The following is a 266,037-nucleotide window of genomic DNA, read 5'->3' on the forward strand; positions in this document are numbered from 1 at the left end:
AAGGGTTTAATTTCCAACATTTACAGGAACCTCATGAAACTTAACAAAAGGAAGATAAACAATCCAATAGAAAAATGGGCAACGGACCTAGATAGACACTTTTCGAAAGAGGACATACAGAAGGCCGAAAGACATATGAAAACATGCTCAAAGTCACTAATTATACGAGAGATGCAAATCAAAACGACAATGCGGTATCATCTCACACCTGTCAGAATGGCTATCATCAACAAATCAACAAACAACAAGTGTTGGAGAGAATGTGGAGAAAAAGGAACCCTTCTGCACTGCTGGTGGGAATGCAGACTGGTGCAGCCACTGTGGAGAACAGTATGGAGCTACCTCAGAAGACTAAAAATGGAACTCCCATTTGACCCAGTGATCCCACTACTAGGAATATATCCCAAGAAACCAGAAACGTCAATCAGAAAGGATATATGCACCCCTATGTTCATAGCAGCACAATTCACCATAGCTAAGATTTGGAAACAGCCTAAGTGCCCATCAGCAGATGAGTGGATTAGAAAACTGTGGTACATATACACAATGGAATACTATGCTGCGGTAAAAAAAAAAGGAACTCTTGCCTTTTGCAACAGCATGAATGGAACTGGAAAGCATTATGTTAAGTGAAATAAGCCAGTCAGAGAAAGATAAATACCACATGATCTCACTCATTTGTGGATTATAGAGAACAACATAGACTGATGAAAAGGGACAGACCCAAAGACTGAGAAACAGCGATCAGGCTATCAATCCCCAGAAAGAAAGTAGGGGAGGGCGGGGGTTAGGGGTAGAGATCAACTGAAGGACTTGTATACATGTATATAAGCCAAACCAATGGACATGGACAACAGGGGGATGGGAGCATGAGTTTGTGTGTGGGGGGGAGGTTGGGGGTTAATGGGGCAGATGTGGACACATTTGTAATACCTTAACTAATAATAAAATTAAAAAAAAATACCCTTCAACATTTCATGTAATACTGGTTTGGTGGTGATGAACTCCTTTACCTTTTTCTTGTCTGACCTTCAATTCTAAATGATAGCTTTTCTGGATAGAATAATCTTGGTTGCAGGACCTTGCTTTTCATCACTTTGAATATTTCTTGCCACTCCCTGCTGGCCTGCAAAGTTTCTGTTAAGAAATCAGACAGTCCTATGGGCACTCCCTTGTAGGTAACTACTTTTCTCTTGCTGCTTTTAAGATTCTCTCTTTGTCTTTTAATCCTTGGTATTTTAATTGTGATATGTCTTGTTGTGGGTCTTGGGTCATCTTGTTTGGGACTCTCTGCATTTCCTGAACTTGAAAGTCGTTTTCTTTCACCAGGTAGGGGAAGTTTTCTGTCATTATTTCTTCAAATATGTTTTCAATATCTTGCTTTCTCTCTCTCCTCCTTCTGGCACCTCCATAATGCAAATGTTGGTACACCTGAGGTTTTTCCAGGGGCTCCTTACACTATTTCATATATTTTTTTTTGTTCTTTTTTCTTTTGCTCTTCTGATTGGGTGTTTTTTGCTTCCTCATATTCCAAATCATTGATTTGATTCTCAGAACCCTCTGCTCTAGTGTTGAATCCCTGTAAATTATTATTTATTTCAGTTAGTGTATGCTTAATATCTGACTAGTCCTTTTTCATGTCTTTGAAGTTCTACTAAGATCCTTGAAATTCTCCCTAAGTTCCTTGAAGTTCTCATTAAGATAACCATTCTTTGAATTCTATATCTACTAGCTTGCTTGCCTCTATTTCATTTAGTTCTTTTTTTGGAGATTTCTTCTGTTGTCATTTTTGACATGTTTCTTTATCTCCATGTTTTGGCTAGTTCCCTGTGTTTGTTTCTATATATTAGGTAGGGCTCCTGTATCTCCTAGATTTGGTAGAATGGCTTGTGTAGGAGATGTCCTCTAGGCCCAGTGACTCAGCCTTTTCAGTTACCTGAGCTGGGCACTCTAGGTGCACCCATTTGTGGGCTGTGAGTACAGTCTTGTTGTAGTTGAGCCTTGATTGCTGTTAGCATCCCTGGGAGGTATTGACCTCCAAGCCAATTGGCTGTGAGGATCAGCTGTGACTATAGTGAAACATTGTTATGCAGGAGACACTCCTGTGGAGCAGGACTTGCTTCCGTGGAGCTTTGACGCTCACTGAGTCTGCCCTTGAGTGTGTCTCTTGTGGATGTGTAGAGTAGTAATCTGGTATGGTCTGAAGCTGTCCACTGGGTTCACTGGCTCTGGAACCTCCTGGGAGGTGCAAAATCAGCTACTGCTTGGGCTACCCAGCAGATCTACAGATGGCTGTTACTTATATTGGGCTTGGAAGTGCCCAGACAAGGCCAAGCTATGAAGCAAGGCAGGCTGGTGCTAATGCTGGGCTTTGGGCCTTACTGATGCCAGCTGCTGCTTATTTGAGAGATTTTAGGGCATTCTGAAGCCTGAGCCAGGACAGGCCATTCATATGGAAAAGCTGATGCAAACAGCTTGAGTGGGGCTGCAAATTGGATAGGGTGGGGTCTCCGGGAGTCACCAGCACAGAGCAAACAGTGTGAGCCAGGCTGATGGAAACTCAGATCTGGCTGTCAGTCAGCTCTGAGATGGAGGTCTCAGCATAGGAACAATGACCCCTGCGAGCACCCCTGTCTGGGAGAAAGCCACCCCTGCATTCTTATTCCAATGCCAGACAATCCATTTACTCCCTGTATGTTGCTGGATCCCCCAAAGCTCCTCCCCCAGCAATGAACCTCAGAGGGTGGGAGTCCCTGTATGTTCATGTGTCAGCCCTTTAAGATTAATTTTCTGGGTCTCAAGCAGCCTCTGTGTCACTCAGTCACAATCCCTGCTGGTTTTTATAGCCCAAAGTTACAGAGGTTTCTCTTCCCAGCTATGAAACCCTGGGCTGGGGGTCTGGTGTGGGGCTGGGATCCATCGTTCCTCATGGGATGCCTCCTCAGCCTAGATATCCCTTCTAATTTAAAAAAACTCCACACATTGGTGTCATACCAGCCCCTTCCACACCTCTGCACTTCCTACCAGTTTCAATGTGCATTCTTCATTACTTCTCTAGTTGTAGGACTTCCATTCAGCCAGCTTTCAGGCAGTTCTGAATGATGGTTGTTCTGTATTTTAGTTGTAATTTTGATGTGGTTGTGGGAAGCAGCAAGTACTGGTGTTTACCTACACTGCCATCTTGGTTCTTCAACTGAAGCTCTTCTTGAGCCAGTTCTGGGTTTTAAATCTGAGATCTTTAAGTTTAGTTTGTCCCACACCCAGCACCTGAAAACATCTGCACAATGTTTTGCATTTGAGCATTTATCTGGGTCTCAAACTGTTCAAGATTGGAAACATTAAGAAACACTGAACTAAGTGGTTGCTAAGGTCCTTGCTTTCACATTCTATGATTTTTTGATAATATTAAAGACTAGAGGCCCAATGCATGGGATTCATGCACTGGTGGGGGGCGTGACCTGCGGGGATCGCCCACTGTGGGAGCACTGCTCATCCTGGTGAGCTGAGCAGAGCTCCCACTGTGGGGGTGCACTGACCACCAGGGGGAAGCTCCTGCATTGAGCGTCTGCCCCCTGGTGGTCAGTGCGTGTCATGGCGACTGGTTGACTGGTTGTTCTGGTTGTTCCACTGTTCGGTCACTGGGCTTTTATTATATAGGATAATTGATTTGAATTTTATTATCAAAAGGTCACTGTCACCAATCCAGTGCCACCAGGGGTCCCCAATTTGGGGAGTGGTTATGTGAGAAACTTTATTTGAGTGAAACAGCTCAGAAAGTTTGCAATCCAAACCAGAGAAACAGTCATTGATAGAAACTGAAACTACACTCTATCAGACAAAGGGGAGGCTGGGTAGAGAAAAATTCCCGCCAATGTCATGCAAATGAGGATTTCAAATTTGCACAGTCTGATTGGTCCAAATTGCACTGTTCTGATTGGTTGTTATGAAACAGTTCTGGTTGGTCATTAAACACATAGCTATGCAGCTCCCATGGGACAAGGAAGGTTTCAGTACCATTGGTCAAAATACAATATCAAGAACTTCTTTATAAGGGTTGGCTCATACCAGGAGTGCAGTATAAGAGGCTGCCAACTCAGTCTGCTGCTTTTCCCTGAAACTCAGTATGTGTGAGAGGCCTCTGTAAACCATGGATGCTAGACTTTAGTTTTTGGGCCCAATTAACCACAAAGAATCTTTCTTTCTTGGATTTGATAATTTATAAAAAGGATCACAAAGGAAGTGTCAGGGTCAAAGCAGCCCAAGAACTATCATTTTAAAAACTAGAGGCTCAGTGCACAAAAATTTGTGCACTCGTTGGGGGGGAGGGGGTCCCTCAGCCCAGCCTGTGCCCTCTCGCAGTCTGGGACCCCTCGGGGGATGTCCACCTGCTGGCTTAGGCCCGCTCCCCAGGGGATCGGGCCTAAGCTGGCAGTCAGACATCCCTCTGGCAGCCCGGGAGCCCTCAGGGGATGTCCACTTGCCAGCGGGGAGCAGACCTAAGCTGCAGTTGGACATCCTTAGTGCTGCTGAAGAGGAGGGAGAGGCTCTTGCCATCACCGCTGTGCTGGCAGCCATCAGCCTGGCTTGTGGCTGAGCAGAGCTCCCCCTGTGGGAGCGCACTGACCACCAGAGGGCAGTTCCTGCATTGAGCGTCTGCCCCCTGGTGGTCAGTGTGTGTCATAGTGACCAGTCATTCCCAGTCATTCTGCAGTTAGGGTCAATTTGCATATTGCCTTTTTATTATATAGGATAGAGGCCTGGTACACGGGTGGGGGCCAGCTGGTTTGCCCTGAAGGGTGTCCCGGATCAGGGTGGGGGTCCCGCTGGGGTGCCTGGCCAGCCTGGGTGAGGGGTTGATGGCCGTTTGCAGGCTGGTCACACCCCCTTCAGCATTGGGGTCTCCACTGGGGTGCCTGGCCAGCCTGGGTGAGGGGCTGAGGGCCATTTTCAGCCTGGCCACAGCCTCTTCAGGGTGGGTGCCCTACTGGGGTGCCTGGCCAGCCTGGGTGAGGGGCTGTAGGCTGGAAGCAGGTATCTGGGATTTATTTAACTTCTATAATTGAAACTTTATAGCCTTGGTCCCCAGCTCAAAGCCTGGGTTTCCTCTTGAAACCCAGGTTCCCAGCCCCTCCTTGAGCAGAGGCCACACCGCCGGCTAGAAGCAGGTATCTGGGGTTTATTTATCTTCTATAATGGAAACTTTGTAGCCTTGAGTGGAGGTCAGGGCTGGCAGGGCAGGTGGGAAGCTTGGCTTCCTCCATTGCCGGGGCAACTCAAGCCTCCTGCTCGTTCCAGCTCCGTGGTGGCTGCCATCTTTGTGATGGAATGATGGTTAATTTGCATATTATTCTTTTATTAGATAGGATATGCTAAATATTAATAAGGGGATACAAAACAGTATTCTCTTTTGTGAAAGGGGGTCTGTGATGGTTAATTTTAAGTGTCACTTGAGCTAGGCTAGTGGGCACATTGTGAAGGTGCTCAGTTATTTGGCCAACACCACTCTAGTTACTGTGTTGTATTTTTTAAAGATGTAATTAGCATTTAAATCAATAGACATTGAGTAAAGCAAACTAATCTTCATGTTGGTGGGCCTCATTCAATCAGTTGAAGGACTCATATGCAAAAGTTGAGGTTTTCCAGAGAAGAGTTCTTAAGACTGCAACATAGGAACCCTGCCTGAGTTTCCAGCTTGCTGCCCTAAGGAATTCTGACTCAAGACTGTAACATCAATTCTCACCTGAATTGCTAGCCTTCCAACCTACCTTGGGACGTGCCAGCCCTCATGAACATGCGAGCTAATTATTTAGATTTCAATCTCTTCTTTCTATGCTATTGGTTCTGTTTCTCTGGAGGACTCTAACCAATGCATAATCCATTAGCACTTACCCAAATTACAATACTGGGGATAACATATATATGACTTAAAAATGGTCAACATTGATGAAGGCAATCCTAAGGCCATTTGTTTCAAATGTACTATTGGACAGGGACAGGATATAAAGAGAGAAAAACATACTCTCCCAGATGTATGTTCCAAGCTTCAAGTAATATGGCCAAAAAAACCAATTTGGTAAAATTGGCTGAAAGCAAGCTGGTTAGGTCAAAAGAACGATTTGGTTAAAAAAATGAATATCCTTTACTTTTTAATTGATATGCCACTCTGCACTGTTAAATGTTTTCACAAAAAGCACATATCCATATTAATTTTATAATTTTCACAAAAAAGAAAATGAGTATATTTCAGGCACTGTTGTTTTTCTTTTCGTTTTTTTTTTCTTGTAGTGCTGCTGGTGGTGGAAAGTTGGCTCCAGCTGGCAGTTATACCTCCCTCCAACCTACAGATCAGGACCTTTCCCTGGGAGGGGGACCACCCCATAGGAAGGTCCTTGGGCTCCAGCCAGGATCTTGAAATTTCCACAGCCTCCTTCCTGCCCACCTTGACGTGCCTGTAAGAACTCATGCTCTCTGGCCAGCAGGGAAAGGTAAAGGGTCTCTGAGAAGCTTTGTTTCTTGAAAAAGCAGCCAGTGGGTTGGAGCTTGATGGTAAAAGCAGCTACCCTATGTGTCCCTTCCCCATCAGAGCGCTGGGGAGGTCTTCCTCACTTCATTGTGTTATTTCATTTAGTAAATATTTATTGAAGTGTATTACATGTGAAATTTTTACCAGGTCTGGGGAGAGAAGTCTTGGGGGTAAACTCTCAGTTTATTAATACGTTCGGCCGAATTTTGAATTTCTTTTGAGATCACTGTCTTGAGATTCATAAAACGTAACTAGGGTTAAGAGAAATGCAGGCACTGCCTCAAGGATCTTACGAGGAAGATCGTTAAATTTAAGGGCCGGGTTAACGCTAAAAGCGGAGAACCCGGCCGTGGGTGCTGGGACCCCGGGCTCCACCTCGCTCCTGCTCACCTGCACCGGCTCTGCGTTCCACAGAGCCGCTTCCCAGAGCACGCGCCCAGCGCCGCCTGACGTCACGGCGTCGGGGCGGGGCCAGCGGCAGGGCGGGGCCACCCCCGGGAGCACGGAGGGGGCGGGCCGGGCGGCGGCCTCTCAGGGCGCGCTGGGTCTCTGAGGTGCTGGTGTTTGTAAGACGCCCGCTGGGCAGGCGGCTGCGGCGGAGGCTGGCGGTCGGGATGCCTGGGCTGCCCACCGCCCCGGAGCAGGGGCGTCCGGAGCCGAGCGCGCCGCAACCGCACACAGGCTTCGTGCTGGGGTTGGACGTGGGCAGCTCGGTGATCCGCTGCCACGTCTATGACCGCGCGGGGCGGGTCCGCGGCTCCAGCGCCCAGAAGGTGACGGGGAGTGGGCGTCGGGCCGTGGTCTGGGTGGCGAAAGCGAGCGGGCGGGTGCGTCTTTTCGTGCCTGCGCGCGGCCACCTGCAGCCCGGCCCTCGGTCCCGCGGCGCGCGGGGCGGGCTTTGCAGTCCCTCCGGGCAGGCTGAAGCCCGCGCGCCCTTCCTGTCCCTCGGAGGCCAGAGTGGCGGCGTTGGCGACCGGCGCCTCGCACCGCTCGCGGGTCCTGGCACCTGGGCGGTCGCCGCTCTGGCCTTACCTGGGCGGGACTGCAGGGACTGGGACGGGCAGGGCCGCTGCAGTCTCCGTTGAAGGGTGCTTTGTCACTGGGTTTCCCTGCGCTTCCTTGATAATACTCCAGCCTCATCTTCGTTTTTATTTTAATTTTTAAATATTGATAGAATTTAACTTTATTGTTCGTTCTAACCCTGTCTTCATTAACTACTTCTCAAAGTGCTGGTTCCTCACATGACCATCTGATTTCCATGGGTATGGGAGGTATTGGACAACTTTTGAAGGTTGTCTTGTCATTACTTTTCTCCTTTCTATTTTTGGGAATTCATAAAAATAATCTTTTCTGGTTTGAGAAACCTACCAAGTCATTAGTTGTTGTCAGTGAATCCTTAGTAAATCAGCCAACAGACAGGTACTCCTTTGTTCTCATTTTCATGAAGTGCAGATTTCTACACGATTACCAGGTTACGGGAAAAACGTTGATTGGATTTGGTGTTCTTATTTACTCGTCTTTCCAATGTCAACATCTTTTTATGTTAGCAGTGTTAGGACGGGAACCATCAGTCACCTAAGCCATTCTCTCAGCATTGGACTCCCCCATTGGCTCGGTTCCCACCCTTCTTCCAACCCTGTTAGACGTGTTTTTCATCCACAGCTGTTGCCTAGGAGCAGGTCTAGCCAAATGACTACTTTGGGCACTTGTTTTGAAGAATCAGGGATTTCCATTCTGGTTTGGGGACCAGGACAGTGAGTTGGGGCGACAGCAGCTCTTTGGTCCCTTCTCTGGCTATGGGTGCAGGAACACTGTGCACCCACCCACCTTCCCCAGGCCTACACCAACCAGAAAGGACAGATGAAAGGCTGGCACTGCCCTTCAGTAACTATGTGCTCCATATCTTTGCATAAGTCTTTAGCAGCACAGTGATACTTTCAACACAGTCTCCCTTGAAATTCTAGACACAGAGTACTTTTGTTTTAAGCAATGACTTTTTTAAAAAAGAAATTGAAGTATTTGGAGCCAAAGGGAGACAGAAATTGCTAGGAGATACAAAGTTTCACAGTTGCTATATTATTTGGGGCAAATCATTAGTTTTTTAAAAATAAGGGAAGAATCTTAAAGGATGAATCAAGATTGCTATGTATAGCATGAGACTAGAATGGTTTGCTCAGACTCTAAACTGGGGGGAATGTATCTGGAAAGATATGTGAGTAAATAAAAATACAAAAAGTCCTTATCTCAAAGGAGAAAGCATTATCTTAGAGTTTATATTAATGCCTATCAGACTAGTAGGATTTTACAACAGTGCTTCTTAAAGTGTGGTTCTTATGCTGCTGGGGTTGAGATAAAGAAACAGATTTAGAAAAGTGTGTAGCAACTTTGAAGACTAGTTTTATGATTATTGACCTTAATAAAATATTTGGGATTTTATTTTATATGTATTTTTTCTCTAGAAAGTTGTTTTGTGTCTTTAAAAACTTAATTACAGTTGACGTTCAATATTATATTAGTTTCGGGTATACAACTAGTGGTTAGACATTTATATAACTTACGAAGTGATTCCCTTGATAAGTCTAGTACTCACCTGACACCATACATAGTTATTAAAGTATTATTGACTATATTCCCAATGCTGTACTTTATATCCCCTTGACTATTTTGTAACTGCCAATTTGTACTTCTTAATCCCTTCACCACTTTCACCCAGTCCCCCAGATCCCCTCCCACCTGGCAACCATCAGTTATTCTCTGTGTCAGTGAGTTTGTTTCTATTAGTTAATTTATTTTGTTTTTTAGATTCCACATATAGGTAAAATCATATGGTATTTGACTTTCTCTTCTGTCTGACTTACTTCACTTGGCATAAAACCCTCCATGCTGTCACAAATGGTAAGAGTTCACTCTTTTTTATGGCTGAGTAATATTCCCTTGTATATAGGTACCACAGCTTTTTTATCCATTCGTCTATTGATGGGCACTTGGGTTGCTTCCATATCTTGGTTGTTGTAAATAATGCTGCAATGAACATAGGAATTAATATATATTTTCAAATTAATGTTTTGGATTTCTTTGTATAAACACTCAGAAGTGGGATTGTTGGGTCATATCGTAGTTCTATTTTTAATTTTTTGACTATTACTCCATACTGTTTTCCACAGTGCTTGCACAAATTTGCAGTCTCCACCTCCTTGCCAACACTGTTGATTTCTTGATGATAGCCATTCTCACAGGTGTGAGGTGATATCTCATTGTGGTTTTAATTTGCATTTCTCTGATGACCAGTGACATTAAGCATTTTCTTAAATATGTGTCTTTGGAGAAGTGTCTATTCAGGTTCTCTGCTAACTTTTTAATGGGATTGTTTCTCTTTTTTGTATTAAGTTGTATGAGTTCCTTATGTATTTTGGATGTTAACTCCTATTATTGGCAAATATCTTCCCTCATTTAGTAGGTTCTCTTTTTGTTTCATTGATAATTTCCTTTCCTGTGCAAAGACTCTTTAGTTTGATGTAGTTCCATTTATTTAATTTTTATTTTGTTTCCCTTTTCTGAGGAAACATTAAAAAAATATAACTGAGAACAATGTCAGAGAGTTTATTGCTTATAGTTTCTTCTAGGAGTTTATGGTTTTAGTTCTTACATTTAAGTCTTCAGTCCACTTTGAGTTATTCTTGTGTCTGCTATAAGAAAGTGGTGTAGTTTCAATATTTTGCATGCATTTGTACAGTGTTCTTAACACGATTTATTGAAGAGACTGTCTTTATCCCATTGTATATTCTTATCTCGTTTGTCATACATTAATTTACTATATAGGCCTGAGTTTATATCTGGGCTATCTATTCTGTTCCATTGATCTATGTGTCTGTTTTTATGCCAGTACCATGCTGTTTTGATAACTATATCCTTGTAATATAGTTTGATATCAGGTAGCATGATACCTCCAATTTTGTTCTTTCTCAAGATTGTTTTGGCTATTTAGGGTCTTTTATAGTTCCATATAAATTTTAGGATTTTGTTTTAGTTCTGTGAAAACTGCCATTGCTATTTTGATAGGAATTGCATTGAATCTATAGATTACTTTGGGTTGTGTGGACATTTTAATTATGTTAATTCTTCTTATCCAAGAACATGGTATGTATATGTTTCCACTTATTTGTCTCTTTCTCAGTTTCTTTCTTCAGTATCTTATTATTTTCCAAGTACAGGTCTTTTATCTCCATGATTATATATATTTCTTTGTATTTTATTTTTGGATGCAATGGTAAATGGCAAATAGATCGAATGGCAGAACAACTGAACCAAACATCCAAACAACCTTTTGCTGTGCACTGACCACCAGGGGGCACGCAGGGACTAGGGTGGCCATTGGCAGTAGGCGACAGCGTGAAACATGGCAGGCATTGGCTGCGGTGGGATGGTGGAGCAGGTGAGCGGGGGCGCCAGACCAAGGTGGGGATGCCAGTCGCTGTCATCGAGGTGAGCCTCTGGTGGTTACTGAAAATTCTTTGCTCCGGTGTGCCGCAGTCGGACCAGGCGCTCACACCTGCTGCCAGCGCCCACACCTGCTGCTGGTGCTGGAGCTGCTGCTCACACCTGCTGCTGGTGCTGGCCTTGATTGCTCTGTGCTGTCAGTGGGTGTGAGCGGTGGCTGCTGGCTCCGATCACCCCTCAGGGCTTCTCCACCTCTCCCTTCTCCTGAGGGGCGATCGGGGCGGCAGCCGCCTTTTGCACCCGCTGCTGACGATGGCCCTGCTAGCACCCTCTGCTGGTGCCGGCCCCAATCGCTCTGCGTCGTCAGCAGGTGCAAGCAGGGCTTGCGCTATCAGCATGTGGGAGCAGCGGCAGCGGGAGTGGGGCTGACAGCAGACAGGGGACTGGGGGCTGTAGCAGGAGGGGCTGGGTGGGGGCGCGAAGGATGGGCCGAGACCCACCCCTGTACTCACCGCAGCTTTGTGGCCCACAGTTCTTTCCAAGGTGCACTAATTTGTGCACTGGCCCCCTAGTTGGTGTATAAAAATGCAATCAATTTCTGAATATTTATTTTATATCCTGCTACTTTACTGAATTCAATAACTAGTTCTAATAATTTTTAGGTTTCTGTATAGTATCATGTCATCTGCAAATAATGACAGTTAGTTTTACTTCTTCCTTTCCAATTTGGATGCCTTTTATTTCTTTTTCTTTTTCTTTTTTTAAAAATATATATTTTATTGATTTTTTACAGAGAGGAAGGAAGAGGGATAGAGAGTTAGAAACATTGATGAGAGAGAAACATCGACCAACTGCCTCCTGCACCCTCCCCCGCCCCCCCCACTGGGGATGTGCCCGCAACCAAGGTACATGCCTTTGACTGGAATCGAACCCGGGACCCTTCAGTCCGCAGGCCGGCACTCTCTATTCACTGAGCCAAACCGGTCAGGGCTTTTTCTTTTTCTTGTCTAATTACTATGGCTAGGGCTTCCAAGACTATGTTGAATAGAAGTAACATCTTTGTCTTGTTTCTGGTCTTAAGAAGGACGATTTTAGCTTTTCACTCTTGGGTATATTGTGAGGGTTTCCCATATATGGCCTTTATTATGTTGAGGTATGTTTCTCCTGTCCCCACTTTTTTTGAGAATTTTTATTATACATGATGATTGCTTTTGTCAAATGCTTTTCTGCATCTATTGATATGATGAATGATTTTTACCCTCCTTTTTGTTTATGTGGTATATCATGTTAATTGACTCCTGGATAATGAACAGCCTTGCATCCCATGAACAAATCCCACTTGATTGTGGTGTATGATCTTTTAAAAGTATTGCTGAATTTGGCTTGCTAATATTTTGTTGAGGATTTTTGAATCTGTATTCATCAGTGATATTGACCTGTAATTTTCTTTTTTGAGTGTAGTTTTCATTTAGTTTTGCAATCAAGGTAATGCTGTCCTCATACAATGATCTTGGGAGCCTTCCTGTCTCTTCAGTTTTTTGGAATAGTTTGTGAAGTAGAGATTAGAATGTTTGGTAAAATTCACAGGTGAAGCCATCCAGTCCAGAACTTTTATTTTTGGGGAGTTTTTAATTACTAATTCATCTTTATTGGTAGTTATCAGGCTGTTCAGGTTTTCTGGTTCTTCTTTCTTTTTTGTTAACCTTTACCAAGGGTATTTTTCCATTGATTTTTTTTTTAGAGAGAGTGGAAGGAAGGAGGAGAGACAGAGAGAGAGAGAAACATCGATGTGAGAGAGACACATCAATTGGTTGCTTCCCACACGTGCCCAGACCAGGGCCGGGGATTGAACCTGCTACTGATGTATGTGCACTTGACTGGAATTGAACCCTGGACCCTTCAGTCCAAGGGCCAATGCTCTATCCACTGAACAAAACCGGCTAGGGCTGTTGGTTCTTCTTGGCTCAGTCTTAGAAGATTAGATGTTTCTAGGAATTTATCCAAAATTTTCAGGTTGTCCAGTAAGTTGTCATATAATTGTAGCATTTTCTTATAATTCTGTGTATTTCTGTGATGGATGTCAGTTTGTTACTTTGACTCTTGTTTCTGATTTTATTTGGGTCCTCTCTCTTTGTTTCTTGAGGAGTCAGGCTAAAGCTGCATCAAGCTTGTTTATCTTGTCAAAGAACCAGCTCTTAGTTTCATTGATCTTTTGTACTGTTTTTTAGTTTCTGTGTCATTTATTTCCACTCTGATCTTTATTATATTCTTGCTTCTACTTATTCTGAGCTTTTTTTGTTCTCTTTAGGTCTTGGGTTAAATTGTTTATTAGATATTTTAATAATATTTTGCTTCTTCAGGTAGGTCTGTCGTGCTATGAACTTCCTTCTCAGGACTGCTTTCACTATGTCCCATAGATTTTGGGTTGTTGTATGTTCATTTTCATTTGTTTTCAGGTAATTTTTTACTTTGTCCTTGATCTCATTGGTAACCCATTCATTGTTTAATAACATGCTATTTAGCCTCCATGTGTTTGGATGTTTTTGAGTGTTTTTATTACAGTTGATTTCTAGTTTCATGCATTGTGATTCAAGAAGATGCTTGCTATATTTCAATCTTCTTGAATTTGTTAAGACTTATTTTGTGCGGTCTATCTTTGAGAATGTTCCATGTGCACTTGAGATGAATGTATATGATGCTGCTTTGGGGTGAAATGCTCTGTAAATATCAGTTCAATTCATTTGATCTAATGTGTCATTTAAGGTCACTGTTTCCTTGTTGATTTTTTGTCTGAAATATCTATACAATGATGCCAGTGGGATGTTAAAGTTCCTTACTACGACAGTATTGCTGCCTATCTCTCCCTTAAAGTCCACTAGGAGTTTTTAAAAAAACATTTAGGTGCTCCTATATTGGGTGCATATATGTTTACCAGGGTTATATTGTCTTTTTGGATTGACCCCTTTAATAGTAAGCAGTGTCCTTCTTAGTCTCTTGTTATGGCCTTTGTTTTGAAGTCTATTGTGTCAGATTAGGGGTATTGCTACCCCAGCTTTTTTTTTTCTTCCATTTTCATGGAATATTTTTTTCCATCCCTTCACTTTGAGCTTGTGTGAATTTATTTTTTCCTGAGGTGAGTCTCTTGTAGATAGAATATATATGGGCCATATTTGCTTATTTATTCAGCTAACATATATGTCTTTTTATTAGATAATTTAATCCTTTTATGCTAAAGGTTATTATTGATAGGTAGTTATTTATTTATTTATTTATTTAAAATTAAATCTTTATTGTTCAGATTATTACAGTTGTTCCTCTCCCCCCCCCCCCATAGCTCCCCTCCCCCCGGTTCCCACTCCACCCTCTGCCCTTACCCCACCACCCCCCACCGTCCTCATCCATAGGTGTACGATTTTTGTCCAGTCTCTTCCCACACCCCCCACACCCCTTCCCCCCCCCCCCCCGAGAATAGTCAGTCCACACCCTTTCTATGCCCCTGATTCTATTATATTCACCAGTTTATTCTGTTCATCAGATTATTTATTCACTTGATTTTTAGATTCACTTGTTGATAGATGTGTATTTGTTGTTCATAGTTTGTATCTTTACCATTTTCTTCTTCTTCCTCTTCTTAAAGGATACCTTTCAGCTTTTCATATAATACTGGTTTGGTGGTGATGAACTCCTTTAGCTTTTTCTTATCTGTGAAGCTCTTTATCTGACCTTCAATTCTGAATGATAGCTTTGCTGGGTAAAGTAATCTTGGTTGTAGGTTCTTGGTATTCATCACTTTGAATATTTCTTGCCACTCCCTTCTGGCCTGCATAGTTTCTGTTGAGAAATCAGCTGACAGTCATATGGGTACTCCCTTGTAGGTAACTGACTTTTTTTCTCTTGCTGCTTTTAAGATTCTCTCTTTGTCTTTTGCTCTTGGCATTTTAATTATGATGTGTCTTGGTGTGGTCCTCTTTGGATTCCTTTTGTTTGGGGTTCTCTGCGCTTCCTGGACTTGTAAGTCTATTTCATTCACCAGGTAGGGGAATTTTTCTGTTATGATTTCTTCAAATAGGTTTTCAATATCTTGCTCTCTCTCTTCTTCTGGCATCCCCATAATTTGGATGTTGGTACGTTTGAAGTTGTCCCAGAGGCTCCTTACACTATCTTCATATTTTTGGATTCTTTTTTCATTTTGTTTTTCCGGTTGGGTGTTTTTTGCTTCTTCGTATTTCAAATCTTTGACTTGATTCTTGTGATCCTCTAGTCTGCTGTTGGAACTCTGTATAATATTCTTTATTTCAGTAAGTGTATGCTTAATTTCTAGTTGGTCCTTTTTCATAACCTTGAGGGTCTCACTAGATTTCTTGAGGGTCTCACTGAATTTATCGGCGGCTTCTAGAAAATTCTTGAAAAACCTTATAACCGTGGTTTTGAACTCTGTATCCAGTAGTTTGCTTTCCTCTATTTCTGTCATTTGTGACCTGTTTCTTTGTCTCCGCATTTTTTATGCTTCCCTGTGTTGATAGAGTGGCTTTCTGTGCTAGGGGTCCTATAGGGTCCAGAGGCTCAGCCTCCCCAAATACCTGAGGTGGACACTCTTGGTGCACCCCTTTGTGGGCTTTGTGCACAGTCTTGTTGTAGTTAAGCCTTGATTGTTGTAGGTATCACTGGGAGGAATTTACCTCTAGGCCAATTGGCTATGAGAATTAGCTGTGTCTACAGTGGGAGAACTTCTGTGCTGGAGACACCCTTAGGGGCAAGACTTGCTTCAGTGGGGCTTTGGTGCTCACTGAGTCTGCCCCCTGAATGTGTCCCTTATGGATCTGAGGAGTTGTAATCTGGATGGTCCCACTCTGACCACTGGGTACACTGGCTCTTGGATCTCTAAGGAGGTGCTAATTTAGCCTCTGCCTGAGGGTACCCAGCAGGAGCTATGGAGAGATCTGCAGATTCCTCTTCTTTGTTTGGGGTTTGGAGGTGCCCAGATGAGGCCCAGCTGTGAAGCAATGTAAGCTGCTGTGGGGGCTTGGGCCTTCTTTTGGAAGTTCTGGGTCTCTCTGACCCAGCTGAAGTTTGTTAGATAATTTTCAGATTGGAAAGGGCCAGGCCTTTCATATGCAAAAGCCTCTGCGCACAGCTTGGGTGGGGCAGGGTCTGGGGATCAACAGGGCGGAGCAAGCAGCTATGGCTGCTCCTCAGTCCTACCCTAAGAGGCCCCGCGTCTCAGTGTCCCGCGGTAATCGCTGCAGGCACCTTGGAGAGAAAGCTGCCCTCGAGTTCCGTCTGATGCCAGACAGTCCATTTTCTCCCCGTATGAGTCTGGGTCCCCAGAGACTCGCCCGGAACTGGAGTTCAGAGCAGTCGGGAGCTTGAGACTCCCTCCCGATTAAAAAAGACAACCGTATCCTCAGTTGCCAGCCCTTTCCATGTGCGCCTCCGTACCTCTGCACTTTACTTCTGAACCTCCTCTGAGTCTCAGTGTGCTTTTCTCTTTCCTTCTAGTTGTAGAATTTCCACTCAGTCAGCCTTCCTGTGGTTCTGGATGATGTCCGTTTTGTCTTTTAGTTGTATTTTTGAAGTTTTTGTGCGAGGCAGCAATTTCTGGTGTTTACCTATGCCGCCATCTTGGTTTCTCCCCAGAAAAGGATGAGCTGGTTAAAAAATCAGCTTCTTCACCCTCACTGGTACAAACGTCCCGCTTTGGCTTCAGTCCAACCAGACTGCGTCCACTGGGTCGACTGGGGCTGGTGTGGGTCAAAAGCCTGTGTTCCTGGTGGGCTGCTGGGCTCTGGGCTGGCTAAGAGCCTGGGTTGCAGGTCCCTCCTATAGGTGGTTATTTATTGCCATTTTTATTCTTCATTAACCTTGGCAGTTTAATTGCAATGTGGCGTGGTGTGAGCCTCTCTGGATCCTTCTTATTTGGGACTCTCTATGCTTGCTGGACTTGTTTGTCTATTTCCTTTGTCAGGTTAGGGAAGTTATAAATCATTATTTCTTTCAATAGGTTCTCAATTCTTTGCTCGCTCTCTTCTTTTAGTGCCCCTATGATGTGAGTCTTTGTTATGCTTAATGTTGTCCCAGAAGTCCAGTAAGTACCGTCATTAAAAATTTTTTTCTTTTTGGTGTTCTGATTGGTTGTTTTTGCTACCCTGTCTTCCAAATCGCTGATTGGATACTCTGCTTCATCTAAGCCAGTGGTTCTCAACCTGTGTGTCGCGACCCCTTTGGCGGTCGAACGACCCTTTCACAGAGGTTGCCTAAGACCATCCTGCATATCAGATATTTACATTATGATTCATAACAGTAGCAACATTACAGTTATGAAGTAGCAACGAAAATAATTTTATGGTTGGGTCACAACATGAGGAACTATATTTAAAGGGCCAGAAGGTTGAGAACCACTGATCTAAGCTGCTGTTGAATCCATTTAATATATGTTTCATTTAAATTATTGTATTCTTCATTTCTGACTGGTTTATTTGTATGGTTTCTGTCTCTGTGTAAGGTCTCACTGAGTTCATCTATTCTTCCCCTAAATTCATTGAGCATCCTTTTAACCAGTGTTTTGAACTATGTTTCTGGTAGTTTTCTTGCCTCTATTTCATTTTGTTTGTTTTTTGGAGTTTTATCCTGTTCTTTCATTTGGAACGTGCTTTTTGTCTCCTCATTTTGACTGCCTCATTCTGTTTCTACATGTTATGTAGATCTATGTCTCCAGTTTTAGTAGGGTGGCCCTATGTAGTAGGTTTCTTGTGGGGCCCAGTGGTACAACCTCCTCGTTCACCTAAGCTGGGAACCCTAGGTGTGTTACTTGTGTTGTTTGCATGGGCCCTCCTATTTGTAGCTGAGCCTTGATTGCTGTTGTCACATCTATATGTGGGATTGATCCTCTGGCTGACTGGCTTTGAGGACTGACCATGACTACAGCAGATAAACTGTTGTTTGGGGACTGTACCCACAGAGTTGAATTTGCTTTAGCAGAATTCTGCTGTCTGTTGAGTCCACCCTTTGGTTTTGTTGTTTGTGGAGCTAATTGAGTGATAATCTGATATAGTCTGAAGCCAGCCACCAGATGCGTTGGTTCTGGGTCCTCTTGAGAGTTGGTCTGGTGCATTCCAAGTTCTTCTGCTGTCTGTGCCCAGCAGGGGTCCACCTGGTAGGAGATACAGATTGATTTGCTGTTGGTAACTACCTGTGCTGGGCTTGCAGGCACCTGGCTGGGGCTATGCTGCAAACCAAGGCCAGCTGACACTAGTGCCAGGCTGAGGCCATTTAGCAAGAGGTATATGGCACACTGAGTCCATTTGCTTCTTTGGGGTTTGTGGACGTTTGAGAGATTTTAGCCCTTTGTATGCCATAAGCATCTATAGATGCAAGTGACGGACCTTCCCCACATGCATGCGCATCTATAGCTGCAAACCTCGCATATCAACTCTGATCACCCAATTTTAAAATGAGACTTGTTAGTGACATCTCTGGGTTTGTAAAGAAAATTATGGTAACTTAAATTCATAAATATTCCAGTGCACATGGAAGCAATTTCAATATCTATATATAGGGCTGCCATTCAGATCCACAAGAGGTAAACACTGTGACACTTGAGATTTTTTTTGTTCATTGTAACACTTGAGATTTGTTTGTGTTATCATGAGTTTCATGCCTAAAATGGTAAACATGGTGTGCATTCTTCATTATTTTTTTACAGATTTCATCTTTGGAGCATCAACAAAATTTAGTGTTTTTGAGGCTTTTCGTATTGACAGTTTATTTTTATTTCGCACTTGCTTTTGTTGATATTTCTGTAGAATTGAAAATTATCATTATTTTATTATTGAATTTATCGTTGTAATATATTGTGCAAATAAAATTCAATCCCCATAACTGGCATCAGATGAAGAAATAATCGAACCAAGCACCTCGCAAGAAGAAGATGACATCCTTTATTCAACTCCAGAGTCAGGTGATTTTTTAAATTAAATTCAAAATATCGTGATGTGTGGGGATGGTTTCCGTTTTGGACATGTGTTAGTTAACTGGTTAGGAATGTCCGCAGCTTGTTCCAAGATCAGCTGCTTGTGAGGAGCAGCCCCTGAAAGCAGCTAGGGATGGTGTATAATTTGGGTGGGTGGGTTTCTCAGGGAATCACCAGGGTGGGGCAAACTGTTAGCCAAGTTGATGGAAACTTATATGGCACCTGCCTGTGTCTATAGGCTAGGCAGTGGGAGGGCTCAACAAAGGAACAGTGGCACCTACCAGCACTTTTATCTAGCATGGAGCTACTCCTCTAGCCCTTACCCTAAAGCTAGACAATTCAGTTCATCCCCATATGTCCCTGATGCTTTTTGATCTGCTGCCTCTTCCTGGAGCTTAGGGCAAGTGTTTGATAGTGAGTCTGTGCTTGGGCTATTTGAGAGGACAAGAGTCTACTGCAGCCCTTGTCTGATACAAATGGAATCTCCATTGATTTTTCACAACCAAATGTTGTGGGGACTTCTCTTCCCAGAACTTGTGTCCTGGTGTAGGCCTGGGACCCCTTGTTCTTCAGGGGTGACCTACACAGCTTACATATCTATCCTGATTTTAAACTGCCACACCATAGAAAAGACTAGCTCCTTTCCTGTTTCTCTCCTTCTTACCAGTCTGGACATGTCATGGCTCTTCTTTATATCCTTAGTTATAGTTCTCTTCAACTAGTCTTCAGGTGGTTCTCAAGGGTGGTGGTTCTATAATTTAGTTTTATAATTTTGTTATGGTCATGGGAGAAGGTGAGCACATTTACCTACTCTGATATCTTGACCAAATATTTATTGTTGCTTAAAACTGTTGGAATACAATGGATTGGAAATTAGAAAGAAAGAACACAGACAACAACTGGTCCCTCAGATAGTTTGAGTTATTAGGAAAAGAGGGTCTTGTTAACCTACATTGCTACGTAGCATCTGGTTTATTACATCATGATTATAGAATAAATGATTGAATTGTATTTAATCAAATTATTAGAAATTCAGTTTGCTTAAGTGGGACTCTATTGATTAGACATAGAACTTGTGTTTATTTTCTTTTTCTTTTAAATATATTTTATTGATTTTTTACAGAGAGGAAGGGAGAGGGATAGAGAGTTGGAAACATCGATGAGAGAGAAACATCGATCAGCTGCCTCCTGCACACTCCACACTGGGGATGTCCCCGCAACCAAGGTACATGCCCTTGACCAGAATCGAACCTGGGACCCTTCAGTCCACAGGCCAACGCTCCATCCACTGAGCCAAACCGGTTAGGGCTATTTTCTTAATCAAAATTGCACCTCTGCTAATACTGTGATGGAAAGCGTATATAATAGAACCCCCAAACTTCTTACTATGGTATTTGATTGATATTTCCAAATAAATAGCTTATTTTAAAAAAGAGAAAGAACAGCTGAAAAAAAAATCACCATTTAGAGACAGGAACAAAATAGGCTGTATTGGTCTTTTAGTTAAAATTGAAATCCCAAAACATGAACTCTTACATTAGCAGGCTAGTACTAGGCCTCTGAGAATACTTCAATTTTGTTTCTTTTGGTATTCACTTTTTAATAGCAGGGGTACATTTTTAGTCTTTTTTCTATAATTTGTATTAAAAAAAAACTTTTCATCATTTCTGGCCAATATGGTAGAGTAGATTAACATGGTACTCACCTCCTCCCACAACCACATTAAAATTACAACTAAACTACAGGACAACTAGCTGAAATTGAGCTGAATGGAAGTCCTATTACTAGGGAATTAAAGAAGATGTTCCATCAAGACCGGTAGGAGGGATGGAGACATGGAATGGGCTGGTCCCACACCCACATATGGCAGATAAAAATCCGGAGGGATATCTCAGCTGTGGAGTAATGGGTCCCAGCCTCACACCAGGCCCCCTGTCCAGGATTACAGTGCTGGGAAGAGAAGTTGCCGTAACTTCTGGCTAAAAAACCAGCGGGGGTTGAGGCTGAGATACACTTGAGGCTGCTGGAGTCCCAGGCCATTCTTCTTAAAGGGCCCACACACAGACTAACTGGAACTCACTCCTTCTGTGCTCCAATATGGGGGCAGCAGCTTGAAAGGTACCCGAGATATATGGGGAGGAACTGAATTGTTCCATATCAGGGAGAGAGCTGGGGGCAGGGCAGCTTTCTCCCAGACAGAAGTGCTGGCAGAAGCAATTGTACCTTTTCTGAGATCTCCTCCCACAGAGGTGGCAGGCGGATACCATGTCTGAGACTTTGCCAACCTGGATCACACTATTTTCCCTATCCTGGCCCTGCCCCACCTAACCTGTTTCAAGTGGCTTTTCCACAGGAATGGCCTGTCTTGATTCATTCTTCAGATTTTCCTAAAATCTCTCAAACAAGTAGCATCTGGCCTCATGGAGCTCTGTACCTCTTGCGAAGTGGCCCCAGGCTTGACACCAGTAGAAGCTGTCCTTGGTTCACAGCTTGGCCTCATTGGGACACCTCCAAGCCCAACACAAAGAAGCCATCTGCAAATCACTTTGCAGCTCATGATGGGTGACCCCTGGCAGAACACAGGCAGTGCCTGGACCTTGGCCTGCACCTCCTGGGAGGTCTCAGAGCACCCAGTGGACAGCATCAGACCATGTTGAAGTACCACCACCCAACCACCTCCACCAGTGACACACTCAAGGGACAGACACAACAGGCACCAGAATCCTGCTGAAATAAGTCCTGCTCTTTGAGTGGGCCCCTGCATAGCTGATTCTCCATGATGGTTGGAGGTTGGTAATCAGTGGTCACATCCCATCCTTGCAGCTGATTGACTTGGGGGATAAATCACTCCTACTGACATGCCAATAACAATCAAGGCTCAACTACAAGAGGAAAGTGTATATAGCCCACAAAGTGGTGTACCTTTGGTAGTCAGGGAGGCTGTGCCAGGGGACCCTACAGGATACCTAATACATTAGGCCACTCTACCAAGCCTGGGAGAAGTAGTAGCTCTAATATGTAGAACCAAACACAGGAAGGCTGCCAAAATGAGGAGACAAAGAAAAATGTCCCAAATGAAAGAACAGAACACAATTAGGAAAATAATTAAATAAAATCTAGATACAGAGTTCAAAACCCTGGTTATAACCGTAGCTGGTTTGGCTCAGTGGATAGAGCATTGGTTTGCAGACTAAAGGGTCCTGGGTTTGATTCCGGTCAAGGGCACATACCTTGGTTGCAGGCCCTTCCCTGGCCTGGCCCTGGTTGGGGCACATGCAGGAGGCATTCAATTGATGTGTTTCATGTCAATGTTTCTCTCTGTCTTTCCCTCTTTCATCCACTCTCTCTAAGAAGCAATGGAAAAATATCCTTGGATGGAGGATTAACAACAAAATAAAAAATAAAAAAAACTTAAAGAAAACAACAACACTGGTTATAAGGATGCTCAATAAACTTAGTGAGAACCTCAACAGCATAAAAAAAGCACCAGTATCAGAAGTAAAGGATACACTAACTGAAGAGAATAACTTACAGGGAATCAACAGTAAATAGATGAAGCTAAAAATCAAATCAGTGATTTGGAATAAAAGGAAGCAAAAAACACCTAATCAGAAGAACAAAAAGAAAAAAAATCCAAAAAAAGATGATAGTGTAAGGAGGCTCTAGACTGCTTCAAAAGTACCAACATTTTCATGATGGGGGTATGGGAAGGAGAAGAGAGAGCAAGAAATTGAAAACCTTTTTGAAAAAATGACAGACTTCCCTATCTTGATGAAGGAAGTAGATATACAAGTCTAGGAAGCACAGAGAGTTTCAAACAAGATGAACCCAAAGAGGTCCACACCAAGGCAAGTCGTAATTAAAATGCCAAAGGTTAAAGACAGAGAGCAAACCTTAAAAGCAGCAAGAGAAAAGAAATTACTTACAAAGGAGCTACCATAAGACTGTCGGCTGATTTCTTAACAGAAATTTTGCAGGCCAGAAGGGATTGGCAAGAAATATTCAAAGTGATGAAAAGCAAGGATCTGCAACCAGGATTGCTCTGCCTAGCAAAGCTATCATTTAGAATCAGAGCTCTTTAGATTAAAGAGCTTTCCAGACAATAAAATGTTAAGGAGTTCATCACCACCAAACCAGTATGATATGCAATGTTAAAGGCTCTTTAAGGAGAAGAAAAAAAAAGATGAAAAAATATGAACAATAAAATGGCAATAAGTATATATCTATTAACAATTGAATCTAAAAAACAAAATAAATGAACAAGCAGAACAGAAATAGACTAATAGATAAAGAGAATGTTTTGAAGGTTACCAGATTGGAGGGGGGATTGAATGGATGGGTGAAAAAGGTGAAGGGACTATGAAGTAGAAATTGGTTGTTATAGAATAGTTATGGGGATGTAAAGTACAGCATAGGGAATACAGTCAATAATATTCTAATATGATGTCAGATAGGTATAAGATTTATTGGGATGATCACTTAGTAAGTTACGTAATTTCTAATTACTGGTATGTACACCTGAAATTAACAATAATGTATGTCAACTGTAATTAAAAATTTAAAAATGATTAAAATAAACTTTTCATGGACTCTTAAATGTTAGTGTTATATCCTAAAATAGTATTCAGAGTTGAAAATCCCACATGTGAATATTTGATGATTTTAGTTTTTCAAAATGGAGAAAGTTTCTCATGTTCCCCTTTGGAACAGCATGCCATTATGAAGAAACTGATAGATGAAATCTTGCTTGGAAGAATAATACAGTAAAACCTCGATATAATGGACTAATTCAGGTGAGGGGATGTCTATTGCAGCTGAAAGTCTGTTACATAATAAAATAGGTTTTCTGAATGCATATGTTAAAAAATTGACAAATTAATTTATCTGTTTTTACTTACGTTATACACGTTTGTGTAATTAAAATTAAGTATGTATGAAAAATTTAATTTCACAGAAAAGTTTTCTATATGCATTATTGTAATTTAAAATTTATACTGAATAAGCCCAGTAAACGCCTGCATTTGCCTGTCACTGCAAGTAAACAAATGCACGTGGCTGGGACATGACAAAGTCACACCATGCAACAACAGAACCAATTCGTATGCATGATGCTGTGTGATCATGTGCTTATCATTTGCCAAACATTGTTTATGGGTGATAACTCTTGTATTTAAATATGTAGACTACAGTTGTAGATATGTAATATTTATTTAGTTTATGTCAGTGACTTACTACAGGATTCTTTTCCAACATATGGCTTGTTTGCTAAAATTTGTTAGAAATAAGTGAATTAATAACACAGAATAACCTATTAATTTGATTATAAGCAAGTGTTGGCTAAAAGAATTTTGAAATTATCAGGGTGTTAATTTTCACATATGACATAGGGACTGAAAATTTTGTCTGTTAAATCTGAAGTCCATTAAGTTGAGGTCCACAAAATCGAGGGTTTACTGTACAGAAAGACCACTCTAAAGAAAACATTGGAATCACCAATACTGTGTATCCTCTGTACACTCTTGAAAAAAAAAAAGATTGTTTTTTGTTTTTAATCAACAAAACAAATTTTCTTCTTAGCTTTGGTTTTATTTTTTATATAATTTTAGCATGGTTTGATTTCACTCTTGTGACATGTTTGGGGATGTTGATGGAGTGGGGGGAAGTGATTCTGGAGTGCCACCATTAAGTCTAAAGTTTTGTAGACTTGAAACGATGATACCCACATTGAGTGTTTTGCGGGTGAGGAAGTGTTTATTGCAGTTGAGCCATTACAGTCTGTGGTCATGAAAATCTTACATGGGAAGAATAGAAATATTATTTGATAGAATAGAATATATTTTGTTAGGTCTGTTTGTTTCTGATGAGCTCACTGGATTATTTTTTCATATGAACTTAATGTTCCTCACATTGTCAATATTTCTTAGAGTTCCCCTTTTTTTCTTATTTTGCTTTCCTTACATGTTATAGGTTTTTCTTAATTGGTAATTTTTGGTTGCTTCTCTGCTCATGTTTTTAGTATCATGCTTTATCCCACTCAGCTATATCTGGTATTTGCAAGTAAAAAGCTTCTCTGTTTCACACCAGTCCCCAGCCCCAGAGTAAACCTCTTACCTTTTGCATAGTTAGGGATGGGCAGCGAGCTGGCTGGAGGAGGGGAATTGGGGATGCTTATAAAGACTTTGAACTATTCTTTGTTCAGCTCCACCTGACATCTCAGCCTGTGGAGATACCTCTAATTCTTAGGTTCTAACCTAGAATCTCTGCCAGAGATTGAGCATAGATTGGTTAAATTTGAGCAAAGAATGAGGTATCAGTTTTTTCCTCTTTGCTTAACCATATACCACTCAACCCACCCACTCACTGTTAATATTAAAAACATTTGTTAACATTTCTTATAATAAAGGTTTGGTGGTGAACTCGTTTACCTTTTTCTTGTCTGTGAAGCTCTTTATATGACCTTCAATTGTAAATGATAGCTTTTCTGGGTAGAGTAATCTTAGTTGTAGGTCCTTGCTTTTCATCACTTTGAATATTTTTTACCACTCTCTTCTGGCCTGCAAAGTTTCTGTTGAGAAATCAGCTGACAGTCCTATGGGCACTCTTTGTAGGTAACTGCTATTCTCTTGCTGCTTTTATTTTTTATTTATTTATTTTTTAAAAAATATATTTTATTGATTTTCTACAGAGAGGAAGGGAGAGAGATAGAGAGTTAGAAACATCGATGAGAGAGAAACATCGATCAGCTGCCTCCTGCACATCTCCCACTGGGGATATGCCCGCAACCCAGGTACATGCCCTTGACCGGACTTGAACCTGGGACCTTTCAGTCCACAGGCCGACGCTCTATCCACTGAGCCAAACCGGTTTCGGCTCTCTTGCTGCTTTTAAAATGTTCTCTTTGTCTTTAACCCTTGGCATTTTAATTGTGATGTATCTTGGTGTGGTCCTCTTTAGGTTTAATGTTGCTTGGGGCTCTCTTTGCTTTCTGGACTTGTATGTCTATTTCTTTCACCACCTAGGGGAAGTTTTTGGTCATTATTTTTTCAAATAGATTTTCAATTTCTTGCTCCCTCTCTTCTCCTCCTAGCACTCCATGATGCAAATGTTGGTACGCTTGAAGTCCCAGAGGCTCCTTACACTAACTTCATATTTTTGGATCCTTTTTTCTTTTTGCTCTTTTGTTTAGGTTTTTTGCTTCCTCATATTCCAAAATGCTGATTTGATTTTCAGCGACCTCTACTCTACTGTTGCTTTCCTATAAATTATTCGTCATAAACGTTAGTGTATCCTTCATTTCTGACTGGTCCTTTTCATGTCTTTGAAGTTCTCACTAATTTCCTTGAAATTCTCACTAAGTTCTTAACATTCTCACTAAGATCCTTGAAACTCTCATTAAGTTCCTTGAGCATCCCTATAACCTTTGTTTTGAACTCTGTATCTAGTAGTTTGCTTGCTTCCATTTCATTTAGTTCTTTTTCTGGAAGTTTCTTCTGTTCTTTAATTTGTGATATTTCTTTGTCTCTGCACTTTTGCTGGTTCCCTGTGTTTGTTTCTGTGTATTAGATAGAGCTGCTATGTCTCCTGGAATTGGTAGAATGGCTTTGTGTAGTAGGTGTCCTATAGGCCCCAGTAGTTCAGCCTCCCCAGTCACCTGAGCTACTTTAAGGGTTTCCTTTAAGAAGAAGAAGGAAAAAAAATACCAAAATATGAATAGTAAAATGGCAATAAATACATATCTCTCAACAATTGAATCTAAAAATAAATAAACAAGGAATCGAATAAACAAACCAATGAATAATATAGAACCACAGGCTTGGAAACATGGAACAGACTGATGAATCTCAGGTGGAAGTGGGGAGGGGTTGGGAAGAGATTAACCAAAGAACTTATATGAATGAATAAATACATTACCCATGGACACAGACACTAGGGTGGTGAAGGCTAGGGCAAGGTGGGATTGGGTAGAGGAAGTCAATGGGGGGAGGGAAGGGAGGAACAGCTATAATACTCTCAACAATCCTATCTAATAAAAGACAAAAAGGGTAATTGACTGTACCTTTGCTACACTTCCCATTGGCTAATCAGGGAAATATGCAAGTTAACCACCAATAAAGATGGCAGCTAATTTGCATATGTAGGCACCAAGCTACGGAGCGAAGCCAACTGGCCCCAGGCAGGAGCAGTGAGCGAAGGCTGGCGTGGTGAGCGAAGAGCTAAGCGCTAAGCCTGCCATGCAGGCCCTGCCCCCGGGGCCTGCGTGGTGAGCAAAGAGCTAAGCCCATCGCTCGCCGCGCCGACCTCACCCCCGGGGCCCGAGTGGCCAGCGAAAAGCGAAGAGTGAAGCCTGCTGCGCCGGCCCCTCCTGGCGAAGAGCGAAGGCCTGGGTTCCGGGCGCTGGAGGAAAACTGGTGCCAGCAGCCAGGGGAAGGGGCCCCCACGGGGCCCCAGACTGTGAGAGGGCACAGGCCGGGTTGAGGGACCCACCCGAGTGCAGAAATTTTGTGCACCGGGCCTCTAGGCCTATATAATAAAAGGCTAATATGCAAATCAACCAAACAGCAGAACGACTGGTTGCTTTGACACACACTGACCACCAGGGGGCAGACACTCAATGCAGGAGCTGCCTCCTGGTGGTCAGTGGGCTCCCACAGGGGGAGTGCTGCTTGGCCAGAAGCTGAGCTCACAGCTGGCAAATATACACCAGGCCTCTAGTAAAGATATAATTAAACAAACAAAACATTTGTTAAAACCTGGTCTGAACTTGTTTGCTCTCTTATTCTACATAGACCATTTTAATGTTTTTATCTTAATTGAGTCTTGAGAGGAATTGGAGATAAAAACACTATGTTTAAGTTATTTTAACCTAAAGCAATAGGCTCCTCTTATTTTAAAAATGAATATACACTAAAATTGACTTTTGTAGTGAACAAGTTCTGTGAGTTTTAGTACATGTATCGAAGTATCCCAGAAAATGACCTTGTGTTATTCCTTGTAGTCATACCCTCCTCCTGTATGTAACCTCTGCTAGCCATTGATCTATTTTCCATCACTACAGTTTTTTCATTTTGGGAATGTCATCTAAGTGGAACAGTATAGTAAACATTCTTTGGAAACTGGCTTTTTTCAGCATAATTCCTTTGAAATTTGTCTATGTTGTTGTGTGTATCAATCTTGTTCATTCCTTATTATTTCTGAGTAATAACCCATTATGGATCTATCACATTCATTTACCTATTGAAGTACATTTTGGGTTGTTTCCATTTTCTGGTGATTTTGAATAGAACTGAATAAAATATGAACATTTTGTACAGATTTTAATGTGAACGTAAGTTTTCATTTCTTTAGGATAAATACCTAGGAGTGGGATTGTTGAGTCGTAGGATAAGTGAATGTTTAATTTAACAAGAAATGCCAAACTTTTCCAGATTGGCTGTCCCATTTTGCATTACCACCAGCAATGTGTAAGAGTTCCATGTGTTCTTCATGACACTTGATATTATTAGTGTTTTTTATTTTATGCATCCTAAGAGATGTAGTGGTGTTTCATTGTGGTTTTGATTTGCACTTCCCTAATGGCTAATGATGTTGAATATTTTTATGTGCTTATTTGCTATCCATATATCTTCTTTGGTAAAGTGCCCGTTCAGGTCTTTTGCCAATTTTTAATTCGGTTGTTTCCTTACTGTTGAGTTTTGAGAATTCTTTGTATGTTCTTAATATGATTCCTATATTGGTTATATGATTTGCATATATTTTCAGTCAGTCTATGTAGTCTTTTTATTTTCTTAACAGTATCTTCTACAGAGCACATGTTTTTAATTTTGATGAAATACAATTTATCAGTTATTTTGTTTTATGAATCATACTTTTGGTGTCATCTCTAACTCTTCACCTAACCCGAAGTCACAAAGATTTTCTCCTGTGTTTTCTTCTAAACATTTTACAGTTTTACATTTAGATCTATGATACCTTTTGAGTTAATTTTTGTATAAGATGTGAGGTTTAGATTGAAGTTAATTTTTTTGCACATGGGTGTGTAATTGTTCAAATTCTGTTGAAAATGCTATCCTTTCTCCATTAAATTGCCTTATATATTTGTCAGAAATTAATGAGCTATCTTTTTATAGGACTATTTCTGCACTTTATTCTATACCATTGATCTATTTGTCTACACCTACTTGATTACTGTAGCTTGATTACTGTAAGTCCTGAAATTGGGTAGTGTGATTCCTCCAATTTTATTCTTTTCAATATTTTTGGCTATTTTAGTTCCATATAAATCTTAGAATCATTATGTCTATATCTACAAAAATTCTACTGGAATTTTGAAATAGAACTGTGAATATCTGTTTTTTTTGTTTTTTTTAGCACTTTAAGAATGTTGAGCTACTGCCTCCTGGTGTTCATAGTTCTGATGAAAAATTTACACTCATTCAGATTATTGTTTTATATATGTAACTAGTGGCCTGGTGCACGAAATTCGTGCACATTAAAAGGGGATTAGAGAGAATATTTTAATATTGCTATTTGCCCTTTTCTTATAGTAGAAGTGTCAGAGATGAAAGAAAATTAGTAAAATGTATATGAAAATCTTCCTCTTGTTAGAGTCTGGAGTGCACCACGGGACCCAGAGTCAAGTCCCCGCCCACCCATGTGCACCTCAAAATCACGCGAGACCCAGATCCGGCCGGCCCACCCCATTGGGCTAGATCCAGACCCGGCTGGTCCCACCCTTGTCAAGCCCATCTGGGCGGGGGTGGGGACGTGCAGCTTCAGGTCCCTTGGCCTGGCACTAGGGTGGAGTGTGTGGCCTGAGGTCCCCCGTCTAGCCCCACCGGGCAGGGGGCGCAGCCTCAGGTCCCCTGGCCTGGTGCTGGGAGGGGGGTGCAGCCTCAGGTCCCCTGTAAAGCCCCACTGGGAGGGGGGCATGGCCTCAGGTCCCTTGTAAAGTCCCACCAGGAGGAGGGCATGGCCTCAGGTCCCCCAGCCCAGCACTGGGAGGGGAGCGCAGCCTCAGGTCCCCTGTAAAGCCCCACCAGGAGGGGAGCGTGGCCTCAGGTTCCCTGGCCCGGTGCCGGGGCGTGGGGTGTGGCCTGAGGTACCCCATCAAGCCCCACCGGGTAGGGAAGCACAGCCTGAGGTTCTCCAGCCTGGTGCGGGGTGGGGCCACACCTTTAGGTCCCCCGTCAAGCCCTGCTGGGGGGGGGTGTAGCCTCAGGTTCCCCGGCATGGTGCTGGGGCAAGGGGCGCGGCCTGAGGTCCCCCATCAAGCCCTGCTGGGTGGTGGGGCACGGCCTGAGGTCTCCTGTCAAGCCCCATGGGGGCTTGGGGGGGGTGGAGCCTCAGGTCCCTGCTGATTATTTGTTAAGGCTCATTACGGAAATCCCCGCCTCCGCTGTGGGTGCCGCCATCTTTGTAGCAGAGTGATGGTCAATTTGCATATTCCCTCTTTATTATATAGGATGTGTCTGGCTGCTTTCAAGAAAATTTCTTTGTTTTTGGTTTTCACCATTCTAATTATGCTGAATCTGGATGTGTATGACTTTGGACTTATCCTGTTAGCCATTTTTTTGGCTTCTAGAATATACAGATTTGAAATCTCACTGAACTTGAAAAGTTTTAAGCACTCTTACTTCCTTAACGTCATATTTTTCTGCGTGGGACTATCATTTCTTTACTAATAGTTATCCATATATATTAAAGCCTAGGCAACTGTTAAGAATGGATGACTGGATGACTGGCTGGTAGTTATGACACACACTGACCACCAGGGGGCAGATGCTCAATGTAGGAGTTGCCCCCTGCTGGGCAGTGCGCTCCCACAGCCAACCTCCCGCCACCGACCAACCTCCCACAGTCCCTCCCCGTGGCTGGCTGGCCCCGATTGGGACTACCCCAATCGGCCCTGATCTCTGGCCAGGCTGAGGGACCCCATCTGTGCATGAATTTGTGCACCTGGCCTCTAGTGATGGCATAACTATTAGACCTTTAGCCCTTTCCCACAGATCCCTGAGGCCTTATTCAGTTTTTCCAATGTTTTTTCTTTCTTTTATTCAGAATAGATAATTTGTATTGGTCCATCATCAAGTTTATTGACTTTCTTCTACTATCTGCATTCTACTATTGAGTCCATCAAGTATGTTTTTAAATTTTAATTATTATATTTTTCTTTTTTAAATTGATTTTTTCCAGCTCTATTGAGGTATGATTGACCAATAAAATCTGTAAGTATTTAAGGCGAACATTATATTTAGTATACCTACACATTGTGAAATGATTATCACAATCAAGTTAATTAACATATCCATAACCTCACAAGATTACCATTTGTGTGTGTTTATGTGGAGAACTACTTTCTTAGCAAATTTCAAGTATACAATACATTATTAACAACTATAGTCACCATGCTGTCTGTACATTAGGTCTTTAAACCTTATCTTATATCTGAAAATTTGTACCCTTTGACCATCATCACTCAGTTTCTTCCACTCCCCTAATTATTGTATTTTTTAATTCTAAAAAATTTAATATATATATATATTTTATTATTACATATGTGTCCTCATCCCCCCCCCATTACCCCCCAACCCCCTCTTCCAGCTATGCCCTCACCCTCCTGTTGTCTGTGTTCATTGGTTAGGCTTATATGCATGCCTACAAATTCTTTGGTTGGTCTCTCCCCCTTACCCTCACCATCCCCTACTTTCCCTCTGAGGTTTGACAGTCTGATCTATGTTTCTCTGTCTGTGGATCTGTTTTTGTTCCTCAGTTTATGTTGTTCATTATATTCCATAAATGAGTGAGATCATGTGATATTTATCTTTCTCTGACTGGCTTATTACATCCATGCTGTTGCAAATGGTAAGAATTCTTTTTTTTTTTTTTTTTTTACCACAGCATAGTATTCCATTGTGTAGATGTACCACAGTTTTCTAATCTACTCATCTGCTGATGGGCACTTAGGCTGTTTCCACATCTTAGCTATGGTGAGTCGTGCTGCTATGAACATACAGGTGCATATATCCTTTTTAATTGGTGTTTCTAGATTCTTGGGATATATTCCTAGAAGTGGGATCACAGGGTCAAATGGGAGTTCCATTTTTAGTTTTTTTGAGGAAACTCCATATTCTTCTCCACAGTGGCTGCACCAGTCTGCATTCCCACCAGCAGTGCAAAAGGGTTCCTTTTTCTCCATATCCTCACCAACACTTATCGTTTGTTGATTTGTTGATGATAGCCATTCTAACACGTGTGAGATGATACCACATTGTCGTTTTGATTTGCATCTCTCAGATAATTAGTGACTTTGAGCATGTTTTCATATGTCTTTTGGCCTTTTTTCTGTCTACTTTCAAAAGTATCTATTTAGGTCTGTTGCCCATTTTTTGATTGGATTGTTCATCTTCCTTTTGTTAAGTTGTATGAGTTCCCTGTAAATGTTGGAGATTAAACCTTTATCGGTGATAACATTTGCAAATATGTTCTCCCATGCAGTGGGCTTTCTTGTTGTTTTGTTGAGGGTTTCCTTTGCTGTGCAAAAGCTTTTTATTTTGATGTAGTCCCATTTGTTTATTTTCTCTTTAGTTACCACTGCCCTAGGAGCCGTATCAGTGAAGAAATTGTTTCAGCATATGTCTGAGATTTTGCTGCCTGTGGATTCCTCTAGTATTTTTATGGTTTCCGATCTTATGTTTAAGTCCTTTATCCATTTTGAGTTTATTTTTGTGTATGGTGTAAGTTGGTGGTCTAGTTTCATTTTTTTCATGTCCAATTTTCCCAGCACCATTTATTGAAGAGACTGTCTTGACTCCATTGTATGTTCATGCCTCCTTTGTCGAATATTAATGGGGCATAGTGATTTGGGTCAATTTCTGGGTTCTCTATTCTATTCCATTGGTCTGTATGTCTGTTCTTGTGCCGGTACCAGGCTGTTTTAAGAACAGTGGCTTTGTAATACAGCTTTCTATCTGGTATTGAGATCCCACCTACTTTATTCTTCTTTCTCAGGATTGCTGCAGCTATTCGGGCTCTTTTTTTTTTTCCCCAGATGAATTTTTGGAAAGTTCTTTCTAGGTCTATGAAATATGCCATTGGTATTTCAATGGGGAGTGCGTTTAATTTATAGATTGCTTTGGGTAATATGGACATTTTAATGATGTTGATTTTACCAGTCTATGAACATGGTATGTTCTTCCATCTGTTTATGTCTTTCTCTATCTCTTTTTTCAACGTCCTGTAGTTTTCTGAGTAGAGGACTTTTACCTCTTTAGTTAAGTTTTTTCCTAGGTATCTTAATTTTTTTGGTGCGATGGTAAAGGGGATTGCTTTTGTAGTGTCTCTTTCTGTAAGTTCACTATTGGTGTATAGAAATGCCATAGATTTCTTGGCGTTAATTTTGTATCCTGCTACATTGCTGAATTCATTTATCAAATCTAATAAATTTTTGATGGAGTCTTTAGGGTTTTCTGTGTACAGTATCATGTCATCTGTGAATAAGGACAGTTTTACTTCTTCTTTTCCAATTTGGATGCCTTTTATTTCTTCTTTTTCTCTGATCACAATGGCTAGTACTTCCAGTACTATGTTGAACCGGAGTGGTGAGAGTGGGCATCCCTGTCTTGTTCTTGTTCTTATGGGAAATGGTTGTAGTTTTTGTCCATTGAGTATGATGTTGGCTGTGGGTTTGTCGTATATGGCTTTTATTAGGTTGAGGTATGATCCTTCTATTCCCACCTTGCTGAGAGTTTTTATCCAGAAAGCTTGTTGGATTTTGTCAAATGCGTTTTCTGCATCAATTGATATGACTGTGATTTTTATCTCTCAATTTGTTTATGTGATGTATCACGTTTATTGATTTGTGGATATTGTACCATCCTTGAATCCCTGGGATAAATCCTACTTGGGCATGGTGTATGATCTTTCTGATGTACTGCTGGATCTGATTTGCTAGGATTTTGTTGAGGATTTTGGCATCTATGTTCATGAGGGATATTGGCCTATAATTCTCTTTTTTTGTGTTGTCTTTATCTGGTTTTGGTATTAGGGTAATGCTGGTGTCATAGAATGAACTTGGAAGTGTTCCTTCTCTTGAATTTTTTTGGATAGTCAGAGGAGGATAGGTTTTAGTTCTTGCTTGAATGTTTGGTATAACTCCCCTGTGAAGCCATCTTGCCCTGGACTTTGGTTTGCTGGGAGCTTTTTGATGACTGCTTCAATTTCTTCCATAGTTATCGGCCTATTGAGATTTTTAGAATCTTCCTGATTGAGTTTTGGAAGGTTGTATTTTTCTAGGAATATTTCCATTTCCTCCAGGTTGTCTAGTTTGTTGGAGTAGAATTGTTCATAGTATATTTTAACAATCCTTTGTATTTCTTTGTGGTTTGTTGTTATTTCACCTCTTTCATTTCTGATTTTGTTTATTTATGTCATCTCTCTATGCTTCTTGGTGATCCTGGCTAGGGGTTCATCAATCTTTTTCATCCTTTCAAAGTACCAACTCTTGGTTTCATTGATCTTTTGTATTGTTTTTTGGTCTGTATGTCATTTATTTCTGCTCTGATCTTTATTATCAGCTTCCTTCTGCTCACTCTGGGCTTTTCTTATTGTTCTTTTTCTAATTCTTTGAGTTGTAGAGTTAGATGTTTTATTGCCGTTTTTTATTGTTGTTGTTGTTTTTTTTTTTTTTTTTTTTTTTTTTTTTTTTTAGGTAGGCCTGTAGAGCTTTAAACTTCCCTCTCAGGACTGCTTTCATTGTGTCCCATAGATTTTGGATTGTTGTGTTTTTATTGTCATTAGTTTCCAGAATGTTTTTAATTTCTTCTTTGATCTCATTGGTAACCCAATCATTATTTAATAGCATGCTATTCAGCTTCCAAGTGTTTCAGTTTTTTGGATTGTTCTTATTGTAGTTTATTTCTAATATTATGCCATTGTGGTCTGAGAAGATACTTTGTATGATTTCAATCTTCTTGAATTTGGGGACACTTTGCTTGTGACCCAATATGTGGTCTATTTTTTAAAATGTCCCATGTGCACTTGAGAAGAATGTATATTCCGTGGCTTTGGGGCGAAATGTTCTGAAGATGTCAATTAAGTCCATCTGATCTAGTGGGTCATTTAGGATTGCTGTTTCTTTGCTGATTTTTTTGTCTAGAGTATTTATCCAGTGATGTCAGTAGTGTATTAAAGTCCCCTACTGTGATTGTATTGTTGTTGATCTCTCCCTTGATATCTTCCAGGAATTTTTTTAAAATATATTTTTATTGATTTCAGAGAGGAAGGAAGAGTGAGATCGAAATATCCATGATAAGAGAGAATCATGGATTGGCTGCCTCCTGTAAGTCCCCCACTGGGGATCAAGCCCACAACCCGGGCCTGTGCCCTTGACTCGAATCAAACCTGGGACCTTTCAGTTCGCAGGCCAATGCTCTATCCACTGAGCAAAACCGGCTAGGGCTCCAGGAGTTTTTTTTATGTATTTGGGTGCTCCTGCATTTGGTGCATATATGTTCATCAGGGCTATATCTTCTTGTTTTATCAATCCCTTTAGTATTATGAAGTGGCCTTCCTTATCTCTTGTTATGGCCTTCACTTTGAGGTCTATTTGGTCAGATATAAGTATTGCTACCCCAGCTTTTTTTTCCTTTCCATTTGCCTGAAAGATATTTTTCCAACCCTTCACTTTCAGTCTGAGTCCCTTGTTCTGAGGTGGGTCTCTTGTAGACAGCATATATATGGGTCATGTTTTCTTATTCATTCAGCCACTTGATGTCTTTTGATTGGAGCATTTAGTCTGTTTACGTTTAAAGTTATTAGTGAAAGGCACTTGTTTATAGTCATTTTTATTTTTGTGCCTGTGTTCCTTCTTACCTTTTTATTTCGTCTTTTTACAGCATTTCTTGAATTGCTGGCTTGGTAGTGGTAAACTCCCTTAGCTTTTTTTTGTCTGCGAAGCTCCTGATTTCCCCTTCAATTTTGATTGATAGTCTTGCTGGATATAGCATTCTTGGATTCAGTCCTTTGCTTTGCAACACTTTGTATATCTCCTTCCATTCCCTTCTAGCTTGATGTGTTTCTGTTGAGAAATCACTTGATAATCTGATGCGGGATCCTTTGTAGATAACTCTCTGTCTCTCTCTTGCAGCCATTAAGATTCTCTCTTTGTCTTTAAGATTTGCCATTGTAATTATGATGTGTCTTGGTGTGAGTCTTTTGTGATTTAGCTTGCTTGGGACTCTCTGTACTTGTGTAACTTTTTTATTCCCCATATCTGGGAAGTTTTCTGTCATTATTTCTTCAAATAGATTTTCTAATCCTTGCTTCTCTTCTTGTCCTTCTGGCAGCCCTATTATATGTATGTTACTTTGTTTTGTGTTGTCCCAAAGCTCCCTTAGGCTCTCCTCCTGCTTTTTATTTTTTTTCTCCAGTTGCTGTTCAGATTGAGCTTGTTTTTCTACCTTATCTTCTAACTCACTAATTCGGTCCTCTGCTTCTTCTAGTAACTGTTGAAATCTTCCATGGTGTTTTTTATTGTAGCTGTATCACTTTTGATTTCTTCCTGATTCTTGCATAGGTTGTTGATTTTGTCATCCATTGGTATAAGAATTGTATGACCATTACTCTGAATTCATTTTCTGTCATGTTGCATGCTTCAGTTTTACTGATTTCCTTTCTTGGTGACTCCTCATTTTCTTTCTTCTGGGGATTGTGTCGTCTCCCCATTCAGACTATCAGCAGAGGGTTCAAACGTTGAGTTGCATGGGCCTGGGCCGTGTGCAGCGGGAGCTTTGCATCACCCGAGTATCACTGAAGAGCTCTGACACCAAGATGCGTGGCACCCATGGGTTGGTGCGAACCGGGCTCACCCAGGGTCAGCGTTACGAGCACTCAGTGTGGCCTCGTGCATGCACCTAGAATCAGGGACCCTGCCTGAACCACGCTGAAACAGAGACCTCGCTGGCATGTGCAGAAAATCAGAGTCCCCTAGCACAAGCCAGGAGTCAGAGTTCCCCTGTGCCTGCACCAAGAATCGAGTATCAGAGTCTCTGTTGCTTTGTGTGGCCTTGCGCTGAGAATCAGGGTCCCTGTGTGAGCATGCACCAAGAATTGGAGTCACTGTCTCTTAGTGTGGATACACTGTGAGTCAGGGATCCCAGGCCTACGTGATAAGAAACAGAGTCAAGTCATGGTGCCCAGTGCTGCCTCCCACCCAGAGAATCGGGGTCCAGGTCAGCTTGGGGACTGGGTTGCACAGTAGCACTGTGTCGGCAGGAGGTCCACTCCTGCACTGCGGAAAACAGACTTCGTGTGCTGCTTGCCCAGAATCTAAGTCAGTTGGCACTTCTGTCCTGTGTGGGCTTCGGGTTTGGTCGCCCGATTGCATTGCGGGGAACAGATTCCCAGTGTCTGCGCACTCCCAGGCTCAAATTCCTGTAGCAGGGCTATGGCCTGTGCAAGGGGCGGGTCTACCAGTTACTATGGCGCTGCCAGTAAGCCTGTAGGGAGGGAGATAGGCTCTGTGAAGCACAGAAATCTGCGGCCTGGATTCTTGGTGTCTGTGGGTCTGTAGCTGTGGTCGCAGGTCTCTGTCCCCAGTGGCTGCCGGGTCCTGGTTTGTGTCTGAGACCAGACTGGGTGGTGCTGAGGCCAGGATCCAAGTCTCAAGCAGCTCTGTTTCTCAAGATGGCCTGGTCTCTGTGCCTGCGCTGGCTGCCCGGAGTGTCCACGCTGGGAGCGGGGCTCTGCCGTCTAAGACTGCCCGGTTTGGCAGCCCCTTGGAAGACCTGCAGAATCTAACTGTCCCTACTCATACACACACACACCACACAGGTCCACACACTCCTCTATCGCTCCCTCGTGCTCTCACACTCTCTCCCTCCCTACCTTCCTGCCAGTCGCCATCTTCCTTCCCTTTCCTAAAATTTTTTTTATGTCTTCTATTTTTTTGCTGAGACTTTCTGTCTTTCCACTTGTTTCAAAAGAATTTGTTGTTCTTGAAGCTGCTTTAAAACCCTTTTCAGATATCTTCTGTGTCATCTTGGCATTGGTATCTACTGATTATCTTTTCCTGTCTGAGTTGAGATTTTTCTCTTCTTTTATATACCTTGTAATTTTGGATTGTATCCTGGACCTTTTGAATATCATGGTTTAATTCCCTGGATCTTGTGTAAATCCTATGATGAATGTTTGTATTTTTCTTGTAGCAGGCAATTAATGCAGTTGGGCTCAGACTAAAAATTCTGACCAGCCTTCTGTGGACTTTGGTTTCAGTGTTCTGTTCTTACACTTGGAAGTACTGTTTGGATATGCCCTGTGTATGTGCCACCCAGTGGTCAAGTGGTCTGCCCCGTAGTTCTGATCTTAACATCTTTGCTATGCTGTTTAGGATTACATTTACACAAGTGCAGCTTTGAGGTGAGCCTAGGAATTTATACACAACTTTCTGGAATAGCTTTTTCAAGCTCCTTTCTCTCTGAGATCTTCCTAGAAAGCTGGAGCTTCCATTACACTATTCTGCCAGGCATTTCTCATATCTGGGGGTAGGCATCAGGAGCATAGAGAGAGAAAAAAGCCATGGGGGCTCACATTACCCTTTTGGACCCACAGCTCCTTTGATTGGAGAGAAAGCTTTATCCCCTCAGTACTTTAGGTGTTTGTGGTTGCTGAGGCAGCCACCGGGTTAGCCTGGGTACAAAAGTGTGGAGGCAAGGGGTGGGGGAAAGAAAAGAAATATGGGGGCTTTCCCCCATTCCCTCTGAGTGTTAGCCAAAAGAAAAGTGCTTCTCTTAGGGTATTTACTGCATCCTGGTTCTCACTTCTGGTTTTCAGGCTGCCTTGAGTCCAGGCCAGGGAATACTAGAAGAAAAATAGGAAACTTACCACCAGTCCCGTGGTACTTGAATTCCTATCTTCTAACCCTCTCCACCTGCCCCAGTATACTTTCTTGAGTCCCCATATAGCTTCTCCATACATTCTGCCCAGCTTTTATATCTGCATTCAGTGAGAGGGACAGAGTGGAGTATGTTTGCTCCAACACAGTCTGAACCAGAACTTGGTATGTTATCTGTTAATTTTTGTTTTTTAAGTGTCTGCCTCTTTTTTTATTGCAATAACACGGCTTTATTGTAGAAATCTTAGAAAATAAAGATAAACTTGGAAAATAAAGATAACATCTTCTGTAAACTCATAAACTGAAGAAAACTGTTATTTTGGTGTATCATCCTTTCTTATTTCGTATACTAGTAAATATTTTTTTCCACTTTAAAAATAAATTAGATAATCAATAAAAATATTAGTGATTTTAACAAGTAATCTTAAGACCCAGATACTACTGACTTGATCTTATGTTGTTTATTCTAAATCTTGTATTTTCCATAGGTAGTAAGCCTTTGTCCTCAAATTGGCTGGGTTGAAATTGATCCTGATGTTCTCTGGCTTCAATTTGTTGCTGTAATAAAGGAATCTGTCAAAGGTAATTGGATTTATGAAAATAAAAATAATAAAGTATATTTTGTTTGTAATAAGAATTTTCCTCGAGAGTCTAGAATTTTGTGGGCTTCCTAGGTTATACACATATAGCATTTTATTGGGGTCACAATGTCACTCCGTTTTGACCAAAAATGTCAAGGCAAACAAAAGTGTTACTTCTGGGGTTGGAAACATACATTTGGTTAGAAACCCCAACTATGTTCCGAACATGAAAGAAAGGGAAAGAGTTTGTGAAGACAGAACAAGGTGGCTTCCAAAGAGTTACATGAGCTGCTTTGAAACATCTGTGACTGGTGCTGGCAAGCAGACTTACACTATGCTGTACATGACTAATTGCGTATGTCTATTGCTAGGTGAAAAGTTTATTTTTTAACAGCGAGTTCAGTGATGTAGAGCCAGGATGTAGCCATTTGGGTTAGCCCAATTCAAAAGTTCAATTTCACGTGGTGAGTGTGAGCTAGCTTAGCTTCCTGGAAGCCTTCTGGCTCCATTTTAGATTGCTCTCTTGACAATTTCAACTCCATTTTTCTGTTTTTCTTTCATAGCAGTTTCCCAGTATTTTTTAGGAGACATTGCAGTTCATAGTGAACTGCTTTCTCAAGGAATGGAAACAGCAACTCTGCCCTCTGGTTTGAGTTTTCTCAGCCATAGTTTAAAGGCTCACATTCTGTCTTTATTCCAGGTTGCAGCTGGTGCCTATTTGTTTTCCTATTGTGTACAAAATGCCAGAGGGTTATAAACAAAATTATAACACACAGTTCCTGCTGTCAGGAGTTACACTGAGTAACCTTTATTATAAAATACTAGAGGCCCGGTGCATGAAATTTGTACATGAGAGTGGGGGGTCCCCTCAGCCCAGCCTGCACCCTCTCCAATCTGTGACATCCCTCTCACAATCCGGGACTGCTAGCTCTTAACTGCTCACCTGCCTGCCTGCCTACCTGATCGCTCCTAACTGCTCCCACTGCCCCCGCCAGCCTGATCACCTCTAACCGCCTCTGCCTGCCAGCCCGGTAGCCCCTAACTGCCACCCCCTTGCCAGCCTGATCACCCATAATTGCCTCTGCCCACTGGCCTGATTGTCCCTTACTGCCCCCCTGCCGGCCTGGCTGCCCCCAACTGCTCCTCCCCCCTACCAGCCTGGTTGCCTCTTACTTCCCCCCCCTGCCAGCCTGGTTGCCCCCAACTGTCCCCCTCTGCCAGCCTGGCTGTCCCACGCAGCCTGCTGTTCAGTCGTTTGGTCATCCCTCACTAACTCCCCTGCCGGCCTGGTTGCCCCATGCAGCCTGCTGTTCAGTCTTTGGTCATCCCTCACTAACTCCCCTGCCGGCCTGGTTGCCCCATGCAGCCTGCTGTTCAGTCGTTTGGTCATCCCTCACTAACTCCCCTGCCGGCTTGGTCACCCCATGCAGCCTGCTATTCGGTCATCTGTCAGTTGTTTTGGTTGTGATTGGCCCTGGCTTTTTATATATTAGGATTTTTTAAAAAATTATATTTTATTTATTTTTACAGAGAGGAAGGGAGAGGGATAGAGAGTTAGAAACATAGATGGGAGAGAAACATCGACCAGCTGCCTCCTGCACGCCCCCTACTGGGGATGTGCCCACAACCAAGGTACATGTACTTGACTGGAATCGAACCTGGGACCTTTCAGTCCACAGGCCGATGCTCTATCCACTGAGCCAAACTGGTTAGGGCTATATTAGGATGTTTTTGATTTTTCTGTGTGGCCTCTCCATTCAAAGTGCTTTCCTGGCTGCTGCCATGGTCTGAAATCTTAGCTCTTTAAGAATGTTTTCAGTGCCACACTTTTAAAGAACATATGAAACATGTCTTGTAAATGTAAATCCTGAAAGGTCTTTTACTTTATTTTTCTGGCTGAATTACTTTTCACCTATTTGGTTTGAAATATTTCAGAACCTATAAAATTTTGCACAAATAGTACACTGAATACCTATAGAGATTCAGACATGTTTTGCGGTGTTTACTGTATCATCCTCTAAAAACTTTTTGGCTGATTCATTCAAGGGTTTGCTGTGATATAATAACAATATCCCTAAATATTTCAGCATTATTTCCAAAGAAAAGTAGTATTCTCCTATATCACCACAGCCAGGAAATTTAACATTAATATGGTGACAACTGATGGACATTCACACCAATTTAACACCAACAGGAATCCCCATTTTGGGGTACTGTGAGGAAGGAAACTTTTAGTGCAAAACAGCTCAATTGTGATACAGCAGGGCTGTGAAAACAGCACAGGAGTGAGGCAGCCGTGGGCCAGGTGGCCCTGGTACCAGGCTCCTTTCTGGCTAGAGAGCTCTGCTCTGAGCTAGTCCGCTTTCTTCTGCACTGTTCTGCTCTGCTCTAGTGAGACATCTTCAGTATGTCAGCTCAACAATGGAAACATAGCTCTTAGTCCTTGGTGGAAAGGGAAGAAAGTGGGCTCCCAGAGCCAGAGGGGAGCTGACATATAGACAGACTAGAGGCCCGGTGCACAAAAATTTGTGCACTCGGGGGGGAGGGGGGGTCCCTCAGCCCGGCCTGTGCCCTCTCGCAGTCTGGGACCCCTCGGGAGATAACGACCTGCTGGCTTAGGCCTGCTCCCGGGTGGCAGAGGGCAGGCCCAATCCCTAGGTGCAGCCCCTGGTCGGGCTCAGAGTAGGGCCGATTGGGGAGTTGGGGCGCCGCCCCATCATGCACAGAGCAGGGCAGATTGGGAGGTTGTGATGCCACCCTCAGTCACGCTCAGAGCAGGGCCAGTTGGGGGGTTGGGGCACCGTCCCCTGTCACACTCAAGGCAGGGTCGATGGGGAGGTTGCGGCGCCACCCCCTGTCATGCACAGAGCAGGGCCAATCAGGGGGTTGGGGCATCGCCCTCTATCACCCACAGAGCAGGGCTGATCAGGGGGTTGGGGCGCCGCCCTCTATCACCCACAGAGCAGGGCTGATCAGGGGGTTGGGGCGCCGCCACTCTCACACTCAGGGCAGGGCTGATGGGGAAGTTATGGCTCTACCCCATCACACACAGAGCAGGGCCCGTGGGGGGGGGGGGGGTTGGGGAGCTTCCCCCTATCAGGCACAGAGCAGGGCTGCTCAGTGGGTTGGGGCCCCACCCCCTGTCACACACAGAGCCGCAGGGCGATCAGGGGGTTTGGGCGCTGCCCCCTGTCACGCTGATCCCGGTGCCGGGAGGCATATTACCCTTTTACTATATAGGCTAGAGGCCTGGTGCATGGGTGGGGCCGGCTGGTTTGCCCTGAAGGGTGTCCTGGATCAGGGTGGGGGTCCCCACTGGGGTGCCTGGCCAGTCTGGGTGAGGGGCTGAGGGCTGTTTTCAGGCTGGGAGTGACTGAAGTTCCCAACCGCTCCTTTTTTTCTTTTTCTTTTTTTTTTTATTCTGGGCCAGCTTTACCTTGAGGCTTGACTCCAGCTCTTAGGCCGTCGCTCCTGAAAGTAGGTTTCTGGCCTTTGCTTACAATGTTGCGAATCTGCTGGCTGAAGTCCTGCGGTATTTGTTACAATGTTTCTTAAACTGCCCGCTCAGAGGCCTGCAGCCGCAGGCGGGGAACATTGGTTTCCTCCAATGATCCTCCCTTACTGAGGCAAGCAAGCCTCATGTTAGTTTCAAGCTGCCTGGCTGCCGGCTGCCATCTTGGCTGACAGTTAATTTGCATATCTCCCTGATTAGCCAATGAAAAGGGTAGCGGTTGTACGCCAATTACCATGTTTCTCTTTTATTAGTGTAGATGTCTCTGCCCCTGGTCCCTGATTGGTCTGTCTTCATGCAAATAAGAACCCCAAATCCTCACAGTTTGATTGGCCCAAAAGGCACTATCCTGATTGGTCAGAATGGAACTGCTCTGATTCGTCAATTGGTCAGTGAAGATGTTGATGGGGATATAGCTGTGCAACTCCAATTGGATGGGGAAAGCCTTAGTTTCATTGGTTAAAGTAGGATTCCAGGAACTCCTTGATAAGGAGCCTGGTCAGCTGGCAGGAACACAGTGCAGGCAGGCAGCTTAGTGCAAGCTTCTCCCTAAAGCACAGTTTGCATGAGAGGGCCCTGTGTAGAAATGGCTGCTAGGTTCTGTTTTTTAAAATTTGAGTCCAGTTAGCCATCAGGAGCCCTTCTTATTGGGTGTCTTCCTTCCCAGAGTCCACAACAGTATTATTTTCTAATGCTTATTAGGTTCCAGTATTCCCCTATTACCTCAGTCATTAACAACTTTTGTTCTCAATCCAGAATCTAGCCTAAGATGAGGCATTGCATTTAGCAGTCAATCTATTTAGTCTCATTTAATCTAGAGCATGTTCTTTGTGACACTGACAAGTTTCCAAAATTACAGACCAGTTTAGCAGACTGTCCTGCATTTCGGGGTTGCCTGATTACTTCCTCATGGTTCAGGTTAAGAATTTTTGGGAGGCGTAGAGGATGTTTTGTCTTTCTCTGCTCAAATTGAAGTTGTCTTTAATTTGCTCAATGGGATAAATGCTTTTTTAAAAGAACTTCACAAAAAACTTGCTATATTTTAAGAAATTTGGACCAAAAAACCCCACTATGTTTTTGTTTATATCCTAGCATCTGTTCATGTGGAAAATAAGATTTGAGTTTCACTAGGGATTTTCCTTTATTGCCATCTACCAACTTCTATTATGATTGATCATTGCTTAAATTGAGATCCAATATTTTAGTATTATCAAGAAGAACATATAATCTGACTTTTAATAGTGTTTATTTTTTTTTTGAACATTTAAAGATGAAGGTCATTTTGTTATTATTAGAATATGCCATTTTCCCTTAAAAGAATCATCTTAGTAATGCTCTCTTTATTAATGCCAAATGTGTTATTAGAATGCCAGGTAGGGCCCTGGCCAGGTGGCTCAGTTGGTTGGAGTGTTGTCCCGTACACTGAAAGGTTCAGGGTTCAATTCCTGGTCAGGGCACATACCTTGGTTGCAGGTTCAATCCCTAGTCGGGGTGCATACGGGAGGCAGCCAATCAATGTTTCTCTCACAGATTGATGTTTCTCTCCCTTCCTCTCTCTCTAAAAAAATTTTTTTTTTTAAATTTAAATGCCAGGTAGGTACTGGAAATATCAGAGGAACACTTTGTAAAGTATATGATTGCCTAACTACTATGCTGTACACCTGTAACCAGTACAAAATAATATTGAAACAATAAAAAAAGAAAAACAATGCTAAACCTATATGTTTTTCTTAAAGATTATACTCAATAATTTCTTTTCCACACTACAATTTATTAAGAAAAATTTCATTGACTTAAACATGTGAGTTATCCATCTTTATTTTCAGCTGCAGGAATAGAGATGAATCAAATTGTTGGACTTGGCATTTCAACACAGAGAGCAACTTTTATTACGTGGAACAAGTAAGTGTGATAAGCCTTCTGTTGCTGGGTTCATATCACAGTGAATACCTGTTTTGGGAGTTTCAAGTTTGTGAATTAAGAACAGTTTTGTTTTGTTAAGAGGGATGAAAGTAAGCCTACTCTCTGCCTTATTAAAATATATTCCTGCATGTCACCTGGGCTTGACTTATATTAAAGAATAACAATAAAAAGACTGTTGCTGTTATTAAAATTATCCATTTCTTTACTTTGGTGTGAGTTAGTTTTTCAAATAAGCCTTGATTGAAGACCTTAAAAATTAGTTTATACCCAAAAAGATTCAGGGGAACCTGACAGACTTCAGAAACACATGACTATGACTATGGTTTATATTTTCATTGTATTTCAAATTTCATATTTAAGTACATACAGCATAAGAAGTATATATAGATTAAACATGGTTATAATATCCTAATAGCTACCATATAGTGAATACCTGTGATAGTATTCAGGTTCCATTATCCTTGCAAAGAAACCTGTTATTTTGGTAATTTTATAGAGAAAGAAATTGAGGCTTAGAGAAATAAGTAACTTGTTCAAGCTCACTTAGTAGAAACAAGATTCCAAATTGTCTTTTTACCCCAAAACACATGCTCTTTCCACTACTCCTATTTGCCTTCAACATGTGTTTCTTATTTGAAAATAATAACAGAAACACTGTAAATGCTTCTTTGTTACAAAGCACTAGGCTGCAAAGGGCATCTTGAGCTTGGGGCAGTGAAGGAGATTGCTGGTGGGTATGGGGCATGGGGGAGGTCTAAGAAATATAATGAGGGTGAATTCATAAGGACTTGGCCTTGAAGTCAGTATTAGGCAAGAGGAAGAAGTTCAAATTTAACAGGATTTCTGGCTTGATGTTTGGAAGGATATGATAGAGCTTGTAGAGAATATAAGACAAAGAATGAGTTGGTGATGAAGGTGGGTAGAAGGGAACATGATACAATGTTTGGCTTGGGAACATGGGCATGTAGAAATATCCCAGAGGTGGTTAGAACATTGCCCTGGTTTAGACTGATGCATGTCTCATCTCCTCCAGATAGGTGCTCTTTCACAGCATAATGCTTCTCAGGTTGATCCCTATATCTGTAGTCCCCCTGAAATTTCCCCCCCGCCCCCCCAATTCCCTACCCAGTGACTTGGGCATATCAAGTCTTAAATAGGTAATATATTTTTCAGATGAGTAATAATGAAGTAAAGTCATCAGTGTACTGTGTAGATCAGAATTTCTACTAGTAAATAGTGGCACTGTTGACATTTTAGGCCTGATCATTCCTTGTTGTAGGACTGTCCTATGCATTGAAGGATGTTTAGCAGCATCCCTGCCTCTATTTACGAGATACCAATAGTCTCCTCCCACAGTTTCTACAACCAAAAATGTCTCCAGATACTGCCAAATGTCCCCTGGGTGGGGGACAGAATCATTCCTACTTGAGAATTGTTGACGTAGGTGAAGTCTAGAGAAGTAGATGAGTTTTCTGGTGGGATTATACATAATGGATAGAAGAGAAGACTGGATTTGGACAATGAGTCACTTTGGGAAGTGGATGATATGGAAATAGAGGCAGTATAGTGTTCATAGGGAAAAAAACTGTTTGGAAGTATAATGAGTGGTTGGATTTGAAAATTAGGTCATTAGCCACAGAGATTGCTTTCCTAAGAACCTGATTATTGGGTCATTCATGACATGAAGCTTAAAGTATTAGGAAGCCAAGTTTTCCTGTGGCAGTAGGATCATCTCAGTTTTGGGAGAAATTGAAGATTGGCCAGATTCCAAGATAGTTCACTTTTCTTACTGGTGTGGCTGTTGTAGAAGGGTAAGATTTCTTCCTAAAACAATTAATTGTGAGTTTCTTCTTGGCTGTCCTGCTTTGAGATGTTTGTAGTCTTTCAAGAGTTTTGGAAACTTTGCTTGTACGAACTGAAATACTGAATATTAAAAAAACAAAAACAAACAAAAATGGGCACAGAAGGCCTTGTGCTTCTTTTATCTTGAAACTAGATGCCTGATGCATGAAATTCGTGCAAAGGGCTCAGCGCTTGCAACCCTTGCCTTGGCCCTCGCAGCTGTGGCTTTATCCGGAAGGTCGTCTGGAAGGACGTCTGGCTGTCTGGTCTAATTAGCATATTAAGTTTTTATTATTATAGATAATGGAACCTTTTCTGCTCCCTGGGCCCTGGGGAGCCATTGTGCCTGTAATGCTGGCAGGTCCTACAGGCTCCCTGACATGACACTTCTGCTCATTTTTTGAGAGAAAAAGAGGGAGATTGAATCTAATATATTGTTCATCCCAGACCCAGCCAGCACCTTTTCTTCCAAACTCACTGTCTTCTCCTGTGTCCACAGTGTGTTCTGTGTCTGTGGCCACAGAAACAGTATTTTCCTTACAGATGCTGTCAAGAAGTCTAAACTTTGAGCTTTCTTTTTGTTTTTCTCTTTGTGCCCTTTCCATCCTACCACCTTCTGATGCCAGGAAACTTGTTATTTATTCACTTTTCTTCAGTTCTTGAGTTTTTTGTTTTTGTGTGATTTTTTTCAAATTCTTTAGGTTAAATTTTTTTTCAATACATTTAATCATGTCCTCTTTCCACTACCCCCACTTACCTGTATTCTAAAATTACTCTAAATAATATCTCCTCCATTTTGGTTGCTTTAAATTTCTTGTGTTCTCAAAAAATTCTTAAGCTCTTTTGTTTCTTCAGCCCTCTGCCTCTCAGGGAGGCTTCTGCCAACTAACCTCAGATCAGGGTGTATACCAATTAGTAACATAAACTGAGAGTCCCAGGAGCCAGGGTTCACTCAGCACCAGGCACTGAGAGGGAGGATGGCACTGTGCTGGTTGTTGAACTGAATGTAAAGATGAATAAGAATGCCAGCCCTCAAGGCAGTTATAGTTTCATAATACAAGTCCATAAATTTTGTAGAACTTATGTTAATGGCTCTTACTAATTACTTATGACACACAATACATTAAGAGCCACAGAATGCTATAATGTGTTAAGAGGTTTAAGGCAATTCATTTATAATATTGCCATTCATGTTTCTCCTTGATTTCTCCATTTACTATTGGCAGAGATAAAATAAACCTAAATTACTACTCAATGAATATCAGAATATATGCTACTACTTGAGCTCAGGATTCCACATAGTCTTCTACTGTGTTATGAATTAATATGCTACTTTCATCTTGTATCTTCTCCCTGCTTCACTAGCTGTAAACATATGATGCTTCATGCTGCCTTGGAAACTTGGAACATATAATGCATTTTGTTGGGAGTGTTCACCCTCCTTGTTTTTTCTGACTCATCCTTCAGAGTGCAGTACCATTTTCACTTCTCAAAGAAGCTTTTCCTGACCCCTGAGTAGGCAGGATCTATCTTCCTGTTAAATATACACATGGCACCAGTGTTTCTCCTTTAAAGGACTTATTCCTGTTTTAAGTAGGCCATTGTATAATTATTTGTTTGACTTCCCTGGTAGAAAATATATTCACAGGGGCAAAGATGAGATGTCTCTCTGTTCACAGCTGTGTCCCAGCTCCTGGCACATATTGCTATATAAATTTTTGCTGAATGAGTGATTAGTAATAAGATTCAAGTGTATAAATAGCTGCTATTGTAGAATGGATCCAAAGAATCATATATCAATAGATTTAATATCTATCAAACACAAGCTGATAGTTATTATTGGTAGAGAACATTTTTTCATTTATCAAATACGTCTTTGGTATCTGGATCAAGTGGTGAGAATCTGAAAGTGAAAAGACTATGCCCTCAGGAGGCTCACAGTCTAGTGGTAGATACAGATGTGTACATTACATAGATAGTTGAGGTACAGGCTGATAGATGTCTGCTCTGTAGACTACATTATACCTGGCAATGAAAGAGCTGGAGGGGAGACTGAACAGTGGAGAAGAGGGAGTTAGGGAAGGTTTCCCAGAGGCACTTAAGCCAAGTGTTTTTTGTTTTTGTTTCTTTGTTAAGCCTCACCTGAGGATATTTTTTTCCATTGATTTTTTTCTTTATTTTTTTTAGAGAGAGAGTAGAAAGGAGGGAGGGAGGGAGAAAGAGAGAGAGAGACATTGATGTGAGAGAGACACATAGATTGGTTGCCTCCTGCACATGCCAGAGATTAAACCTGTCCTTGACTGTAAATAGAGCCTATGACCCTTCAGTCCATGGGCTGATGCTCTAACCACTGAGCACCGGCCAGGGCTGGAACCAAGTCTTGAAGGAAAAATAGGAGTGTCCTAAGTGGGAAGAGCAAATTATTGGCAAGGGTATGAGGAATAAGAGACTGGTATGTCTGAAGCATCAAAAGTACTTTGGAAATTAGGGTTGAAATAGGGATGGTGCCACGCCCCAGCATTGGCCTCCTTTCCTACTCTGACTCCACTTCAGACCACCCTCCTCTTGTCCTAGGCTCCATCCACATGGCCTTGCTCTCTGTTTCTGGACCACTCCACCCTGGCTGCTACATTTGGGAGGAGTGGCTTTGCACCTGTTGTTCCCTCTGCCTGGATCTCTCTTACCTGAGACTTAGTCTTTCTCATCATTCAGACCCTACCTCCAAGATCACTTCTTCTAAGAGACCTTCCATGACCATTTTACTTTCCCATCACTTTGTTATTTTATTGTTTTCATATCACATACTATGTAAATTTTTGTTTGCTTCTTTGCATATATATTTATTACATCTCTCTGACAAGTAAGAAGTTCCATGAGTTTTGGGAATTTTGTCTGCCCTGTTCTCACTGGGTACTTCACACCTAGGACAGTACCTGGCACATAGTAGGCACTCAAATCTGTGAGTGATTGAGGTGAAACTGGAGGTTTCCAGGTTGTAGTAAGAAGTTTGCCTCTTATAAGCAGTGGGAAATTATAAAAAGATGCTAAGCAGGAGAGTAATATGACCAAATTGACATTTTAGAAAAAATATTCTTGAAGCACGGTGGACAGTGGATTTGGGGAGAATGAGACTATAACAGGGAAATCTCTTTGAAGGCTGGTATCTGATGTCATATCTGAAAAGATACCACACCCCCAGTTACTCTGTTCCTTTAGCATAATCTTATATGAAATAATATGTTTATTTACTCATTTGTTTCTTATCCCCATCAGAATATAAGCTCCAGGGATATTAAGAACCTTTCGCCCCTAGTTTTTGGCCGAAGCAGCCAAAGGGAACCTTGAACTCAGGTGTGGCACGCTAGAGAAAGCAGTAGCAGGTTTAGGGCAGACATGCTGCATTTGAGATGATGTGGGGCAGTCTCAGGAGACATGATGAGGGCAGCTATTTGTAAGGGAACAGAACTGAAGTGAGAGGCTGCCCTGCAGGTACGGATTGGTGAGTGCTTCTGTGATGACTGCATTCGTGATTTTTCAGGGAGAGCAGCTTGTTAAAAAGAGAAGGAGACCAGGGATGCAACCCTCAGCAAACACCAGCTTTTAACTGGCAGTCAAAAGAAGAAAAGTCTGCAAAGGAAACCAGTAAGGCACTTAGAGGTATGAGGAGACGCAGCACAGTGCTGTCACAGAAGCTTAGGGGAGGGATGGTGCAGCACTATTGCAGAAAGGCCACATCACACTGAAAGGGTCCTATAAACCTGAGACTCTGGTGACCTTACTGGATTGTACTTGGTTGAGGTACGGTGGTGGCGGGGGAGGGATGAGGAAACATTGAGGGGCTCAGCTAGGTGGGGACATCTGGGGTCAGGAGAGATGTTTTTGATTCTGCTTCAAAGATGAGGTTAGGTATGTTTAGAGAAGAAAGTTGAAGGAATATTTGATTTAATGAAGTGATGGAAGAGACAGGAAGGCATGGAGAGAGAGCACAGGTGGAGACACCAGCCTTCAGCTTGAGAGGAAAGATTTCCCTCTGAACCAGGGAAAATGCTTGATGGCTGCAGGTATAACTGATGGAGGAGTGGGAAGTAGAGGAAGGTAATTTCAGTGTTCTGATTTCCTTGATATTTCTAGGGCTTGAGAAATGAAAATTTGGAGATGCCATTTGTGGGGAACGGAGAAGAAAGTAATGTAGGACAAGAAACGAACTTTTATCATTTTAAGTGATGTTGAGAGCATAGACAAGGTTGTACTCCATAAGTGTGAAATATGGTACCAATTTACAAGGATGTATGACTTTTCTCCAACCCCTCTCAATGGTTCTGGTACTAAAAGTGGAGAGAGAAGATCCCAGGTTAGGAGTTGAAAAGGTTGTTAACAAGGGGCATCTTGCAAAATAGTGAAGTGTGAAGTTGGAAAGAGAGATTGGAATAAACTATCTCAGAACTCTGGAACCTGATTGACTCTTTTAACAACTGGGGGAGTGCTGGATGAAAGTAGAGGCAGCTGTTCTTAGGTATGAGAGGGCGTGTCCTCCATTCCTCAGCCCTATTGCGGGTGTGGGGAAAGCAGCCCAGATCCCTGGAGCAAGTGGCTGGTGCCAGGGCAGACATGGGGACCTTGTCCTATAGAAATGTCTGCTGACAAAGTTGGATGGATTGGAAGTGCCCTACAAGACTGGTTCTGATGCCTGCTCCAACTATGGCACTCTCAGCTCTCTCAGCTGCAGCGACTTCCTTAGGCAGCATCTGTTGGACGATTTAAAGGCCCATTACCTTTATGGGCACATTTGGAGCCAGACATTTAAGAAAATAGTTCTCAGGTCACTAGCTGATCACAGAGATAACAGAACAGAAGTTTCAGACACTTCATTGACCACACAACAAGGAATATACACTTCACAAAAATAGTTTGGAAAGGTCACAAACTAAAAGCTCCAGCTCTCAACAGGGAAAAATCAGAACGGTTGGGGTGGGAAGGCAGGTTCTGGAGCACTGGATGACTTAAAGAACTGGTCATGACTCAGGAACGTTGGACAGATTGATCTATTAAAAACTAAAATGATACATTAAGGTATTAAATTACACATAAATAGTATAATTTAAAATTATACTACTTAGAATCCATGACTTCTTATAACCACTTTCAGCACCCTTAATTACTGTCTTTCCTGTAAACAGCACCTCTCTGTATTTAGCCTCACAAGTTATTACAGCAAGGTGCATTTTTATATGTTAAACTAACAAAAGGAAAAATCAGTGTGTGTGAGATTATCACAATGTTTCACTCATGCATTGCTGTCATATTCTAGCAATTGATTTTTGGTAAGGTTGCCAAGACCAGGCCATGGGGAAAGAACAGATGATGCTGAGAAAACAGAATATCCACATGCAAAGAAATGAAATTGGACTCTTGCTTTATACCATATATAAAAATTATTTCAAATAATGGATCAAAGACTAACCGTAAAAGATAAAACTATTAAACTCTTAGAAGAAAACATAGAGGAAAGTCTTTATGACCATGGATTTAGCAATTATTTCTTTTTTAAAAGTTTTATTAAGTTGATTGTGGTGACATTGGTCAACATGAACATATAGGTTTCATGTGTGGATTTCTATGTTATAAGATCTGTATATTGCACCATGTGCTCACCACCCAAAGCCGAATCTTCTGTCTCCGCATATTAGGACCCCCGTCTTCCCCCACCCCCTTCCTTCTGGCAGCCACCACTCTGCTGTTTGTGTCCATAAGTTTCAGTTTTATATCCCACATGAGTGAAATCATATGGTTCTTAGCTTTATTCTGTCTGACTTATTTCATTTCACATAATGTTGTCAAGGTCCATCCATGTTGTTGCAAATAGCGCTATTTCATCCTTTCTTATGGCTGAATAGTACATCTTCTTTATCCAGTCCTCTATCATGGGACACTTTGGTTGTTTCCATGTCTTGGCTACCGTGAATAATGCTGCAATGAACATAGGGGTGCATATATCTTTGTGAATACATGATTTTGAGTTTTTCAGGTAAATACCCAGGAGTGGGGTTGCTGGGTCATATGGTAGCTCTATTCTTAATATTTTGAGGAATTAGAGAACATTTTATGGACTTGATCCCAAAGGCAAGGGAGGTAAAGGCAAAAATAAATGAATGGGACTATATTGAATTAAAAAGCTTCTGCAGAGCAAAAGAAACTGACAACAAAAAAAAAGAGACAGCCAACCATGGGAGATATTTGCAAATAGTAGCTCCAACAAAGGTTTAATATCCAAAATATATAAAGAACTCGTAAAACTCAACACCAAACAAACAACCCAATAAAAAAGTGGGCAGAGAACCTGAAGGTACATCTCCCCCACAAAGACATACAAATAGCCAATAGATATATGAAAAGATGTTCAACCTCACTGGCAATTAGGGAAATGCAAATCAAAACTACAATGAGATACCACCTTACACCTATTAGAGTGACTGTTATCAACAAAACAAGCAGAAATAAGTGTTAGAGAGTTTTTGGAAAAATGTAACCCTCATTCACTAGTGGTGGGAATGTAGACTATCAGTGATTTCTTAAATGACATCAAAAGCATAGCTTACAAAAGAAAAAATAAGTTGGACTTCATCAAAATTAAAAACTTGTGCATCAAAGAATACTATTAAGATATTTTCATCTATTAGTGATGGATAATTTTTCTTTAATTTTCTTAACTATTAGAAATTTTCAAAATAGAAAATTTATTCTAGATTTAATCATAAATAAGAATAAATAGAGCTGGAATTATTTTGACATAATGTGCAAATTGAATTTTAAAAATGTATCTGAGAAAATTCATAGTCATTGACATCTCAAATCTGCAGTTAGATTTCTAAAAACCATTGCAGCATATAATATGGAAGGTGTATGTTTGGTTTTTAATTTCACCTAAGATTGAGGACTCAAACAATAGATTCACTTCTCTCATTTTTATTGATGATAGTGATGACTGGATCACTGAATGAGAAGGAAGTAACATGTTTATGAGGTAGGTGAATGATGTGATTCCCATTAATAAAGGTGAAAACAAAAAAAGGACCAAGAGAGTGAAAAGAAAACTCACAAAATGGCAGAAAATATTTGCAAAACCATGTATTTCATAAATAATTAATGTTCAGGATATATAAAGAACTCCAAAAACCCTCAAACAATCCAATTAATAAATGCACGAAGGACTTGAATAATATACAAATGTTCTATAAAACGTATGAAAAATGCTCAACATTGTTAGTGTTTGGGGAAATACTAATCAAAACCGCAATGAGATATCACTTTATACCCACTAGGAAAATATCGAAAATAACAACTGGTGGTGAGGATGTAGAAAAATTGGAACTCTTGTATATTGGTTGTGGGGATGTAAAATAGTGCAGCTACTGTGGAAAACAGTTTGGCAGTTCCTCAAAAACTAAACATAGAATTACCATATAATCAGCAATTCTAAGTAAACACCCAAAGGAATTGAAAACAGATCCTTGTAAAGCACGTTTATGGTGGTATTACTAACAGGAGCAAGAGGGTGGAAGCAATCAGAGTGTTTAGAAAAAGTGGTGATGGCTATATAGCTTTGTGAAATGTACTTAATGCCATTGAATTTTGCACTGAAAAAAATTCTAAAGGATGAATTTCATGTTATGTATATTTTACCACAATTACAAAAAAAAAGGCAAGTTCTTAATAAAAATGATAGTGCACAGGACTCATGAAAGTAAGCGAGCCTAGAAGGAGTTCGTAGGAAGAAAAGGGAATATTTGAGGGATTAAAGATTGCAGGGTATTTGAAGGGAAGATATTTAGGGAGTAAGATTGAGAGAACTGAAACATAATGATGTGCCACATAATGATGTTCAGTCAGCAACAGACTGGTATAAAACGGTGTTTCCCTAAAATTATAATGGAGATGAAAATTTTTCATTGTTTAATGACGTGGCAGCTTTCATAACATCTTAACAGAATACTTTCCTCATTTGTTTGTGGTGATACTGGTGGAAACAAACCTTTTGCATCACAGTTTGGTAAAAATATAACACATACAATTATGTATGGTACATAATATTGATGATGATAATAAATGACTATTTTTCTGTGTTGTGTACTTACTTTTATCATTTTTAGAGTGCACTTTTTCTACTTGTAAAAAATGTTGGTTGTAACATAGTGTGCTGTGTTAGCCTGCAGCAACCCATACATCTCCTATTTACCACATCTCTTAGTTGCATCCTTTTCTCTTGTGCTTGATTTAATCTTGTGTTGTTGTGTACAATGTAAGCATATTATGCTTATAGTATACTAGAGGCTCAGTGCACGAAATTCGTGCATGGTGTGTGTGTGTGTGTGTGTGTCCCTCAGCCCAGCCTGCACCCTCTCCAATCTGGGACATCCCTCTCACAATTCAGGACTGCTGGCTTCCGACTGCTCGCCTGCCTGCCTGCTTGATTGCCCCTAACTGCTTCTGACTGCCAGCCTGGTCACCCCCTAACCAATCCCCTGCCAGCATGATTGATGCTTAACTGCTCCCCTGCTGGCCCGATTGTCCCTAACTGCCCTCCCCTGCTGGCCTGGTCACTCCCAATTGCCCTCCCCTGCAGGCCTGGTCACCCCCAACTGCCCTCCTCTGCAGGCCTGGTCACCCCCAGTTGCCCTCCCCTGCAGGCCTGGGTCCCCCCCAACTGCCCTCCCCTGCAGGCCTGGTCACCCCCAACTGCCCTCCTCTGCAGGCCTGGTTCCCGCAACTGCCCTCCCTTTCAGGCCTGGTCCCCCCCAACTTCCCTCCCCTGCAGGCCTGGTCTCCCCCAACTGCCCTCCTTTTCAGGCCTGGTCCTTCCCAACTGCCCTCCCCTTCTGGCCATCTTGTGTCCACATGGGGGTGGCCATCTTGTGTGTTGGAGTGATGGTCAATTTGCATATTACCTCTTTATTAGATAGGAAGGTAGGATAGGCTTGCTTCTTGTAGTACAGGCTTGTAGCTGAAGAGCAGTAAGCGATACTATACAGCCTAGGTGTGTAGTAGGCTGTAATATCTAGGTTTGCGTAAGTGCACTTGATGTTTGCCAATGGTGAAATCACCTAATGAAGCCTTTCTCAGAATGAATCTCCATTGTTAAGCAGACCATGACTGTAACAGTGAGATGTGTTGCCTAATGTTTTGGAATGTTAGGATTTCAGTGGTCGAATGCTTCCAGTTAATACAATTGAGGATGTGACCATGGGTGTGCACTGCTAAATACAAGTAGGAAATGACAGTCTTGAGAATTGAACATGAATAAATTTACACAGGAGAGAGGGTAGAAAGCAAGCCTGAGTTGGATGTTGAAGATGAGTAGATGTCAGTGGTTGATTTGCAGGGGTCTCAAAGGAAAAATTATTTACTTCTACTCTATTTCTTTGTTGTGTACGTTTATGATAGTATTGACCCAGAGTTTGTTGAATATCTTTTTATTAGTCAAATTTTGTTAAGCCTAGTAGGTTGCCAGTGGCTAAGTCAATCCTAAAGTTGAGAGGTGTAGAAATGGGCTCAGGCACTATTTCGGCTCTTCCGTAGGCGCATAGGTGTTAATCTGTGTACATCAAGGTAAGTACACTGAAGGGGGAAAGCACTGGACTCTTTATTTTGCTTTTAAAAGTGAATAAGTGGGGAGGGGGGTAGGAGAAGGGGAGGTAATCAACCAAAGACCTTGTATGTGTATGTGCATAACCCATGGACACAGACAATAGGGTGGTGAAGGCCTGGGGCTGGGGGTGGGAGTGGACTGGAGGGGATCAATGGGGGTGGGAGGGAAGGGGACATACATAATACTTTCAACAATCAAGAATTATTTAAAAAAATAAGTTAAAAAAAGTGTATAAGCAAGTCGTTAAAGGTCTTTTTATTACAGTAGTTTTATTTTATTTTTTTAGAAATGTACACATTGTAGTGCTTCAAGAAGAATATCTTTTGGATAGAATCTGATTAAAATTTCATATTCTGAATCATATAATGATTGTTATAAAGTGTTTCCAATTTCAAAGAGAAGAAGCCATTTGGAAAGCCCACCTAATTAAATCCTACTTTGAAAGTAGTTTGGCCTCTAATTTTGTTTCCTCTTATGGCAGATCTTTTGTATAATACTAGAGGCCTGGTGCACAGATTCATGCACTGGTGGGGTCCCTCGGTCTGGCCTGCGGGGATTGGGCCGAAACCAGCTCTCTGACATCCTCTGAGGGGTCCCAGATTGCGAGAGGGTGGTTCTCGGGTGATGCGTCTCAGAATCGGGCTCCCTCTTCTCTGATTCCAGGTGCATCACCCGAGAACTGCAGCTATCAAGTCACTGCAGCTTGGCAGCTTCTGCATTGAGCATCTGCTCCCTGGTGGTCAGTGTGTGTCATAGCTACCAGTTGGAGTGTCTGCCCCCTGGTAGTCATTGCACGTCATAGCTACTGGTTGGATTGTTGCTTAGGCTTTTATATATAGAGATCCAGTGCACAAAATTTGTGCACTGGCGGGGGGCGTCCGTCAGCCCGTCCTGCGCCCTCTCACAGTTCAGGACCCCTAGGGAGATGTCTGACTGCTGGATTAGGCCCGATCCCCCCCTCCCTGATCCCCCTGGGGATTGGGCCTAATCCAGCAGTCGGACATCCCTCTTGTAGTCTGGGACCCCTTGCTCCTTACTGCCCACCTGCTTGCTGCTCCTTACTGCTCCTTAGCACTGCTGCAGAGGCTGCTGAGGCAGGAGATGCTCCCACCACCATCGCTGTGCTTGCCAGCCATGAGCCCTCTTCTGGCTGAACGGTGCTCCTCCTATGGAAGCGTACTGACCACCAGGGGGCAGCTGCTGCATTGAGCTACCAGTTGGAGCATCTGCCCCCTTGGGGGGATGTCTAACTGCCAGTTTAGGCCCGATCCCTGGCTCCTAACCACTCACCTGCCTGCCTGCCTAATCCCCCTAACTTCCCTGCCTTGCAGCCTGGTCGCCCCTATTAACTTTTTTTTTTTTTAATCTTATCCCCTTCACACACAATTGTATTCGACTTCCTTATTGGCTTCTCCCTCTCACACAATTTTTCTCTCTCCTTTATGTAACACATTTTCCTACTGACTCATCATTTATAAACTTTTCTTTCCTCCTTATTTCCTACTTCTGTTCCATCATCCTTCTTCCCATCTTTCTCCTACCCTCGCTCCCTCCCCACATTCCTTCTTTCCTTTATCTTTACCCCTTCCCGTCCTCCCCTTTTCCTTCCTTCCCACCTTAATTTTTTTCTTCACTTCCTCCCTTGGACCAACTTTGCTCCCTCCCCCATTCCTTCCTTCTTCCCATTCTCCTTTTAAGGTCTACTGGCTTCCCTTTAAAACTTTTCTTCCCTCCCTCTTTCTCTCTCATCCTATCTTTCCCATTCATTCTTCTCTACTTACTTCCTCTGTTTTAATTATCTATCTATCTATCTATCTATCTATCTATCTATCTATCTAATTATTCACTATCATTTATCTTTTTTCTTTTCTGACTCCTACTTTTAAAATCTGTCCCCAGTACACAACTATACTTGATTTTCATTATAGCTCCTACAGTTCACTCATACATCCTCTTTCCTTCTTTAACTCTGCTCTCTACTGGTTCCTTTATAAAGTTCTTCCCTCCCTTCTTCTCTTCTTAAGGCTTCTGTTCACAGGGGTATTAACCCCCAGCCCAGGGCTCAGCCCCGGCCAAGTGTTTGCTGCCCCCGCCCTCCCCACTGCCGTCCTGCTCCCATTCCCTGCCCGGGACATCCGGCCCAGCGAGGTGGCCGAGGCTCACATGGCCTGGGTGCTGCTGCTGCCGAGAAGCAGGAGCACCTCCGCCCAGAAGGCCTCGGACCATCCACCACTCCATCCTGGACCCGTGGGTGCCCTGCCAATGGCCTATGCTGGAGGCCACCATCCTCCTCCTGTGTCTCGCGGGGCTCCTGCCCCACTCCTTGCTGGGCGCACCTGCTCTCCCCACCCCCCGCGGTCACCACCCCCTCCCGTGTGCACCCCCGCATTTCCTTCCCTTTTCCATTTCTGCATCTTTTTCTTGTTCCTTTTCTGTATTTCTGTTTCTCCTCTTGCCTGTCTCCTTGCAGGCCTGCCTTCCTCTCCCTCTCCTTTCTTACCCCCTCCTATCGTATCCTATCCTACCCTGGGCCTTGCAGCTGCCTGAGCAGAGGGTGGGGACACAGCCTGCTGATCTGATTGTGATGTTACGGTGTAACAGATAATTTGCATATTTCTCTATTAGTATAGATAGTCTCTGATTTATATTGACTTTCAAAATGTTGTTTTCATTTTTCTTAGGAAAACGGGAAGTCATTTTCACAACTTCATTAGTTGGCAAGATCTGAGAGCTATTGAACTTGTAAAATCTTGGAATAGTTCTCTTATAATGAAGGTAATATTTTTCTTCTCTGCAGTTGGATATTACTGGTTTTCCCTGTAAATGCCCTTTAACTGTAGACTTGATTGTATAATCTCATACCTATGCTGTTTTTGGACATTATACAAGAATATACACATGCACACTACCAAACCAGTAAATTTAATAATAGTTATCCAGAAGTGTATGTGGTAGACTGAAGTGCTTAACAACTACACTTCAAGAAGTCTTGAGGAAGATTTGAGGTAGACTAGGGATTCATATGCTAGTGAGAATTCACGTTTCCATTCCTGGAAAAAATATAGACTATGCTCAGAAAAGATACAGCAATGTCCAAATTTCATCATCTTTTGTTATAAAAGTGGAGAATATATAGTAAGATAGTCAACTAGCTGACTGCCATATGCTCTTAATATAACACCTGGCACATAGTAAGCAAGTGATGATGACAGACATAGTAGCATCCACACCATCTCACTCCTGGGTGGGGAACTGAGTCAGGGGAAAGAAAATTTTCCAGTTCGTCAACTGTGGTGAAACTCACAATATTTGGTGTTACAATGAATGTTGCATATTGATTATTTTAATACTTCTAATGCTGCAAAGTTAGATTTCTTCTCAGCTAGGGTGCCCACACCAGCCAGTGCAGGGGGGAGTGTCAGGAGCACCAGTTTTACTTTTTAAGTATTTGGGGACATTAATTTTATATAAAAACAAATATGAATATACTATAGAATATGACAGCAATGCATGAGTGAGACATTGTGATAATCTCACACACACTGATTTTTCCTTTTTTTTAGTTTAACATATAAAAATGCACCTTGCTGTAATAATTTGTGAGGCTGAATACAGAGGGGTGCTGTTTACAGGAAAGACAGTAATTAAGGTGTTGAAAGTGGTTATAAGAAGTCATGGATTCTAAATGGTACAATTTTAAGTTATACTATTTGTGTGTAATTTTATACCTTAATGCAGCAGTCACCAACTGGTGGTCTGCGGACCACTGGTGGTCTGTGAGGTCTGAAAGGTTGGCGATCGCTGGTTTAGGAAACCTTTGGAGCAGAGGTTGCCAACCGGTGGTCCTCGGACCACTGGTGGTCCATGAGGTCTGAAAGGTTGGTGACCGCTGCCTTAATATATCATTTTAGTTTTTAATAGGTCAATCTATCCAACGTTCTGAGTCATGACTAGTTCCTTCCAATACTATGCTGAGCAGGAGTGGTGAGAGTGGGCATCCCTGTCTTGTTCCTGTTCTTAGGGGAAATGGTTTTAGTTTTTGCCCATTGACTATGATGTTGGTTGTAGGTTTGTCATATATGGCTTTTATTATGTTGAGGTATGATCCCTCTATTCCCACTTTGCTGAGGGCTTTTATCAAGAAAGGTTTTTGGATTTTGTCAAATGCTTTTTCTGCATCAATTGATATGACTGATTTTTATTTTTCAGTTTGGTTATGTGATGTATCGTGTTTATTGATTTGCAGATATTGTACCACCCTTGCATCCTTGGAATAAATCCCACTTGCTCATGGTGTATGATCTTTCTGATGTAATGCTGGATCCAGTTTGCTAGGATTTTGTTGAGGATTTTAGCATCTATGTTCATCAGGGATATTGCCTTGTAATTCTCTTTCTTTGTAGTGTCTTTATCTGGTTTTTGGATTAGGGTAATTTTGGCTTCATAGAAAGAGCTTGGAAATGTTCCTTTCTCTTGAAATTTTTGGGATAGTCTGAGGAGGATAGGTTTTAGTTCTTCTTTGAATGATTGGTAAAACTCCCCTGTGAAGCCATCTGGTCCAGGGCTTTTCAATTTCCTCCATAATTATAGGCCTATTCAGATTTTTTATTCTTTCTGATTGAGTTTTTTTTTAAAAATATATTTTATTGATTTTTCACAGAGAGGAAGGGAGAGGGATAGAGAGTTAGAAACATCGATGAGAGAGAAACATTGATCAGCGCCTCCTGCACACTCCCTACTGGGGATGTGCCCGCAACCAAGGTACGTGCCCTTGACTGGAATCGAACCTGGGACCCTTCAGTCTGCAGGCCAACGCTCTATTCACTGAGCCAAACCGGTCAGGGCTCTGATTGAGTTTTGGAAGGTCGTATTTTTCTAGGAATATGTCCATTGCTTCTATATTGATCAATTTGTTGAAATGGAGTTGTTCATAGTATTTTTTTGCTATGTCTTTCTGTGGGTTCTGTTGTTACTTTGCCTCTTTCATTTCTGATTTTGTTTATTTGGGTCCTCTCTCTTTGCTTCTTGGTGAGCCTGGCTAGAGGCTCATCAATCTTGTTTATTCTTTCAAAGAACCAGCTCTTGTTTTTATTGATCTTTTGTATTGGTTTTTTGGTCTCTGTCATTTATTTCTGCTCTGATCTTTATTATCTACTTCTTCAACTCACTGTGGGCTTTTCTAGTTGCTCTCTTTCTGATTCTTTAAGTATTAGAGTTAGATAATTTATTACCAATTTTCTTGTTTTTGGGGTAGGCCTGTAATGCTATGAACTTCCCTCTCAGGACTGCTTTCACTGTGTCCCATAGATTTTCACTGTATTTAAAGGGCCAGAAGGTTGAGAACCACTGGTCTAGAGGCTTTATCAAGTGATGTCAAAGGGCTATTAAAATCCCCTACTATGATTGTATTACTCTCGACCTCTCTCTTGATAACTTCCCGAAGTTTTTTTTATGTATTTGCGTGTCCCTGTATTGGGTGCATATATGTTTACCAGAGTTATATCCTGTTTTTGTATCAATCTCTTTGGTATTATGAAGTGACCTTCCTTATCTCTTGTTGCTGCATTCACTTTGAGGTGTATTTTTTCCAATGTAAGTACTGCTACCCCAGCATTTTTTTCATTTCCATTTGCCTGAAAGGTATTTTTCCATCCCTTCACTATCAGTCTGTGTGAGTCCCTTGTTCTGAGGTGGGTCTCTTGTAGACAGCATATAAGGGTCATGTTTTCTTATCCATTCAGCCACTCGATGTCTTTTGATTGGAACATTTAATCCATTTATGTTTAAGGTTATTATTATTCTTTGGATCTTTTTTATTTTTTATTTATTTTTTATTTTTTCTTTAAATATATATTTTTTATTGATTTCTTTTTTTATTATTTTTTTATTTTATATTAAATCTTTATTGTTCAGATTATTACATTTGTTCCTCTTTTTTCCCCCCATAACTCCCCTCCTCCCAGTTCCCACCCCACCCTCCGCCCTCACTCCCCACCCACTGTCCTCATCCATAGGTGCACGATTTTTGTCCAGTCTCTTCCCGCATCTCACACACCCCTTTCCCCCCCAAGAATAGCCAGTCCATTCCCTTTCTATGTCCCTGATTCTATTATGATCACCAGATTATTTGTTCACTTGATTCTTAGTTTCACTTGTTGATAGATGCATGTTTGTTGTTCATAATTTGCATCTTTACCTTTTTCTTCTTCTTCCTCTTCTTAAAGGATACCTTTCAGCATTTCATATAATACTGGTTTGGTGGTGATGAACTCCGTTAGCTTTTCCTTACCTGTGAAGCTCTTTATCTGACCTTCAGTTCTGAATGATAGCTTTGCTGGGTAAAGTAATCTTGGTTGTAGGTTCTTGGTATTCATCACTTTGAATATTTCTTGCCATTCCCTTCTGGCCTGCAAAGTTTCTGTTGAGAAATCAGCTGACAGTCATATTGGTATTCTCTTGTAGGTAACTGAGTTTCTTTCTCTTGCTGCTTTTAAGATTCTCTCTTTGTCTTTTGCTCTTGGCATTTTAATTATGATGTGTCTTGGTGTGGTCCTCTTTGGATTCCTTTTGTTTGGGGTTCTCTGCACTTCCTGGACCTGTAAGTCTATTTCTTTCACCAGGTGGGGGAAGTTTTCTGTCATGATTTCTTCAAATAGGTTTTCAATATCTTGCTCTCTCTCATCTTCTGGCACCCCTATAATTCGGATGTTGGTATGCTTGAAGCTGTCCCAGAGGCTCCTTACACTATCTTCGTATTTTCGGATTCTTTTTTCATTTTGCTTTTCCAGTTGGGTGTTTTTTGCTTCTTCGCATTTCGAATCTTTGACTTGATTCTTGCACTCCTCTGGTCTGCTGTTGGGAGTCTGCATAATATTCTTTATTTCAGTCAGTGTATGCTTAATTTCTAGTTGGTTCTTTATCACAACATCGAGGGTCTCATTAGATTTCTTGAGGATCTCACTACATTTATCGGCGGTCTCACCAGTCTTTTCGAGGGCCTTACTAAGTTTATCGACAGCTTCTAGACAGTTCTTGAGAGACCTTAAAAGTGTGGTTTTGAGCTCTATATCTTCCATTTCTGACATTTGCGTCCTGTTTCTTTGTCTCCGCATTTTTTTATCTTTTCTTGGTGCACCCCCTAGTGGTCTTTGTGCGCAGTCTTGTAGTTAAGCCTTGATTGTTGTTGGCAATACCGGGGTGATTTGACCTCCAGGCTAACTGGCTATGAGAGTCAGCTGTGTCTGCAGTGGGTGAGCTTCTGTGCTGGATCTCTAGGGCGGTGCTAATCTAGCATTTGCCTGAGGCTATCCGGCAAATGGCTCTGCGCAGGGCTTGGGCGGGGCAGGTCCCCGGGGAACTACAGGGCGGTCAGAGCGAGCAGTTATGGCTGCTCTCAGTTCTGTCCCTAGGGGCTCTGCCTCACAGAGTCCCAGCAACCGCTGCAAACCTCGGAGAGAAAGCTGCCCGAAGCCAGACAGTCCCGCTTCTCCCGTTTGAGTCTGGGTCCCTAGAGACTTGCCCGGATCTGGAGCTCAGAGTCTGAAACTCCCTCCTGATTGAAAACAACAACCGCGCCCTCCGCCTCCAGCCCGCTCCGCGTGCACTCCTCACCTGAGTATTTCACTTCAGCACTGCGCTTCCTCTGAGTCTGGGTATGATATTCTCTTTCCTCCTAGTTGTAGAATTTCCACTCAGCCAGCCTTTCTGTGGTTCTGGATGATGTCTGTTCTGTCTTTTAGCTGTATTTTTGATTGGTTGTTCAAGGCAGCAATCTCCGGCGTTAACCTATGCCGCCATCTTGGTTTCTCCCTCTTTTTTTATTTTTATGTCTGTTTTCTTTCTTTCCTTTCTATTTCTTCTATTTACAGCTGTCCTTTTCACATTTTTTACATTGCTGGCTTGGTATTGATAAACTCCATTAGTTCTTTTTTGTCTGCAAAGCTCTTGATTTCCCCTTTAATTTTGAATGATAGCCTTGCTGGATAGACTATCCTTGGATTTAGTCCCTTGCTTTGCATCATTTTGTATACTTCATTCCATTCCCTTTTGGCCTGATTTATTTCTATTGAGAAATTAGTTGATAATCTAATGGGAGATCCCTTGTAGGTAACTCTCTGTCTCTCTTGCAGCCTTTAAGGTTCTCTTTTGTTAATGTTTGCCAGTGTAATTATTTCGTTTTTCGGTGTGGGTCTTTTTGGGTTCATCTTGTTTGGAACTCTGTGCTTATGTGACTTTTTCTTTCCCCAAATCAGGGAAGTTTTCTGTCATTATTTCTTCAAATAGGGTTTCTAATCCTTGCTCCTCTTCTTGTCATTTTGGCACCCCTATTATATGTATGTTACTTCATTTTATGTTGTCCCAAAGCTCCCTTAGGCTCTCCTCCTGCTTTTTATTTTTTTTCTCCAATTGCTGTTCAGATTGTTTCTGCCCTGTCTTCTAATTCGCTAATGTAATCCTCAGCTTCTTCTAGTCTACTGTTGAAATCTTTCATTGTGTTTTTTTTATTATACCTGTGTCATTCTTTATTTCCTCTTGATTCTTATATAAGTTGTTGATTTTCTCATCCAGCTGGTTTAGAAACTGTATGACCCTTACTCTCAATTCTTTTTCTGACATATTGCATGCCTTCATTTTATTTAGTACCTTTTCTGTTGACTCCTCCTTTTTTTTTCCTTTGAGTGTTGTTTCTTTGTCTCCCCATTTTTGCTTTCAACAAAGGATTTAGACTTCATGTCGCCTGAGGCCTGTGGCTGCAGCAGCAGGCTTCCAGGAGGGTCATGCTTTTCGAGGCTCTCTGGAGGGCCCAGGTACCAGGACACGTGGTTCCCAAGGTTGAAGCCACAGGCTTGGCAGGTGGGTTGCACGGTCTGAGACTTGACAGCAGGACCTGTTACCAGTATGCACAGGGCCAGGGTTGAAGCGGTGGGCTTGGCAGATGATCACGCAATCACAGTGCCCGGGGTTGAAGCGGCGGGCTTGTCGGGCAGGTCGTACAAGTCCCAGACTTCGCCAATGGACTCAGACACTGGGATGCATGGGGTCCGGGGTTGAAGTGATGGGCTTGACAGGTGGGTCGCTCAGTGCGGGGCCCAGGTTTGAAGCGGTAGGCTGGCGGGATGGGAGCGCACTGCAGACTCACAGGAGCCTGAGGCCAGGGAAGCTGGAGTCCCTGTGTTCATGGTTCGACAGCTGAGGTAGCAGGTCTTTGGCTGGAGTGGCTGTAGAGTCCAGGGTGGCGTCTGAGGCCAGTCTGGGTGGAGGTGAGGCTGGGCTCCTATTCACAGCAGCTCTCCCCTTCAAGATGGTGTGGTTTCTGTGTCAGAGCCAGCCACCCTGGCAGTGATTGCAGTGATAGCAGAGTCTCCTCCCCATTTAGGAGAGCCTGGTCCGCCAGCCCCCGAAAGTCCTACAGGATATAACTGTCCCTCACTCACACACACACCACACACATCCACACACTTCCCTTTTGCTCCCTCACTCACTTACACTCTCTTCCTCACTGCCACCCTTCCAGCCGCTATCTTGACTCTCTCAGTGTTTTTCTTATTTTAACATCTTTGACATTAGGTTACATTTTGAAACATTAATTGTATCTTAATATTGTGTCATAATTTAACTTGCAGGATTTTTTTCTTTTTTGGTGATACATCAAATTGCAATTCCTGCCGAAACCGGTTTGGCTCAGTGGATAGAGCGTCGGCCTGCGGACTGAAAGGTCCCAGGTTCGATTCCGGTCAAGGGCATGTACCTTGGCTGCGGGCACATCCCCAGTGGGGAGTGTGCAGGAGGCAGCTGGTCGATGTTTCTCTCTCATCGATGTTTCTAACTCTCTATCTCTCTCCTTTCCTCTCTGTAAAAACTCAATAAAATATATTAAAAAAAAATTGCAATTCCTTTTACAATCAGTGTCTTCTTAGATGATCTCATTTGTTGATTACTTTTTTTCTGTCCTTTGCCAATAGATCAGGGTGGGGAACATCCAGCCAGTGGGCTGTATAAGACCCACGAAATCATTTGGGCTCGCCCTTGCCAAAGCATTAGGGTTGAGTAAATTAAATGTTTGAACAAACATAGCAGTCTAATTTTTAAGTTGATAATTTTGTATGGCTCTCGAATGATGTTGTAAACATCCAGATGCCCCTTGGCAAAAAAAAAGGGTTCCCCACCCCTGCACTAGAAGGTAAATTTAAAGAAGGCAGGATTCTGCTTGTATTATTCACTCAGTTTTCTTAAAGTTTGGCATAGTCCTCGTTACATAGAAGGAATTCAAGAAATATTTGTTAATTATATGAAAAATAGTGTTAATTGTCCTTATGTTGACTGGAAGTGCCAGTGTTGGAACTCTTAATACATTTTGTGTAATGCCCCTCCTCAGGTATCTAAATTTTAATAGAAGATCCCTGAAGGGCCCTAAAACTAATTTTTTATAGAGAAAAATACAATGTGCTTCTGAAGGAAGAGCCATTTCATTTGAGGCATTGTTTTTTTTTTTTTTTTTTAATATATTTTATTGAGTTTTTATAGAGAGGAAAGGAGAGAGATAGAGAGTTAGAAACATCGATGAGAGAGAAACATCGACCAGCTGCCTCCTGCACACTTCCCACTGGGGATGTGCCCGCAACCAAGGTACATGCCCTTGACCGGAATCGAACCTGGGACCTTTCAGTCCACAGGCTGACGCTCTATCCACTGAGCCAAACCGGTTTCGGCTGAGGCATTGTTAACATAACAAATCAGAAGAAGGGTCATGTGTGGCCACTTTAAATACCTTTAAAAAGTCTTATATTTTATTAAATAATGCAAAACTTAAAGACATGCAGAAGAGTTGAGCACTGAACATGTGAAATGAAGTTAAAAAGGTACAAACTTTCCGTTATAAGATCAATAAGGTCTGAAAATCTAAAGTACACTGAGTGGCCAGATTATTATGACCAGCCAGATTATTATGAACTCCCCATCAGTACTTCATTGACACTTCCAAAACTACTGAATATTGAAAACTTCCTAAGCAAATACTCTCAAGGTTTCATTATTATTATTATTATTATTGTTATTATTTGCATAACTAATTTACTTCATTGTACTGATGGGGTGGTATAATAATTTGGCCAGTCATAATAATCTGGCCACTCAGTGTATAACATGACTGTAATTGATAACACTGTGTTGTACAATTGGAATTTGCTAAGAGAGTAGAAATTTAAATGTTCTCACAAAAAAATATGTTAAAAAATTAAAATGGGGCACATTGTTCAAGAGAAAGGGCAAAACTGAAATATAAAGGGGGCTAAGGCTACACATTTTGATTAATGTGTTATGCTAAAAATGAAAGAAAAGTAAATTCATATTATTTTTAATAAAAAAACTAAAATCTTTCCATTTATATTTTAATGAGGGGTGGGAAATTACAGAAGCATACAAAACGTGGCTTAATTCCCCATAAGTGAATGTATTGTAAAATATCAGTTTCAGAAGTTGAACTGTTCCAGTTAGTAACAGGATAAGGCTTTTTGGTCTTTTTCTTTTTCTTTTCTTTTCTTTTCTTTTCTTTTCTTTTCTTTTCTTTTCTTTTCTTTTCTTTTCTTTTCTTTTCTTTTCTTTTCTTTCTTTCTTTCTTTCTTTCTTTCTTTCTTTCTTTCTTTCTTTCTTTCTTCTTTCTTTCTTTCTTTCTTTCTTTCTTTCTTCCTTTCTTTCCTTTTTTTGTATGTGTTACAAATTTTAAAACAGTGCTTATTTTTGTTTAAGGCTTTTTTTTAAAATTAGAGATTTTGCTTATTAAGAGTAAAATTAACTTCCTCCTTTTGAATTTGGATGTCTTTTATTTCTTCTTCTTGTCTGATTGATGTGGCTAGCACTTCCAGTACTATCTACATATATAAAAGCCTAAATGACCGAACCGGTTGCTATGATGTGCACTGACCACTAGAGGGCAGACACTCAACGCAGGAGTTGTCCCCTGGTGGTCATTGCACTCCCACAGCCAACCTCCTGTGGCCAGCCAACCTCCTGCAGCCCCTTCCCCCTGTACCCCCAGCTGGCCAACCTCCTGCAGCCCCACCCCCCTGGCCAATTGGCCCCAATCGCCGGCCAGGCTGAGGGATCCCACCCATGCATGAATTCATGCACCGGGCCTCTAGTGTTGAATAAGAGTGGTGAAAGTGGACATCCCTGCCTTCTTCCCAATCTTAAGGGGAATGCTTGCAGGTTTTGCCCATTGAGTATGATGTTGGCTGTGGTTTTGTCATACATGGCTTTTAATTACATTGAGCTGTGTTCCCTCTATTCTCACTTTGCTGAGAGTTTTTATCATAAATGGGTACTGGGTTTTATCAACTGCTTTTTATACATCTGTTGATATGATCATATTTTATCCTTCAGTTTGTTTATGTGGTATATCATGTTTAATGTTTTGTGGATATTGTACCAACCTTGCATCTCTGGAATAAATCCCACTTGATCATGGTGTATGATCTTTTTAATGTATTGCTGGATTTAGTTTACTAATATCTTGTTGAGGATTTAAACATCTGTGTTCATCATGGATATTGGCCTATAATTTTCTTTCTTTGTCATACCTTTTGTGGTTTTGGAATTAGGATAATGCTGGCCTCTTCCCTACTCTTGAATTTTTTGGGCTAATTGAGAAGGATAGGTGTTAGTTCTTCTTTGAATGTTTGGTAAAATTCACCTGTAAAGCCATCAGGTGCAGAGCTTTTGTTTGTTGGGGGATTTTTGATTAGTGCTTGAATTTCACTAGTATTCTGTCCAGATTCTCTGATTCTTCTTGATTTAGTTTTGGAATGTCGTATGTTTTTAGGAACTTAATCCATTTCTCCCAGGTTGTCCAATTTGTTGGCATAGAGTTGTTCATAATACTTTTTTTTTTTTTTACAATCCTTTGTGTTTCTTTGGTATCATTACTTCTTTTTAATTTCTCTCTTTTTGTTTCTTGATAAATCTGCTTAAAGGTTTGTCAATCTTATCTTTTCAAAGAACCATCTCTTTGTCTCATTCATCTTTTGTATTGTTAGATTCTGTCTCACTTATTTCTGCTCTGTTATTATTTCCTTCCTTCTACTCACTCTGGGCTTTGTTTGGTATACTTTTCCAAGTTTCTTTAAGTGTAAAGTTACAGTGTTTATTTGAGCTTTTTTTTTTTCTTGAGCTAGGCCTGCTTTTCCTGTGCCCCACATATTTGGAGTTGTTGTGTTCTCATTTGCATTTGTTTCAAGGTACCTTTTGATTTCTTCCTTGATCTCATTATTAACCTATTCATAGTTTAGTAACATGTTATTTTTTGTCCATGTCTTTATGTGTTTTTTCATGTGATTCATTTTAAGTTTCATAGCATTATAGTCATAGAAGATGCTTGATATAATCTCAGTCTTTTTAAATTTATGGAGACTTGTTTTGTGTCCTAACATGTGGTCTATCCTAGAAAATGTTACATATCCACTTGAAAAGAACGTATATTCTGCTCCCTTGGTGTGAAATGCTCTGAAGATATCAATTAAGTCCTTCTGATCTAGTGTGTCATTTAAGGCCTCCATATCTTTATTGATTGATTTTCTGTCAGGAAGATCTATCAATTGATGTTAATGGGATATTAAAATCCCTACTATAACTATATTACTGTCAATCTCTCCCTTTATGTCTATCAAGTCTTGCTTTCCATATTTAGGTGCTCCTATGTTGGGTGCATATATGTTTACAAGGGTTATGTCCTGTCTTTGAATTGATCCATTTGTCATCATATTGTATACTTCCTTGGCTCCTACTATATCCTTGGTTTTAAAGTCTATTTTGTCAGATATAAGTATTGCTACCCCAGCTTTTTTTTTCTTTCCATTTGCATGAAATATCTTTTTCCATTCTTTTACTTTTAATTGTTGTGTATCTTTTGCTCTGAGGTGGGTCTCTTGAAGACAGCATAATCATGTATCTTGTTTTCTTATCCATTCAGCTACCTTATGTCTTTTTGATTTGGAGTATTTAAGCCGTTTACATTTAAAGTGATTATTTATAGGTATGTATTTATGGCCATGTTATTTTTTAAACTGTGTTCCTTTTTTTTTCTTTGTCTTCTTCTTCTTTTTTTTTTTTTAATTCTCACCTGAGGATAATTTTCCATTTATTCTTAGAGAGAGTGGAAGAGAAAGGGAAAGACAGAGAAATATCAGTGTGAGAGAAACACATTAATTGGTTGCCTCCTACATGTGCCCTGACAGGGAGGAGCCTGCAACCGAGGGACATGCCCTTGACCAGGATTGAACCTGGGACCGTTCAGTCCACAGGCCAATGCTCTATCCACTGAGCAAAACTGGCTATGGCTTCTTCCACTTCTTAAAGCAAGCCCTGAAACATTTCCTGTAATGCTAATTTAGTGGTAACAAACTCCTTTATTTTTTTCCTGTGTGGGAAGCTTTTTATTTCTCCTTTGATTTTAAATGATAGCCTTGCTGGGTAGTGTAGCATTGATTGAAGGTCCTTGTTTTTTCATCATTGAATATTTCATGCTTGTCCCTTTTGACCTTAAATGTTATGTTGAGAAATCAGCTGACAGTCTTATGGAAACTCTCTTATGGGAACTGATTGCCTTTCTGTTGCGGCTTTTACGATATTCTCTTTGTCTTTAATTTTTGACATTTTAATTATAATGTGTCTTGGTGTGGGCTTATTTGGGAGGTGTTGGGGTGGAAGGATTGAGAAAAAGAAAGAAACTCATGGACATGGACAACATTGTGGTGATTAGAGGGTGGAGGTGGAAGACGGCATAGACGAGATAAATGGTGATGGGAAAAAATAAATTTAAAAATAATAAAAAATAAAGAGAAAAATAATATATGCATACATAAAGAAAGTACATTTTAAATTGTATATGTTTCATTTTTGATCATTAGGTAAGTATAGGCAGTATTAAAATAATATACCCCAATTTTAAGTATTTAATGTGTAGGGAAAATTCCTTCTGGTTTCATACTAGATTGATTAAAATATGTTATTCAAAATAACAGCAATATGTTATTAAAATAATAAAATATATTATTAAAAATTATCAATATAGCCTTCTCCCTTGACTCTCTCCCCTCACTTCCAGAATTAAACATAGGTAAAGAGGTAGAAAATAGGTATTTTAAAAGATTTTTATAAGTACTGGAGCCTACTTGATTTTCTTACGTCCTGAGAATACTCTTTAAGTAGTTAAATAATATGTTATTGGGTTTGTTTGCATGTATATGGAATTAAAATAGAAACGTCAAGCAGTATTATTAAATGTATTTTTCTAATTTTTTTTAAAATAGCTAATACACAGTTCCTGCCGAATGCTTCACTTTTTCACTAGAAGTAAACGATTTTTAGCAGCCAGTTTATTCACTTTCACAACCCAGCATGTTTCTTTGAGATTAGCCTGGATTTTACAGAACCTGGTTGAGGTAAGAAAAGAGTTTGTGTGTTTGTGTGTGTGTGTGCACGTGTGTGTACATGCACGCACTTATGCATGCATGGGACTTTGGGGTAGATTCAAGGAATAAGGATAGTAATTTGATTATTTGAAGGAAAATTAAGTATCCATAACATATTGGTATGGAAGACAAGGAATCTTTACTGAGTTTATTTTTTAAGCCTTTTTATTGTGAGTCATAGCACATATAGAAAAGTGAGCAAAACATAAACATACCATTTGGTGATATACTTACTGCAGAGCAAATATCTGTAATGCTACTTGAATGAAGAACTAGAACACTAATACTATGTGTTACATTTTCCTTACACTTTTATAATTTATATATCTTTTTCTCAACACTATACTTTAGTTTTGCCTGAAAAATTTTAAACTTTGTATAAATGGAATCATAGTGTTTATTTTTTGTATTTTACTCCTTTTGCTATACATTATATGTGTGAAATGTATGTCTGTTATATGTAAATTAATATCCTTATATTTCTCTTGTTACTTAGTGTTCAATATGTGATTTTACCATAATTTATTCATCTATTGTGTTTGTGTACATTTGAGTTATTTCTAGTTTGGGGCTATAATGAGTAATGCTACCTCTTGATGTATATGTAAATGTATTTCTGCTGTACCTACATACAGGAATGGAATTTTTAGGGCATACACACACACACACACACACACACACACATATATATACTAGTAGCCTGGTCACGAAATTCATGCACATTAAAAGTCATTAATTAGAGGAAATATTTTAATATTGCTATTTGCCCTTAAAGTGTCAGAGATGAAAGAAAATTAGTAAAATGTATATGAAAATCTCCCTCCTGTCAGGGTCTGGGGCGTACTGCAGGACCCAAAGTCAAGTCATCGCCCACCTGTGTGTGCCTCAAAATCACACGAAACCCAGATCTGGCTGGCCCCAACTCCTTCAAGCCCTGCAGGGCGGGGGCGGGGGGTGTTGCGTGCAGCCTCAGGTCCCCTGGCCTGGCACCAGGCCAGGGGCATGGCCTCAGGTCCCCCGTCCCGATGTGAGGACCTGAGGGCATGATGACCATTTGCATATTACCTCTTTATTATATAGGATATATATCTTCATTTTTAGTGGATAATGTCAAACACTTTTCTAAAGTTTTTGATAATTTGCACACCCATCATCAGTGATTGAAAAGATTTATTTTATTTACCTTCATAATTTATATTTCAGTCTTTCCTGGTATCTCATTGTGACTTTAGACTGGATTATATAAAACAAGATCCAATTGGTTGTTGTCTGTAGGACACATACTTCTTTAGATTCAGAAATACAAATTGGTTAAAAATAAATGGGATCCCAAGATGGCTGCAGAGTAGGTGAATACACTCACCTCCTCCCAGCACCAAATCAGATTCACAACTAAATTATTTTTTAAATTTTTTTTCCATAGACAGAAAAGACTAATTTTTACTTGTGTGATTTTGAAGAACTCAAATATGGTGCTGCCAGTCAAAACACAAATTGAGAGATTGTATAACATGGCATTTAAAAAGGTATTTTCAGATTCCTTGCACTAAATTTTACTCTGTATGTTCAGCAGTTGCTGCATAATAATTGCTTCCATTACAACTAAATTATAGATTAGTCAACCTGAAAAAACAACTGAAGGCTAGTTCGATGGAAGTATTATAACCAAAGATCTACTGAAGAAACCACATTGAGACTGGTAATAAGGGCAGAGATGATGAAAGAGCTGGCCTCACACTCACTTGTGGCAATTAAGAATCTGGAGGGATATCTCAGCTGCAAAGGTCCCCCTGAGTAGCGAGAGGTTCTAATCCAGAGCACTAGGGCCAGGAAAAGGCACCTGAGTAACATCTGGTGATGAAAATCAGTGGGGATTCTGCCTGCCTGGGAAAGATGGGAGTTTTCTAGAAACCCAGGCATTCTCTTCAAGGGCCAGCACACAAGGTCTTTTTCTCACCCAGAACTCCAGTAGAGAAAAGGTGACTCAGGGCATACAGGAGTCATAAAGATATCTGATGTCATGGTTTTGAGGAATGATCTGTGCTGAGTCCCTATCCCATACCGCCCTCAGACACCATCTTTTCAAGGTAGAGCACTCCTATCCTTATAGCACCAGTCTGGGGAGTGCACTATCTCAGTCTTCCAACTGCTGGTGGCTCCACTCTGCCAAGCTTAAGTCCTGCAGAAACATCTGCTGGCTGCACCCAGCTAGGACCTTCAGTGCACTCTTTTACTTGAGAAGCTCTTGGCAGAGACTCAGACAAACTGATCTTTGTAACTGATCTTTGTAACTTTGCAGTAGGAAGCATCCATACCCTCCATTGTGCTGCCAGTGCCCTTCCTGTCCACTTGTCCTATCTGATTCCCAGTGACCCCGCCCTATTGAGCTTGAGTCTTGCGGAGGGGTCAATTGGCAATACTAGCCTGAACCAGCGGTGTACTCTTTTTGAGGGAGCTAGGGTCAGAGACTCAGGTGGAGTATGGTATGGGTTCTGGAGTAGGGGCCACTTACCCTCACCCCCCACACTGAGTGCCTGACCATGCTGTCTCCAAGTCTTGCTTGGAGGACCACTAGCCCTGTCCTCCTGACTTTGATCACCCCACTCTATAGAGCTCACACTTTGTGGAAGAGACTGTGGGAAACTGACCTTTGTACACAGCGTGACCCCTCCCATACACACCCAGGCCCAGTAGAAGCAGCCACTGACTGAATTATTTGGTAGCTCCAGACAGGTAGCCCAAAGCCAGTTGCAGGCAGCATTTAACATCAACCTGCACCAGAACCCCTCCCAAGTGGACCCAGACCAACACAACCAGTGGTGGGCTTCAGACCACACCAAAACACAACCCAACTAGCCACACAAATGACACACCCAAAGGTAGGCCCACCCCAGACCCTACTGGGGCCAACTGTACCTTGAACACATAGAAGCTCATACAGTGTGGTTAGGGTCAATCCTAATAGACAGCCTGTGACTTAACACCATTAATGAACGACTAACAGCATTCAAGACTCAATCACAACAGGAAGGCTCATATAAGCCACACAAGAGACATTCCTGGAGCTCCTAGTTCAGGTGTCCAGAAGATAGTACACTGAGCCCACAAAGAGACACAACAAAAACCACCATAACAAGTTTGGGAATCATAGCAGATCTACTGAATATATAGAGACAAACACAAAATGGCAGACAAAATGGGGAGACAAAGAAATGCCCCAAATGAAAGAAACAAGGGAATCACCAGAAAAAGAATTTTATGGAAGCAACCAAGATGCCAGATGCAGAATTCAGAACAATGGTTATTAAAATACTCAATGAATTTAGGGGAAGAATAGATTATCTCAGTGAGAACTTAAAGAGATAGTAAGCACTAAAGAAGACATAGACCCTCATAAAAAGAACCAGTCAGAAATGAAGAACACAATAGCCGAAATAAAGAATACATTAGAAGGAATCATCAGCAGGTTGGATGAAGCAGAGAATCTAATCAGCAATTTAGAGGACAAGATAACAAAACACCCAATCAGAGCAACAAAAAGAAAGAAGAATTTTAAAATATAAGGAAAGTCTAAGGGACCTTTGGGACAACAAAAAGCATGCCAACGTGTTCATCATTAGGGTTGCAGAAGGAGAAGAGAATGAGCAAGGGATCAAGAACCTATTTGAAGAAACAATGGCTGAAAACTTCCCTAATCTGGTGAAGGAAAAAGACACACCTGTCCAGGAAGCACAGAGAGGCCTAATCAAAATGAACCCAAGATAAATCATAATTAAAATGGCAAGAGTTAAAGAGAATCTTAAGAGCAGCATAGAAAGACAGTTCCCTACAAAGGAACTCCCATAAGGCTGTCAGCTGATTGCTCAACAAAAACAATTTGGGCAAGAAATGATTGGCATGAAATATTCAAAGTGATGAAGAGCAAGGACCTACAACCAAGACTACTCTAACCAGCAAGGCTATCATTTAAAATTGAAGGTTAAATAAAAAGCTTCCCAGATCACCCCCCCCCCCCAAAAAAAAAAAAAGCTAAAGGAGCTTATTACTACTAAAACCAGTTTTACAAGAAATGTTAAAGGATCTTCTTTAAGAAGAAAGAAAGAAAAAAGGAACATGGTTATAAAGAATAAAATGGCAATAAATATGTACTTATTAGTAGTTACTTTAAATGTAAATAGATTAACTTCTCCCATTGAAAGACATATGGTAGCAAAATGGTAAAGAAAACAAGACCCATATATATGCTGACTACAGGATACCCACCTCAACTGAAAGACACACACAGATTGCAAGTAAAGGAATAAAAAGAGATATTTTATACCAATGGAAATAGAAAAGCTGGGGTAGCAATACTTATAGCAGACAAAACAGACTTCAAAAAAAGTCTATACTAAGAGACAAAGAAAGACACTACATAATGATAAAGGGATCAATCCATCAAGAAGATATAACCCTTATAAACATTTATGCACTCAACATAGGAGTACCTAAATAGGTAAAACAAATCTTGATGGACAAAAAGGGAGAGATCGACAATAATACAGTTATATAAGGATTTTAACACCCCATTGATATCAATGGATAGATCTTCCAGACAAATCAAAAAGGAAATAGCAGACTTAAATGACACAACAGCTCGGCTGGTGTGGCTCAGTGGTTGAGCATCGACCTGTGAACCAGGAGGTCACAGTTCAATTGCCGGTCATGGCACATGCCCAGGTTGCAGGCTTGATCTCAGTATGGGACGTGCAGGGGGTAGCCAATCAATGATTCTCTTATTGATGTTTCTATCTCTCCCTCTCCCTTCCTCTCTCTGAAGTCAATAAAAAAAATGGCACACTAGACTAGGTGGCTTTAATTGATATCTTTAGAACATTTCACCTCAAGGCAGCAGAATCTACATTCTTTCCAGTGTTCATGAAACATCTTCTGTGATAATCCACATGTTAAGACTCCAAACAAGTCTCAATAAATTCAAGATTGAAATCATATTAAGCATCTTCTCTGATCATAATGCCATGAAACTAGAAACCAATCACAAGAAAAACCCCCTGAAAAACACATAATCACATGGAGGCTAAATAATATGTTACTAAACAATGAATGGGTTAACAATTTCAAGAAAGAAATGAAAAGAAACCTTGAAACAAATGAAAATGAAAACACAACAATCCAAAATCGATGGGACACAGCCAAAGTTGTTTTAAGGGAAATTCATAGCATTCAAGATTACATCAAGAAACAAGAAAAATCTCAAACAATCTAACCTTGTACCTAAATGAACTAGAAAAAGAACAACAAACAAAGCCCAAAGTAGGTAGAAGGAGGAAAATAGTAAAGGTCAGGGTGGAAAGAAATGAAACAAGTTTTTTAAGAAAAACAAACACTATAAAGGTCAATGAAACCAAGTGCTGGTTCTTTGGAAAGATTGATAAACCTTTACGCAGATTCATTAAGAATCAAAGAGAGAGGACCCAAATAATAAAATCAGAAATGAAACAGGAGAACTAATGCACAGAAATACAAAGGACTTTAGGAAAATATTGTGAACTATATTCCAATAAGTAGAACAATCTGGAAGAAATAGATAAATTCTTAGAAATGTACAATCTCTAGAAACTGAATTAAGAAGAAACAAAATGTGAACAGACCAATTACAAGTAATGAAAGCAAAGCAATAATCGAAAGACTCCCCAGCAAACAAAAGTCATGGACCATTTAGCTTCACAGGTAAATTTTATCAAACATTCAAAGAAGAATTAGCACCTATCCTTCTCAAACTATTTCTACAAATTCAAGAGGAGGGAAGACTCCCAAGTTCATTTTCGAGACCAGCATTATCCTAATTGCAAAACCAGATAAAGATAGGACAAAGAAAGAAAAGTATAGGGCAGTATCCCTGACGAACATAGATGCCAAATCTTCAACAAGATTTTAGCAAACCAAATCCAGCAATACATTAAAAAAGGTCATAAATCATGATCAAGTGTGATTTATTCCAGAAAAGCAATATTATTCACAAATTAATAAACATAATACACCATACAAGCCAAATAAAGCATAAAAATCACATGATCATATTAATAGATGCAGAAAAAGCATTTGATAAAGTCCAGCACCCATTTATGATAAAAACTCTCAGCATAAATTGGAATAGAGGGATTGCATCGCAACATAATAAAGGCCACTTATGACAAACCCACTGCCAACATCATACTCAATGGGGAAAAACTAAAAACGTTAGGATGAGGAACAAGACAGTGTCCACTTTTTCCACTTTTATTCAACAGAGTCATGGAAGACCTAGGCACAGCTATCAGAAAAGAAGAAGAAATAAAAAGGCATTCAAATGAGAAAGGAAGAAATAAAACTGTCACTTGCAGATGATATGATACTGTGTATAGAAAACTTTAAACATTTCACCAAAAACTGCTAGAATTGATAAATGAAATCAGTAAAGTAGCAGGATGCAAACTTAATATTCAGAAATCAGTGGCATTTTTATACGCCAATAATGAACTATCAGAAAGAAGTACTAAGAAATCAATCACATTTACAATTGCATAATAAATAAGGTACCTAGCAATAAATTTAATAAAGGAAGTAAAAGACCTGTGCTCAAAAAATTATAAGATACTGAAGGAAGAAATTGATAAAAATAAAAATAAGTGGAAGCATATACCGTGTTCATGGATAGGAAGGATTAACCTCATTAAAATGTCCATTCTATCCAAAGCAATTCAATTCCTATCAAAATACTAATGGTGTATTTCACAGAACTAGAACAAATAATTCAAAAAGATAAATGGAATGATAAAAGACTCCAAATAGCCTCAGCAATCTTGACAAAGAAGAACAAAGTTGGTGATATCAGGCTACCTAATAACAAACTACAAGGCCATAGTAATCAAAACGGACATAAAACTGGCATAAAAACAGATATGGATGAATGGAGCAGAATAGAGAGCCCAGAAAGAAACCTATGCCTATATAGTTAATATTTGACAAAGGAGGCAAGAACATAAATAACTTGTGTTGGGAAAATTATGGATAGATAAATGCAAAAAAAAAAAAAGAAAGAAAGAAAGAAACTAGACCACCTTCTTATACCATATACAAAAATAAAATGGATTCAAGATTTAATTGTAAGATCAGAAACCATAAAACTCCTAAAAGAAAACATAGGCAGTAAAATCTCTGACATTTTTCTTAGCACTATTTTTTTTTCCTGATATATTTCCTAAGGAAGAAAACACAAAATAAACAAGTAGGAAAACATAGACTAAAATGTTTTTGCACATAAAGCTAACCATCAACAAAAAGACAGCAGCCTACTGAGGGAGAAAAGATATTTGCTAATGATATATCAGATAAGGTGTTAATATCCAAAATTTATAAAGAATTCAGACAACACCAAAAACAACCCAATTAAAAAAGGGGCACTTGTAAATACACACTTCTCTAAAGTGGACATACAGATGGCCAATAGACCTATGAAAAGATGCTCAACATCACTAATCATTCGAGAAATGCAAATCAAAATCACAATGAGATATCACCTTACACCTGTCAGAATGGCTGTCATCAGTAAATCAACAAACAAGTGTTGTTCAGGATGTGGATAAAGGTAACCCTTGTGCACCATTGGTGGGAATGCAGATTGGTTCAGCCACTTTGGAAAACAATGTGGAGGTTCCTCAAAAAATTAAAAATGAGCCCTGGCTGGAGTGGTTCAGTTGGTTGAATAGTGTCCCATGCACTGAAAGGTTGCTGATTTGATTCCTGGTCACAGCACATACTGGTACCCAAGTTGCGAGTTTAATCCCACCATCATTTGGGGTGCATGCAGGAGACGATGGATCAGTGTTTCTCACATTGGTCTCTCTCTCTCTCTCTCACTCTCTCTCTCTCTCCCTCAAATCTATAAAAATATATTTTAAAAATTAAAAATGAATTTCCTTATGACTCAGCAATTCTCCTTATGGGAATATATCCAAAGAAACCTGAAACATTGATTAGAAAGAATATATGCACCCCTATGTTCATGGTAGCATTATTTACAATAGCCAAGATTTTGAAGCAACCCAAGTGCCCATCAGTAGATGAGTGGACAAAAAAGTTGTGGTCCATTTACACAATGGACTACTACTTGGTTATAAAAAAGAAGGAAATGTTATTTTTTGGGACAGCATGGATGGATCTGGAGGGTATTATGCTAAGTAAAAAAGGCATTCAGAGAAAGACAAATACCATATGATTTCACTTATATATGGAATCTAAAGAACAAAATAGAGAAAATAGAAACAGACTCATGGAAAACATAATAGCTGTGAGAAGAGAGGGGTATTATGGCAAATTGTGAAGGGATTAAGAATTAAAAATTGGTAGTTTAAGAATAGCCTCAGATGTCCAGCTGACATGTCTCAGTGGTTGAGCGTCAACCTATGAACCAGTAGGTCATGGTTTGATTCCTGGTCAGGGCACATACCAGGGTTGTGGGCTTGATCCCCAGTAGGGGGTGTGCAGGAGGCAGCTGTCCGATGATTCTCTACCATTATTGAGGTTTCTATCTTTCTCTCCCTCTCCCTCTCTGAAATCAATAAAAATATATATTTTTAAAAAAGAATAGCCTCAGAGATGTAGATTACAGCTGGGGAATATAGTCAGTAATATCAAGATAAATAAGTACTTGAAGCAGTGGTTTCTAAAGCATATGATTTTCTAACTAATTTCTTGTACGTTTGAAACTAATACAGAGTAATTTTTTTATGTAAAGTGTAATTGAGAAATAAAAAAATGGAAAAGATATATCACACAACTAGAAACTATATGAAGCTAAGTGGCAGTCCTAATATCAGACAAAATAATTTAAAAAATCTTACCAGTGATAAAGAGAGGCATTTTACTACATAAAGGTCAGTCCATCAGAAATATGTAATAATTATAAATATACATTTACCTAATAACAATGCCTCAAAATACATGAAGCAAAAACTGACAGAATTGAAGGGGTAAAAATAGACAATTCAACAATAATAGTTGGAGACATCAATACCCCACTTTGAATCATGAAAAGAACTGGAGAGAAGATGAACAAGGAAACAGAAAACTTGAATAGCAATATAAACTTACTAGATCTAATAGACATTTATAGAAAACTCCAACAACAGCAGACAATACGTTCTTCTTAAGTGCATGTGAAACATTCTCTAAGATAGACTATATGCCACACCATCATGCAAGCCTGAATAAATTTAAAAGGACTGAAATCATACAAAGTATTTCTCAGTCTACAAAAGATTGAAGTTAGAAATAGGTAACAAAGAAATTTGGGAAGTTCAAAAATATGTGAAAATTAAACTGCATTTTAAAATGATGAATGGGTAAAAGACCTCCCAAGAGAAGTTAGAAAATACTTTTTGATGAATAAAAATAAAAATACAGCATATCAAAATATAATGCAGTTAAACTAAAGCAGTGTTTAGGGAGAAATTTATAGCAAGATTATATTACATACTAGTGGCCTGGTGCACGAAATTCCCTCAGCCCAGCCTGCACCCTCTCCAATCTGGGACATCCTTCTCACAATCTGGGACTGCTGGCTCCTAACTGCTCACCTGCCTGCCTGCCTGATTGCTCCTCACCACTCTGCCTGATGGCCTGATCAACCCCAACTGCCCCCCCCTTCCAGCCTGATCACCCCCAACTGCCCACCTCTGCCAGACTGATCGCCCCCAAATGCCTCCATCTTCCAGCCTGATCACCCCCAACTTCCCACCCCTGCTGGACTGATCGCTCCCAACTACCCCCACCCCCCCAGTCTGCTCGTCCGCAACTACCCCCTCTGCTGGCCAGTTTGCCTCCAACTGCCCCCCCTGCCGGCCTGCTAGCCCCCAACTGCCCCCTCTTCTGGCCTGTTCACCCCCAACTTCCCCCCTCCCCACTGGCCTGCTTGTGGCCAAATCCCCCCCCCGCCAGCCTGCTTGCCCCCAATTGCCCCCCCACTGGCCAACTCACCCCCAACGGCCACCCCCCGCCAGCCAGCCAGCTTGCCTCCAACTGCCGCCCCCCCGCCAGCCTGATTGCCCCCCCTTCTGGCCAGCTTGCTCCCAACTGACCTCCTGCTGGCCTGCTCACCCCCATCTGCCAGCCCCCGCCAGCCAGCTTGCCCCCAACTGCTCCCCCTGCCAGCCTGCTAGCCCCCAACTGCCCCCCCTTGCCAGCCTGCTCGCCCCCAACTGCCCCCCCCCGCCGGCCTGCTTGCCCCCAACTGACCCCCATGCTGGCCTGCTCATCCCAACTGCCCCCCCACCAGCCAGCTTGCCCCCAACTGTCCCCCCACCCTCGCTGGCCTGATCGCCCCTAACTGCCTCTGCCTTGGCCCCACCACCATGACTTTGTCCGGAAGGTCTCCCTAAAGGTCTTCTGGTCTAATTAGCATATTACCCTTTTATTAGTATAGGCTAGAGGCCCAGTGCACAAAAATTTGTGCACTCGGTGGGGGCGGGGGGGTCCCTCAGCCCGGCCTGTGCCCTCTCGCAGTCTGGGACCCCTCAGGGGATGACCACCTGCTGGCTTAGGCCCGCTCCCCAGGGTATTGGGCCTAAGATGGCAATCAGACATCCCTCTGGCAGCCTGGCAGCCCTCGGGGGATGCCCACTTGCCAGCAGGGAGCAGACTTAAACTGCAGTCGGACTGCTTAGCGCTGCTGAGGAGGCAGGAGAGGCTCCCACCACCACCGCTGTACTGGCAGCCATCAGCCTGGCTTGTGGCTGAACAGAGCTCCTCCCATATGAGAGCACCCTGACCACCACGGAGCAGCTCCTGCATTGAGCGTCTGCTCCCTGGTGGTCAGTGTGTGTCATAGTGACCAGTCATTCCCAGTCCTTCTGCTGTTAGGGTCAGTTTGCATATTACCCTTTTACTATATAGGATAGAGGCCTGGTGCACGGGTGGGGGCCGGCTGGTTTGCCCTGAAGGGTGTCCCGGATCAGGGTAGGGGTCCTGCTTGTGTGCCTGGCCAGCCTGGATGAGGGGATGATGGCTGTTTGCAGCTGGTCACACCCCCTTCTGGGTGGGCGTCCCCACTGGGGTGCCTGGCCAGCCTGGATGAGGGGATGATGGCTGTTTGCAGCTGGTCACACCCCCTTCAAGGTGCGGGTCCCCACTGGGGTGCCTGGCCATTCTGGGTGAGGGGCTGAGGGCCGTTTTCAGGCTGGCGGGTGACTGAAGCTCCCAACCTCTTCTTTTTTTCTTTTTTTTTTTTTAAATTCTGGGATTTATTTACCTTCTGTGGGAACTGAGAGCCGGCTTTAGCTCTGAGGCTTGGCTCCAGCTTTGAGACCTCGGCTGCTGAAAGCAGGTATCTGGGTTTGTTTGGGTTCTATAATTGTAACACTGTTGCAGTCCTGCTAGCTCCAGCTCTGATGGCTGAAAGCAGGTTTCTGGGGTTTATTTACCGTCTATAATTGCAACATTGTTTCTTAGAGTGCAAGTTCACAGGCTGGCAGCGTCAGGCGGGGAACCTTGGCTTCCTCCATCACTGGAGGAAGCAAGCCTCCTGTTCACTTCAGCTGCCTGGCTGCTGGCCGCCATCTTGGTTGGCAGTTAATTTGCATATCTCACTGATTAGCCAATGGGAAGGGTAGCGAAGTTACGGTTAATTACCATGTTTCTCTATTATTAAATAGGATAGAGATTATGTCAAAAATAATCTAAAATTCTACCTTAAGATACTGAAAGAAGATGAACAAGTTAAATCGAAAGTACACATAAGAAAAGAAATATAAAGATTGAAATGAAACTTAATGAAATATAGAATAGAAAAACAGTTTAAAAAATCAACCATACCAAAAGCTGATTTAAAAAGATTAGCTAGACTGACAAGGAAAAACTAGAGAAGACCCAAATAACTAATATTATGACAGGGAATATTAATTCCAACCTCACAGAAAATAAATCATATTTCTGTATAGTAAAAGCATAATATGCAAATTGACCAAACAGTCGATTGGTCGCTATGATGTGCATGGACCACCACGGGGCAGATGCTCAAAACAGAAGCTACCCCCTGGTGATCAGTGTGCTCCCACAGGGGGAGTGCTGCTCAGCCAGAAGCCTGGCTGGCAAGCACAGCACAGTGGCGGGAGCCTCTCCCACCTCCAAGGCAGCGCTAAGGAGCAGCGAGCCTGGCCGGTGAGCACAGTGGCGGTGGCCTGAGCCTCTCATGCCTCTGCTTCAGGTGGGAGGTAAGGAGTGAGGGTCCCAGACTGCAAGAGCCTCGGACTGCAAGAGGGCTGCTGACAGATCGAGTCTAAGCTAGCAGTCAGACGTCTCCCAAGGGGTCTCAGACTGTAAGAGGGCACAGGCCGAGGTGAGGGATCTCCCAGCCCCAGTGCACAAATCTCATGCACTGGGCCTCTAGTTAGGCTATAATATGAACAAGTGTATCCCAACAAATTAACCTAAGTAAAATGGAACGTTTCCTAGAAATACACTACTGAAACTCTATTAAGAAGATAGACAATCTGAATGAATCTTTTGTCCACTATAAATTGGTAGATTTTAATTTTTAGAGCATTTTTAGGTTTACAGAAACATGAGCAGAAAGTACATAGAGTTCCCATCTACAACTCCCCAGCATTTCTTCTATTATTAACATCTTGTATTAATGTGGTACATTTGTTCCAACTGATGAACCAAGATTGACACATTATTAGTAAGTATTATTAATGTAATGTATATCCCATTACAGCATCACACACGGTAGTTTCACTACCATAAAAATCTTCTGTGCTTTACTTACTCATCTCTCTCCCCCCTTACTCCTGAACCCCTGGCAATCACTAATGTCTTTCTCTATATATAGTTTTGCTTTTTTTAGAATATCATATTGTTGGAATCGTACAGTATATACCCTTTTAAGACTGGCTTCTTTCTTTTTTTCTTTCTTTTTGTAATTTTTTTATTGCTTTTTAAAGAGAGAGGCAGGGAGAGGGAGAAGCGAAAGATAGAAATATCAATGAGAGAGAAACATCAATCGGTTGCCTTCTGCATGCCCCTTATTGGGAATTGAGCCTGCAACCTGAGCATGTGCCTTGACCCGGAATCGGAACAGCAACTTCTTGGTGAATGGGTCGATGCTCAACCATTGAGCCACATTGAGCCACATCGGCTGGGCCTGGCTTCTTTCACTTAGCAATGTATATTAAAGATTTCTCTGTCTTTTCGTGGCTTGGTAACTCATTTCTTTTTCTCACTGATTAGTATTTCATTGTTTGGATATGTCACAGTTTGTTTATCCAGTCACCTACTGAAGGACATCTGGTTGCTTCCCATTTTGGGCAGTTATGAACAAAGCTTCTATAAACATTTGTGTGCAGGTTTTTGTGTGAACATTAATTTTCAACTCATTTGGGTAAATATTTAGGTGCGCAGTTACTGGATCATATGGTAAACTGTGTAAGAAACTGCCAGATTATCTTCCAAAGCGACTACCATTTTGTATTCCTACTTACAAGTAAAGAGAGTTCCTGTTGTTCCACATTCTGGCTAGCATGGATGTCAGTGTTTTGGATTTTAGCCATTCTAATAAGTGTGAAGTAGTATCTCATTGTTTTAATTTTTTTAATCCTCACTCAAAGGTATGCTTAGAGGAAGCGGAGGCTGAGGGAGGGGCAGAGAGTAAGGGGGTAGGGGGAGAGAGAGACAGAGACATCTATTGGTTGCCTCCCATATGGATATATAACCCAAAACCTACATATGTACCATGACCAGGAATGAAGCCTGCAACCTTTTGGTATACAGGATGTTGCTCTAACCAACTGAGCCATATCAGCCAGCAACATTGGTTTAAATTTTAATACTCTAATAACCCTAATATGATATAGAAATATGAGTTTACTTTTATTTTCCTGGTATCGACAAGGACCTTTAGAATATATTGGGGTTTTTTTGTTTTGTTTTTTTGTTTTTTGTGGGTTATTTTATTTTATTTTATTGTGGTGACATTACTCAAAATGAACATAGAGGTTTCATGTGTAGATTACTAATTTACAAAATCTGTATATAGAACCCTGTGCCCACCACCCAAAGTCAAAGCTCCTGTCACCCTCATATTAGGATATATTGACTAGAAGAAATGGCCACAAACATCCTTTTTTCATTCCTTATCTTGGAATAAAAGGTTTCAACATTTCACAAGTTAGTATAAATTTGTAGTAGATTTTCTTTAGATATTCTTTATCAAATTAAGGAAATTATTTACTTATTCTAGTTTGCTGAGACTTTATTTTGAGTGGGTGTTGAATTTATCAAACAAATTTTTTGTACCTATTTTCTAGGTATGGCAATCTACTTGGGGTTTTTAGGGTGTCTTGAATTCATTGCTTGATATTATTTGTTGATTTTGAAAATTGCTCAGCCATTATCTTCAAATGTAATTTCTGCTTCATTCTTCTTATCTTCTCTCCTTCTGAAAATCCAATTACACATATATTAGACCTCACTAAATTTTCTTTGCCTCCACTTTGTTTTACATATTTTCCATTCTTTTTTCTCTATGTACTTTATTCTGGGTATTCCTTCTAATCTGTCTTCCAAATCTATTATTTTTTTCTTTATATGTTTCTAATGCATTATTAAAACACATCCATTAAGTTTTTAATTTTTTAGTTCTACATTGTTTTGTCACATAATTATCATGGTATTTTAAAGCCCATAACTATTAATTCCACTATCTGTAGCCTCCATGGGTTGCCTGTTTTTCCTTTCCTTTTTTAAATATATATATTTTTTCTCTTGTGTCCTCCTATGCCTGGTTACTTAATTGGTTTTTAAAAATTTTAAACCAATTTAGTTAGGTATAATTGACTTACAAAAAGCATACATATGTGTACATATTCAATGTATACAAGTTGATGAGATTGATGAGCCTAGTTACTTATTTGTAGGTATGTATATATACGTGAGCTTTACATTGTATTTGCAAAATTGTGTGTAGAAATTATGAGTGTATAACATAATGCTATCTTGCTCTGGATATGATTTATGTTTGTTTTTGCCATTCTTTTAGGCTCCAGGATTATCTCAAACCAGTTTAATGATTGAGATGATTCAAAACTGAGTTACAGTTCCTGTGAGAGCCTGTTCTAGTTTGCCCTACTCCTAGGGTAGTGCCATTTGGAATCTTAACCCAATGAAAGGAGGATTGACCTGTGTCCTTCTACTTTAGAAAGCCCTGATACCTACTGTGTCCTCCTAGCCTTATAAGGGCATATGACTTATCAGAGGGCCTGACTCAAATATTTTTTAAATGGACAAATGAGCTTACTATCAGCCAGGTATTATACTACTCACTGAAATACAGATTAAACTTTGTCTAATATGGAACCAATTTTAGAATTACAACTTCTGAATTTAACAAGAGTTTGAATGTAATAATATCATTTTAAGCACTCCATATTTAAGTGATATAACACTTGGATGGATGGAATCTTCAAAATAGTTGTTACAAATAACCTACAAATGGTCTCTTTTTCTGGACTTCATATGCATTTTCATTTTATTGATTCTTCTGTTAAAATATAATTCATCTTAAATGTCTTCATTTGACATTCTTTTTATCTCATTTATTTAGCAAGCATTTCTTTAAACATCTGCTATATTCCAGAAACCCTCCTAGTTGTTGAGGTTTTAAATATGAATGTCCTTAAGGAGTTTGGAGTCGAGGAGGGAAGTAATGAGGCTGTGAAATAATGGCTGTATAGAAGCTATCTCTAGGGTGCTGGGTGAACAAAGCTAGGAAATGTTAGTCTTGAGGGACAAGTAAGAGTTGGAGAGGTGACATATTACGATTTAGGGAATTATTTTCCAGTATGTTAATAATATCCTAACAAGCATTTCAGTTTCTCTGCTAGCTTATTGATACTTTTGTTTCCTTTGGCATGCTTTACGATAAGGATTGGCAAATATTTTTTTGTAAAATGCCAGATAGTAAAATTTGAGGTTTTTAAAGCCACAAGTTTCTGTCACAAGTACTCTGCCATTTTAGTTCCAGAGCAACAATATAATTCATAAACAAGTAAGCATGGTATGTTCCACTAAAGCTTTAATATGCACATTGGAATTGGAATTTCATACACTACTTTTCATGTGTCACAAAATAGTCTTCTTTTCCTTTTTAACCAATCAATTTAAAAACCATTCTTAACTTGCTGTACAGAAAAGGCAAGGGGCTGGATTTGACCTGTGGGCCATTGTGTGCATCTCCTGTTTAAGGCTATTTATAGTTAGAGATATTTATATGTCCAACTTAAAAAATGTATATACTTTCATCACTAAAGTAACACATGCTTGGTTTAAAACCAAAGGGTTCCATACCCTATAGTAATTGCTTAGAACCGTTAGAAATTGTTTCTCTCTGTATATTAATTTTTATCATAAATGGGATTTCATTATACTTATTGTTTGGCACTTAATCGTGCACTTAATAATTTGGCTTTTTAAAATTGATTTTGTGCTGTTGTGATTTTAAGGTGCAAAAGGCAATTGAAGAAGAAAATTGCTGCTTTGGGACTATTGATACCTGGTTGTTACATAAGCTCACAAAAGGTAAAGATGATCTGGTAACTCTATCTCAAGTAACTGAAATTTGACTAATAGAAATGACTTACCTAAAAATAGTAGAAGTTAACTGTTTTTTCCCTTTCTATAGCCCAGGCATGTTGCCTTTTGGTTCCCTACTAACTACATGTTATAGTAAAGCTAGATTAATTTCAGATTTGTTGGAAGAGGATGGTGTTTTAAAATTATGGTTAATCCTCAAATATATGACTGAGGAACAGTCTTAATTTTAAGACTGCTAAAATTTTAGTTTAGTACCAAATCTCCCATTTTGCAACTGGGTATAACTATAGGCGATCACATTGCATCTCTGCACCCCCTTCCTCATCTTTAAACTGGGGGTTATAACATGAAAGTGTCTGTGAAAGTACTTCTGTAAATTATGAAAGTTCAAAAAGATTAAGTGGGAAACTGCTTTGGAGACTTCTCACTGGAAATACATATTTTGGAATGAACTTTCAGGCCAAATAAATGGTCTAGATCAGTGGTTGGCAAACCGTGGCTTGCGAGCCACATGCGGCTCTTTGGCCCCTTGAGTGTGGCTCTTCCACAAAATACCATGTGTGGGCGCGCATGTACAGTGCGATTGAAACTTCGTCCCCCATGCACAGAAGTCGGTTTTCTGCTTGGGCGAGTCTATTTTGAAGAAGTGGCTTTACAAGAAGTGGGGGGTGTCAGTCGGTTGGGTGATGGGAGACGCAGCGCGGGGAAGGTACATTGTTTTGAGGTACGTTCGCTGAGGTTGACCCCTTCCAACTCTCCCATCTACACTCGTCTATCTGAAACAAGTATACAAGACAAGTGTGGATGGGAGAGTTGGAAGGGGTCGACCTCAGCGAACGTACCTCAATCAGATTGAGGAAGTTTTTAGCAAAGGCCAGCTTAGGAGTACCCTAATTAAGTTAATAACAATGTACCTACCTATATAGTTTAAGTTTAAAAAATTTGGCTCTCAAAAGAAATTTCAATTGTTGTACTGTTGATATTTGGCTCTGTTGACTAATGAGTTTGCTGACCACTGGTCTAGATCAGTGATGGGCAAACTGCGGCTCGGCAAACTGCGGCTCACGAGCCACATGTGGCTCACGAGCCACATGTGGCTCTTTGGCCTCTTGAGTGTGGCTCTTCCACAAAATACCGACTTCTGCGCATGGGCCATGAAGTTTCAATCGCACTGTATGTGCGCGTCCGCACGTGGTGTTTTGTGGAAGAGCCACACTCAAGGGGCCAAAGAGCCGCATGTGGCTTGCGAGCCGTGGTTTGCCGACCACTGGTCTAGATTATAAACTAGAGATAAGTGTTTACAGTACCTGATAATAAAAGATTATTTCCAATGTAAATTTAGGTTCTGAATTTGCCACGGATTTTTCAAATGCCAGTACCACTGGACTTTTTGACCCATATGAGGTAAAGGGTTTTCTCCCTCCTTCTTGAATCATCACTTTTTGTGTAATTTAATTTGGATTCTGATGATATATTTTTATGTTCAGATGTGTTGGAGCAGCTTCATTACTTCTCTGCTTTCAATACCACTCTCTCTCCTGCCTCCCGTGAGGGATACAAGGTAATAATGAACATTGGACTTAGAAACCAGCAAAATAGTCCTTGAATTAATTTTGCCTTAGTGAGGAAAAAGCATTTGATTTAAAACTAAAAAGTATTTGGTTTACATGTTTGGGGTACTTTATAAACATATGTTATACTAGAGGCCTGGTGCACGGATTTGTGCACTGGTGGGATCCCTTGGCTTACTCTGCAGGGGTCAGCCCGAAACTGGCTTTCCAACATCCCCCGAGGGGTGCTGGATTGAGAGAGGGTGCAGGCCAGGCCGCGGGACCCCACCGGTGCACAATCAGGGCCGGGGAGGGAACACAGGAGGGCTCCAGGGCATGTTCAGCCTGTCTCACCCAGTCCCGATCGGCTGGACCCCAGCAGCAAGCTAACCTACTGGTCGGAGCATCTGCCCCCTGGTGGTCAGTGCGCATCATAGCAACTGGTCCAATGGTAGGACACTTAACCATATTAGGCTTCTATTATGTAGGACTAGAGGCCTGGTGCACGTGGGTTGGGGAGTCCCTCAGCCCGGCCTATACCCTCTTGCACTCCGGGACCCCTCAGAAGATGTCCGACTGCCGGTTTAGGCCCGATCCTGATCCTGGGGATCGGGCCTAAACCGACAGTTGGACATCCCTCTCGCAATCTGGGACCACTCGTCCCTAACTGCTCACCTGCCTGTCTGCCTGCCTGCTTGCCCCTAACTGCATCATAGTGACCAGTCATTCCAGTCATTCCACCAGAATGGTCACTTAGGCTTTTATATATATAGATAACTTTTTGGCCTATGCTAAAAAACCATTTCCTAAATTTTAAAATTAACATTTCTAGAGTTATAACTTACTTTTAAATCAATTTTATTTGAAGCTTCAATTTTGGATCAGTGGATGAAGAGATATTTGGTGTGCCTATACCAATAATGGCCTTGGTAAGTTGAAAATTTGAGGTTTTCTCCTTGTATAGTATAAAGTAAATGAATATATTTGAATAGTTGGGATTAGATATGAGATAAAAAAAGATCCTTGTGATTAAAATTAAAGCATTTTTTTTTTATTTTCTTTATACCTTGTATATAATCAAAAGTATTTTCTCTATTCTGGAAAGAGGACTGCTAAACACTTCACAGCCTTTTCTGACTTCTCTATATATTATTTTTTAGGCAACTGTTACATTTTTAAAAATATTATATTCTGAGTAATATTGGTTTATATTTGATATTCTGAGATATAACAACAATAATAGGGCCAATGCTTAGTTTATATTCAAGACAGTGTAACCATAAACAATGATATGGCACTTAAAGAAGTTGTATTTACATTTTATAAGTCTTTAGCCAGCATCTGCCAGTAGAGAAACTCATGGAAGAATGAAAAATTAGCTGTTACTGGTGTTTGAAGGTTCTTTCTTGATTCTACTTTCTCTCTGGATGAGTGATTCATAACTTGGAGAATCCCAAAGATTTACCACCTGATTGAGAGGCTATGTATATCTTGCCTTTGATTTCCTGTAATGGCTTAACCAGGAAGTATAGACCATGCCCCTAGATGGACAGTCACCACAGTAGGTAGAGGAAACAAGGGAAGGGGAATTTAATGCCCAAGTTATAAATTCCTTTCATTTAGAGCGGATCAGTCTTATTCAATCTAGGGGTAGGCTCAGATTTAGAGTTAGGTATGACTGGGAAAACTATAAGATTAGTAAGAAAGTGTTCGTCAGATTAATTTTGCTGTATATGTAGCTACATTTAACTATATTAACAGAATGTTATACTTTTTCTTTTATCAAAAATGTATCATTGGAAGAAGTATGGTATTGAGTTACATCTATTTCTAGTTAAACATACACCTGTCACTTTTGCTAAAAGAAATATGTGAGGTCAATTATTTTGACTGAGTGAAACTGCTTATAAGATATAAACAAAATATCTTGGGGAGGGTTTCTTGCACAATTTTTATTCTGCTTTTATTTCTAAGGTTATTCCTATGATACTTAAAACCCATGAAGTAGGTTGCTGAGTAAAAATTGCTAAGGCCTATTAGTTCTCTGCCCAAAGTTAATCCTAGAGATTCTTAACCTGTCGTTATTGCTCCCTGTTCTCTCCAAACTTTTTTTTTTCAAGGAAAAGGGAAAAAGAGAAGATGCTGAACCATGAGAATACATTCAGTGAGCCAGTGGGATGCAGTGAAATGAGCCACAGCTAGGGTTCTAAGGTCTCTGTTTGAATTTTTGGCAGGTGGCCGACCAACAGGCAGCCATGTTTGGAGAGTGCTGCTTCCAGATGGGAGACGTGAAGCTGACCATGGGGACTGGGACATTTCTGGACATCAATACTGGAAGTAACCCTCAACAGAATGTTGGAGGTAAATAGTTAGAATTTATCCTATTGATTAATAAAATACCACTTTTTGAAAATTTAACTTTTATGATAGTATTTACTCATTTTATATTAAGGATATTATCTAACATACTTTAAATTATTATTCTTAGAGACAGTCAATCCCCATTTTCCTTTATCTTTAAATTAAAAGCATGAAAAATGAGAGAGATGTTATAGAAAATTTAAGACAGATTAGGGTATTTTGGTTAGCTTTCTAAAAGTTTACTTATAATATGTGTTTAATACATCTTTCTAAACCTCTAAAGTATTGTTTATGTGTGAGAAGTAATTTTAATTTTGTGAATTTTTTTGAGGTAGTTGTTCTCAACTAGTGATCCTTGCATATGAATGGCAATTACTAAGAATTTTTTCTCCCTAATGGGAAAAATCTTGGGATGTATAAATTAAGAAATTTCAGTTGTGTAACTATACCCAGAATGGCTGGGGGCGCTTAGTCTGACCTCTAGTGCCCTAACATGGTTACTAAAAGGTGGATTTGAAAATCTTTTTCCTACCTTCCATCCCCACTAAATCTGTTCCTTTTGCCCTACCTGGGAAAATAGAAGCTACAAAATGTTTATCATTGCATGAGGTTGTTTTACCTTAGGAGCGTTATTTAGAAACCACAGATAAATGCAATAGATAAGACAGTTCTCAGCTAACCAATACTATATAATAAAAGCCTAATATGCTAAGTGTTCAATCAATCAAAGCATAATATGATAATGATATGCTAAGGCCGTTCAACTGCTCACTATGACGTGCACTGACCACCAGGGAGCAGACGCTCCAACTGGTAGGTTAGCTTGCTGCTGAGGTCTGGCCAATCGGGACTGAGCGAGATGGGCCGGACATGCTCTGGAGCCCTCCCACAGTCCCTCCCTGGCTGACCAACCTCCTGCGTCCCTCCCTGGCCCCAGTCATGCACTGGTGGGGTCCCTCAGCCTGGCCTGCACCCTTTCACAATCTGGGACCCCTTGGGGGATGTCGGAGAGCTGGTTTTGGCCTGATCCCACAGGCCAGGCCAAGGGACCCCACTGGTGCATGAATTCAAGCACTGGGCCTCTAGTTTCATAATAACCTTTTATTTCTCAATTCAAATATTATTTCTGTGTTTCCAGAGACATTGATGTACAAAGCTAATAAAAGCTAATATTTATAATGTGCCAGGCATTGTGCTAAGTTCTCTTTATGTATTAACTCAGTTTATGCTCACAAGAGCTCTCTGAGGTAGACCATTTTAGTTGAGGAAACTGATGCTAAGAGGTTAGAAATTTTTTTAAAAATATATTTTTATTCATTTCAGAGAGTAAGGGAGAGGGAGAGAGAGAGAAACATCAATGATGAGAGAGAATTGCTGATCGGCTGCCTCCTGCACACCCCCACAGGGGATTGAGTCTGCAACCCAGGCATGTGCCCTTGACTGGAATCGAACCTGCTACTCATCAGTCTTCAGGCTGACACTCTATCCACTGACCCAAACTGGCCAGGGCAGTTAGAACCTTTTAAGACCACAGCTAGTAAAGGAGAGAAGACTGGGATTTGACCCCAGACATTCTTAACTTCGGAACCACTTTGCTAGTTTATTAGTTAATCAAAATTTTCTATTGTAGATGTCTGCAATGAATTATCCATTTACGATATGAATTACATTGTTTGTTTTTAAGGCTTTTATCCGTTGATTGGGTGGAAGATTGGACAGGAGGTTGTATGCATAGCTGAAGGCAATGCAGGAGACACTGGTACTGCCATAAAATGGGCTCAGCAATTAGGTAAGTTATCCTTTACACAGATTTCACAGGCCAGACTTAAAGAAGTTAAGAATGCCACAGGATCGCAGATCAGTAGGAAATGATGACTTGTTCAAATGAAACATAAAGTAAAATGACATGTGCTAAAAGAAAATATAGGATGTTATTTTTATGATATTAGGATGGTAAAAGCTTAGGTGTTAAGGCCAAATGCCATAAAGATAACAATAAATTTATGCATATAAAATGTTAGAATGTGTAGGGAGAGAGTTGTCATAAAGCAAAACTAAAAGGCATATTGGTGAGAACAATTTGTAGCATATGTCAGAAAAATTAAAAAGATGATAAAAAATTGACAAATCAAATGACTAAAAGTGTTCAAATTCAATAATGAAAGAAATACACATTTAAAAAATTATGTCACCTCTCATTATCAGAGATTAATTAGTTTGATATGCTCAGCATTGGTGGGAATGTAGAGACAATAATATTATTTTTTCCATTGGGATGAATGTTAATTATTAGTATGGCCTTGCCAAGCTAGTGTTGCTCAGTGGTTGAGTGTCAACCTATGAACCAGGAGGTCATGGTTCAATTCCCCATCAGGGCACATGCCTGGTTTTCGGGCTTGATTCCCCAGTAGGAGGCATGCAGAAGGCAGCCCATCAGTGATTGTTTCATCATTGATGTTTCTATCTCTCTCTCCCTCTCCCTTCCTCTCTGAAATCAATCCTATAAAATAAAGAGGCAATATGCAAATTGACCATCACTACAACACACAAGATGGCCTCCCCCATGTGGACACAAGATGGCTGGCAGGGGAGGGCAGATGTGGGCAATCAGGCCAATAGGGGAGGGCAGCTGGGAGGGACCAGGCCTGCAAGGGGTGGCAGTTGGTTGCGATTAGACCTGCAGGGGAGGGCAGTTAGGCGTTGATCCGACTGGCAGGGGAGTGTTTAGGGGGTGATCAGGCTGGCAGGCAGAAGCCGTTAGGGGCAACAGGCAGGCAGGCAGGCTAGCGGTTGGGAGCCAGCAGTCTTGGATTGTGAGAGGGATGTCCCAGATTGGAGAGGGTGCAGGCTGGGCTGAGGGATACACATACCCACCCCCCATGCACGAATTTCATGCACCAGGCCACTAGTAAAAGTATATTTTTTAAAAATTACTATGGCCTTTCTGGAGGACCATCAGGCAGTATGATTGAATGCAGACCCTTTATCAGGCCTGCAGGAGAGGACAGTTTGGGGGGACCCAGACCTGCAGGGGAGAGCAGTTAGGGGCAACCAGACCAGCAGGGGAGGGCAGTTGGGGCAGACCAGGCCTGCAGGGGAGGGCAGTTGGGGACAACCAGGCCGACAGGGGAGGGCAGTTATATTTTTTGTTTAATTTTTGTTTTCTATAGAAATAGACAGGTGTGCAAAGATGTATACATACATGGGTGTTTAATGCAGCAATTGGAAATAAGTTCCTATCTATACTAATAAGCGGTAATATGCTAATTAGACCAGTTCAACCGGACATCTTCCGGATGTCCAACTTCCTTCCGGAAAGTTAGGGGGCAACCAGGCCAGCAGGGGGGCAGTTTGGGGGTGTCCAGGCTGGCAGGGGGTCAGTTAGGGGGCAACCAGGCTGGCTGGGGGACAGTTAGGGGGCATCCAGGCTGGCAGGGGAGCAGTTTGGGGGTGATCAGGCAGGCAGGCAGGCAAGTGATTAGGAGCCAGTGGTCCCAGATTGCAAGAGGGATGTCCGACTGCCAGTTTAGGCCTGATCCCGCAGGGATTCAGACATCCCCCAAGGGGTTCTGGATTGGAGAGGGTGCAGACCAGGCTGAGGGATCCCCTCCCATGCACGAATTTCATGCACTGGGCCTCTAGTCTAATAATAAAGCACTAGATAAGTAAATATCAGTATATCAATATAGTAGAACATTGTACACTCACACATAACAGTATAGTTGCATATCTTATTGAAATGGAATATTATCTATTATACTGCAAAGAGGGGATGAAGCAGTTGCCTGTGTAAATATTTTTGCTTATTTAAAAACTAGCTTTTTTGAGATGTAATTCACATACCATATAACTCACTTATTTAAAGTATACAATCAATTTTTTTAGTATTTTCACAGCTTTATCACAATCTCATTTTAGAACATTTTTGTTCCCCCTATACCCATTAGTAGTGATACCCTGTCCCACCTCCCATTCCTAAGCTACCATTAAGCTACTTTGCATCTCTATAGATTTGCCTGTTCTGGACATTTCATGGGGTTAGAATCATATAACAGAAGGTCTTCTTTTAGCACAGTCTTTTCAAGGGTCACCTATGTTGTAGCATGTGTCAATTCTTCATTTCTTTTTATTGCCGAATAATATTCCATTGTGTGGATGTGTCACAGTTTATCAGTTTATGGACATTTGGGTTGTTTTCTCCTTGTGGCTATCATGAATACTGAACAGCCTGTATATTACATAACCATATTTCATGCATAAGGTGTGAAATGTTATATACCAAAGTATTAGTGGTGATTATCTCTGATAATTAAATTATAGAGCAGGCTCTGACTCTCTGCTCTTTTCAACTAAGCTGATATGTTTAAAGACAAAGATAATTCTGTTGGCAGAAAACATACACTCTAGGAGGGAAATGCCAATCCATTTATTCATTTCTTCCTTTTTTTTCTATTTGTCTATAAGCCTTCACCTACATCATAAATATAAGATTACTTATTAACAAAAAATTTTTACTTTAGAGCTTTTTATTACTTAACTCTTCTCCTTAAATGTACTTCTTATAATCTTTTGGACATGTATCTTTAGATAACTTCAGATTATAGAAACTATAGGTTATATATGTCTTCTTTTTTAGTTATACCTTTTAATTTTATTGCTTTCCAGAAGATGCAAAGAAAAAGTAGAATAATTTCACATTCGTCATTAAGAAAAAATCATCATCAAGTTGCATATGACATCATGTGCATGAGTCAGTGGGAATCATTTCACTGCTTACTGAGGTTGAGGGTCATCCATTGTAGTTCTCAAATAATGAGCACTCTTTTCTGGGAGATGGAGCTAAAATGCCTTGACTTATCAAAGTGATGTGACTTCTGGTAGAGGCATGATGCCCTTCTGAAGGCTAATCCCATCTCTGCAGGAAAACAGAACTGTTGGTCTAACTGGAGGGAGAGAGAATTCAGAGTTGAATTATTTATTTTAAAATTTCAATGATTGGCATAGCTAAATATTATTGGTATGTATCTGTCTGAAATACAAAAAGCCAACATTTACTTGACTATATCTCTTCCTAGTCTGAGCATTCACTTTAATGGGTATATCGACAAACATAACTATACTAGAGGCCCAGTGCATGAAAATTCATGCACTGGAGGAGGGGGGGTCCCTCAGCCCAGCCTGCCCCCTCTCACAGTCTGGGGTGGGAGGCGACCTGGCGATCAAGGGAAGGCGACGCCCCCATCACACCTCTGCTGCTGCCACTGCCGGCAGCGCAAACCTCAGCCATCCCTGGTTACCTGAGTCTCGGGTGGCCCTGGGAAGCCTCCATCTGAAGCTTGCCTGTGCCACAGGCCAGCCCTGGGCAGCTGGGCAGCTGGGGGTCTGAGGGCTTCTGGAGGCAGGTGGGCTGAGGGGATTGAGTGCTGCCATCTTGTGACTGTGGGCACCGCCATCTTTGAGGGCAGGGCAGTCAATTAGCATATTACCTCCTTATTGGCTGTGGGTGCTGCCATCTTTGCAATGGTGTGAGGGTCAATTAGCATATTCCCTTTTTATTAGATAGGATTACATTCAGGAGAAACACAGGATATACTAATAAGAGCTTAAATAACCCTGTCATTTCCTTGAAGACGTGCAGTCTGAACCTTCAAATCTTTGTGTGATAAGCTGAGCTTGTTCCACTTTGAGTGTGGCTTCCTTTCATGTCTTTGCTGGGTGGTACAACTCAGGCTCAGGCATAGATGCTGTTTTAATCTAGAAAAATATTATTTTCTTAATCTTTTTTACACAGGCCAGTTCTCTCTCATCTTTTTTTTTTTTCCCTTTAGTGTCCTATGTTAACTGCCATATTTGGGTCCCTACATGTTCATCTTTTCTCTTTTTAATTTGGCCCATTTCTGTTCCTCATCACTCTTTGTTCTATTTTGCTGTCATAATCTTATAAATATTTTTATGTCTGAAAGCATACATGCTAGGATACCAGTGAAGAAGACAAATACCGCTGTCTTCATGGAGGATATAGTCTAGCAAGGAGCACACATATTAAATGAACAATTGGGAAAAAAAAAACACCAAAACAAAAACCATTAGTGTTAAGTACCAGGAAGGACAAGTAGTTATGGAGTCAGTGATGTCTTTCTAAAGAAAAGACTTATTCTGACTGGAGAATCAGAATATTTCTTTCTTTTTTTCTTTTATTTACCTAATTGGGGTGACACTGGTTGACAAAATTATACAGGTTTTAAGTGCACAATTCTACAACATATCATCTGTACACTGTATTGTGCATTCACCACCCCAAGTCAAGTATCCATCTTTCACCATGTACCTCCTGTACCCTCCTCTACCTCCTCTTCACCCTAGCAGTCACCACACTGTTCTCCATGTCCATGAGGTGTTTATTTTTATTTTATTTTATTTTTTTAAAATATATTTTATTGATTTTTTTACAGAGAGGAAGGGAGAGAGATAGAGAGTTAGAAACATCGATGAGAGAGAAACATCGATCAGCTGCCTCCTGCACATCTCCTACTGGGGATGTGCCCGCAACCCAGGTACATGCCCTTGACCGGAATCGAACCTGGGACCTTTCAGTCCGCAAGCCGACACTCTATCCACTGAGCCAAACCGGTTTCGGCAAGGTGTTTATTTTTTTAGTTCAGTCCCTCCACCCCTTCCACCCAGCCTCACTCCACCCCAACAGCTGTCAGCCTGCTCTCTGTCTCTGAGTCTCTCTATTTTGCTTGTTAGTTCATTTTGTTCGTTAGAGTCCACCTATGAGTGAATACATAAGGTACTTGTCTTTCTCTCACTGGCTTCTTTCACTTAGCATAATGCTCTCCAGGTTCATTGATGCTGCTGTAAAGGTAGGATTTCCTTCTTTTTTACAGCCAAGTAATATTCCATTGTGTAATGTCATATATATATATATCCTAGAGGCCCGGTGCACAAAAATTTGTGCGCTCAGGGGGGAAGCGGGGTCCTTCAGCCTGGCCTGTGCCCACTCGCAGTCTGGGACCCCTCAGGAGATAACGACCTGCTGGCTTAGGCCGGCTCCCAGGTGGCAGAGGGCAGGCCCAATCCCCACGTGCAGCCCCTGGTCGGGTTCAGAGCAGGGCCGATTGGGGAGTTGGGGCGCCGCCCACTGTCATGCACAGAGCAGGGCGGATTGGGAGGTTGCGATGCCGCCCTCAGTCACGCTCAGGGTAGGGCCAGTTGGGGGGTTGGGGCACCGCCCCCTGTCATACTCAAGGCAGGGTTGATGGGGAGGTTGCATCGTCACCCCCTGTCACACACAGAGCAGGGCCGATCAGGGGGTTGGGGAGCTCCCCCCTGTCACTCGCAGAGTTGGGCCGATAGGGGAGTTGGGGCACCACCCCCTGTCACACACAGAGCAGGGCAGATCAGGGGGTTGGGGCACCGCCCTGTATCACCCACAGAGCAGGGCTGATCAGGGGGTTGGGGCGCCGCCACTCTCACACTCAGGGCAGGGCCGATGGGGAGGTTATGGCTCTACCCCGTCACACACAGAGCAGGGCCAATCAGGGGGTTGGGGCGCTGCACCCTGTCACACACAGAGCAGGGCCAATCAGGGGGTTGGGGTGCCACACGCTGTCACACACAGAGCCACAGGGTGATCAAGGGGTTGGGGAGCTCCCCCCTATAGGCACAGAGCAGGGCTGATCAGGGGCTTGGGGCGCCTTCCCCTGTCACGAACAGAGCAGGGTGGATAGGGAGATTGTGGCCCCGCCCACTGTCACACACAGAGCTGCAGGGCGACTAGGGGTCTTGAGCGCTGCCCCCTGTCACGTTGATCCTGGTGCCAGGAGGCCTCGCGGCTCCACTGATCCTGGTGCTGGGAGGCGTATTACCCTTTTACTATATAGGATAGAGGCCTGGTGCATGGGTGGGGGCAGGCTGGTTGCCTTGAAGGGTGTCCTGGATCAGGGTGGGGGTCCCCACTGGGGTGCCTGGCTAGCCTGGATGAGGGGATGATGGCTGCTTGCAGCTGGTCACACACCCTTCAGAGTGGGGGTCCCCACTGGGGTGCCTGGCCAGTCTGCGTGAGGGGCTGAGGGCTGTTTTCAGGCTGGCGGGTGACTGAAGCTCCCAACTGCTCCTTTTTTTCTTTTTTTTAATTCTGGGCCAGCTTTAGCTCTGACTCCAGCTCTGAGGCCTCTGCTGCTGAAAGCAGGTATCTGGTTTGTTTGTGTTCTATAATCGAAACACTGTATCAACTCCAGCTCTGAGATCCCAGCTGGCTGAAAGCAAGTTTCTGGGGTTTTGTTTAGCTTCTATATTTGTAACTATGTTTCAAACTGCAAGCTCAGAGGCCGGCAAGGCAGGCGGGGAACGTTGGTTTCCTTCGTCACTGAACCAGCAAGTCTCATGTTAGTTTCAAGCTGCCTGGCTGCCGGCCGCCATCTTGGCTGGTAGTTAATTTGCATGTCGCCCTGATTAGCCAATGGGAAGGGTAGCGGACGTACACTAATTACCATGTTCCATGTTTCTCTTTTATTAGATAGGAGATATATATATATATATATATATATATATATATATATATATAGAGAGAGAGAGAGAGAGAGAGAGAGAGAGAGAGATTTCAGAGAGGAAGAGAGAGGCAGAGAGATGATGAGAGAGAATCATTGATCAGTTGCCTCCTGTACACCTCCTACCAGGGATTGAGCCCAAACCTGGGTCTGTGCCCTGACGAGGAATCGAACTGTGAACTCCTGGTTCATAGGTTGATATTCAACCACTGAGCAACACTGGCTGGGCTGCCACAACTTTTTTATTCACTCATCTACTGATGGACACTTGCACTGCTTTCAATTCTTGGCTGTTGTAAATAACGCTGCAATGAACACAGGGGTGCATATATTCTTTTGAATTAGTGTTTTGGTTTTCTTCAAGTAAATTCCCAGAAGTGGAATGTTGAGTCAAAAGGCAGTTCCAATGTTAATTTTTTGAAGTGATTCTAACTCCATACTGCTTTCTACAGTGGCTAAACTAGCCTGCATGCTCACCAACAGTGCACAAGGGCTCTCTTTTCTCCACGTCCTTGCCTGTACTTGTTGTTTGTTGATTTGTTGATAACCATTCTGACAGGTGTGAGGTGATATCTCATTGTGGTGTTAAACTTCATTTCTCTGATAATTAATGACATTGAGCATTTTTTCATATGTCTATTGACCATCTCTATGTCCTCTGAAGAAGTGTCTATTCAGGTCCTGTGCCCATTTTTTTAATAGGATTGTTTGTATTTTTTGGTGTTGAGTTTTGTAAGCTCTTTATAAATTTTGGATATCAACCCCTTAACAGATGTATTGGTGAATACATTCTCCTATCCAGTGGGTTGTTATTTCATTTTCTTGATGGTTTCCTTTGCTGTGCAAAAATTTTGTTTAATGTAATCCCAGTTGTTTATTTTCTTCTTTTGTTTCTCTTGCCTGAGGAGATATATCAGAAGAAAATATTGCTATAGGAAATGTTCAGGATTTTACTGCCTATGTATTCTTTTAGGATTTTTGTGGTTTCGTAACTTACATTTAAGTCCTTTATCTATTTTTGAATTATTCTTGTGTATGGTGTAAGTTGGTGGTCTCATTTCATTTTTCTGCCTCTCCAAGTTTCCCAAAAACCATTTATTGAAGTGACTGTCTTTAGCCCATTGTATGTTTTTGCCTTCTTTGTAAAATATTAATTGATTATAGAGTCATGGGTCAATTTCTCAGCTCTCTATTCTGTTCCATTGATCTGTATGTCTGTTATTATGTCAGTACCATGCTGTTTTGATTACTATAGCCTTCTAATCTAATAAAGAAGGAATATGCAAATTGGCCATCATAAAGATGGCGGCACCCAGTCCCCTCATCCCCACCGGAGTCCCCCAGTCCTTTCAGCCCTGCTGGGGTTGGGGGGTGGCAGGCACGTGGTGCAGCTAGACCCATCCTCAGTCCCCCAGCCGCCCAGGGCCAGCCTGAGGCACAGGCAAGCCTCAGATGTCGGCTGCCCAGCCGCCTAGGGCAGGCCTTGAGGCTCAGGTAACCAGGGTTGGCTGAGGCTTGTGCTGCTGGCAGTGTCAGCAGCAGAGGTGTGTTGGTGATGTCGCCTTCCTCTGATCGCCAGGTCACCTCCCACCCCTGAGGGCAGGTCAGGCTGAGGGACCCCTCCTTCAGTGCATGAATTTTCATGCACCGGGCCTCTAGTGTAGTATAGTTTGATATCCGGTAGAGGGAGTCCTCCAACTTTGTTCTTCTTTCTCTATATTGCTATGTCTATTCTGGGTCTTTTGTGGTTCCATATAAGTTTTTGGAATATTTGTTCTAATTCTGTAAAATATGCCATTGGTATTTTAATAGGAATTGCATTGAATCTATAGTTTGCTTTGGGAAGTATGGACATTTTAATGATGTTAATTCTTCCTGTCCATGAACATGGTATATGCTTCTGCTTGTTTTATCTTTTTAATTTCTTTATTTAGTGTCTTACTATTTTCTGAGAATGTTTTTAATATATTTTTAGTTAAATTTATTCCACAACTTGTTGTTGTTCTTTATACAATTGTAAATGGGATTGTTTTCCTAGTTTACTTTTATGGTAGTTTATTATTGGTGTACAGAAATGAAATAGATAATCTGAATGTTTATTTTGTATCCTGCTACTTTGCTGAATGCATTTATCAGTTATGGTAGTGTTTTGGTGGAATATTTAATGTTCTCTATATAAATATAATGTCATCTGCAAATAATGACAGTTTTACTTCTTCCTTTCCAATTTGAATGACTTTTATTTCTTCTAATTGTCTGATTGCTGTGCCTAGAACTTCCAGTACTATGTTAAATAAGTGGTGAAATGGACATTCCTGCTTTATTGCTGATCTTAAGGGAAATACTTGTAGATTTTGCTCATTGAATATGATGTTGATTGTGGGTTTGTCATATATGGCCCTTATTACTTTAAGGTATGTTCCCTCGATTACCACTTTGCTGAGAGTTTTTATAAGTGGGTGCTGAATTTTATCAAATGTTTCTTCTGCATCTATTGGTATGATCTTATGTTTTTTATCCTTCATTTGTTCATGTGATGTATCACATTTATTGACCTGCAGATATTGTACAAACCTTGCATACCCAGAATTAATCCCACTTGGTCATGGTATATAATCTTTTTAATGTATTGCAGAATCCTGTTTGCTAATATTTTTTTTAGGACTTTAGCATCTATGTTTATTAGGAATATTGGCCTATAATTTCCTTTCTTTGTAGTGTCTTTATCTGGTTTTAGAATTAACATAATGCTGGCCTTGTAAAATGAGCTTGGGAGTCTTCCCTCTTGAAATTTTTGGAATAGTTGAAGGATAGTATTAGTTCTTCCTTGAATGTTTGGTAAAATTCACCTGTGAAGCCATTCAGTCCAGGGCTTTTGTTTGTTGGAAGTTTTTTGATTACTGCTTCACTTTCACTAGTAGTAATCTGTCTATTCAGATTCTCTGATTCTTCCTGATTCAGTTTTGTAGTATTGTATGTTTCTAGGATTTTATCCATTTTGTCCAGATTGTCCAATTTGTTACTTCTTCTCTTTCATTTCATTTATTTGTATATAATATCGTTTTTTCTTGAGTCTGGTTAAATATTTGTCAATCTTATATATCTTTTCAAGGAACCAACTCTTAGTTTTATTTAACTTTTGTATTTTTGTTTTAGACTCTCATTCATTTCTGCTCTGATCTTCATTATTTCCTTCCTTTTGCTCACTTGGGACTTTGTTTGTTGTTGTTTTTCTAGTTCCTTTAAGTATAAAGTTAGATTGTTTGTTTGAGATTTTTCTTGTTTCTTGAGGTAGGCCTGTAATGCTATGAATTTCTCTTAAGACTGCTTTTGCTGTGTCCTATAGATTTTGAGTTCTTGTGTTCTCATTTTCATTTGTTTCAAGGTATCTTTTTATTTCTTCTTGATCTCATTGTTAACCAATTCATTGTTTAGTAAAATGTTATTTAGCCTCCATGTCTTGGTGTGTTATTTTTTTCTTGTAATTGATTTCTAGTTTCATAGATTTTTGATTAGAGAAGATTCTTGATATGATTTCAATCTTCTTAAATTTATATAGACTTGTTTCAGGTCCTAACATATGGTCTATTCTAGAAAATAGTCTATGTGCACTTGAAAATAATCTATATTCTGCAGCTTTGGTGTGGAATTCTCTGAAAATATCAATTAAATCCTTCTAAACTAATGTGTTATTTAAGGCCACTATTTCCTTATTGGTTTTCTGTCTGGACAATCTATCCATTGATTTCAAAATCCCCTACTATGACTGTATTACTGTCTGTCTCTCCCTTTATGTCCATCAAGATTTGCTTTACATATTTAAGTGCTTCTATTTTGCACGTATAAATGTTTACAAGGGTTATATCCTCTTGTTCAATTGTTCCCTTTATCAAGTGCCCTTCTTTGTCTCTTACTATAGGCTTGGTTTTAATATCCATTTTGTCAGGTATAAGTATTTCTACCCCAGCTTTTGTTTTTCTTTCAATTTGCATGAAATGTCATTTTCCATGCCTTTACTTTTAGTCTGTGTGTACCTTTTGTTCTGAGATGAGTCTCTTGTAGACAATATGTCTTGTTTTCTCATTCATTCGGCTATCCTATGTCTTTTGATTGGAGCATTTAAGCCATTTGCATTTAAAGTGATTTGTGATAGGTACATATTTATTGCCACATAATTCTTTGACTGTGTTCCTCGTTTTGTTGTTATTGTTCATATTATTATCATTAAAGCAGGCTTTTAAACATTTTTTTGTATATTGTTTTGGTGGTAACAAACTCCTTTAGTTTTTTCTTGAGTGGGAAGCTCTTTATTTCTCCTTCAATGTTAAAGGATAGCTTTGCTGGGTAAAGTAGTCTTGGTCATCACTTTGACTATTTTATGCCAATCCCTTCTGGCCTGAAATGTTTCTGATGAGAAATAAGCTGACAGTCTTATGGGAGCACTCTTGTAGGTAACTGTCTTTCTCTGTGGCTTTTAAGGTTCACTCTTTGCCATTTTAATTATGATGTGTCTAGGTTTGGGCCTCTTTGGGTTCAACTTACTTAGGACTCTGTACTCCTGGACTTGTGTATCATTTTTCTTCACCAGGTTAGAGAAGTTTTTAATCATTATTTCTTCAAATAGGTTCTCGCTTGATCTCTTGCTCTCTCTCTTCTCTTTCTGGTACCCCTATGATGCAGATATTGTTACACTTCCTGTTTTCCCAAAGTTCCCTTAAACCCTCCATATATTTTTTAAAGTCTTTTTTCTTTTTGCTGCTCTGATTGGTTGTTTTTTCTACCTTGTCTCCACATCACTGATTCAGTCCTCTGCTTTATCCATCTTTCTGTATTCCTTCCAGTGTATTCTTCACTTCAGATATTATATTTTTCATTTCTGTCTAGTTTTTTTTATGATTTCTATGTCCTTTTTCATACTATTGAGCATCCTTATAAGCATTACTTTGAACTCTATATTTGATCAATTTCTTGCCTCCATTTAATTTAGCTCTTTTTCTGGAGATTTCTCCCAACTTACTTTTGTGGCCTTTTCTTTATTTCCCCATTTTGGCTGCCTTTTTGTGTTTGTTTTTATGTATTAGGTAGATCTTCTGTGACTCCCTCTCTTTGTGGGGTGATCTTATGTAGTGGGTGTCCTATGGGACCCAGTGGTTCAGTCTCCTTGGTCACTTGATCTGTGTGCTCCAGGAATGTTCCTTGTGAGGGTTATCTGGGTGCTCCTGTTGTAATTGAGTTTTGATTGCTATTGGCCCATTCATGCATAGGGCTGACTGACTGTGAGACTCACCCCACACCAAGTCGAGTAAGCTGCTGTACAGATGCTGACCACATGAAGCAGAATTTGCCTCAGCAGGGTTTGGTGCCTGCTGAGATTTCCCTTTGGATATGCAACTGTGAAGCTTATTGGATCCTGCTCTTTTGTTGTCTGAAGCTTGTCACTGGGTGTATTGACTCTGGGCCTCCTGGGATGGACTCTTGTGTAGACCAATGTGAGACACTGCCTATGATTGCTGCTCAGCAACCTGTTTCGAGCTATAAGTGATCCACAGTTTGTGGCTACCTCTGCTGGGCCTGGGGGCACTGGAAGGACCAAGATGTACAACTAAGCCAGACTTTATTAGCATCAGGCCCAGGTTCAGGTCAGCAAAAGTCCTACTGCACCCTAGGATCTGCCCCTGCCTGCTGGCTACCTGTTAGACTCAGTCTCTGAAAGAGCCTCTGGTTACTCCTCAGCCAGGTGTAAGCTCCATAGGATAGGGCAGAGACAGTACAGAGGGTGGGGCTGTTGCCTTGCCCCAGGCTGATGCCTCAGGGAAGGGAGTGCTCCACCCAAGAAAGATGGCGTCTGCGGTATGGGAGATTGACTCGGCACACTGATCCTGGTGGCTTTCCTTCAGCTCTGTTTCCAGAGTCACAAACCCTAGAGTTGGAGTATCAGAAAGTTTCTTTAAAGAAGTGTTGTTTGAGCTGAGCCCTGAAGGAAGAGTAAGAGTAGGGAAGGTGGGAAAGGTCATTGCTCAAAGAGCAGTCCAAGCAAAGAGGACCAGTGAAGAAGGCCCTAGCATGATGTAGGCAAGGCAGTGAAGGAATGCCCTATTTCTTCTCTATAACTGAGGAAGTTCCCATCTCTGATGTCCTCCAGTAACATGAGCCAAGGGGCATCTTTTCCCTAGCAATGCCACTTTTAATTGATGCATGTCACATCTGCCTTCTCCAGGCAATCCCCAGTACACATTTAAAATTACCCAGGACTCTTATTTACCCAAAGAAAACTGTTGTGTTTTTTTTTCTCTATGGGTGTCTTCCCAAGAGAGATACAGTCTCCATTAGGGGAGATGAGATAAACATTCTCTGAAATATGAATTAATTCTAGGTAGTGGTGAATGGTTATATGTTACTGCTAGTGAATAGGGCCTTTGTTCCTGGTCCTGTCTCCCTCTTGCTTCCTGCTGGGATGACAAACAGTAAGATGAGTAAGGCTCACTGTCAAAGCTAGAATGGAGTCCAAACAAGAATGGAGTTTTGAGTTTTCAAGTAGACTGTGCAGATCTGAGTTTTGGTAAAAGTACCAGCGCCTGGTAAGAACCTTCTAATGTTCTCTATATAGGAGCCTCCTGAGCCAAGAGAAAAATCCACTCAGCATGTGCAGAAGGAGCTGGCCCAGCCCCTCCCTGGGAGAGACTGCTGACAGTGGACAGCACTACTGTTTGGTCTAAACAGCTCCTTTCCAGGCTGAGGGGAGAGGCTAATCTTTCTCATACTTGGAAAAAACGCATGAGCCAAGGGTGTTCACTCCCTTACCTCTTACTGCCTGCCAACCCCATGAGGCTGACCTGAAAGAGAACACATCTATTTAAGAGCATATGCATCTTGGAGGAGGGAGAGCAAGTTCAACTAAGCACCACTGGAGGCTCCTATGGAGGCAGATGTAATGGAAGAAACAAGATTAAAATAACATCAATAGGTCTCTTACATGTCTCAGGCACAGGTGTACCTATTGTGAGGAAAGAGAAAAAGACACCTGTTTTTAGAGGGTTTCAGCGCATCAGAAGGTGAGTGTTTTAGTTTCCTTATTGTCATACTAGAGGCCTGGTGCATGAATTCGTGTACAGATGGGGTCCCTTGGCCTGGCCATTGATCAAGGCCTATCAGGGGGCTGACCAGTCGGCTGGGTGGAGGTACCCTGAGAGGTTGGCCGGCTCCCAGATCGGGGCCCCGGGGGAAGGACCGGGGGAGGTTGGCCAGTGGCGGGGGGAGAGGCTGCAGGAGGTTGGGCAGCTGAGGGGAAGGGCCGTGGGAGTGCACTGACCACTAAGGGGCAGCTCCTGCATTGAGCGTCTACCCCCTGGTGGACAGTGTGCATCATAGCAACTGGGCGACCAGTCATTTTGGTTGGTTGGTTTTAACAGTTGCTTAGGCTTTATATATATATAGATAGTTGTGGAGATGAGAAGTCTGACCAATCAAGGTGTGGGCAGAGCTGCATTCCTTTCTAGAGAGGTTAGAGTAGAAGCTATTTACTTGTCTTTTCTGGTGTCTAGAAGCAGCTGCTGCCTAGTTTGGCTCATGGCCCCCTACCTCAGTCTTTAAAGCCAGCAAAGTTGCTTTTATTGACCATTCTTTGTTATCACATCTTCCTCTTATTCATTACAGCCAGGAAAGGTTGTATGTGTGTGTTTTTTAAGGACTTGTGTGATTAGATTTGGCCCACCCAGATAATTGAGAAAACTCCCATTTCAAAGTCTTTAACACATCTTCAGTCTCTCCAGGGATGTGGATGTGTGCATGATCAGAGGTCTGGGGCAGGGTAAAGGCTGGCTAGAGGGGATCAAAGAAGGGAAAATGGGGGATATTGGTAATACTGTCAACAAAAATATGTAGACAACAGAATGTACTTTCTGTTCATTTAAAGTTCATATAAAGCCCGTTCTAAACACACACACACACACACACACACACACACACACACACACACACATCATTTTTCAGCCATACTTAGAAAAGCAAGGGTGGAACATTTGAGCCTGTTATATGATCGTGTGGTTAGAAATGATTGGTTAAAAACAGTATTTATATGTTACTTAGCCACACGGAAACTTGAAATGTCTCTTCTTCAGTAGCACAGGACCAAGGAAAATGTTTAAAACATAATTTAATAGTGTCCAAAAAAAAAGAAAAGAAAATGACTATAATTCTATAAAAATAGTACTTACAGGAAAGTAATGAATGCTTACTAATAAGAAAAAAAATAAAACCATAATAAACTTTCAACCAAAAATATAAGGCTATACAAGTTATAAAATTGAGAAATAACAAAAGGTAAAATTGATAAACTAAATCTCTCTTTTTTTGTAAGGGTTAGAACGTCTTTATTTTGGCATTAATTAGATCATAGAAAAGTGTTGGTGTCAGTGAAGGTCCTAGGCTTTACAGAGAGTGAGGTAGCAAAGTAAATGCTATCTTTCATGGGAACTTGTCTAAAAGCATTGCCAAGATTGGAAAGAAAATTTTATAGTAAATGATTAGGTTTACTACAATTACTAAATAGTCATTGGAAGACTTTGTCCATGTATGCTCATTTAGTATTTTTTTTCATTGTCAGCATTTTGTTTTGTTTTATAATAAATATATTTTTATTGTTGACATTATTACAGATGTCTCCCATTTCCCCCCACCCCCCCCACCCAACCCCCACCTGCTGTCACACCCCAGGTCTTCACCACCCTATAGCCCGTGTCCATGGGCTATGCCTATAAGTATAGAAGTTCTTTGGTTTATCTCCCCTTGTTACCTTTAGTAGGTGAATTATAATAAACATTCAAAGAACAATGTGAGACCAGAAGTGTTAGCACCTATCCTCCTCAAACTATTCCAATGGAATACTATGCAGCTATTAAAAAGAGGGATCTTTTACCTAACCCTAACTCTTGTCCCTCTACCCCCACATCGAGATATGTCAGTCTATTCCATGCCTTCATGCTTCAGGTATTATTTTCTTGGTCAATTCATGTTATTCATTAGATTCCACAAATAAGTGAGATCATGTGATATTTGTCCTTCTCAGTTTGGCTTATTTCACTTAGCATAATATTTTCCAGGTCCGTGCTGTCCCAAAGGGTAAAAGATCCTTTTTTTAAAATAGCTGCATAGTAACCACATGAGCAGCAGACACATGAGCAGCCCACTCCTGTCCAAGGAGCAGCAGCCCTGCGAGCAGACTGCCCCAGGCCTAAGAACAGAAGCCTCATGTGGCCTGCCCCAGTCTAAGGAGCAGCAGCTGTGTGAGTGCCCACTCCCCTGTCGAGGAACAGCAACCATGCGATCATCCTCCACTATGAGCCAGAGGTGACACAACTGCTGTGAACAACACCCACAGAGGAGCCACTGCCAAATGAGGAGGAGCCACTTCCGTGACCACCCAAGGAGTAATCTAAGCCCAAGGAGCCACTGCCACCCAAGGAGCCGCCCCTGCACGACTTGGCATCTAGATCAGTCGGTGAGACCCAAAATGGGTAGACAAAGAAACTCCAAAGGAAAGAAAATGAGGAATCACCAGAAAAGCAGCTCAGTGAGACAGAGGCATGCAATATGTCAGAAAAGGAATTCAAACTAAGGATCATAGAATAGAGTTCAAAAACCTGATGAAGGAAAAAAATCAACAACTTATATAAGAATCAAGAAGAAATGGATGAAAAAATCAGTAACTTATGTAAGAACTAAGAAGAAATGAAGAGTGATATAGCTGCAATAAAAAACACCATGGAAAGTTTCAACAGTAGACTAGGAGAAGCAGAGGACCGAATTAGCGAATAAGACAGGGAAGCAAAACACACCCAAACTGAACTGAAATTGGAGAAAAAAATTAAAAGACAGGAGGAGAGCATAAGGGATCTATGGGACAACATTACATGAAGCAACATACGAATAATAGGGGTGCCAGAACAACAGGAAGAGCAACAAGGGTTAGAAAACCTATTCGAAGAAATAATGTCAGAAAACTTCCTTGAGGTGGGGAAGAAAAAAGTCACACAAGCACAGAGAATCCCGAACAAGTTGAACCCGAAAAGACCCACAGCAAGACACATCATAATTACCATGGCAAATGTTCAGGACAAAGAGAGAATCTTAAAGGCTGCAAGAGAGAGACAGAAAGTTACATTCAAGGAATCTCCCATTAGATTATCAAATGATTTCTCGACAGAAACACATCGGGCCAGAAAAGAATGGAAGAAAATTTACAAAGTGATGCAAAGCAAAGGACTGAATCCAAGAATATTCTATCCAGCAAGGCTATCATTCAAAATTGAAGAGGAAATAAGAAGCTTCACAGACAAAAAAAGGCTAAGGGAGTTTATCACCACCAAGCCAGCAAAGCAAGAGATGCTAAAGGGACTGGTGTAAAAAGAAGAAATAAAAAGCAAAGAAACAAAACAGGGACAAAAATAAAAATGGTTACAAACAAGTACCTTTCAATAACAACTTTAAACATAAACGGACTAAGTGCGCCAATCAAAGACATTGAGTGGCCGAATGGATAAAAAAAAAAGACCCATATATATGCTGTCTACAAGAGACCCACCTCAGAATAAAGGACTCACACAGACTGAAAGTGAAGGGATGGAAAAATATCTTTCAGGCAAATGGAAATGAAAAGAAAGCTGGAGTAGCAATACTTATATCTGGCAAAATAGACCTCAAAGTGAAGGCAATAACAAGAGACAAGTAAGGCCACTTCATAATACTAAAGGGATCGATACAACAAGACGATAAAACCCTGATAAACATATATGCACCTAATGCAGGAGCATCCAAATACATAAAAAAAAAAAAAACACCTGGAAGATATCAAGGGAGAGATCAGCAACAATATAATCATAGTAGGGGACTTTAATACACTACTGACATCACTGGATAAATCCTCTGAACAAAAAATCAAAGAAACAGCAATCCTAAATAACTCACTAGATCAGATGGACTTAATTGACATCTTGAGAACCTTTCACCCCAAAGCCACTGAATATACATTCTTCTCAAATGCACATGGGGCATTTTCAAAAATAGACCACATATTGGGTCACAAGCAAAGTGTTCCCAAATTCAAGAAGATTGATATCACATCAAGCATTTTCTCAGACCACAATGACATAATATTAGAAATAAACTACAATAAAAACAAACCAAAAAATTTAAAAACTTGGAAGCTGAAAAGCATGCTATTAAAAAATGATTGAGTTACCAAAGAGATCAAAGAAGAAATTAAAAACATTCTGGAAACTAATGATAATAAAAACACAACAATCCAAAATCTATGGGACACAATGAAAGCAGTCCTGAGAGGGAAGTTCATAGCTCTACAGGCCTCCTCAAAATAAATAAATAAATAAATAAAAATAAAAATAAAAAAAAACCACAAAAAAAATGGTAATAAATCATATAACTCTACAACTCAAAGAATTAGAAAGAGAACAACAAGAAAAGCCCAGAGTGCGCAGAAGAAAGAAGATAAAAAAGATCAGAGCAGAAATGAATGACATAAATACCAAAAAAACAATAAAAAAGATCAATGAAACCAAGAGCTGGTTCTTTGGAAGGATAAACAAGATTGATGAACCTCTAGCCAGGCTCACCAAGAAACAAAGAGAGAGGACCCAAATAAACAAAATCAGAAATGAAAGAGGCAAAATAACAATAGACCCCACAGAAATACAAATGATTGTTAAAAAATACTATGGACAACTCTATTCTAACAAACTACACAAACTGGAGGAAATGGACATATTCCTAGAAAAATATAACCTTCCAAAACTCAACCAGGAAGATTCTAAAAGTCTCAATAGGCCAATAACTATGGGAAAAATTGAAGCAGTCATCAAAAAGCTTCCAGCAAACAAAAGCCCAGGGCCAGATGGCTTCACAGGGCAGTTTTACCAAACATTCAAGGAAGAACTAAAACCTATCCTCCTCAGACTATTCCAAAAAATTCAAGAGGAAGGAACACTTCCAAACTCATTCTATGAAACCAGCATCACCCTAATACCAAAACCAGGTAAAGACAACACAATGAAAGAGAATTACAGGCCAATATCCCTCATGAACATAGATGCCAAAATCCTCAACAAAATCCTAGCAAATCAGATCCAGCAGTACATCAGAAAGATCATACACCATGACTAAGTAGGATTTATCCCAGGGATGCAAGGATGGCACAATACCCGCAAATGAATAAACATGATACATCACATAAACAAATTGAAAGAAAAAAAACACATAGTCATATCAATTGATGCAGAAAAAACATTTGACAAAAATCCAACACCCATTGATGATAAAAACTCTCAGCAAGGTGGGAATAGAAGGATCATAATTCAACATAATAAAAGCCATATATGACAAAACCATAGCCAACATCATACTCAACTGGAAAAAACTAAAACCATTTCCCTTAAGAACAGGAACAAGACAGGGATGCCGACTCTCACCACTCCTGTTCGACATAGTACTGGAAGTATTAGTCATTGCGATTAGACAAGAAGAAGAATTAAAAGGCATCCAAATTGGAAAAGAAGTAAAACTGTCCTTATTCACAGATGACATGGTATTGTACATAAAAAACCCTAAAGACTCCATCAAAAAACTTTTAGACTTAATTAATGAATTTGGCAATGTAGCAGGATACAAAATTAATGCTAAGAAATCTATGGCATTTCTATACAACAGTAGTGAACTTACAGAAAGAGACACTACAAAAGCAATCCCATTTATCATCACACCAAAAAAATTAGACCTCTACTCAGAAAACTACAGGACGTTGAAAAGAGTGATAGAGGAAGACATAAACAGATGGAAGAACATACCATGTTCATGGATTGGTAGAATCAACATCATTAAAATGTCCATATTACCCAAAGCAATCTATAAATTCAACACACTCCCCAGATCTAGAACAAACTCAAAAATTCATCTGGAATTAAAAAAGACCCCAAATAGCTGAAGCGATCCTGAGAAAGAAGAACAAAGAAGGTGTAATCTCAATACCAGATATCAAGCTGTATTACAAAGCCACTGTTCTCAAAACTGCCTGGTACTGGCACAAGAGCAGACATATAGATCAATGGAATAGAATAGAGAGCCCAGAAATTGACCTGAACCAATATGCTCAATTAATATTTGACAAAGAAGGCAAGAACATACAATGGAGTCAAGACAGTCTCTTCAATAAATGGTGCTGGGAAAATTGGACAGATACATGCAAAAAAATGAATCTAGACAACCACCTTCACCATACACAAAAATAAACTCAAAATGGATAAAGGACTTAAACATAAGACCAGAAACCATAAAAATACCAGAGGAATCCACAGGCAGCAAAATCGCAGACATATGCCGATGCAATTTCTTTACTGATACTGCTCCTAGGGCAATGGAAACTAAAGATAAAATAAACAAATGGGACTACATCAAAATAAAAAGCTTTTTCACAGCAAAGGAAACCCTCAACAAAACAAGAAGAAAGCCCGCTGCATAGGAGAACATATGTGCCAATGTTATCACCGATAAAGGTTTAATTTCCAACATTTACAGGGAACTCATACAACTTAACAAAAGGAAGATAAACAACCCAATAAAAAAATGGGCAACGGACCTAAATAGATACTTTTCGAAAGAAGACAAAAGGCCAAAAGACATATGAAAACATGCCCAAAGTCACTAATCATCCGAGAGATGCAAGCCAAAACAACAATGAGGTACCATTTCGCACCTGTCAGAATGGCTGTCATCAACAAATCGACAAATGACAAATGTTGGCAAGGATGTGGAAAAAAAGGAACCCTTTTGCACTGCTGGTGGGAATGCAGACTAATGTAGCCACTGTGGAGAAGAGTATGGAGTTTCCTCAAAAAACTAAAAATGGAACTCCCATTTGACCCAGTGATCCCACTTCTAGGAATATATCCCAAGAAACTAGAAACACCAATTAGAAAGGTTTTGTGCACCCCTATTTTCATAGCAGCACAATTCACCATAGCTAAGATTTGGACAGCCTAAGTGCCCATCAGTAGATGAGTGGATTAAAAAACTGTGGTACATCTACACAATGGAATACTACACTGTGGTAAAAAAGGAGTTCTTACCATTTGCAACAGCATGGATGGAACTTGAGAGCATTATGCTAAGTGAAATAGGCTAGTCAGAGAAAGATAAATACCACATGATCTCACTCATTTATGGAATATAATGAACAACATAAACTGATGAACAAAAACAGATCCAGAGACAGAGAAGCGTTGATCAGTCCTTCAAACCTCAGAGGGAATGTAGTGGAGGATAGGGGTAAGGGGGAGAGATCAACCAAAGGACTTATATGCAAGCATATAGGGCTAACCAATGGACACAGACAACAAGGGGGTGAGGACATGAGTGGGGGGGATAGGGGTAAGGACACATATGGAATAACTTAATAAAAATGTTTTAAAAGATAGAAAAAAGCTGCATAGTATTCCATTGGAATAGTTTGATGAGCATAGGTGCTAATACTTCTGGCTTGACATGTTTCTTTGAATGTTTAGTATAATTCTCCTATAAATTCATCTGGTCCAGGACTTTTGTTTGCCTGGAATTTTTAAATTACTATTTTAATTTCATCAGTTGTTATTGGCCTATTCAGCTTTTCTGATTCTTCCTGATTTAATTTTGGAAGTTTGTATGTTTCTAGGAATTTGTCCATTTCACCCAGGTTGTCCAGTTTGTTGGCATATAGTTGTTCATTGTATTTGCTTACAATCTTTTGTATTTCTTTGTGGTGTCCACTGTTTCTATTATATCACCTCCTTCATTTCTGCTCTTCTTTATTTGGGTCCTCTGTCTTTGTTTCTTGATGAGTCTGGCTAGGGGTTCATCAATCTTGTTTATCTTTTCAAAGAACCAGCTCTTGGATTCATTGATCTGTTTTACCTCTTTTTTTTTTTTGCATCTATGTCATTTATTTCTACTCTGCTCTTTATTATTTTTTTCTTCTATGTCCTCTGGGCTTTTCTTGCTGTTCTCTTTCCAATTTGTGTAGTTGTAGCCTCTGGGCTTTTCTTGCTGTTCTCTTTCCAATTCGTTTAGTTGTAGGGTTAGATAGTTTATTAGTGCTTTTTCTTGATTCTTGAGATAGGCGAGTAATGCTATGAACTTCCATCACAGGACTGCTTTTGCTGTGTCCCATAGGTTTTGGGTGGTTGTGTATTCATTTTCATTTGTTTCAAGGAAGGTTTTAACTTCTTGCTTGATCTCATTGGTAACCCATTCATTGTTTAATAACATGCTATTTAGACTCCATGTATTTGAGTGTTTTTGAATTATTTTATTATAGTTCTTTTCTAACTTCATGATATTGTGATCCAAGAAGATGCTTGGTATGATATCTGTCTTCTTGAATTTGCATAGACTTGTTTTGTGCCCCAACAAGTAGTCTATCTTTGAGAATGTTTCATGTGCACTTGAGAAGAATGTATATTTTCTTGCTTTGGGGTGAAATGTTCTGTAAATATCAGTTAGGTCCATCTGATATAGTGTGTCATTTAAGGCCTCTGTTTCCTTGTTGATTTTTTTCTCTGGAAGATCTATCCAGTAATGCCAATGTGTATTAAAATTTCCTACTCTGACTGTATTGCTGTCATCCTCTCCCTTAAAGTCCATCAAGAGTTTTGGGGTTTGTTTGTTTGCTTGTTTAATATATTTAGGTGCTCCTATTTTGGGTGTGTATATATTTACAAGGGTTATATTTTCTTGTTGAATCATTCCTGTTAGTATTATGTAGTGGCTTTCTTTGTCTTTGGTTATGGCTTTTGTTTTGAAGTCTATTTTGTCAGATATGAGTATAGCTACCCCAGCTTTTGTTTCCTTTCCATTTGCATGAAATATTTTTTTTCACCCCTTCACTTTCATTTTGTGTGTCTTTTGTTCTGAAGTGGGTCTCTTGTAGACAGCTTATGTATGGGCATGTTTTCTTTTTTTTTTTAAAAAAAAAATATATTTTATTGATTTTTTACAGAGAGGAAGGAAGAAGGATAGAGAGAAACATCGATGAGAGAGAAACATTGATCAGCTGCCTCCTGCACACCCCCTATTGGGGATGTGCCCGCAACCAAGGTACATGCCCTTGACCGGAATCGAACCTGGGACCCTTCAGTCCGCAGGCTGATGTTCTATCCATTGAGCCAAACCGGTTAGGGCTGGGCATGTTTTCTTATCCATTCAGTCACCCTATGTATTTTGATTGAAGTATTTAATCCATTTATATTTAAGGTTATTATTGATAGTTATTTATTTCCATTTTAATTTTCTTTATGCTATGATCATTTTTCTCCTTTTCTTCTTCTTAAAGGAGTTCCTTTAACATTTATTATATCACTGGTTTGGTGGTAATATACTCCTTTAACCTTTTTTGTCTGGAAAGCTTTTTATTTCATCTTCAATTTTAAATGATAGGCTTGTTGGATACAATAATCTTGCATTTAGGCCCTTGATAACACTTCTGGCCTGACATGTTTGTATTGAGAAGTCTTCTGACATTCTAATGGGAACTCCTTTGTAGGTAAGTTTCTGTCTACTCTTTTGCTGCCTTTAAGATTCTTCCTTGGTGAGACAGCATGGATGGATCTAGAGATTATTATGTGGAATCTAATAAACAAAATAAACTGACAAGCAAAGAAAAAAATCTGTGACTAAGAAAAACTAATGTGATATGTCTTATATGAAGAGCACTAGACTACACTGCATGAAACTTAAGAGAGTTAATCTCTCTAAGCCTGTTTCCTCATCAGTAAAATGATGAATATGTTTCATAAAGATGGCTTAAATGAAATAGTGCATGTGAAGAGCACAGTATCTGTAGTAACTATGTATTGTACCAGCAGGGACTAAAATTATCAGGGGGATCATTATATAAATTATATATTTGTCTAACCACTATGCTAAACACCTGAAACAATATAAAATAACTAGAGGTTCGGTGCACAAAATTCATGCATGGGTAGGATCCCTAGGCCTTGCCGGCAATCAGGGCCAATCGGGGCCTTCCTTCCCCTGGCTGACGGCTGGAGCCTTCCTTCCCCTGGCTGCCAGCTGCTGGCCGGAGCCTTCCTTTATTCCGTGCCACTCACTGGTGGTTAGTGCATGTCATAGTGAGCTGTCAAACTCCTGGTGGGTTGAACTCACAAGGGGACAATTTGCATATTAGCCTTTTATTATATAGGATGTTGTATTTCAACTGTAATTGAAAAATAAAAAGAGCACAATATTTATTATGCATTAAGTGTTAAATAAACACTAGCTTAAAAAAAAGATTCTTTGTCTTTACATTTGCCATTTTAATTATGAGGTGTCTAGATGTGGATGTCTTTGGGTTCATCTTGATTGGGATTTTGTGCCTCCTGAACTTGTGTTACATTTTCCTTCACCAGGGCAGGGAAGTTTTCTGTCATTATTTCTTGAAACAGGTTCTCTGTTTCTTGCTCACATTTTCCCCTTTCTGGTATTCCTGTGATGTGGATGTTGTTACATTTCACATTGTCCCAGATCTCCCTTAAGCTAGCTTCCTGCTTTTTAATTATTTTTTCTATTTGCTGCCCTAATTGGGTATTTATTTCTACCTTATCTTCCAAAATCACTGATTCCATCCTCTGCTTTATCCAATATACTTTTAACTCCTCCAGTGTGTTTTTGGGTGTCAGATATATTCTTCATTTCTGTCTAGTTCTGGTTATTGTTTCTATTTCCTTTTTCATGGTTTTGTAGTTTCCACTGAGTTCCTTGTAATTTTTACTGAGCTCTTTAAATGTCTTTATAATGATTACTTTGAACTGTATGTCTGTTAGGTTGCTTTCCTCCATTTTATTTAGTTCTTTTTCTGGAGATTCCTCCTATTCTTTCATTAGCAGCATGTTTCTTTGTTTACACATTTTAGCAGTCTCTTTCTTTTTGTTTCTACTTACTAGATAGAACTTTGATGCCTCCTAATCTTTGTGGGATGGCCCTATGTAGAAAGTGTCTTGAGGGGCCCAGTGATGCAGTCTCTTTGATCTCCTGAGCTGGATGCTCTATGAATTCCCTGGTGTGCATTATTTGAGCTCTCCTATTTTAATTGGGACTTGATTGTTTATATCCTGTTCATGGAAGTGAATCTCCCCTCCAACTTGCTGACAGTGAGGCTCAACCCCAACATTGCCATGCCAGCTGTCATTCAGGTGCTGACAGGACAGAACAAGACACAACAAGCCCAACCTAAAGCACCATGAAAATCAAGCTACACAAAGCAACAACAGGAAAGATTAGGAATGAAAAATAAGATAAAGTAAAACAAAGAAAAAATAAAAGGAATACTAAAGGACACATGGCCAAAGAATTACAGGAGATATAAAGAAAAAGGAAGAAAGAAGAAGAAAAAATGGCATTATGAAAGCAAGGAGGAAGCTAAAAGAACTAGTATAGGATGAAAAAAGAAAAGGAAACAGAAAATAAATATAGTAATAATAATGAATTTAAAACATAGTAATAATGGATATATTAAGATATAGGTAGGATAAGTAACATGGAAAGAAGAGAAAAATAAAGTAAAAATTAATAATAACAATAAAAAGAGACAAAAATAGAATAGAATCAAAGGAGAAAAATTATTGGTATGAAAGAAAAAAGAGAAGAAAAAGGGGAAAAAGCAAACACCAAAAAACAAAAAAGGAGCCACGCACACACACAAAACAAAAATCACACACACACACTCAAAAACCTTTGGATCGCTATTTGTGGGACTCACTGGGTTTTACACTGATGTTGAATGTGGTCCCTTGCTGGATCTATCCTGGAGGCCAATGTGAGTCACTGACCCTTCTGGCCCTGAGCAGCCCTGGCCCAGATCCGATAGGTTGAAGCTCCTAGAATTCCAGCAGGTGGGGCTTCCTTAGCCTACGCCAGTGATGGCGAACCTATGACATGCGAACTCATTTTTTTGGTTGATTTTTCTTTGTTAAGTGGCATTTAAATATCCTATCTAATAAAAGAGAAACATGGTAATTAGCATACATCCGCTACCCTTCCCATTGGCTAATCAGTGAGATATGCAAATTAACTGCCAGCCAAGATGGCGGCCAGCAGCCAGGCAGCTTGAAACTAACATGAGGCTTGCTTGCTTCAGTGACGGAGGACTCCAAGGACTCCAGTGTTCCCCGCCAGCCTTGACGGCCTCTGAGCTTGCAGTTTGAAACTTTGTTACAAATATAGAAGCTAAACAAAACCCCAGAAACCTGCTTTCAGCCAGCCGGGATCTCAGAGCTGGAGTTGATACAGTGTTTCGATAATAGAACCCAAACAAACCAGATACCTGCTTTCAGCAGCAGAGGCCTCAGAGCTGGAGTCAGAGCTAAAGCTGGCCCAGAATAAAAAAAGAAAAAGAAAAAAAGGAGCAGTTGGGAATTTCAGTCACCCACCAGCCTGAAAACAGCCCTCAGCCCCTCACCCAGACTGGCCAGGCACCCAGGTGGGGACCCCCACCCTGAAGGGTGTGTGACCAGCTGCAAACAGCCATCATCCCCTCACCCAGGGTGGCCAGACACCCCAGTGTTGACCCCCACCCTGATCCAGGACACCCTTCAGGGCAAACCAGCCGGTCTCCACCCATGCACTAGGCCTCTATCCTATATAGTAAAAGGGTAATATGCCTCCCAGCACCGGAATCAGCAGAGCTGCGAGGCCTCCCGGCACCGGGATCAGTGTGACAGGGGGCAGCGCCCAAACCCCCTGATCGCCCTGCGGCTCTTTATGTGACAGGGGGCGGCGCCCCAACCCCCCCTCCCCCTTCCACGGGCCCTGCTCTGTGTGTGACAGGGTAGAGCCATAACCTCCCCATCGGCCCTGTCCTGAGTGTGAGAGTGGCGGCGCCCCAACCCCCTGATCGGCCCTGCTCTGTGGGTGATAGAGGGCGGCGCCCCAACCCCCCCCCCCCCACCATGGGCCCTGCTCTGTGTGTGACGGGGTAGTGCCATAACCTCCCCATCGGCCCTGCCCTGAGTGTGACAGTGGTGGCGCCCCAACCCCCTGATCGGCCCTGCTCTGTGGGTGATAGAGGGTAGTGCCCCAACCCCCTGATCTGCCCTGCTCTGTGTGTGACAGGGGGCAGTGCCCCAACTCCCCTATCGGCCCTACTCTGTGAGTGACAGGGGGGAGCTCCCCAACCCCCTGATTGGACCTGCTCTGTGTGTGACAGGGGGTGGCGCTACAACCTCCCCATCGACCCTGCCTTGAGTGTGACAGGGGGCGGTGCCCCAACTCCCCAATCGGCCCTGCTCTGAGCCCGACCAGGGGCTGCACCTAAGGATTGGGCCTGCCCTCTGCCACCCGGGAGCAGGCCTAAGCCAGCAATTCGTTATCGCCCGAGGGGTCCCAGACTGCGAGAGGGCACAGGCTGGGCTGAGGGACCCCCCCCCCTCCCCCCTGAGTGCACAAATTTTTGTGCACCGGGCCTCTAGTATAAAATAAATATCAAAAATATAAGTTTTTGTTTTACTATGGTTGCAGATATCAAAAAATCTCTATATGTGACATGGCACCAGAGTTAAGTTAGGGTTTTTCAAAATGCTGACATGCCAAGCTCAAAAGGTTCTCCATCACTGGCCTAGGCAGTGGTTCTCAACCTTCCTAATGCTGTGACCCTTTAATACAGTTCTTCATGTTGTGGTGACCCCCAACCATAAAATTATTTTCGTTGCTACTTCATAACTGTAATTTTGCTACTGTTATGAATCGTAATATAAATATCTGATATGCAGGATGTATTCTCATTGTTATAAATTGAACATAATTAAAGCATAGTGATTAATCACAAAAACAATATGTAATTATATATGTGTTTTCCGATGGTCTTAGGTGACCCCGGTGAAAGGGTCGTTCGACCCCCAAAGGGGTTGCGACCCACAGGTTGGCGACCCACAGGTTGAGAACCGCTGGCCTAGAGGGCTGGGTCTGCCTTGAGTATCACACCTTGATTGTCTCTGTTTTGAGTTGTTCTCCCTTCCCCCTTGGAGCTAGAGCTAGACTCTGTAGAGGTATCTGGCTCATGTTGGAGGTGGTGCTAGTATTTTGTATGGGGCTGGTTGGGCCTTTGCTGTCCTTCTAATGTCTCAGCTCTGCCTGGTTTGCTGGCACCTCCTCTCTGCCACTTGTAGGGGCACAAATTTTCTGCCCTGAGGTGTTCCCCCTTGCCTCAGGTCGCTGCAGTACCCCCTTGCCTCAGGTCTCTGCAGGTTGGGTCAGAAGCAGCTATTTTGCTGGTGGGAAAAAGGGCACCTCCCCTGTGTTCCAGGTGGCTGGGCTGATCCTCCTTCCTATCCTACTGTCAAGCCCACTTTCTGCTTATCAGCACAAGTTCCTCCAAGAAATAGAGGGTCCCCCAGATTCAGTCCTCCATGTAGCCTGGCTCTGAGCTCCACTGCATGGTCCTGCCCACTTGTCAGAGGAGCATCCCAGGCTGCACTGTGGTGGGGTACTGGTGCTGCTCTATCCTGGGACTTCAGCCTCAGGCTTCCACTGCTGCACCCACTTCGCAGTCTCCACAGCCAGTGCCTTCATGGCCTCCTCTCTTAGTCCCAGCCCATCCTGTCTCATCCACAGATCTGAAGCCTCTTCAGTCTCCTCAGGTCCTCAGTTATAATAGGTCCAGATCAGTGGAGGCTACATCCACCTAGCGCAGTTCCTCTTCCCCAGCCCTGGTGGTGGAGCCAAGCATCTGGGCTCTAGGGCAGCAGTGGCAGTGCATTGGTGGTGGCAGCACAGAAGTGGTGGCAGTGGGTGAGTACACAGCAAGAACGCAAGTCCTGCTGGATCAGCAGCAGTCTCCCAGGTCCAGGCTGGTTACCCATCGCGCATGTAAAGTCAGGCTGGGTGCATGCCAGGTGGCAGAGGTCCTGCCAGTGTCCATTGGAGGTGCGCAGTATCCCATCTGTGTCTGCTGCAGGATCATAGGATCGCTCAGGTGTCCACTTAGGCACACTGTGTCTGGGTTGTGTTCTCTGCTGGCGTGCAGGGTCTGGGGCAGGGTGCGTGTGGGTACCCCACCACAGTGCAGCCTGGGATGCTCCTCTGACAAGTGGGCAGGATCATGCAGTGGAGCTGCAGCGAGGCTGGGCACCTAGCTGCCTCCTGAGAGGCTGTTTTAACTTTTTATTTTGAAATAATTTCAAACTTAAATTTGTAAGAGTAGTACAAAACTCTTATATATCCTTTACTCAGATTTACCATGATTGCTTTATCTACTTACCTACCATCCATCCATCCTATGTGCTATAGAATAGATAAATATCTCTATAATTTTCTGAGTTCTTTGAGAAAAGATTGCATACTTCATGTTCCTTTTCCTCTCTCTATTTCCTAAGAATAAGAATATTGCCTTACATACCTAAAATATAGTTATTAACTTCAAAAATATAACATCTTTATATATATAAAAGCTTAATATACAAAGTGTCCCCTCAGGAGTTCGACCGGGAGACTGGGAGTTCGATCGCTCGCTGTGATGTGTGTTGACCACCAGGAGGCAGCATGGAACGAAGGAAGGCCCTGGCCAGCAGCTGGCAGCTGGGGAAGGAAGGCCCTGGCCAGCAGCCGGGGAAGAAAGTCCCCGGCAGCCGGGGAAGGAAGGCCCTGGTTGGCAGCTGGAAGGCCCCAATTGGCCCTGATCTCTGGCCAGGCCTAGAGACCCTACCCATGCATGAATTTCATGCACCGGGCCTCTAGTTGAATATAATACTTTCATCAAGTTTATAGTCCATATTCCAATTTTGTCAGATGCCCCAGTAATGTCCTTCATGGTAATTTTTTTAAATACAAGACGCAGTCCAGGATTGCTTATTGTATAATTTCATTTAATCAGGAATATTTTCCTCAAATTTTTTTTCATGCCATTGACATTTTCTTTTTAAATATAGGCCAGTTATTTTTTTTAAATGTCTTTCAATTTGGATTTCTCATGACTAGATCCAGGCTATGTAGTTTTGGCTGAAATCCTATGTTAGTGATAGATACTGTGTCCTTCTCAGAATATATACATGGAGATGCAAAGTCTCCATTAGTCTTATTTTGGTTCTGTTTAAGTCCATAAGCCCACTGTATAGTTACTGCTTTTCTTTTTGTAATAAATAATGTAGGGAAATACTTTCAAACTTAGATTCCCCAAAATTTAGCAGTCATTAATGATTCTTGCCTAGCCTGCATCCTTCTTCACACTGATGGTTGCAAATGGTGTTTTCTAACTTCCTTATTGCCTCTGTGTTTATCAGGGAGCATTCTAGTGTAGAAGGAAGAACTTTTCCTTCTCCTCTCTTTATTATTGGTATAAACTCATGGTTTATTTCCTTGAACTTCAGGCTATAATTTTTATAGTTTTTATTTATTTTCATGCTCAAATGGTTGCAAATTTGGCTAGTGAGAATCCCCTCATACTGGCTTCTACCTTTTAAATGTATCTATTATTTTCTGAGCATATTCTTAGTTAATGGTACAGAGCTCCTCTTGTGTTTTTCTTAAACCGGCCCTGGAATTAGCCATCTTTCCATTGAGTCCTTATTCCTTTTAGTGGAAAATGGTATTTAAACACAATGAGTAAAGTGTCATTGCTTCTAGGTCCTTACAGCAGAATTGTAAGTGTGTGTGTGTGTGTGTGTGTGTGTGAGAGAGAGAGAGAAAGAGAGAGAGAGAGAGAGAGAGAGAGAGAGAGAGAGAGAGAGAGAGAGAAGTGGGGGGAGGGGGGAGGGAGAGAGGAACAGATACACAAGCATGCATATGTGAAAATCTTTGAGTTTATGTTGTACCTCCAATTCAAGTCTACCCCCTAAGGATTCTTGCTTTTCTTTCCCTTTTCTATATTTTTGTCTCCCTTTTTCTACATTGAGAACAACATCAATATTATATACTCACCTGCTGAATCTCAAAATATACACAAAAAGTTTCAGTATTACTTGACCCATACCAGTAAAACAAGATGAATTTGTTCACGATGATGTTCAGGGATTTTCCTTTATATCAAGGATATATGCTCAAAGCACACTCTTCAAAAGTTACTTAGATTAGTTCTTTTTCTTCTTCCTTTAGTGATTTTGTTAATTTGAAATAGGATTGGGTTCATTTGTTTCTATTATCACTCAGTCTTAATTTTTAACCCTCTCTGCATCCTTTTTAAAAACATTATTTAACTTTTTAAATGTGGAATTTCAACGTGATTCCTTTAGTTAAAACCATAACATGTGGCCCGGTCAGCATGGCTCAGTGGTTGAGTGTCAACCTATTACCCAGGTGGTCACAGTTTGATTCCCAGTCAGGGCACAGCCCGAGTTACAGGCTCAACCCCTAGTGGGGAGCATGCATGCAGGAGGCAGCTGATCAGTGATTCTCATCATTGATGTTTCTGTCTCTCTCTCCCTCTTTCTCTCTGAAATAAAAATATACATATAATTTTAAAAAACCATAAGGTGCGCTTCAAGGAGTGACTCGCTCCCCATCTCTTCATCCTGTCTCTCCATCTCTTGTAGACAATCATTTCATTTGTTTTTGGTTTATCCTTTATATTTCTTTTTGCAAAAACATGAAGCTACATGCGTGTTTTCTCATCCTGCCCCCGTCCCCTTTCTTACATAAAAGGTAACCTATCTGTGCTCTTTTGTATTTTGCCATTTTCACTTAAAAATATATCCTGGGAATTACTTCATATCAATTCATAGGGATTGTCATTGTTTCACAGCTGCATAGTATTCCATTATGTGTATGTACATAGCTTAGCCAGCAAATAGCCTGTATTTGGACATTTGAGGAGTTTCTGATGTTTTCAAAATGTAAATGATGCTGCAGTGAATAACGTTGCACATACGTGTTTTTATGTTGTGGAAGGTGTGTCTTAAGAATAAATTCTCAGAAGTGAGATTGCTGTGTCAGAAGACTAATGCATTGTAGTTTTGTTAAGATATTGTCAATTCCCCTCCATAGGAATTGTTTAATTTTTTATTTCCAGAAATATATGTGACTGTTTCCCCACAGCCTCCTTTTTCAGTGTCTTTTGCATAATCAAATGATCTGGTTGGATGAACTGCAGAAGTTGGAGGCTGAAGTAGAAGTCTTATATATTGTCAAGCTTTTGAATTTTAGCCAACCTAGATGAGTGAGAAATACATCTCAGTGTTTAAATGGCATTTCTCTTATGAGTGAAGTTGAATTTCTTTCCCTCTTTTTGAGAAAAAAAAAATCACTTTAAATCAACTTTATTGACATGTAAATTACATGTAATTAACCTTTTTAAAGCATTCAGTGAGTATTGACAAAGTATACATCTGTGAAACCACCGTCATACTCAGTCTGTCTTTATACTATGTCTATATGCCATTTCTAATCCTATCTAATAAAAGAGAAACATGGTAATTAGCGTACGACCACTACCCTTCCCATTGGCTAATCAGGGCGATATGCAAATTAACTGCCAGCCAAGATGGTGGCCGGCAGCCAGGCAGCTTGAAACTAACATGAGGCTTGCTTGCTTCAGTGACGGAGGAAACCAACGTTCCCCGCCTGCCTTGCCGGCCTCTGAGCCTGCAGTTTGAAACACTGTAACAAATATAGAAGCTAAACAAAACCCCAGAAACCTGCTTTCAGTGAGCCGGGATCTCAGAGCTGGAGTTATACATTGTTTTGATTATAGAACCCAAACAAACCAGATACCTGCTTTCAGCAGCAGAGGCCTCAGAGCTGGAGTCAGAGCTAAAGCTGGCCCAGAATTTAAAAAAAAGGAAAAGAGAAGCAGTTGGGAGCTTCAGTCACCCGTCAGCCTGAAAACAGCCCTCAGCCCCTCACCCAGGCCGGCCAGGCACCCCAGTGGGGACCCCTGAAGGGTGTGTGACCAGCTGCAAACAGCCATCATCCCCTCACCCAGGCTGGCCAGGCACCACAGTGGGGACCCCTGAAGGGTGTGTGACCAGCTGCAAACAGCCATCATCCCCTCACCCAGGCTGGCCAGGCACCCCAGTGGGGACCCCTGAAGGGTGTGTGACCAGCTGCAAACAGCCATCATCCCCTCACCCAGGCTGGCCAGGCACCCCAGTGGGGACCCCTGAAGGGTGTGTGACCAGCTGCAAACAGCCATCATCCCCTCACCCAGGCTGGCCAGGCACCCCAGTGGGGACCTCCACCCTGATCCAAGACACCCTTCAGGGCAATCCAGCCAGCCCCACCCATGTACCAGGCCTCTATCCTATATAGTAAAAGGGTAATATGCCTCCCAGCACCAGGACCAGCGGAGCTGCCAGGCCTCCCAGCAGCGGGATCAGCGGAGCCGAGAGGCCTCCCGGCACCGGGATCAGTGTGACAGGGGGCAGCACCCAAACCCCCTGATCTCCCTGCGGCTCTGTGTGTGACAGGGGGCAGGGCCACAACCTCCCTATCCTCCTTGATCTGTTCGTGACAGTGGAAGGCACCCCAACCTCCTGATAAGCCCTGCTCTGTGCCTGATATGGGGGAGCTCCCCAACCCCCTGATTGCCCTGTGGCTCTGTGTGTGACAGGGTGCAGCGCCCCAACCCCCTGATTGGCCCTGGTCTGTTCATGACAGGGGGCAGCGCCCCAACCCCCTGATTGGCCCTGCTCTGTGCGTGACAGGGGGTGGCGCCGCAACCTCCCCATCGACCCTGCCTTGAGTGTGACAGGGGGCGGTGCCCCAACCCCCCAATTGGCCCTACCCTGAGCGTGACTGAGGGTGGCATCGCAACCTCCCAATCCGCCCTGCTCTGTGCATGACAGTGGGCGGCGCCCCTACTCCCCAATCGGCCCTGCTCTGAGCCCGACCAGGGGCTGTACCTAGGGACTGGGCCTGCCCTCTGCCACCCGGGAGCAGGCCTAAGCCAGCAGGGCGTTATCTCCCAAGAGGTCCCAGACTGCGAGAGGGCACAGGCCAGGCTGAGGGATCCCCCCTCCCCCCCCGAGTGCACAAATTTTTGTGCACTGGGCCTCTAGTCTATATAATAAAAGGGTAATATGCAAATCAACTGAATGGCAGAATGACTGGTCGCTATGATGCACACTGACCACCAGGGGGCAGACGCTCAATGCAAGAGCTGCCCCCTGGTGGTCAGTGCGCTCCCACAGGGGGAGCGCTGCTCAACCAGAAGCTGTGTGAGTGCAGCTGTGATGGTAGGGGCCTCTCCCGCCTCGGAGACTCACTAAGGAGCAGCTAGCAGGCAGGTGGTAAGTACTGAGGGCTCCCAGACTGTGAGAGGGCGCAGGCAGGGCTGAGGGACCCCCTTCCCGCTCCGAGTGCTTGAATTTTCATGCACCGGGCCTCTAATATGTTTATAAGTGCTTGTGTTTGCTTTGTTTTTTGTGTTTGGTTACTTCTACTGGTTTTAAGACCTACATAGACTGAATAACCATTACCACAATCAGGATTGTGACTATTGTACTAAACACTTTCATCAACCCCAAATTACCGTGTGTCACTCCTTTGTAGTCAATCCCTGTCTCACTCTAATCTCAGGCAGCAATTAATCTTTCCTCTATCCCTATACTTTCACCTCTTCCACAATCTCGTACACAGTAACTGGACTCACAGAGTAGAATCAGCCAAGACTGTTTCTTTTTCTCAGTGTAATGCCTTTGAAATTCATCTCTGTTTTGTTCATTTTTTTGCTCTGTGGGAAGCTTACAGACATTTTTTTCTTCAAATAGTTATTCTGCGGTGCATTCTTTGTCTTCTGGAATTTAAATGACAGCAATGTTATGCATTTTCTTACTGTCCCACAGACCCCTGAGGCTCTCTTCTTATTTTCTCTCTCTCTCTTCTCTCTCTCTTACCCTGTCTCTATCTTCCTCCTCTCTTGTTCAGGTAGAATGAAAAACACACACGCATAAAGAAGGATAATTTCCCCACTCTATTTTTTAAAGGCCACCTGACTCCTGCTCTTCAGACCAGAAAGAGGGGGCTTTTTTAGAAGCTCTTCGTATTTGCACCCAGTGCACAGACACGTTTCTGGTTTCAGGCTGTCTCTGAGTCTAGGCCAGGATGTTGGAAGAAATAAAAATGCAGGGAACTTCCCACCAATTTGGTAGAACTTGGAGTTCCAGTGTTAACTGCAAGCTTGTTCTTCTGCTCAAGCCCTCAGATAGCGTGGCTAGGAGCCCCAGCCAGGATTCTTCTCTGCATGCTATGGGAGAAACAGAGTGAGGTCTACACTCATTTGAGAACAGTTCACATGGAAGATTATTTAGAGAAATTTTTCAAGAAAGAATGGAAGAACCAGTGAAGAATGTGGATAAACTAGGTTTTTTACCATTTCTTCATGTTACCAAAAATGTTCTTTAAACCAGACCTCTAATATGTTTTCCACATCTCAATTTGGACATGACTTTTTAGTAAGTATAGATTTCAAAACCAATGTTTTCTTTTTAATATCAGTTTTTGAAGTGCTACAGATATTTTAATGTATTATCTGGACATTTTGACCTAGTGAATGTGACTTATGGTTCTGATAACTGTCATTTTGAAGAAAATTTATAATTATTATTGAATGATCCTCATAAACTTGAGTTTTAATATAGATATTTCTTAAACTTCTTGTCTTTAATCAATTATTTCTCTCTCTTTTTCTTTTCTTGTTGGTTTAAAAACAATAGAAATTTATTCTCTCACAGGTCTGGAAGCAAGAAGTCAAATATCAAGGTGTCAGTAGCTTTCTGTCTCTTCCTGGCTTCTGGTGGTGGCTGGCAGTCCTTAGAGCTCCTTGGCCTGGAGCTGCTTTCCTCCAGCCTCTGCCTCTCTCTTCACATGAGTTGTCCCTGTGTGTCTGTGACTGTGTTTTCAGTGACTTCTAATAAAGACACCAGTCAGTGGATTAGGGCTCATCCTCATCCAGTACGACCTAAAATTGACTAATTACATCTGCAAAGAACTTATTTCCAAATAAAGCCACATTCATAGGTATCAGAATTTAAGACTTATATGATTTTACTCATATGTGGAATCTAATGAACAAAATGAACTAATAAGCAAAATAGAGACAGAGTATAGAAAGCTGGCTGGCAGCTGTCAAATTCTTTCTTATAAGAAAAAATCATGCAGAAATAAAACTGACTTAATAAAGGCTATAAAAGGCAGCAATGTTTATTATGATTGATTTCTGAGCTTTTTCATCAGATCTATGTTGTCAGTCCCAGATCTCACAAAGATATGCAAATGATGAATGAAAAGGATTGAAGTTTCATTAGTAAAGAGAGAAATACAAAATCTAACGATCATGCAATACCACCAAAATGGCTAAAATGAAAAACACAGACGGTATCAATTATTGGCATGAATATGGGGTAACTGGAACTCCCATACAGGAGTCTTAAATTGGTAGAACCACTTTGGAAAATACACTGAGTGGCCAGATTATTATGACCACCTGACGTTTGTAGGCAAATTAGCTATAATTTCGCGCTGAAGTTGCTAGAGGGCCAGATCATTATAAATGTCTGAATAGCACAACATACCTAAGTATCGCTGCTGATCAAGTTCATCCTATCATGTTGATGGTGTATCCCAATGGAGATGGCTTCTTCCAATAAGACAATGCACCATGCCACGTTGCTCATATTGTGCAGGAGTGGTTTCAAGAATATGAGGGAGACTTTACCTTGCTTAGGTGGCCCCCACAATCATCAGATCTCAATCCAATTGAGCATTTGTGGGATGAAGTTAAAAGAGCCATCAGGCAGCTGGTTCCACAACCATCAAATCTCACAGAACTGGACAGTGCTATTCATCAGGCCTGGTGTCAGATTCCTCGCATCACCTTTCAACATCTCGTGGAGTCAATGCCAAGAAGAATTGCCGCAGCATTGAAGACAAAAGGTGGCCCAACAAAGTACTGATGGGGTGGTCATAATAATCTGGCCACTCAGTGTAGTTTAACGGTTATCTGTTAAAGCTAGTCCTAAATGTGAAGCTCCTAGGACTAGCAATTTCATCCCTTGGTATATAGCAAACAATATATACATATGTTCACCAAAAAGAATATAAGTTCAAAGTGGCCTGTTTATTATTAGCCTAAAACTGGAAACTACCCATATGTTTATTAACTATAGCTAGTCTAATCATTTGCGTATGGTCACACAGTGGAATACCTTACAGGGTGAGAATGAATGAAGCACAACTACTTGTAACAAAATGACTGAATCTCACAAGCATGATGTTGAACAAAGAAATTTGTATCTTGATCTGGGTGTTGGTTAGCTTATTATATTCACATTGTGAAAGTTCATTCAGCTATACACTTAGGCTTTGTGCATTTTTCTGTATGTATATCAGTAAAAACCATATTAAATGAATTAGATCTTGATTTTTTTTTGGTCTGTTTTTTTTTTTAAGGTTAACTTTTAATATATTTAATTGTTACTGCCCCTTATCGAACCCTTAAGATCCATAGTTTTTCAGTTGATTCTGTTGGTTATTATCTATATATATAAAAGCCTAAGCAACTGACTGACCAGTTGACCGGTCGCTATGATGCGCACTGACCACCAGGGAGCAGATGTTCAATGCAGGAGCAGCCCCCTGGTGATAAGTGCAGTCCCATAGCGGGAGCGCTGCTCAGCCAGAAGCTGAGCTCATGGCGCAGCTGCAGCAGCACAAGCCTCTCCCGCCTCTGTGGCAGCACTACCAAGCAGCGGCAGCGGCAGGTGCAGTGGAGCCGGGATGAGCAGGAGTGGCACCTGGCCCTGTCTCCACCCTGGCTGGCTGCCACTTCCTGCACTGCTACATCCCTTGGAGGATGTCAGGCTGCTGGGATTGTGCCAAAACCTGCAGTCTGACATCCCCCACAGGGTCCTAGATTGCGAAAGGGTGCTGGCCAGGCTGAGGGACCCTAGCAGTGCACGCATCCATGCACCAGGCCTCTAGATTTTAATAACCAAGAGAGATCTTTTCATCAAAAAACTGGAATGGGTGTAATCTTCAGAAGAATGAACTTTTAAAGCCAAAAACACACCTAAAATTTATATTTTTAGACAGCCTAAATATCTTTAAAGGAAAAGTAAGGCATGCTGCATGCTGAGCTAAGAGGGCCTCTGGTTCCCTTGCCCTTCTGTGGGCTCCCAAACCCAGGCAAGTAAAGGAACCCAAATAGATTGGCCTTTATGTTGACCCTTTTAAGTGAGTAATCTTTCATATTAAATTCATAATAAATGTGGACACAGGTAAATATTGGTCATATAACACAATACTTTGTTCCTCCTCAACCTTTTCGTTTTGTTTTAGACATTTTTTTTGTTGTTCGTTTGTTTTTATGTTTGCAGATCTTTTCACAGATGCTGCTGAGACTGAAAAAATGGCCAGAAGTTTGGAAGATTCTGAAGGGGTTTATTTTGTTCCGTGTTTTAGTGGTTTGCAGGTATGTAAGAAATAGTTAAGGACAATAAACATTTCTTTCCTCATGCCCACCCCTAAAATTATGTGTCTGCCATGCCCTTACCTGAAAATTTGGGTATTTAATCAACTAAGGTAAAAGGTACATTCTAGGGCTAATAAGTTATGGTATGACATAGTATGAATTCCACAAGAAAGCACAGCTAATTCAGCTGGCTTCTGCTTAGAACCCCACCCCTGTGGAAACGAAAAGTCGGCAGGTTTATCATAGAACTTTTACATAAGACCCAGGATTATTTTATCATGACCAAAAGAGTCATTTCCCAGTGAAGGGAAATCTATCAGTAGTTAGAGGAAGTGTATCATTGAGAATTAGAAAAATAATGGACAGATACACATACGTGCCCTCCCCCCACATCTATATGTGTATATTTTACAGTTCTTTATAAGTTATATTAAACTTAAAAAAAAAAATTCTTATCCAGCTGGTGTGGCTTAGTAGTTGAGCATCAACCCATGAACCAGGAGGTCACAGTTGGATTCCCGGTTAGGGCACATGCCCAGACTATGGGCTCAATCCCTAGTAGGGGGCATGCAGGAGGCAGCTGATCAATGATTCTGTCTCATCAATGATGTTTCTATCTCTTCCTCTCTCCCCTTACTCTCTGAAATCAATTTAAAAAAATCAAAAAATTTTATTGTGATATATTATTGGTTACTACCTAATCAAAAAGTGAATCCAGTAAAAAACTTGATTTTATAATACTTAACTTTGTTATTTAATTGAAAGATCTGTGATAATACCTTTAACATGCTTATTGTTATAAAGACTTCATAAAACACTCAGATATATTATTATGAACAAATTCCTCTCTCCCTTTTTTTTGAGAAAGCTTATACCAGTCCTTTTAATCCCCATCTAAATGTTTTTTTCCTTTCAAAAAATAAAAATTTCTTTTTTTTCTAATCCATCCCTTGCTCTGGTAATAAGTTACAAAAAAAGTCCCAAATTCAAAAGTTTGGATCACAGAATTTAGAAGCTGGTGAAAAAAAAATTACATCAGAATGGCTTAAGCCTCTAAAAGTACCATATTTCCAAACTAAATTTTCAAAATGAGCATTATTTTAATATCTGTCCTACTTTCTGTGTACTGTACCCTGAGGTCCATAAACTACCTCTAGAGCTTCCATTGCATCCTCTGCAGGATGAGGAAAGGCAGCTAAAATACCATCCACCACATCAGAGGGAGTGAATAATTCTGACTGAAGTTTAAGGAGGAAGGTGACATGAATAGTAATCAGCAGAGGTGGGATTTAATTAGGCTATGTGGATCCTCCCATTTTAAAAAATGTGCTGGTGGACTTTGTGTGACTGTATCTTGTCAACTCTGTGTTTCCCTCCTCTATCAATTCATATTCCTGTAAAAAATAATATGTAATAAAATATATAATAAAAAAATAGAGAAAACTTGCAGATATGGTTTTAAATTTCATGTTGATCACAAAATGCCCCTGTCCTACCATGACTGCATCCTGGCCGTACTTTGGGGTCGGGAGGGGTGAGGGAAGCCTGCAAAGCCACATATTCCCCAATGTGAAATGGAAGCATTAACTGGAGACCTAAAGCTAAATTAACAACAATAGTGTGCTGATGGTAAGCTGCTTGGAAAATAGGAGAGAGGTTGCCTATAAGCTGTGTTTATCAACAATTAGAGAAAATGAAGATTAGGGGAATGGAGGGAAGGAAGGGACAAGTATAAGTGGTGCTGCCTTTAATTTTAGAATATTGTCACAGCTATAGATGATGGAGGGCAGGATGGTAAAGGTTTCTAATAGCCTCAGTTTCTCAAGGGAGTCTGCCAGCAAAGGGTTGCTGGAGAAGATTTGAGGAGAGTGAGGGTGACGGGGCCAGCCACTTCAGGAAATGGCAGAGGGGTGGGGGAGCAGCAGGCAGTGCGTGGAGCATTACTTGGTGCAGGCTGGTGATGGTGCTCTAGCAGTTTTGCTTAGGGTGCCAAACAGAACTTGGCCGGGTTGTGCTGTCCTATTTGGGGGAGGGCTGCTGATGTAGAGTGTTCACAGCAGGTGTCAGAGGCGAGAATCAGGGTTCTACTTGGCATGAAAGTTCCTGTGATGGTGGCAGCAGAAGAGAGGACAGGACTGTGAGCTAGTGACAGTCTTCAGGGATTAGTCATGCTGCTGTGAGGGTGCATAGATGTGAGAAGCAGGCTTCCTTGTGTTGCACACCCCTGAGGATGGATTAGAAAGGGCTCAGGGCCAGCTGTGCAGTTCTGAGTGTTCTGTTTTCCTACTTCTCTGTACATCTGCTTTTCTCTTCTCATCAGTAGCTTTGCTGGATGTCCTTTCTTCCTAATAACTTCCACTTGTCATTATTTTCCCTATGCTTTCTGCTTCCTCACAATTTGTAAATACACACAGCCTTTTTCCACCTTTTACATCCTTTTAATTTCATCCTTTAATTCCCATTGATGGTCTTTTTCTCAATGTTTCCTAGTTACAATTTCCAAGGAGGGAGTCTGATTGAACCACCTTTATTTTTCTAGCTTTGGACAGACTTGAGTCAGTTGTGCTCACTCCTTATAGTTGTGCAGTGGCTGTGGGACTAGGGCTTGAGGTATGGCTGTTTCAGAGAACAGGGCCGTGGGTTCAAGCAGTTTCCCTGCAAAGGGATGTGGCCAGCAAGTACTGTGAATGCCATCTCTGGTTCTGGGAGTGACTGGGGTATCTGAGCAGTGGAAGAAACACAGCATGACGATGTGCAACCAGGCATGCAAGGGGGCACAGGGAAGTGTCTGCTAACAGTAGATACACAGTGGCCTAGAGTGGTCAGGGGAGTCGGTATAGTTTCCTTCTGTCCCTGTGGTGTGGAAGCCTGAGGAACCTATACTGAATAGCTACAACTAAAGCCATTTGCCCAACCCAGAGCCAGGTTTGTTACAACACCCACAAAATAAGTGGAGGGAACTTCTCAGAAGTGGATATGGGTTAGGGCAGTGGTCGGCAAACTCATTAGTCAACAGAGCCAAATATCAACAGTACAACAATTGAAATTTCTTTGGAGAGCCAAATTTTTTAAACTTAAACTATATAAACTATACCGACTTCTGCGCATGGGCCACGGAGTTTCAATCGCACTGTACGTGCGCACCCACACGTGGTATTTTGTGGAAGAGCCACACTTAAGGAGCCAAAGAGCCGCATGTGGCTCTCGAGCCACAGTTTGCTGACCACTGGGTTAGGGGAATCTATTTACAATAGAAGGAAGCATTTAGATGATGCATTGAAAGGATTGTGGAGGAAGTTAGTAGTAGTGGGAGGTGGGTGGGTAAAATAAAGATTGTAGTGGTAGCTAAGCTGTGAATTCTTACTGCATGTCAGGCTCTGTCCTAAATTTTTCACATGCATTATCTCATTTACTCCTCAGTAACACATGAGATACTCTTTGGATCCTGTTCTGAAGACCGGAGATTTGAGGGTTAGCTGTTAAATCACTTGCCCAATCTCACACACTACTGAGCAGCAGCTCTGGTTTTAGGATTAAATGTCCTGACTCCTGGGTCCAGGTTATAGTCACCTCTGCCATACTCTGTCATGGCAGAGTGTAGATACCAAGACAGCAGAATGACACAGCAGGTACCAGAGGAATGCACTGTCAGGTCACGGTGGACTGGGACAGAGGCCTGCGCACTTTCACTGCCCACAAGGCCCCACACCTGGGCCAAGGTCCCCATGGTGAGAGGCCTGCCAGCTGGACAGTCTGTGCATAGCAGGGCAGGGCAGGGCAGGGCAGGAGTCTGCAAGTTTTGCTTAGGGTACCAAACAGAACTTGGCCGGGTTGTGCTGTCCTGGTTGGTGGTTGGTTCTGGGAGGCCCACTCGGTGGCAGTGGCACTGATACATTGGAAGGGTGACTGGTGGCTGGCTGGCTGCTCTGAACAGGTATGAGCAGGACCTGAAAAGGACCTTCCCAGTGTTTTTTTTCTGCCATATCATTCCAGAGAGAGTCCCTTGGGATAACTAATGCAGGGATATTGTAACCTAATAAGGGATTTTTAGGCTACAGTGGAATTTATTACCCCTAAAATTGGTGTATTAGTTATAGTAAATTATGTTCATAGTTATTTGTATAAAAGCAATTTCAAGCCATTCATATCAGAATTTTATGTGGTAGATTGGAAGAAGTAAATTTTTTTTGCAGAGAAACCCCATAGCATCTTAGGGACTAAATGAATTGGCAGAGTCTAGCCCAGCCGTGGGCAAACTATGGCCCGCGGGCCGGATCCGGCCCATTCGGCTGTTCTATCCAGCCCGCGGAGCCGAAAGAGCGAAGGGTTCTCTTGCTCTCCCCTCCGCTCCTTCACCAGCAGCAGTGTTAACATGTATTAGTTCACACAAACACTCCATCCATGCTTTTGTTCCGGCCCTCCGGTCCAGTTTAAGAACCCATTGTGGCCCTCGAGTCAAAAAGTTTGCCCACCCCTAGTCTAGCCTATCTTTGTAGGCCAGCTTCACTGTATAAATCAACTTTTACTGAGTGAATCATCAAAAGATATTAATGAACTTGAAAATTACCAAGAAAAATTCACAATAGGAGGAAAATTATAGCTACAGTAAAGATAAGATATAATGTAGAATTTCTTCAGTTAAGTAATTAGGAAAAGTATTGTTTGTTCATTGATTCAATGTGTATCAATGAGCAGATGTGTGTGGATCCCCTATGGAGGGCCACAGACATTGGAGTTTCCACAAACACACATACATACCTGTGATTATAAACTGTGGCACCTGATGTAATGGGAAGTTAGAGGCTTCCACAGAAACATATCATTGAGGACTGGTCTAGTCTCTGGCGTCAGTAACTTTCCTGGAGGAAGCTGAGCCAAGTTTTAGAGTGGTAGTAAGATTGACTAGGAAAAGGGGGCGGTAGAAAGTTTTCCAGGTAAAGAGATGATATGTGAGTGCTTGAAACTAGCAGGTACTTTTTCTAGGGACCATCAGTTCCTGACAGCACTGGCATTTCCCTGTCATGACCTTATGTAAGTGTGCTGGAACTCCTCTGTCTGCTTCCCCGTGAGACTGCAAGCCTGGCAGGAATCTGTTTTCTGTTCCAAAATTGTCTTGCATTTCAAAGATGAATACAAATTTCATCTGATGAATACACATTTCATCTGATGAATACATCCAGCTCAAGATTTTGACTCTTTAAAAGAAATTTGTGTAATCCTCACTCAAGGTTATGTTTATTCATTTTGGAAAGAGGGGAATAGGGAGGGAGGGAGGGAGGGAGGGAGGGAGGGAGGGAGGGAGAGAGAAGAGAGAAGAGAGAAGAGAGAAGAGAGAAGAGAGAAGAGAGAAGAGAGAAGAGAGAAGAGAGAAGAGAGAAGAGAGAAGAGAAGAGGAGAAGAGAGAAATCAGTTGCCTCCAGTGATCAAACCTGCAACTTAGGTATGTGTCCTGATCGGAAATGGAACCCACAATCTTTTGGTATACAGGATGACACTCCAACCCACTGAGGCACACCAACCAGGGCAAGATTTTGACTCTTTTAAAGACAGATGTTAGGCTGGGTCATTTCTCATATTAGACAACAAGACTGTAAGCTAAGAAATTGAGTACTCGATTGAGTGTCTGGTGACAAATTGGGTATAAGTTATGACACTGAAAAACACATTTTTTGCATTATTGTTCTTTATCTTGAGTCTAACTTATGTCCTCAAAAAGCTCCTTTATGCAGTGAACAACTTTATGTGTAAAAACCCTACAACTGGAGAGAAGGGGGTACAAGGACTATTTTTCATTGCCTTCATTAATAAAGCTGGGCTGTTAATAATTGGTCACTCTGTACCGCAGTGCCTTTTCTTGGTATGAGCTCAAACAGAAGGCCCAGGTAAGTCCCATGTCAGTTCTCAAACTTGCTCAAGCCCTTTTAAAAAGTTATGGTAATATTTAATATAATTTTGGACTGTTATTTATTTTAAAGCTACTTAACTATAATAGGGATTTTTTTTCTAATGTGTTCATTTTTATTGAATAATATGTCTTTAAGTCATAGATGTGACTTAGAACAATAATAATATATTCTTACTATCTCTTACTTTAGGCTCCATTAAATGACCCCTGTGCATGTGCCTCTTTTATGGGTTTGAAGCCTTCCACTAGTAAATACCATCTTGTACGAGCAATATTGGAGTCCATAGCTTTCAGGTACCAAAACCTGCTGTAAACTCCTTTCTCCCCTTATGGTATTCCCGTTTTCTTTTATTAGCTTCTATAAAACTAGAAATTTCATAATTTTAATCAAGGATTTATACCTTTAATTCATACTACATATGACATAGTCTGTTCTTACTGCTAATTTTCATATCATTTTTTATTTTTTCATATTAAATAGTACTAGTACCACTTAGATTTGATATATGAAAATTCATGATTTTTAAAAATATCCAATTTCCTAAGCATAAGAGATTTAAAATTTGGACTTTCAAAGGTTTTTGTATTCATGAAGGAGAATTTTAATATGCTTCTGTGATACTCAAAGATTGAATTATCAAAGTTATTTTTATGTATATTTTCCAGTGCTCTTTTTTTTATGAGGCAGGTGTAGCTTATTAAAATTAAGAATGTGGTTATCATGAATATTGAAAATTCAAATGTTTAAAATAAAATTTCCTGTGATTATAAAATGACTAGAGGCCTGGTGCACAAAACTTGTGCACTTTGGGGAGGGGGTGTCCTTTAGCCCGGCCTGCACCCTCTCGCAGTCCGGGAGCCCTTGGGGAATGTCCAACTGCCTGCTTAGGTCCCCTCGCTGGGAGTGGGCCTAAGCCAGCAATTGGACATCCCCAGCCAGTGCCGCTACGGAGGCGGGAGAGACTCCTGCCACCACCACTGCACTTGCCAGCCATGAGCCCAGCTTTTGGCTGAGCGGTGCTCCCCCGTGGGAGCACACTAGCCACCACGGGGCAGCTCCTGTGTTGAGTGTCTGCCCTGTGGTGGTCAGTGTGCATCATAGCAACCGGTTGTTCTGCTGTCGGGCCGAAACCGGCTCTCTGACATTCCCTAAGGGGTCCCGGATTGTGAGAGGGTGCAGGCCAGGCCAAGGGACCCCACCGGTGCACAATCGGGGCTGGGGAGGGACACGGGAGGGCTCTAGGGCATGTCTGGCCCGTCTTGCTCTGTCCCGATCCCAGCAGCAAGCTAACCTACCGGTCAGAGCGTCTGCCCCCTGGTGGTCAGTGCACCTCATAGCGAGCAGTTGAGCAGCCTTAGCATATCATTAGCATATTATGCTTTGATTGTTTGAACAGCCTACTAGACGACCAGACACTTAGCATATTAAGCTTTTATTATATAGGATTAGTTCTATATTTAATTAATTCTGTAAGATATAATTTATGGCATGCCATCTTAATAGCTATCTATTAAACGGATGCTTGTTTTGTATTTTTATTTGTAGGAACAGTTATAGATAAAATTCAGTTTGAAAATAAAAATTGTGCTCTTTTGTATGGAGGTGAGAAGCACAAGCCTTGAGCCTCTTATTTATTTGAACATCTGTTACCCATTTCTAGTTAGCAGAATATATTTCTTTAATACCATTTTGCATACTTTATATATATATTATGTACATAAAACCATAGTTTATATTTTTATAGGTTAGAAAAATAGAGAATTACTATGATTTCAATTTTATCTACATAGTTATCTTATTTTTTTAACTAGAAACAAGCAGTTATATGAGGTGATGCAGAAAGAGATCCGTATTCCCGTGACAAAAATCCGGTATGTATGCTTTGTTTCTAATAGAAGTAATTAGAAATTGGAAGGAAGTGGTAGCTACCATTAGTGTTTCCATCATTAGGGTTATTCAGTATTTCAAAAAGAACTTAAACCTAGATCCTTTGTAACAAAATTCTTGAACATAGGGTTTTGACGAGGAATGAAAAGTCGATTTGGGATTTATGGAGAATATAACACACTTTGGAATTTGGGAAGATCTTAGCACCCATATTATAAAAATCTTTAAAACCACTTTTGGGCGTGTGGCTATCCTTTTGGCATAGAAGCATCAAATTTTCTTTGCTAGAATGTCCAAATGAATTTGTATGTTGGCTCAGTTCACTTGGTCTGTTTTGAACAAATAGAGCAGTTGGAAGAACTGATAGCAGGAATAAGGGAAAATGTTTCAAGATTACCTAGTAAGGTCCTGTGTCTGCAGGTCAATGCTAAGTGATATAATTTTGGAATTAAATAGTAAAATCAAGGGTCTAAAAAAATATGACTCTTCTTAAAAATGTCGTTATGCTTTTGTTGTGGTACTTTATCTCAAATATCTTGCTCCCCACAGGGCAGATGGAGGAGTTTGTAAGAACAGTTTTGTCATGCAGATGACTTCAGACCTGATTAATGAGAAGATAGACAGACCTGTTCACCTGGATATGTCGTGCCTTGGTGCAGCTTCTCTAGCTGGCCTTGCTGTTGGTATGTGTGGATTTTATAAAAATGAGAGCTATCTTGCAAACTATTTCTTACAGATAGCATTTCTCCTCCCAAATTGTACAATTATAACGAGGGTCTGGAAAACCTAGGTGTCCACTAAGCTCCACAAGCATATGTACATGACTCACAAAACACTCCTGTGGCCACCTCTGTGGGTGGGTCCCATGCACCTCTTCTGTCCTCACTTCACTCCTTGAGTCCATTTTTGTATTTATTGGACATGTGTTGAGCACCCTGTTACATGACCATCACTACTGGGACTAAAGAGTTTAAATGACATAGCCCTGCTGTGGGAGTCTTTGGTGAGAGCAGACAGTTAACCAATTATTAAATTTGGTATGAAAAAATAGCAAACAGTTGTAGTATTAAGCAAATGGTGTAGTATTCCCAGAGGAGGCAACATAGAGCTCACTTTTGAAGGGTGCAGGTAGCCAGGTGAGGAGAGGGTAATAACTAAGTTGTCCAGCAGAGAATTCAGCTCCTGCAGAGGTACTGAAACCAGTGTGGGATGTTGAGTCCAAGTTTGTTGTCTCGAGAAAACGAAGAATGAAGTGACAGACAAAAACAATTAGCAGAACTGAAGTTTATTGGGAAAAGCCAGTCCTGGAAAAGGTGTAGCTGGAGTTTCAGGAGCAGCCCAGGGTCCAGAGCTTTCTTTTCATGTTACTGTCAGGAGTAGTTCAGCATCCAAGCTAATTAAAGTCTATTAGTCCACGTTTGGAGGCCCACATGGCCATAAGCCCCCGCAACAGGTACATCAGGTATCCATTGTGTGCTGCACCAGGGGAAGAGAGAAAGAGGAAACTCAGGTGTGCTCTTTTTTTGTATATATGCTTGTTAGTTCCTGATTGGTTATGCTACCTTAGTAATATCCATACATTTTAAAGTTCATGCCTCTCTCGCATACCTTTCCTTCCCCGCCCAGTTGGGGTATCTTAGTAACTCCCCATAGTTGGGTTCTTGGGTATTACTTTCCCTTCCCATAGTCCTGCCCCTCTCTACCTAGCTTCCTTCTGTCTCTTCATTTCCCATTCCAATTTGGAGACCCCAGCTGCTGTTGGGAATGGGGGCAATGACTGTTCTAGCAACTTACAACTGAAGTGGGACATAGCAAGGGGTATTGGGGCTCCATCGGAGGCGGACGATCTAAGGGACCGTGGAAGATGGAAAGATGTCATTCAGAGTTTCATTTCCATGACCATCTGTAGTTTGATGGATTCTAGGCAAGAGAGGATGAATAGAGTTAGACAATTGAGTATACAAGAGCCAAACAATAACGCTAGGAATAGGTAGCATACCATGGATTTGAGCCTAAATTTTAGGAGATTGAGAATGTGATGTTTTCTCCCTTAACTATATAGTCTGTTTAAGAATATCTTGTGTTCTAAGATCTATTTTAAAAGGGTTGTTGACATATAGGAAGGGCCATTCTATGATCTAGAACCATGTGAGCCAGTGAATCTAATGACCTTTGTATATTTTGGTCTACAGGTGGTTAAATTGGCATAAATCCCGAGTTAAGGCCTGACCAGACAAATGGGGGCTATCTCTAAAGCCCTGGGGTAAAACTGTCCAATCTGATCATGGGGGACCCCACTGACATTTACTAAGAAGTATTTTCTCTAAACTGTTGAGTTGTATTTAGGACTGACCACTTCTCTGATCCTGAGAGTGTCTTATTTAAAAGAAGCATTATATCCTTCCATGATAAATTAAATGTTTATGTCTGTCCCTGAAAAACATCTATGTACTTATTAGGGTTATCTGAAAACTTTCCTAAATCCATCTTAATTTGTCTTAAGTCCTGTAGGGAAAACGATACCTGGACCTGGATGGGTCTGTACTTTCCCCCAGCCACTGCCTGTAGAGGGCAAAGGGTAGCCAGGGGCCTGGGTGGCCAAGTTCCCGCAGGTCTAGGCAGGACTTGTTCTTCCAGGGGTCCTGGATTAGGAAGACAAGATGGCTCAGGTGTATTTAGTGGGCCACTAGGCCCCATCACCTTCCTAGGGGTTTTTGGCTCTCTTATACCGTTTTGGGTCAATGTTTCCAGGCATCAGGGGTCAATTTTGTATTGCTTACACAATTTTTTATTGTTTCTTAAGGCAAAGAAAGCCTGAACATATGGGACCTCAGACCACTTCCCTTCCTTCCTACAGAAAATATTTAATTGTATGATGGTAATACTCCCCTTTGAGGGCCATGCCTCTCAATCTGCCAAGCTTATATTGTGGCCATACTTAAGTAGGCTTTCGCTTCAGGGTTTGTGGATCAAACGAATCCCAGTTACTCAAAATACAATCTAGAGGGTGTGCTGACCTTGGTGGCAGATGAGTTCCCCATCTGAAAAGACAAAATGAACAAAGAGGCTACCAGTCCCATCTTGTTAGGGCCCCCGCAGGATGTCTCCTGTGTAGGGCAAGAAAGACTGCCTGTTAGTGCACACACACTAATAGCTGACCTTCCTGGCTAGACTTGCTCATAGGGAAGGTCCTGACTTAACCCCCTACTGCTGGTGCTCACATGTGTGTGACCATATTTGAGTGTCAGGCAGTCACACTTTACTAATAAGATTTCCTGTGCTGCCTGTGTGATTTCCCTTAATGGGAAAGGGAACAAACCCTGGTCTGATTATTCTAGAGTGGCCTAGGTGGTTAAAATATTTCTGTAGGGCAAATTGGGCCTATTGGAATGACCTAAATAAAAGTTCCTTAAAATTCAAACCGTTGGAAGGTTGTCAAGCTTATTTGACCAAAAGATGTGACGTTTTTCCTCAGAGCCAAGAAATCCTTGCTCTCTGTCAGAGGGACAATGAGGCCTGGGCATGGAAGGAGGTGGCAATGGTGTCTAGAGGTGGTATTCTCTGAGCTGAGTAGGGTTTATATCCTAGTGGAGACAAACTGAACAACAAGAATTATGATAAATGGCCCAGTGGAAGAAAAAGTGTTTTAGTACTCAATGATTCCAAATCAAAGGATGGGAGAAAATTAAGCATTAGTTTGAAGAGTTGTAGCTAAACATCCAAAAAAACTAAACAAATTTAGAATTTAGCTCAATTCATATATGAAAAATAAAACTTCAAAACAATTAACTGGAGTCTATTCCCAATTGTGTACTATAGAGTTTGTTGAGACACAATTGTTCTCTCTAAAATTACCCTCATTTTTATTAAAGATCAAATTAAGTCTAGTTGCAATTTCGCCTGATTATTTGCAGGAATACAAATAATACAATTGACTGTATAGGCTCTTTGAAAATTTGCTTTGCTGGAATCTCATGATTGAGGTTTTTTGTTTTTGTTTTTATTTTATTTTTTTCATGATTGAGCTTTAATGAGCCTTTTATGGCTCATTAAAGAAGCCGAGCCACCTACTTGCCATCGGGCTTGCCTACAATACCTGTAGACTTGGGTGAATTCCCCAAGTTTTTGAGGTTCCCAAAATTCCTTGAGGTTCCTTTCTTGACATCTTTCAGGAAAGTAACTTTCATTCCTTACCTGGAAAGACCACCATGAACCACGTTCCAAGCAAGGTACCAGGCTTTTCTCCAAGGCGCTCACATTGCCGTCAAGTTTTTTCTGGTGACATCCAGAGTCCAAGCATGTCTCTCTCAGACATGACACTCTAGTCAAAGTCTTAGTCAATAAAATGGCAATTGGAAAGTGGTCTTATTAAATTAATACAAAGAAATGCATTGCCATGATTTACTCATTAAGAATTGCCAAATTCTGGAGGGGTACGGTAGGGAGAAAAATATATAATTTACTAAATTGCTTTAAGAAAAGAAACAAGTTTCCTTCTGTCTGAAAAACAAAAAGATTAAGAATCAGCAATACTTTTAAAAGTTATAAAAACTATAATTATTTTCAGTTCATTCAGCCCCTGCATACCTGATTCCTCCCTGGACAGAACTGCTCCCGTCCATGAATAGTACCTCATCTGGCAATGCCAGTGGGGTGTCAGTGAGGCCCAGGTGGGCTGTCTTTACAAAGTCGTCGACCTCTAAACAGTTATGTAGAGGTTCCTCAGGGTTATCATCAGGAAGGAGTTCTGGTAGCAGAAGAGCCTGAAACTGGATGACTCGAGAATTTGACATCCAGGACTCGGATGTGCTCCTGAGCAAAGCCTCAACTGCATAGCTGTGGCCACTACCGCCCGGAGGCAAGCAGGCTAACTGGATTCAACAGGGTCAAGTTTCTTGGACAAGTAGGCTATTGGTCTTTTCCAAGGCCCAAGACTTTGGGCGAGGACCCCTTTGGCTATGCCCCTTGTCTCACATACACATCTGATAGTGCCAGTTGGCCCATCATCCTTGCTCTGCTCATGTCTGTCTTACTGCCTAATATATTACCCCAAGGATCCTGGCTCTGAATTCTTTCAGGGAAAATGGGGTTGAAATTCTCTTCTGTAATTACTTCCATGCTGAGATGGGTCAGAAGTTTCTCTCAGAGCCAAGAGATCCTTGCTGTCTGTCAGAGGGACAATGAGGCCTGGGCACAGAAGGAGGTGGGCTTGTGACCTGGCAGAGACAAACTGTAGCAATTAGAATAGTAAGAGTCACAACATCCTTGTCTCTCTGGAGCCATGTCCATGAAGACGCAGGCATCTTCTAAGTCTATTATACAGTTTTCTGCAGGCCACTGTCAGGGCTATGCGTGGCAGCTGTTTCCTCTTTCCAGCCACAAACACAGTCTGTCCAATTCCCCAAAATGTATTCTGGCACAGGAGAAAGTTGCTTCACTGTACACTGGTAGCTTAACCCCTATACAGCTGGGCTTGGACCTCTGCCTAGCAAACTGCAGTCTACAAGTTCAATATGCAGCCTCCGGTCCTCAACCCAATGGGGTCTTGGCTAGTCCCTCAGTCAGACTTCTCCTCTCTTGGAGAATCTCAAAGTCTTGAAGGCTCCCTCCCAGGTCCAGGGAGAGCGCCGTTTGTGGTTTTTTTTGCCCTTTTGTTAACCCTGTTTACTAGTTACAGGGTCCTGCCATAAGCTGCCAGTCCAAAACAGCCAGAGTTGCAGTTAGAAATAGCCCTGCATTACATAGCACTCCTGTGGCAGTGGGTTGGGTTCCAGGCCCCTGCCTTCATACCTGTCTCCTGTGGCAGAGCAGTGATCAGGCCTCTCCCAAGGGAGTGCACTAGAAGGAGATATCAGCCCCCTCCTCTGCTAGCAGCAACAGGTACCGAACCCTTTCAGTACATTTGACCAGCTTCATTCCTGGCCACTTTTACAGATTCCAGGGCCCGTTGTCTTTTAACCAGCAAGCCAAATGACACTGGCCTGTATTATTTCCTATTGTGAGATAGAGGAAGACAATTCCTACAGAGGAGAGAAATAGAAACAGCGGGAGTTTTCAGAGAAAACTACAGGCCGTCACTGTAGTAGCCCTCCCTCCTAGAGGCTGGGATCCGACCTGTGGAGGAAAATGACTCTTAGTTTGCTTGGAAAAGAAGGCAGAGGATGACAAGGGTGCAGGGAAATTTTACTAAAAGCCTGGAGGGTCTCCTGAAAGAAAAGATCCTTAATTTAGCACAAGCAGGGGGCAGGGCCCGTAAAATCTCCCCGCCCTGCAGAGCTGTGAGCCCTGCTCCTGAAAGTCCCAGTCAGATAAGAAAAGCCACAGATACCTTTAAATCTACCCCAGAATTCCAAAATTTCAACCTAACACAGCAAAATCACAGAGTAAACCAAAGTCCCTAGTATTCAAACATAGGCAGAAATTTTTACTAAGTGGGCTGATTCCTCCCGTGATAGAGAGCAAACATTTCTGAGAAAACTAGCTCAAAGTGCTGCTTGAGACTTTTGCAGACCATCACGGGTTCAGCCTTCAGTAAATCAAATGTTTTAACCAAATGAGCAAACAGAAAATCAAAGTAGTTTTTGCTTTCACACAGACCAGTTAATCAGCAGATAATTATGCCAAGACATACAAACATCTGTACTCACACTCCCTCAGACTAGCCCAGACTGGAGCTGAGGAGATAATGCCCAACTCCCCAGATGGGCATGGGGGCATTCCCAGCACCCATGCCCCAGACCAGAATTCTTGACTGATGTCTCAGTGAGAACCTACCGGAGGAGTTAAGGTTGCATCGAGCCCCCCTTCTCGGTAGCAAATTGACTAGTCCCACACACAAACAAACAGAAGAGTGAACCCATAATTCCTTAATCGAATCTGAATTCACTCACCTCCGGAGTCCTGATTCCTGATTTACCTGACGAAGTCCTATGACTTGTGGGGAGGTGATCAAGCTTCCCATTCCACTCACTTGGAGTGGGCCTGACTGACTGGGGCCCCTACCTTACCAATTCTGCCGACAGGTCCAGAGGTGTCCATCCACTTTCTCCAGATCCCGGCCAGGTCCTGGGCTGAGGTCTGGGAGCACCTGGAGTTCCCCCTGGTTCAATTCTGCTAAAATCTGCAGATTGCACCTCCCAGAGGCCTATCCTGCGCACCCAGGCCCCAAACCCTGTCCACTCACTGGAGGCAAGAGTAAAACGCGGTTAGCTTCCCGGTTCAGGGAACCATATGTTGCGGAAGAGCAAAGAAATACCAAGCACGCTTCCTAGAGAAAGGGAGGTACCCCGCTTATTAATACTAGCGGACTCTGGGAATAATTTCCAAATCAGTGAAGAAACATGCAGAGCCTGTCTATATATACCCCACTGGTGTCTTTGTTTTGCAGATATGCCCCCTGCCCACTTCATGGCCCTGCAGGAAGGTCCCCAGGTGTCAGGCCACATCAGATGGTCCATCCTGGCACCAGCATAACAACCCTCCTCCCCAGGGCAGTGCATTGCTTACAGTTCCATAGCCTCTCCATTTAGATAACAAGTTCTGCAAGACCAGTTTCCTCCTCAATACAATATTCTAGAATAGCAATTTGAGTTATAAGTGAAGGTGTAATATAGTTATTGTTTATTTGACAAAGCTTTCCGTCACTAATTGGATTTCTGCTATCTCTCTGCTTATGTAGATTGACTTAAGCTATTTATCCTCTGGTTGGGGAGGAATAGTGTAAACCATTTACTTTTTAAGTGTCCTTGGTTTCAGGAAGATAGAATTTACTAAATGGCTGCAGACTGCTGAATGTTCTAGGCCAGTGATGGCGAACCTTTTGAAAAACCCTAACTTAACTCTGGTGCCATGTCACATATAGAAATTTTTTGATATTTGCAACCATAGTAAAACAAAGATTTATATTTTTGATATTTATTTTATATATTTAAATGCCATTTAACAGAGAAAAATCAACCAAAAAAATGAGTTCGCGTGTCACCTCTGACACGCATGTCATAGGTTCGCCATCACTGTTCTAGGCTGTTCCCAATTTGGATCCTCATCTCCCCATATAAATTAATTTATATGAGAGACCTTTACTGTATTGTGAAAAGTCAATTTACACAGGCAATTAAAGCATGTACCTTTACTGAAAAAGCAAAGCAAGTAAACATATACATCTGGGTTATGAAGTATAGACGGGCCCCAGCCAATCCGAAGAAGATGCTGGGTGGGGTTCTGAGGCATCATACACCCTCCTGTCCATATGTCTAAAAATTACTTTGCTGAATATTCTGGTACAGATTATTTCTTAAGGTTCCCTGTTACTTTGTTGTGGCCTCCCAGAAATCATGAGAAGCACCTGGCAACTTTATTTTGCTAAGCCTTGAGACTGCTAGCTTCTTTGCTTAAGGATCCTCATCCTTAAGGAGTGAACCCACCACCTTTTTTATCTTTCCTTTCCCCATCCCTTTTTGCGTTCTTTTGTTAGGGAAATTTTTTAACTATCTGCTCTTGTGTCCTAGGCTGGGGAAGATAATGGCTTGATAGATACAAGATGGCTGTAAATTGCCCACATTGTTTGGCCTTGGTTTTAACTTCTGATCTGGTGGATTCCTCAAGAAGAGGATTTGGGGCTTGATCTTCAAGGCATTGGAGAGCCACTGAAGACTCTGAGCAGGAGAGGCTCATGGATAGATCTCCATTTGAACAGATCACTTTGGAAGTTAGTGAAAGGACTAATTTGGAGGGTAAAGAATGGAAGTGCAGAGACCATTAGGGAGTTCTTTATGAAATACTCCCTTGGGACACTGAGAATGTTTTAATGTGTTCCTGTATGGAAAGGAGGAGTGTTTGTGCAGAACAGAATATTTCAGTTAAACTTTAGGCTAAGACTTAACATAGTAAAGTTACAAATCCAAAAAACCTAAAATCTTGGTAAATTTAACTTCACCTTAATTTTACTAAAAATCTGTTAACTTTGAATAAAATTATCACACTTTCATTTGTTCATTGACTAATATTTGATTAATTCAAATTTAAGAAAAAAACTTTCCCTTGGTCATTCCCATTTACAAATTTAAAGTTTTTTGTATATATCAACCCTTAAAAATTTACTATAGTTGATTTTTAAAAATAATCCTATGTAATAAAAGGCTAATATGCAAATTGTCCCCTTGACTGGGACTTTGACCAGGGGGTGGGGCCGATTTCAGCTCCACCCCTGATCAGCCCCCCCAGGCAGGGCCAGCTGGCCAACCTCCTGCATCCCCTCCCCCTTGCCAGCCTGGCTCGATTGGACCCCACCCGTGCATGAATTCATGCACTGGGCCTCTAGTCTATATATATAAAAGGCTAATATGCAAAGTGTCCCCTCAGGAGGTCGGCTGGGAGACTGGGAGTTCGATCACTTGCTATAACATGCTCTGAACACCAGGGGCTGGCATGGAACAAAAGAAGGCCCGGGCCAGCAGCCAGCAGCGATGCCCTGGCTGGCAGCTGGCAGCCAGGGAAGGGAGGCCCCAGCCGGCAGCCGGCAGGCCCCTATCAGCCCTGATCACTGCCAGGCCTAGGGACCCTGCCTGTGCACAAATTTCATGCACCAGGCCTCTAGTTTTATATAACTAACTGAGCAAACTTAGACCTGTAACAAGAAAAATCTAAAGTACTTAAATAACTCTTGCAAATTGAATAAATTATGCTTATAATTATAATAAATCAAATTCTCATAAAATTCTAATATAAGATGTATGTCAGATTCTCTTGAACATTTAAAATAATTTAAATAACAAGCATGTGCAGATTATTCATACACATAACATAGTGGCTTGAGTTTCATCTGCTTCATTATATCTGTTTTTAATTTCAAACCTTTTTAGTGAAGTGGTACTGCACTCACTGCAGGGAAGCAGTTTCACCTTCTCAGAATAGCTGAGACTTCTGGTCAGAAGGCTTCTCTTTTGGACATTTGAGACTGAAGGCTGTGCACATCGTCTGTGTTTTCAAAAGTCACTCAGAGTCATGGATCTATTCCATGCATATTTAATAAAATAACTTTAGAAATATGTATGCCTTGGTCTAAATAATAAATTCTGGTAATACGGATTTTAAGAACATATTTATTTTTATGACTAGATTTATCTAACTGTATTATACTAATTAAAACTATGTTTAGTCTTTTAGAAACTTCTATCAATTAATATCTTTAAATATAGAGAGTCTAAAATGTTAACTTTGTAAATAGAAAGATTGTGACTTGACAAAATTTTAGAAGGAAGAATTTTGTGTCAGTTTTATTGGTAGGAGAAAACGTACATCACAAGACTTGTCAACTAAGTACTTCAGAGTAAGTGAGATGTGCCAAGTTTACTACCAAGACCGCTCTGCTGTTTTAGACCACTTGTGCTCATAGTTGTGTGCTCTTGCTGCTTATTTAAAGAACACTGTGTGCCAGAACTCCAACATTGTATTGAATAGGAACTTAAGTAATTTGTATGAAATACAATAGTTTGAAAAGAAAGTTTATTCTAGTAAGTCCCATTTTTAAATTTTGTGCATATACCTAGGGCAGTGATGGCGAACCTTTTGAGCTCGGCGTGTCAGCATTTTGAAAAACCCTAACTTAACTCTGGTGCCATGTCACATATAGAAATTTTTTGATATTTGAAACCATAGTAAAACAAAGATTTATATTTTTGATATTTATTTTATATATTTAAATGCCATTTAACAGAGAAAAATCAACCAAAAAAATGAGTTCGCGTGTCACCTTCAATAGTTCTAGATCAAGACCATTCACATTTTGTTCCAAAATTATATGAAAAGTATTCCTTTATTTAAAACTAGATGGACTATTCAAAGTCCACATAGCTATAAAAAAATAATAAGAAATGTGGAATTTTGAAACATATGAAACGCGTGTCATAGGTTCGCCATCACTGACCTAGGGCAAGGTTGGGGAACGTTTAAGGCCCTAGAAATCTTTTGATCTGGTCTTGCCAAGCAACCACAGGTGGGACTAAAAATTCAATAAATCTAGGAGTTTTTTTCATAGCAACATAAGTTTATATTAAGTGAATTAAATTAAGCAAATGATGTTATAAATATCCGAATGGCCCTTGGCGGAAAAAAGGTTCCCCACCCCTGTTCTAAGGAGTTGTCTCTCCCCTCAAGATACATTCTTAACTTATCTTTGTTTTTTTTAATCTATAAGAAGAAAATATGCTATTTCTTACTTTTTTTCTTAACAAGTCATGAAATTAAATGATGATGACAAGGCATGGTTGTTCTAGAAGCATCTTGGTGCTCTGCCATGTACACATAAAGCTAATAGTTAAAACCAAAAGACTTTTAAATCCTGCTGTATTCATTCCCTGGGGCAATGAATCCAACAAAATTCAAAAGCAGCAAAATACTTTGGATTGTGTTTTAAAATAATAATTGTTTACCTTCACACCAATTCGTATAGGTTTGTGGGTAAACTTTATGGACTCATTATTTGCTTTAAAATTTGAGAATAATTTTTTCATCTATAGGGTTTTGGACTGACAAGGAGGAACTAAAGAAACTGAGACAAAGTGAAATGGTTTTCAAGCCACAGAAGAAATGGCAGGAATATGAAATGAGTATGGAAAACTGGGTGAAGGCAGTGAAACGCTCCATGAATTGGTATAACAAGACATAGCACCAAACAGAATGGCTGAAACTGCAGATGGCTGCATGTGACATGCAGATGAGATGAGCTCAGGAACACCAGTACAATGGGGACTGAGAGGAGACTTAAAATGATCTTCGCAACTGAGGAGAAAAAACACTGATTTTTTTAAAACGACAATAAACAAAATTTTTAAACCTCCATTTTTTAATTTTTTTTTTATCCAAACCTTGGAAAGATTCTAAGGCGGCAATACCTCAAAACTTTCTATCTTCTGTTTTGTAGCAAAATTCCAAAGGACATTAGTCATTAGCAATTATATTTTGACAGTTATAAGTCTTCCTTTTTAAAATACTAGGTCTATGGTACATATGAACATAATTATTTACTATCCAAATCAATAGTTCTAGATCAAGATCATTCACATTTTGTTCCAAAATTATATGAAAAGTATTCCTTTATTTAAAACTAGATGGACTATTCAAAGTCCACATAGCTATAAAAAAATAATAAGAAATGTGGAATTTTGAAACATATTTTATATTTAAAGCCATAATTATTCAATGTTGTATCCAAATACAAGCTTGATTTGTTTATGTCGGATAAGCTTGTTAGTCAGTTTTTTCCTTTATTGAGCTTAAAGCCACTGCCTTAATTTTTCCTTGTTTAGTCAATATCCGAGCATTATTTATATATTAAAAACACTGAAACTTAGGGTATTGATTCCTAAGGAACAAGAAAATACTGTATTTTTCTTCTTAAATAGTATTTCTTTCAAACATTTCTGGCTAAAGTATAACATCCCATTTTAAAAAACAAAACAAAATGTAGGTAGTAAGTATAAGTCTTCTGTTTTTGTTTTTAATCTTTCTTAGTTGTTGAGATGTCTGCATATATGTCATTTGTTTTTATTAAGTGCCTAATTGACAGAGCTTAATTTGAAGAAAGTGCCCTAATTTACCAGTGACTTAATGATGGTTTTCATTGGGTATTTTACCTGTCCAGTTATCTTTTTAATTTTGGTCTGTGTTTTCCTCTCTAAAACATGCAGGGGTAGCGGTAGAGGTCGGAGATGTACTTAAAAGAGCAAGACAGTTCTCTGTTCTCCAGCTTTTTTGATAGAAGAGTAGAGGGGCAAGAGTTGTGAGTAGCTTCAGGCCAGGAGTAAAATTGCCTTAAGGCAGTTGGTCACCTTCCTGCTCTCAGATGATTTGCCCCTCCTTACTTTTGGGCTAGGTCAGTGGTCGGCAAACCTCAGCTCGAGAGCCACATGTGGCTCTTTGGCCCCTTGAGTGTGGCTCTTCCACAAAATACCACGTGCGGGCGCGCACGTACAGTGCGATTGAAACTTCGTGCCCCATGCACAGAAGTCAGTTTTCGGCTTGCGCGAGTCTATTTTGAAGAAGTGGCTTTACAAGAAGTGGGGGGTGTCAGTCAGGCGACGAAGTGCCGGGGGGAGGTACATTGTTTTGAGGTACGTTCGCTGAGGTTGACCCCTTCCAACTCTCCCATCCACACTCCTCTATCTGAAACAAGTATACAGGACGAGTGTGGATGGGAGAGTTGGAAGGGGTCAACCTCAGCGAAACTGCCTCAATCAGATTGAGGAAGTTTTTAGCAAAGGCCAGCTTAGGAGTACCCTAATTAAGTTAATAACAATGTACCTACCTATATAGTTTAAGTTTAAAAAATTTGGCTCTCAAAAGAAATTTCAATTGTTGTATTGTTGATATTTGGCTCTGTTGACTAATGAGTTGCCAACCACTGGGCTAGGTTCCTGTTAGATTGGCGGCAGTGATGAGATTCACTTCCCTATTGGTCGGGTTTATCACAAAAAGTACTATGGCTAGCTGTTTAATAATAATGTAATTGTAAAGGGACTGTTACAGGAAATTTTGGTGTGCTTTTTTGTATGACCTAAGAAAAACAACCCCCGTCCCCCAAAGAAAACCACACAAACAAGATGATGGAGAAAGTTCAAATCGGTTGGTTGAATTGTGCTTTAATGTGTCTGTTCACTACTGAAAACAAGAATTTTCCAATTTTACTTGTATTTTCCTGAATGAAATGATATATTGTCACATTAGAAAAATTTTAATTGCAGTTGACATACAATATGATATTCGTTTCAGATGTACAGCATAGTGATAGAACATTTATATTCCTTACAAAGTGATCACACCCATTAATCTAGTACCCACCTGGCACCATCCGTAATGATTATAACATTACTGACTGTATTCCCTATGCTGTACTTTACATCTCCATGCCTATTCTGCAACTACCAATCTGTACTTCCTAACCACTTCACTTTTCTCACCCAGTTCCCAAATCTCCCTCCCACCTGGCAATGATCAAAATGTTTTCTGTATCTTCGAGTGTTTTCTGTTTTGTTTGTTAGTTTATTCTGTTCTTCAGATCCCACATATAAGTGAAATCATATGGTATTTGTCATTCTCGTCTAACTTATTTCACTTACATAGTACCTTCTAGGTGCATCCATGTTATTGCAAATAGTAAGATTTCATTCTTTTTTATGGCCAAGTGAGATTTCATAGTATTTATGTATCATATCTTCTTTATCTAATCATCTAATGATAGACACTTAGGTTGCTTCCACATCTTGCATTGTAAATAATGCTGCAATGACCATAGGGATGCATATGTCTTTTTGAATAAGTATTTTGGATTTCTTTGAGCAAGTACCCAGAAGTGGGATATACTGTCATATATTTCTCTTTCAGAGGCAGATTTGATAGAATTAGGGGTCAAATTGCATTTCTACCAATTCTATTTCAATGTACTTTAATTGTCTTCTTAAATGATTATTTTGATGGAGTCATTACTGCAAATGTATAGTATCATTAACTCCATTAATTAAGATTTGGAAATATTTTTATGTTGAGGTGTTTTGTTTACTGTAATAAGTCAGATTCCCTTATATAGATATCATACTCTTTTCATTCTTTGTGTGTTTTTTTTATGTCCTTTTAACAAAGCTTGGGGCCAGTTAAAGGCTTTATTATCAAAATCATATAAAAGCTGCTCTGCTGTTTTAGTGTTTCTTACTAGTATAGAGTCTGCTTCTCAATGGATATGATTTCATAGGAAATCTGTCTTTTTGTATTAGGATATATTGAATTATAACATTATAAATACCTAAAAAGTTTTTAGTTCATCTCTTTTTCACATTTTCCTTTCTCAACCTTAAAGCACAAAAAAGATATCTTTTAGATAAGGTGGGAAAATAACTTTGACTATCACTTATTGGAATTGAGCATCTCAGAAATCAGTGGCCATGTTTTTCTTTTGTTATCCTAGAAGTTACTCTTCTAATTTTAATATTTCAGTCTATTTTTAGTAACAGTTTCATAAATCTTTTGTCAGATTTGACTTAAATCAGAAGTGTGACTACATTTGCTTTTGTGGTTGTAGAAACAGGTGATGATCAAAATCAATTGAGCAAAAAAATTGTCCTTTCCATCTTTCAAGTTCATTTTTCATTTGCATGTTAATATTTGAAATTTTAAAAAATTGTGTGCTAATTTTCTCATGTTTTGTTTTCTCTAATATTATGGATCTGTCAGATATTTTTAGGAGGTATAGCTGTCTTATCCAGGAGGAGAAAATTCCTATAAAATTTTTCTTAAAGTGGCACTGATTGCTTCTATACTACAGACTTAGTGATTTTAAGTTTTTATTCTCAGCGTTATTGACATTTTGGGACAGGTCATTCTTTGCTTTAGGGGCTGTTTTGTGCATTATAGGATATTTAGCAGCATCCCTGGCCTCTACCCGTTAGCTACTAGTAGCATGCCAAGTTGTGGTTAAAAATGTCTCCACATATTGTCACATGTGCCCTGGGAGGCACCACAACCCCCAGCTGAGAACCACTGATATAGACTGTTAGAAGGAAAGGAGATGGGGGCCATGTGGAGTACCTTATCACATCCTTTAATCTCTGCCTCATTTTACTTTAGTAAATGGTCCTTAACAAAAACAGGTGGTAATGGAGTTTCCACTTTGTAAGGTTTCTACTTTGCTGGTTAATGTGGTTAAAAAGGCGTTGTAATTGTTTTCTGCTAGTTTTACTCCCCCAACCCCACCCCCACCCTCTGGGTGGGTGGGTTCATGATTTCATGAAAGATTAATGTAGTCCATATTGATATGCCTTTGGTTTCCTTTCCATCTCTGAGCCAAGGGGGTGGTCTCTGTCTGTGTCTACCCCCCTCCCAAGCCTCCAGCAGACTGGAAGCCCCCAGGAGCATGTCTGCTTCCAAGGGACCTAACTCTGTGCCTTCATATTTGTGGGAGGAACTTTTACTCTGTTTACAAGGGCAACTTTTTTTTGCATATATATTTTATACTTGTCGACAGGAAGGAGCTTCTATTTGTTGCAAGTAAAACATGTTTTGTTGGATTAAGAAGGACTACTTTGGTATGAGAGCTGGAATCTTCATACTGTTATTTTTAAATTCTTCATGTTTATGAATTTGCATATGTATTTATGTAGAGATAAATACACCCACAAATACACGTTTACATTAACTTTCTAAGGTATATTTGGAGCCTTTCTAGTCGCAGGTTTTGTATATTTGACTGAAGATGACTAACAGATTGAATCTTAAGAATGTCACTCAGATGTTAGAGAGAAAAACTTCAGAAAGAGCCCCTTCTGCAAGGGACTTATACTAGGGACAAGTCTTTAATTAAAAATAATTTAGCCTAAGAGTTTGAAAAGAACCTATAATTCCTGAGGAGGTTATAGGTGGAGCCTGGGGCTCCTCAACTTTAAGTGATTCTGGAGTCATCCCAGAGATAGTCTAGAAGGCTTGGATCTGCCCCCAAAAGATTCTGAACCACTTTGGGACATTTAGATCATGTTTCTGAATCAGAATTAAAAGCTCAAAACATACCCAGAACATATCTGGTCCCAGAATCATCCTTTTCCATAGACAAAGCCAAGTAATTTGGTTTGAATCAGTCCAAATGGGTAACCCCAAAGAAGCAAATATGTGATCCAAAAGTTTTGGAGCCTTATAGCAATAAACATTTTGGCACCAGCATTTATTATAAATAACTGACTATAGTATATTATAAGTAACTGATCATATTCCCATGGATCCTTGCACTTGGAGGAATGCAAGAATGATCCTGGGAGTGGGAATGATAGAGGCAGAAACTAGAAGAATAGTATTTCTGAAATTCTTCGTTATTTCACTTCTGCTGTCTTTACCCCTTTTACTATAAACTTGGTTGATTAATTAAAATGTCTATGTCTGTACAGATATTTATTATTTACAAAATAAATTATATAGATTCCAATTTAAATGAACTGTGTCATTGTAAGAAACTGCCAGACCTTTTTCCAGAGCAGCTATACCATTTCATATTCCCACCAGCAATGTATGAATGACCTAGTTTCTCTACATCCTCACCAGCATTTGACATATAAATTAATCCTAACCATAAACCCAAACCTAAATTTGATAAATCAAATCCTAAACCTAACACTAACCCAAAACTTAAACCTATCTGTAACCTTAACTTTAACATAGCCTTAACCCTAATCCTTACCCTAACTAACCCTAAACTTAAACCATAGCTCTAAACCTAAACCAAAATTTAAAGCTAAACCTAACCCAAATCCTAATTCTAAACCTAATTTTGAAGCCAACCCTAACCATAAAACTCTAAATCCTAACAAAAACTTATAACCCTAAATCCTAACCATAACTTTAAACTTAAACTAACCCTAAACCAAAACCTAACCCTAACCCTAAATTTTAACCTAACCCTAAATCTAACCTTCACCCTGTAAATAAACCTAATTGTAACCCTTACCCTTACATAGCCCTAAACCTAAATGTATTTTATTCCTAACACCAACTCTAATCCTAATTCTAACCCTAACACTAACCATACACCTAAAACTATACCCAAACCTAACCCAAAACTAAACCCAAATCCTAAATCTAACTTTAACATGAACCTAATCCTAACTGAAACCCTAAACCTAATCTTAACCTAAATTTAACCCTAATTGTAACATTAACACTCTCCATATTTCTAATACCAATACTCTAATTTTAATAAAAACCTATCCCTAAAAATAACCTTAATTCTAAATCTAAACCAAATACTAATCCTAACTCTATATTTAAACCTAAATCTAACCTAAAACTAAGCCTAACCTACCCCTACCCCAACCCCTAATTTAACCCTAATCTGAACCCAAGGCTTACTCCAAATGCTAACTCTAAAACAAACCCAAAACTTAATCTCAATAACCCTAACACTAATTCAAACACTAACTTTAACCCTACCCTTAAACCTAAACTAACCATAATCATAAACATGACGCTTCCCTAACCTAACCTAAGCCCTATCTTTTACCCTAAACCCAACAATAACTTTATGTCTTATCCTACAACTAATACCATACTCTAACCCTAAACCTAAAACCAAAAACTAACATTAATTGTAACTCTAACCTTAACCCTAAAATTAATCCTGAACCTAACCCTAATCTTGAACCTAAAACTAAACATAACCCTAACCCTAAACATAACTTGAAACAGAACATTAACCCTAAAACAAACCTGAATGCCAAAACCTAAAAATAAATCTTAACACTAATCTTAATCCTATACATAAACCTAAACCTGCTTTAAACCCTAATACTTAACCTAAATTTAAGCCTAAACCTAATCTTAACCCTGACCTAAGCCCTAAAACTACCTTCAAACTAAACCAAAACCAAAATTTTTATTTATTAAAAATTTTATTAAATTTTTTGGGGTGGCAACCTATCTAATAAAAGACTAATATGCAAATTGACCATCGCTCCAACACAAGATGGTCGCTCCTATGTGGACACAAGATGACCACCGCAAGATGGCCTGCAGGGGAGGGCAGTTGGGGGGGGGGGGAACCAGGCCTGCAGGGGAGGGCAGTAGGGGTGACCAGGCTGGCAGGGGAGGGCAGTTAGGGGTGACCAGGCCGGCAGGGGAGGGCAGTTAGGGGTGACCAGGCTGGCAGGGGAGGGCAGTTAGGGGCAATTGGGCTGCCAAGGGAGGGCAGTTAGGGGTGACTGGGCCAGCAGAGGAGGGCAGTTGGGGGGGACCCAGGCCTGCAGGGGAGGGCAGTTGGAGGCAACCAGGCCAGCAGGGGAGAGCAGTTAGGGGTGACCGGGCCAGCAGGGGAGGGCAGTTGGGGGCAACCAGGCCGGCAGGGGAGGACAGTTAGGGCCAGCCAGGCTGGCAAGGGAGGGCAGATAGGGGTGACTGGGCCAGCAGGGGAGGGCAGTTGGGGACAACCAGGCCTGCAGGGAAGGACAGTTAGGGATGACCAGGCCGCCAGGGGAGGGCAAGTAGGGGTGACCAGGCTGGCAGGGGAGTGGTTAGGGTCAACCAGGCAGGCAGGCAGGCAAGCGGTTGGGAGCCAGCAGTCGTGGATTGTGAGAGGGATGTCCCAGATTGGAGAGGGTGCAGGCTGGGCTGAGGGACACACACTCCCCACCCCATGCATGAATTTCGTGCACCAGGCCTCTAGTTGATTAATAAGATGTTTCAAGTGTACAATTCTATAATACATCATCTGTATATTGCTTTGTGTGTTCACCGCCCAGAGTCTGGTCCCATTCCATCACCATATATTTGACCTCCTTTATACTCTTCTAGCTCCCCCATAACCCTTTACCCTCTGGTAACCACGATGCTGTTGTCTGTGTCTACGAGTTTGTTTTGTTTGTTCATTTGTAGCTTTTTGTTTTATACCCCATATATGAGTGGAATCATAGGGTTCTTGTCTTTTTCCATCTTATTTTGCTTAGTGTAATATTCATTCTTGTTGTTACAAATGGCAGTATTTCATCTTTTCTTATGGCTGAGTAGTATTCCATTGTATATATAGACAACATCTTTATCCAATTATCTGTTGAAGGACATTTTTGTTGTTTCCTTATCTTACCCACCATAAATAATGCTGCAATAAATATAGGAGTGCATATATTTTTATGAATAAATGTTTTCAAAAATGTGGGATAGATACCCAGAAGAAGGAATATTGGGTCATATGGTAACTCTATTTTTAATTTTTTGAGGCCCCTCCATACTGTTTTTCATAGTGGCTGTACCAGTCTACATTCCCACTAGTAGTGAATGAGGGTTCCTTTTTCTCTACATCCCTTCTAACACTTGTTATTTCTAGTCTTATTTATAGTCGCCATTCTAACAGGTATCTCATTGCAGTTTTGATTTGCATTTCCTTTGTAGTTAGTGAAGTTGAACATCTTTTCATATATTGTTGGCTATTTGTATGTCTTCCTCTGTCTATTTTAAATTGGATTGCTTGGGTTGTTTTTTTTTAATTGTGTGAGTTCTTTATATATTTTTTATATTAGCCCCATATCAGAGGTGTTGTTTGCAATAATCTTCTCCCATTCGGTTGGTTGCCTTTAAAATATATATATATATATATATATATATATATATATATATATATATATATATATATATAATTTGATTTTTTAACAGAGAGGAAGGGAGAGGGATAGTGAGTTAGAAACATCGATGAGAGAGAAACATTGATCAGCTGCCTCCTGCACACCACCCACTGGGGATGTGCCCGCAACAGAGGTACATGCCCTTGACTGGAATTGAACCTGGGACCCTTCAGTCCACTGGCCGACACTCTATCCACTGAGCCAAGCCAGTTAAGCATCTTTTTTATTTTGTTGGCAGTTTCTTTTGCTGTGCAGAAACTTTTTAGTTTGATATATACCCACTCATTTATTTTTGCTTTTACTTATCTTGCCTTTGGGGACCAAATCCCAAATTTAAACCTAATCCTAACCCTAAACTAACCCTAACCTCAATTGTAATCAGAACTTAAATTTAAATCCAGTCCTAACCCTAACTAACTCTAAACCAAATGATAAACCAAAATACAAATATAGCTCTCACCCTTATCCTAAACCTAAACCTAATTAGAACCTAAACCCTAACCCTAACCTAAGACTAACTGTAAACTTAACCAAAATGCTAAACTTAACCCTAAACTTAAACCAAAATCTAATCATTACCATAACACTAAACTTGAACCTTAATTGCCACCCTAACTCTAATTGTATTTTTAACACTAAATTTAACACCACCCCTAACTCTAAACCCTAACAATACCCTAAACAATTACTTTACTTTTAAACCAAATTATAACCCTAACTTTATCTCTTAACCATAATCTAAGTTAACCCTAACCTTACCCCTAAACCTTGCCTTTACCCTAAACTTAAACCTAATAGAAAACCTAACCATACTTCTTATTAAACCCAAACTTAACTATGACTTTGACCTAACTCTATTTAAACCTTAACCCTAAACCTATCACTTAACCTAACACTAAACCACAACCATAAAACTAACTCCTTAACCTTAAACCTAATTGTAACCATAACCATAATACATTCACGCTAAATTCTAATCCTAACTCTAAACTTAAGTCAACCTATAACCCTAACTCTCACCCTAATCTAATCCTAACCATAACCCTGACCTAGCTATAAAAAACCCTAACACTAAACTAAGTCCTAACCTTAACCCTAATCTTAAATTTGCCTCTAACACTAATCCTAACTGTAACCATAAACCTATCCTACCCTAAAACCTGACTGTAACCCTAAGTCTAAGCCTAGTACTAACACTAACTCTAATACCCTAATCTCTAACCTTAGCACTAAATGCTAAACTAATTTTAAATCAAGCCCTGTTACTACCACTAACCTAACCCTAATACTAAACATAACACTAAACTTAAATTCTAATTGTAACTTTGACCCTAACACTAACCCTCATTTTAAAATTAACACTAAGCCATAATCCTAAATCCTAACCCTGTACAAACCTAACCTAACACTAAAACTTATACTAAATCTGAACCTACCACTACCACTAAACCAAACATTAAATCTAATCCTAACCAAAACCCTAAGTAAACTTAAACACAACTAAAACAGCCTAAACCTGGGGTGATGTCAGCATCATGGTGGAGTGAGAAGACCGTTTGGTGTCTCCCCTTAAAGTTACAAGTTGGACAATGATATTTCAACAAAGGATTCACTGATCAGCACACGAATATGTCTGAGAGATCCACACATCGAGCCCTCTGAAGGTGATCATATTGGAACCAGCATGAGAAGTGGAAGGGGGTTAAGGTAGAGACAGGGCACAGACACAGCCTAGGTCCCACTATAGCCCAGCTGCCATGGGAAGGGGAAAGAATCACTGCAGCCCTCAGGGCACACTGGCGGGCCAGAGGGGCAGAGCAGCTTTCCAGCCTGAGGAGCCAGCAGCAGTTGCGGCCAAATTGGGGTGGAGACGTGGCACAGCATTTTGGCAGCAGCAAACTAGCACCATTACTAGCAAGAAGAAAAAGCCCTAGTCTCGTGGATCTCCCACCTTCCACAGTGCACCCCTATCACACCCATTGTGGGGGACCCTGGTAGAGGCAGTGGGAACCGCTCAAGTATCTCAGTGTGGCTGGCAGCCCCTAGTTACAGAGGAAGCACAGGAGACTCCCAGGCCTGGACCCCCATTGCTGGCCACTTTACACTACAGGTGTGGACACTGAGATGAGCGACCCGGGCACAGAGGGAAGCCCACCTCTTCAGGGCTTATGGGGTATTTCCCACTATGGAGTTGACACTGCCACACTGATACCTGGAGGTGCAGGTGGTGCAGATACGAGAAAACAAAAACGTGCACTATAGCACCATCTACTGGAAAAGAAAAGGAAAACCTTCACTTACCAACCTGCTGAAAATAACTGTTAAGAGCAAAATGGTATCTAAAATGATATAGGTTTCAGGTGTACAATTCTAGAATATATCATCTGTATATAGTGTTGTGTGCTCACCACCCCAAGTCAAGTCTCCTTCCATAACAGTTTATCCCCCCATACGCTCTTCTACCTCCCCCCAAAATAAATTCAATAATAAATAAATAAATAAGTAAATAAGTAAATAAGTAAATAAATAAAATTAATGAATAAAAGGAGAACTTTACCAAAGATACCGAAACTATAAAACAAAACACAAGACACAAATTCTGGAATTTAAGAATTCACTAAATGAGATGAAGAATGCATTAGAGAGAATGAACAGAGCTGGCCAAGCAAAAGAGAGAATTGGTGAACTCAAAGATAGAACTTGAGAAATGACTCAGTTGGATGAAGATAGAAAACTGAGAGTTAAAAAAAGAACGAACCCTACAAGAACTGTCTGACTCCATTAGAAAGAGCAACATACTAGTAAAAATAATGGTATACCAGGAGAGGAGAGGGAAAAGGGAACAGAGATTAAACAAATGATCAATGAGAACCTCCCAAATCTATGAAAGAGCTGAACCCTCAAATTCAAGAAGCTAACCTAGTAATCTCAATGCAGGAAGACCTACTTCAGAACACATTATATTAAAAATTGAAAACTTATTGACAATTCTCATGGCAGCCTGGGGAAAAACTAACCTACAAAGGAAACATCTTTAGATTGTAATCAAGTTTTCAGCAGAACCCTTATCAGCCAGGAGAGAGTGGAATGGAATATTCTAAATATTGAAAGAGAGAAACCACAAGACAAGAACAGTAGATCCAGCCAAGTTGTCCTTTCAATATAAGAAATAAATAAAGGCTTTTCCAGACAAATGAAAGCTGAGGGAAAATGCTACCACAAGATCTGAATTACAGGAAATGTTGAAAGGAGCTGTTATACATGAACAAAAAGATAGAAGTATACAAAACTTGGAGTAAGATGAGAAAAAGCACAAGAAAGAAATTGCAACCCTATTTCAGAATAGTGAATTAAACAATAACATAATGGTTAAACGGGGGAAAGCATTTTTAAAAAGATTAACTTCTACAATTTAGAAACAAATGCACATAAAAAGGGATAATTTATGACAACAAAAGCATAAAAGGGAGGAGAAGGACTTGACCTTGCACATGTGAATTAAGATGAGGTGCACTGAGAAGAGCCCAGCCAGTCTGGCTCAGTTGGTTGGAGCATCGTCCCATACAGTGAAAAGTTACAGGCTCAATTCCCGGTCAGGGTACATACCTAAGTTGTGGGTTTGGTCCCTGGTTGGGTGTGTTCAAAGGCATGATTGCTGTTCCTCTCTCACATCAATGTTTCTCTCTCTCCATCTCTCTAAAATCAATAAACATATCCTTGGGTGAGGATTAAAAAAAATAAAATGCACTCAGAAAAAAAGGAATATTGTATCTATGAGACAGAGACATTTTACACAAATCTAATGGTAACCACAAAACAAAAATCCAAAGTTGAGAAAAAAAATAAAAAACAATATTATACCAATAAATTTAATAAAAAAAGAGGAATTTGAGAAAAACATCATGGAAAACCACCAAATTAAGATAACACACAGAAAAAGAAGGGAAAAGAGGAAACCAAGATGGCGGCATAGGTAAACACTGGAGTTTGCTGCCTCGAACAACCACTTCAAAAATACAACTAAAAGACGGAATGGACATCACCCAGAACCACAGGAAGGCTGGCTGAGTGGAAGTTCTACAACTAGGAGGAAAGAGAAAAACATACCGAGACTCAGAGGAGGCGCAGTGCTGAAGTAAAATACTAAGGTGCAGAGTTCATGCGGAGCGGGCTGGCGGCTGAGGGCGCGGTTGTTGTTTTCAATCGGGAGGGAGTCACAGGCTCTGAGCTCCAGTTTCGGGTGAGTCTCTAGGGACCCAGACTCATACGGGAGAAGCGGGACTGTCTGGCATCGCTCAGAACCCTACGGCAGCTTTCTCTCCATGGGGCTTGCAGCGATTACTGGGACACTGAGAAGCAGAGCCTCTGAGGGCAAGACTGAGAACAGCCATAATTGCTAACCCCGCCATGTTGATCCCATGGGACCCGCCCCGCCCAAGCCCTGCAGGGAGACTTTTGCTGGATAGCCTCAGGCAAAGGCTAGATTAGCACCTCCCTAGAGATCCAGGAGCCAGGAAGCCCAGAGGTCAGAGTGGGACCATCCTGTTTGCAGCCCCATGGAACCATAAAAGACACACTTGGGGCAGACTCAGTGAGCACCAAAGCCCCATGAAGCAAGTCTAGCCCCAGAGGTGTGTCTCCAGCACAGAAGTTCTCCCACTGCAGACACAGCTGATTCTCACAGCCAATTGGCCTGGAGGTCAATTCCTCACAGTGATAACTACAACAATCAAGGCTTAACTACAACAAGACTGTGCACAAAGCCCACAAGGGGGTGCACCAAGAGTGTCTACCTCAGGTAATTGGGACACTTAGCACAGAAAGGCACTCTATCGACACAGCGAAGCATAAAAAATGCCGAGACAAAGAAACAGGACACAAACAACAGAATTGGAGGAAAGCAAACTGTTGGATATAGAGTTCAAAACCACACTTTTAAGGTCTTTAAAGAACTGTCTAGAAGCCGCTGTTAAATTTAATAAGGCCCTCGAGAAGACTGGTGAGACCACCGATAAATGTAGTGAGATCTTCAAGAAGACTGGTGAGACCGCCGATAAATGTAGTGAGATCCTCAAGAAATCTAATGAGACCCTCGATGTTGTGATAAAGAACCAACTAGAAATTAAGCATACACTGACTGAAATAAAGAATATTATACAGACTCCCAACAGCAGACCAGAGGGTCGCAAGAATCAAGTCAACGATTTGAAATATGAAGAAGCAAAAAACACCCAACTGGAAAAGCAAAATGAAAAAAGAATCCAAAAACATAAAGATAGTATAAGGAGCCTCTGGGACAGCTTCAAGCATACCAACATCCGAATTATAGGGGTGCCAGAAGATGAGAGAGAGCAAGATATTGAAAACCTATTTGAAGAAATCATGGCAGAAAACTTCCCCTACCTGGTGAAAGAAATAGACTTCCAAGTCCAGGAAGCACAGAGAACCCCAAACAAAAGGAATCCAAAGAGGACCACACCAAGACACATCATAATTAAAATGCCAAGAGCAAAAGACAAAGAGAGAATCTTAAAAGCAGCAAGAGAAAGACAGTCAGTTACCTACAAGGGAGTACCCATACGACTGTCAGCTGATTTCTCAACAGAAACTATGCAGGTCAGAAGGGAGTGGCAAGAAATATTCTAAGTGATGAATACCAAGAACCTACAACCAAGACTACTTTATCCAGCAAAGCTATCATTCAGAAGTGAAGGCCAGATAAAGAGCTTCACTGATAAGAAAAAACTAAAGGAGTTCATTTCCACCAAACCAGTATTATATGAAATGCTGAAAGGTATCCTTTAAGAAGAGGAAGAAGAAGAAAAAGGTAAAGATACAAATTATGAACAACAAATACACATCTATCAACAAGTGAATCTAAAAATCAAGTGAATAAATAATCTGATGAACAGTATGAACTGGCGATTGTAATAGAATCAGGGACATAGAAAGAGAATGGACTGACTATTCTTGGGGGGGGAGGGTGTGGGGGTGAGGGAAGAGATTGGACAATAATCATGCACCTATGGATGAGGACAGTGGGTGGGGAGTGAGGACGGAGGGTGGGGTGGGGACTGGGTGGAGGGGAGTTATGGTGGGAAAAAAGAGTAACTAATGTAATAATCTGAACAATAAAATTATTTGGAAAAAAAAGAAGGAACAAACCAGACTGCTCCTCCTTCCAAAAAAGAAAAAGAGGGGAAAAGAAATAATGGATACACAGAGCAACCTGAAAACAAAAGACAGAATGGCTTTAGTAAGTCCTCCTATAACAATACTCATCCTAAATGTAAATGGACTGAACTTACGGACCAAAGGCAGAGAATAGTGAGATGGATTTAAAAACAAGACCTAACTACAAATTGCCTTCAGGAGACTCATCTCAGCTCCAAGGAGAAACGTAAGCTCACCATGAAGGGGTAGAAGATACTTCCAGCAAAGGGCGTCCAGAGAAAAGTGGGTATAGCAGTATTTATGTCACAGAAAGTAGATTTCAGGGCAAAAATGTCAATATTTTAGAGAATTGATAAAGCAAATAAAAAAAGACATAACATTGTCACTATCTTATTTACCAAACCTGGGAGCACCAAACTACATAAAGGAATTATTAACATACCTAAAGAGAGAAAATCACAAATGTATAATTATAGCAGGGGACTTGAATACTTTGCAGACAGCAATGGACAGATCATTGAAGCAGAAAGGCAATACGGAAACCAGTTTTAAGTAACACATTACACTAAAAGGACATAACTGATATTTTTAGAACTTTCTATCCCCAAACGACAGGATATACATTCTCAACTGCACAAAATTATTCTCAAAGGTAGATCACATATTGGTACAAAAAAAACCTAGTATCAATAATTTTAAGAAAATTGAAATCATACCAAGCAAATTTTCTGACCATAATGATATGAAACTGAAAGTTAACTACTAGAAGGAAGCTTAGAAAACCACAAATATATGGAGATGTAAACAACATGTTACTGCACAGCTAGTGGGGCCAAATAGAAATAAAAGGAGATATCAAAAGATGCATAAAGACAAATGACAATATGACATCAAAATTTTGGGGATGTAGCAAAACCAGTACTACGATGGAGATTTATAGCATTACAGACCTACTTTAAGAAGCAAGAAAAATATCAAACAATCTGACATTACCTCTTAAAGAAATAGGGAAAGAAGAATAAAGCCCAAAGTCAGTAGAGGGAAAGAAATAATTAAGATCAGAGCAGAATAAATAGAGAACAAAAAGACAGTAGAAAAAACTTAATGAAACAAAGAGATGGTTCTTTGAAAAGATAAATAAAAATGACAAATCCCGGGCTAGACTCAGGATAGATGAGAAGAGATTCAAATAAATAAAATCAGAAAGAGGAGAAGTTATAATGGATACCACAGAAATATTAAGAATTATACAAGAGTACTATGGAAGGCTATAAATTCTAAATCTAGAAGAAATGGTTAAATTCTTTAAAACATATATTCTTCCTAGACTAAACTATGAAGAATTGGATAACCTAAATAAACCAATCACTAGTAAAAAAAAAAAAATGAAAAAGTACTTTTTAAAAGATCCCCATAAACAAAAGCCCAGCACCAGATAGCTTCATTGGTGAGTTCTACTAAACATTCAAAGATGATTTAATACCTGTCCTTCTCAACCTCTTCCAAAATATTGAAGAAGAGACAATCTGTCCTAACTCATTTAATGAGACCAACATAACCCTGATACCAAAACCAGGCAAGGAAAACAAAAAAAGAAAATTACAGGAAAATATCTCTGATGAACATAGATGCAAAAATCCTAAACAATATACTAGCAAATCAAATACAACAATACATTAAAAGGATATCATACATCACTCTCAAGTGGGGTTCATTGCAGGGGTGCAAGGATGTTTCAACATATACAAATTGATCAATGTGATACAGAGTATTAACAAAATAAAAGGTAGAAATCAAGTGATTAGAAAAAGCATTTGACAAGATACAACATCTATTATGATTAAAACAGTCTATAAAATGGGTATAGAACAGTGATGGCGAACCTATGACATGTGTGTCAGAAGTGACACACAAACTCATTTTTTTGGTTGATTTTTCTTTGTTAAATGGCATTTAAATATATAAAATAAATATCAAGAATATAAGTTTTTGTTTTACTATGGTTGCAAATATCAAAAAATTTCTATATATGACATGGCACCAGAATTAAATTAGGGTTTTTCAAATGCTGGCACCCCGAGCTAAAAAGGTTTGCCATCACTGGTATAGAAGGAAAGTACCTCAACATAATAAAGGCCATACATGACAAACCCTCAGCTAATATACTCAATGGTGAAAAACTGAAAACTTTCACTCCATTTACAATTGCAAAAAAAGGTAAAATACCTAGGAATAAACTTAATGAAAGAAGTGAAGGACCTGTACACTGAAAACTACAAGACATTGTTGAAAGGAATTTAAGAAGACGCAAAGAAATAGCAAGATATTACTTGTTCATAGATTGGAAGAATTAACATTGTTAAAAGTGGCCATATTACCCAAAGCAATATATGCATTTAATGCAATCGCTAGCAAAATCCCAGTGACATTTTTCACAGAAATAGAACCCCAAACACTCAAATTTGTATGGAACTACAAAAGATTCTGAATAGCCAAACCAATCCTGAGGAAAAAAGAACAAGGCTGGAGGTATCACACTCCCTGACTTCAAACAAAGCTACAATAATCAAAACAGTATCATATTAACAGAAGAACACAGAATAATGGAACAGAATTGAGAGCCGTGAGATAAACCAACACATATATGGAAAACTAATATTCAACAAACCAAAAACAAACAATTGAGAAAGGAAAGCCTCTGCAGTAAATGATGTTGGGAAAACTGGAAAGCCACATGTAAAACAATGAAACTAGACTGCTTCCTGACACCATGCACAAAAGTGAACTAAAAAAATGGATGAAAGTTTTAAATATAAGACCTGGAACAATAAAATACATAGATGAAAACATAGGCAATAAACTGATGGACCATGGTTTCAGAGGGATTTTTGTGAACTTGACCCCAAAGCAAAGGAAGTAAAAGCAAAAATAAACTAAAAAGCTTCTGCACAGCAAAAGAAATCCTATCTAATAAAGAGGGAATATGTTAATTGACCCTCATGCCATCTCAAAGATGGCGGCGCCCACAGCCAATAAGAAGGGAATATGCAGAGATTAAAAATGGCGGCAGAGTAGGAGGATGCTGCATGGTCATGCTCCCCGGAACAAGCTGGAATTACAACTGAAATACGAGAAGGCTTCCTGAATAATCAACGGAAAACTCAAAGGAGAGAACCCTGATGCCCAAGAACCGAAGGTGGAGCCAGCATAGAGACTGGTAGGAGGGGCAGACACGTGACCCACAGAGGGGAACTGAAGTCCCAGAGAGACATCTCAGCGGATGGTGGAGGCGGGGGAGGTGCCACTGAGAATTCTGGGATCTAATCAGGAGCTAGGCTCCCCAGCGGAGAGCACCAAACTGAGGAAGGTATCCACATAACATCAAGCTGTGAAAAGCAGTGGGATGCTGTCTGCCAGGGAGTGGCAGCTGAAAGTTCAGGCACCGTCTTAAAGGGCCAAGGTACAAACATTCCCTGTGGAGCCACCCACCTTGTGCTCTGGCAGAGGGAGAGTGAAGTGGACTGGAGCTGTGAGAGCAGAAGCCAGCACTTGGGACTCAGGGGACAGAGCTCAGAAGGCAGACACCCCAAGTCTCCTCAGCTCAGTCATTCCCTCACACAGCCACATAGACATCTGCCTTGCCTGGGAGGATAGACATCTGCCTTGCCTGGGGGGTTAGACTGTCACACCCTATTGGAAAACACCTTGCCCTGAGGCCACTTAAGAGATTAAAAGTAACAAATCTAAGGAGTAGCAGCTGCTTGTATAGCCTGCCCAATCCAAGGAACAGCAGCCTCCTGATCACCACACCCTCTGTCTGAGGAACAGCAGCTGTGTGTGAAGCCTCCCCCCACCAGCCAGAGGAGCCACCACAACTGTGAACAGCACCCATCAGAGGAGCTGCTACCAACTGAGGAGCAGCTGCTTCCACAACCGCAACCGCAGCCCGAGGAGCCACTGCCACCCAAGGAGCAGCCACTGAATGACTCAACATCTAGATATGGTGGTACAATCAAACATGGGTAGACAAAGAAACCCCCAAAGGAAAGAAAAGGAGGACTTGCCAGAAAAGCAGCTAAGTTATAGCATGCACTTAAGCAGAGGCATGCAACATGACAGAAAAAGAATTCAGATTAAGGGTCCTAGAGTGCATAAACCGGATGGAGGAAAAAATCAACAACTTATGCAAGAAGCAAGAAGAAACAGATGAAAAAATCAATAAATTATGTAAGAACCAAGAAGAAGTGAAGAGCGATATAGCTGCAATAAAAAACACCATTGAAAGTTTCAACAGTAGTGTAGGAGAAGCAGAGGACCAAATTAGCGAATTAGAAGACAGGGAAACAAAACACACCCAAACTGAACAGCAATTGGAGAAAAAAATTAAAAGACAGGAGGAGAGCCTAAGGGAGCTTTGGGACAACATGAAACGAAACAACATACGAATAATAGTGGTGCTAGAACAACAGAAAGAGGAACAATGGTTAGAAAACCTATTTGAAGAAATAATATCAGAAAACTTCCCAGAGGTGGGGAAGAAAAAAGTCACACAAGCACAGAGAATCCCAAACAAGATGAACCCGGAAAGACCCACAGCAAGACACATCATAATTACCATGGCAAATGTTCAGGACAAAGAGAGAATCTTAAAGGCTGCAAGAGAGAGACGGAAAGTTACATTCAAGGGATCTCCCATTAGATTATCAAATGATTTCTCAACAGAAACACATCGGGCCAGAAAAGAATGGATGGAAATTTACAAAGTGATGCAAAGCAAAGGACTGAATCCAAGAATACTCTATCCAGCAAGGCTATCATTCAAAATTGAAGGGGAAATAAGAAGCTTCACAAACAAAAAAAAAAAAGGCTAAGGGAGTTTATCACAACTAAGCCAGCAATGCAAGAGATGTTAAAAGGACTGGCGTAAAAAGAAGAAATAAAAAGCTCAGAAAGAAAACAGCCACACAAAAAAAGAAAGGGCTACAAACAAGAACCTTTCAATAATAACTTTAAATGTAAATGGACTAAATGCTCCAACCAAAAGACATTGACTGGCTGAATGGATGAAAAAACATGACCCATACATTTGCTGTCTACAAGAGACCCACCTCAGAAGAAGGGACTCACACAGACTGAAAGTGAAGGGATGGAAAAATATCTTTCAGGCAAATGGAGATGAAAAGAAAGCTGGAGTAGTAGAATACTTATATCTGGCAAAATAGACCTCAAAGTGAAGACCATAACAAGAGATAAGGAAGGCCACTTTATAATACTAAAGGGATCAATACAACAAGAAGTTTTAACCCTTATAAACATATGCACCCACTGCAGGAGCACCCAAATAAATAAAAAAAATTCCTGGAAGATATCAAAGGAGAAATTGACAACAATACAACCATAGTAGGGGATTTTAATACACCACTGACATCACTGGATAAATCTTCTGGACAAACAATCAGCAAAGAAACAGCAAGCCTAAATGACTCACTAGATCAGATGGACTTAATTGACATCTTCAGAACACTTCACCCCAAAGCCATGGAATATACATTCTTCTCAAGGGCTCATGGGACAAATTCAAAAATAGACCACATATTGGGTCACAAACAAAGTCTCCCCAAATTCAAGAAGATTGAAATCATTCCAAGCATCTTCTCAGACCATGATGACATAATATTAGAAATAAACTACAATAAAAACAACCCAAAATACTATAACACTTGGAAGCTGAATAGCATGTTATTAAATATTGATTGGGTTACCAATGTGATCAAAGAAGAAATTAAAAACATCCTGGAAACGAATGACAATGAAAACACAACAATCCAAAACCTATGGGAAACAATGAAAGCAATCCTGAAAGGGAAGTTTATAGCTCTACAGGCCTATCTCAAAAAACAAGAAAAAAATGGTAGTAAATCATCTAACTCTACAACTCAAAGAATTAGAAAGAGAGCAACAAGAAAACCCCAGAGTGAGCAGAAGGAAGGAGATAATAAAGATTAGACCAGAAATAAATGAAATAGAGACCAAAAAAAAAAAAAACAATACATAAAATCAATGAAACCAAGAGCTGGTTCTTTGAAAGGATAAACAAGATTGACGAACCTCTAGCCATGCTCACCTAGAAGCAAAGAGAGAGGACCCAAATAAACAAAATCAGAAATGAAAGAGGAGAAATAACAACAGACTCCAGAGAAATACAAATGATTGTTAAACAATACTATGGACAACTCTGCTCCAACAAAGTAGACAACCTGGAGGAAATGGACAAATTCCTAGAAAAATACAACATTCCAAAACTCAATCAGGAAGAATAAAAAAATCTCAACAGATTAGAAAATCTCAGTTTCTTTCCTAACTATGGAAGAAATTGAAGCAGTCATCAAAAAGCTTCCAGCAAACAAAGCCCAGGACCAGACGGCTTCACAGGGGAGTTTTACCAAACACTCAAGGAAGAGCTAAAACCTATCCTCCTCAGACTACTACAAAAAATCCAAGAGGAAGGAACACTTCCAAGCTCATTCTATGAAGCCAGAATCACCCTAATACCAAAACCAGACAAAGACAACACAAAGAGAATTAGAGGCCAATATCCCTCATGAACATAGATGCCAAAATCCTCAACAAAATCTTAGCAAATCGGATCCTGCAGTACATCAGAAAGATCATACACCAGGACCAAGTAGGATTTATCTAAGGGATGCAAGGATGGTACAATATCCACAAATTAATAAACATGATACATCACATAAACAAATTGAAAGAAAAGAACCACATAGTCATATCAATTGATGCAGAAAAAGCATTTGACAAAATCCAACACCCTTTCTTGATAAAAACTCTCAGCAAGGTGGGAATAGAAGGATCATACCTCAACATAGTAAAAACCATATACAGCAGGCCCACAGCCAACATCATACTCAATGGACAAAAACTAACACCATTTCCCCTAAGAACAGGAACAAGACAGGGATGCCCATTCTTACCACTCCTCTTCAATATAGTATTGGAAGTATTAGCCATTGCAATTAGACAAGAAGAAGAAATAAAAGGCATCCAAATTGGAAAAGAAGAAGTAAAACTATCCTTCTTTGGAGATGACATGATATTATACATAAAAAAAACCCTAAAGATTCCATCAAAATACTATTAGACTTAATAAATGAATTCGGCAATGTAGCAGGATACAAAATTAATGCCAAGAAATCTATGGCATTTCTATACACCAATAGTGAACTTACAGAAAGAGAGACTAAAAAAACAATCCCATTTACCATTGCACCAAAAAAATCAAGATACTTAGGAATAAACTTAACTAAGGAGGTAAAAGTCCTCTACTCAGAAAACTACAGGACATTGAAAAAAGAGATAGAGGAAGACATAAACAGATGGAAGAACATACCATGTTCTTGGATTGGTAGAATCAACGTCATTAAAATGTCGATACTACCCAAAGCAATCTATAAATTCAACGCACTTCCCATTAAAATACCAACGGCAAATTTAGTAGGCCTAGAACGAATGCTCCAAAAATTCATCTGGAATAAAAAAAAGACCCTGAATAGCTGCAGCAATCCTGAGAAAGAACAAAGTAGGTGGAATCTCAATACCAGATATCAAGCTGTATTACAAAGCCACTGTTCTTAAAACACCATGGTACTGGCACAAGAACAGACATATAGATCAATGGAATAGAATAGAGAACCCAGAAATCAACTCAAACCACTATTCCCAATTAATATTCAGCAAAGGAGGCAAGAGCATACAATGGAGTCAAGACAGTCTCTTCAATAAATGGTGTTGGGAAAATTGGACAAATGCATGCAAAAAGATGAAACCAGACCACCAACTCACACCATACACAGAAATTAACTCAAAATGGATAAAGGACTTAAATGTAAGGTGGGAAACGATAAAAATACTAGAAGAATTCAAAGGCAACAAAATCTCAGATATATGCTGAAGCAATTTCTTCACCGATACAGCTCCTAGGACATTGGAAACTAAAGAGAAAATAAACAAATGGGACTGCATCAAAATAAAAAGCTTCTGCACAGCAAAAGAAACCATCAACAAAACAACAAGAAAGCCCACCACGTGGGAAAATATATTTGCCAATGTTATCACTGATAAGTGTTTAATCTCCAACATTTATAGGGAACTCATACAACTTAACAAAAGGAAGATAAACAACCCAATCAAAAAATGGGCAAAGGACCTAAATAGACACCTTTCAAAAGAAGACATTCAGAAAGCCAAGAGACATATGAAAACATGCTCAAAGTCACTAATCATCCGAGAGATGCAAATCAAAACAACAATGAGGTACCATCTCACACCTGTCAGACTGGCTATCATCAACAAATCAACAAACAACAAGTGTTGGAGAGGCTGTGGAGAAAAAGGAACCCTTCTGCACTGCTGGTGGGAATGCAGACTTGTGCAGCCACTGTAAAAAACAGTATGGAGTTTCCTCAAAAAACTAGAAATGGAACTCCCATTTGACCCAGTGATCCTACTTCTAGGAATATATCCCAAGAAACCAGAAACACCAATCAGAAAGGATATATGCACCCCTATGTTCATAGCAGCACAATTCACCATAGCTAAGATTTGGAAACAGCCTAAGTGCTCATCTGCAGATGTGTGGATTAGAAAACCGTGGTACATCTACACAATGGAATACTACGCTGCAGTAAAAAAGAAGGAACTCTTGCCATTTGCAACAGCATGCATGGAACTGGAGAGCATTATGCTAAGTGAAATAAGCCAGTCAATGAAGGAAAAACACCTCATTATCTCACTCACTCATGGATAATAAAGACCATTATAAACCTATGATCAAAAATAGATACAGAGGCAGAGCTGCCTCAAACAGACAGTCAAACTATAGCAGGAAAGCTGGGGAGGGTTGAGTGGCGGGTGGGGGTGGGGTAAGAGATCAACCGAAGGCCTTGTATGCATGCATATAAGCATAACCAATGGACATAAAACACTGGGCGGTAGGGGAGGCCAGGGGATTTTTAAGGGCGCGAAAATAAGGAGACATATGTAATACTCTTTGTAATACTTTAAGCAATAAAACAATTTAAAAAAAAGAGAAAGGAATATGCTAATTGAATGTCCTGCCCTCAAAGATGGCAGCGCCCACAGCCAATAAGGAGGGAATATGGTAATTGGCTGCCTCGCCCTCAAATATGGCGGCACCCACAGCCACAAGATAACCGGCAGGGGGAGGCAGTTGGTGGGGACTCGGCCGGCAGGGGAGTAGTTAGGTGTCAATCAGGCTGGCAGGGGAGTGATTAGGGGGTGGTCAGGCTGGCAGGCAGGCGAGTGGTTGGGAGCCAGCAGTCCTGGATTGTTAGAGGGATATCTGATTGCCGGTTTAGGCCTGATTCCTGTGATCCGGCCTACACCAGCAGTTGGACATCCCCGAGGGGTTCCCGATTGGAGAGGGTGCAGGCTGGGCTGAGGGACCCCCCTCACCCCCAATTGCACAAATTTTGTGCACCAGGCTTCTAGTTATCAATAAAACAAAAAGGCCACCAACTGAATGGGAAAATATATTTAAAAACAATACCTCTGATAAGGGGCTAATCAAAATGTATAAAGTACTTGTATTTTTATCTGGAGAATTTCCATTTGTTCCATTTTATAAATTCTCTCTATTGATGTTCTCTATTTGGTGAGACATTGTTCTCATGCTTTTCTCTAGTTGTGTACATGGTTTCCTATAGCTGTTTTAGCATATTTGAAATGACTGATTTAAAGTCTTTATCTATTAACTCCAACATCTGGGCTTCCTGAAGAATATTCTATTGATTTTTTAAAAATTTCTGTGTAAAGGCCATACATCCTTATTTCTTTGCATGTCATGCAATTTTTGTTGGTACTGTAATTTTGAATATTATAATGTGGAAATTTGTAAAGTCAGGTACTTTCCCTTCCCGAGTGTTTTTGCTCTTCCTTCCTTCCTTCCTCCATCCCTCTCTCCCTCCCTCCCTCCCTTCCTTCCTCCATCCCTCTCTCCCTTCCTCCCTCCCTCCCTCCCTTCCTTCATTTATTTACTTCGCTTTTATTTATTTACTTGGTTTAGTAACTTTTCTGAATTAATTTGCAAGTTTAATTTCTGTTGTTTTCCTTTTTGTTGCCTTCTTGTTATTAAGCAGTAAAGCTTATCCTATATAATAAAGAGCTTATATGCTATTTTGACTGAGCAGCTGAACGACCTTCTGGACGACTTTCTGGATGAAGCCAGGGCTGCGAGGGCCAAGACCCTTGCATGAATTTCGTGCATTGGGCCTCTAGTTTATATATAGTCTGGGTGTAAGTTATTTGTCCATACTGCAAATATACATTAATATTACTATATTACATACAAATTATAAATGTTAATGATTTATGTGTGTGAACACATAGTAAGATTGAACACATACACATAGGTCTCAAAATTTTTTTCTATATTTTCTTCTAGACATCATATAATTTTAGATTTTTATATTTAGGTCTATGATCCATTTTGCATTAATTTTTTGTATGGCATAAAGCATGAGATAATGTTATTTAGTTTTTCATACTAATATGAAATGAAGGAGCACCATATGTTGAAGTATTTTACTTTATTTATTGAATTTTTTTGCAGTTTTGTCAAATACCACATTTATATGTATGTACATTTCGGTTTCATCAGTGCATATGCATTTTTGCTATCTTGATTATTGTAGCAGTGGAACAAGCCTGAAAATTAGGTAGGATAAATTAACCAGGTTGGATCTTCATTTTAAAAATCAATAATTTTGGTAACTCTGCCCTTTGCATTTTTATGTAAAAGTTTACAATCAGTTTGTCAAATTCCACAAAGGCCTTGCTGGGTCTTTGATTAGGAAGAAGCAAAAGTGACCCTGTTTGAAGATGAGAATTGTTCATGTAGAAAATTCCAGGGAATCATCAAATCAAATTATGCTGTCAATTCTGTTCTATTGGTCTGTCTTTTTCTGCCAGTACCATACTGTTTTGATTGTTGTAGCTTTGTAGTACAGTTAGAAGTCAGGGATTGTGATACCGCCAGCTTTTTCAGAGAATTGCTGTTTGAATTCGATTGTTTTCCAATCCATGACATAGTGTATGTATATGTGTGTGTGTGTGTGTGTGTGTGTGTGTGTGTATATTAGCTTTTTTAATGTCTCTCAAAAATGATTTGCCATTTTTATACATGTAGATGTATTAGATGTCTTTTATTACATTTATTCCTAGTTATATTTTTGGTGCTACTACTGTAAATAAAATATTTAAACTTTTCTTTTCCAAATGTGCAGCCCAATTATAAGAATACTGTGGATATAACCTTGTATCCTTTATACTTGCCTCATTTCTTTTTTCAAGTAGTTGATTTGAAGATTTCCTGGAATTTTCTACATGAACATCTGCAAATAGGATCACTTTTGCTTCTTCCTTTTCAATTTTAATGCCTCATTTCTTTTTATTGTTTTATGGCAATGATTAGGGCCTTCAGACAATACTGAGAAAAGTGGTAAAAACAGGAATCCTTGCCTTTTTTCTCATTCTTAGGAAGAACAATTTTGCTTTTCAACATTGATTTTGAAGTTGGCTTAATTTTGTGTAGATGCCTGCATTAGTTTCTATTGTTACCATAACAAAATGCCAAACACATTAGCTTAAAAACCACCCCAAATTATGATCTTATAGTTTTGAGGATCAAATTCCAAAATAAGTCTCACTGGACTAAATCAAGGTGAAAGATGGGCTGCATTCCTTCTGGAGGCTTTACTGGGAAATCAGTTTCTTAGCCTTTTCCAGCTAGAGACTCTTTACATTCATTGGTTTGTTGCCTCATTCCTACAGTTTTAAAATCAGAAACATCAGGCCGAGTCCTTTTCACTCTGACATCTCTCTGGTTGTCCTTCTCAACCCTGTTTTCACAAATATAGTCCCTTACAATTAGATTGGGCTCACCCATGTGATACAGTATAATCTTTCTGTCATACCAGCTGATTGTCAACCTTAATTCCATCTATAATCTTAATTTTCCTTTCCCTATAACCTAATATATTCACAGGTTCCAAGGATTTTGACCCAGAGATATTTGGGGGCCATAATTCTGCCTACCATAATTCCCTAGATTGGTTTGAGGAAATTCTGTACTATTCTTCATTTCCTAAGAAGTGACTTTTAAAAAAAAAGTCATGGATGGGTTTGACTTTTGTCATATGCTTTTCTTCACCCATTCAAATGATCATATAATTTTTTAAATTCCCTTTAGTAGAGGTATCACATCAATTTTTGATAACTAAATCATTCTTGCTTCTTGAAATAAACTGTATTTTGTCAAACTTTATTATTTTTTATCCCCCCTGAGGATATATTTATCGATTTGAGAGAGAGAGAGAGAGAGAGAGAGAGAGAGAGAGAGAGAAGTAAGGAGAGAGAGAGAGATATCAACGTGAGAGAGAAACATTGATCTGAGAGAGAAACATAAATTGGTTGCCTCCCCTATGCCCCCTGACCAGTAATTGAACCGGCAACATTTTGGTGTATGGGAGTCTGTTCCAACCAACTGAGCCACTGACCAGGTCTATTATTATTTTTATACTAGAGGCTGGGTGCACGAAATTCATGCACTGGGGGGGGGGGTGTCCCTCAGCCTGGCCTGTGCCCTCTCGCAATCTAGGAGCCCCGTGATGGATCACCTCCACAGAGGGAGGCCCAGGCTACCCACCGCAGTGCTGCCAGCTGGGTAGCCAGGGCCTCAAAGAGATAGGCCCTGCCCACCCAGCCAGGGTTCTGCAATTGATCACCCCCACAGAGAGAGGCCCTGCCCACCCGCCGCAGCCCGCTGGTCAGTGGCTTGGGCCTCCCTCTTTGAGATCTCAGAGCTCCCCAATTGATTGCCCCACTGGCCAGTGGCCTGGGCCTCCCTCTGTGGGGCAATGATGGAGTGATAGTGGGGCTCCCCGATCAATTGCATCGCACCCGCCTTGACTGGCCTGGTGCCAGTGGACGTCATAGCATGGTCGTCTGGATGGTCATTCCCTGTTCGGCTGTTTGGTCAATTTGCATATTACACTTTTATTACTATAGTTTTGAGCAAAATTTGCTACTGCTTGTTAAGGAATTTTGTCTATATAGACTCATAAGATATTGGTCTGTAATTCTCTTTTCTTTTTGTAATGTCATGGTAAGTTTTTGGTATTAAGAATATTCTGGCCTGATAAAGCAAGTTAGAAAGTGATCTCACTTCCTCTATTGTCGGAAAAGTATTTCTAGGATTGGTGGTATATGTTTTTAATTGAATATTGTTGAATTCACCAGTGTAAACTTCCATGTCTAGAGTTTTCTTTTTTGGAAGGATTTAATTAAAAATATCTTTTAATTTTCCTTGTGACTTTGTTTTTTACCCATTAATTATTTATAAGTGTGCTCTTTAATAGTTTGGTAATATTCATAGATATCATATATTTAATGATTTCTAATTTAGCTCCTTTTCATCCTACAAAACACTATATAATTTTGGTCCTTTACATTTTATTGAGTCTTATTTAATGTCCCAGCATGTGGTCTAACTTGATGTACCAATGTACCATTTACAGGTGGAGGAGAGATCAGATGGAGGAAGGTATAATGGACATAAATGATGATGGTGGGATAGTTGACTTGGGGTGATGAACACAATAGAGTGTATAGATGATGTGTTGTGGAATTGTGCACCTGAAACTTATGTAATTTTGTTAACCAGTGTCACTCCAATAAATTCAATAAAAATGAAAAAATAAAATAACCACTAAAGACTTCTTATGTTCACTCTTTACATAGCTTCTCTCTTTGATTCCATATTTTAAGTGTCCCTATCTTACTTTTTTTTTTATCCATTCTGTCAGTATTTGCCATTAATTGGATTTTTTAGACAATTAACATTTTATGTAATTATTGATGTGGTTGGATTGAGTTCAATCATTTTTATTTTTCTATTTGCCCCCTTAGTGTGTGTGTGTGTGTGTGTTGTGTTGTGTGTGCGCGTGCTTGTGCCATTCCTTTCCCTCTCATGCCTTCTTTTTAATTTGAAAGATTTTAGTAGTCTATCTAATTCATCAGTTGGTGTTCTGGCTCTATGTCCTTGGATTATTTTCTATTGGTTGTTCTAGAAATGACAGTGCACACACCGCAACTTTTAGGATATGCTGTTTTATGACAGGACTGTGTGTGCAAAGCTGCTCTCAAACGAAGGAGCTAAAAGGCCAAAGAATGGGGCAGCAAGAGCAGCTTATGGTTTTAAGAGTTTAACAGGGAGCTTACAGAACGTGGTTTTGGGAGGCAAGACAAATGGATCCCTGCACCTTCACAACCTACCTCCTCTTCCCCCCTGCCCCAACCCCCGCACAGGTTCTGTGCTTTATAGCTAAAAGCCATGAGAATGCAGGGATGATCCAAGAAACCAGGCAGGTGCCTGATTATCTGGTGCCAGAGCCAGTTAAGAGAAACATCAAAGGCACCTCACCCTGGAGACAGAATTAGTGGGAAACCTGTGATCAGCCCACAGTAATGTGTCCATATTCCAGAGCTCACCCATGGGAGGGGAAGGAATGTGGTTTCCGTTCACCCAGATGTCAGGATAGCTCCCTATACTTATAGCACCACTTCATGTAAAATGTCAACACCTAAAACCATTGGTTTATTTAAACCACCATTATATACAAGTAGAGGCCCGGTGCACAAATTCATGCATGGGTGGGGTCCCTCAGCCTGGCCGGTGATTGGGGGGGGGGCAGGCAGCCTGGGGGTGGGACTGCGGGAGGTTAGCCAGCTGGCCCCCCCCACATTGGGGCGATCAGGGGAGGCGGCCGGCTGAGAGGAGGGACTGCAGGAGGTGGGTCCCAGCAGCAAGCTAAGGCATGGCCGATTCTGAGAGGAATCAGGCTCTCTCCTTTCTCCTGTCTGGGACCAGGGTGTGGGTGAACCAGATTTGGGGCTGTCAGGGAACCAGCAGCAAGGTCTGGGCCAGTGTGCGTCATAGCTACTGGCCAGTCCAGTCATTCCGGTAGTTCTGGTTGTTTGGTTATAATGGTTGCTTAGGCTTTTATATATATAGATGAAATCCACCCTAGACATGTTATAAGTTTTGCTCTTGTCATGTATATATTAAAGACATTATGATTGGAGAAAATGGCAGCGGTATAGACGGACGTGTCCCGTGCCTTGTCCCAGAGCAGATAGGGTGAGCAGCTGAACCAAGTAACATCTAGCCCGAATAGGCAGAGGAAATTCAGCTGGGAGACAGTTTGCAGCCGGGAAAGGCAGAGGACTCCCGGACAAAGGGGACTGTTGGACACTGCTGAAAACTCTCCCGGAACGGCTGGCTCAGCCACAGAATTCATGCCATCTTGAGTGGCTGTTTTTGGAAGCGTATACATCCAGAGACCCTGCAACCACGGCATCCAGGAATTGGCTACTGACCCAGAAACACTGGATCTAAAGCAGCGTGAATATGTGGACTCAGAGGAGCCTTGTTCCTCCTCACAGAAAGGTCAGATTTCGCCTTGATAAGGGTGCGGTTTGCAATTCAGGTTGGAGAGAGGAACACGCAGGGGTAGTCTGCGCCCACAAGGTCCGTGGCCGTTGGGGCCAGCGTGATCTGTGAGTGCGGAAGGGGTCTCACAGGGCTGCTGCCAGAAGGGAACTCTAAAAATAAGCCTGGGTGCAAAAAGGCAGCCTCGGATTTTGCCAGTGTACCGGCTGCTTAGTGCCAGGGGGGAGAGGACGTGCGGAAGAGACTGCGCACAGAGCTGGACAGTGGAGGGTTGCGAGAGCTCGCGCACCTACTCAGGCCCTTTTTATTTCTCTCTCTCCCCCTTAAATCTTTGTGTTTGATTATTAAACCCAATACATAAGATCGCCCAATTGGGGTCACTCGCAGACACTGCAGGGAAAAGTTGTTTTTGTGGAACCTGGGAATAAGAGCTGGGAGTAACAATCAAAGAAACAGCTCTGTGGCAGTTGACTCTCCCAAACTACTGGCTAGAGGGAACTGATAGCCTTGGAGGTCAATCCAGAAACACTGCCACCCAGGGGCTGAACCACAAACTGACTCTTCTGTAAACACAAATAAAGGCAGTCTGGGAAACAAATACTGCCTGCTTTAAAATCAGGATTGTGGTTTACAACACGGAGGAACAGTGTATCGCAGGGAACTTCAACACTCTCCTGAATACCTGACAGGACTAAGGCATGTCAAACAGAAGAGTAGAGGAACTGAAGGACCTTCACTACTGGACATTTTTATTTTTTTTTTCACCTTTTACTTAAGAAACTAATTTTTTTTTCTTTTTTCATCACCTGATTTTACCTTTTTAATTACTACATTTTTATTTTTAACCAGTATTATTACTACTACCATTTTGCCTTAAAGTGTCATTATATTTTCTCTTTATCTTATTTTGGGATTAGTGTTCTAAATTCTATTTTCATCTTTCCTTTAGCATCATTTTACTCTACGTCAACTTTACCTTTACGCCAAAACTCTCTTTCTCACTTTTCCCCTTTTGTTGTCCTGTTTCTCTTACCCTATTCCTGCTTTAGATTTTCCCTATTCCTTCTTTTTACCCCCTGTTAAAATTTCACCCTACTTATATATCTAATTTGCAATCCCCTGCTCTAAATCCATATACACCTCTCTCTTCTCTTTCTTCACGATCCAAATTTTTTTTCCTCTCTCTGTCATTTGGTTATTGTTTACTTGATTGTTCAGCATATTCGGTTTTTTTTAATGCTTGTTTGTGAGATTGTTTTGCTTTTTCTTTCTATTTTTCTGTTTGTTTTTGTTTTGCTTTTTCTTTTCTGGTTATTATTATTATTATTATTATTATTATTTTGCTCCTGTTTTCCCTCGCCTTGCTTGATATCAATTGTTGTTTGTAGTTTGCATTCTGTTGCTGGAATTTGTTGGGATTAGTGGCTGTTCTATTGGAGTTTTCTCCCCATATAAATAGTTTCTTCCCCTCTTCTATTTCATTCTCTTTCTTTTCTCTCTTACTTGTTTTTTCCTTTTCCCAATTTTATTTTTTCACTCCCTTTTTTTTCTTTTTTCTCCTCTTTTTTATTTTTCTCTTCTTTCTTCCTTATCCCCTAATTTTCTTTGACCTGGTGGTCACCTTTATTTGGGGTTATTAGTATCCTGAATACATTTGTGTTCAGTGCCTTGAGCTTTGTGCCTTGTTGTGTTGTATTTTGTGCCTTTAAATCAATGCATCAGAGAGAGAACTACATAACCAAACAACTGGAGAAGAGAGATCATGGGTAGACAAAGAAACAGCCCGCACATGAAAGAAATACAGCCATCACCAGAAAAGGAAGTAAACGAAATGGAGGCAATGGAGGCAAGCAACCTGTCAGAGAAAGAATTCAGAGAAATGGTCATAAGGTGGATGAAAAGAATGGAAAACAAATTCAACAATATGTGTAAGAACTAAGAGGAAATGAAGAAGAAACAAGAAGAAATGAAAAATGACATCACTGTTATAAAGAACTCAATAGAAAGCATCAACAGTAGACTAGAAGAAGCAGAGGACTGCATCAGTGAGCTAGAAGACAAGGTAGGAAAAAATACCCAAGCAGAGCAGGTTCTAGAAAAAAAAAAATTAAAAAGCAGGAGGAGAGCCTAAGAGAACTTTGGGACAACACAAAACGAAACAACATCCGCATGATAGGGGTGCCAGAAGGAGAGGAAACTGAGCAAGGAATAGAAAACCTGTTTGAAAAAATAATGACAGAAAACTTCCCTGATATAGGGAAGAAAAAACTCACACAAACCAAAGAAGCTCACAGAGTTCCAAACAAAATGAACCGCAAAAGACCAACACCAAGGCACATTATAATTAAATTGGCAAACACCAACAACAAAGCAAGAATCTTAATAGTGGCCAGAGAGAGACAGAAAGTTACCTACAAAGGATGCCCCATCAGACTAGCCACTGATTTCTCAACAGAAACACATTAGGCAAGAAGGGAATGGAATGAAATATAAAAAGTCATGCAAAGGAAGGGTCTAAATCCAAGAATACTGTACCCAGCAAGGCTATCAATCAAAATTGAGGGTGAAATCAGGAGCTTCACAGACAAAAAAGGACTACAGGAGTTTATTACCACGAAACCAGCAATGCAAGAAATGCTAAAGGGTCTGATGTAAAAAGATAGAATAGGAAATGAAGAAGGAATACAGGGGTAAAGAATAAAAATGGCGACAAACAAGTATCTATCAATAATAACTTTAAATGTAAATGGATTAAATGCCCCAATTAAAAGACATAGGGTAACTGAGTGGATAAGAAAACATGACCCATATATCTGCTGTCTACAGGAAACCCACCTCAGAAAAAAAGACACACACAGACTGATGGTGAAGGGATGGAAAAAGGTTTTTCAGATGAACGGAAATGAAAAAAAATCTGAGGTAGCAATACTTATATCTGACAAATTAGATCTCAAAGAGAAGGACATAAAAAGAGATAAGGAAGGCCACTTCATAATACTAAAGGGAGCAATACAACAAGAAATAACTCTGGTAAACATATATGCACCCAATATAGGAGCACCAAAGTACATAAGAAAACTACTGGAGGGGATCAAGGGAGAGATTGACAGCAATACAATCATAGTAGGGGACTTTAACACCCCACTATCACCATTGGACAAATCCTCTAAACAAAAAATCAGCAAAAAAACATCAATCCTAAATGACTCACTAGATCAGATGAACTTAATTGACATCTTCAGAACATTTAACCCCAAAGCCACAGAATATACATTCTTCTCAAGTGCACATGGGTCATTTTCAAAGATAGATCATGTATTGGGTCACAGGCAAAGTCTCTTCAAATTCAAGAAGATTGAAATCATATCAAGCATCGTCTCAGATCACAATGGCATAAAATTGGAAATCAACTACAATAAAAACAATCCAAAAAAATCAAACACATGTAGACTAAATAGCATGCTATTAAATAATGACTGGGTTACCAGAGAGATCAAAGAAGAAATAAAAAAACATGATGGCAACAAACGACAATGAAAACACAACAATCCAAAACCTGTGAGATACAGCGAAAGCAGTCTTGAGAAGGAAGTTCATAGCTCTACAAGCCTACTGCAAAAAAACAAGAAACAATGATAATAAGTTACCTAACCCCACAACTCAAAGAGTTAGAAAGAGAGCAACAAGAAAAGCCCAGTGTAAGCAGAAGGAAAGAAATAATAAAGATCAGAGCGGAGATAAATGACATAGAGACCAAAAAAACAATACAAAAGATCAACAAAACCAAGAGCTGGTTCTTTGAAAGGATAAACAAGATTGATGAACCTGTAGCCAGGCTCACCAAGAAACAAAGAGACAAGACCCAAATAAACAAAATCATAATGAAAGAGGAGAAATAACAACAGACCCCACAGAAATACAAAGGATTGATAAAAATACTATGAACAACTCTGTTCCAACAAACTAGACAACCTGGAGTAAATGGACATATTCCTAGAAATAATACAATCTTCCAAAACTTAATCAGGAAGAATCAAAAATCTCAATACGCCAATAACTATGGAAGAAATTGAAGCAGTCATCAAAAAGCTTCCAGCAAACAAAAGCCCAGGAGCAGATGGCTTCACAGGGGAGTTTTACCAAACAATCAAGGAAGAACTAAAACCTATCCTCTGCAGACTATTCCAAAAAATTCAAGAGGAAGGAACACTTCCAAGCTCATTCTATGAAGCCAGCATAACCCTAATACCAAAACCAGACAAAGACAACACAATGAAAGAGAATTACAGGCCAATATCCCTCATGAACATAGGTGCCAAAATCCTTAACAAAATCCTAGCGAATCAGATCCAGCATTACATCAGAAAGATATACACTATGACCAAGTAGGATTTATCCCAGGGATGCAAGGATGGTACAATATCCACAAGTCAATAAACGTAATACATCACATAAACAAATTGAGAGAAAAAAACCACATAGTCATATCAATTGTTGCAGAAAAAGCATTTGACAAAATCCAACACCCTTTCTTGATAAAACTCTAAGCAAGGTAGGAATAGAAGGATCATACCTGAACATAATAAAAGCCATATATGACAAACCCACAGCCAACATCATAATCAATGGGCAAAAACTAAAACCATTTCCCCTAAAAACAGGAACAAGACAGGGATGCCCCCTCTCACCACTCCTATTCAACATAGTACTGGAAGTACTATGCGATCAGACAAGATGAAGAAATAAAAGGCATCCAAATTGGAAAAGAAGAACTAAAACTGTTCTTATTTGCAGATGACATGACACTGTACATAGAAAACCCTAAAGACTCCATCCAAATATTATTAGACTTAATAAATGAATTTGGCAATGTAGCAGGATACAAAATTAATGACAAGAAATCTAAGGTATTTCTTTATACTAATAGTGAACTTACAGAGAGGGAGACTAAAAAAAAAATCCCATTTACCATCTTAAAAAAATTAAGATACCTAGGAATAAACTTAACTATAGTGGTAAGAACTACAGGACACTGAAAAAAGAGAGGAAGACATAAACAGATGGAAGAACGTACTGTGTTCATGGACTGGTAGAATCAACATCATCAAAATGTCCATATTACCCAAAGCAATCTATAGATTCAATGCAATCCCCATTAAATTACCAATAGCATATTTCACAGATCTAGAAAGAATGCTCCAAAAATTCATCTGGAATAAAAAAAGACCTTGAATAGCTGCAGCAATCCTGAGAAAGAACAAAGTAGGTGGAATCTCAATACCAGATATCAAGCTGTATTACAAAGCCACTGTTCTTAAAACACCATGGTACTGGCACAAGAACAGACATATAAGTCAATGGAATAGAATAGAGTCCCCAGAAATCGACCCAAACCACTATGCCCAATTAATATTCGACAAAGGAGGCAAGAGCATACAATGGAGTCAAGACAGTCTCTTCAATAATTGGTGTTGGGAAAATTGGACAGATACATGCAAAAAGATGAAACTAGACCACCAATTCACACTATACACAAAAATAAACTCAAGACGGATAAACGACTTAAATGTATGATGGGAAACCGTAAAAATACTTGAGGAATCCACAGGCAGCGAAATCGCAAACATAAGTCGAAGGATTTTCTTCTCTGATACTACTCCTAGGGCAATGGAAACTAAAGAGAAAATAAACAAATGGGACTACATCAAAATAAAAAGATTTTGCACAGCAAAGGAAACCATCAACAAAACAACAAGAGGGCCCACTGCTTGGGAGAACATATTTGCCAACGATATCACCGATAAGGGTTTAATCTCCAACATTTACAGGGAACTCATGCAACTTAACAATAGGAAGATAAACAATCCAATCAAAAAATGGGCAATGGACCTAGATAGACACTTTTCAAAAGAGGACATACAGAAGGCTGAAAGACATATGAAAACATGCTCAAAGTCACTAATTATACGAGAGATGCAAATCAAAACAACAATGAGGTACCATCTCACACCTGCCAGAATGGCTATCATCAACAAATAAACAAACAACAAGTGTTGGAGAGGATGTGGAGAAAAAGGAACCCTTCTGCACTGCTGATGGGAATGCAGACTCATGCAGCCACTGTGGAAAACAGTATGGAGTTTCCTCAAAAAACTAGAAATGGAACTCCAATTTGACCCAGTGATCCCACTTCTAGAAATATATCCGAAGAAACCAGAAACACCAATCAGAAAGGATATACGCACCACTATGTTCATAGCAGCTCAATTCACCATAGCTAAGATTTGGAAACAGCCTAAGTGCCCATCAGCAGATGAGAGGATTAAAAAACTGTGGTACATCTACACAATGGAATACTACGCTGCAGTAAAAAAGAAGGAACTCTTGCCATTTGCAACAGCATGCATGGAACTAGAGAGCATTATGCTAAGTGAAATTAGCCAGCCAGAGAAAGATAAATACCACATGATCTCACTCATTTGTGGAGTATAGAGAACTACATAGACTGATGAACAGGGACAGATCCAAATACAGAGAAACAGCTATGAGACTATCAATCCCCAGAGGGAAAATAGGGGAGGGTGGGGGTAAGGGGAATAGATCTACCAAAGGACTTGTATGCATGCATATATGCCAAACCAATGGACATGGACAAAAGGGGGATGAGAACATGAGTGAGGTGGTGGTGGAGGAGGTTGGGGGTTAATGGGAGGATGAGGACACATTTGTAATACCTTAACCAATAAAGAAATTTTTAAAAAAAACGTTATAAGAAGGAATAGCAGTAGTTTTTTCTAGTTGTCTAGCTATTCACAATTTATTTTGCTCTCTTGAAGTTCTCTCTGAATCAACTCTCTTCAGCATGAAGTACCTTATTTAGCATTTCTGTAAATTATTTGTTAAATTTACTGACCAACACTGCTTTTTTATTATTAATGAAGGACATAGAATACTTTATTTATTTTTTATTTATTTATATTGTTTAGAGCAGCAGTTGCCAACCTTTCTGACCACACAGACCAGTGGTCTGCAGACCACCAGTTTGCTACCACTGCTCAAAGGTTTTCTTAAACCAGCAGTCGCCAACCTTTCAGACCACCAGTGGTGACTGCTGGTTTAGAGTATTACATATAGTATTACATATGTCTACTTTACCCCTAGTGACCTCTCCCTGCTACTCCCAGACCCCAGCACATGCCTTCAATCCCCTAGTGTCTGTGTCCATTGGTTATGCTTATATGCATGCATACAGGTCCTTTGGTTGATCTCTTATTACCCCACCACCTTCCCCTGCCATCCCACTGAAATTTGATAGTCTGTTCATGCTTGTCTGTCTCTGTATTTATTTTTGTTCATCAGTTTATTATGTGCATTATATTCCACAAATGAGTGAGATTCTGTGATATTTATCTTTCTCCGACTGGCTTATTTCGCTTAGCATAATGCTCTCCAGGTCCATCCATGATGTTGCAAATGATAAGAGTTCTTTTTTTATATAACAGCATAGAAATTCCATTGTGTAGATGTACCACGATTTTTTAATTCACTCTTCTGCTGAGGGGCACTTAGGTTGTTTCCAAATCTTAGCTATGGTGAATTGTGCTGCTATGAACATAGAGGTTCATATGTCCTTTCTGATTGGTGTTTCTGATTTCTTGGGATATATTCCTATGATCCCTCTATTCCCACCTTGCTGAGAGGTTTTGTTTTGTTTTTGTTTTTTATCAAGAAAGGGTGTTGAATTTTGTCAAATGCTTTTTCTACATAAATTAATATGATTATATGATTTTTATCTCTCAATTTGTTTATGTGATGTATCACATTTATTGATTTGCAGATATTGTACCATTTTTGCATCCCTGAAACAAATCCTACTTGGTGATGGTGTATGATCTAATTTAATGCTGGATCCTATTTGCTAGGATTTTGTTCAGGATTTTAGCATCTATGTTCATTAATGATATTGGCCTGTAATTCTCTTTCTTTTTAGTGCCTTTATCTATTTTGGGATTAGGGTCATGCTGGCTTCATAGAAAGAGCTTGGAAGTGTTACTTCCTCTTGAAATTTTTGGAATAGTTGAGGAGGAGAGGTTTTAGTTCTTTGAATGTTTGATAAAACTCCCCTGTGAAGCCATCTGGTCCAAGGCTTTGTTTGCTGGAATATTATTTTTAAATTAAATCTTTATTGTTCCGATTGTTACAGTTGTTCCTCCTTTTTTCCCCCATAGCTCCCCTCCACCCAGTTCCCACCCCACCCTCTGCCCTCCCACCCCTTCCCCCCACTGTCCTCATCCATAGGGGCACGATTTTTGTACAGTCTCTTCCTGCATCCCCCACACCTCTTCCCCCCCCAAGAATAGTCAGTCCACTCCCTTTCTATGCCCCTGTTTCTATTATAGTCACCAGTTCGTTCTGTTCATCAGATTATTTATTCACTTGATTTTTAGATTTACTTGTTGATAGATGTGCATTTGTTGTTCATAATTTGTATCTTTACCTTTTTCTTCTTCTTCCTCTTCTTAAAGGATACCTTTCATATAGTACTGGTTTGGTGGTGATGAACTCCTTTAGCTTTTCCTTATCAGTGAAGCTCTTTATCTGACCTTCAATTCTGAATGATAGCTTTGCTGGATAAAGTAGTCTTGGTTGTAGGTTCTTGGTATTCATCACTTTGAATATTTCTTGCCACTCCCTTCTGACCTGCATAGTTTCTGTTGAGAAATCAGCTGACAGTCATATGGGTACTCCCTTGTAGGTAACTGACTGTCTTTCTCTTGCTGCTTTTAAGATTCTCTCTTTGTCTTTTGCTCTTGGCATTTTAATTATGATGTGTCTTGGTGTGGTCCTCTTTGGATTCCTTTTGTTTGGGGTTCTCTGTGCTTCCTGGACTTGGAAGTCTATTTCTTTCACCAGGTAGGGGAAGTTTTCTGCCATGATTTCTTCAAATAGGTTTTCAATATCTTGCTCTCTCTCTTATTCTGGCACCCCCATAATTCGGATGTTGGTACACTTGAAGTTGTCCCAGAGGCTCCTTACACTATCTTCATATTTTTGGATTCTTTTTTCTTTTTGTTTTTCCAGTTGGGTGCTTCTTCGTATTTGCTTCTTCGTATTTCAAATCTTTGACTTGATTCTTGTGATCCTCTAGTCTGCTGTTGAAACTCTGTATAATATTCTTTATTTCTGTCTGTGTATGCTTAATTTCTAGTTGGTCCTTTTTCATAACCTCGAGGGTCTCACTAGATTTCTTGAGGGTCTCACTAAATTTATTGGCGGTCTCACTAGACTTATTGAGGGTCTTACTAAATTTATCGGCAGTTTCTAGAAAATTCTTGAAAAACCTTAGAAGTGTGGTTTTGAACTCTATATCCAGTAGTTTGCTTTCCTCCATTTCTGTCATTTGTGTCCTGTTTCTTTGTCTCTGCATTTTTTATGATTCCCTGTGTTGATAGAGTGGCTTTCTGTGCTAGGTGTCCTATAGGGTCCAGAGGCTCAGCCTCCCCAAATACCTGAGGTGGACACTCTTGGTGCACCCCTTTGTGGGCTTTGTGCACAGTCTTGTTGTAGTTAAGCCTTGATTGTTTAGGTATCACTGGGATGAATTGACCTCCAGGCCAATTGGCTGTGAGAATCAGCTGTGTCTGCAGTGGGAGAATTTCTGTGCTGGAGACACCCTTCTGGGGCAAGACTTACTTCAGTGGGGCTTTGGTGCTCACTGAGTCTGCCCCCTGAGTGTGCCCCTTATGGATCTGAGGAGTTGTAATCTGGATGGTCCCCCTCTGACCACTCAAGAGTTGTAATTCTTTTGTGTTGGTGGCTTTATTATTATAAAATGAAACATTTTTTTAGGTGCCCTGTTTGAGATGGCTACAAAGAAGAAGCAAAGAAAAATGGAAGACGAAAACCGTGAATTTAAAGTTGAATGTACCTACCTATATAGTTTAAATTTAAAAAATTTGGCTCTCAAAGGAAATTTCAATCGTTGTACTGATGATATTTGGCTCTGTTGACTATTGAGTTTGCCGACCACTGCCTAGGCCACTGCCACCACCATGCAAAAAGAAGTAGTGTATGAGGGAACGAATGACTGGGTGGAATGGATTAGATATTCTGTACACGCCATAAATAAAAGTTACTGTTACACTTGCGCAGCAGGAAGGCTAGAGGCCCAAGTGGTCCCATTCCCATTCGGATAAATCTCAGACAGTAACAGGACGGAATGTGTGCTTCCCTTGTACCAGGAGGAAACCGCCTGGGAAAACGCCTCCTGTAAGACTCCCTGATGTTCCCATACAACAGAGGTAAAGAGCAAGGGCACCCCTCCCCCAACCCTCCCGCCAAACAATCCATCCCCGGCCCGTCCTCCAATGTAAACTATACCTCCTGCCTCTCAAGGGAGGAAACAGTGCTCAGAGTTTATGAGAAATTTATCCAGGTGCCTAAATGCCGAGTATCTTCAGAAGCCCATCATGCTGCACTGTTGATACCCTGTGCTGATGTCTGGTGGTGTCATGGGGGACCCTGACTTGTGGCCTTGCCCAGCAGTTGGAGTGGAACTTGCACTCTGATACAATTGGCTATCCCTTTCACGTTGGCATATCATAAACCTTTTTCAATAGACAGACTAGGAAGAGGAGAGAGAGTCCAGGGGGCTCTTTTGATCCCCATATACACACAGATCCCATTGGGGTTCTAGGAGGAGTGTCAAGGAGTTTAAGGCTAGAAATCAGATTGCCATAAGGTTAGAATCTGTCCTGTGCTGGTGGCCCACTGTAAACAAGAATGTGATCGGATTACTTATATTTACTATAACCAGCAAAGGATTGCTAACTATACTCGAGATGCAGCTAAAAAGGATAGCTGAACAGCTAGTTGCCACCAGCAGGATGACCTGGGAGAACAGGTTGTTCTTGGATGATTCTGGCAGAAAAAGGAGGAATATGTGTAATGTTGGGGGCCAGTGCTGTGCATTCATCCCTGACAACACAGCAGACAGACAGTCACTGAGGCCCCACAGGCATTGACAGCTTTAACTGCTGAGTGAGCTAGAACCTGGCATCAAGGGTCCTTTCTCTGATGCACTAGAGCAGGGGTGAGCAACCTTTTTGTGAGTGCATGCCAAAGCCAGTAAAATCTCTGACTCAAAATTCTTCTGTGTGCCAACCCTAATTTTTTGAGAACATGTTATGCCTACTTGATATCTCTTAAGGTTTACGTATGTGAAGAAACTTGAAGAAATAATATTCATTTGAGCTACAAAAACATGGTGTACGATGATGAAAAATACATTTATTTTTTAATGTATACATGTACACTGATAGTCCGACAGAAAACTTTATGACTCTGTTTGATATGATCAGCGGGACTTTTGTTGCTGCATCACTGATGACAGAGATTTTTCAATTTTTTTAATTAAATCTTTATTGTTCAGATTATTACAGTTGTTCCTCTTTTTCCCCCCATAGCTCCCCTCTACCTGGTTCCCACCCCACCCTCCGCCCTCAACCACCCCCCACTGTCCCTCATCCATAGCGGCACGATTTTTGTGGTCTCTTCACATATTACCACACCCCTTTCCCTCCCAAGAATAGTCAGTCCACTCCCTTTCTATGCCCCTGTTTCTATTATAGTCACCAGTTCGTTCTGTTCATCAGATTATTTATTCACTTGATTTTTAGATTCACTTGTTGATAGATGTGTATTTGTTGTTCATAATTTGTATCTTTACCTTTTTCTTCTTCTTCCTCTTCTTAAAGGATACCTTTCAGCATTTCATATAATACTGGTTTGGTGGAAATGAACTCCTTTAGTTTTTTCTTATCTGTGAAGCTCTTTATCTGGCCTTCACTTCTGAATGATAGCTTTGCTGGATAAAGTAATCTTGGTTGTAGGTTCTTGGTATTCATCACTTTGAATATTTCTTGCCACTCCCTTCTGGCCTGCAAAGTTTCTGTTGAGAAATCAGCTGACAGTCGTATGGGTACTCCCTTGTAGGTAACTGACTGTCTTTCTCTTGCTGCTTTTAAGATTCTCTCTTTGTCTTTTGCTCTTGGCATTTTAATTATGATGTGTCTTGGTGTGGTCCTCTTTGGATTCCTTTTGTTTGGGGTTCTCTGTGCTTCCTGGACTTGGAAGTCTATTTCTTTCACCAGGTAGGGGAAGTTTTCTGCCATGATTTCTTCAAATAGGTTTTCAATATCTTGCTCTCTCTCTTATTCTGGCACCCCTATAATTTGGATGTTGGTATGCTTGAAGCTGTCCCAGAGGCTCCTTAAACTATCTTTGTATTTTTGGATTCTTTTTTCATTTTGCTTTTCCAGTTGGGTGTTTTTTGCTTCTTCGTATTTCAAATCTTTGACTTGATTCTTGCGATCCTCTAGTCTGCTGTTAGAACTCTGCATAATATCGTTTATTTCAGTCAGTGTATGCTTAATTTCTAGTTGGTCCTTTATCATAACCTCAAGGGTCTCACTAGATTTCTTGAGGGTCTCACTACATTTTTCAGTGGTCTCACCAGACTTTTTGAGGGTCTTACTAAATTTATCGGCGGTTTCTAGAAAATTCTTGAAAAACCTTAAAAGTGTGGTTTTGAACTCTATATCCAGTCGTTTGCTTTCCTCCATTTCTGTCATTTGTGACCTGTTTCTTTGTCTCCACATTTTTTATGCTTCCCTGTGTTGGTAGAGTGTCTTTGTGTGCTAGGTGTCCTATAGTGCCCAGTGGCTCAGCCTCCCCAAATACCTGAGGTGGACTCTCTTGGTGAACCCCTTTGTGGGCTTTGTGCACAGTCTTGTTATAGGTAAGCCTTGATTGTTGTAGGTATCACTGGGATGAATTGACCTCCAGGCCAATTGGCTGTGAGAATCAGCTGTGTCTGCAGTGGGAGAACTGTGCTAAAGACACCCTTATGAGGAAAGTCTTGCTTCAGTGGGGCTTCGGTACTCACTGAGTCTGCCCCCTGAGTGTTTCCCTTATGGATCTGAGGAGTTGTTGGATGGTCCCACTCTGACCACTGGGTACACTGGCTCTTGGATCTAAGGAGGTGCTAATTTAGCCTCTGCATGAGGCTACTCAGCAGGAGCTATGAAGAGATCTGCAGATTCCCCTTCCTTGTTTGGGGTTTGGAGGTTCCCAGATAAGGCCCAGCTGTGAAGCAATGCAAGCTGCTGTGGGGCCTTGGGCCTTCTCTTGGAAGTTCTGGTCTGTCTGGCCCAGCTGCAGTTTGTTAGGTAATTTTCAGATTGCAAAGGGCCAGGGAATTCATATGCAAAAGCTGCTGCTGCAACTTGGGTGGGGCGGGGTCTCAGGGAATCAACAGGGCGGAGCAAGCAAGCAGCTATGGCTGATCCTCAGCCCTGCCCTAAGGGGACCCATGTCTCAGTGTCCCGGTAATTGCTGCAAGCACCTTTGAGAGAAAGCCACCCTCGAGTTCCGAGTTCTGCCTGCTGCCAGACAGTCCAGTTTCTCCCTGTATGATTCTGGATCCCCAGAGACTCACCCGGAACTGGAGTTCAGAGCCGTCGGGGGCTTGTGACTCCCTCCCGATTCAGAAAGACAGCCATGTCCTTAGTTGCCAGCCCTTGCCACGTGCGCCTCCATACCTCTGCACCTCCGCAGCTCCTCTGAGTCTCAATGTGCTTTTCTCTTTCCTTCTAGTTGTAGAATTTCCACTCAGCCCGCCTTCCTGTGGTTCTGGATGATGTCTGTTTTGTCTTTTAGTTGTATTTTTGAATTTGTTGTGGGAGGCAGCAATTTCTGGTGTTTACCTATGCTGCCATCTTGGTTTCTCCTGATGACAGAGATTTTACATCAGCTTTATATTTCGTGACCTTCAGAGATTTGCATGAGCTACTACTTTCATCCATCAGGCTACTCCTATTATGAGACTTAACAAAATTCATCACTAAGAACAAAGATTCACAAGCGTATGTGGATGAAAACGTGGAGAGTAACGCTGTTGAAAAGTTTTTTAAACAGAAGAAGTTTTCTGGAATGGCATTCCAAGTCCTCAATAGTTCATTTTTGACACTTTTCTCTGGTACTCCTATCTCTAATCACTTTTTTTCAATGTTTTCCAAGTCAACTCTACGGTCAATAAATTTCTGCTTCCAAATTGAGCTACTCTGAAATTCAATCAACTGCATTTCAAAGTCAGCCATGCCTATCCATGAAAACATTTGTAAGTTTAGTTCCTCCAGTTTCATGCTGTCTGGAAACCTCATGAATTTTGCTGTCTCTTCCAGTTCTCTGAATTTCGCAAATCTTGAGAAGAACTGCTCAATAGTTGACTAGATGATGTTTAAAAACAGCTTTTGAAGGCTTTGACAGTCTCTTCTGTCATCTTTTGGGAGGTCTTTGATGTGCCTCTTGTGGTTTGGGAAATATCTAAATCTCTCACCATCCACATCCCTCTTAAAGACTTCCAGTTTCTTTTCAAAAGCCTTTATGTAACCAAACATAACATCAAGTGTCTTGCCAGTTCCTTGTAATTTAACATTTAAGTCATTCATGTCTATGGTCTTTAAGATAACTTGTTATGTAAATTTATTTATTTATCTAAGATGCACCTACACTGAATTTATCTGAAAAATAAAAAAGTCGATATTAAGAAAAAAATTGTAAATGGAAGATTATAAGAGAGGGTTTTGTGTGCCAGGGTTTGCCCACCTCTGCACTAGAGCATTGGTTGGGAAGGGAATGGTGGTATCCATGTTCACTCCTTTGATTAGGAGTTACAGTGATGGGATGTTACATCATCCCATGTACGGGGATGGGGGGTCTTATCCAAAGGTTAATTGAAACCACATTGACCAAACAGCAAATTAGTTTTCTCCTAGACACTGCAGAGCATGAAAGTCAATGAATGTCAGCCAAGTTTGAAAAAAATAGTAAAAATAAAGAAAATGGGGGAATTGTGAAAATAAACAAGTAATCTTTTCTGTCAAAGAGCAGTTTAGACAGCCACCATATGGGACTGCATGACTTGGCAGCCACCATGTTGGCCACATGACTTGTAGCTCCCTGGGGGCTGCCATCTTGAGATGGCAAAGGCCAACCCCTCCCTTTGAATTAGCCAATCATGAAAGACTGTGTGCCTGAGCTCCAATCAAGAGTGAGGGACCGGTCACTTGCATCAGGGATTATAAAGCCAAGCAGAAACCTGTTCAGTGTGCATGTGCTCCCAGACCATGTGCATGCGCACCCTTCTGTGCAGGAGTAAAGATATTTGCCTTGCTGCCTGGCTCCCAAGTATGCTTTGTGTTCTACCAGGATCCATGAATTTGGGGGCTCACCATATTTCTTATAATTGTTAAATTTATTCTTAGGTATCTTATCTTTGTTGTTGTTGCAATGCTAAATGGATTGCTTTTTTAGTTTGTCTTTCTAAGAGCTCATTATTGGTGTATAAAAATGCTATCGATTTCTGGATTTGATTTTGTATCCTGCTACAATGTTGAATTCATTTATTAAATCTAGTAGTTTCCTGATGGAGTTTTTAGGGTTTCCTATGTACAATATCATAGCATTTTTAAATAATTAGAGTTTTACTTCCTCCTTTCCAATTTGGATGCCTTTTATGTCTTCTTCTTATCTGATTGCTGTGGCTAGGACTTCTAGAACTATGTTGAATAAGAATGGTGAAAGCAGATATCCTTCTCTTGTTCCTGTTCTTAAGAAAAACACTTTTAGTTTTTGCTCATTAAGTATGATGTTGACTGTAGTTTTGTCATATATGTCCTTTATTATATTGAGGTATGATCCCTCTATTCCCCCTTTACTTAGAGTTTTTATCAAAAAATAGTGCTGGCCGTGCCGATGTAGCTCAGTGGTTGAGCCTCGACCTATGAACCAGGAGGTCACAAGTTTGATTCCCGGTCAGGGCACTCATGGGTTGTGGGCTCTATCCCCAGTGTGGGGTGTGAAGGAGGCGGCTGATCAATGATTCTCTCATCATTGATGTTTCTATTTCTTGATCCCTCTCCCTTTTTCTCTGAAATTATATATATTTTTTATAAACATGTATATGGTGCTGATTTTGTCTAATGCTGTTTCTGAATCTATTGATATGATCACATGGTTTATATCTTTCAATTTTTTAATGTGATGTATCACATTCACTGATTAGCGAATATTGTACCAGCCTTGCATCCCTGGCATAAAACCTACTTGATCATGGTATATGATCTTTTCAATATATTGCTGGATCTGAATTGCTAATATTTTGTTGTGGAATTTAGCATCTATGTTCATCAGGGATATTGGCTAGTAATATTCTTTCCTTGTAGTGTCTTTACCTGGTTTTGGAATTAGGATAATGCTGGCTTCCTAAAATGAGCTTAGATGTGTTCCTTCCTCTTGAACTTTTTGGAATAGTTTAATAAGAATAGGTGTTAGTTCTTCTTTGAATGTTTGGTAAAATTCACCTGTAAATCCATCCAGTCCTGGACTTTTTTTTGCTGGAAGTTTTTAAATTACTGCTTCAATTTCATAAGTTCTTATTGGCCTATTCACATTTTCTGATTCTTCCTGATTGTGTTTTGGAAGATTGCATGTTTCTAGAAATTTGTCCATTTTGCTCAGGTTGTCCAGCTTGTTGGCATTTAGTTGTTCATAGTATTTGTTTACAATCCTTTGTATTTCTGTGGTGTCCATGATTATGTTGCTTCTTTAGTTTCTGATTTTATTTATTTGGGTCCTCTCTCTTTGTTTCTTGATGAGTCTGGCTAACAGTTTATCAATTTTGTTTATCCTTTCAAAGAACCAGTTCTTAGATTTATTGATCTTTTGTAGTGTTTTTTAGTCTTTATGTCATATGTTTCTGCTCTGGTCTTTATTATTTCCTTCTTTCTACTTGTTCTGGGGTTTTCTTACTGTTCTCTTATCTCATTCATTTAGTTGTAGAATTACATTGTTTATTAGTCATTTTCCTTGTTTCTTGAGGTAGGCCTGTAGTGCTATGAACTTCCCTCTCAGGACTGCTTTCACCATGTCCGAAAGGTTTTGGGTTGTTGTGTGTTCATTTTCATTTATTTTCAGGAAGTTTTTAATGTCTTACTTCGTCTCATGGGTAACCAGTTCATTTTTAATAACCTTATTTAGCCTCCATGTACTTGAATGTTTTTGAGTAACTTTATGTCATTATGATCCAGGAATATGGTGGGTATTATATCAATCTTCTTGAATTTGTATACACTTGTTTTGTGCCCTAACATGTGGTCTATCTTTGAGAATTTTCCATATGTGCTTGAGAAGAGTGTATATTTTGTTGCTTTGGGTGAAATGTTCTGTAAATATCTGTTAGGTCCATCTGATCTAGTGTGTCATTTAAGGCTTCTGTTTCCTTGTTAATATTTTTGTCTTTAAAATCTATCCAAGTGATGTCACTGGAGTGTTAAAGTCCCCTCCTATGACTGTATTGCTGTCAATCTCTCCCTTAAAGACCATCAAATGTTTTTTAATGTACTTGGGTGCTCCTATATTGGGTGCATATATGTTTACAAGGGTTATCTTTTCTTGTTGAATCATTCCCATTAGTATTACAAGGTGGCCTTCTTTGTCTCTTGTTATGGCCTTTGTTTTGAAGTCTATTTTGTCTGACATGAGTATTGCTACTCCAACTTTTTTTTTCTCTTCCCATTTGCATGGAATATATTTTTCCATCCCTTTACTCTCAATCTGTGTGTATCTTTTGTTCTGAGGTGAGTCTCTTGTAGACAACATATATATGGGTCATATTTTCTTATCCATTCAGTCAGCCTATGTCTTTTGACTAGAACATTTAAGCCATTTACATTTAAGGTTATTATTGATAAGTACTTATTTATTGCCATTATTTTTCTTTATGCCTATGATCCTCTCTCTCTCCTTTTCTTCTTCTTAAATCAGTCCCATTAACATTTCTTGCTTTGCTGATTTGGTGGTAATGTACTTCTTTAACTTTTTTTTTTTTTTTTTGGTCTGGAAAGCTTTTTATTTCACCTTCATTTTTAAATTATAGGCTCACTGGATACAGTAGTCTTGGATTTAGACCCTTGCTTTTCATTACTTTGAATACTTCATGCCACTCTCTTCTGGCCTGAAGTGTTTCTCTTGAGAGATCAGTTGACATTATTTTTCTTTTAAAAAAAATATTTTTATTGATTTCAGAAAGGAAGGTAGAGGGAGAGATAGAGACATCAATGATGAGAGAGTATCATTGATCAGCTGTCTCCTGCATGCTCCCTACTGGGGATCAAGTCCACAACCTGGGCATTTGCCCTGACCTGAAATTAAACTGTTACCTCCTGGTTCAAAGGTCGACACTCAACCACTGAACCACAGTGGCCAGGCAAAGTCAATTGACATTCTAATGGGAACTCCTTTGTAGGCAATTTTCTGTCTCTCTCTTTCTGCCTTTAAGACTTTTTCTTTGTCTTTAATATTCACCATTTTAATTATGATGTGTTTAAGTGTGGGTCTCTTTGGATTCATCTTGATTGGGACTCCCTGTGACTCCTTAACTTGTGTGACATTTTCCTTCATCAAGTTTGGGGAAATTTCTGTCATTTTTTCTTTAAACACGTTCTCCTTTCCATGCTCACACTCTTCCCCTTCTTGAAATCCTATAATACAGATGTTGTTACGTTTCACCTTGTCTCAGAGCTCCCTTAAGCTATCTTCCTGCTTTTTAATTTTTTTTTCTATTTGTTGCTCTAATTGGATAATTGGATGATTTATTTCTACCTTGTCTTCCAAATGACTGATTTGGTCCTCTGCTTCATCCAGTCTACTTTTAATCACTTCCAGTGTCTTTTTCATTTCAGAACATAATTTTCATTTCTGCCTGTTTTTCATATATCATTTTCATTCCTGCCTTGTTCTTGTTAATGGCCTGTTTCCCTTTTCTTGCTGTTGTAATTTGTAATGAGTTACTTAAGTATCTTTATAACTGAGAAGATTAACTTGAAATGCAGACAGATAGGGCAGGGGTTAAGTGGTAAGCAAAGGCAGGTGGAACATAGACAAGGGTAGACATGGCAGTTTGAGCAAACCTAATCAACAAAGCAGAAATAATAAAATGTTTTTGGACACAGATGGGAGGCATGGAAAATCAAAGGAGGGCCTGCAACAATAAGGTGTACTGACACAGAGAAACAGAGAAAGTTTAGCATAGGAACATAAAAAGAACACATAGAAATGGGGAAAGTTCAGGTCCATTGCTGGGCAAGAACAATTGAGGGAATCAATCAGGTGATGCCACAGATAGATATAGAGCAGACTTGTAGCAAATATATGCCCCTGGACTACAAGGCTTTACAGGCAGTCCATTATTGGGCCCCCTTCCCTGTGTGGGGAGTCTGAGTCTGCTTGTAATAAATTTTCCACACTTTTGCTTAAATCTTCTGGTCCTTTGAGCTCATTCTTTGGCATTGTGAGACAGAACCCAGGGGGGAAAAACCTTGACACACTGTTCTGGTTATCATAACCATTGCCTTGAACTCTATATCTGGTAGGTTGCTTGCCTCCATTTCATTTAGTTCTTTTTCTGAAGATTCCTTCTTTTCTCTCATTTGGGGTTGTTTCTTTGTCTCCCTATTTTCGCTGTCTTTTTTTATCGCTTCTATATAATTAGATAGAACTGCCATGCCTAACAGTCTTTGTGGGCTGGCCTAATTTAGAAAGTGTCTTGAGGGATCCAGTGGTGTAGGTTATTCACCTGAGCTGGATGCTCAAGGAATGCCTTTGTGTGCATTGTTTGGGCCCTCCTGTTGTAATTGGAACTTGATTGCTGATGTCCCATGTGTGGGAGGGATCTCTTCTCTGACTTGTTGCCAGTGAATTTTAACCCCAATTTTGTCATGCCAGCTGTCCAGTGGTCAGGGACTCCTTAGCCCAGAGGCTGGGTATGCCTTGAATCTCACACCTTTATTGACCCTGTTCTCAGCTGTACTTTTTCCCACCATGGAGCTTGTCCTGAAGGTGTCAGCTGCAGGTGCTTGGGGTCCCACTGGCTTATGCCTCACTGAGCAGTCCAGGATGGTATCTGGGGCAGGGATCCTAAATGTGTTTCTGACTAATTAGAATAATCAAAGATTCAAAGCCTCCATAGAACTGCATTTGCCTTCAGACTGATTGGATTCAGTCTGGAGTAGCCTCAAGCAATCATCCATAGGTAGGGTGAGAGGTTTTCCAACAGGGTGGAACAACTGCTTATGCCTGGAGGCTAATTGTTATTCTCAGTCCCTTAATGGGCCTCAGAAAATCCACAGGGTTAGGCAAGGGACTTTACAATAGGATGGGTCAACTCTCTTCCCTCCAGGCAGAAATGGCAGGATAACAAAGGTTTACCTGAGAAAGATGACCTCTGCTGTGTGAGGGAATAACTCAGCAAAGAAAACCAGGGTGTCTGCCTTCTGAGCTCTAACCTTAGAGCCCCTGATCCTGACTTACGTTTATACAGCTCCAGTGCACTCTGCCTCCCTCTGCCAGAACCCAATATGAGTGGCTGCATTCAAAATGTGTGTTGGCCCTTTAAGAGGGTACCTGCATTTCCAGCCATCTCTCCCTGGCAGACAGCAACCCTGCTGTTTTTCACAGATAGATGTTATGTGAGCACCTTTCTCAGTTTTGGGGCTCTTTGCTGGGGGACCCAGATTGGGGATTAGACCCTAGCCTTCTCAGTGGCAACATCTTCACTCTCCGGAACTTCAGTTGCTGTCTGTGGGAACCCAGCCAGGCCTTTTACCCCTCCATCTTTCCTATGAGTCTCTATGTGATCTGCACTTTCTGTCCTTAGTTATCAGGGTTTTCTCTAGCTAATCTTCAGTTGATTATTCAAGGTATATATATATATATATATATATATATATATATATATATATATATATTTGTATTTTAGTTATAACTCCAGTTTGGTCCTGGGAGCATGTTGGTGAGCTTCCACTTACTCCACTGCTATCTTTTCCTCTCTCAAGAGCTAGATCTTTGAAAAGATAAACAAAGTTGATGCATCAAGAAACAAAGAGAGAGAATACAAATAAATAAACTCAGAAATGAAAGAGGTGAAATTAAAACTGACACTATAGAAATAAAAGGATTGTAAGCAAATACTATGAACAACTATATGCCAACAAGCTAGATAACCTGGATGAAATGGACAAATTCCTAGAAAATTACAACCTTATGCAATTGAATCAGGAAGAAGCGTAAAACCTGAATAGGCCAATAACAACTGATGAAATAGCAGCAGTGATAATAATAATAATAATAAAGAACTGCCAGCAAACAAAAGCTCTGGCCCATATGGCTTCACAGGAGAATGTTCTCCTGTGAATAACAAAATATTCAAAGAAGAACTAAAACCTATCTTCCTCAAACTATTCCAAAAAATCCAAGAGGAAGGAACACTTCCAAGCTCTTTTTATGAAAGCAGTGTTATCCTAATTCCAAAACCAGATAAAGACACTACAAAGAAAGAGAACTACAGGCGAATATCTCTGATGAACATAGATGCTCAAATCCTCAACATAATATTAGCAAATCGCATCCAGTAATATATTAAAAAGATCATACTGCACGACCAAGTGAGATTTATTCCAAGGATGCAAGGCTAATATAATATTCACAAATCAATGAATGTGATACACTACATAAACAAGCTGAAAGAGAAAAAAAATAACATGATCATATCAATAGATACAGAAAAAGCATTCAACAAAATCCAACATCCTTTTCTGAAAAAGACTCTCAAAAAAATCAGAATAGAGGGATCATACCTCAACATAATAAAGGACATATATGACAAACCTACAGCCAACATCATACTCAATGGGAAATAACTAAAACCATTTCCCCTAAAAACTGGAAGACAGTGTTGTACATTTTCATCACTCATATTCATCATAGTACTGGAAGTCCTATCCACAGCAATTAGACAGGAAGAAAACATAAAAGGCAACCAAATTGAAAGGAGGAAGTAAAACTGTCATTATTCACAGATGTCATAATATTGCATAAAGAAAACCCCAAAGACTCCACTAAAAAACTACTAGATTTAATAAATAAATTAGGCATTGTAGCAGGAAACAAAACAACATCCAAGAATTATTGGAATTTCCTATACACCAATAATGAACTCGGAGAAACAGGAAAAAAACTAAACCCATTTACCATTGCAACAAAGCAATTAAGATACTTAGGAATAAACTTAACCAAGGAGGTAAAAGACCTGTACTCGGAAAATTATAGAACATTAAAAAAAAGAGATAGAAGGGAATATAAATAAGCGGAAGAATATACTGAGTTCATGGATTGGTGGAATCAACATCAGTAAAAAATCCATGCTACCCAAAGCAATATATAGATTCAAAGCAATCCCTATTAAAATACAAAAGACATACTTCACAGACCTAAAACAAACACTCTAAAAATTTATATGAAACCATAAAAGACCCCAAGTAGCCACAGCAATCCTGAGACAGAGAACAAAGTTGGAGGCTCACAAAACCAGATATCAAGCTATACTATACTACAAAGCCACTCTACTCAAAACAGCCTGGTACTGGCACAAGAACAGACAGTTAGATTAATGGAAGAGAATAAAGAACCCAGAAGTAGACCCAAGCCATTGTGATCAATATTTGACAAAGGAGGTAAGAACATACAACACAGTCTCCTCAATTAAATAGCATTGGGAAAATTGGACAACTACATGAAAAAAAATGAAACTAGACTACAAACTTACACCATGCACAAGAATAAACTCAAAATGAATAAATGTAAGTTGTGAAACCATTAAAATCCTAGAAGAAACCATAGGCAGCACAATCTCAGACATCTCTTGTAGCAATATGTTTATGGATACATCTCCTAGGGCAAAGGAAACTAAGAAGAAAATAAACAAATGAGACTATATCAAAATAAAAACCCTCTGCACAGAAAAAAGAAACCATCAACAAAATGAAAAGAACCCACTGTACGGGAGAGCATATTTGGCAATGATACATCTGATAAAGGGCTAATATCCAAAATATATAAGGGACTTATACAACTTAACAAAAGGAATACAAACAATTAAAAAATGGGCAAAGGACCTAAATAGATACTCTTCTTCTCTTTTCTTTTTTTAAATATATTTTATTGATTTTTTACAGAGAGGAGAGGGAGAGGGATAGAGAGTTAGAAACATCAATGAGAGAGAAACATTGATTCAGCTGCCTCCTGCACACTCCCCACTGGGGATGTGCCCGCAATCAAGGTACATGCCCTTGACCGGAATTGAACCTGGGACCCTTCAGTTCATAGAGCGTCTCTATCCACTGAGTCAAACCGGTCAGGGCTAAATAGATACTTTTCCAAAGTGGACATATGAAGGCTAAGAGACAGATGAAAAAATGCTCAAAATCTCTAATCATCCAAGAGATGCAAATTAAAATGACAGTGAGGTTCACCTCACATCTGTCAGAATGGCTATCATCAATAAATCAACAAAGAACAAGTGATGACGAGGATGTGGAGAAAAGGGAACCCTAGTACACTCCTAGTGGGAATGTAGACTGGCACAGCCACTGTGGAAAACTATGGAGTTTCCTCAAAAAATTAAAAATGGAACTGCTATTTGACCCAGTGATCCCACTTCTAGGAATACATCCTAAGAACGTCAAAACACCAATCAGAAAGACTATGTGCACCCCTATGTTTGTAGCAATGCAATTTATAAGATTTGGAAACAACCCCAGTGCCCATCAGCAGATGAGTGGACAAAAACGATGCGGTACATTTACACAATGAAATACTGTGCTGCAGTAAAAAAGAAGGAACTCTTACCATTTGCAACAGAATACATGGACCTGGAGAGTATTATGCTAAACGAAATAAGACAGAGAAAAATAGGTATCATATGATCACACTTATATGTGGAATCTAAAGAACAAAATAAACTGATAGATCCAGAAACATAGAACCATGGAATAGACTGATGAATTTCAGAGGGAAAGAGGGGTTTGGGGGATTGCGAGTGGAGAGATTAACAGGGGAACTTATATGCATATAGGCATAGCCCATGGACCCAGACAATAGTGTGGTGTAGATTTTGAAGGGGCAGGTAGGAGGTGGTGGGGGTCAATGGGGAAAAAACAACAATAAAAAACCCAAAGGGGACATCTCTAATACTTTCAACAATAAAGGTAAGTTAAAAAAAGAAATAAGTAAAAACAAAGCCTACCAAGAAAGAAACAAAGTTGAAATCTATGGTAACTTCTGACACACCTTAACATACCATACATTTGGGGAAGAAGGTATCCCAGAGCCACCCCAGAAGTGACCAACTGTTACTTCTCTCTCCCTGGCTTGTCTTTTCAGAGTTGATCATCTGTGGCTGTTTAATAAAAAATATATATATAAATTCTGATCTGTGTACTCACAACGGTAAACCTACTTTTGAATTCCCTATATTCTATTAAAAAAAACAAGGAGTGGGAGAAAAAACTACAAAATATAAATGTATTAAATTATAAAGTAAAAAGACATAGAGTGGCTGAATGGATAAGAAAACACAAGAGCCATACATATACTGCATATAGAGACCCACTTCAGGTCAAAGATATTTCATGCAAATGGAAACAAAAAAAGTTGTGGTAGCAATACATATATCAGACAAAATTGACTTTAAAATAGAAGTTACAGCAAGAAACAAAGGAGAATATATATAAAGAGCCAGGGTCTGTCATGTCCAAAATGACTGGAGGGACACTGAAGATGGTAACTGGCAGAAAGGTAGGGAGGGAGAGAGTGTGAGAGAGTGAGGGAGTGACAGAGGACTGTGCGGACATCTGTGGGGGGTGTGTGTGTATGAGCTAGGGACAGTTAGATTCTGCAGGTCTTCTAAGGGGCAGCCAAACCGGGCAGTCTTAGATGACAGAGCCCCGCTGCCACTCTAGACACTCCAAGGGCAGCCAGCATCGGCACAGAGACCAAGCCATCTTGAAAAACAGAGCTGCTTGAAACTAGGATCCTGGCCTCAGCACCACCCAGTCTGGTCTCAGATGCAAACCAGGACTCTGCAGCCACTGGGGGCAGAGACCTGTGACCACAGCTACAGATCCACAGAAACCAAGAATCCAGACATCCCAGCCACAGATTTCTGTGAGTAACAGAGCCCATCCCCCTCCCTGCTGGCTTGCGGCAGCACCTTAGGAACTGCTAGACCCACCCCTCACACAGGGCCACAGTGCCTTTAAAGGAATTTGAGCCTGGGCACGCACAGACACTGGGAATCTGTTCCCCACAATGCAATCGGGCGACCAAACCCCATGCCCACGCAGTGTAGCAGTGCCACCTGACTTCGATTCTGGGCAAGCACACATGGAAGTCTGTTTTCCGCAGTGCAGGAGTGGACCTCCTGCCGACACAGGGCTACTCTGCAACCCAGTCCCTCAACAGACCAGGGACCCTGATTCTCCATGTGAGAGGCAGCACTGAGCACCACTAACTTGACTCTGATTCTCATTGCATGCGCCTGGGATCCTGGATTCCCAGTGCATTCACACTAAGAGCCAGTGACTCCAATTCTCAGTGCATGCACACACAGGGACCCTGATTCTTGGCATGAGGCCACACCAAGCAACAGAGACTCTGATACTCAATTCTTGGTGCAGGCACTGGGGAACTCTGACTCCTGGCACACACTAGGTAACTGATTTTCAGCACACACCAGCGGGGTCTCTGTTTCAGCGCAGCGCAGGCAGGGTCCCTGAATCTAGGTGCATGCACGAGGCCACACTGAGCACTGGTGACTCTGATCCTGGGCAAGTGTGGCTCCCACCAACCCACGGCAGCCACACATCTTGGTGTTGGAGCTCCTCAGTGACACTCAGGTGGTGTGAAGCTCCCACTGCACATGACGTATGCAGCTCCCACTGCCCATGCAACTCGACGTTTGAACCTTCTGGTGATAGTCAGAATGGGGAGATGACACAATCCCCAGAAGAAAGAAAATGAGGAGTTGCCAAGAAGAAAAATAAGTGAAATGGAAGCATGCAACATGACAGAAAAGAATTCAGAGTAATGGTCGTACAGTTCATACACTGGATGGATGCGGTAGAGAAACAAGCTCAATCTGAACAACAACTGGAGAAAAAAATTAAAAAGCAGGAGGAGAACCTAAGGAAGCTTTGGGACAACACGAAATGAAGTAACATAAGTATAATAGGGCTGCCAGAAGGACAAGAAGAGCAGCAAGGATTAGAAAATCTATTTGAAGAAATAATGGAAGAAAACTTCCTGGATATGGGGAATAAAAAAGTTATACAAGGACAGAGAGTCCCAAATAAGATGAATCCCAAAAGACCCACACCAAGACATGTCATAATCACAATGGCAAATGTTAATGACAAAGAGAGAATCTTAAAGGCTATAAGAGAAAGACAGAGAGTTATCTGCAAAGGATCCCCCATCAGATTATAAAATAATTTCTCGACAGAAACATATCAAGCTGGAAGGAAATGCAAGGAGGTATACAAAGTGATGCAAAGCAAAGGACTGAATCCAAGAATACTCTATCCAGCAAGATTATCAATCAAAATTGAAGAGGATATCAGGAGCTTTGCAGACAAAAAAAGGCTAAGGGAGTTTACCACTACCAAGCCAGCAATGCAAGAAATGCTAAAGGAAATGCTGTAAAAAGAAGAAATAGAAAGGGAGGAACACAGACATAAAGTACAGGAATGGCTACAAACAAGTACCTATAAATAATAACATTAAATGTAAATGGATTAAATGCTCCAATCAAAAGATATTGAGTGACTAAATGGATAAAAAACATTATATATATAATGTCTACAGGGGACCCAGCTCAGAACAAGGGACTCACACAGACTGAAATTAAAGGGATGTAAAATATCTATCAGGCAAATGGAAATGAAAAAAAGCTGGGGTAGCAATACTTATATCTGACAAAGTAGACCTCTAAGTGAGGACCATAACAGGAGAAAATAAAGGCCACTTCCTAATTCTGAGGGGATTGATACAACTAGAGGACATAACTCTGGTAAACATTTATGCACCCAATGCAGGAGAACCCAAATACATAAAAATAAAACTTCTGGAAGATATCAGGGGAGAGATTGACAGCAATACAATCATAGTAGACTTTAATACCCTATTAAAATCACTGGATAAAGCCCCTAGACAAAAAATTAGCAAAGAAACATGAATCTTAAATGACTCACTAGATCAGATGAACTTAATTGACATCTTCAGAACATTTCACTCCAAAACTACAGAATATACATTCTTTCAAGCACACATGAAACATTTACAAAGATAGACCACATATTGGGTCACAGGTAAAGTCTCTCCAAATTCAAGAGGATTGAAATCATATCAAGCATCTTCTCAGATCACAATGGCATAAAATTAGAAATCAACTACAGTAAAAACAATCACAAAAATTCAAACACTTGAAGGCTGAGTAGCACACTATTAAACCATGAGTGGGTTACAAAAGAGATCAAAGAAGAAATAAAACACATCCTGGACACAAACAGTAATGAAAACACAACACTTCAATATCTTTGGGACACAGTGAAAGCAGTCCTGAGAGGGAAGTTCATAGTATTACAGACCTACCTCAAAAAACAAGAAAAACTGGCAATAAACCATTTAACTCTGCAACTTGAAGAATTAGAAAGAGAGTTACAAGAAAAGCCCAGTGTGATCAGAAGGAAGGAAATAATAAAGATCAGAGCAGAAATAAATGACAGAGACAAAAAAAAAAACCATTACAAAAGATTAAGGAAACCAAGAGCTGGTTCTTTGAAAGGATAAACAAGATTGATGAACCTCTAGCCAGCCCCACCAATAGCAAAGAAAGAGGACCCAAATAAACAAAATCAGAAACAAAAGAGGTGAAATGCCAACAGACCCCACAGAAATATGAAGAATTGTAAAAAAAAAAAAAAAAAAAAAATACTATGAGCAACTCTACGCCAACAAACTGATCAACCTAGAAGAAATGGACATATTCCTAAAAAAATGTGACCTTCCAAAACTCAACCAGGAGGAATAAAAAAATCTGAATAGGCTGGTAACTATCGAAGAAATTGAAGCAGTAATAAAAAAATTTCCAACAGACAAAAGCCCTGGACCAGACGGCTTCACAGGGAAGTTTAATCAAACATTCAAAGAAGAAATAAAACCTATCTTCCTCAGACTATTCAAAAAAAATTCAAGAGGAAGGAGCACTTCCAACCTGTTTCTACAAAGACAGCATTACCCCAATCCCAAAACCAGATAAAGACAATACAAAGAAAGAGAATTACAGGCCAATATCCCTCATGAACATAAACGCCAAAATCCTCAACAAAATTTTAGCAAATCGAATTCAGCAATACATTAGAAAGATCATACACCATGACCAAGTGGGATTTAACCTGGGGATGCAAGGATGGTACAACATCTGCAAATCAATTATTGTGATACACCACATAAACAAACTGAGAGATAAAACCCATATAGTCTTATCCATTGATGCAGAAAAAGCATTTGATAAAATTCAATACCCTTTCTTGATAAAAACTCTCAGCAAGGTGGGAATAGAAGGATCATAACTCAACATAATAAAAGCCATATATGACAAACCCACAGCCAACATCATACTCAATGGGCAAAAACTAAAACCATTTCCCCTAAGAACAGGAAGAAGACAGGGATGCCCACTCTCACCACTCCTGTTCAACCAAGTACTGGAAGTACTAGCCATTGCAATCAGACAAGAAGAAGAAATAAAAGGCATCCAAATTGGAAAAGAAGAAGTAAAACTGTCCTTATTTTCAGATGACATGATATTGTACATAGAAAACCCCAAAGACTCCATCAAAAAAATACTTGACTTAATAAATGAATTTGGCAAAGTAGCAGGATACAAAATTAACACCCAGATATCTATGATTTTTCTATACACCAATAATGAACTCACAGAAAGAGTGATTTAAAAAACAATCCCATTTACCATTGCAGCAAAAAATTAAGATACCTAGCAATAAACTTAAACAAGGAGACAAAGGAACTAAGAAAATTCCAGGATGCTAAAAAAAGAAATAGAGGAAGACACGAACAAATGGAAGAATACACCAGGTTCATCGATTGGTAGAATCAACATCATTAAAATGTCTATACTACCCAAAGCAATCTATAAGTTCAACGCAATCCCCATTAAATACCAACAGCATACTTGAAAGACCTAGAAAAAAATTCATCTAGAATAAAAAAGACCCCAAATAGCTGCAGAAATCTTGAGAAAGAACAACAATGTTTGAGGGATCACAATACCAGATATCAAGTTATACTACAAAGCCACTGTTCTGATAACTGCCTGGTACTGGCACAAGAACAGACATACCGACCAGTAGAACAGAACAGAGAACCCAGAGATTGACACAAGCCAGTATACTCAATGAATATTTGACAAAGGAGGCAAGAGCATACAATGGAGACAAGACAGTCTCTTCAATAAATGGTGTTGGGAAAACTGGACAGATATTTGTAAAAAGGTGAAACTAGACCACCAACTTACACCATACACAAAAATAAACTCAAAATGGATAAAGGACTTAAACATAAGAAGGGAAACCATAAAATCTTAGAAGAAGCCATAGGGAAAAAAATAGCAGACATTTGTCATAGCAATATACTTACTGATACAGCTCCTAGGGCATTGGAAACTAAAGAGAAAATAAACAAATGGGACTGCATCAAAATAAAAAGTTTCTGCACAGCAAAAGGAACCATCAACAAAACAAGAAAGTCCACTGCATGGGAGAATGTATTTGCCAATGTTATCTCCCATAAGGGTTTAATCTCCAACATTTACAAGGAACTCATACAACTGAACAAAAGGAAGATAAACAATCCAATAAAGAAATGGGCAAAGGACCTAATTAGACACTTTTTGAAAGAGGACATTCAGAAAGCCAAGAGACACATGAAAACATGCTCAAAGTCACTAATCATCCAAGGGATGCAAATCAAAACAACAATGAGATACCATCTCACACCTGTCAGAATGGCTATCATCAACAAATCAACAAACGACAAGTGCTGGCGAGATGTGGAGAAAAATGAACCCTCGTGCACTGCTGGTGGGAATGCAGACTCGTGCAGCCACTGTGGAAGACAGAATGGAGTTTCCTCAAAAAACTAAAAATGGAACTCCCATTTGACCCAGTGATCCCACTTCTAGGAATATATTCCAAGAAACCAGAAACACCAATCAGAAAGGATATATGCACCCCTATGTTCATAGCAGCACAATTCACCATAGCTAAGATTTGAAAACAGCCTAAGTGCTCATCAGCAGATGTGTGGATTAGAAAACCGTGGTACATCTACACAATGGAATACTACACTGCTGTAAAAAAGAAGGAATTCTTACCATTTGCAACATCATGGATGGATGTGGAGAGCATTATGCTAAGTGAAATAAGCCAGTCAGTGAAAGATAAATACCCCATGATCTTACTCATTTATGGATAATAAAGAACATTACAAACTGTTGAACAAAAATAGAGGCAAAGAAACATCGAACAGACTGTCAAACTACAGTGAGAAGGTAGGGGAAGGTTGACAGGGTGGGTGGGTGGGAGGGTGGTGGTGTGGGGCGGGGTAAGAGATCAACCGAAGGACTTATATGCATGCATATAAGCACAACCAACATTTGCAAGACACTGGGGGCAAGGGGACGAGGGCAAGTGCTGGGGGTTGGAGAAGCCAGGGGCAGGTCAGTGGGGGAAAAAAAGAGAGGTATGGACTATTTCTAATACCTTAAACAATAAAATAAAATAATAGAAAGAAACTAAAAAAGCAAAAAACAAAAACAACTGGAGGGACGACCGAATCAGGGAGGGAGGAGGGGGGATGGTGGGGGCACGGTGATGTCGTTAGTTCCCAGCCGGGGCCTGGCAGAGTCCTAATGACCTTGCTGCTGCCTCAGTGATTGGTTGACTCCAGCAGGACCTAGGCCCTCCCCTCTGTGGACCAGAGGCCCTTTTCCTGATACCATGTCACCAGGATCTCTCAGACCTGTTTGTGGAAGTCAGGAAACACTGCGTGTGGTCATCCCACCCCGGGGGACTCCCAGGGCTGACAGCAAGGGTGGGCTTCTGTGGGGTCGCCTCTGCTATGTGATCCAGGGTTTCAACATCCTAATGTTGACTCTAGCAGAAGTTGGTCTGGTCCTCTGCATTTCTGAGTTCCCGTTCCCTATAACAAAGCCCCCGAGTCTCTGAGACCCGGATACAGAAATCGCCTGTTGTCATCTGCCCTGGGTGGGATGATTCTGTTCTAGGGTCCAAGCTCCCTCTCTCCTCCCTCATGTTCCTCACCTTGAGCCTTGGCAGGTCCTGGGATCCTCCTCTGTTGACCCAAGGCCGGACTCCTCAGATCAAGGCCTCAATGCCCTGAGTCCTCTGCAGGAAGCCAGTGTAGGTCACATCCGGTACCAAGCCCAGCAATTCCAAAGCCTGATGGCAGGGGCTGATATGGATTCCATAGGGTCCTTTAGTCCTGCCTCTGATCCATACTTTGACAGGGCCTGGGCCTCCTGTCCTCTATGAACCTGAGTCTGCAATCCTCAGACTAAGAGTCAGACTTATCCGAGTTCCCTGAGGAAGTGGAATGGGAGGAGATGCAGTTTTCAACATACAAACAGGAAGCCCAACTTGGGAATTTAAATTCCTGCCTCATTCACCTTATACTGTTAAACCCCAAATCTAGATACTATACCTACTATGATCACCCCCAAGATTTTAAACAAAGCTAAGATAACCAGTTGAGCAACTCTATTCATTAAAGACAGCCTAAAGGCAATGGTTTCAACCTTGAAAACAGAAACCTAGGGAGAGCCACATGGACCTTAGAAAAAGGGGGGTGAGAGGGAAAATTTCTCTGGTAGTAGCCAAGAAGTGAATGGTCTTCAAGGTGCATAAAAGCAACCTGTACGAGGGAAGCAGGATGATTCACATCTCCACAGAGACAGTCACATTACCTTGAAAAAATTTTAGGTAAATCTTATGAAAACTAATGGTGAAGGATGAGAAAGAACAATGAACCACTGAAATGGGTAGCCTAGGGAAACGTTTAGGAAGCATCATCTCCCTACCATGTGACCCATCAGAATTGAACGTGGGGTCAATAAGTTCGAGAAGGCTTAGGAGTGCTAAAGAAATGCTCCCTTTCTCTTACCAAAGCATCTTGGCCTCCTCACCCCTCCCCATGGAAGTGTCAGGATGGTGCTTTATGATGTCTAAATTTCCCTCCCAGAGCTACCATTAGCTGGAGGAGAGGCTTCCTGATTAATTAAAGCCTAGGGGGTGCAGCCCCTCATTGTCCTAGAGAAAAGCATATGTTCAGGAGGCCTGGGGTAGGACCCTGGGAAATTTTGACATGGTGAAGATGACCAGGAAACCACAAACTCCTAGCACAGTTATGTAACAACCAACCCCATTCACCAAAAGAAGGTAAAAGAGGAAGAAGCCCTGTTAACCCAGGTCTAGTATCCAGGATGAAAGGACCACACCCAAACTTATCCTCCTCTTTAGTGGCATATCCCCAAGACGCCCTGGTCTTGCCTGGCAGATTCCATCCTCAACCCATACTTTTTCTCATGAAGACTTTTTTCTCTTTCATCCCAACCATTTCCCCACAAACCAATGTCCTTCTACGCTCACTCTGTTGTCCTTTCAGTCACTAAAGACATCCATGGGGGTGAAAAGATGTCTTTAAGGGAGTTCAAGGAAAGGAGCCTTTCCAAAAATTCCTACCCATTCAAGAAAACCTACGAAAGCTATAAAGCCAACAATATGTGGCCATTATCACAGCCCAAATGAGGAACTGAATAAAAATGATCCAGAAAAAGACCAAGACAATGTAGAAAAATTCACCACCTCAAGTGACAACTTGAGCAGCCCAGTAACTTCAGAGCAAGGCCAAAGACCTCCGAACTGTCTATGAAGTCTCAGAAGTCTGGCCCCCAAGAAATGCTGACAGTGTGGAAGCCAAATTTTACACCTACAGGGTACACCAATAGTGATGATTAAAATAAAATTGGTAAGTGGTTCACTTTCAGCGTAAGCATAATTTGCAGACAATTTTTATTATATTTATTGGAATAACATCTACATTATAAAAGACCAGGGGCCATCATGTCCTAAACACCAGATGGACGACTGGTCACCAGGTGGGAGGAGGTGGTGGGGGGGTGGGGTAGTGGAGGGGAGGGCGGGGCAAGGTGGGCGTGGCAAGGTTGTTAGCCTCTGGCCTGGGCCGGGCAGAAGCCTAATGACCTCGCTGCTGCCTTGGTGGCTGTGGATCAGGCCCGGAGAGAGGCCTAGAGAGAGAGAGTCAGGGCCTAATCAGCAGCCACCGCAGCTGCTGGTGAGGCCTGGAGAGAGAGAGAGAGAGAAAAGGGCTGATCAGCAGCTGCCACAGAAGCTGCGGATCAGGCCCAGAGAGAGGCCTGGAGTCAGAGGCAGGCAGAGGGGTTAGGGGTGATCAGACAGGCAGGCAGGTGAGCAGTTAGGAGCCAGCAGTCCCAGATTGTGAGAAGGATGTCTGACTGCCAGTTTAGGCCTGATCCTTGTGGGTCTCTGATTGGAGATGGTACAGGCTGTGCTGAGGGAACTGCCCCCCATGCACAAATTTCATGCACCGGGCCTCTAGTTACATAATAATAAAGGGATCCATCCTCAACAAGAGGATATAACTCTTGTTAGCAATGAGGCATTCAATGTAGGAGGACCTAAATATATAAAGCAAATATTGATGGGCATAGAGTGAGAGGCAGACAATAGTACAAAATAGGGGACTTTAACACCTCACTGAAAAAAATGGAAAAGCAGAAAATAGAGAAGCAACAATTGATACCACAGAAATACAAAGGATTATAAGAAAATAGTATAGAAAATTGGGAGCAGAAAGGTGGCAGTGAGGTGGAGAGTGTGAGAGAGTGGTGTGTGTGTGTGTGTGTGTGTGTGTGTGTGCGTGTGTGTGTGTGTTAGGGACAATTAGATCCTGCAGGACTTTTGGGGGCAGGCAGACCAGGCTTTCCTGGATAGCGAGAGCCCGCTGCTGCTGCAGACATTCCTGGGCGGCTGGCACTGGCACAGAAACCACGCCATCTTGAAGGGCAGAGCTGCTGTGACTGGGATCCCAGTCTCATCACCACTCAGACTGACCTTAGATGCAAACTGGGACCCTACAGCCTCTCTGGACAAAGACCTGCTGCCACAGCTGCAGATCCACAGGCATGGAGACTCCAGCCATCCCGGCCTCTGGCTCCAGTGAGTCCCAGAACACATTCCCCTCCCACTGACCCACTGCCAGCAGCATAGGTCCTACACATCCTGTAGTGCATGAGTGGCCCTCCCGCCAACACATGGCAGCTGTGCTGTCCATGCTACCCAGCCCCCACCCAGGCTTCCATGACTCTGATTCTCGGCACATGAGCACAGGGCTGTGGCCAACCCACTGCAGCCACAAAACCTTCCCCCAAGCACACCCAGGACTCTGCCTCTGGGTGTGCACTCCTGGGCTGCTGTAACACCTGCCCCTGAGCACCTGTGACACTTCCTCCTGGTGAGCATGTATGGGGCTGCTGCTGGGGTCCCCAAGCGCCCATCACTCTACCCCTTGGCATGTGGGCATGGGGATGCTGCTGACCTTCTGCAGCTGCATCACCCATCCCCAAGGGCACCTGTGATTCTGCCTCTAGGTGAGAATGCACAGGGCTGCTGCCGACATGCGGTGGCCTCGCCATCCAGCCCCGAAGTGCCCGTGACTGCCTCTTGGGCATGTGTGGGACTCCTGCCACCCCACAGTGGCTGGGTGTCTCAGTGCCTGAGCTCTCCCATGACTTTTGGGGTGCGCAACACCCACATGAAACCCGCTGCTACGGCTCAGGCCTCCACAAATCAGCACTTGGACCCTGCGGTGATAGTAAATTGGGGAGATAATGAAACAATTTCCAAAGAAAGAAGAGGAGGAATAGAAAAAAAAAAGGAACTAAATGAAATAGAGAAAAAAATTAGAAAGTAGGAGGAGAGCCTAAGGGAGCTTTGGGACAACATGAATGAAGTAACATATGTATGATAAGGATGCCAGAAGAACAAGAAGAGCAGCAAGGACTAGAGAACCTATTTGAAGAAATAATGACAGAAAACTTCCCTGATATGGGGAAGAAAAAAGTCAGACAAGCACAGAGAGTCCAAACTAGATGAACCCCAAATGAATCACAGCAAGACATGTCATAATTACAATTGCAAAGTTAACTACAAAGAGAGAATCCTAAAGGCTGCAAAGGAGACACAGAGAGTTACCTACAAAGATCTCCCATTATTAGATTATCAAATTATTTCTCAACAGAAACACATCAGGCCAGAAGGGAATGGAATATAATATACAAAGTGATGCAAAGCAAGGGACTGAATCCAAGAATACTCTATTCAGCAAGGTTACCATTCAAAATTGAAGAAGAAATCAGGAGCTTCGCAGGACTAAAAATAACAACAACAACAACAAAAATGCTAAGGGAGTTTATCACTACCAAGCCAGCAATGCAATCAATGCTAAAGGGACAGCTGTAAAAAGAAGAAATAGAAAGGGAAGAAGGAACATAGTCATAAAGAATAAAAATGGCTTCAAACAGGTACTTATCAATAATAACTTTAAATTTAAATGGACTAAAAGCTCCAATCAAAAGACATAGAGTGCATGAATGGATAAGAAAACATGACCCATATATATGCTGCCTACAAGAGAACCACCTCAGAACAAGGGACTTACACGGACTAAAAGACTATATTTTTCAGGCAAATGGAAATGAAAAAAATAGGTGGGGTAGCAATACTTATATCTGACAAAATAAACCTCAAAGTGAAGGCCATAACAAGAAATAAGAAAGGTGACTTCATAATTCTAAAGGGATCAATAAAACAATAGGATATAACTATAGTAAACATATATGCACCCAATGCAGGAGCACCCAAATACATAAAAAAAAAAAACTTCTGGAAGATATAAGGGGAGAGATTGACAGCTATACAATCATAGTAGGGGACTTTAATACTCCACTGACATCACTGGATAAATCCTGTAGACAAAAAATTGGCAAAGAAATAGCAATTCTAAATTACTTACTAGATCTGATGGACTTAATCAACATCTTCAGAACATTCCACCCGAAAGCTACAAAATATACATTCTTCTCAAGTGAACATGGGGCATTTTCAAAGATAGACCACATATTGGGACTCAGGCAAAGCCTCTCCAAATTCAAGAAGATTGAAATCATATCAAGCATCTTTTCAGATCACAATGACATAATAGAAATGAACTACAATAAAAATAATCACAAAAATTCAAACACTTGGAGGCTAAATAGCATACTATTCAACAATGAGTGGGTTACCAAAGAGATCAAAGAAGAAATAAAAAGCATCCTGGGCCGAAACCGGTTTGGCTCAGTGGATAGAGCGTCGGCTTGAGGACTGAAAGGTCCCAGGTTCGATTCCGATCAAGGGCATGTACCTTGGTTGCGGGCACATCCCCAGTGGGGAGTGTGCAGGAGGCAGCTGGTCGATGTTTCTCTTTCATCGATGTTTCTAACTCTCTGTCTCTCTCCTTTCCTCTCTGTAAAAACTCAATAAAATATATTAAAAAAAAAAAGCATCCTGGTAACAAACAACAATGAAAACACAACAATCCAAAATCTTGGGACACAGGGAAAGCAGTCCTGAGAGGGAAATTAATAGCACTCCAGGCCTACCTCAAAAACAAGAAAAACTGGTAATAAATTATCTAACACTGCAACTTGAAGAATTAGAAAGGGAACAACAAGAAAAGCCAATAGTAAGCAGAAGGAAGGAAATAATAAAGATCAGAGAAGAAATAAATGACAGAGAGACCAAAACAAAAACAGAAACAAAACACAATTCAAAAGATCAACAAAACCAAGAGCTGGTTCTTTGAAAGGATAAACAAGATTGATGAGCCTCTAGCCAGGCTCACCAAGAAGCAAACAGAGAGGACCCAAATAAACAAAATCTGAAATAAAGTGAAATAACAGACCCACAGAAATACAAAGGATTGTTAAAAGAAATACTATGAGCAACGCTACTCCAACAAACTGGACAACCTTGAAGAAATGGACATATTCCTAGAAAAATATGACCTTCTAAAACTCAATCAGGAAGAATAAAAAAAATCTGAATAGGCTGATAACTATGGAGGAAATTGAAGCCGTAATCAAAAGACTTCCAACAAAAGCCCTGGACTAGATGGCTTCACAGGAGAGATTTATCAATCATTCAAAGAAAAACTAAAACCTCCCCTCCTCAGACTATTCCAAAATTTTCAAGAGGAAGGAACACTTCCAAGCTCTTTCTATGAAGCCAGCATTACCCTATTCCCTAAACAGAAAAAGACACTACAAAGAAAGAGAATTACAGGCCAATATATCTGATGAACATAGATGCTAATATCCTGAAAAAAATCCTAGCAAACCAGATCCAGCATCACATTAGAAAACTCATATACCATGACCAAGTGGGATTTATTCTGAGGATGCAAGGATGGTACAATATCTGCAAATCAGTAAATGTGACACATCACAAATTGAGAGATAAAAACCATATAATAATATCAATTGATTCAGAATATAATGAACATTATAAACTGGTAAACAAAAATAAATACAGAGACAAAGAAGCATGGAACAGATTGTCAAACTTCAGTGGGAAGGCAGGGGACGGGTTGGGGGTGGGAGTAAGAGATCAACCAAAGGAATTGCATGCACACATATAAACATAACAAATAGACACAGACACTAGGGGCATGAGGGCATGTGCAGGCGGTAGGGGGATTGGCTGGGGGAAGGTCAATGGGAGGGGGGGAAAGAGACATATGTACCACTATATGTAATACTTTAAACAATAAAATAAAACTTAAAAAATATTTTAAAAAAGAAAATACTATTATCAATTATATGCCAACAAATTGGACAACCTGGAAGAAATAGATTAATTCCTGGAAGCATACAGTCTTTCAAAACTGAATCAAGAAGTAACAGAAAATCTGAACAGAACAAAACCTTCCAACAAAATTGAATAAGTAATTATAAAACTCCCAATAAATGAAAGTTCTGGACAGACGGCTTCACAGATGAATTTTACCAAACATCCCAAGAGCAATAGACACCTATTCTTAAACCATTCAAAAAATTAAAGAGGGGGAAGGCACCCAAGCTTATTATTATATGCAACCTGCATTAGCCTGATTCAAAAACCACACAAAAACTTTACCAAAAAAAAAAAAAAGCATAAGTCAATATCCCTGATGAACATAGATGGAAAAATCGTCAGCAAAATGCTAACAAACTTCAGTCAGCAATACATGAAAAGAATCATATATCATAATCATGTGGGATTTATTCCTGGGATGCAAAGTTGGTCCAATATCTGCAAATCAATTAATCTGATACACTACATAAACTAAATGAAAGATAAAAATCATATAATCATATCAATAGATGCAATAGATGGCAAACTCCAGCATCCGTTTATGATGAAAAAACAAAAAACAGAAGTTGTCAGCAGCACTGGCCAGTATGGCTCAGTTGGTTAGAACGCAGTCCCATGCAACAAGGGGTCACAGTTTCAATTCCCTTTCAGGGCACATGCCCAGGTTATGGGCTTGATCCCCTGTAGGGGGTTTGTAGGAGGCAGTCTATCAATGTTTATCTCTCACATTGATGTTTTTCCTGCTCCCTTTCTCTCTCTAAAAAATTAATACAAATATTAATAAGCCCAGCCGGTGTTCCTCAGTGGTTGAACATCAAACCAGGAAGTCATGGTTCGATTCCTCATTAGGGTACATGACTGGGTTGCTGGTTTGATACCCAGTAGGGAGCGAGCAAGAGGCAGCCAATCAATACTTGTCTCTCATCATTGATGTTTTTTATCTCTCTCTCCCTCTCTCTTCTTCTATGAAAGTAATAAAAAAAATAAAAGAAAGAAAGAATAATTCTTACCTTTAAAAAGAGAGTCAGAAAAGAGATAAACCAAAGAACTTATATCATTACTAGAGGCCCGGCACATGAAATTCGTGCACTGGGGGGGAGTGTCCCTCAGACCAGCCTGCACCCTATCCAATTTGGGACCCCACAGGGATTGGGCCTAAACTGGCAGTTGGACATCCCTTTCACAATACGGGACTGCTGACTCCCAAACGCTCACCTGCCTGCCTGCCTGATTGCCCCCTAACCACTCCCCTGCTGGCCTGGTCACCCCTAACTGCCCTCCCCTGCAGGCCTGGTCCCCCACAACTGTCCTCCCCTGTGGGCCCAATTGCCTCCAACTGCCCTCCCCTGCTGGACTGTTTGCCCCCAACTGCCCACCCGTGCTGGCCATCTTGTGGTGGCTATCTTGTGATGACATGGGGGTGGCCATCTTGTGACAACATGGTCGTGGCCATCTTATGCGAGAGTGTGACAGTCAATTTGCATTTACCTCTTTATTATGTAGGATATGCATAACCCAGGCAACATTTTGCAGCGAAGGTTCAGGATCTGAAAAAGTGGTTGTGCACAAATGAAAACACTAGACAAGAAATATGAATTTGGAATGCATGGGGGGCCAGGTGGAAACCTCTCTCTAGTGGAGAAGCTCTCTGAAACCCTGGCCTTGTCAGCTTTTGTTCACTTGAATACATATTTGCCCTTTAGGAATGCATACAGACACATCAAAGGTAAAGTTTGGTAAACAGTAAAAGGATTATCAGGTTAGGGAATTGCGTTGAGTCATTGAGCCCACAGCAGGGCAATATTATGCTGATTTTCAATCCTGCTGAATATCAAAGTCCATTCACCTTCCAATGGGTCTTTTTGCATTAATGCTAACTACTGTTGGTTTTAGCCTCTGGCATTTCCCCCTTTTTGTTTCTTAATAAATCTAGAAAGGTGTATGATGTCTGCAAGGCTTCAGTCCTTTTCAGACTTTTCATTCCGCATCTGCAGACTAGAATTAAGCATATAAGAACAAAAATAAGACAGACAATACTGGTTATTCTAAACACCAAATGTAGGGAGATTCAATGAAAAGAATTGAGTTCTTTTATATCCTTTTAAATTTACTGCTAGGCAGCTAAGGAACTAGCTTGCAGTAGGCTCCTTTCTGGGTCATCAGTTCTTTATGGGTTCCCTTCTAATCACTGTCCCCTGTGACATGACAGCAATGATGTTCGAGTTCTGGATGGTGGACAAATGGTGGGCAATGACAATAAAGGTCTGACCTTCTTTGGTTTTGTCCAGGGCAACCTGCACCATTGCACAACTGATGACTGCTAGCATGGCAAGGCTTCTTCACCATCTCCCAGGTCATCTCTGGACAGTTTCTCCTCTGTCTCATTCTCCTCCCATTCCTCATCTTCAGCGTGTTGCTTGGGGCTACTGCTAAGTGTGGCTGGAGTAGTCAATTGTCTGCAGCTGCAGGTACAGGGTGAGGCTCAGGTTGCAACGTCCTCAGTCTGGTCAGTTCCTCTCTTGGATCCATGTTGAAGTTTAATATTTCTTGCAGGAATCCACACGAGCTTGGAGGAGTTTTCTGGAAATACACAAGCATATCCTCAACCAAAGGTTAACAAGGGGTCAGGGCCCTCCCATAAACCAGACTCAGGATCTTTCCATTTAACCAGACTACTTTCCTTTGACTTTCCAGTGTAATTCCATGCGTATCTTGCCATCAGAATTACAAGTGAAAAAATTTAAAGTAATTAAGGCTCAGTGTAGTCTACTTACAGGAGATTTCTCCACTATTCCCCCTTTTTGTTTTTCAAGTTGGGATTTTAGCCACTGATGTTGGCGTTCTATAATTGCCTGTCCTTGGGAATTGTATGGTATTCCTATAATGTGCTGAATTTTCCACTTTTTACAAAATTACTGGAAATGAACAGTCTCAATTCTATTTATCAGGCCAGCAGCATAGGCAGAATCAGTAATTAAGATGCTCTTGGAAATCCTGCAATGGAGCCTTGATAGCTCCTAATTCAATTCTTTGAAAAGAAGTATAACAGGTCTGGATAACTCAGCCTGAATTTATCCTATCTAATAAAAGAGAAACATGGTAATTAGCGTACATCTGCTACCCTTCCCATTGGCTAATCAGCGAGATATGCAAATTAACTGCCAGCCAAGATGGCAGCCGGCAGCCAGGCAGCTTGAAGCAAACATGAGGCTTGCTTGCTTCAGTGACGGAGGAAGCCAACGTTCCCGCCTGCCTTGCTGGCCTCTGAGCTTGCAGTTTGAAACATTGTTACAAATATAGAAGCTAAACAAAACCCCAGAAACCTGCTTTCAGCCCGCCGGGATCTCAGAGCTGGAGTTGAAAGTGTTTCTATTATAGAACCCAAACAAACCAGATACCTGCTTTCAGCAGCCCAGGCCTCAGAGCTGGAGCCAGAGCTAAAGCTGGCCCAGAATAAAAAAGAAAAAAAGGAGCAGTTGGGAGCTTCAGTCACCCACCAGTCTGAAAACAGCCCTAGCCCCTCACCCAGGCTTGCCAGGCATCCAAGCGGGACCCCCACCCTGATCCAGGACACCCTCCAGGGGAAACCAGCCAGCCCCCACCCGTGTACCAGGCCTCTATCCTATATGGTAAAAGGGTAATATGCCTCCCGGCACCGGGATCAGTGTGACAGGGGGCAGCACCCAAACCCCCTGATCGCCCTGTGGCTCTGTGTGTGACAGGGGGCAGGGCCACAACCTCCCTATCCGCCCTGCTGTGTTCATGACAGGGGAAGGCACCCCATCCCCCTGATCGGCCCTGCTCTGTGCATCACAGGGGGGAGGACCCCAACCCCCTGATTGGCCCTGCTCTGTGCATGACAGGGGGGAGCACCCCAACCCCCTGATTGGCCCTGCTCTGTGCATGACAGGGGGTGGCGCCACAAACTCCCCATCGACCCTGCCTTGAGTGTGACAGGGGGCAGTGCCCTAACCCCCCAATCGGCCCTACCCTGAGCGTGACTGAGGGTGGCATTGCAACCTCCCGATCTGCCCTGCTCTGTGCATGACAGGGGGCGGTGCCCCAACTCCCCAATCAGCCCTGCTCTGAGCCCGAACAGGGGCTGCACCTAGGGATTGGGCCTGCCCTCTGCCACCCGGGAGCGGGCCTCAGCCAGCAGGTTGTTATCTCCCGAGGCGTCCCAGACTGGGAGAGGGCACAGGCAGGGCTGAGCGACACCAACCCCCCCCCCCCCCCCGAGTGCACAAATTTTTGTGCACCGGGCCTCTACTTGTATGATAAGGAGCTTTACTATTAGATGAACCATCAGTAAAAACAGTTAATGCTCCATGAATAGGTTTTGCCTAGTATTTTTTTTGGTATAATAATAGGGGTGTAATATAAAAATTGTAGTAATTAGTTTTTTAGTAGGTGATAACTAAATTCCCCTGCATATCCAGTTTGCCAATTCAAATTAGTCTGAAATAAGGTTTATTTTCTAACTTCATTTGTCCTTGGAGTGGGCAGCAAATGACACTAATTGGATTTCTGCTATTAGTCTTTTTGAGTATAGAGGCATAAACTTTGTTTAGGGAGACAAAATACAAATTATTTACTTTTAAGTGTCCTTGGTTTAGGGAAAGTAGGATTTATCAGTTGGCCCCAAACCACTTGGCATTTATATTTTTTAGATGGTTGTAAACTGCTGTTACATGCGAACCATGAAATTAGAAAATGATTCTGTAGGTCTTTGCATACATTTAATAAAAGCTTTCTTAGGATCCCAAAGCATATTGAATAAATTTGTCATTTCTCCCATAGAGATTTTTAGATAAGGTCTTAACTAATTAATGTCCGCTAATAATTTCTAAAAGTCATTTAAGGTCTTAAGGCAATCCTTTTGTATTTCTACCTTTTGAGGCTTGATACATTGATTTTTAATTACAGTTCCTAGACATTTGAAGGGCGTTTCCCTCTGTATTTCCTCCCAGAGCAATTTCTAAGCCACATTTAGGGCTTAGGAAACTTTTCTTTTAAAAACTTTTACTTTCTTTTAAATAGCAACCAATTTGGTTGCCTTTCAGAAAAACAGGGAGGAGAAAAACATGCTGGTCAATACTGCAATGCATACATTTCAAGTAAAAGTAACTTTCTTTTTACTTATGGTGTCTCATTAATGGTGAGATTTAGTGCTTGAATAATAACTATTTGTTCACTTTGTAAATAGTAGCAGAAGAGATTTTAAAATTTCTCCTTTTTATTAGCTTAAATTTTACTTTCAAACTGCATTCTTTTTGGCTAGTGCTCATTTGCATATGTATGCAAATTTTACTTTGGACTTTGTTAGAACCAATTGCTCATAAAATATTGGCTTCTCATACAATTGAGTTTATGTGAGACCTTGATTATGTTGTGAAAAGCTAACTTATTAAGTAATTAAAGTATGCATCTTTATTGAAAAAGTAAAGTAAGCAAACTTATACGATTTGACCTATGAAGTACAGATGCTGCCCCACCCCCCAGGCTAACTGAAGAGCAGGCTGTCTGAGGCATTATGTATGCTCCTGTCAACCTTGTCCTGCCCTCTCTTTCCGTATTAGTCATTTACTCTGTCCTTGGCAAGGGAGATAAGTGTAGTGGTCTAGCCTTTATTTAAACTTCCCTGAGATTTTATGACCCTTTTACAACTTTTGCAAGTAGTTAACTTTAGAATTCATTTCTCTCTTTCAAAACTTCTTTTTTCCTTCTTATCACATACATAACCTTCACAAATTTCATACTTTCAAATTAGCCTTCAAACCTTCTTTCTATGTCCTTCAAAAATGCATAACCATGCCTTAGACCTTCTATTAAGTATTTCTACTCTAATATTCTTTCTTTCATTAACTTGAATATACCTTCAGCAACTTATATAGACCTTTTCCTTCCTTTTCCTTTAAAATGTATGTCCTGCCTTCTATTATTAAAACCATACAATATTTAAACCATAATTTTCCAATGATAATTAAAAGTAAACAGCCAGGATTTTTTAGATTGACATTTATCAAAACACTTCTTGTAATTATTCTAAAAGACATCAATTAAATTTAAACCGGTTTTTATATTAAAAATTTGTTTCAGACCATCTAATTAATCCTCTTTTTTAATCAAGCCAATAAAATATTATATCCTAGGTTGAAATTTTACCATATGTTGTATACATAAGGACTACAATATATTTTGAACTACAAATTTTTCCAGAGAAAATACGAGAATTATTTTCTCAAAAATGAATTTCTATACTTTATGCATTTTATTATTACAACCGTATATCTCCCAACTTAATTTGAACTTTAAACTCTTAGAAGCCTCAAATTTTAGGTGGCAAGTTAAATACTCAGCATTTCTCAGTTTAGTAATATATTTATACTTTTAAGTATATATTTCAAATAAAATACAAGACATATTCAATTAGTAGATTCAAATATATCCTCTAAATATTTTATATGAGGCAAACTCAGATTAATATTTCAGTATTTTGTCATTTTAAAATACCTAGATATTTAATAATTTTTATCATTTAATTCAGCAAACTACAAAGTTTTAAGTTACCAAAGACTTTGGAAAACTATGTTTAGGCATATGAGGCTGGCGAAAAGGCAGTGGAGGAGGGAGCAGGCCTCTAGCTGCTTGGATTTAAACTGCTACATTCTTCCTTAGAGATAACATCTAAGGTTACTGCTGTGGCTTCTCTGCTTTAACAGGGAGAAGGGGGACTGGCCCTTTCCTCTAACAGAGAGTGCAGTCAGTCTTCTCTTGCGTGACTGCACTTACATTATTAATATACTAGGGGTGCGGTGCACGAAATTCGTGCACTGGGTGTGGGGGGGGAGAGTGTCCCTCAGCCCAGCTTGCCCACTCTCACATACTGGGAGCCCTCAGGCATTGACCCCCATCACCCTCGGATCGCCTGATCGGGCCCTTGCCTAGGCCTGACGCCTCCGCCAGAGGTGTCAGGCTTGGACAAGGGACCTCCATCTCCCCCCGATCACTGGCTCTGGCCCCCACCCAGGCCTGAGGCCTCTGGCCCAGGAATCATGCCTGGGCACGGGACCCCCATCTCCCTCTGATCGCTTGCTCCACCCCCCGCCCAAGCCTGACACCTCTGACCCAGGCTTCAGGCCTGGGCAAGGGGACCATCATATCCCCCCAATCCCCAGCTCCGCCCCCCACCCAGGCCTGATGCCTCGGCCAGAGGAGTTGACCCTCATCACCCTCCGATCACCAATCACCGGATCGGCCCCTTGACCAGGCCTGAGGCCTCCGGCAGAGGTGTCAGGCCTGGGCAGGAGACCCCCAGCTCCCCATGGTTGCAGGCTCTGCCCCTGCCCAGGCCTAACGCCTCTGGCCTAGGCATCCGGCCCAGGCAGAGGGGACCTGCAGTGGCAGCGGGGGGGCGCCATGATCGTGGGCTTTGCTTTAGGCCCAGGCAAGGGACCCCTAGCTCCTGGGACTGCCAGCTTCGACCTTGCCCAGCTCCCATCGCTGGCTCCACCCCTACTTCCTGCTATCACTGGCCAGTGCGGCAAAGGCGCCTGCCCCCCAGCTCTTAGCTCCCCCCTGGGTTTCAGATCACTGTCAGTGGCAGGGGGCTTCTTCCTGCTTTCCCTTTCGCCTCCCTGCATTGTGCCTACATATGCAAATTAGCCGCCATCTTGTTGGCAGTTAACTGCCAATCTTAGTTGGCAGTTAATTTGCATATAGCCCTGATTAGCCAATGAAAACGGTATCACCATACGCCAATTACCATTTTTCTCTTTTATTAGTGTAGATTTATAATTACTACTGAAAAGCTTTATTACAGATTCTTCATTTTATTTATTTTTTTATTAAATCTTTATTTTCAGATTATTACAGTTGTTCCTCTTTTTCCCTCTATAGCTCCCCTCCACCCATCTCCCACCCCACCCTCTGCACTCACCCCCCCCCCCACTGTCCTCATCCATAGGTGCACGATTACTCTCCAGTCTCTTCCTGCATCCCCCACACCCCTTTCCCCCCCAACAATAGTCAGTCCACTCCCTTTCTATGCCCCTGATTCTATTATAATCACCAGTTTATTCTGTTCATCAGGTTATTTATTCACTTGATTTTTAGATTCACTTGTTGATAGATGTGTATTTGTTGTTCATAATTTGTATCTTTACCTTTTTCTTCTTCTTCCTCTTCTTAAAGGATACCTTTCAGCATTTCATATAATACTGGTTTGGTGGAAATGAACTCCTTTAGTTTTTTCTTATCTGTGAAGCTCTTTATCTGGCCTTCACTTCTGAATGATAGCTTTGCTGGGTAAAGTAATATTGGTTGTAGGTTCTTGGTATTCATCACTTTGAATATTTCTTGCCGCTCCCTTCTGGCCTGCAAAGTTTCTGTTGAGAAATCAGCTGACAGTCATATGGGTACTCCCTTGTAGGTAACTGACTGTCTTTCTCTTGCTGCTTTTAAGATTCTCTCTTTGTCTTTTGCTCTTGGCATTTTAATTATGATGTGTCTTGGTGTGGTCCTCTTTGGATTCCTTTTGTTTGGGGTTCTCTGCACTTCCTGTACTAGTAAGTCTATTTTTTTTCACTAGGTAGGGAAAGTTTCTATCATGATTTCTTCAAACAGGTTTTCAATATCTTGCTCTCTCTCTTCTTCTGGCACCCTGATAATTCAGATGTTGGTACGCTTGAAGCTGTCCCAGAGGCTCCTTACAATATCTTTGTATATTTGGGTTCTTTTTTCATTTTGTTTTCTGGTTGGGTGTTTTTTGCTTCTTCGTATTTCAAATCTTTGACTTGATTCTTGCGATCCTCTAGTCTGCTGTTGGGAGTCTGTATAATATCGTTTATTTCAGTCAGTGTATGCTTAATTTTCTAGTTGGTCCTTTATCACAACCTCAAGGGTCTCATTAGATTTCTTGAGGGTCTCATTAAGTTTATCGGCGGTTTCCAGAAAATTCTTGAAAAACCTTAAAAGTGTGGTTTTGAACTCTATATCCAGTAGTTTGCTTTCCTCCATTTCTGTCATTTGTGTCCTGTTTCTTTGTCTCCACATTTTTTTATGCTTCACTGTGTTGACAGAGTGGCTTTCTGTGTAAGGGCAAAGGCTACGCCCTCCATCTTGCCTCGGATCCTCCGTTTTTGGGCAGCAGCCATTAGCCATATGCTCAGCAAGGAGCTTCTTCCCAGAAGCCCAAGCCTCTGCTAGCCACACCTAGGATTTCTTTAAAGTAACCAATGATAATCAAGGGAAGTGTGCTCCATAGACACAAACACATCCTGTTTAACAAGACTCCGACTTGCACCTGGCCAATTGGCAGTGCCCACAGTCCTCTCTCCTCCCCTTACTCCAACCCCCCTATAAAACCCCTCTCCCCACAGAGCTCTCTGTCTCTCTGCCTCCTGCCGCTGCGTCAGCGAGTGTGGTGGACGGGGAGCTCGAGCTAACTCGAATAAAGACTCTTTTGCTTTTACATTGTACTCAGCTCTCTGATGGTCTTTTGGGGATCCTGAAATCTGGGCTTAACATTTGGGGGCTCTTCCGGGATCCCCAAGTCCCACAAGGGACCCTGATCGGGAGAGTCTGACTGACCTCAGTAAGTGTCTGGGTGTTGTGTGTTCTGTTCTGTGTGTTGTGTGTTCTGTCCTGTGTGAGCTCATTTCTGAAATTCTGTAGTGCCCAAAACGGTCTAGGTCAGGGGTGGGCAAACTTTTTGACTTGAGGGCCACAATGGGTTCTTAAATTGGACCAGAGGGCTGGAACAAAAGCATGGATGGAGTGTTTGTGTGAACTAATATAAATTCAAAGTAAAAATCATTACATAAAAGGGTACGGTCTTTTTTTTCAATAGTTTTATTCATTTCAAACGGGTCGGATCCGGCCCATGGGCCATAGTTTTCCCACAGCTGGTCTAAGTGGACGCACTGCTGAAGAACCACGGGCGCGGAGAGTCAGAAGACATTCTGATCTCCCTTCAGGAGGGACGTGGAATCCCCTCACTTCTGGAGGGACATGGAATCCCCTCACTTCAGGAGGGACGTGGAATCCCCCTGAGGATCTGAGACAAGGCTGATCGCTCCTGCAGGTTGGCATATGGCCATTGTCTAGCTTTTGGTTTTGCTTCCATGGAGTCGGAAGGTTGTTTTGGTTTTGCTTCCATGGAGTTGGAAGACTGTACTCTGGGACCCTTTGGTTGTCTGTGTTTGTGTTTTTTTCTGTTTTATTCTGTGGACTTACTGGACGGACATTATGGAACAGACTCAAACTACTCCTTTGAGCATTATGGTTGTTTTAAAATCAAGGGCTGAGCCAGGCCTGCCTTGCCAGCCTCAGGTGTGGTTTTCCAGAGCTGCTGGAAACTTGAGATCTTGGAGTTTCATGAATCAAATGATAAAAACTTATACCTAGGTATCTTGAAGTGACATAATACTGAATTAAATGAGATCTGAGTGTGCTCCATACAAAATCTAGAGGACAGAATTAAATCTGTTGGTTGATTATGTTTTGCATTTTTGAAGTTTATTCTTAAAAATGTTACTGATTGAGAAATGCTGAATATTTGATTTTCCAGCTAAAAGTTTAAGATTCAGATTGAATTGGGAAAAATTGTGTAGTTGTGGTAGCTAAATGCCTTTGCTTATTGGTCTGATTAAAAAAGAGGATTAATTTTATGACCTCAACTGAAAATTTTTAATACAAAAACCAGTTTAAATTTAATTGATATTCTTTAAGGTAATTATAAAAGGTATAAACAGCTAATGAGATTTCAGTTTGTCTGCAATATAATGTTGGCAATCTATCTTTTAGGGATTTTGCTTTGCTTGGTCAAAAAACAGTGTAGACAGCCACCATTTGTGCTGCATGACTTGGCAGCCGCCATGTCAGCCACGTGGCTTGCCGTGCCCCTGGGGGCCACCATCTTGACAGCAAAAGGCCACTCCCTCTGATTTAGCCAAAAGGGATTGTCTCCTCACTGAGGCAGGATAGAATTTCAGGGGTGGAGCTTTAAGGCGGAGTATTACTACAGAAATATGGATGGGGCAGAAAGTGTGCTTGCCTTGTGGATTTATTTAATACTATTTTTAAGAAGATATTTTTAATGCTTAATAAAGTTAGCAATCACGGTCTTAATATAATTTAAGTAATATGAAAGACCAATGTTTTGAGAAGTTGGCTTTATAAGGGCCAACAATAGAGCTCATATTCCTTAAAAAAGGCTAAGTCATTTTTCTAATCTCTTAAATCTAGAAAACCCTGCTTTCCTTAAACTAAGGACAATTAAAGGTTATATGTTCCCTCCCTAAACAAAAGTTAAATAGCTTATGTCAAAGTCTTTAAAAGGGACTGATAGCAGTAATCCAATTTCTAAAGTGAAGTATGGTAACAATTATTTCAGGTAAAAACTATAGTTTCATACTGGTCTTAGAAGGCACATTTTTCCTTTACCTGGGAAGGACAGCACAGCTACCCCAAGGTCAGAGGGCTCCAGTTAACTTGTCAACTCAGTGTTCTGGAGACCCAAAACTGTAATTTAGATAGCATGCTCTGCTTCTGTAAATTGCTTTTCTTTTATTTGAAAACTAGGTTCCTCATTCCAAACCTTGAGTTTAAAATTAAGTTGTCATGACCTAGAGCAAAGAATATTACAGTATATTGTACATTTATCCCAAACAAACTTATAAATTAATTCTTTGAATGTTTGGCAGCAACTTAAGGACATGAAAGGATTTATTCCCTTCCACTGTGTGGAAGGCCCCCTGGGGAAGGCACTTAAGCATTCTGTATTGACCTTTTTTGCCAAGAGGATTCCAAATGTCTACAGCTGTTATCTGAGCTCTCCAGTTCAAGCTGAGATCATGAAAAGCTTGTACCATGGATCTGTCTCTTGCCCAATGGCATAAGCTGGGCCCTCTCTGGAGAAGAAACCTGGGTTCCCTATGATCAATGCCAGGGCCCCGCCAGCAGGCGAGGGGATCCAAAGGCAGTTGCTGGGCATGGAGGCCAAAGGGACATAGGTTAACAAGGAGACAGAACTGAACCTCACATCACCCTACTTGGCCCAGAGGATGGCTGGTAGTCAATGATGGGTAAGACCCCTCAGGGAAGGGTGACCTAAGACAGGCACAGTTGGTTGGCCAGTAGGAGAAAACTTGGGGTTCAACAGAGGTGGGGCACAGATCCTCACCCCCCCCCCAATTGTGCAGGAGTTTGAACACTCGCCCCTTCTGAGGAAGGTCTCCTGTCCCCATGGCTGCTTCTTGCTTCCCATGCCCAGCCCAGATCAGGAACCAAATAACAGAAAGAGACTTGGTCCAGCTGAAATCAGAATCCAGATAAATGGAGGCTTGGCTAACAGACCCTATGTCTAAATCTAGCCTAACAATAGGAATGCTCAGAGCCTTCACAAGGATGTAAATTAAAATTATTGGTAGAGTATTAAATTTGAAAGTAAAATAGTTGTCAAGTTTTCAAATTAATTAAATTTGGCTAATTTGAAAAATCAAAAAAAGGGGGGATAGTGGAAAAATATAGTGGAATAATATAGTGGAAAAATACCATGTAAGGAAATAGATCCTGTAACTAAATTACATTTAGATAAAAAATTTTTGTTTATAATGCTTATAGCGAGACACCCAGGAAAAACACACATGATGCCAGGGTAAGACAGGAGAAGATCATTTTAAAGAAAAAACCCCAAGTAAGGTTTCCTTTATTAAACTCTGGTCGAGAATACATTTGTATACTTTCAGAACAACTCCAAAACCATGTGGATTACTGTGACAATGGATCCCAGAGAGAATTGTTCCAGCCACAAAGACAGGAGAGACAGTTCAGAGATGGAGATGGTGAAGATGCCTTGCCATGCTAGCAGTCAGCAGCTGTGCGTCGCTGCAGGTTGCCCAGGACCAGACCAGAAAGGACTGGACCTGCATTTGTCCACCATCCAGAGCCAGCATTTCATTGCTGGCATGTACACATGAACTGTCTGACATTGAAACTTGGACCTAGAACTGTTGGACATTGAAATTGGGACTTGTTCTCATACTTCTAGTCTACAGATACTTGATTTTTTTAAAGAAAAAATAAGGGGGAGATGCCGGAAACCATTTACTGTCTTCACTAGCTGAGTATAGACAGAGACCCCCCAAAAGCTAGTAACCTTTGAAGTCCTAGCAAAGGTCAGGACTGTGCACCACCCAGTACAGGCCTCTAGCAACAGAAGGTGAAGTAGAAATGCAAACCGACCCATGATTGGACCTGTAAGTCTCAAGACAAGGGGGGAATGAAAGGGCAAGGGCTACGCCCTCCATCTTGCCCCAGATCCTCCATTTTTGGGCAGCAGCCATTAGCCATGTGCTCAGCAAGAAGCTTCTTCCCGGAAGCCCAAGCCTCTGCTAGCCACACCTAGGATTTCTTTAAACTAACCAATGATAATCAAGGGAAGTGCACTCCATAGACACAACCACATCCTGTGTAACAAGACTCTGACTTGTGCCTGGCCAATCGGCAGTCCTCTCTCCTCCCCTTACTCCAACCCCCCTATAAAACCCCTCTCCCCACAGAGCTCTCTCTCTCTGCCTCCTGCTGCTGTGTTGGCGAGTGTGGTGGACGGGGGGCTCGAGCTAGCTTGAATAAAGGCTCTTTTGCTTTTGCATTGTACTCGGCTCCCTGATGGTCTTTGGGGGATCCTGAAATCTGGGCTTAACATCTGTACTAGGTGTCCTATAGGGCCCAGTGGCTCAGCCTCCCCAATTACCTGAAGTAGACACTCTTGGTGCACCCCCTTGTGGGCTTTGTGCACAGTTTTGTTGTAGTTAAGCCTTGATTGTTGTAGGTAACACTGGGAGGGATTGACCTCCAGGCCAATTGGCTGTGAGAATCAGCTGTGTCTGCAGTGGGAGAACTTCTGTGCTGGAGACAACACTCCAGGGCAAGACTTGATTCAATGGGGCTTTGGTGCTCACTGAGTCTCCCCGAGTGTGTCCTTTATGAATCCGAGGAACTGCAATCTGGATGGTCCCACTCTGACCACCAGGCACACTGGCTCCTGGATCTCTAAGGAGATGCTAATCTAGCCTCTTCCTGAGGCTATCCAGCAGGAGCCAGCTGTGATGCAATGCAAGTTGCCCTGGGGCCTTGGGCCAGCTGCAGTTTGTTAGGTAATTATCAGATTGCAAAGGGCCAGGCCTTTCATATGCAAAAGCCTCCATGGCTTGGGCAGGGCAAAGTCCCAGGGGATCAACAGGGTGGAGCGAGCAGTTATGGCTGCTCTCAGTCCTGCCCTCAGAGGCCCTGTTCTCAGTGTCCCAGCAATCGCTGCTAGCACCCCCGAGAGAAAGCTGCCTTCGAGTTCTGACCGATGCCAGACAGTCCAGTTTCTCCCGTATGAGTCTGGGTCCCCAGAGACTCTCCCGGAACTGGAGCTCAGAGCTTGAGACTCCCTCCTGATTGAAAAAGACAACCGAGTCCTCAGCCACCAACCCTCTCCACATGCGCCTCTGTACCTCTGTGTTTTACTTCCATACCGCACCTCCTCTGAGTCTCGGTATGCTTTTCTCTTTCCTTCTAGTTGTAGAGTTTCCACTCATTCAGCCTTCCTGTGGTTCTGGATGATGTCCGTTCCATCTTTTAGTTGTATTTTTGAAATGGTTGTGCGAGGCAGCAATCTTCGGTGTTTATCTATGCCACCATCTTGGTTTCTCTTCTCAATAAAATCCAAATTCTTCATTTTAGTTACATCTATTTATTTATGTCTTAACAACTTTGAGATTTTAAATCCAATTATTATTATCCGAGGCATTTTCTTTGGCAAATTCTGTAACAGAGATAACTCACTGGCTTTCAGTGGCTTTAATGTTAAAGTATTATTTTATATTATTTTCCTTTTATAAAAACAGGAGTGCCCCCTGGGACCTGTGAGGCAACCTTGGAATTCGGTCTATTATTTTTTCAAGAACTGCCCATTATTATGGAAACATTGATCCTATTGTCCAAACCCAGCCTGTATGTTTTTCCTTGTGTCATTTACACCACCTTTTGCATTTGCATTTCACACCCTGTACAGCAGCAACTTTGCAGAGTACCCTCTTGCACTCCAGGACCCTGTGGGGGATGTTGGAGAGCCAGTTTTGGCATGATCCACACAGGCCAGGCTGAGGGACCCCACCTGCTGGAGGGACCCCGCTCACTCTGCAGACAACGGGGAGGGACTGTGGGAGGTTGACTCCAGGGCATGTCCATCTCATCTCGCCCAGTCCCACCCCACAGGCCACCCTCTAATTAGTTTCCTTTCAATGTGCATGAATCTGTGCACCAGGCCACTAGTATTTTTTAAAAAGTCAACAAATGTAATCAATACCAAATATAAAAACCCACAGCTAACATCATACTCAACAGTGAAAAGCTAAAAGCATTTTCCTTAAGATCAGGAACAAGACAGGGATGTTCACTTTCACCACTTCTATTCAACATAATATTGGAAGGCATCTCCATAGCAATCAGACATAAATAAACAAAGAAACAGATAGTATCCAAATTGCAAAGGAAGAAGTAAAACTGTCATTTGCTGATTACATGATACTATATATATAGAAAACCCTAAAGAGTCTACCAAAAACAAACAAACAAAAAAAACGATAAGAACTGATGAATAAATTCAGTAAAGTAGCAGGGTACAAGACTAATATTCAAAAATTGGTTGCATTTTTATATGCCAATAACAAACTATCAGAAAGAATAATTAAGAAAATCCCATATATAATCGCATAATAAAATAAAATTTCTAGAAATAAATTTAAGCAAGAATGTAAGAGATCTGTATTTGAAAAATTATAAACATTGAGAAAATAAATTGAAAAAGATACAAGTAAATAAAAGAATATACTCTGTTCATGGATAGGAAGAATTAGCATTGTTAAGATGTTCTTACTACCCCAAGAAATCTATAGATTCAACTCAATCTCTATCTAAATACTGATTGCACTTTTCACATAACTCAAACAAATACTCCTAAATTTTATATGGAACCACAAAAGACTGAATAGCCAAAGCAATCTTGAGGAAAAGAAAGAATTGGAGGAATACACTACCTGATATTAAACTATACTACAAGGCTATTGTAATTTAAATATCATGGTACTGGCATAAAAACAGACACATAGACCACCGAAACAGAATAGGGAGCCTGGAAATAAACTCACACATATATGGTCAATTAATCTATGAAAAAATATGCAAGAAAATACAATGAAATAATGACAGTCCTTCAATAGTGGTATTTAGAAAATGGGACAGATACATGTAAAAAAATGAAACTACCCACTTCCTTGCACCATATAAAAAGATAAACTCAAAATGGGTTAAAGACTTCAATGTTAAGACCAGACACCATAAAAATTTTAGAAGAAAATGTACAAAGTAAACTCTCTGACATTTTTTTAGCAATATTTTTCTGATATGTCTCCTTGGGTAAGGGGAAAAATAAACAAATGGAATTACATCACACTAAACATATTGCACAATGAAGGAAACCATCAACAAAGCAAAAGACAACCTACTGAATGGCAGAAGCTATTCACCAATGATACCTCCAATAAGGGATTAATATCGAAAATATATAAGGGACCCATACGACTTAACACCAAAAAAAACCCCCAAACAATTCAATTTAAAAATGAGCAGGGAACAGAAGACTTGCTGGAGAGAACCCTGATAACCAAGGACTGAAAGAGGAGACCGCATAGAGATTGGTAGGAGGGGCAGAAGCATGAAAGGGCTGGCCAGGTTTCCACAGACAGCAACTGAAGTTCCAGAGAAATATCTCAACTGTGGGGGGCTGCCATTGAGAACTCTAGGGTCTAATCCCCAAGCTGGACAACCGCTCCCCCCCACCCCCCCCCCAGCAGCAGAGAGCACCAGATTGAGAAGGGTATCCACATAATATGGGGCTATGAAAAGCAGCAGGGTTGCTGTCTGCCAGGAAGAGATGACTGGAAATTCAGGTACCCTCTTAAGGGGCTAAAGCACAAAATTTCCTGTGGACCACTCACCTTGTGCTCTGGCAGAGGGAAGACAGTGCCTTATAAACATAAGCCAGGACTTGAGCTATATAAACATAAGCCAGGGTTGGAAGCTCTGGGGTTAGAGCTCAGAAGGCAGATACCCAGTTTTCCTGTGCTGAGTCATTCCTTCACACTGCAGAGGTCATCTTTCTCACCCAGACATTTGCTATACAAGCAACCTTGCCTGGGGGGAAGAAAGTTGATGCACACTATTAGAAAACACCTTGCCGAGGAAACCAAGATGGAGGGATAGGTAAACACCAGAAATTGATGCCTCCCACAACAAATTAAAAATACAACTAAAAGACAAAACAGACCTCATCCAGAACTACAGGAAGGCTGGCTGAGTGGAAATTCTACAACTAGAAGGAAAGAGAAAAGCACACTGAGACTCAGAGGAGCTGCGGAGGTGGAGTGCAGAGGTACAGAGACGGACGCGGCAAGGGCTGGCGACTGAGGACGCGGCTATCTTTTTTAATCGGGAGGGAGCCACAAGCCCTCGACTGTTCTGAACTCCAGTTCCGGATGAGTCTCTGGGGACCTAGACTCATACTAGGAGGAACTGGACTGTCTGGCAGCAGGCAGAACTCGGAACTGGAGGGCGGCTTTCTCGCAAAGGTGCTTGCAGCAATTACCGAGACACTGAGACATGGGGCCCCTTAGAGCAGGGCTGAGGATCAGCCATAGCTGCTTGCTCCACCCTGTTGATTCCCTGAGACCCCGCCCCACCCATGCTGCGGCAGAGGCTTTTGCATATGAATGCCCTGGCCCTTTGCAATCTGAAAATTACCTAACAAACTGCATCTGGGCCAGACAGACCCAGAACTTCCAAGAGAAGGCCCAAGGCCCCACAGTAGCTTGCATTGATTCACAGCTGGGCCTCATTTGGGCACTCAAAACCCCAAACAAGGTAGGGGAATCTGCAGATCTCTTCATAGCTCCTGCTGGGTAGCCTCAGGAAGAGGCTAAATTAGCACCTCCTTAGATCCAAGAGCCAGTGTACCCAGTGGTCAGAGTGGGACCATCCAGATTACAACTCCTTAGATCCATAAGGGGGCAGACTCAGTGAGCAACAAAGCGCCACTGAAGCAAGTCTTGCCCCATTAGGGTGTCTTCAGCACAGAAGTTCTCCCACTGTGAGAATCAGACACAGCTGATTCTCACAGCCAGTAGGCCTGGAGGTCAATTCCTCTCAGTGATACCTACAACAATCAAGGCTTAACTACAAGAAGACTGTGCACAAAACTCACAAAAGGGTGCACCAAGAGTGTCCACCTCAGGTAATTGGGGAGGCTGAGCCACTGGGCCCTATAGGACACCTAGCACACAAAGCCACTCTATCAACACAGGGAAGCATAAAAAATGCGGAGACAAAGAAACAGGACACAAATGACAGAAATGGAGGAAAGCAAACTACTGGATATAGAGTTCAAAACCACACTTTTAAGGTTTTCAAAGAACTTTCTATAAACGCCGATAAATGTAGTGAGACCCTCAAGAAATCTAGTGAGACTGTCGAGGTTATGATAAAGGACCAACTAGAAATTAAGCATACACTGACTGAAATAAAGGATATTATGCAGAGTTCCAACAGCAGACTAGAGGATCACAAGAATCAAGTCAAAGATTTGAAATACGAAGAAGCAAAAAACACCCAACCGGAAAAACAAAATGAAAAAGAATCCAAAAATATGAAGAGAGTGTAAGGAGCCTCTGGGACAGCTTCAAGCATACCAACATCCGAATTATAGGGGTGCCAGAAGAAAAGAGAGAGCAAGATATTGCAAACCTATTTGAAGGAATCATGACAGAAAACTTCCCCTACCTGGTGAAAGAAATAGACTTCCAAGTCCAGGAAGCACAGTGAACCCCAAACAAAAGGAATCCAAAGAGGACCACACCAAGACACATCATAATTAAAATGCCAAGAGCAAAAGACAAAGAGAGAATCTTAAAAGCAGCAAGAGAAAGATAGTCAGTTACCTACAAGGGAGTACCCAGACGACTGTCAGCTAATTTCTGAACAGAAACTTTGCAGGCCAGAAGGGAGTGGCAAGAAATATTCAAAGTGATGAATGCCAAGGACCTACAACCAAGATTACTTTATCCAGCAAAGCTATCATTCAGAATTGAAGGTCAGATAAAGAGCTTCACAGATAAGGAAAAGCTAAAGGAGTTCATCACCACCAAACCAGTATTATATGAAATGCTGAAAGGTATCCTTTAAGAAGAGGAAGAAGAAGAAAAAGGTAAAGATACAAATTATGAACAACAAATACACATCTATCAACAAGTGAATCTAAAAATCAAGTGAATAAATAATCTGATGAACAGAATAAACTGGTGATTATAATAGAATCAGGGGCATAGAAAGGGAGTGGACTGACTATTCTTGGGCGGGGGGAAAGGGGTGTGGGGGATGTGGGAAGAGACTGGACAATAATCGTGCACCTATGGATGAGGAGAGTGAGGAGGGGGGGTGAGTGTAGGGGTGGTGGGAACCGGGTGGAGGGGAGCTATAGAGGGAAAAAGAGGAACAACTGTAATAATCTGAACAATAAAGATTTAATAAATAAATAAATAAATAAATAAATAAATAAATAAGTAGGAAAAAAAGAAAAAAGAAAAGAAAACACCTTGCCCCATGGTGCAAAGTTACTCAGGCCCATTAAGAGACTACAATTAGCCTCCAGGCAGAAGCAACTGCCCCACCCAAGAGTTTTGAAAAACAAACAAACAAAAAAAACAACAACACTCTTGCCACACCTGTGGATAATTGCCTGTGGGCCATTCAAGACAAAATCCTATCAGTCTTTAGACAGAGGTTGTCTCTGGAGATTCAGAAACAGCAGTTGACACTGTCCTACACTAGAGATTGAGAGGCATAGCAAATCTACCTAATATATAGTCAGAAACCCAAACAGGGAGCCAAAATGGGGAGAAAAAGAAACAACCCCCAAATGAAAGAACAAGAGAATTCTCCAGAAGAGATAAATGAAACAAAGATAAGAAATTTATCTCATAGTTTAGAATAATGATGGTAAAGATGCTCAATAGCATGAGAAAAGATATAACTAGGAAAACAGAAATAAAGAATGACATAGAGCCCTGACTGGTTTTGCTCAGTGGCTAGAGCGTTGGCCTGGGGACCCAAGGGTCCCAAGTTCGATTCTGGTCAAGGGCATGTACCTTGGTTTCAGGCACATACCCGGTGGGGAGTGTGCAGGAGGCAGCTGATCGATGTTTCTCTCTCATCGATGTTTCTAACTCTCTATCCCTCTCCCTTCCTCTCTGTAAAAAATCAATAAAATATATTTTTTAAAAAAGGAATGACATAGAACAAATACAGAACATATTGGAAGGAATATACAGCAGGTTAGGGGAAGCTGAGGATCGAATCAGTGAATTAGAAGACCGTTGAAAAAAATCACTCAATCAGAGAACAGAAAAGAAAAAAACAATTAAAAAGCAGAAGGACAGCTTATGGGAACTGTGGGACAATGTGAAACAAAACAGTATTCGAATAACCGCTGTGTCAGAAGAGGCAGAATGGGAGAAAGGGATAGAGAACATGTTTGAAGAAATAATGGCAGAAAATTCCCTAACTTGGTAAAGGAAAATGTCACACAAATCCAGAAGGCACAGAGAACACCAGGCAAGAAGAACCCAAACAAGCTGTGCCCAGACACATAATGTTAAAATGCCAAAAATTAAAGACAAAGAGCGAATATCAAAGGCAGCAAGAGAAAAGCAAACTATTACCTACAAAGGAACTCCAATAAGGCTGACATCTGATTTCTCATCAGAAACTCTACAGGCCAGAGGGAACGGAATTAAGTACTGAAGGTAATGGAAACCAAGGATCTGAAACTAAGATTACCATATCCAGCAAGGATATCATTCAAAATAGATGGTCAAATAAAGAGCTTCCCAGACCAAAAAAAAAAAAAGGAGTACATCACCACCAAACCAGCATTACAAGAAATGCTAAAGAGACTACTGTAATGAGAAGAAGAAGCAGAGAGAGAGAAACCTAGGCATAGAGAATTGAAATGGCAATAAATAAATTCCTATCAATAATAACCTTAAATGTAAATGGATTAAATGCTCCAATCAAAAGGCAGAGGGTAGCTAAATGGATACAAAAACATGACCAACTGTATGCTGTCTACAAGACACCCACCTGAGAACAAAAGACACACAGAGGATGAGTGTGAAGAGATGGAAACAAATTTTTCATGCAAGTGGAAAAGAAAAAAAAGCTGGAGTAGCAATACTCATATCCCACAAAATGGACTTCAAAATGAAGGCCATCACAAGAGACAACAAAGGTCACTACATAATACTAAAGGGATCAATCCAAGAAGAGGATATAACCCTAGAAAACATATATGCACCCAACATAGGAACACCTAAATATATTTTAAAATTACTTTAAGAGGATTTTAAGGGAGAGATAGACAACAATAGAGTCATAGTAGGGGACTTTAACACCCTGCTGACTTCACTGAATAGGTCTCCCAGACCAAAAAAAATTAACAAGGAAACAGTGACTCTAAAGGACACACTGGATCAGATGGATTTAATTGACATTTATAGAACATTTCAGTCCAAAGCTGCAGAATATACATTCGTCTCATGTGCACATGGATCATTCACAAAGATAGACCACATTTTAGGACACAAAACAAGTCTCTACAAGTTCATGGAATTATATCACGCATCTTCTCAGATCACAATGAACTTAGAAATCAACTACAGTAAAAACAATCAAATACATTCAAACACATGAAGGCTAAATAGCATGTTATTAACCAATGAATGGGCTACCAATGAGATCAAGAAAGAAATAAAAAAAATTCTGGAAACAAATGAAAATGAACACATTACAACCCAAATTCTCTAGGACACAGCAAAAGCAGTTCTGAGAGGAAAGTTCATAGCACTATAAGCCAACCTAAGGGAAAAAAAATCAACAATAAAATATTTAACCTTACAACTTAAAGAATTAGGAAGGGAACTATAAGAAAAGCTCAGAATAAGTAGAAGAAAGGAAATAATAATTATTAGAGCAGAAATAAATGACATATACCTTAAAAAGTAATACAAAAGAATCTTTGTAAACCAGAGCTGGTTCTTTGAAAGGATAAATAAAATGGATGAACTGTTAGCCATACTAATCAAGAAACAAAGAGAAAGGACCCAAATAAATAAAATCATAAATGAAAGCTGAGAAGTAACCACTGACACCACAGAAATACAAAGGATTATAAGGAAATGCTATGAACAATGATATGCCAACAAGCTGGATGATGTGGATGAAATGGACAAATTCTTAGAAAAATACAATCTTTCAAAACGGAATCAGGAAGAACCAGAAAACCCGAATAGGCCAATAACAACTGATAAAATAGAAGCAGTAATCAAAACACTCCCAGCAAACAAAAGCCCCGTTCCGAAGACCATCACAGGGGAGTTTTACCAACATTCAAAGAAGAACTAACACCTATACTCCTCAAACTATTCTAGAAAATACAAGAGGAAGGAACACTTTCAAGCTCTTTTTATGAGGCCAGCATTAACCTAATTCAAAAACCAGATAAAAACACTACAAAGAAAGAGAATTACAAGCCAATATCCCTGATGAACATAGATGCTAAAATCCTCAACAAAATATTAACAAATTGTGTTCCTGGATTGGTAGAATCAATATCATTAAAATGTCCATACTACCTAAGGCAATCTACAGAATCAATGCAATCCCTATTAAAATACCAACAGAATATTCCACAGATCTAGAACAAATACTCCACAAATTTATATGGAATCAAAAAATACCCTGAATAGCTGCAGTAATCTTGAGAAAGAAGAACAAAGTTGGAGGACTCCCAATACCAGATTTCAAGTTATATTCCAAAGCCACTGTAATCAAAACAGCTTTGTACTGGCCCAAGAACAGGCACATAGACCAATGGAACAGAACAGAGACCCCAGAAATCGACCCACGCCATTACGCTCAATGAATATTTGACAAAGGAAGCAAGAGCATATGATGAGGTCAAGACAGTCTCCTCAATAAATGTTGTTAGGAAAATTGGACAGATACATGGAAAAAAATAATAAAACTGGGCCACAAACTTACACCATTCACACAAATAAACTAAAAATGGATAAAAGACTTAAATGTAAGTTGGGAAACCATAAAAATCCTAGAAGAAACCATAGGCAGCAAAATCTCATACATCTCATGTAGCAAATATGTTTATGGATACATCTTCTAGGGTAAAGGGAACGGAGGCAAAATAAACATATGGGGCTACATCAATATAAAAAGCTTCTGCACAGCAAAAGAAACCATCAACAAACAACAAGAGAGCCCACTGTATGGAAGAACATATTTGGCAATGATACATCTGATAAAGGGTTATTATCCAAAATATATAAGGAACTCATATAACTTAACAGAAGGAAGACAAGCAATTTAATTAAAATATGGGCAAAGGACCTAAACAGACACTTCTCCAAAGTGGACATACAAATGGCCAAGAGACATACGAAAAAAAATGCTCAAAGTCTCTGATCATTGCTGGAAGCTATCCATTGTCTACACTATCAGGAAAGAGTAAACAAGGAACCCAGAAAGCTGATGGACCTTGAGCTTTGGCAAGGGCTAAAGCTATGCACCTATTGTTTAGTTGAGACAATGGTGACTCAAGCAATTTCCTAACCTAATAGTCTCAAAGTGAATCTTTACTAATATTTACTGACCTTTAAGATAGTCTGTCTGCTACTGGAATTGCCGGCCTAAGGGTAAGATGTGTATCTAAAATTGAATAAAAGGCTAGCAGGGCCTGGGCACCAGTGAAGTCCTTCCACTACAGTTGGGTTCTCTGCCTGGCCCCCTGTGATTTCCAAATTCATATTTCTTGTCTAGTCTTGTCATTTGTGCGCGGCCCTTCTTCAGGTCCTGAACCCTAGCTGTGCAGGTTGCGGGTGTCACATCTTTCACAGATCATCAGAGAGATGCAAATTAAAATGACAATGAGGTATCACCTCACACTTGTCAGAATGGCTTCCATCAACAAATCAACCAATACCAAGTGTTGGCGAGGACATGGAGAAAAGGGAACCCTAGTACACTGCTGGTGGGAATGCAGACTTGTGCAGCCATTATGGAAAACAGTATGGAGTTTCCTCAGAAAATTAAATATGGGACTGCCATTTGACCCAGTGATCCCACTTCTAGGAATATATCCTAAGAAACCAGAAATGCCAATCAGAAAGAATGTGTGCACCCCTATATTCATAGCAGCATAATTTACAATAGCTAAGATCTGGAAATAGCCCAACTGCCCATCAGTAGATTAGTGGATAAAAAAGCTGTGGTACATTTACTCCATGGAATACTATGCAGCAGTAAAAAAGAAGAATCTCTTACCCTTTGAGACAGCCTGGAGGGGCCTGGAGAATATCATGCTAAGTGAAATAAGTCAGTCAGAGAAAGACAAGTATCATGTGATCTCACTCATATGTGGAATCTAAGTAACAAAATAAACTGATGAACGGAGTGAATCCAGAAAAATGGAAGCATGGAACAGAGTGGGGAATCTCAAAAGGATGGCGGGGGAGGTAATCAACCAAAAACCTTGTATGCAAATATGCATGGCCTAAGGACACAGATGAGGCTATGCATATATGGGGTGGTGAAGGCCTGGGGTGGGGGCAAGCTTTAAGGGGTTAGTGGGGGGGGGAAAGGAGACATGTAATACTCTTAACAATAAACAATTATTTAAAACAATAATAATAATAAATAAAATCAATAGAAACATTTTAAAAAAATAAAGTAAAATTACAGCCAATGGGGGAGGGAAAATGACAAGAGGACCTGAATAGATATTTCTCCAAAGAGGACATACAGATGGCCAACAGACACATGTAAAGATGCTCAACTTCACTATTCATCAGAGAAATGCAAATTTAAATCACAATGAGATGTCACCTCACACATGTCAGAATGATTATCTATCAATGCCCTAGCTGGTTTGCTCAGTGGATAGAGTGTTGGCCTGCAGACTGAAGGGTCTTGGGTATGATTCTGGTCAAGGGCATGTACCTCGGTTGCATGCTCTTCCCCAGCCTGGGCCCTGGTCAGGGTGGATGCAGAAGGCAACCAATCGATTTGCTTCTCTCACATTGATATTTCTCTCTGTCTTTTCCTCTCTCTTCCACTCTCTCTAAAAATCAATGGAAAAATATCCTTAGGTGAAGATTAAAAAGTAATAGTAATAAATAAATAAACTAAGAACCACAAGTGTTGGTGAGGATGTGGAGGAAAGGGAACCCTCATGCACTGTTGGTGAGATTATAAAATGGTGAGCCACTATGGGAAACAATATGGTGGTTCCTCAAAAAATTAAAAATAGAACTGTCATAAATACCACTTCTGGGTATTTATCTGAAGAAATTCAAAACACTAATTTGAAAAGACATGTCATTCCTATATTTATTGCAGTCAAGATATGGAAGCAACCTAAGTGGCCATGGGTGGATGAATGGATAAAGAAAATGTAGTACTATATATAGTGAAATATTACTCAGCCATAAAAAATGAAATCTTACCATTTGTGATCATATGGGTGGACCTAGAGCAAGCATGTCAAACTCAAAAGCTAACATGGGCCAACTAAACAAGGTTTAAGTTTATGTGGACCGCAAAAAAAACCAGAAGCTTCAATTTTCATAGAAACATAGGTTTATTTCGATAGAGACATGCTAAATACAAAGGGCTGAAATAAATAATTGTTAACATAATCAAACATTTTAATAAAAATTAATATTCTTTTTGAACATTAACTTACTAGACACTGAATAACTGCACAAATTAATAAGCATAACACAAATAAACCTGTTTTTCTTGTTCTCCGAAAGTGAAATATTTCCTGTGGTACACACCGAACAAGTGAGTCCAAGACTAATGACGTGGCAACTGGCTGCTAAAATATTCGCTGCAAGTACTAGTGGAGAGAAATGGTGCGTTTGTGTGTAAGGCATGTAAGGGAAATGAATGCAACACGATTATAGTAATCAGTCAGCAAACATTGTAGTTCATTTGTTATTAATAATTATGTATAACAAAATATTATAAAAAGTGTTATGAAATTTTTATGAAAATGTTTCTTACATACCATTATATTGGCTGGGCCACAAAAATATTTGTTGTGGGCCACGAGTTTGACATGCTTGACCTAGGGTATTATGCTAAGTTAGATAAATCAGAAAAAGACAAATGCCATATGATTTTACTTATATGTGGAATCATATGTGGAATCTAATATATATATATATATATATATATATATATATATATATATATATATACAAACTCATAGTTACAGAGAACAAGTTAATGGTTCCAAATGGGAGGGTGGTTTAGGGGATGTGTTAAAAAGGTGAAGGGGTTAAGAAGTACAAATTGGGCCCTAGCAGGTTTGGCTTAGTTGATAGAGCATCGGCCCAAGGACTGAAGGATCCCAGGTTTGATTCTGGTCAAAGGACACATATCTTGGTTGCAGGCCTGATCCCTGGCTCTGGTTGGGGCTTGTGTGGGAGGAAACCAATTGATGTGTTTCTCTCACATTGATGTTTCTCTCTCTTTGTCTCTTCCTCTTCCTTCTAATCTCTCTAAAAAGAAAAAAAAATCATTGGAAGAATATCCTTAAGTGAGGATTAACAACAAAATAGGTGGATTACCCTCTAGTGACCTGGCAGCAGAGACCAAGCCATGACTACTTTTTGACATCAGATGAAAGTCCATTTTGTATCCCCTCCCAAGATTCGAAACCAGTACAAGTAATATCTGACTTTTACCTAATACTACTTGGGTGGAAACAAATAGCACTTTGGGAGGAAATCCTTCAGATTGAATTATTTCCCAGTTTATGAAAAACAGAGCCTGAGAAAGAGAAGGGAATCTCCCTGACCTTGGCACCCAGGCGACAAAGGTTGCAGAAGCAGGCTGAGTGAATTTGGACCCTGAAGGGGTTCCTGAATATAATTATGCGGCTTGCTCTCTGAGCATTAGATGATGGTACTCAAACCCCAGGTAGACAAATTTCATAATACTACTCTCATTCCTGTTTATATCTGGAAAATTAAGACATAAAATTTAGCTGTGCTAAAGATATAAAGGCTGCTTATGAAACAAGTTGTAAGGGGCTTTCTAAAAGGTCCAATACATTTTATAGGCAGCCAATACTTACTTGAGAAAGCCTTGAGTACAGTTCTGCTGCCACCTCGTGGTTAACATTGAGATCCGCACTTCTAAACAAAATTTGTAGAGCAGAGGGATGAAGGAGATGATATACTCTGGGAGGGGTGAGTAGTCATAAGTTCCTGAAGATGTGGGGAGGGAAGAGAGATGCAACTCGAGAAGTAACCTAGGACCAGCTCCTGAAGTAGGCCTTTATCTCATGTCAGTGCCTATGTGACACGATCAGATGTGTGTTTTAGAACAATTCAGCTGTTGGCATGGACTAAGAGAGACTGGGAGAGGGGTCACATGCCTCTGAGGTGGTTGTTCCTAAGACTTTCGGCCTGAATTCTTGGGCCATACCTCTGCTGCAGCTGCCTCCTATGAGAAAATGAGCAGGGATTGCGGCTTACTTGTTCAGGTCTATATCCCCCCTGCCTAGAAAAGTGCCTAGTACATAATAATTCTTAATTAAAATAAAAAGGGGCATATTTACTATATAAAATATTACATGAGCCTGGCTGGTGTGGCTCAGTGCTATCAATCCATGAACCAGGAGGTCACAGTTCAATTTCTGGTCAGGGCACATGCCTGGGTTGTGGGCTCGATCCCCTGTGGGCTCGATCCTCAGTGGGGGACGTGCAGGAGGCAGCTGATCAATAATTCTCTCTCATCTTTGATGTTTCTCTCTCTCTCTCCCTCTCCTTCCTCTCTCTGAAATAAAATGAAATATTACATGATAATACTGTCAAAATATAGACCCTCTACCCCATGGATCCCCAGAGCATCAACCAAAAGACTTGTATGCATGCATATAAGCATAACCAATGGACACAAAACACTGGCGAGGGGCGGGGGGTGGTGGTGGTGCTGAGGGCATGTGTTGGGTGGGTAGGGGAGGCTGGGGGAAGGTCAATGGGGGGGGGGAAGAAGACATATGTACTACTATCTGTAACACTTTAAACAATAAATAAGATTAAAAAAATAAAGAATAAGGAAGTAGCTCTGGGCTTCACACCAGCCTGAGGCAGGCCTCAGGCTCCCCATCTTCCAGCTGGAAACCACAGGGCTCGGTGAGGTTACCCTCCATGCCTTTTCATGATTCTTACACTGCACAGGCCCCAGCAAGCCCCTGCCTGTTTCCTATAGAAACCCTGGATTTGGGGCAGACCAGGCTTAGCTGGGAGTCAGCCTGTCACACCTGTACCTCCAGGTTAAAACAGCTGTCACAAGAGGAGCCGGGAAAATGTTCTCTGAACAAGGTAAGGGACAACTATTGTTCCAGAAAAACAGTATCTCAAATGACATTTCCAAGGACTCCCCCCAAGTTAATGGGACCCAGCAAACCCCAAAGAGAGAGAGGTGGCATCCAATCCCACTAGAAAATATGAAAAGGCTCTACTGTCCCACGAGAGGGGGGTGGGGAGGGCTTCCGAGAGGCTGCACACGCCAATGTCTTCTGCCTTCCTCCATTACCCTAAATTTACAAATGGGGAAACTGGGGAGGACCCCAAAGTAAAAGATTCTCTCTGAGATTACTTCGCAGGCTTGGGAAACCACAGCACCCTCCTTTCCTGTTAATCTTGGAAAAGTAGGGTCCAAAGGTGCTAGATTTCCAAAGCAGCCTCACCTCTCCACACTCCCACTGCCTCCATTAGGCCCTCCATGCTGGGTCTCCTTCCTGTCGCCAGTACCACTGGCTGGACCTGCTAAGCCCAGGAGCTGGCTGCGCTCAAGCCCATTTGGCCCAACTCAGCTCCACTAGGTCCAGTCATCCACTGGGTGCCACTCTGCCCACCTTCTTGACCCCTTTCAGCTGGTGGAACAACACGGATTCACCAGCTCTCCCTGCTTCACCCCACAGAGCCACTAGCTGGTCCAGGAAGGCCTCACCCAAACCCTAACCCTAACCCTAACCCTATAGGTATGGCTCCACCATCCCTCCTTGCTCCTGTCTTCAGTCACCTAAGAAGCACTTGTGCACCTTGCAATTCCCCTTCTGGGGAATTCTGTCACACACAACCCCACAGGAGTCTTCCAGGATTTCCATCATTGCCCGAGGCCACGGGGCTGAGGAAGGAACCTGGACTCTGGATTATCATGAACTTGGCATGGAGTCCTGGCCCCCCACATGGCAACTGGATGACCTTGGGCAGGCCTCTCACCTCTGAGTCTCAAGTCTCTCCATCTGCAAAATGAAGCTGCTGATAAATCCCACTCTCCCAGCCCGTGGAAGGACTAAGGAGCCAGTGGCCACTTGTTGAATGGAGTGTGGACACAGAGCAGAGCTGGGTGACCAGAAAGAGAGAGCCCTAGCCCACACCACCCAGGAGCCAGAGGACTAACCCTAGGATGGCAAAAAAAGCCTGGCCCTCTGCTTTCCCCTGGCTGTGTGCTTTGAGCAGGTTGCTTAGACACAGTGAGCCCAGTTTCCTGTCCCTAAAACGGACATAGCACCTTGGCCAGCAAGATCTATTTGTGCTCACTCTGGTCCAAGAAGTCTCAGAATGAGGCTGCACATGCCAGTCCCATTTCCCATTCCTCAAAGGGTTGGGTGAGGAGAAAGATGTCTCTTATAATGACCCTTAGTGTAACTGAGATTCATTCCATAAACTTTGACTAGCTTAGAACTCAAGGCTGGACACGAAGCAGAAACTGACTTTACTGATTTAGTAAAAACAGTTGTTATAAGGGGAGATAGTGGAATTAGAAAAACCTGAAGAAGGGAGGTGGAAGCCTGGTTGCTTCAGGTGGTCTTGATCCTGAAAACCTCGGAACTGTCACCCTTGGACACTGCTGCTGTATGAAGGCACTACAACCCCTTCTGCTGTCACTGTTCAGACTGTGTGTGCAGAGACAGGATCTGATTGATGGGGCAAAGGTGTCAGGAAGCTCTTCACACTGGAGTAGGTTTGAAGGATAAATAGAACTTCTCCAGCAGGAGAGGGAAGAGCCTTCTAGGGGGAGCAGCACAGAGGGCCTGCAACCTGGGGACATCTCAGAATTCTGATGGCCATGCCAGGACAGGGACTTCCAGGTCCTCTGATTCAGTTCTCATAAAACCTTATAGAAATAGGTGCTATTAATTTTTTTTGGAAAGTGATTTTTGTTGACACCTGTAGAGAATGTTTATGAGTTTATTTGAAACAAACTAAAGACATGTTGGGAGCAAGATCTCAAATGCTCTACAGAAAGGGTTTTGTAGTTTTTTTTATGCATTTGAAATGAGGAAGGTTACATGTTGAAAAGTAAAACAGGGATTGGATTACAGGATAGTTAATAAGATTATGTGCTCTCTTGAGGATGGTATGGCTTATCTCAAAGGTGTGTTAGCCTAGAGGCACAGAAACAATGGACAGGGCTTGCTCAAGGCAAAGATAAAAATTTTGCTAAAAAGTTATATGCCTAGGGCATGACTGCCCACTGTGACTGCCCAGTTAGGAATTTATAATTAGATCACCCTGTGAGGTTACTTTTCATAGGACTCCTACCCCCTTCCTTTTTTTTTTTTTTTCCCCAACCCACAGGAGGGAACTAGTGGAAGGCTGCTTGGTCCTCTTGTCCTGGGTTTATCTGGGTCCTGAGGAATGTGGACAGAAAGTAGGACAATAAGAAAGCCCAAAGCATCTGTTTTCCTTCTACTAGAAACCCAAATTCCCAACTAGAATTTTTTTTTTTTAACTTGGAAAACCCCCCCCAAAAACCTAGAGGTGGGCAGTCTGGGCTGCAACAGCAGCTCACCCAGGCTGCCTGTCCCAGGCCTCTTCCTGTTTTCCATTCTGCCCTCCCTCCTCGAAATGGTGGCCAAGCATGGGAAGAAGGGGAACCCAAGGGACTAAAGACCCAGTCATCTCCACCTGCTTCTCATGGGCTAGAAGAGAGTCATGGCCACTCATAGCTGCAGACGATGCTGGGAAATGTAGTTTTTAAAGTCTATCAAAAGACCGACACTCTATCTCCAAGACAAGGGATATTTTTCATCGCTTTTTAATCTATAATAATGATACCAGCTTCACTGTTCATTTACAGATATTTGTTCAAAGTGCCAATTATGTATGGTTTAGGCAAAAAGCTGGCTGTTATATGTATAGTAGTGAAGTGAACAGACAAGGATCTGTCCTCACTGGGGTCACTATGTGCAAAAAGCACCTAACACCCATTACTCGGTTAATTCTCATAGCAGCACTGAGAGGTAAGTATGAGCACCCCATCTTGTGGACAACTAAATGGAGGCTCTGAGAGGTAATGATACAACAGAGCCAGCATTCAAACGCATGTTGGTCCACTTCAAAGCTTCAGCTAGTAATAATGTTTCCTCAGCTGTGTTTTCTATCCTGGCTCCACCCAAAGCCTGGGACCTATTCTTCAGAGATTCTGGTTTAGTTGGTTGGAGGTAGAGTTTAGGCATCAGTTTACTTGTATTACCTTATTTAATCCTCACAACAACTAGAAATGGGGGCATTTTTCTATTTAAAACCAGGAAAACTAAGACCCAGAGAGGTAGCCTCCCTTGCCCATAATCACACAGCAAGTCCACAATGGAACTGGAATGTGTATCCACATCTCTGCTTTATCCAAAGAGCTGTCCTTGGCTCCAGAAAAAGGTGGCTTCTGTAAATTTTGGGAGTATGCTGGCCAATCCTTCTGCCAGTCTCTAGCCTAGAAGCCTCCTTGGGTAGGTGTGTGCCTGTGATACACAGGCCTGGTCACACCAGGGCTGCAGTGGAAGCCAGCCTGCTGAAAGCTAGTGTGGCTGGGCCAAGGTGGGGGTTGGGCATGGGGACATGCTTTTTCCCAGCACAACAAGCAGTGGCTTCCTCCTCGCCAGCCGAGCCCTGCCTGATATGTCAGGCTCAGAATGGGTCACTAGCCAGGGACTGGAGGGCAGGCAGGGCTCCAGGGCCAGTTCTGAAGGAAATCACATGGTGGGGTCACAGGCCTGACCCAGGAATGGTGAAGGGAGGGAGATATTTCAGGCCTGAGAGGAAGGACCCAGCCCATGAGATGAATTACCCGGGACAGATTATCCTGAGGAAGACCTTGGGAGTGGAATTGTGATAAGCACCCTCTTTCCAAGGTGACCAGGAGCCATGGCCAGGCCAAGTGTGGCAGGATCTATTTAGAACGCCCACTAGGGCCCATGCTTTCCAGAAGTGACTTCCCAGTCACCTAACCTGATGATGAGTACCTTCACTTAAAGCTGAGAAAATGGAGCCTTGCAGATAAATCACTTCCTTAGTCACAAGGCCAGAGATGGGATTTTAAAAGAGAGTTTGCCTCCCTGTTACTGCCAGCTTGCCTCCCCAAAGCAGGGAGGTAAGATGGCTGCTGCCCTCCCTGCCATATGCTCCCTGCATGGACATGGAGTCTCACAAACAAAACACCAGGTTCTAGACTCCTCATGCAAATCAGGCTGTGGGTCTTAGGCTTGCTTCTGGATTCGAGTCACTAGACTTGTCCAAACTCCTTACTGTACAAAGAATGGAGGCCAAAGGGGGCCAAGGGTTTACCTGGGATCCCATAGTGAGCCTGGCAGAGGCTGGCTTAATCTGACTCCTGCTTCTATCTCATGGGTCTGCACTGTAATTTGGGGTTTAAAGTGTTACTGTGAAACATTTTCTCAGTCTCTGAGTGTGGTCCTGGACCATCAGCATGGTCTGGGAATTTGTTTGAAATGCACATTCTTGGGCCCCATCCCAAATGGATGGTATCAGAATGTGGGGGTATGTTAACAAGCCCACCAGGGGATTCTTCTGCCACCAAAACCCAAGTATACACACACACACACACACACACACACACACACACACACACACCCCACTATAGTTATTTAATGTGTAATGGCCTTATAATGATCTCAACCCCAAGTTCAGTAAAAAAATCCCATTCACCCAATAGCCCATCCATTGACTCACAAACCCTGAAAGTCACAGATCTTTGGGAATGTAATACTCAAACTTGAGAAACGTGCAGGTCCCTTTAAAAGGGAAAACTGTATGCTGTTTCCTGTGCACTAAAGGGTGGTCTGACTATTTTTTATGATACTACTAAAGGCCTGGTGCACAAAATTTGTGCATGGGGGAGGCCCTCAGCAGGGCCTGCACCCTCTCCAATCTGGGACCTCTCGGGGGATGTCCGATTGCCAGTTTAGGCCTGATTTGGCAGTCGGACATCTCTTGCACAATCTGAGACCGCTGGCTCCTAACTGCTCACCTGCCTGCCTGCCTGATCATCCCTAACCACCTATGCCTGCCAGCCCAATGCCTCTCACTGCTCCCCTGCTGGCCTGATGGCCCTTAACTGCTGCCCTCTGCCAGCCTGATCACCCTTAACTGCCCTTCCCTGTTGGCCTGATTGTCCCTAACTGCCTCTGCCTTGGCCCCCGCCACTATGGCTTTGTCCAGAAGGATGTCCAGAAGATGTCCGGTCTAATTATCATATTACCCTTTTATTAGTATAGACTAGAGGCCCAGTGCAGGAAATTCATGCATTGGGGTGGGGGGGGGTGGTGTCCCTCAGCCCAGCCTGCACCCTCTCCAATCTGGGACCCCACGAGGGATGTTCAACTGCCCATTTAAACCAGCAGTCAGACATCCCTCTCACAATCCAGGACTACTGGCTCTCAACCGCTTACCTGCCTGCCTGCCTGAATGCTCCTAACCCCTTCTGCTTGTCAGCCTGATCACCCCCTATGCCGGGGTCCAACCCCAGCAGGTCCAGGGGTTCCCAAAGGCGTAGACGGAGTCGGCGAAGAAGGAATGACACGGAGACAGCGTTCAGTTGATCAGCAGCCTAGCCAGGATCTCCAGCCAAGTTCTGGTCTCGATCTCCAGAGAGGTTCTGCTTTGGATCTCCAGCCAGGTTCTGTGTCCATGTTCTCTTGCTAGGTTCTTCAGCCAGGTTCTGTCCAGGTTCTCCAGCCAGGTTCAGTCACCAGGTTCTAGTCAGGTTCTCTTGCCAATTTCTGTAGTCAGGTTCAGTCCAGGATCTTTTGCCATGTTCTCTCCAGCGAAGTTCTTCTGTCTCTAGAGAACGTTCTGTGTAGGTTCTCTCTTCTAAGTTCTGTGTTCTAAGTTCTGTGTTCTTACATCTGTATTTATACCAGTTGATTCCAATCCTATCAATCTCTATTACAAAGGTTAGGGCGTTTCTTATCTCCATTCCAGGGAGTAAAGATTATGTAGCTTAAGCATGATTGTTCATAGTTAAAGTGATTAATTACCCGCCTCGCACTTAGTTAAGAGGTTTTATTCCCTCCCTAACTTCAGGGGAAAATCCCTACCTGCGGAAACAACCTTTCTCAGAGACCTTGGTTAAAACACATAGTGCCAAGAAGGTGAGCAAACATATTAAGAACAGTATGCCACATATGCCAGGTCCTTTGAAACAGCAAGCATGGACCGGCTCCCGGCAAATTCCCCCTTTTTTATTTTTTAAAAGCAGGCATTAAAAAGAAAAACCCCAAATGCTCTCCTGTATCCATTTTAAGAGTAGGATTGGCGCTTTCCGCTATTACCTGAGTCCTGATCTATCACCCCAGGGAGAGCTTGCCAATCCTGCACTTTCCCGGGGTGGAGAGGCTGCAGTGGGGTTAAGGATAAGGCTCCTTGGGCCTACCTTCTCCCATGCCTTTACATTTACCTTTCCTTCCTCAGAAAAGCATGGACATACTTCTTGTATAAAACGTTCTGTCTGACTGGGAGTAACCTTAATTCCTCTGCTAGCAAGCATATGTGTTAAAAGATCAATACAGAGTCTTATTTCTTTAGACTCAGTATGGCACATCTTCTTAATCTAAAGATCAATACAGAGTCTTCTTTCTTTGGACTCAGTATGGCACATCTTCTCAATCTAAGTTCTGTACTATCCACCTTCTTACCCTACTTATCCTCTGTAGGGGGGTCTGCAGTACCCTGGTGGAGTCCTATCCGTCCCGAGTGTGGGGTTCTCAATGTGGGGGGGGGGGGGGTGGGAGGCTTACCTAGGGGAATCCTGTTCCAGGGATTCCCAAAGGTGTGGACAGAGTTGGCGAAGACTATCCACCCTCTTCCTATGGTGGAGTCCTATCCGTCCCAAGTGTGGGGCGCTTACTTAGGGGTCCCTGTTCGGGCACCAGATGCCGGGGTCCAGCCCCAGCAGGTCCAGGGGTCCCCAAAGGCGTAGACAGAGTCGGCGAAGAAGGAATGACACGGAGACAGTGTTCAGTTGATCAGCAGCTTAGCCAGGATCTCCAGCCAGGATCTCCAGCCAAGTTCTGGTCTGGATCTCCAGAGAGGTTCTGCTTAGGATCTCCAGCCAGGTTCTGTGTCCACGTTCTCTTGCTAGGTTCTCCAGGTTCTCCAGCCAGGTTCTGTAGCCATGTTCCCTCACTAGGTTCTCCAGCCAGGTTCTGCCCAGGTTCTCCAGCCAGGTTCAGTCACCAGGTTCTAGTCAGGTTCTCTTGCCAATTTCTGTAGTCAGGTTCAGCCCAGGATCTTTTGCCATGTTCTCTCCAGCGAAGTTCTTCTGTCTCTAGAGAACGTTCTGTGTAGGTTCTGTGCCTAGGTTCTGTCTCTCTCTCTTCTCTTGCTGTCTTGTTACATCTGTATTTATACCAGTTGATTCAATCCTATCAATCTCTATTACAAAGGTTAGGGCGTTTCTTATCTCCATTCCAGGGAGTAAAGATTATGTAGCTTAAGCATGATTGTTCATAGTTAAAGTGATTATTTACCAGCCTGGCACTTAGTTAAGAGGTTTTATTCCCTCCCTAACTTCAGGGGAAACTCCCTACCTGGGGAAACAACCTTTCTCAGAGACCTTGGTTAAAACACATAGTGCCAAGAAGGTGAGCAAACATATTAAGAACAGTATGCCACATATGCTAGGTCCTTTGAAACAGCAAGCATGGACCGGCTCCTGGCACCCCTAACCACTCCTCTGACAGCCTGATCGACACCTAACTGCTCCCCTGCCAGCCTGATCACCCCCAACTGCCCTCCCCTGCTTCCGAGAAATGCCATCCGAAAGATGTAAAGTTCCAGTATGGTGATAAACTTGTCCGTGTATTCTAAAACAGTATGGCCCATATCCTGATGGCGATACAATATTTGCACCCATGGAAGCAAAAGCAAAAGAACTATTTATGGAACGAATATTTTCCATGAAATTTTTACTGTCAGAATCTTTGTCATTAATCTTTTTAAATATGCTGGGTAGTCTGGAAAATGTATATCATTTGGACAAACTTTACCTTTGCTACAACATCGAGTAAATTTCCCTTTGGATGGTTTTTCATCAGAGAAATTTAGTGATAGGCAAAATTGACATCTAACAGTCATTCCACAACAACTATGTTCGAGAATTGCATCCTCATGTACTCCATTCTCACTGAGAAGGCATTTCCTACCAGTATTGGTAGTACCTGTTGATGACTGTTCTTTAGACATATTCTATTGTCACCACCACCTTCTTTCAACTTCAAAGGCACGTTGGTCTTTAGAAATTTTCTGTCGATGATGCTGGCTTTTTTTGGCTGCAGAGCTATGTTTTGCCAATAGTAGCTTTTCAGATACATTCTGTCACAGGTGCCTCCTTCTTTCTACATCAGACACACATTGGTCTTCAGACATTTTCTGTCGACAATGCCATCTTCTTTCAGCTGCAGAGCTACATTGTACCAACAGTTGTTCTTTAGACATAGTCCCACCTCCCTGCTGTCATGGTCTGAGATGCAGGTGAATGAGAGTCCTGGCTGTCAAGCTGTGGAGAGCTGTCTGACTAATGGCTGATTCTGGCTGATTCTGTGGGGGTGGGACTTCCTCCTCTCTGCTGTCAGAGTCTCCGTGGTGGCGATAATGAAGCAAGCATTCCACCCTGCCGCTTCGGGCCTGCCCTGCCCAGAGACCCTATGAGGCTGGGCCGGAATGCTTGCCTCATTGCAGGGGCGATGACACAAGTGTCCCCACACCCCTCCCCCGAGCCTGCCCAGAGGCTGTCCATGGCCAGGTCGGAACACTTGCCTTGGCCTTCCACGGGTGGGCTGGAACACTTGCCTCATCTCTGGGGCACTGAAACAAGTGTTCCACTTCAGCCATTCCGTGCCCTCTGCCCAGAGGGCCTCTGTGGCCCAGGTGGAACACTTGCCTTGTTGCCGCGGTGACAAAGCAAACATTCCGCCAGGCCGCTCATGCTGCCCGCTCTCAGCGGCTGCCCCCCTGGGACTGGGGGACTCCAGCGGGGCTGAGGGGACTGGGCACCACCATCTTGTGGCCATGGGCACCACCATCTTTGTGATGGAGTGACGGTTAATTTGCATATAACCTCTTTATTAGATAGGATTGCTTAAATATGTACTATCATAAAACTAAGTTTAGACCCTTATGCAATTCTTTTGTTTCTTTGTTTATTTTAAAATCTTTATTGTTGAAAGCATTACATATGTCCTCCTTTTCCCCCTATTGACCCCCTCTAGCCTGCCCTCATCCCCTGCCCCAGGCCTTCACCATCCTATTGTCTCTGTCCATGAGTTATGCATATATGCATACAAGGTCTTTGGTTGATCACTTCCCACCCACCCACCCTTCCCCACCTTCCCTCTGAGATTCCGCACTCTGTTCTATGCTTCCATGTCTCTGGATCCACTCTATTCATCAGTTTATTTTGTTACTTAGATTCCACATATGAGTGAGATCATGTGATACTTGCCTTTTTCTGGCTGACTTATTTCACTTAGCATGATACTCTCCAGGTCTCTTCATATAGTCTCAAAGGGTAAGAGATTCTTCTTTTGTACTGCTGCATAATATTCCATGGTGTAAATGTACTGAGGGGCATTTGAGTTGTTTCCAGATCTTAGCTATTGTAAATTGTGTTGCTATGAACATAGGGGTGCATACTAGTACACTCTTTCTAATTGTGTTTTGGGTTTCTTAGGATATAGTTCTAGAAGTGGGATCACTGGGTCAAATGACAGTTCCATATTTAATTTTTTTGAGGAAACTCCATACTGTTTTCCACAGTGGCTGCACCAGTCTGCATTCCCACCAGCAGAGTATTAGGGTTCCCTTTTCTCCATATCCTTGCCAACACTTGGCATTTGTTGATGGTAGCCATTCGTTGATGGTAGCCATTCTGACAGGTGTGAGGTGATACCTCATTGTCATTTTAATTTGCATCTCTCTGATGATCAGTGGCTTTGAGCATTTTTTTATATGTCTCTTGACCATTTGAATGTCCACTTTGTAGAAGTGTCTATTTAGGTCCTTTGCCCATTTTTTAATTGGATTGTTTGTCTTCCTTTTGTTAAGTTGTATGAGTTCCTTATATATTTTGGAGGTTAAACCCCTTATCAGATGTATCATTGCCAAATATATGTTCTTCCATACTGTGGGCTCTCTTGTTGTTTTGTTGATGGTTTCTTTTGCTCTGCAGAAGCCTTTTATTTTGATGTAGTCCCATTTATTTTCTCCTTAGTTTCCTTTGTCCTAGGAGATGTATCTGTAAACATATTGCTATGAGAGATGTCTGAGAATTTGCTGCCTATGGTTTATTCTAGGATTTTTATGGTTTCAAGACTTGCATTTAAGACTTTTATCCATTTTTAATTTATTCTTATGTATGATGTAAGTTGGTATCTAGTTTCATTTTTTTGCATGTATCTGTCTAATTTTCCCAACACCATTTTTTTGAAGAGACTGTCTTGACTCCCTTGTATGTTCTTGCCTCCTTTGTCAAATATTAATTGAGCGTAATGGTTTGGATCGATTTCTGGGGTCTCTGTTCTGTTCCATTTATCGATATGCCTGTTCTTGTTAGCCCTTTATGCAATTCTAAAATCAGCAAGTTCCAGATTAATATGGACAACTACAACCAACATTACAAAGCCTAACTTTTAAATTAATGACATTAACAATATGGCAGAGAAAGCTGATTTGCTGAGGCTAAATTGCAACTTGCAACCTGACTGGGACACTGCCCACTACCACTTGACAACCTTTCAGTTCTACCCCACGCATTACCTGTGGCAAGAAATGAATCAGTTCTCCCCTTCCTTCCCTCTATTCTGACTCCTCTAACTCTTCCTTTCTCAGCGCAGAGCTCCAGTACTTTTCCCCATGTTAGTAACTCTGCTTTCTTCTCCTCGGTGCTCAGCCACGACAGTGACTTCAGCTGACACCCTCTTGACTGGGCACACAGAGGCAAACTCAGGCGGGATCTCACCCTGAGGGTGGCTGTCAGTGAGACAGTTGTCCTCTCCATAGTCTAACACTTGTGGATATTAGATTCATGTTGAAATGAAAAAAGATAATTTTTCAATTTTCACGTTTGGAGCCTGGAAAATTAAAGGTCTGAAGCAGTCGCTTTTGGAGAGTCTAAGTCAGAATTGCCATGCCTGGGGCCATTTCTGAGCTGGAGAAATTGAGGCCCAGAAAACAGTGGGGACCCACTCTTCCCTTTTCTGATCCTTCTAATGTCCATCATCTGTGTTTCACATTGGTTTGTCTCCAAATGCAAGGGGTTCCCCTAAAATGAAGTGAGCTGCCCTTCCTCAGAGAGGTTTTTGCATTGGTTGGCCACCACCCAGTGGGGATAGTGCAGAGAGGTATGGACACTGACTGGGTGAGTATTGAGCCACGGGAGGGATCCCCAAAAGGCCTCTGTTCCAGCGAAGCCACACTTGGGACCTGGGATGCTGCTTATAAGTAGAGAAGCTATGCCCACCTCTGCCAGGAAGTCTTCAGATTCCTTCTGGTACTAAAGGGCTAGGTTCCAAAATTATTATTATTACATTCTCCTCCTCCTTCTCCTCCTCCTCCTCCTCCTCCTCCTCCTCCTCCTCCTCCTCCTCCTCCTTCTCCTTCTCCTTCTCCTTCTCCTTCTCCTTCTCCTTCTCCTTCTTCTTCTTCTTCTTCTTCTTCTTCTTCTTCTTCTTCTTCTTCTTCTTCTTCTTCTATCTTCATTATCACCAAATATTTATCATATATTGAGGGTGTGATATAATCCAAGACATTTTTCTAAATGCTTTACATATATGATTGCATACAACCCACATGGTAGCATTATTGTTATCATTCCCATTTTATTGATGAAAAAACTGAGGGTCAGGGAGGTTAATCATTTTTCCTAAGGTCAAATAGCAAGTGATTGAGCCAGGACTCAAGACTGGGTGTGCTGTACTAATGCCCTCAGCAACATTTTATAGCTGACTCTGCTCCTAGCTGTCTGTGTATCAGAAGCCTCTTGTTCTTGCTTTGGGGTTCAGTCTCCCCACCTATGGAATGGGGAGTCTCTTTGCACCCTCATACTCCACTATCTCTCCCTAAATTTGCCTTTTGTGTGCTGCTCAGCTGGGCAGTCAACAGGACGTTGGCGGCAGAAGGATGTCCATGTTCCAGCTGCTCCCAGTCAGGATGCTGGGGCCCTCCCTGCCCTGGCCCTCCTGGGCTAGGCACTGAATCACAGTGCAGTGGGCAGACCTTGTGCACAGCAGTGGGAAGGCTGAGATGTAGATGAAAGCCATGGAAATGAAATCAGAGTAGAGGCCCCATTCTCGGTAGGGCTGGGGAGATGGGGGAGACAAACAGGGGGTTGAATGCTTGTCAGCCACAAAATAATGGAGGCTCACCTTCCTTGTAAAAACCCACATGCCACAGTGTCACTGCCCTTCTCTGATAGTTAGCTCTTTATTAAGCACTGTGTGCAGGACACTAGATGCTGGGCAAGCAGTTTAACCTCTCAACATCTCACTTTTGTCTTCTGGAAAATGAGGCTGTTGTGAGGAGTACATGAGATCATTCACTTATCCATTTATCCAACTATTGCGGGCTGCCTGTGTGCCAGCCATCATGCTAGGAAATGCAGTGCTAAATGACAAACATCTACTTCAGTGGGGAAACAGATAACATAAGTCAACAAATGAATGTATTTGTCAAGTTTGAGGAAGTGGCAATAAACTCTAAGAAGTTAAATCAAGCCAGGGTAAAAGTTAGAGAGTGCTGTGCTAAGGCAGGGTGGATACTCGGGGACTATTTGAATAAAGTAAAGGACTACTCATCATTTTAAAACTATCCTTGTGAAAACTCACAGACTGCGTCACTGCCCTTCTCAGACACAAGTGACATGAGCAGCTTCCACACCTGTGGAACGAAGTCTACAGGCTTTGCTATCAACTCCTGAATAGCGTCTGCAAACTTCTTCCCAAGACCTCCTCTTCCTAATTCTTTGCTCTCTGTGGGCTAGTTCGTCTCTCGGTCGGGGCCTCCTCTGGAGGTGCTCATTCAGGTGAGGGGCAACCAGCACACAGTGGGACGGCTGCTGTGACTGGGCTGCTGGGGCTGTGCAGGTAAATAGCCTTGGGTGAGGATGGCTTCGAGGGAAGAACTGAATTATAAACAGTATTTTTGTCATTCAGTTCTCAGCACATCTCCCCTTTAGAGAGGCCTTCTCTGGCCACACTAGCCGAGATTCCCCACAAAGCCCCTTTCATTCACAGCTCCTTATGCAAGCTGAGTGGTGACGGTGCTAGCCCCGATCTCAGAGTCTCTCCCAGTGCTGGAGAAGAGGCAAGAAAGAAATAGTGGGAATAAAGGCAGGGCTCCCTGTGGTGCAGTGCTGAAAGGGAGGAGAGTGGCCAGCGGGAGAAAAGGGAGCTTGAGATGAGACTGGAGATGAGTGGCCTGGGAAGATGTATCTGAGAAGTTCCATTTCAGGGACTTTCTCAAAGCCACACAGTAGTGACAACGCTGGGAGGAGAATCTCATTCTCTTGGCTCCCACAGAAGAGCTTCTGCCCCACACTCATGCCTCCATGTTCTATGTCCCAGTGTTCTTTTTCAGCAGCCATCCCCAGATGCACATCACTGGGGCCTGGGGCCTGGGAACCTCCACTCCTCCCAGCTGCTCCAAATGCTTCAGTAATAAAAACTTTTTCTCTGGTTTGTATTGCTGAAGCTTTCTTATAAGCACAAATGAAGAAAACTAAAGAAGCAATTATAAATTCTCTACAGCCCAGGCCCTGAATTCATCAATGGAAACTGTCTTCAATAGGGACATCCATTCCTGATGGGTGGTGACAACAAGTGGTGGCTATGGTGTCCCCATTAATTTGTTACAAATACGTACACACCACTCACCATTTCCAGGCAGCTTTCTAAGCCCTTTACATAGCATCTCAAACCACTGTTACCATCCCCAGTTCACACACGAGGAAACTGAAGCAAAGGAGAGAGTTAAGCAACTTTCCCAAGGTAACAGAAATAACAAATGGTGGAGCCAGAATTTGAACCCCTTTAGAGCCCTTGTTTATAGCAGTGTGGTAAGGAATGAGCAGAACTCAATGCATGTTGTAAATAATTATTAATTGCAGTCCTTGGGACCCACACCACCTCTCCTCTGTAGTCAGCAGGGGGAGCCAGAGTCCCTGGTCCACTGTGCCTGTGCCCCAGTCCAGGCCCCTGTGACTGAAAGTGGAACTGCCCTCGCTAAAGAGACATGCCCAGTTATTCTCACTTGGTTTGGGGTCTTTGAACAAGTCAGATGGGGTTGCCCCATGGGTGGGGCTCCCCACTGAGTGAAAGATAAATCACCTGAAAATTATTTACCCCAGAGGAAGCCCCCAAACAAAAAAAAACAACCAACTGTCCTGGATCATGCAGCTATTAAGTGGCAGATCTAGGACTCAGACACCAAAGTCTATGACCTTTTTATCATGGTCCTCAGCTGATGTTGGTGCTGGGATACAGAGTTGTAGGACCAGGGACCTATTGGCAGGGAGCTTGTGTGGTAAAGGAAGAGGAAGGGCCATGAGCCCAGAAATCCGGTGGGTGTGCGAGGTCTCCACCATGACCAGCTCAGGGGCCCTGGAGCATAAAGGGAGACATGTATTCAAATGTTTCCTGCTGTGTTTGTACCCAGCACAAGGCCCCACACATCTTCCTCTTCAGTGTGGGTTTGATGAATGTGTGAATGAGGAAGAGACCAGGGTGCCTAGGACAGAAGGAGGTTACTCAAGGAAGACTTTTCAGATGAGTTCCTATTGGGTGGCCTTGAAGGATGAGTTAGGAGTTTGCCAAGTGAAAAGGAGGGGAAAGGCATTCCAGGCATATGCAAAAGAATAACAGAGTGGAATAAAAAGTCTCTCAACTTTTTAAAAAAATATCAGAACCCACAAAACACACACATACACACACACACACACACACACACACACACACACACAGTTAAAACCTTATTATATACAACTAGAGGCCCGGTGCACAAAAATTTGTGCACTCGGGGGGTCGGGGGGGAGGGGATCCCTCAGCCTGGCCTGTGCCCTCTCGCAGTCTGGGACCCCTCGGGAGATAACGACCTGCTGGCTTAGGCCTTCTCCCGAGTGGCAGAGGGCAGGCCCAATCCCTAGGTGCAGACCCTGGTCAGACTCAGAGCAGGGCCGATTGAGGAGTTGGGGCGCCACCCCCTGTCATGCACAGAGCAGGGCGGATTGGGAGGTTGCGATGCCACCCTCAGTCACGCTCAGGGTAGGGCCGATTGGGGGGTTGGGGCACCACCCCCTGTCACACTCAAGGCAGGGTTGATGGGGAGGTTGCGACGCCACCCCCTGTCACGCACAGAGCAGGGCCAATCAGGGGGTTGGGGCGCTGCCCCCTGTCACGCACAGAGCAGGGCCCATCGGGGGTCGGGGCTCCATACCCTGTCACGCACAGAGCAGGGTGGATCAGGGGATTGGGGAGCTCCCCCCTGTCACTCACAGAGTAGGGCCGATAGGGGATTTGGGGCACCACCCCGTCACCCACAGAGCAGGGCTAATCAGGGGTTGGGGGGCCGCCACTGTCACACTCAGGGCAGGGCCAATGGGGAGGTTATGGCTCTACCCCATCACACACAGAGCAGGGCCCGTGGGGTGGGCGTTGGGGCGCCGCCTGGATCAGGGTGCTGGTCCCCACTGGGGTGCCTGGCCAGCCTGGGTGAGGGGATGATGGCTGTTTGCAGCTGGTTACACACCCTTCAGGGTGGGGGTCCCCAAGGGGTGCCTGGCCAGTCTGGGTGAGGGGCTGAGGTCTGTTTTCAGGCTGGTGGGTGACTGAAGCTCCCAACCGCTCCTTTTTTTCTTTTTTTTTTTTTATTCTGGGCCAGCTTTAGCTTTGAGGCTTGGCTCCAGCTCTTAGGCCTCTGCTGCTGAAAGCAGGTTTCTGGCCTTTGTTTACCTTCTCTATTTGAAACAATGTTGCGATCCTGCTGGCTGAAGCCTGGACTAAAGCAGGTTTTTGGGGTTTTGTTTAGCTTCTATATTTGTAACATAGTTGCTTAGAGTTGCAGCTCAGAGGCCTGCAGCGCAGGCAGGGAACATTGGAGTCCTCCGTCGCTGAAGCAAGCAAGCCTCATGTTAGTTTCAAGCTGCCTGACTGCCGGCTGCCATCTTGGCTGGCAGTTAATTTGCATATCGCCCTGATTAGCCAATGGGAAGGGTAGCGGTCATACGCTAATTACCATGTTTCTCTTTTATTGATAGGATGCCTCTTGCTTTCTGGTCCATTCCCATTTTGTAAATGTTAGTGGCAACCCACCGATTTGCTGTGATGAGGACTTGGGGGTGGGAGCGTTGGGAAAACTGGAGGTTGGAAGGGAGTTTGGAGCCAGACTGTGAAGACCTTTGGAAATCAGCGTGATGATCTGGACCCTTTTTAGTCCTTGCCCCCTGCAAGGTTGGACCCTAAAAACTCCTTGCTCCTTCTCTAGCAATTCGAGTAACTGCCTTCATCCCTGGCTAGTATTCTTCAGTTGGCTCTAGCTTCTCCTCTTCCCCAGCTGGTTCTTTAACTCATGCTGAGTTCCTGGGGTTCTGCACTGGGCCTCCTTGGCCTCTCACAGCACTCATCCTCGTCTTGGTTTGAAGGACCACTGCTTCTCACTGTGGAGGTCCGCCACCTTTGAAGGGCCTCCGTTTTGAGCTCAAGGCACATACGATCAGCTGCCCTCCCAGGAACCTCCAGATACCTCAATCTCTCAACCAGTTCATCACCCTCCGACTGGCTCCTCTCCCATCCCAGCTCCATGTTGCCATCACCAGTCCTACACAGTATCTCACAGAAAAGGATCCTGTCCTTGGAGTCTCCTCATCCTGTCGATTCTGCTCTCAAATCCATCAGCTTCTCTCCATGCCATCTGCCACTACCCTTGTCCAGGCTGGGGCTTTTCTCTCAGGATAACTGTTTTACCACCTGTTCTTGTCTCCTGCCCCTTTCTATTGATGCCCCATAAGAGCTGCTTTGAGCCTCTGAAAAAGAAATCGGATCATGTGACACCACTGCTTCAAACTTATTAATATTCCCTAAATGTATCCCCAGTCCCCTGCTGGGCCCCTTCTCTGAAACCTTCCCCCACTCCCACTGTCCCTAACGCTCTGTTCTCTAGACCAATCAGACCACCATGGGCCCTGCTTCCTCTGGCTTCACAACCTCTACCTAGTTAACACCAACTCATTCCTTCTGGATCCCAGGGTAGGAACATCTCCAGGAAGCCTTCCCTGATTCACACAGGCTGGATTTGGTGACTTTGTCTCTGTTTCCACAGTCCACTGTGCATCCCCCAGCTTTATGCCTAACACCTTCTTTTTTATTGCAGTGGCCCAAGTCTGTCTTTTCCATTAGATGGGCAGCAGAATTGTGGGTTAAGGGCAGATGTTAAAGCCAAACTCTTTAGGTTAAAATCCCAGCCCCACCATGTTTGGGCAGTGGGAGTTTGGAAC

The 266,037-nt window shown here is 41.4% G+C and overlaps 1 protein-coding gene across 4 annotated transcripts; it reads left to right on the plus strand.

The window, feature by feature from the left end:
• Window positions 1-7,026: 7,026 nt before the first annotated feature.
• Window positions 7,027-152,230, plus strand: GK5 (glycerol kinase 5). Of its 4 annotated transcripts, XM_081086160.1 has the most exons (17): window positions 7,032-7,296; window positions 31,827-31,915; window positions 39,306-39,399; window positions 44,736-44,811; window positions 58,999-59,092; window positions 71,620-71,751; window positions 88,317-88,392; window positions 89,750-89,811; window positions 89,895-89,968; window positions 90,826-90,886; window positions 92,192-92,318; window positions 94,003-94,107; window positions 132,208-132,302; window positions 138,398-138,501; window positions 140,020-140,079; window positions 140,645-140,778; window positions 151,612-152,230. In XM_081086160.1, exons 2-17 carry the CDS (start codon window positions 31,847-31,849, stop codon window positions 151,758-151,760), a joined length of 1,512 nt encoding a protein of 503 aa, XP_080942286.1. In that variant the 5' UTR covers window positions 7,032-7,296; window positions 31,827-31,846; the 3' UTR covers window positions 151,761-152,230. The 4 variants fall into 4 exon arrangements, with proteins under 4 accessions (XP_080942284.1, XP_080942285.1, XP_080942287.1 ...); XM_081086158.1 differs by lacking the exon at window positions 31,827-31,915 and having other exon boundaries at window positions 7,027-7,296; XM_081086159.1 differs by lacking the exon at window positions 31,827-31,915 and having other exon boundaries at window positions 7,028-7,296; window positions 132,220-132,302.
• Window positions 152,231-266,037: the final 113,807 nt, after the last annotated feature.

Source organism: Myotis nattereri (genome assembly GCF_964212035.1).
Source record: "Myotis nattereri genome assembly, chromosome: 3".
Classification (NCBI taxonomy): Eukaryota; Metazoa; Chordata; class Mammalia; order Chiroptera; family Vespertilionidae; genus Myotis; species Myotis nattereri.

Excerpts from the sequence above, each read along its gene's own strand:
- GK5 (XM_081086158.1), top strand. The coding sequence starts at position 7,138 with ATGCCTGGGCTGCCCACCGCCCCGGAGCAGGGGCGTCCGGAGCCGAGC. Across the intron at positions 39,400-44,735 it reads AATAAAGGAATCTGTCAAAG|CTGCAGGAATAGAGATGAAT; the intron begins GTAATTGGATTT and ends CTTTATTTTCAG. Across the intron at positions 92,319-94,002 it reads CCCTCAACAGAATGTTGGAG|GCTTTTATCCGTTGATTGGG; the intron begins GTAAATAGTTAG and ends TTTGTTTTTAAG.